Here is a 288358-nt window from a genome sequence, read left to right as displayed (position 1 = left end):
CAGGAGTTCAGTCACTGTCTGAATAGTGATGGGGAGGCTGCTACCCGGGCCAGGAGTTCAGTCACTGTCTGAATAGTGATGGGGAGGATGCTACCCGGGCCAGGAGTTCAGTCACTGTCTGAAAAGTGACGGGGAGGCTGCTACCCGGTCCAGGAGGAGAGTCACTGTCTGAAAAGTGATGAGGAGGCTGCTACCCGGGCCAGGAGGACAGTCACTGTCTGAATAGTGATGGGGACGCTGCTACCCGGGCCAGAGGACAGTCACTGTCTGAATAGTGATGGGGAGGCTGCTACCCGGGCCAGGAGTTCAGTCACTGTCTGAATAGTGATGGGGAGGCTGCTAACAGGGCGAGGAGTTCACTCACTGTCTGAATAGTGATGGGGAGGCTGCTACCCGGGCCAGGAGTTCAGTTACTGTCTGAATAGTGATGGGGAGGCTGCTACCCGGGCCAGGAGGACAGTCACTGTCTGAATAGTGATGGGGAGGCTGCTACCCGGGCCAGGAGTTCAGTCACTGTCTGAATAGTGATGGGGAGGCTGCTACCCGGGCCAGGAGTTCAGTCACTGTCTGAATAGTGATGGGGAGGCTGCTACCCGGGCCAGGAGGACAGTCACTGTCTGAATAGTGATGGGGAGGCTGCTACCCGGGCCAGGAGTTCAGTCACTGTCTGAATAGTGATGGGGAGGCTGCTACCCAGGCCAGGAGGACAGTCACTGTCTGAATAGTGATGGGGAGGCTGCTACCCGGGCCAGGATGTCAGTCACTGTCTGAATAGCGATGGGGAGGCCGCTACCCGGGCGAGGAGTTCAGTCACTGTCTGAATAGTGATGGGGAGGCTGCTACCCGGGCCAGGAGTTCAGTCACTGTCTGAATAGTGATGGGGAGGCTGCTACCCGGGCCAGGAGTTCAGTCACTGTCTGAATAGTAATGGGGAGGCTGCTACCCGAGCCAGGAGGACAGTCACTGTCTGAATAGTGATGGGGAGGCTGCTACCCGGGCCAGGAGGACAGTCACTGTCTGAATAGTGATGGGGAGGCTGCTACCCGGGCCAGGAGGACAGTCACTGTCTGAATAGAGATGGGGAGGCTGCTACCTGGGCCAGGAGTTCAGTCACTGTCTGAATAGTGATGGGGAGGCTGCTACCCGGGCCAGGAGTTCAGTCACTGTCTGAATAGTGATGGGGAGGATGCTACCCGGGCCAGGAGTTCAGTCACTGTCTGAATAGTGATGAGGAGGCTGCTACCCGGGCCAGGAGGACAGTCACTGTCTGAATAGTGATGGGGAGGCTGCTACCCGGGCCAGAGGACAGTCACTGTCTGAATAGTGATGAGGAGGCTGCTACCCGGGCCAGGAGTTCAGTCACTGTCTGAAAAGTGATGGGGAGTCTGCTACCCTTTCCAGGAGGAGAGTCACTGTCTGAAAAGTGATGAGGAGGCTGCTACCCGGGCCAGGAGGACAGTCACTGTCTGAATAGTGATGGGGAGGCTTCTACCCGGGCCAGAGGACAGTCACTGTCTGAATAGTGATGGGGAGGCTGCTACCCGGGCCAGGAGTTCAGTCACTGTCTGAATAGTGATGGGGAGGCTGCTACCCGGGCGAGGAGTTCACTCACTGTCTGAATAGTGATGGGGAGGCTGCTACCCGGGCCAGGAGTTCAGTTACTGTCTGAATAGTGATGGGGAGGCTGCTACCCGGGCCAGGAGGACAGTCACTGTCTGAATAGTGATGGGGAGGCTGCTACCCGGGCCAGGAGGACAGTCACTGTCTGAATAGTGATGGGGAGGCTGCTACCTGGGCCAGGAGTTCAGTCACTGTCTGAATAGTGATGGGGAGGCTGCTACCTGGGCCAGGAGTTCAGTCACTGTCTGAATAGTGATGGGGAGGCTGCTACCCGGGCGAGGAGTTCACTCACTGTCTGAATAGTGATGGGGAGGCTGCTACCCGGGCCAGGAGTTCAGTTACTGTCTTAATAGTGATGGGGAGGCTGCTACCCGGGCCAGGAGTTCAGTCACTGTCTGAATAGTGATGGGGAGGCTGCTACCCGGGCCAGGAGGTCAGTCACTGTCTGAATAGTGATGGGGAGGCTGCTACTTGGGCCAGGAGTTCAGTCACTGTCTGAATAGTGATTGGGTGGCTGCTACCTGGGCGAGGAGTTCAGTCACTGTCTGAATAGTGATGGGAAGGCTGCTACCCGGGCCAGGAGTTCAGTCACTGTCTGAATAGTGATGAGGAGGCTGCTACCCGGGCCAGGAGGACAGTCACTGTCTGAATAGTGATGGGGAGGCTGCTACCCGGGCCAGGAGTTCAGTCACTGTCTGAATAGTGATGGGGAGGCTACTACCCAGGCCAGGAGTTCAGTCACTGTCTGAATAGTGATGGGGAGGCTGCTACCCAGGCCAGGATTTCAGTCACTGTCTGAATAGTGATGAGGAGGCTGCTACCCAGGCCAGGAGGACAGTCACTGTCTGAATAGTGATGGGGAGGCTGCTACCCGGGCCAGGAGTTCAGTCACTGTCTGAATAGTGATGGGGAGGCTGCTACCCGGGCCAGGAGGACAGTCACTGTCTGAATAGTGATGGGGAGGCCGCTACCCGGGCGAGGAGTTCAGTCACTGTCTGAATAGTGATGGGGAGGCTGCTGCCCGGGCCAGGAGTTCAGTCACTGTCTGAATAGTGATGGGGAGGCTGCTACCCGGGCCAGGAGTTCAGTCACTGTCTGAATAGTGATGGGGAGGCTGCTACCCGGGCCAGGAGTTCAGTCACTGTCTGAATAGTAATGGGGAGGCTGCTACCCGAGCCAGGAGGACAGTCACTGTCTGAATAGTGATGGGGAGGCTGCTACCCGGGCCAGGAGGACAGTCACTGTCTGAATAGTGATGGGGAGGCTGCTACCCGGGCCAGGAGGACAGTCACTGTCTGAATAGAGATGGGGAGGCTGCTACCTGGGCCAGGAGTTCAGTCACTGTCTGAATAGTGATGGGGAGGCTGCTACCCGGGCCAGGAGTTCAGTCACTGTCTGAATAGTGATGGGGAGGATGCTACCCGGGCCAGGAGTTCAGTCACTGTCTGAATAGTGATGAGGAGGCTGCTACCCGGGCCAGGAGGACAGTCACTGTCTGAATAGTGATGGGGAGGCTGCTACCCGGGCCAGAGGACAGTCACTGTCTGAATAGTGATGAGGAGGCTGCTACCCGGGCCAGGAGTTCAGTCACTGTCTGAAAAGTGATGGGGAGGCTGCTACCCGGTCCAGGAGGAGAGTCACTGTCTGAAAAGTGATGAGGAGGCTGCTACCCGGGCCAGGAGGACAGTCACTGTCTGAATAGTGATGGGGAGGCTGCTACCCGGGCCAGAGGACAGTCACTGTCTGAATAGTGATGGGGAGGCTGCTACCCGGGCCAGGAGTTCAGTCACTGTCTGAATAGTGATGGGGAGGCTGCTACCCGGGCGAGGAGTTCACTCACTGTCTGAATAGTGATGGGGAGGCTGCTACCCGGGCCAGGAGTTCAGTTACTGTCTGAATAGTGATGGGGAGGCTGCTACCCGGGCCAGGAGGACAGTCACTGTCTGAATAGTGATGGGGAGGCTGCTACCCGTGCCAGGAGGACAGTCACTGTCTGAATAGTGATGGGGAGGCTGCTACCTGGGCCAGGAGTTCAGTCACTGTCTGAATAGTGATGGGGAGGCTGCTACCTGGGCCAGGAGTTCAGTCACTGTCTGAATAGTGATGGGGAGGCTGCTACCCGGGCGAGGAGTTCACTCACTGTCTGAATAGTGATGGGGAGGCTGCTACCCGGGCCAGGAGTTCAGTTACTGTCTTAATAGTGATGGGGAGGCTGCTACCCGGGCCAGGAGTTCAGTCACTGTCTGAATAGTGATGGGGAGGCTGCTACCCGGGCCAGGAGGTCAGTCACTGTCTGAATAGTGATGGGGAGGCTGCTACTTGGGCCAGGAGTTCAGTCACTGTCTGAATAGTGATTGGGTGGCTGCTACCTGGGCGAGGAGTTCAGTCACTGTCTGAATAGTGATGGGAAGGCTGCTACCCGGGCCAGGAGTTCAGTCACTGTCTGAATAGTGATGAGGAGGCTGCTACCCGGGCCAGGAGGACAGTCACTGTCTGAATAGTGATGGGGAGGCTGCTACCCGGGCCAGGAGTTCAGTCACTGTCTGAATAGTGATGGGGAGGCTACTACCCAGGCCAGGAGTTCAGTCACTGTCTGAATAGTGATGGGGAGGCTGCTACCCAGGCCAGGATTTCAGTCACTGTCTGAATAGTGATGAGGAGGCTGCTACCCAGGCCAGGAGGACAGTCACTGTCTGAATAGTGATGGGGAGGCTGCTACCCGGGCCAGGAGTTCAGTCACTGTCTGAATAGTGATGGGGAGGCTGCTACCCGGGCCAGGAGGACAGTCACTGTCTGAATAGTGATGGGGAGGCTGCTACCCGGGCCAGGAGTTCAGTCACTGTCTGAATAGTGATGGGGAGGCTGCTACCCGGGCCAGGAGTTCAGTCACTGTCTGAATAGTGATGGGGAGGCTGCTACCCGGGCCAGGAGTTCAGTCACTGTCTGAATAGTGATGAGGAGGCTGCTACCCGGGCCAGGAGGACAGTCACTGTCTGAATAGTGATGGGGAGGCTGCTACCCGGGCCAGGAGGTCAGTCACTGTCTGAATAGTGATGGGGAGGCTGCTACCCGGGCCAGGAGTTCAGTCACTTTCTGAATAGTGATGGGGAGGCTGCTACCCGGGCCAGGAGTTCAGTCACTGTCTGAATAGTGATGGGGAGGCTGCTACCTGGGCCAGGAGTTCAGTCACTGTCTGAATAGTGATGGGGAGGCTGCTACCCGGGCCAGGAGTTCAGTCACTGTCTGAATAGTGATGGGGAGGCTGCTACCCGGGCCAGGAGGACATTCACTGTCTGAATAGTGATGGGGAGGCTGCTACCCTGGCCAGGAGGACAGTCACTGTCTGAATAGTGATGGGGAGGCTGCTACCCGGGCCAGGAGTACAGTCACTATCTGAATAGTGATGGGGAGGCTGCTACCTGGGCCAGGAGTTCAGTCACTGTCTGAATAGTGATGGGGAGGCTGCTACCCGGGCCAGGAGTTCAGTTACTGTCTGAATAGTGATGGGGAGGCTGCTACCCGGGCCAGGAGGTCAGTCACTGTCTGAATAGTGATGAGGAGGCTGCTACCCGGGCCAGGAGTTCAGTCACTGTCTGAATCGTGACGGGGAGGCTGCTACCCGGGCCAGGAGTTCAGTCACTGTCTGAATAGTGATGGGGAGGCTGCTACCCGGGCCAGGAGTTCAGTCACTGTCTGAATAGTGATTGGGTGTCTGCTACCCGGGCGAGGAGTTCAGTCACTGTCTGAATAGTGATGGGGAGGCTGCTACCCGGGCCAGGAGTTCAGTCACTGTCTGAATAGTAATGGGGAGGCTGCTACCCGGGCCAGGAGGACAGTCACTGTCTGAATAGTGATGGGGAGGCTGCTACCCGAGCCAGGAGTTCAGTTACTGTCTGAATAGTGATGGGGAGGCTGCTACCCGGGCCAGGTGTTCAGTCACTGTCTGAATAGTGATGGGGAGGCTGCTACCCGAGCCAGGAGTTCAGTTACTGTCTGAATAGTGATGGGGAGGCTGCTACCAGGGCCAGGAGTTCAGTCACTGTCTGAATAGTGATGGGGAGGCTGATACCCGGGCCAGGAGTTCAGTCACTGTCTGAATAGTGATGGGGAGGCTGCTACCCGGGCCAGGAGCACAGTCACTGTCTGAATAGTGATGGGGAGGCTGATACTCGGGCCAGGAGGACAGTCACTGTCTGAATAGTGATGGGGAGGCAGCTACCCGGGCGAGGAGTTCACTCACTGTCTGAATAGTGATGGGGAGGCTGCTACCCGGGCCAGGAGGTCAGTCACTGTCTGAATAGTGATGGGGAGGCTGCTACCCGGGCCAGGAGTTCAGTCACTGTCTGAATAGTGATGGGGAGGCTGCTACCCGGGCCAGGAGTTCAGTCACTGTCTGAATAGTGATGGGAAGGCTGCTACCCGCGCCAGGAGTTCAGTCACTGTCTGAATAGTGATGTGGAGGCTGCTACCCGGGCCAGGAGGACAGTCACTGTCTGAATAGTGATGGGGAGGCTGCTACCCGGGCCAGGAGTTCAGTCACTGTCTTAATAGTGATGGGGAGGCTGCTACCCGGGCCAGGAGTTCAGTCACTGTCTGAATAGTGATGGGGAGGCTGCTACCCGGGCGAGGAGTTCAGTCACTGTCTGAATAGTGATGGGAAGGCTGCTACCCGGGCGAGGAGTTCAGTCACTGTCTGAATAGTGATGGGGAGGCTGCTACCCGGGCGAGGAGTTCAGTCACTGTCTGAATAGTGATGAGGAGGCTGCTACCCGGGCCAGGAGTTCAGTCACTGTCTGAATAGTGATGTGGAGGCTGCTACCCGGGCCAGGAGTTCAGTCACTGTCTGAATAGTGATGTGGAGGCTGCTACCCGGGCCAGGAGGACAGTCACTGTCTGAATAGTGATGGGGAGGCTGCTACCCAGGCCAGGAGGTCAGTCACTGTCTGAATAGTGATGGGGAGGCTGCTACCCGGGCCAGGAGTTCAGTCACTGTCTGAATAGTGATGGGGAGGCTGCTACCCGGGCCAGGAGGACAGTCACTATCTGAATAGTGATGGGGAGGCTGCCACCTGGGCCAGGAGTTCAGTCACTGTCTGAATAGTGATGGGGAGGCTGCTACCCGGGCCAGGAGTTCAGTCACTGTCTGAATAGTGATGGGGAGGCTGCTACCCGGGCCAGGAGGACAGTCACTGTCTGAATAGTGATGGGGAGGCTGCTACCCGGGGCAGGAGGACAGTCACTGTCTGAATAGTGATGGGGAGGCTGCTACCCGGGCCAGGAGGACAGTCACTATCTGAATAGTGATGGGGAGGCTGCTACCTGGGCCAGGAGTTCAGTCACTGTCTGAATAGTGATGGGGAGGCTGCTACCCGGGCCAGGAGTTCAGTTACTGTCTGAATAGTGATGGGGAGGCTGCTACCCGGGCCAGGAGGACAGTCACTGTCTGAATAGTGATGAGGAGGCTGCTACCCGGGCCAGGAGTTCAGTCACTGTCTGAATAGTGATGGGGAGGCTGCTAACCGGGCCAGGAGTTCAGTTACTGTCTGAATAGTGATGGGGAGGCTGCTATCCGGGCCAGGAGGTCAGTCACTGTCTGAATAGTGATGGGGAGGCTGCTACCCGGGCCAGAGGACAGTCACTGTCTGAATAGTGATGGGGAGGCTGCTACCCGGGCCAGGAGTTCAGTCACTGTCTGAATAGTGATGGGGAGGCTGCTACCCGGGCGAGGAGTTCACTCACTGTCTGAATAGTGATGGGGAGGCTGCTACCCGGGCCAGGAGTTCAGTCACTGTCTGAATAGTGATGGGGAGGCTGCTACCCGGGCGAGGAGTTCACTCACTGTCTGAATAGTGATGGGGAGGCTGCTACCCGGGCCAGGAGTTCAGTTACTGTCTGAATAGTGATGGGGAGGCTGCTACCCGGGCCAGGAGGACAGTCACTGTCTGAATAGTGATGGGGAGGCTGCTACCCGGGCCAGGAGGACAGTCACTGTCTGAATAGTGATGGGGAGGCTGCTACCCGGGCCAGGAGGACAGTCACTGTCTGAATAGAGATGGGGAGGCTGCTACCTGGGCCAGGAGTTCAGTCACTGTCTGAATAGTGATGGGGAGGCTGCTACCTGGGCCAGGAGTTCAGTCACTGTCTGAATAGTGATGGGGAGGCTGCTACCCGGGCGAGGAGTTCACTCACTGTCTGAATAGTGATGGGGAGGCTGCTACCCGGGCCAGGAGTTCAGTTACTGTCTTAATAGTGATGGGGAGGCTGCTACCCGGGCCAGGAGTTCAGTCACTGTCTGAATAGTGATGGGGAGGCTGCTACCCGGGCCAGAGGACAGTCACTGTCTGAATAGTGATGGGGAGGCTGCTACCCGGGCCAGGAGTTCAGTCACTGTCTGAATAGTGATGGGGAGGCTGCTACCCGGGCCAGGAGGTCAGTCACTGTCTGAATAGTGATGGGGAGGCTGCTACCCGTGCCAGGAGTACAGTCACTGTCTGAATAGCGATGGGGAGGCCGCTACCCGGGCGAGGAGTTCAGTCACTGTCTGAATAGTGATGGGGAGGCTGCTACCCGGGCCAGGAGGACAGTCACTGTCTGAATAGTAATCGGGAGGCCGCTACCCGGGCCAGGAGTTCAGTCACTGTCTGAATAGTGATGGGGAGGCTGCTACCCGGGCCAGGAGTTCAGTCACTGTCTGAATAGTGATGGGGAGGCTGCTACCCGGGCCAGGAGTTCAGTTACTGTCTGAATAGTGATGGGGAGGCTGCTATCCGGGCCAGGAGGTCAGTCATTGTCTGAATAGTGATGGGGAGGCTGCTACCCGGGCGAAGAGTTCAGTCACTGTCTGAGTAGTGATGGGGAGGCTGCTACCCGGGCCAGGAGTTCAGTCACTGTATGAATAGTGATGGGGAGGCTGCTACCCGGGCCAGGAGGACAGTCACTGTCTGAATAGTGATGGGGAGGCTGCTACCCGGGCCAGGAGTTCAGTCACTGTCTGAATAGTGATGGGGAGGCTGCTACCCGGGCCAGGAGGTCAGTCACTGTCTGAATAGTGATGGGGAGGCTGCTACCCGTGCCAGGAGGTCAGTCACTGTCTGAATAGTTATGGGGAGGCTGCTATCCGGGCCAGGAGGTCAGTCACTGTCTGCATAGTGATGGGGAGGCTGCTACCCGGGCGAGGAGTTCAGTCACTGTCTGAGTAGTGATGGGGAGGATGCTACCCGGGCCAGGAGGACAGTCACTGTCTGAATAGTGATGGGGAGGCTGCTACCCGGGCCAGGAGTTCAGTCACTGTCTGAATAGTGATGGGGAGGCTTCTACCCGGGCCAGGAGGACAGTCACTGTCTGAATAGTGATGAGGAGGCTGCTACCCGGGCCAGGAGTTCAGTCACTGTCTGAATAGTGATGGGGAGGCTGCTACCCGGGCCAGGAGTTCAGTCACTGTCTGAATAGTGATGGGGAGGCTGCTACCCGGGCCAGGAGTTCAGTCACTGTCTGAATAGTGATTGGGTGTCTGCTACCGGGGCGAGGAGTTCAGTCACTGTCTGAATAGTGATGGGGAGGCTGCTACCCGGGCCAGGAGTTCAGTCACTGTCTGAATAGTAATGGGGAGGCTGCTACCCGGGCCAGGAGGACAGTCACTGTCTGAATAGTGATGGGGAGGCTGCTACCCGAGCCAGGAGTTCAGTTACTGTCTGAATAGTGATGGGGAGGCTGCTACCAGGGCCAGGAGTTCAGTCACTGTCTGAATAGTGATGGGGAGGCTGATACCCGGGCCAGGAGTTCAGTCACTGTCTGAATAGTGATGGGGAGGCTGCTACCCGGGCCAGGAGCACAGACACTGTCTGAATAGTGATGGGGAGGCTGATACTCGGGCCAGGAGGACAGTCACTGTCTGAATAGTGATGGGGAGGCAGCTACCCGGGCGAGGAGTTCACTCACTGTCTGAATAGTGATGGGGAGGCTGCTACCCGGGCCAGGAGGTCAGTCACTGTCTGAATAGTGATGGGGAGGCTGCTACCCGGGCCAGGAGTTCAGTCACTGTCTGAATAGTGATGGGGAGGCTGCTACCCGGGCGAGGAGTTCAGTCACTGTCTGAATAGTGATGGGAAGGCTGCTACCCGCGCCAGGAGTTCAGTCACTGTCTGAATAGTGATGTGGAGGCTGCTACCCGGGCCAGGAGTTCAGTCACTGTCTTAATAGTGATGGGGAGGCTGCTACCCGGGCCAGGAGTTCAGTCACTGTCTGAATAGTGATGGGGAGGCTGCTACCCGGGCGAGGAGTTCAGTCACTGTCTGAATAGTGATGGGGAGGCTGCTACCCGGGCCAGGAGTTCAGTCACTGTCTGAATAGTGATGTGGAGGCTGCTACCCGGGCCAGGAGGACAGTCACTGTCTGAATAGTGATGGGGAGGCTGCTACCCGGGCCAGGAGGTCAGTCACTGTCTGAATAGTGATGAGGAGGCTGCTACCCGGGCCAGGAGTTCAGTCACTGTCTGAATAGTGATGGGGAGGCTGCTACCCGGGCCAGGAGTTCAGTCACTGTCTGAATAGTGATGGGGAGGCTGCTACCCGGGCCAGGAGGACAGTCACTATCTGAATAGTGATGGGGAGGCTGCCACCTGGGCCAGGAGTTCAGTCACTGTCTGAATAGTGATGGGGAGGCTGCTACCCGGGCCAGGAGTTCAGTCACTGTCTGAATAGTGATGGGGAGGCTGCTACCCGGGCCAGGAGGACAGTCACTGTCTGAATAGTGATGGGGAGGCTGCTACCCGGGCCAGGAGGACAGTCACTGTCTGAATAGTGATGGGGAGGCTGCTACCCGGGCCAGGAGGACAGTCACTATCTGAATAGTGATGGGGAGGCTGCTACCTGGGCCAGGAGTTCAGTCACTGTCTGAATAGTGATGGGGAGGCTGCTACCCGGGCCAGGAGTTCAGTTACTGTCTGAATAGTGATGGGGAGGCTGCTACCCGGGCCAGGAGGACAGTCACTGTCTGAATAGTGATGAGGAGGCTGCTACCCGGGCCAGAGGATGGTCACTGTCTGAATAGTGATGAGGAGGCTGCTACCCGAGCCAGGAGTTCAGTCACTGTCTGAATAGTGATGGGGAGGCTGCTACCCGGGCCAGTAGGACAGTCACTGTCTGAATAGTGATGAGGAGGCTGCTACCCGGGCCAGAGGACGGTCACTGTCTGAATAGTGATGAGGAGGCTGCTACCCGGGCCAGGAGTTCAGTCACTGTCTGAATAGTGATGGGGAGGCTGCTACCCGGGCCAGGAGTTCAGTCACTGTCTGAATAGTGATGGGGAGGCTGCTACCCGGGTCAGGAGGTCAGTCACTGTCTGAATAGTGATGGGGAGGCTGCTACCCGGGCCAGGAGTTCAGTTACTGTCTGAATAGTGATGGGGAGGCTGCTATCCGGGCCAGGAGGTCAGTCACTGTCTGAATAGTGATGGGGAGGCTGCTACCCGGGCCAGAGGACAGTCACTGTCTGAATAGTGATGGGGAGGCTGCTACCCGGGCCAGGAGTTCAGTCACTGTCTGAATAGTGATGGGGAGGCTGCTACCCGGGCGAGGAGTTCACTCACTGTCTGAATAGTGATGGGGAGGCTGCTACCCGGGCCAGGAGTTCAGTTACTGTCTGAATAGTGATGGGGAGGCTGCTACCCGGGCCAGGAGGACAGTCACTGTCTGAATAGTGATGGGGAGGCTGCTACCCGGGCCAGGAGGACAGTCACTGTCTGAATAGAGATGGGGAGGCTGCTACCTGGGCCAGGAGTTCAGTCACTGTCTGAATAGTGATGGGGAGGCTGCTACCTGGGCCAGGAGTTCAGTCACTGTCTGAATAGTGATGGGGAGGCTGCTACCCGGGCGAGGAGTTCACTCACTGTCTGAATAGTGATGGGGAGGCTGCTACCAGGGCCAGGAGTTCAGTTACTGTCTTAATAGTGATGGGGAGGCTGCTACCCGGGCCAGGAGTTCAGTCACTGTCTGAATAGTGATGGGGAGGCTGCTACCCGAGCCAGAGGACAGTCACTGTCTGAATAGTGATGGGGAGGCTGCTACCCGGGCCAGGAGTTCAGTCACTGTCTGAATAGTGATGGGGAGGCTGCTACCCGGGCCAGGAGGTCAGTCACTGTCTGAATAGTGATGGGGAGGCTGCTACCCGGGCCAGGAGTACAGTCACTGTCTGAATAGCGATGGGGAGGCCGCTACCCGGGCGAGGAGTTCAGTCACTGTCTGAATAGTGATGGGGAGGCTGCTACCCGGGCCAGGAGTTCAGTCACTGTCTGAATAGTGATGGGGAGGCTGCTAACCGGGCCAGGAGTTCAGTCACTGTCTGAATAGTGATTGGGTGTCTGCTACCCGGGCGAGGAGTTCAGTCACTGTCTGAATAGTGATGGGGAGGCTGCTACCCGGGTCAGGAGGTCAGTCACTGTCTGAATAGTGATGGGGAGGCTGCTACCCGGGCCAGGAGTTCAGTTACTGTCTGAATAGTGATGGGGAGGCTGCTATCCGGGCCAGGAGGTCAGTCACTGTCTGAATAGTGATGGGGAGGCTGCTACCCGGGCCAGAGGACAGTCACTGTCTGAATAGTGATGGGGAGGCTGCTACCCGGGCCAGGAGTTCAGTCACTGTCTGAATAGTGATGGGGAGGCTGCTACCCGGGCGAGGAGTTCACTCACTGTCTGAATAGTGATGGGGAGGCTGCTACCCGGGCCAGGAGTTCAGTTACTGTCTGAATAGTGATGGGGAGGCTGCTACCCGGGCCAGGAGGACAGTCACTGTCTGAATAGTGATGGGGAGGCTGCTACCCGGGCCAGGAGGACAGTCACTGTCTGAATAGAGATGGGGAGGCTGCTACCTGGGCCAGGAGTTCAGTCACTGTCTGAATAGTGATGGGGAGGCTGCTACCTGGGCCAGGAGTTCAGTCACTGTCTGAATAGTGATGGGGAGGCTGCTACCCGGGCGAGGAGTTCACTCACTGTCTGAATAGTGATGGGGAGGCTGCTACCCGGGCCAGGAGTTCAGTTACTGTCTTAATAGTGATGGGGAGGCTGCTACCCGGGCCAGGAGTTCAGTCACTGTCTGAATAGTGATGGGGAGGCTGCTACCCGAGCCAGAGGACAGTCACTGTCTGAATAGTGATGGGGAGGCTGCTACCCGGGCCAGGAGTTCAGTCACTGTCTGAATAGTGATGGGGAGGCTGCTACCCGGGCCAGGAGGTCAGTCACTGTCTGAATAGTGATGGGGAGGCTGCTACCCGGGCCAGGAGTACAGTCACTGTCTGAATAGCGATGGGGAGGCCGCTACCCGGGCGAGGAGTTCAGTCACTGTCTGAATAGTGATGGGGAGGCTGCTACCCGGGCCAGGAGTTCAGTCACTGTCTGAATAGTGATGGGGAGGCTGCTACCCGGGCCAGGAGTTCAGTCACTGTCTGAATAGTGATTGGGTGTCTGCTACCCGGGCGAGGAGTTCAGTCACTGTCTGAATAGTGATGGGGAGGCTGCTACCCGGGCCAGGAGTTCAGTCACTGTCTGAATAGTAATGGGGAGGCTGCTACCCGGGCCAGGAGGACAGTCACTGTCTGAATAGTGATGGGGAGGCTGCTACCCGAGCCAGGAGTTCAGTTACTGTCTGAATAGTGATGGGGAGGCTGCTACCCGGGCCAGGTGTTCAGTCACTGTCTGAATAGTGATGGGGAGGCTGCTACCCGAGCCAGGAGTTCAGTTACTGTCTGAATAGTGATGGGGAGGCTGCTACCAGGGCCAGGAGTTCAGTCACTGTCTGAATAGTGATGGGGAGGCTGATACCCGGGCCAGGAGTTCAGTCACTGTCTGAATAGTGATGGGGAGGCTGCTACCCGGGCCAGGAGCACAGTCACTGTCTGAATAGTGATGGGGAGGCTGATACTCGGGCCAGGAGGACAGTCACTGTCTGAATAGTGATGGGGAGGCAGCTACCCGGGCGAGGAGTTCACTCACTGTCTGAATAGTGATGGGGAGGCTGCTACCCGGGCCAGGAGGTCAGTCACTGTCTGAATAGTGATGGGGAGGCTGCTACCCGGGCCAGGAGTTCAGTCACTGTCTGAATAGTGATGGGGAGGCTGCTACCCGGGCCAGGAGTTCAGTCACTGTCTGAATAGTGATGGGAAGGCTGCTACCCGCGCCAGGAGTTCAGTCACTGTCTGAATAGTGATGTGGAGGCTGCTACCCGGGCCAGGAGGACAGTCACTGTCTGAATAGTGATGGGGAGGCTGCTACCCGGGCCAGGAGTTCAGTCACTGTCTTAATAGTGATGGGGAGGCTGCTACCCGGGCCAGGAGTTCAGTCACTGTCTGAATAGTGATGGGGAGGCTGCTACCCGGGCGAGGAGTTCAGTCACTGTCTGAATAGTGATGTGGAGGCTGCTACCCGGGCCAGGAGTTCAGTCACTGTCTGAATAGTGATGTGGAGGCTGCTACCCGGGCCAGGAGGACAGTCACGGTCTGAATAGTGATGGGGAGGCTGCTACCCAGGCCAGGAGGTCAGTCACTGTCTGAATAGTGATGAGGAGGCTGCTACCCGGGCCAGGAGTTCAGTCACTGTCTGAATAGTGATGGGGAGGCTGCTACCCGGGCCAGGAGTTCAGTCACTGTCTGAATAGTGATGGGGAGGCTGCTACCCGGGCCAGGAGGACAGTCACTATCTGAATAGTGATGGGGAGGCTGCCACCTGGGCCAGGAGTTCAGTCACTGTCTGAATAGTGATGGGGAGGCTGCTACCCGGGCCAGGAGTTCAGTCACTGTCTGAATAGTGATGGGGAGGCTGCTACCCGGGCCAGGAGGACAGTCACTGTCTGAATAGTGATGGGGAGGCTGCTACCCGGGGCAGGAGGACAGTCACTGTCTGAATAGTGATGGGGAGGCTGCTACCCGGGCCAGGAGGACAGTCACTATCTGAATAGTGATGGGGAGGCTGCTACCTGGGCCAGGAGTTCAGTCACTGTCTGAATAGTGATGGGGAGGCTGCTACCCGGGCCAGGAGTTCAGTTACTGTCTGAATAGTGATGGGGAGGCTGCTACCCGGGCCAGGAGGACAGTCACTGTCTGAATAGTGATGGGGAGGCTGCTACCCGGGCCAGGAGTTCAGTCACTGTCTGAATAGTGATGAGGAGGCTGCTACCCGGGCCAGTAGGACAGTCACTGTCTGAATAGTGATGGGAAGGCTGCTACCCGGGCCAGGAGTTCAGTCACTGTCTGAATAGTGATGGGGAGGCTGCTAACCGGGCCAGGAGTTCAGTTACTGTCTGAATAGTGATGGGGAGGCTGCTATCCGGGCCAGGAGGTCAGTCACTGTCTGAATAGTGATGGGGAGGCTGCTACCCGGGCCAGAGGACAGTCACTGTCAGAATAGTGATGGGGAGGCTGCTACCCGGGCCAGGAGTTCAGTCACTGTCTGAATAGTGATGGGGAGGCTGCTACCCGGGCGAGGAGTTCACTCACTGTCTGAATAGTGATGGGGAGGCTGCTACCCGGGACAGGAGTTCAGTTACTGTCTGAATAGTGATGGGGAGGCTGCTACCCGGGCCAGGAGGACAGTCACTGTCTGAATAGTGATGGGGAGGCTGCTACCCGGGCCAGGAGGACAGTCACTGTCTGAATAGTGATGGGGAGGCTGCTACCCGGGCCAGGAGGACAGTCACTGTCTGAATAGAGATGGGGAGGCTGCTACCTGGGCCAGGAGTTCAGTCACTGTCTGAATAGTGATGGGGAGGCTGCTACCTGGGCCAGGAGTTCAGTCACTGTCTGAATAGTGATGGGGAGGCTGCTACCCGGGCGAGGAGTTCACTCACTGACTGAATAGTGATGGGGAGGCTGCTACCCGGGCCAGGAGTTCATTTACTGTCTTAATAGTGATGGGGAGGCTGCTACCCGGGCCAGGAGTTCAGTCACTGTCTGAATAGTGATGGGGAGGCTGCTACCCGGGCCAGAGGACAGTCACTGTCTGAATAGTGATGGGGAGGATGCTACCCGGGCCAGGAGTTCAGTCACTGTCTGAATAGTGATGGGGAGGCTGCTACCCGGGCCAGGAGGTCAGTCACTGTCTGAATAGTGATGGGGAGGCTGCTACCCGGGCCAGGAGTACAGTCACTGTCTGAATAGCGATGGGGAGGCCGCTACCCGGGCGAGGAGTTCAGTCACTGTCTGAATAGTGATGGGGAGGCTGCTACCCGGTCCAGGAGGACAGTCACTGTCTGAATAGTAATGGGGAGGCCGCTACCCGGGCCAGGAGTTCAGTCACTGTCTGAATAGTGATGGGGAGGCTGCTACCCGGGCCAGGAGTTCAGTCACTGTCTGAATAGTGATGGGGAGGCTGCTACCCGGGCCAGGAGTTCAGTTACTGTCTGAATAGTGATGGGGAGGCTGCTATCCGGGCCAGGAGGTCAGTCATTGTCTGAATAGTGATGGGGAGGCTGCTACCCGGGCGAAGAGTTCAGTCACTGTCTGAGTAGTGATGGGGAGGCTGCTACCCGGGCCAGGAGTTCAGTCACTGTATGAATAGTGATGGGGAGGCTGCTACCCGGGCCAGGAGGACAGTCACTGTCTGAATAGTGATGGGGAGGCTGCTACCCGGGCCAGGAGTTCAGTCACTGTCTGAATAGTGATGGGGAGGCTGCTACCCGGGCCAGGAGGTCAGTCACTGTCTGAATAGTGATGGGGAGGCTGCTACCCGTGCCAGGAGGTCAGTCACTGTCTGAATAGTTATGGGGAGGCTGCTATCCGGGCCAGGAGGTCAGTCACTGTCTGCATAGTGATGGGGAGGCTGCTACCCGGGCGAGGAGTTCAGTCACTGTCTGAGTAGTGATGGGGAGGATGCTACCCGGGCCAGGAGGACAGTCACTGTCTGAATAGTGATGGGGAGGCTGCTACCCGGGCCAGGAGTTCAGTCACTGTCTGAATAGTGATGGGGAGGCTTCTACCCGGGCCAGGAGGACAGTCACTGTCTGAATAGTGATGAGGAGGCTGCTACCCGGGCCAGGAGTTCAGTCACTGTCTGAATAGTGATGGGGAGGCTGCTACCCGGGCCAGGAGTTCAGTCACTGTCTGAATAGTGATGGGGAGGCTGCTACCCGGGCCAGGAGTTCAGTCACTGTCTGAATAGTGATTGGGTGTCTGCTACCGGGGCGAGGAGTTCAGTCACTGTCTGAATAGTAATGGGGAGGCTGCTACCCGGGCCAGGAGGACAGTCACTGTCTGAATAGTGATGGGGAGGCTGCTACCCGAGCCAGGAGTTCAGTTACTGTCTGAATAGTGATGGGGAGGCTGCTACCCGGGCCAGGAGTTCAGTCACTGTCTGAATAGTGATGGGGAGGCTGCTACCCGAGCCAGGAGTTCAGTTACTGTCTGAATAGTGATGGGGAGGCTGCTACCAGGGCCAGGAGTTCAGTCACTGTCTGAATAGTGATGGGGAGGCTGATACCCGGGCCAGGAGTTCAGTCACTGTCTGAATAGTGATGGGGAGGCTGCTACCCGGGCCAGGAGCACAGACACTGTCTGAATAGTGATGGGGAGGCTGATACTCGGGCCAGGAGGACAGTCACTGTCTGAATAGTGATGGGGAGGCAGCTACCCGGGCGAGGAGTTCACTCACTGTCTGAATAGTGATGGGGAGGCTGCTACCCGGGCCAGGAGGTCAGTCACTGTCTGAATAGTGATGGGGAGGCTGCTACCCGGGCCAGGAGTTCAGTCACTGTCTGAATAGTGATGGGGAGGCTGCTACCCGGGCGAGGAGTTCAGTCACTGTCTGAATAGTGATGGGAAGGCTGCTACCCGCGCCAGGAGTTCAGTCACTGTCTGAATAGTGATGTGGAGGCTGCTACCCGGGCCAGGAGTTCAGTCACTGTCTTAATAGTGATGGGGAGGCTGCTACCCGGGCCAGGAGTTCAGTCACTGTCTGAATAGTGATGGGGAGGCTGCTACCCGGGCGAGGAGTTCAGTCACTGTCTGAATAGTGATGGGGAGGCTGCTACCCGGGCCAGGAGTTCAGTCACTGTCTGAATAGTGATGTGGAGGCTGCTACCCGGGCCAGGAGGACAGTCACTGTCTGAATAGTGATGGGGAGGCTGCTACCCGGGCCAGGAGGTCAGTCACTGTCTGAATAGTGATGAGGAGGCTGCTACCCGGGCCAGGAGTTCAGTCACTGTCTGAATAGTGATGGGGAGGCTGCTACCCGGGCCAGGAGTTCAGTCACTGTCTGAATAGTGATGGGGAGGCTGCTACCCGGGCCAGGAGGACAGTCACTATCTGAATAGTGATGGGGAGGCTGCCACCTGGGCCAGGAGTTCAGTCACTGTCTGAATAGTGATGGGGAGGCTGCTACCCGGGCCAGGAGTTCAGTCACTGTCTGAATAGTGATGGGGAGGCTGCTACCCGGGCCAGGAGGACAGTCACTGTCTGAATAGTGATGGGGAGGCTGCCACCTGGGCCAGGAGTTCAGTCACTGTCTGAATAGTGATGGGGAGGCTGCTACCCGGGCCAGGAGTTCAGTTACTGTCTGAATAGTGATGGGGAGGCTGCTACCCGGGCCAGGAGGACAGTCACTGTCTGAATAGTGATGGGGAGGCTGCTACCCGGGCCAGGAGGACAGTCACTGTCTGAATAGTGATGGGGAGGCTGCTACCCGGGCCAGGAGGACAGTCACTATCTGAATAGTGATGGGGAGGCTGCTACCTGGGCCAGGAGTTCAGTCACTGTCTGAATAGTGATGGGGAGGCTGCTACCCGGGCCAGGAGTTCAGTTACTGTCTGAATAGTGATGGGGAGGCTGCTACCCGGGCCAGAAGGACAGTCACTGTCTGAATAGTGATGAGGAGGCTGCTACCCGGGCCAGAGGACGGTCACTGTCTGAATAGTGATGAGGAGGCTGCTACCCGAGCCAGGAGTTCAGTCACTGTCTGAATAGTGATGGGGAGGCTGCTACCCGGGCCAGTAGGACGGTCACTGTCTGAATAGTGATGAGGAGGCTGCTACCCGGGCCAGAGGACGGTCACTGTCTGAATAGTGATGAGGAGGCTGCTACCCGGGCCAGGAGTTCAGTCACTGTCTGAATAGTGATGGGGAGGCTGCTACCCGGGCCAGGAGTTCAGTCACTGTCTGAATAGTGATGGGGAGGCTGCTACCCGGGTCAGGAGGTCAGTCACTGTCTGAATAGTGATGGGGAGGCTGCTACCCGGGCCAGGAGTTCAGTTACTGTCTGAATAGTGATGGGGAGGCTGCTATCCGGGCCAGGAGGTCAGTCACTGTCTGAATAGTGATGGGGAGGCTGCTACCCGGGCCAGAGGACAGTCACTGTCTGAATAGTGATGGGGAGGCTGCTACCCGGGCCAGGAGTTCAGTCACTGTCTGAATAGTGATGGGGAGGCTGCTACCCGGGCGAGGAGTTCACTCACTGTCTGAATAGTGATGGGGAGGCTGCTACCCGGGCCAGGAGTTCAGTTACTGTCTGAATAGTGATGGGGAGGCTGCTACCCGGGCCAGGAGGACAGTCACTGTCTGAATAGTGATGGGGAGGCTGCTACCCGGGCCAGGAGGACAGTCACTGTCTGAATAGAGATGGGGAGGCTGCTACCTGGGCCAGGAGTTCAGTCACTGTCTGAATAGTGATGGGGAGGCTGCTACCTGGGCCAGGAGTTCAGTCACTGTCTGAATAGTGATGGGGAGGCTGCTACCCGGGCGAGGAGTTCACTCACTGTCTGAATAGTGATGGGGAGGCTGCTACCCGGGCCAGGAGTTCAGTTACTGTCTTAATAGTGATGGGGAGGCTGCTACCCGGGCCAGGAGTTCAGTCACTGTCTGAATAGTGATGGGGAGGCTGCTACCCGGGCCAGAGGACAGTCACTGTCTGAATAGTGATGGGGAGGCTGCTACCCGGGCCAGGAGTTCAGTCACTGTCTGAATAGTGATGGGGAGGCTGCTACCCGGGCCAGGAGGTCAGTCACTGTCTGAATAGTGATGGGGAGGCTGCTACCCGGGCCAGGAGTACAGTCACTGTCTGAATAGCGATGGGGAGGCCGCTACCCGGGCGAGGAGTTCAGTCACTGTCTGAATAGTGATGGGGAGGCTGCTACCCGGGCCAGGAGGACAGTCACTGTCTGAATAGTAATGGGGAGGCCGCTACCCAGGCCAGGAGTTCAGTCACTGTCTGAATAGTGATGGGGAGGCTGCTACCCGGGCCAGGAGTTCAGTCACTGTCTGAATAGTGATGGGGAGGCTGCTACCCGGGCCAGGAGTTCAGTTACTGTCTGAATAGTGATGGGGAGGCTGCTATCCGGGCCAGGAGGTCAGTCATTGTCTGAATAGTGATGGGGAGGCTGCTACCCGGGCGAAGAGTTCAGTCACTGTCTGAGTAGTGATGGGGAGGCTGCTACCCGGGCCAGGAGTTCAGTCACTGTATGAATAGTGATGGGGAGGCTGCTACCCGGGCCAGGAGGACAGTCACTGTCTGAATAGTGATGGGGAGGCTGCTACCCGGGCCAGGAGTTCAGTCACTGTCTGAATAGTGATGGGGAGGCTGCTACCCGGGCCAGGAGGTCAGTCACTGTCTGAATAGTGATGGGGAGGCTGCTACCCGTGCCAGGAGGTCAGTCACTGTCTGAATAGTGATGGGGAGGCTGCTATCCGGGCCAGGAGGTCAGTCACTGTCTGCATAGTGATGGGGAGGCTGCTACCCGGGCGAGGAGTTCAGTCACTGTCTGAGTAGTGATGGGGAGGATGCTACCCGGGCCAGGAGGACAGTCACTGTCTGAATAGTGATGGGGAGGCTGCTACCCGGGCCAGGAGTTCAGTCTCTGTCTGAATAGTGATGGGGAGGCTTCTACCCGGGCCAGGAGGACAGTCACTGTCTGAATAGTGATGGGGAGGCTGCTACCCGGGCCAGGAGGACAGTCACGGTCTGAATAGTGATGGGGAGGCCGCTACCCGGGCGAGGAGTTCAGTCACTGTCTGAATAGTGATGGGGAGGCTGCTACCCGGGCCAGGAGTTCAGTCACTGTCTGAATAGTGATGGGGAGGCTGCTACCCGGGCCAGGAGGACAGTCACTGTCTGAATAGTGATGGGGAGGTTGCTACCCGGGCGAGGAGTTCACTCACTGTCTGAATAGTGATGGGGAGGCTGCTACCCGGGCCAGGAGTTCAGTCACTGTCTTAATAGTGATGGGGAGGCTGCTACCCGGGCCAGGAGTTCAGTCACTGTCTGAATAGTGATGGGGAGGCTGCTACCCGGGCCAGAGGACAGTCACTGTCTGAATAGTGATGGGGAGGCTGCTACCCGGGCCAGGAGGTCAGTCACTGTCTGAATAGTGATGTGGAGGCTGCTACCCGGGCCAGGAGGACAGTCACTGTCTGAATAGTGATGGGGAGGCTGCTACCCGGGCCAGGAGGTCAGTCACTGTCTGAATAGTGATGAGGAGGCTGCTACCCGGGCCAGGAGGACAGTCACTGTCTGAATAGAGATGGGGAGGCTGCTACCCGGGCCAGGAGTTCAGTTACTGTCTGAATAGTGATGGGGAGGCTGCTACCCGGGCCAGGAGTTCAGTTACTGTCTGAATAGTGATGGGGAGGCTGCTATCCGGGCCAGGAGGTCAGTCATTGTCTGAATAGTGATGGGGAGGCTGCTACCCGGGCGAAGAGTTCAGTCACTGTCTGAGTAGTGATGGGGAGGCTGCTACCCGGGCCAGGAGTTCAGTCACTGTATGAATAGTGATGGGGAGGCTGCTACCCGGGCCAGGAGGACAGTCACTGTCTGAATAGTGATGGGGAGGCTGCTACCCGGGCCAGGAGTTCAGTCACTGTCTGAATAGTGATGGGGAGGCTGCTACCCGGGCCAGGAGGTCAGTCACTGTCTGAATAGTGATGGGGAGGCTGCTACCCGGGCCAGGAGGTCAGTCACTGTCTGAATAGTGATGGGGAGGCTGCTATCCGGGCCAGGAGGTCAGTCACTGTCTGCATAGTGATGGGGAGGCTGCTACCCGGGCGAGGAGTTCAGTCACTGTCTGAGTAGTGATGGGGAGGATGCTACCCGGGCCAGGAGGACAGTCACTGTCTGAATAGTGATGGGGAGGCTGCTACCCGGGCCAGGAGTTCAGTCACTGTCTGAATAGTGATGGGGAGGCTTCTACCCGGGCCAGGAGGACAGTCACTGTCTGAATAGTGATGGGGAGGCTGCTACCCGGGCCAGGAGGACAGTCACGGTCTGAATAGTGATGGGGAGGCCGCTACCCGGGCGAGGAGTTCAGTCACTGTCTGAATAGTGATGGGGAGGCTGCTACCCGGGCCAGGAGTTCAGTCACTGTCTGAATAGTGATGGGGAGGCTGCTACCCGGGCCAGGAGGACAGTCACTGTCTGAATAGTGATGGGGAGGCTGCTACCCGGGCCAGGAGGTCAGTCACTGTCTGAATAGTGATGAGGAGGCTGCTACCCGGGCCAGGAGGACAGTCACTGTCTGAATAGAGATGGGGAGGCTGCTACCCGGGCCAGGAGTTCAGTCACTGTCTGAATAGTGATGGGTGTCTGATACCCGGGCCAGGAGTTCAGTCACTGTCTGAATAGTGATGGGGAGGCTGCTACCAGGGCCAGGAGTTCAGTCACTGTCTGAACAGTGATGGGGAGGCTGCTACCCGGGCCAGGAGTTCAGTCACTGTCTTAATAGTGATGGGGAGTCTGCTACCCGGGCCAGGAGTTCAGTCACTGTCTGAATAGTGATGGGGAGGATGCTACCCGGGCCAGAGGACAGTCACTGTCTGAATAGTGATGGGGAGGCTGCTACCCGGGCCAGGAGGTCAGTCACTGTCTGAATAGTGATGAGGAGGCTGCTACCCGGGTCAGGAGGACAGTCACTGTCTGAATAGTGATGGGGAGGCTGCTACCCGGGCAAGGAGGTCAGTCACTGTCTGAATAGTGATGAGGAGACTGCTACCCGGGCCAGGAGGACAGTCACTGTCTGAATAGTGATGGGGAGGCTGCTACCCGGGCCAGGAGTTCAGTCACTGTCTGAATAGTGATGGGTATCTGATACCCGGGCCAGGAGTTCAGTCACTGTCTGAATAGTAATGGGGAGGCTGCTACCCGGGCCAGGAGTTCAGTCACTGTCTGAATAGTGATGGGGAGGCTGCTACCCGGGCCAGGAGGACAGTCACTATCTGAATAGTGATGGGGAGGCTGCCACCTGGGCCAGGAGTTCAGTCACTGTCTGAATAGTGATGGGGAGGCTGCTACCCGGGCCAGGAGTTCAGTCACTGTCTGAATAGTGATGGGGAGGCTGCTACCCGGGCCAGGAGGACAGTCACTGTCTGAATAGTGATGGGGAGGCTGCCACCTGGGCCAGGAGTTCAGTCACTGTCTGAATAGTGATGGGGAGGCTGCTACCCGGGCCAGGAGTTCAGTTACTGTCTGAATAGTGATGGGGAGGCTGCTACCCGGGCCAGGAGGACAGTCACTGTCTGAATAGTGATGGGGAGGCTGCTACCCGGGCCAGGAGGACAGTCACTGTCTGAATAGTGATGGGGAGGCTGCTACCCGGGCCAGGAGGACAGTCACTATCTGAATAGTGATGGGGAGGCTGCTACCTGGGCCAGGAGTTCAGTCACTGTCTGAATAGTGATGGGGAGGCTGCTACCCGGGCCAGGAGTTCAGTTACTGTCTGAATAGTGATGGGGAGGCTGCTACCCGGGCCAGAAGGACAGTCACTGTCTGAATAGTGATGAGGAGGCTGCTACCCGGGCCAGAGGACGGTCACTGTCTGAATAGTGATGAGGAGGCTGCTACCCGAGCCAGGAGTTCAGTCACTGTCTGAATAGTGATGGGGAGGCTGCTACCCGGGCCAGTAGGACGGTCACTGTCTGAATAGTGATGAGGAGGCTGCTACCCGGGCCAGAGGACGGTCACTGTCTGAATAGTGATGAGGAGGCTGCTACCCGGGCCAGGAGTTCAGTCACTGTCTGAATAGTGATGGGGAGGCTGCTACCCGGGCCAGGAGTTCAGTCACTGTCTGAATAGTGATGGGGAGGCTGCTACCCGGGTCAGGAGGTCAGTCACTGTCTGAATAGTGATGGGGAGGCTGCTACCCGGGCCAGGAGTTCAGTTACTGTCTGAATAGTGATGGGGAGGCTGCTATCCGGGCCAGGAGGTCAGTCACTGTCTGAATAGTGATGGGGAGGCTGCTACCCGGGCCAGAGGACAGTCACTGTCTGAATAGTGATGGGGAGGCTGCTACCCGGGCCAGGAGTTCAGTCACTGTCTGAATAGTGATGGGGAGGCTGCTACCCGGGCGAGGAGTTCACTCACTGTCTGAATAGTGATGGGGAGGCTGCTACCCGGGCCAGGAGTTCAGTTACTGTCTGAATAGTGATGGGGAGGCTGCTACCCGGGCCAGGAGGACAGTCACTGTCTGAATAGTGATGGGGAGGCTGCTACCCGGGCCAGGAGGACAGTCACTGTCTGAATAGAGATGGGGAGGCTGCTACCTGGGCCAGGAGTTCAGTCACTGTCTGAATAGTGATGGGGAGGCTGCTACCTGGGCCAGGAGTTCAGTCACTGTCTGAATAGTGATGGGGAGGCTGCTACCCGGGCGAGGAGTTCACTCACTGTCTGAATAGTGATGGGGAGGCTGCTACCCGGGCCAGGAGTTCAGTTACTGTCTTAATAGTGATGGGGAGGCTGCTACCCGGGCCAGGAGTTCAGTCACTGTCTGAATAGTGATGGGGAGGCTGCTACCCGGGCCAGAGGACAGTCACTGTCTGAATAGTGATGGGGAGGCTGCTACCCGGGCCAGGAGTTCAGTCACTGTCTGAATAGTGATGGGGAGGCTGCTACCCGGGCCAGGAGGTCAGTCACTGTCTGAATAGTGATGGGGAGGCTGCTACCCGGGCCAGGAGTACAGTCACTGTCTGAATAGCGATGGGGAGGCCGCTACCCGGGCGAGGAGTTCAGTCACTGTCTGAATAGTGATGGGGAGGCTGCTACCCGGGCCAGGAGGACAGTCACTGTCTGAATAGTAATGGGGAGGCCGCTACCCAGGCCAGGAGTTCAGTCACTGTCTGAATAGTGATGGGGAGGCTGCTACCCGGGCCAGGAGTTCAGTCACTGTCTGAATAGTGATGGGGAGGCTGCTACCCGGGCCAGGAGTTCAGTTACTGTCTGAATAGTGATGGGGAGGCTGCTATCCGGGCCAGGAGGTCAGTCATTGTCTGAATAGTGATGGGGAGGCTGCTACCCGGGCGAAGAGTTCAGTCACTGTCTGAGTAGTGATGGGGAGGCTGCTACCCGGGCCAGGAGTTCAGTCACTGTATGAATAGTGATGGGGAGGCTGCTACCCGGGCCAGGAGGACAGTCACTGTCTGAATAGTGATGGGGAGGCTGCTACCCGGGCCAGGAGTTCAGTCACTGTCTGAATAGTGATGGGGAGGCTGCTACCCGGGCCAGGAGGTCAGTCACTGTCTGAATAGTGATGGGGAGGCTGCTACCCGTGCCAGGAGGTCAGTCACTGTCTGAATAGTGATGGGGAGGCTGCTATCCGGGCCAGGAGGTCAGTCACTGTCTGCATAGTGATGGGGAGGCTGCTACCCGGGCGAGGAGTTCAGTCACTGTCTGAGTAGTGATGGGGAGGATGCTACCCGGGCCAGGAGGACAGTCACTGTCTGAATAGTGATGGGGAGGCTGCTACCCGGGCCAGGAGTTCAGTCACTGTCTGAATAGTGATGGGGAGGCTTCTACCCGGGCCAGGAGGACAGTCACTGTCTGAATAGTGATGGGGAGGCTGCTACCCGGGCCAGGAGGACAGTCACGGTCTGAATAGTGATGGGGAGGCCGCTACCCGGGCGAGGAGTTCAGTCACTGTCTGAATAGTGATGGGGAGGCTGCTACCCGGGCCAGGAGTTCAGTCACTGTCTGAATAGTGATGGGGAGGCTGCTACCCGGGCCAGGAGGACAGTCACTGTCTGAATAGTGATGGGGAGGTTGCTACCCGGGCGAGGAGTTCACTCACTGTCTGAATAGTGATGGGGAGGTTGCTACCCGGGCCAGGAGTTCAGTCACTGTCTTAATAGTGATGGGGAGGCTGCTACCCGGGCCAGGAGTTCAGTCACTGTCTGAATAGTGATGGGGAGGCTGCTACCCGGGCCAGAGGACAGTCACTGTCTGAATAGTGATGGGGAGGCTGCTACCCGGGCCAGGAGGTCAGTCACTGTCTGAATAGTGATGTGGAGGCTGCTACCCGGGCCAGGAGGACAGTCACTGTCTGAATAGTGATGGGGAGGCTGCTACCCGGGCCAGGAGGTCAGTCACTGTCTGAATAGTGATGAGGAGGCTGCTACCCGGGCCAGGAGGACAGTCACTGTCTGAATAGAGATGGGGAGGCTGCTACCCGGGCCAGGAGTTCAGTTACTGTCTGAATAGTGATGGGGAGGCTGCTACCCGGGCCAGGAGTTCAGTTACTGTCTGAATAGTGATGGGGAGGCTGCTATCCGGGCCAGGAGGTCAGTCATTGTCTGAATAGTGATGGGGAGGCTGCTACCCGGGCGAAGAGTTCAGTCACTGTCTGAGTAGTGATGGGGAGGCTGCTACCCGGGCCAGGAGTTCAGTCACTGTATGAATAGTGATGGGGAGGCTGCTACCCGGGCCAGGAGGACAGTCACTGTCTGAATAGTGATGGGGAGGCTGCTACCCGGGCCAGGAGTTCAGTCACTGTCTGAATAGTGATGGGGAGGCTGCTACCCGGGCCAGGAGGTCAGTCACTGTCTGAATAGTGATGGGGAGGCTGCTACCCGGGCCAGGAGGTCAGTCACTGTCTGAATAGTGATGGGGAGGCTGCTATCCGGGCCAGGAGGTCAGTCACTGTCTGCATAGTGATGGGGAGGCTGCTACCCGGGCGAGGAGTTCAGTCACTGTCTGAGTAGTGATGGGGAGGATGCTACCCGGGCCAGGAGGACAGTCACTGTCTGAATAGTGATGGGGAGGCTGCTACCCGGGCCAGGAGTTCAGTCACTGTCTGAATAGTGATGGGGAGGCTTCTACCCGGGCCAGGAGGACAGTCACTGTCTGAATAGTGATGGGGAGGCTGCTACCCGGGCCAGGAGGACAGTCACGGTCTGAATAGTGATGGGGAGGCCGCTACCCGGGCGAGGAGTTCAGTCACTGTCTGAATAGTGATGGGGAGGCTGCTACCCGGGCCAGGAGTTCAGTCACTGTCTGAATAGTGATGGGGAGGCTGCTACCCGGGCCAGGAGGACAGTCACTGTCTGAATAGTGATGGGGAGGCTGCTACCCGGGCCAGGAGGTCAGTCACTGTCTGAATAGTGATGAGGAGGCTGCTACCCGGGCCAGGAGGACAGTCACTGTCTGAATAGAGATGGGGAGGCTGCTACCCGGGCCAGGAGTTCAGTCACTGTCTGAATAGTGATGGGTGTCTGATACCCGGGCCAGGAGTTCAGTCACTGTCTGAATAGTGATGGGGAGGCTGCTACCAGGGCCAGGAGTTCAGTCACTGTCTGAACAGTGATGGGGAGGCTGCTACCCGGGCCAGGAGTTCAGTCACTGTCTTAATAGTGATGGGGAGTCTGCTACCCGGGCCAGGAGTTCAGTCACTGTCTGAATAGTGATGGGGAGGATGCTACCCGGGCCAGAGGACAGTCACTGTCTGAATAGTGATGGGGAGGCTGCTACCCGGGCCAGGAGGTCAGTCACTGTCTGAATAGTGATGAGGAGGCTGCTACCCGGGTCAGGAGGACAGTCACTGTCTGAATAGTGATGGGGAGGCTGCTACCCGGGCAAGGAGGTCAGTCACTGTCTGAATAGTGATGAGGAGACTGCTACCCGGGCCAGGAGGACAGTCACTGTCTGAATAGTGATGTGGAGGCTGCTACCCGGGCCAGGAGTTCAGTCACTGTCTGAATAGTGATGGGTATCTGATACCCGGGCCAGGAGTTCAGTCACTGTCTGAATAGTAATGGGGAGGCTGCTACCCGGGCCAGGAGTTCAGTCACTGTCTGAATAGTGATGGGGAGGCTGCTACCCGGGCCAGGAGGTCAGTCACTGTCTGAATAGTGATGGGGAGGCTGCTACCCGGGCCAGGAGGTCAGTCACTGTCTGAATAGTGATGGGGAGGCTGCTATCCGGGCCAGGAGGTCAGTCACTGTCTGCATAGTGATGGGGAGGCTGCTACCCGGGCGAGGAGTTCAGTCACTGTCTGAGTAGTGATGGGGAGGATGCTACCCGGGCCAGGAGGACAGTCACTGTCTGAATAGTGATGGGGAGGCTGCTACCCGGGCCAGGAGTTCAGTCACTGTCTGAATAGTGATGGGGAGGCTTCTACCCGGGCCAGGAGGACAGTCACTGTCTGAATAGTGATGGGGAGGCTGCTACCCGGGCCAGGAGGACAGTCACGGTCTGAATAGTGATGGGGAGGCCGCTACCCGGGCGAGGAGTTCAGTCACTGTCTGAATAGTGATGGGGAGGCTGCTACCCGGGCCAGGAGGTCAGTCACTGTCTGAATAGTGATGAGGAGGCTGCTACCCGGGCCAGGAGGACAGTCACTGTCTGAATAGAGATGGGGAGGCTGCTACCCGGGCCAGGAGTTCAGTCACTGTCTGAATAGTGATGGGTGTCTGATACCCGGGCCAGGAGTTCAGTCACTGTCTGAATAGTGATGGGGAGGCTGCTACCCGGGCCAGGAGTTCAGTCACTGTCTGAATAGTGATGGGGAGGCTGCTACCCGGGCCAGGAGGTCAGTCACTGTCTGAATAGTGATGTGGAGGCTGCTACCAGGGCCAGGAGGACAGTCACTGTCTGAATAGTGATGGGGAGGCTGCTACCCGGGCCAGGAGGTCAGTCACTGTCTGAATAGTGATGAGGAGGCTGCTACCCGGGCCAGGAGGACAGTCACTGTCTGAATAGAGATGGGGAGGCTGCTACCCGGGCCAGGAGTTCAGTTACTGTCTGAATAGTGATGGGGAGGCTGCTACCCGGGCCAGGAGTTCAGTTACTGTCTGAATAGTGATGGGGAGGCTGCTATCCGGGCCAGGAGGTCAGTCATTGTCTGAATAGTGATGGGGAGGCTGCTACCCGGGCGAAGAGTTCAGTCACTGTCTGAGTAGTGATGGGGAGGCTGCTACCCGGGCCAGGAGTTCAGTCACTGTATGAATAGTGATGGGGAGGCTGCTACCCGGGCCAGGAGGACAGTCACTGTCTGAATAGTGATGGGGAGGCTGCTACCCGGGCCAGGAGTTCAGTCACTGTCTGAATAGTGATGGGGAGGCTGCTACCCGGGCCAGGAGGTCAGTCACTGTCTGAATAGTGATGGGGAGGCTGCTACCCGGGCCAGGAGGTCAGTCACTGTCTGAATAGTGATGGGGAGGCTGCTATCCGGGCCAGGAGGTCAGTCACTGTCTGCATAGTGATGGGGAGGCTGCTACCCGGGCGAGGAGTTCAGTCACTGTCTGAGTAGTGATGGGGAGGATGCTACCCGGGCCAGGAGGACAGTCACTGTCTGAATAGTGATGGGGAGGCTGCTACCCGGGCCAGGAGTTCAGTCACTGTCTGAATAGTGATGGGGAGGCTTCTACCCGGGCCAGGAGGACAGTCACTGTCTGAATAGTGATGGGGAGGCTGCTACCCGGGCCAGGAGGACAGTCACGGTCTGAATAGTGATGGGGAGGCCGCTACCCGGGCGAGGAGTTCAGTCACTGTCTGAATAGTGATGGGGAGGCTGCTACCCGGGCCAGGAGTTCAGTCACTGTCTGAATAGTGATGGGGAGGCTGCTACCCGGGCCAGGAGGACAGTCACTGTCTGAATAGTGATGGGGAGGCTGCTACCCGGGCCAGGAGGTCAGTCACTGTCTGAATAGTGATGAGGAGGCTGCTACCCGGGCCAGGAGGACAGTCACTGTCTGAATAGAGATGGGGAGGCTGCTACCCGGGCCAGGAGTTCAGTCACTGTCTGAATAGTGATGGGTGTCTGATACCCGGGCCAGGAGTTCAGTCACTGTCTGAATAGTGATGGGGAGGCTGCTACCAGGGCCAGGAGTTCAGTCACTGTCTGAACAGTGATGGGGAGGCTGCTACCCGGGCCAGGAGTTCAGTCACTGTCTTAATAGTGATGGGGTGTCTGCTACCCGGGCCAGGAGTTCAGTCACTGTCTGAATAGTGATGGGGAGGATGCTACCCGGGCCAGAGGACAGTCACTGTCTGAATAGTGATGGGGAGGCTGCTACCCGGGCCAGGAGGTCAGTCACTGTCTGAATAGTGATGAGGAGGCTGCTACCCGGGTCAGGAGGACAGTCACTGTCTGAATAGTGATGGGGAGGCTGCTACCCGGGCAAGGAGGTCAGTCACTGTCTGAATAGTGATGAGGAGACTGCTACCCGGGCCAGGAGGACAGTCACTGTCTGAATAGTGATGGGGAGGCTGCTACCCGGGCCAGGAGTTCAGTCACTGTCTGAATAGTGATGGGTATCTGATACCCGGGGCAGGAGTTCAGTCACTGTCTGAATAGTAATGGGGAGGCTGCTACCCGGGCCAGGAGTTCAGTCACTGTCTGAATAGTGATGGGGAGGCTGCTACCCGGTCCAGGAGTTCAGTCACTGTCTGAATAGTGATGGGGAGGCTGCTATCCGGGCCAGGAGTTCAGTCACTGTCTGAATAGTGATGAGGAGGCTGCTACCCGGGCCAGGAGGACAGTCACTGTCTGAATAGTGATGGGGAGGCTGCTACCCGGGTCAGAGGACAGTCACTGTCTGAATAGTGATGAGGAGGCTGCTACCCGGGCCAGGAGTTCAGTCACTGTCTGAAAAGTGATGGGGAGGCTGCTACCCGGTCCAGGAGGAGAGTCACTGTCTGAAAAGTGATGAGGAGGCTGCTACCCGGGCCAGGAGGACAGTCACTGTCTGAATAGTGATGGGGAGGCTGCTACCCGGGCCAGAGGACAGTCACTGTCTGAATAGTGATGGGGAGGCTGCTACCCGGGCCAGGAGTTCAGTCACTGTCTGAATAGTGATGGGGAGGCTGCTACCCGGGCGAGGAGTTCACTCACTGTCTGAATAGTGATGGGGAGGCTGCTAGCCGGGCCAGGAGTTCAGTTACTGCCTGAATAGTGATGGGGAGGCTGCTATCCGGGCCAGGAGGTCAGTCACTGTCTGAATAGTGATGGGGAGGCTGCTACCCGGGCGAGGAGTTCAGTCACTGTCTGAGTGGTGATGGGGAGGCTGCTACCCGGGCCAGGAGTTCAGTCACTGTCTGAATAGTGATGGGGAGGCTGCTACCCGGGCCAGGAGGACAGTCACTGTCTGAATAGTGATGGGGAGGCTGCTACCCGAGCCAGAAGTTCAGTCACTGTCTGAATAGTGATGGGGAGGCTGCTACCCGGGCCAGGAGGACAGTCACTGTCTGAATAGTGATGGGGAGGCTGCTACCCGGGCCAGGAGTTCAGTCACTGTCTGAATAGTGATGGGGAGGCTGCTACCCAGGCCAGGAGGACAGTCACTGTCTGAATAGTGATGGGGAGGCTGCTACCCGGGCCAGGAGGTCAGTCACTGTCTGAATAGCGATGGGGAGGCCGCTACCCGGGCGAGGAGTTCAGTCACTGTCTGAATAGTGATGGGGAGTCTGCTACCCGGGCCAGGAGTTCAGTCACTGTCTGAATAGTGATGGGGAGGCTGCTACCCGGGCCAGGAGTTCAGCCACTGTCTGAATAGTAATGGGGAGGCTGCTACCCGAGCCAGGAGGACAGTCACAGTCTGAATAGTGATGGGGAGGCTGCTACCCGGGCCAGGAGGACAGTCACTGTCTGAATAGTGATGGGGAGGCTGCTACCCGGGCCAGGAGGACAGTCACTGTCTGAATAGAGATGGGGAGGCTGCTACCTGGGCCAGGAGTTCAGTCACTGTCTGAATAGTGATGGGGTGGCTGCTACCTGGGCCAGGAGTTCAGTCACTGTCTCAATAGTGATGGGGAGGCTGCTACCCGGGCGAGGAGTTCACTCACTGTCTGAATAGTGATGGGGAGGCTGCTACCCGGGCCAGGAGTTCAGTTACTGTCTTAATAGTGATGGGGAGGCTGCTACCCGGGCCAGGAGTTCAGTTACTGTCTTAATAGTGATGGGGAGGCTGCTACCCGGGCCAGAGGACAGTCACTGTCTGAATAGTGAAGGGGAGGCTGCTACCCGGGCCAGGAGGTCAGTCACTGTCTGAATAGTGATGGGGAGGCTGCTACTTGGGCCAGGAGTTCAGTCACTGTCTGAATAGTGATGGGGAGGCTGCTACCCGGGCGAGGAGTTCAGTCACTGTCTGAATAGTGATGGGAAGGCTGCTACCCGGGCCAGGAGTTCAGTCACTGTCTGAATAGTGATGAGGAGGCTGCTACCCGGGCCAGGAGGACAGTCACTGTCTGAATAGTGATGGGGAGGCTGCTACCCGGGCCAGGAGTTCAGTCACTGTCTGAATAGTGATGGGGAGGCTGCTACCCAGGCCAGGAGTTCAGTCACTGTCTGAATAGTGATGGGGAGGCTGCTACCCAGGCCAGGAGTTCAGTCACTGTCTGAATAGTGATGAGGAGGCTGCTACCCAGGCCAGGAGGACAGTCACTGTCTGAATAGTGATGGGGAGGCTGCTACCCGGGCCAGGAGTTCAGTCACTGTCTGAATAGTGATGGGGAGGCTGCTACCCGGGCCAGGAGGACAGTCACTGTCTGAATAGTGATGGAGAGGCTGCTACCCGGGCCAGGAGTTCAGTCACTGTCTGAATAGTGATGGGGAGGCTGCTACCCGGGCCAGGAGTTCAGTCACTGTCTGAATAGTGATGGGGAGGCTGCTACCCTGGCCAGGAGTTCAGTCACTGTCTGAATAGTGATGAGGAGGCTGCTACCCGGGCCAGGAGGACAGTCACTGTCTGAATAGTGATGGGGAGGCTGCTACCCGGGCCAGGAGGTCAGTCACTGTCTGAATAGTGATGAGGAGGCTGCTACCCGGGCCAGGAGTTCAGTCACTTTCTGAATAGTGATGGGGAGGCTGCTACCCGGGCCAGGAGTTCAGTCACTGTCTGAATAGTGATGGGGAGGCTGCTACCTGGGCCAGGAGTTCAGTCACTGTCTGAATAGTGATGGGGAGGCTGCTACCCGGGCCAGGAGTTCAGTCACTGTCTGAATAGTGATGGGGAGGCTGCTACCCGGGCCAGGAGGACATTCACTGTCTGAATAGTGATGGGGAGGCTGCTACCCTGGCCAGGAGGACAGTCACTGTCTGAATAGTGATGGGGAGGCTGCTACCCGGGCCAGGAGGACAGTCACTATCTGAATAGTGATGGGGAGGCTGCTACCTGGGCCAGGAGTTCAGTCACTGTCTGAATAGTGATGGGGAGGCTGCTACCCGGGCCAGGAGTTCAGTTACTGTCTGAATAGTGATGGGGAGGCTGCTACCCGGGCCAGGAGGTCAGTCACTGTCTGAATAGTGATGAGGAGGCTGCTACCCGGGCCAGGAGTTCAGTCACTGTCTGAATAGTGATGGGGAGGCTGCTACCCAGGCCAGGAGTTCAGTCACTGTCTGAATAGTGATGAGGAGGCTGCTACCCAGGCCAGGAGGACAGTCACTGTCTGAATAGTGATGGGGAGGCTGCTACCCGGGCCAGGAGTTCAGTCACTGTCTGAATAGTGATGGGGAGGCTGCTACCCGGGCCAGGAGGACAGTCACTGTCTGAATAGTGATGGAGAGGCTGCTACCCGGGCCAGGAGTTCAGTCACTGTCTGAATAGTGATGGGGAGGCTGCTACCCGGGCCAGGAGTTCAGTCACTGTCTGAATAGTGATGGGGAGGCTGCTACCCGGGCCAGGAGTTCAGTCACTGTCTGAATAGTGATGAGGAGGCTGCTACCCGGGCCAGGAGGACAGTCACTGTCTGAATAGTGATGGGGAGGCTGCTACCCGGGCCAGGAGGTCAGTCACTGTCTGAATAGTGATGAGGAGGCTGCTACCCGGGCCAGGAGTTCAGTCACTTTCTGAATAGTGATGGGGAGGCTGCTACCCGGGCCAGGAGTTCAGTCACTGTCTGAATAGTGATGGGGAGGCTGCTACCTGGGCCAGGAGTTCAGTCACTGTCTGAATAGTGATGGGGAGGCTGCTACCCGGGCCAGGAGTTCAGTCACTGTCTGAATAGTGATGGGGAGGCTGCTACCCGGGCCAGGAGGACATTCACTGTCTGAATAGTGATGGGGAGGCTGCTACCCTGGCCAGGAGGACAGTCACTGTCTGAATAGTGATGGGGAGGCTGCTACCCGGGCCAGGAGGACAGTCACTATCTGAATAGTGATGGGGAGGCTGCTACCTGGGCCAGGAGTTCAGTCACTGTCTGAATAGTGATGGGGAGGCTGCTACCCGGGCCAGGAGTTCAGTTACTGTCTGAATAGTGATGGGGAGGCTGCTACCCGGGCCAGGAGGTCAGTCACTGTCTGAATAGTGATGAGGAGGCTGCTACCCGGGCCAGGAGTTCAGTCACTGTCAGAATAGTGATGAGGAGGCTGCTACCCGGGCCAGGAGGACAGTCACTGTCTGAATAGTGATGGGGAGGCTGCTACCCGGGCCAGGAGTACAGTCACTGTCTGAATAGCGATGGGGAGGCCGCTACCCGGGCGAGGAGTTCAGTCACTGTCTGAATAGTGATGGGGAGGCTGCTACCCGGGCCAGGAGGACAGTCACTGTCTGAATAGTGATGGGGAGGCTGCTACCCGAGCCAGGAGTTCAGTTACTGTCTGAATAGTGATGGGGAGGCTGCTACCCGGGCCAGGAGTTCAGTCACTGTCTGAATAGTGATGGGGAGGCTGCTACCCGAGCCAGGAGTTCAGTTACTGTCTGAATAGTGATGGGGAGGCTGCTACCCGGGCCAGGAGTTCAGTCACTGTCTGAATAGTGATGGGGAGGCTGATACCCGGGCCAGGAGTTCAGTCACTGTCTGAATAGTGATGGGGAGGCTGCTACCCGGGCCAGGAGCACAGTCACTGTCTGAATAGTGATGGGGAGGCTGATACCCGGGCCAGGAGGACAGTCACTGTCTGAATAGTGATGGGGAGGCAGCTACCTGGGCGAGGAGTTCACTCACTGTCTGAATAGTGATGGGGAGGCTGCTACCCGGGCCAGGAGGTCAGTCACTGTCTGAATAGTGATGGGGAGGCTGCTACCCGGGCCAGGAGTTCAGTCACTGTCTGAATAGTGATGGGGAGGCTGTTACCCGGGCGATGAGTTCAGTCACTGTCTGAATAGTGATGGGAAGGCTGCTACCCGCGCAAGGAGTTCAGTCACTGTCTGAATAGTGATGGGGAGGCTGCTACCCGGGCCAGGAGGACAGTCACTGTCTGAATAGTGAAGAGGAGGCTGCTACCCGGGCCAGGAGGACTGTCACTGTCTGAATAGTGATGGGGAGGCTGCTACCCGTGCGAGGAGTTCAGTCACTCTCTGAATAGTGATGGGGAGGCTGCTACCCGGGCCAGGAGTTCAGTCACTGTCTGAATAGTGATGGGGAGGCTGCTACCCGTGCGAGGAGTTCAGTCACTGTCTGAATAGTGATGGGGAGGCTGCTACCCGGGCCAGGAGGACAGTCACTGTCTGAATAGTGATGGGGAGGCTGCTACCCGGGCCAGGAGGACAGTCACTGTCTGAATAGTGATGGGGAGGCTGCTACCCGGGCCAGGAGGTCAGTCACTGTCTGAATAGTGATGAGGAGGCTGCTACCCGGGCCAGGAGTTCAGTCACTGTCTTAATAGTGATGGGGAGGCTGCTACCCGGGCCAGGAGGACAGTCACTATCTGAATAGTGATGGGGAGGCTGCTACCTGGGCCAGGAGTTCAGTCACTGTCTGAATAGTGATGGGGAGGCTGCTACCCGGGCCAGGAGGACAGTCACTGTCTGAATAGTGATGGGGAGGCTGCTACCCGGGCCAGGAGGACAGTCACTTTCTGAATAGTGATGGGGAGGCTGCTACCTGGGCCAGGAGTTCAGTCACTGTCTGAATAGTGATGGGGAGGCTGCTACCCGGGCCAGGAGGACAGTCACTGTCTGAATAGTGATGGGGAGGCTGCTACCCGGGCCAGGAGGACAGTCACTTTCTGAATAGTGATGGGGAGGCTGCTACCTGGGCCAGGAGTTCAGTCACTGTCTGAATAGTGATGGGGAGGCTGCTACCCGGGCCAGGAGTTCAGTTACTGTCTGAATAGTGATGGGGAGGCTGCTACCCGGGCCAGGAGGTCAGTCACTGTCTGAATAGTGATGAGGAGGCTGCTACCCGGGCCAGGAGTTCAGTCACTGTCTGAATAGTGATGGGGAGGCTGCTACCCGGGCCAGGAGTTCAGTTACTGTCTGAATAGTGATGGGGAGGCTGCTACCCGGGCCAGGAGGACAGTCACTGTCTGAATAGTGATGGGGAGGCTGCTACCCGGGCCAGAGGACGGTCACTGTCTGAATAGTGATGAGGAGGCTGCTACCCGGGCCAGTAGGACAGTCACTGTCTGAATAGTGATGGGGAGGCTGCTACCCGGGCCAGGAGTTCAGTCACTGTCTGAATAGTGATGGGGAGGCTGCTACCCGGGCCAGGAGTTCAGTTACTGTCTGAATAGTGATGGGGAGGCTGCTATCCGGGCCAGGAGGTCAGTCACTGTCTGAATAGTGATGGGGAGGCTGCTACCCGGGCGAAGAGTTCAGTCACTGTCTGAGTAGTGATGGGGAGGCTGCTACCCGGGCCAGGAGTTCAGTCACTGTCTGAATAGTGATGGGGAGGCTGCTACCCGGGCCAGGAGGACAGTCACTGTCTGAATACTGATGGGGAGGCTGCTACCCGGGCTAGGAGTTCAGTCACTGTCTGAATAGTGATGGGGAGGCTGCTACCCGGGCCAGGAGGACAGTCACTGTCTGAATAGTGATGGGGAGGCTGCTACCCGAGCCAGGAGTACAGTCACTGTCTGAATAGCGATGGGGAGGCCGCTACCCGGGCGAGGAGTTCAGTCACTGTCTGAATAGTGATGGGGAGGCTGCTACCCGGGCCAGGAGGACAGTCACTGTCTGAATAGTAATGGGGAGGCCGCTACCCGGGCCAGGAGTTCAGTCACTGTCTGAATAGTGATGGGGAGGCTGCTACCCGGGCCAGGAGTTCAGTCACTGTCTGAATAGTGATGGGGAGGCTGCTACCCGGGCCAGGAGTTCAGTCACTGTCTGAATAGTAATGGGGAGCCTGCTACCCGGGCCAGGAGGACAGTCACTGTCTGAATAGTGATGGGGAGGCTGCTACCCGGGCCAGGAGTTCAGTCACTGTCTGAATAGTGATGGGGAGGCTGCTACCCGGGCGGGGAGTTCAGTTACTGTCTGAATAGTGATGGGGAGGCTGCTACCCGGGCCAGGAGGACAGTCACTGTCTGAATAGTGATGGGGAGGCTGCTACCCGAGCCAGGAGTTCAGTTACTGTCTGAATAGTGATGGGGAGGCTGCTACCCGGGCCAGGAGTTCAGTCACTGTCTGAATAGTGATGGGGAGGCTGCTACCCGGGCCAGGAGTTCAGTTACTGTCTGAATAGTGATGGGGAGGCTGCTACCCGGGCCAGGAGTTCAGTCACTGTCAGAACAGTGATGGGGAGGCTTCTACCCGGGCCAGGAGTTCAGTCACTGTCAGAACAGTGATGGGGTGGCTGCTACCCGGGCCAGGAGTTCAGTCACTGTCTGAATAGTGATGGGGAGGCTGCTACCCGGGCCAGGAGTTCAGTCACTGTCTGAATAGTGATGGGGAGGCGGCTAGCTGGGCCAGGAGGACAGTCACTGTCTGAATAGTGATTGGGAGGCTGCTACCCGGGCCAGGAGTTCAGTCACTGTCTGAATAGTGATGGGGAGGCGGCTAGCTGGGCCAGGAGGACAGTCACTGTCTGAAAAGTGATGGGGAGGCTGCTACCCGGGCCAGGAGTTCAGTCACTGTCTGAATAGTGATGGGGAGGCTGCTACCCGGGCCAGGAGTTCAGTCACTGTCTGAATAGTGATGGGGAGGCTGCTACCCGGGCCAGGAGGACAGTCACTGTCTGAATAGTGATGGGGAGGCTGCTACCCGGGCCAGGAGTTCAGTCACTGTCTGAATAGTGATGGGGAGGCTGCTACCCGGGCCAGGAGGTCAGTCAATGTCTGAATAGTGATGGGGAGGCTGCTACCCGGGCCAGAGGACAGTCACTGTCTGAATAGTGATGGGGAGGCTGCTTCCCGGGCCAGGAGGACAGTCACTATCTGAATAGTGATGGGGAGGCTGCTACCCGGGCCAGGAGGTCAGTCACTGTCTGAATAGTGATGGGGAGGCTGCTACCCGGGCCAGGAGTTCAGTTACTGTCTGAATAGTGATGGGGAGGCTGCTACCCGGGCCAGGAGTTCAGTCACTGTCTGAATAGTGATGGGGAGGCTGATACCCGGGCCAGGAGTTCAGTCACTGTCTGAATAGTGATGGGGAGGCTGCTACCCGGGCCAGGAGCACAGTCACTGTCTGAATAGTGATGGGGAGGCTGCTACCCGGGCCAGGAGGACAGTCACTGTCTGAATAGTGATGGGGACGCGGCTAGCTCGGCCAGGAGGAGAGTCACTGTCTGAAAAGTGATGGGGAGGCTGCTACCCGGGCCAGGAGTTCAGTCACTGTCTGAATAGTGATGGGGAGGCGGCTAGCTGGGCCAGGAGGACAGTCACTGTCTGAATAGTGATGGGGAGGCTGTTACCCGGGCCAGGAGTTCAGTCTCTGTCTGAATAGTGATGGGGAGGCTGCTAGCTGGGCCAGGAGGACAGTCACTGTCTGAAAAGTGATGGGGAGGCTGCTACCCGGGCCAGGAGTTCAGTCACTGTCTGAATAGTGATGGGGAGGCTGATACCCGGGCCAGGAGGACAGTCACTGTCTGAATAGTGATGGGGAGGCTGCTACCCGTGCCAGGAGTTCAGTCACTGTCTGAATAGTGATGGGGAGGCTGCTAGCTTGGCCAGGAGTTCAGTCACTGTCTGAATAGTGATGCGGAGGCTGCTACCCGGGCCAGGAGTTCAGTCACTGTCTGAATAGTGATGGGGAGGCTGCTACCCGGGCCAGGAGTTCAGTCACTGTCTGAATAGTGATGCGGAGGCTGCTACCCGGGCCAGGAGGACAGTCACTGTCTGAATAGTGATGGGGAGGCTGCTACCCGGGCCAGGAGTTCAGTCACTGTCTGAATAGTGATGAGGAGGCTGCTACCTGGGCCAGGAGTTCAGTCACTGTCTGAATAGTGATGGGGAGGCTGCTACCTGGGCCAGGAGTTCAGTCACTGTCTGAATAGTGATGGGGAGGCTGCTACCCCGGCCAGGAGTTCAGTCACTGTCTGAATAGTGATGGGGAGGCTGCTACCCGGGCCAGGAGTTCAGTCACTGTCTGAATAGTGATGGGGAGGCTGCTACCTGGGCCAGGAGGACAGTCACTGTCTGAATAGTGATGGGGAGGCTGCTACCCGGGCCAGGAGTTCAGTCACTGTCTGAATAGTGATGGGGAGGCTGCTACCCGGGCCAGGAGGACAGTCACTGTCTGAATAGTGATGGGGAGGCTGCTACCCGGGCCAGGAGGTCAGTCACTGTCTGAATAGTGATGGGGAGGCTGCTATCCGGGCCAGGAGGACAGTCACTGTCTGAATAGTGATGGGGAGGCTGCTATCCGGGCCAGGAGGACAGTCACTGTCTGAATAGTGATGGGGAGGCTGCTATCCGGGCCAGGAGGACAGTCACTGTCTGAATAGTGATGGGGAGGCTGCTACCCGGGCCAGGAGGACAGTCACTGTCTGAATAGTGATGGGGAGGCTGCTATCCGGGCCAGGAGGACAGTCACTGTCTGAATAGTGATGGGGAGGCTGCTACCCGGGCCAGGAGGACAGTCACTGTCTGAATAGTGATGGGGAGGCTGCTACCCGGGCCAGGAGGACAGTCACTGTCTGAATAGTGATGGGGAGGCTGCTACCCGGGCCAGGAGGACAGTCACTGTCTGAATAGTGATGGGGAGGCTGCTACCCGGGCCAGGAGTTCAGTCACTGTCTGAATAGTGATGGGGAGGCTGCTACCCGGGCGAGGAGGACAGTCACTGTCTGAATAGTGATGGGGAGGCTGCTACCCGGGCCAGGAGGACATTCATTGGCCGAACAGTGATTGGGAGGCTGCTACCCGGGCCAGGAGTTCAGTCACTGTCTGAATAGTGATTGGGAGGCTGCTACCCGGGCCAGGAGTTCAGTCACTGTCTGAATAGTGATGGGGAGGCTGCTACCCGGGCCAGGAGGACAGTCACTGTCTGAATAGTGATGGGGAGGCTGCTACCAGGGCCAGGAGTTCAGTCACTGTCTGAATAGTGATGGGGAGGCTGCTACCAGGGCCAGGAGGTCAGTCACTGTCTGAATAGTGATGGGGAGGCTGCTACCAGGGCCAGGAGTTCAGTCACTGTCTGAATAGTGATGGGGAGGCTGCTACCCGGGCCAGGAGGACAGTCACTGTCTGAATAGTGATGGGGAGGCTGCTACCCGGGCCAGGAGTTCAGTCACTGTCTGAATAGTGATGGGGAGGCTGCTACCCGGGCCAGGAGTTCAGTCACTGTCTGAATAGTGATGAGGAGGCTGCTACCCGGGCCAGGAGTTCAGTCACTGTCTGAATAGTGATTGGGAGGCTGCTACCCGGGCCAGGAGTTCAGTCACTGTCTGAATAGTGATGGGGAGGCTGCTACCCGGGCCAGGAGTTCAGTCACTGTCTGAATAGTGATGGGGAGGCCGCTACCCGGGCCAGGAGTTCAGTCACTGTCTGAATAGTGATGGGGAGGCTGCTACCCGGGCCAGGAGTTCAGTCACTGTCTGAATAGTGATGGGGAGGCTGCTACCCGGGCCAGGAGGACATTCATTGGCCGAACAGTGATTGGGAGGCTGCTACCCAGGCCAGCTGAGTAGAGACAGAGGATGAAGTCAAAGAACAGGCACAGTGGACGGCAGAGAAAATGATTTTGGCTGCTGGTGGTGAAGGGAGGGACCTCTGGACATCCTGTCAGGCTGGGAACGGTACCCAGGGATGGATTGGGAATGGGGGAGTGATGAGCTGCACCCACAACACTGGTATTGATAACCCATCGGGAGCTGACCATCTCACTCCAGTTCAGCTGCTTTTGGCCCGACCCACCCACTGACAACCGATCAGGAGGTTGCTGAAAGCTGACTGCGATTTCTGGGGCTTTTCCTGTGAGAGGCAGGAAGGCAGTGAACAGGTTGGATCAAACAGACAATGAGATTTAGAGCTAACTTACTTAGCATCGAAGAGTGATAGTGTGGTACTGCACGGAACCAGAATCTTCAGCCCGACCTGCCCATTCTGACAAAGATTTTCACCCAATCTCGTCCCATTTGTCCATCTTTGGCCCTCATCCCACTAAACTGTTCCTATCCATGTACGTGTCCAAATTCTTTTAAATGTTAACATTCCTGCCTCATCTCCAGCTCATCCAGATACCCACCACCCTCTGGGTGAAAACATACAAGGAATATTTGCTGACAGAACAGTTGTCTGCCTCACGCAGCAGCCAGTCCAATATCTGATCGTTCATGTAAATCCAGCAGATTCATTAAAGATCCTTACAGAGGAGTGGTGTGGTGTATCTCTACATGTGTGAGCCATTGATAAGACATGATCTGTTCCCTCTAAGCTGCGTGAGTGCACGGCCGCGCCATAACTGAAATGCTCCCGTGTATATAGTTGTTCTGCCGCGCCGCTGGAATGATCTTTTATATGTTTTATTAAAGAGCCGTGCAGTTTTCAGGCCATGTAAGAATTTCCTGATTGGTCTATGGATCTGTAAAAAGATTAGAGGGAATTGCTGGTGATCCCAGCTGCGAGCCCCATCATCACTCTCTGACCGCACCACCATCACCACCGATGTGGGAGTGAGGCAATGTATGTAGCCTCAGCAATTGAGCGGGAAGTCCGGGCCTTCGAGCTCTGCCGTGACCCTGGCTGAGCTTGTCTGCTGCACAGGGCGTGACTACAGAACCCGTACTTCACAGGGAACAGGGTCCAAACCCAGGCCTGCAACAGTCTAGTAGTGCAAGTCACTCATCCAGACAAGGGGTGGAGAGAGACCCTCGTCAGGTGGTGAATATTTGAAGAGAAGGCTGGTTTACTCCCCAAAAAGGTTTACCTCTCCACTGAGGGATTAGTTACCAGTCATCTCAGCAAAATACACAAACCAATTTATCTTTTACACAACAAATCCCGAACCAGTCTGGCAAAGAAATACCCTGAGAGTTATACATCCCCTATGGCCACCTGGCCCAAGCCACCCAAGATGTCTATCCAAACCATCCCATTTGCTGCATATTCCTTTAAAGCTTTCCTATTTACGCACCTGTCCAATTGCCTCTGAAATGGTGTTAATGTACCTGCCTCACCCAGTCCCTCTGGCAGCTCGTTCCACATTCGCTCCACCCTCTGGGTGATAAGGCTATTCTGCAGCTTTCCATTAAATCTCTCCCTCTCACTCCTAACCTCTGACCTCTGGTTCTTGATTTGGCAACTCTGGGACAAAGATTGTGTACAGGCGCCACACGGATGTGAACTCAGGTCTTCTGCAGCTGCCTTGCGGCCTGGCTGGACTATAGATTCTCTCATTGGGCAAGTGCAGTGCTCGGGGTGAGGGCCTATGATCTGGGATAGATGTGAGGCTAAACCAAAGAACTAGTGGTGGAAGCAGGAATGGGCAGCATTCTCCCTCTCCACAGTGGAACCTCCCAGAGCTGGAGGGGGAGGACAGCAAGCACCTCTGGTGACCCAGATTTCACTGCATTATCAAAGCCCTCGACTCATACCTACACTGATGGCCAGTTCCCACCAGGCAGCAGTCTGTCCTCTGGTGGCCAGTTGTGGCTTCTCCAGTTGGAAGAACAGGCTGTCTTCACACCCTGTTGCCTCTGGCAGTCATCGAGTTAAGTTTGATGCACTTCATGAAGCACAAACTACTTTGGGACATCCTCCAACGGTGTCTCCTGGAAATCAGACATCTGCTCCATTTATCACTTCCCCAGCACTGAAGTACACAGACCCTCCATTTGGAAATATCACCTGAGGATGAACAAGGCAAAGGAGACAGACAGGAAAATAGTTGCAGATTCAGGACTGGCATTTCTGGATGACAAATGGCAGTGAATTAAAATTTTAAAAATCCTGTTCTAATGATGAATTTCTAAGATGAAACACCAACTCTGTTTCTGTTCCCACAGACACTGCCTGATCGGCAGTTCAGATTTCCAGCAGTTTTGTTCTATTCAGAGGAAGTAGGTGCAGAAACTCATGCGAGAGGTGAAGGATTTACCCTTAATCTCCCTGACTAGTTCTGATACAATATTCCCAGCACTTGGACATGCACCAGCATCCAACCCTTACCCACATTGCCAGATTTCCTCACCCAGTTACTCCGGACTGCAGACACAAAGGCTTCCCCTTCACTCTGGCCCCACTGTGACCCAGCAGCGACTGCTGCCAGTTGCCTCAGCCTTCACAGTATCAGTATCGGATGTTGGTTTGTGGTGTCAGCTGCAATGGCAGTGTTTTCTCCTTCTCTCCTGTATGGTCTTTCTGAGTACAGGATGTGTGAGATAGAGGGAAGAGTGGGCAGGGACATCTCCATAAGACATAGGAGCAGAATTTGGCTGTTCAGCCCATCGACTCTGCTCCGCAATTTCATCATGGCTGATCCATTTCCCTCAACCTCATTCTCCTGCCTTCTCCTCATAACCTTTTTATGCCTTGACTAAGCAAGAACCTATCAACCTCTGCCTTAAATGTGCTCAGTGTCCTAGCCTCCACAGCTGCCCATGACAACAAATTCTATAGATAAACTACTGTCAGGCTAAAGAAATGCCTTTTCACCTAAATATACATCCCTCTATTTTGAGGCTGTGCCCCCAATCCAAAGCTCCCCCACCAAAAGAAACATCCACCACATTCACTCTATCTAGGCCTTTAATACTCAATAGGTTTCAATGGAAACTTCCTCCCATTCTTCTAAACTCCAGCAAGTACAGGCCCAGAGCCTTTTAGTGACTGCTCAGATGATAACTCTTTTATACCCTTTCAACACATGCTTTCTGAAATGGGGGCCCAAAACGGCTCACGATACTCCAAGTGAGGTCTCACCGGTGCTTTATAAAGCCTCAACATTACATCTTTCCTTTTACATTCTAGTCCACTTGAAATGAATGTTAAGATTTAATTCATGTTCCTCATCCTGAAAATTAATCTTTGGAGAATCCTGTATGAGGACTCCCACATCCATTTGCACCTCAGATTTTTTAATTTTCTCTCCATTTAGAAAATGGTTTACACATTTATTTCTTCTGCTGAAGTGCATGACCATACACTTCCCGACACTGTATTCCATCTGCCACCACTTTGCTCATTCTCCTAATCTGCCTAAATCCTACTGCAGCCTCTCTGCTTCTACACCACCTATTTTCATATTGTCTGCAAACCTGGCCGCAAAGCCGTGAATATTATCATCCAAATCATTGACTTCCAACGTAAAAATAAGTGGTCCCAACACAGACCCCTTGGAACATCACTAGTCACCGGCAGCCAAGCAGAAAAGGATCCCTTTATTCCCATCCTTTGCCTCCTGCCGATCAGCCAATGCTTTATCCATGCTAGTATCTTTCCTGTAATACACTGGGCTCCTATACTGTTTAACAACCTCATGTGCGGCACCTTATCAAAGGCCTTCTGAAAAACCAAATACACAACATCCACCAATTCCAACAGATTTGCCAGGCAAGATTTTCCCCTAAGGAAACCATGCTAACTTTGGCCTATTTTATCATGTACTTCCAAGTAACCCCAAAACCACATTCTTAATGATCGACTCCAACATCTTCCCAAACACTGAGGTCAGGCTAACTGGCCTATAATTTTCTTTGTTCTGCCTCCCTCCCTTCTTGAACAGTGGAGTGACATTTGCAATTTTCCTGTCCTCCGTAGCCATGCCAGAATCTATTGGTTCGTTACTAATATCTTCATAATCTTTTCAGCTGCCTGTTTTAGAACCCTGGGATGTAGTTCATCAGGTCCAGGTGACTTATTCAATGCAAACCTTTCAGTTTTCCAAGCACCAGCTTCCTAGTAATAGTAACTACACTCAATTCTGCCTCTTCACACTCTCCAACTTCCAGCACCCCACTAGTGTCTTTCAGAGTGAAGACTGGTACAAAGTACTTTCTCAGTCCACCCATCATTTCCTTATCTCCCATTTCTATCTCTCCAGCATCATTTTCCAGCAGCCCAATATCCACTCTCGCCTCTCTTTTACTGTTTATATATCTGAAAGTACTTTTGGCATCCTCTTTGATATTATTGGCTAGCTTACCTTCATATTTCAACTTTTCCCCCTTTATGGTTTTTTTGTTGCCTTCTGTTGGTTTTTAAATTTTCCAATCCTCGAACTTGCCACTAATTTTTGCTCTATTATATGCCCCCTCCTTTGCTTTTATGTTGGCTTTGACTTGCCTTGTTAGTCACAGTTGTGTCATCTTCCTCTTTTTTGGTGTGTATCTATCCTGCACCTTCTGAATTGCCCCCAGAACATCTAGCCATTTCTGCTCACTGTAATCCCTGCTAGCGTCCCCTTCCAATCAGTTTTGGCCAGCTCCTCTCTCATGCTTCTGTAATTGTGGTGAACTACATATACCTGTCTGGACACGCCCTCCTGCTGACTGCTCCTGTGGCCCCTCCCACTGACCGTGGCTCCTCCCACAGACCCCGGTATAAAAGCAATTGAGGCCTGAGCCCGGCCCTCAGTCTCCAGGATGTAGTATGGTGGTCAACTACTGCTTGTTCTTTCTTCCAGTCAATAAAAGCTGATATCTCGCCTCATGTCTCAGAGAGTTATTGATGGTGCATCAGTAATTCCCTTTACTCCACTGTAATCCTGACACATATGACTTTATCTTCTCCCACGCAAATTGCAGGGTGAATTCTATCATATTATGACCACTACCTCCTTGCTTTTCCCAAATAGGCTCAGACAAACTGCTCTAAAAAGCCATCTCTTAGGCATTCAACAAACTCCCTCTCTTGAGATCCATTACCAACCTGATTTTCCCAATTGACCTGCATGTTAAAATTTCCCATAACCATCATAACATTGGCTTTTTGACACGCTTTTTCTATTTCTTGTTGTAACCTGTGGTCTACATCACAGCTGTTGTTGGGAGGCCTGTATATAATGGCCATCAATGTCCTTTTTACCCTTGTAGTTTCTTAATTCAATTCACAAGGATTCAACATCTTCTGATCCTATATCACATCTTTCCAATGATTTGATGCCATTCTTTACCAGCAGAGCCACGCCTCCCCCTCTGCCGACCTTCCCATCTCTCTGATACAACCTATAACTCTGGACATTCAGCTCCCAACTACAATCATCCTTCAGCCATGATTTAGTGATGGCCACAACATCATACCCTACAATCTGTAAAAGTGAAACAAGATCATCCACCATATTTTGTACACTCTGTGCATTGAGATATAACATTTTGAGTACTGTATTTGCTACCCTTTTTGATTCTGCATCCCTAATGCACTGATACTCACCCTGCTGGCTGCAATTTTGCCCTATAGTCTGCCTGCCCTTCCTGACAGGCTGACTGTATGCTATCTTTGCTTTTTTTTACCATCTGTCCTATCCTGAGTCCCTTCGCTCAGGTACCCATTCCCCCTGCCAAGTTAGTTTAAACCCTTCTCAGCTATTGAGTCCTCTATCACTACCGCTCCCCTCTTCCCCTTCTGTACCATGGCCCCATCCTCAGTGCCAGGTACCCGGTCTCCGTGGCATTCCTCTGGGAGGTCATCCCCCACAACAGTATCCAAAATGGTATACTTATTATTGAGGGGAATGGCCTCACGGGTGCTCTGCGCTGACAGCCTATTCACATTTCCATTCCTGCTGACAGTCACCCAGCTACTTGCCTCCTACAGCTTGGGGTAACTGCTTCCCTGTAACTCTGATCAGTTAGCTCTTCACTCTCGTGTACAAGCTGAAGGACTTCCAGCTGCTGCACCTGGTCCCTAGCACGGTCTTCAAGGAGCTGCAGTTGGATGCACCTCATGCAGATGTAGTTCCCTGGAAGGCCCTGAGTCTCCCAGGACTCCAACATCTGGCATGAAGAACACACATCAGCCATTTAAACTACACTAAGTACCCCTGACACAATAAGAGAAAAGGGAAACTTACCTGGAGTTAATGCCTCTTCTGAGCCGAAGCCTCCTTTGAGCCGAAGTCTGACACTCCACTCTCACCACAGGCCCACTCCCAACAACAGCTTCTGTACTTTCATTTACACCTCTCTGCAAGACACAACACCCAATCCAGAATAGCTCATCCCTTATTGGGTCCAACCACAAGTTGCTCTAAAAACCCATCGCAAAAGCATTCTACAAATTTTCTTGCTTGGGATTCCACAGCAACTTGATTTTCCCAATCCGTCTGCATGAAATCCCCCATGATTAATGTGAGCAACACACACAACTTGATTTTCCCAATCCGTCTGCATGAAATCCCCCATGATTAATGTGAGCAACACACACAACTTGATTTTCCCAATCCGTCTGCATGAAATCCCCCATGATTAATGTGAGCAACACACACAAAATGCTGGTGGAACACAGCAGGCCAGGCAGCATCTATAGGGAGACCCTTCGTCAGGACTAACCGAAAGGAAAGATAGTAAGAGATTTGAAAGTAGTGGGGGGAGGGGAAAATGCAAAATGATAGGAGAAGACCGGAGGGGGTGGGGTGAAGCTGAGAGCCGGAAAGGTGATTGGCAAAAGAGATACAGAGCTGGAGAAGGGAAAGGATCATGGGACGGGAGGCCTAGGGAGAAAGAAAGGGGGAGGAGAGCACCAGAGGGAGATGGAGAACAGGCAGAGTGATGGGCAGAGAGAGAGAAAAAACAGGGAGGGGGAAAAAAGCTAAATATATCAGGAATGGGGTAAGAAGGGGAGGAGGGGCATTAATGGAAGTTAGAGAAGTCAATGTTCATGCCATCAGGTTGGAGGCTACCCAGCCGGTAAATAAGGTGTTGTTCCTCTAACCTGAATGTGGCTTCATCTTGACAGTAGAGGAGGCCATGGATAGACATATCAGAATGGGAATGGGACGTGGAATTAAAATGTGTGGCCACTAGGAGATCCTGCTTTCTCTGGCGGACAGAGCGTAGGTGTTCCTTTGGAGGAACAACACCTTATATACTGTCTGGGTAGCCTCCAACCTGATGGCATGAACATTGACTTCTCTAACTTCTGTTAATGCCCCTCCTCCCCTTCTTAACCCATCCCTGATATATTTAGTTTTTCTCCCTCCTCCCCTTTTTTTCTCTCTCTCTGCCCATCACTCTGCCTGTTCTCCATCTCCCTCTGGTGCTCCCCTCCCCCTTTCTTTCTCGCTAGGCCTCCTGTCCCATGATCCTTTCCCTTCTCCAGCTCTGTATCACTTTCACCAATCACCTTTCCAGCTCTTAGCTTCATCCCACCCCCTCCGGTCTTCTATCATTTCGCATTTTCCCCCACCCTCTCCTACTTTCAAATCTTTTACTATCTTTCCTTTCAGTTAGTCCTGACGAAGAGTCTCGACCCAACACGTTGACTGTGCTTCTCCCTATAGATGCTGCCTGGCCTGCTGCGTTCCACCAGCATTTTGTGTGTGTTGTTTGAATTTCCAGCGTCTGCAGATTTCCTTGTGTTTGCTTTTCATGACTAATGTAACATTGCCTTTTTGACGTGTGTTTTCTGTCTCCCACTCTAATTTGTTATCCACATCCTGGCTACTGTTCAGGGGCCTGTAACTATTCACATTGGCATCTTCTGCCCTTGCAGTTTCTTAACTCTACCCACAAGGATTCTGTATTTTCTGATCCTATGTTACCTCTTGCTAAGATATTACCAGCAGAGCCCTCCTCCTCATCTGCCTACCCGCCTCTCCTTTCAATAGATTGTGCACTGTAAGAGTCTACTCTGAGAAGGACTGTGATTACGCAGAGACAGGTATCAGGGAGGGACACTTGGTGAAGTTTAAATACATGGGCACCACTCTCACCCTCAGCTGCATTAAAGTGTGTGGATGAGTTAACACACTGCCTGAGAGGAGGATGACCCTGCTCTCCAGCACAGTGAGTCTTTGTATTTGGTGCTCGTCCTGTTGTTGCTGGAAGTGATTGTTTCACTGGAAGTAAGTAGTGACAGAAATGTCTGTCTGTGGGAGTGATTGAGTGTACATTAGTGTCTGTGTATGAGAGAGACAGAAAGGGAAAGACTGTATATGTGAACGTGTAGGAGAGTGTGAGAGTCAGTGTGTGAGCTAGTATGTTTGTGTATTCGTGAGAAAGTGTGTGCAGAGTCCTAAAGCTATACAGCACAGAAACAGGCCTTTCAGCCCAACTGGTTCATACTAACCAAGCCCGTCCCACTGGCCATGTTTGGCTCATTTCCCTCTATGCCTTTCCTATCCACTTCTCACTACCCACTGACTTTTAAACACCAGCTTAAAACCTACTTATTTAAACTTGCTTTTAACCAACATATTTTTGTTTTTTGCTCTCATGTTTATTTTTTTAAAAATTATTCTCGTGGTTGTATTTTTCTCCCATTGTAAAGCACTTTGAACTTTATTTTTAAAAAAAATAAACATGAGAGCAAAAGACAAAAATATGTTGGTTAAAAGCAAGTTTAAATAAGTAGGTTTTAAGCTGGTGTTTAAAAGTCAGTGGGTAGTGAGAAGTGGATAGGAAAGGCATAGAGGGAAATGAGCCAAACATGGCCAGTGGGACGGGCTTGGCTAGTATGAACCAGTTGGGCTGAAAGGCCTGTTTCTGTGCTGTATAGCTTTAGGACTCTGCACACACTTTCTCACGAATACACTAACATACTAGCTCACACACTGACTCTCACACTCTCCTACATCTGTATGAAAAGTGTTCTATAAATAAAATTATTATTATCCATGTACCAGTGCCTATATTGTTATCTCAACTACTTCTACCGGCAGCTCATTCCAAATAAGGAAGATCCTATGGCTGAAAAGGTCACCCCTCAGGTTCCTGTTAAACCTTTCCTCTCTCACCTGAAACCTATGCCCTTTAGTTCCTGAGTTCCCAGTCCTAGCGGATCGTATTGGGTTGTTGGTTGATTTTGCCTTGTACGTGCTGCAGACAGATGTGTGACAGAAGATAAAACATACTCCACAGGCTCTTCTTACTTTTGTATTTATGTGGCCAGGCTTGTCGAGTTTCTGGCTAAAGGTGACTTCCAGGATGCTGTTGATGGGGGACTAAGTATTGGTAATATCATTCAGTGTTCAGATTCTCAACAAATATATTCCTCATTATAACTGAATGTTGTCTAGGCTTTATGACATACAAGCACAGGCAGCTTTAGAGTCACACAGCACAGACAAAAGCCCTTCAGCCCATCTTGCCTTTGTCATCCAACATGTCTATCCTAGGTAATCCTAGGATATTTGACCAAAATCCTCTAAACCAGGGGTGTCAAACTCATTTTAGGTCATGGGCCGGATTGAGCAAAATGCAGCTTCATGTGGGCCGGATCAGTCGGACGCGTGCGAACGCAGCTTTCGTTGCCTCCGTTTTTTCAGCCTGCTCTCATGTGTCTCAGTCTCTGCTATAACTACAAAGTGTTTCACTTTACAAATTCCGTTTCTTATGAAGAAGACTGCCGAGCAAGACTGCCAAATAAACACTAAAAACCCTGAAAACCTGGTACCTGAATAAACTCAGCATTAGCCATATCATACGCCATAGGCGCTTCGATTACTGGGGCCAGCTTTAATAGTAATTAGATATTATCTCGTGGGCCAAAGATAATTCCACCGTGGGCCGGATTTGGCCCGCGGGCCTTGAGTTTGACATATATGCTCTAAACCTTTCCAATCCATGTTCTTGTCGAAATGTTATTCAAGTATTGTAATTATATCCAACTCCACTGCTTCCTCTGGTAGCTCATTCACATACTCATCATTCTCTGTGTGAAAGTGCTTTCTTCCAGGTCCCTTTGAAATCTATCCTCTCTTATGTTGAATCTAGGCCCACTTACGTTGAATCGATCCCGTCTGACGTTGAATTGATCCCCTCTGATGTTGAATCTATCGCCTTACATTGAATCTATCCCCTTACGTTGAATCTATCCCCTCTGGCGTTGAATCTATCCCCTTATGTTGAATCTATCCCCTTACGTTGAATCTATCCCCTCTGACGTTGAATCTATCCCCTTATGTTGAATCGATCCCCTTACGTTGAATCTATCCCCTCTGACGTTGAATCTATCCCCTTATGTTGAATCGATCCCCTCTGATGTTGAATCTACGCCCTCTGAATTTAGGTTGCTCTGCCCTTGGGAAAAGATGATGACCATCAACCTTATCAAAATCCTTCCTGATTTTATAAACCTCTATAAGGTCACCCCTCAGCCTCCTCTGTTCCAGGGAAAACAGTCCCACTCTACCCTTATAGAATAAGCATAGACATAAAAGAGTACAGCTCAGGAACAGGCCATTCGGCCCACAACATTGTGCCAGACCAGCTAAAAAGCAAATCAAAAACACCCAAACACTAATCCCTCCTAGCTACACCATGTCAATATCTCTCCATCTTCCTCACATCCACGTGCCTATCAGAACGTCTCTTAAAAGCCTCTAATGTATTTGCTTCTACCACCATACCAGGCAGTGCATTCCAGGCATCCACAACTCTGAGTAAAAAACTTACCCCTCACATCCCCCTTGAACCTACCCCTTCTCACCTTCAATGCATATCCTCTGGAATTAGATGTTTCAACCATGGGAAACAGATTCTCCCTACCTATGCCTCTCATAACCTTGTAAACCTCTATCAACTCTCTCTTCAGCCTCCATCGCTTCAGAGGAAACAACCTGGTGAACCCTCTAAACCTGGCAGCAACCTGGTTTTCCATACCCTCTCCAGCCTCAGTTTCCTTCCTGTAGTTAGGCAACCAGAACTGTGTGCCTAACTAGAGTTTTATGAAGTTGCAACATAACCTTTTGACTTTTGAACTCAGTGCCTTGACTAAGAAAAGCAAGTATTCCATAAACCTTCTTAACTACCTTATCAACCTTCATGGAGCCACTTTCACGGAGCTCTGAACTTGGATCCCAAGATGTCTCTGTTCAACAACACTGTTCAGGATCTTGTCCTTAACAGTGTAGTGTCTCCTCGCATTTACCCTACCAAGGTGCAACACCTCACATTTATCAGGGCTAAACTCCATCTGCCATTGCTCTGCCCATATCTGCACCTAATCCATATCGTGCTGCATTCTTTGCCACTCTTCTACATAATTCCACCAATCTTGGTATCATCCGCAAACTTACTATCCTATCCATCTGCATTTTCATCCAGGTCATTTATACACATTTATACAGCAGAGGTCCCTGTGGAACTCCACTAATTACAGACCTCCAGCTCGAATAAGCCCCTTCAACCACTACCCTCTGTCTTCTATGTACAGGCAAGTTCTGAATCTAAACGGCCAATTTGCCATGGACCCCATGTGTCTTAATCTTCTGGATTATCCTCCCATGAGGAACTTTGTCAAATGCCTTACTAAAATCCATGTAGACAATATCCACTGTCCTACCCTCATCAATCTCTCTCATCACCTTGATAAAAAAAATCAATCAAGCTGGTAAGACCCAATCTTCCCCGTATAAAGCCATACTGCTTCTCCCTAATTTGGCCATGGGTTTCCAAATGCTCATATATCCTATCCCTAAGAATTTTCTCCAGCAATTTCCCTACAACTGACTTAAGACTCACTGGTCTATTGTTTTCAGGATTTTCCCTTGCTCCCTTCTTAAATAGAGGTACAACATTAGCCACTTGGCAGTCCTGTGCCCAGAGAGGACATGAAGATCCTGGTCAAGGGATCAGCAATCTTATCTCTTGCCTCCTTCAATAACCTGGGGTAAATGCCATCAAGCTCCAGGGACTTATCCACCTTAATACTGATTAACACTTTCTCCTCCTTGACCTCTAAGCACCCTAATGTCTGCACTGGTCCTCTATATCCCTTTCCTTGGTAAATTCTGAAGCAAAGTACTCATTAACCACCTCAGTCACATTCTCTGCATCCAAGCAAATGTTCCCCCTTTATCCTTGAGTGGTCCTACCCTCTCCCTAGTTATCCTTTTACTCTTGATGTATGTATAGAATGCCTTGGGATTCACCTTAATCCTACTCACCAAGGACTTTTCATGGGCCCTCCTGGCTTTCCAAATTCCCTTTAGTTCTTTTCTGTCTCCTTTATACTCTGCATGTGCCTCATTTGATCCCAACTTCTAAAGCTTTACATATTTTTCCTTTTTCTTCTTGACCAAATTCATCAGCTCTCCGGACATCCAAGGTTCTCGTATCTTTTCATCTCTGTCCTTCCTTCTAACAGGAATTGATGCAATTGATCTTTAAACACCCTCCACATGTCTGATGTGGACTTACCAGAGACGAGGTGTTCCCAATTAATGCTTCCCAGTTTCTGCCCAATGCCCTCGTTTTTGCCTTACTTAATTTAAACTCTCCCATGAGGACCATTTTTATTCTTATCTATAGCTATCCTGGAAGTTGAGGACTTGTAGTCACTGAAAGGTCAGTCACCTGGCCAGGCTCATTACACCAACACCAGATCCAGTATGGCACCTCATCTTGTTTGACCGTCCACATATTAATTTAATAAGTTTTCCTGGATACAGACAGACAGACAGACATACTTTATTGATCCTAAGGGAAATTGGGTTTCGTTACAGCCACACCACCAAAAATAATGAAGAAATATAGCAATATAAAACCATAAATAATTAAGTAATAATAAGTTAATCATGCCAAGTGGAAAAAATAAGTCCAGGACCAGCCTATTGGCTTAGGGTGTCTGACACTCCGAGGGAGGAGTTGTAAAGTTTGATGGCCACAGGTAGGAATGACTTCCTATGACGCTCAGTGTTACATCTCAGTGGAATGAGTCTGTGCCTAACCAGTACATTATGGAGTGGATGGGAGTCGTTGTCCAAGATGGCATGCAACTTGGACAGCATCCTCTTTTCAGACACCACCGTCAGAGAGTCCAGTTCCACCCCCACAACATCACTGGGCTTACAAATGAGTTTGTTGATTCTGTTGATGTCTGCTACCCTCAGCCTGCTGCCCCAGCACACAACAGCAAACATGATAGCACTGGCCACCACAGACTCGTAGAACATCCTCAGCATCGTCCGGCAGATGTTAAAAGACCTCAGTTTCCTCAGGAAATAGAGACAGCTCTGACCCTTCTTGCAGACAGCCTCAGTGTTCTTTGACCAGTCCAGTTTATTGTCCATTTGTATCCCCAGGTATTTGTAATCCTCCACCATGTCCACACTGACCCCTTGGACCCCTTGGACCCCTGACACTTAACAAATTCAGCCCCATCTAAACCCCTTACACTAAGAAGATCCCAGTTTATATTAGGGAAGTTGAAATCCCCCATGACAACAACTCTATTTCCTTAATCTGATTACATATCTGTTCCTCAGTGTCTGTTGGGGGGTCTGTAGTACAGTCCCCTCAGTGTGACTGCACCCTTCCTGTTCCTGAGTTCCACCCAATGGTCTCAGAGTCTGACCCCTCCATTGTAATTCAAGCATCAGGTAAACATCCTCATGAAACTTTGAAAAGACATATTGAGGCTCAGGTCAAGGAAGAGAAGGAAGGTTTAGAAGGTCAAGCATGGTGAATTCCTTGATAACTATAAAAAATGAACCCCAGTAAGAGGGAAATGAGGAGGACAAAGAGAGGTTATGAATTGGATCTGACAGGTAAGGTTAAGGAACATTTCAAGAGGTTCTATAGCTATACCGAGAGTAAAGGAAAGCTAGGGAGAGGAAATGAATCTCCTTAGAGATCAGCGGGCCACTCCAGAGCAAACACTTGGAATACTATGTGGAATTATGGTCATGCAGCTATAGGAAAAGCATCATTAAGCTGGAGAGGATGCAGGAAAATAGAGCAATTCAGTACAGATAGAGATCCAACAAGTCCATGACAACCACATTGTCCACCGAGCTAGTCCCAATTTCCTGTGTTCAGTCCATATCCTTCAAGGCCCTTCCTCTCAGTGTTATTGCCAATCCAAAATCATCCTCAATGATAATATTGTACCTCTCTCAAGCACTTCCTCTGATAGCTAGTTATGTACACTCATCACTCTATCTGAAAAGTTGCCCTTTAGAGCTCTTTTAGATCTCTCCCCTCTCACACTAAATCTATGCCCCCTAGTTTTGGACTGAGCTACCTTGGGAAAAGACTGACTATCTGCCTTATCTTAGCCCTTCATAATCTTGTAAAGACCACTTCTCAGCTTCCATTCTTTCAGGAAAAACAGCCCTGGCCTGTCCAGTCTTTCCTTTTTACTCAACTATCCAGTCCTGGCAATATCCTTGTGAATCTTTTCTGCATTTTCTCTGTAGTGTGGCAACCAGAAATACACACAAATAAAGTCAAGTATAAAACAAATTTTTTGTATGTCCATAACATCACGACCCAACTCTTGCACTCATTGCCACAGACGATGAAGGCCAGCGTGCCATACGCTTTATTCATCACCCTGTCCACCTGGTTCACCACTTTCAGGGAACTGTGTACTTGTGTCCCACAACACTCCCCAGGATCCTGTGTTTCACTGTCTATGTCCTGCATTTGTCCAGGTTAAATTCCATCGACCATTTCTCTGCCCACCTACCCAGCTGACCTGGATCCCACTGCAACCTTGGACAATCTTCTCCATTGAGTGGTGAATCTGTGGAACTAATCACAGACTGCTGTGGTGCTCATGTCATTGAGTATAATTAAAGTAGAGGTTGAGAGATTTTTGATTAATCAGGGCAGGAGATTGGGGTTGAGAGGGATAATAAGTCAACCATGATGAATTGTGGAGCAGATATAAACATATATAACCATTAACAATTACAGTACGGAAACAGGCCATCTCAGCCCTTCTAGTCCGTGCCGAACGCTTACTCTCACCTAGTACCACCGACCTGCACTCAGCTCATAAGCCTCCATTCCTTTCCTGTCCATATACATATCCAATTTTTTTAAAATAACAAAATCGAACCTGCCTCTATCACTTCTACTGGAAGCTTGTTCCACACAGCTACCACTCTGAGTAAAGAAGTTCCCCATCGTTTTACCCCTAAACTTTAGCCCCTTAACTCTCAACTCATGTCCTCTTGTTTGACTCTTCCATACACTCAATGGAAAAAGCCTATCCACGTCAACTCTATCTATCTCCCTCATAATTTTAAATACCTCTATCAAGTCCCCCCTCAACCTTCTACGCTCCAAAGAATAAAGACCTAACTTGTTCAACCTTTCTCTGTAACTTAGGTGCTGAAACCCAGGTAACATTCTAGTAAATCTCCTCTGTACTCTCTCTATTTTGTTGACATCTTTCCTATAATTCAGTGACCAGAACTGTATACAATACTCCAAATTTGGCTTTACCAATGCCTTGTACAATTTTAACATTACATCCCAACTCCTATACTCAATGCTCTGATTTATAAAGGCCAACATACCAAAAGCTTTCTTCAGCACCCTATCCACATGAGATTCCACCTTCAGGGAACTATGCACCATTATTCCTAGATCACTCTGTTCTACTGCATTCCTCAATGCCCCACCATTTACCATGTATGTCCTATTTTGATTAGTCCTACCAAAATGTAGCACCTCACACTTATCAGCATTAAACTCCATCTGCCATCTTTCAGCCCACTATTCTAACTGGCCTAAATCTCTCTGCAAGCTTTGAAAACCTACTTCATTACCCACAACGCCACCTATCTTAGTATCATCTGCAGACTTACTAATCCAATTTACCACCCCATCATCCAGATCATTAATGTATATGACAAACAACATTGGACCCTGTACAGATCCCTGAGGCACACCACCAGTCACCAGCCTCCAACCTGACAAACAGTTATCCACCACTACTCTCTGGTATCTCCCATCCAGCCACTGTTGAATCCATTTTACTACTTCAGTATTAATACCTAAAGATTGAACCTTCCTAACTAACCTTCTGTGTGGAACCTTGTCAAAGGCCTTACTGAAGTCCATATAGACAACATCCACTGCTTTACCCTCATCAACTTTCCTAGTAACCTCTTCAGAAATTCAAAAAGATTTGTCAAACATGACCTTCCACACACAAATCCATGTTGACTGTTTCTAATCAGACCCTGTCTATCCAGATAATTATATATACCATCTCTGAGAATACTTTCCATTAATTTACCTACCACTGACGTCAAACTTACAGGCCTATAATTGCTAGGTTTACTCTTAGAACCATTTTTAAACAATGGAACAACATGAGCAATGCACCAATCCTCCGGCACCATCCCCGTCTTTAATGACATTTGAAATATTTCTGTCAGAGCCCCTGCTATTTCTACACTAGCTTCCCTCAAGGTCCTAGGGAACATCCTGTCAGGATCAGGAGATTTATCCACTTTTATATTCCTTAAAAGCACCAGGACTTCCTCTTCTTTAATCATCATATTTTCCATAACTACCCTACTTGTTTCCCTTACCTTACACAATTCAATATCCTTCTCCTTAGTGAATACCGAAGAAAAGAAATTGTTCAAAATCTCCCCCATCTATTTGGCTCTGCATATAGCTGTCCACTCTGATTCTCCAAGGGACCAATTTTATCCCTCACTATCCTTTTGCTATTAATGTAACTGTAGAAACCCTTCGGATTTATTTTCACCTTACTTGCCAAAGCAACCTCGTATCTTCTTTTAGCTTTTCTAATTTCTTTCTTAAGATTCTTTTTACATTCTTTATATTCCTCGAGCACCTCATTTACTCCATGCTGCCTATATTTATTGTAGATATCTCTCTTTTTCTGAACCAAGTTTCCAATATCCCTTGAAAACCATGGCTCTCTCAAACTTTTAACCTTTCCTTTCAACCTAACAGGAACATAAAGATTCTGTACCCTCAAAATTTCACCTTTAATGACCTCCATTTCTCTATTACATCCTTCCCATAAAACAAATTGTCCCAACACTCCTTCTAATTCCTTTTGCATCTCCTCAAAATTAGCCTTTCTCCAATCAAAAATCTCTACCCTGGGTCCAGTCCTATCCTTCTCCATAATTATATTGAAACTAATGGTATTGTGATCACTGGACCCGAAGTGCTCCCCAACACATACCTCCATCACCTGACCTATCTCATTCCCTAACAGGAGATCCAACACTGTCCCTTCTCTAGTTGGTACCTCTATGTATTGCTGCAAAAAACTATCCTGCACACATTTTACAAACTCCAAACCATCCAGCCCTTTTACAGAATGGGCTTCCCAGTCTATGTGTGGAAAATTAAAATCTCCCACAATCACAACCTCATGCTTGCTACAAATATTTGCTATCTCCTTACAAATTTGCTCTTCCAATTCTTGCTCCCCATTAGGTGGTCCATAATACACCCCTATAAGTGTTACTACACCTTTCCCATTCCACAATTCCACCTAAATAGTCTCCCTAGACGAGCCCTCTAATCTATCCTGCCAAAGCATACTGTAATATTTTCTCTGACAAGCAATGCAACACCTCCCCCTCTTGTCCCTCCGATTCTATCACACCTGAAGCAATGAAATCCAGGAATATTTAGTTGCGAAACATACCCCTCCTGCAATCATGTTTCACTAATAGCTACAACATCATATTTCCAGGTATCAATCCATGCTCTCTCACCCACCTTTCTTATGATGCTCCTAGCATTACAATAGATGCATTTAAGAAACTCTCCACCTCTTCCTTTACAATAGGATTGGAGAGAGGTAGGAACAGATAAGTTAGAAAAGCGTTTAATTGGAGTAAGTGGAATTATGAGGCTATCGGACAAGAACTTGGAAACGTAAATTGGGAACAGATGTTCTCAGGGAAAGGTACGGAAGAAATGTGGCAAATGTTCAGGATATATTTGTGTGGAGTTCTGCATAGGTACGTTCCAATGAGACAGGGGAATTATGGTAGGGTACAGGAACCCTGGTGTACAAAGGCTGCAATAAATCTAGCCAAGAAGAAAAGAAAAGCTTACAGAAGGTTCAGAGAGCTAGGTAATGTTAGAAATCTAGAAGATTATAAGGCTACCAAGATCCTGGTTAAGAAAGAAATTAGGAGAGCCAGAAGGGGCCATGAGAAGGCCTTGGTGGGCAGGATTAAAGAAAATCCCAAGGCATTCTACAAGTATGTGAAGAGCAAGAGGATAAGACGTGAAAGAATAGGACCTATCAAGTGTGACAGTGGGAAAGTGTGTATGGAACCAGAGGAAACAGCAGAGGTACTTAATGAATACTTTACTTCAGTATTCACTATGGAAAAGGATCTTGGTGATAATAGTGATGACTTGCAGCAGACTGAAAAGCTTGAACATGTAGATATTAAGAAAGAGGATGTGCTGGAGCTTTTGGAAAGCATCAAGTTGGATAAGTCGCCAGGACCGGATGAGATGTGCCCCAGGCTACTGTAGGAGGTGAGGGAAGAGATTGCTGAGCCTCTGGCGATGATCTTTGCATCATCAATGAGGACGGGAGAGGTTCCAGAGGATTGGAAGGCTACGCAGGTTGACTCTGTGGTTAAGAAGGCATACAGTACATTGGCCTTCATCAATCGTGGAATTGAATTTAGGAACCAAGAGGTGATGTTGCAGCTATATAGGACCCTGGTCAGACCCCACTTGGAGTACTGTGCACAGTTCTGGTCATCTCACTACTGGAAGGATGTGGAAACCATAGAAAGGGTGCAGAGGAGATTTACAAGGATTTTGCCTGGATTGGGGAGCATGTCTTATGAAAACAGGTGGAGTGAACTTGGCCTTTTCTCCTTGGAGCGACAGAGGATGAGAGGTGAGCTGATAGAGGTGTATAAGGTGATGAGAGGCATTGATTGTGTGGATAGTCAGAGACTTTTTCCCAGGGCTGAAATGGTTGCCACAAAAGGGCACAGGTTTAAGGTGCTTGGGAGTAGGTACAGAGGAGATGTCAGGGGTAAGTTTTTTTATGCAGAGTGGCGAGTGCATGGAATGGGCTGCCGGTAATGGTGGTGGAGGTGGATGCGATAGGGTCTTTTAAGAGACTTTTGGATAGGTACATGGAGCTTAGAAGAATAGAGGGCTATGGGTAACCCTAGGTAATTTCTAAGGTAGGGATGTGTTCGGCACAACTTTGTGGGCCAAAGGGCCTGTATTGTGCTGTAGGTTTTCTATGTTCCTAAGATGTAGCTCGCTTTGGTTTGCGAATTTTGTAGATAAGGAATCGATTCGCAGCAGTTTGGTGTTTGAGCAGTGGCCCATCTGCAATCTCAAATGTGAAAAGATGTTACTTATTCAGGTTCACCAATGAGAATACATGACATTGACTTGCGGCACTTTGGTGTTTGAGCAGCAACCAATCAGTGATTGAACAACTGCAAATAAGGCAGAGCAGCCAATATTGGAGAGGACAGTGTTAGAGTGGTTGTTTGAGGCTTTAGCTCTTCAAGGATTCAGCAAGGAGAGGCTTGAGTGAGTGAAGGTGAAAAAGCTGTGGGTAGATTTTGTTCTCCCGGTTTACTTATTGTTTCCTGCAGCTTCTGACATTAAGGAGTTGGAGCTGGAACTGGATGAACTGCAGAACATTCAGGAGGCTGAGGGTGTAATAGACAGGACATATAGAGATGTAGTTACTTCCAAGGTGCAGGATGCAGGAGACTGGGTGACAGTCAGGAAGGGAAAAGGGGTTAAGGAGTCAGTGCAGAGTACCTTTGTGGCCATCCCACTCAACAACGGGTATATGTCATGGTCCGGTCTGTGAAGTCCGCGTTCCGGTTCATGGTCTGGTCCGTGGACTCTGGACTCCTGGTCTTCTGGCTGTCCATTGTTTCAGTTGGGCTTCATCACAGGCACCTGATTCTCATACCAGGGCTGGAATATAGGTGGCCCTGGGTTCAAGGGCGGTTGTTGGGGTGGTGGTGTTATGAGTGATGAACATTTACCCCTAGACATCGATAGAGCTTGTTTATTATTGCTTATTATTATTCCTACACTTTTAGGTTTATTACTGCTAACTTGTGTTATATGTATATTTGCATTATTGGTATTGTTTTGCTTATTTTACTAATAAACACTTTTGAATATAGTACCACCAGACTCCAATGGATACTTCTGTCTTTGCTGGTCTGACACCCAGTTAAGGCTGGAGCCAGAGAGGGAGATGAAAATTCCTGTAGAGTGAATCTCACAAATAGGGCTGGACTTGGGGCTGAGGAACTGCTGGAATGTTATGGGGGACATTCTGTGGGTATATTGACCGATGGCCTGTGTAGGTCTGGAATGATATTCGTACACGGATCCTTGCAAACTCTGATAGGATGGCAGGGAGGGAGACTGAGGGTGACAGCAGCATCACAGAGTTTGAGTGGGAAGATGTCAGGAGAGGGACTAAGAATAGGAAGGTGATGGGTCGGAAGAGAAAGAAAGGAGGTGGGTCTAGTGTATGTGGATGGGAAAATGAGAGAAGTTGAGGAAAAGGGCCCGAGAGAAAAATTACTAAATGTAGTGGTAAGATTTGAGGGGGAAGGGGGAGTAAAGAAAATCAATCTGCTTAATCTAACAAACATCATCAGAGGGCAAGTAGGGGAAGTGAGTCATGTGAGAATTTTAGAAGATGGAAACCTGCTGATAGGATGTAAAACTGAAGAGCAGATGGAGAAGGCAATGAAGGTGACTAATGTTGGGAATGTCAAAGTGTCCAAGGTTGTAAGAGTTGGAGCACAAAGGGTCAATGGTTGCAAGGGGGTGATCTCCAGGGTTCCCCTTAGTGTTAATATGAAGGAGCTGGTGGAGAACTTAAGGGTGAGGAATAGTTCAGTGAAGAGTGTGAAAAGAATGACAAGGGGAGCAGAGAAAAGGGAGACTGAAACTGTTCTGGTAGAATTTGAGGATAAGGTCCCTCCAAAGGAGTTATATTTTGGATTTCTGAGATACAATGTAAGAGAATATATACCAAAACCTATGAGGTGTTTCTTTCTTTCTTTTTAAATCTTTTTATTAATTTTAAGAAAAACATAAGTGAAATATGAATACAAAACATTTGAGAGTACATAATTAATAGTTTAAATAGACAATCAGATATATAATAATCAATATATAAGGCCTCCCAAACTCATAGTATTAATGTAAAATAATCGAAAAAGAGAAAAAAAAACCCAAAAAGAAACTAAAAGAAAACTTTTAAAAAAAACTAACCAACATGGGCAATTGCATAATGTTAAATACATACAGTAGTGCCGATAACTCCGAACCTCCATCCAAATAATTAAGGATAATAACAGTAAGGTTCAGGATCAGACCATTTAACCCATATGAAAATGTTGAATAAATGGTCTCCAAGTTTCCTCAAATTTAACTGAAGAATCAAAAACCACGCTTCTAATTTTTTCTAAACTCAGACAAGAAATAGTTTGAGAAAACCACTGAAATACAGTTGGAGGGTTAATTTCTTTCCAATTCAGTAAAATAGATCTTCTAGCCATTAATGTAACAAATGCAATCATTCGTTGAGATGAAGCGGATAGACGATTATTATCTATCATTGGTAAACCAAAAATTGCAGTAAAAGGATGCGGTTGGAAATTGATATTTAAAACTCTTGAAATAATATTAAAAATATCTTTTCAATACTTTTGTAAACAAGGACAAGACCAGAGCATATGAGTCAATGAAGCAACATCAGAATGACATCTGTCACAGGTTGAATTAACATAAGAATAAAATCGAGCAAGTTTATCTTTAGACATGTGAGCTCTATGTACAACCTTAAATTGTATTAGGACATGTTTAGCACAAATAGAGGATGAATTTACCAATGATAAAAAAAATTCCCATTGCTCAGTAGATATAGGACAATGCAATTCTTCTTGTCATTCCTTCTTAATTTTTTTCTGATACATCTGGCTGTACACTCATAATCATATTATAAATGATAGCTACTAAACCCTTTTGACAAGGATTGAGGGCTAAAATTCTTTCTGTAATGTCCAATGGACATTCTTTCGAAAAAGACTTTAATTCATTATACAAAAAATTTCTAACTTGCAAATATCTAAAAAAATGGGTTTTAGGTAAATTATATTTATTAGATAGCTGTTCAAAGGACATAATGTTATCATCCAAAAACAGATCATGAAAACATGTTATACCTTTTGTTTTCCATAAGAGAGAAGCTTGATCTATAGATGAAGGCCGAAAGAAGTACCGTAGATTCCGGATTTTAAGCCGCTACTTTTTTCCCACATTTTGAACAGCTTTGAACTTTGCGGCCTTTAATCCGGAGCGGCTAATACATGATTTTTTTCATGCCGCCTCGTAAACATTTTGCCTCATAACAGTAGACCAATAAAATTGATGAGTAGTTCACAGAGGTCCAATGAAATTGTACGATAAATCAAGCGCACTTTCACAATTAAATTATTGTAAATCAGTCATTTGTACTCACCCTCATCAACATGGAAAACACTCGAAGCATTGTGCTGCCTTATGGCAGTTATTTAGTTTATAATATTTTCGCTTAGTAATTCATTTTCTAGTTAAAGTTAGAAGAGTTTTAACTATATTTGTTTTCTGTACTACTTCGCGGGATGCTATGACGTCACACCCGGTTTCGCGGTGTCTTGTGGGAAAACGCCGTTTGCGAATAAACGGAAAGGTGGGGGTCGAGCGGCGGAGCGGCATCAGACCCGAGCGAAAACGCTGCTTTTAAGTTAAAGGCGATCAATAACTTTTCCTGGTAGGCTGCAGTATATATATTTTTTACCAGTCGTTAGGAGATATTGGAATGTTGTTCAGTAAAGAAGTATACGCAACGTATATTTAAAAGTAGCCGCGTTACGGGCACAGTTCGAAAAAAAGCATTTGCAATATGTATTTGTTTTTGTTACCATATGGATTTAATTAAAAGTTAAAAAATCCTCACGTGTAATATCTTTCTGTGTAAATATCTCATATTACAACGTGGGACACCTGCGGCCGAAAATCCAGTGCGGCCTAAAATCCGGTGCGGCCTTTACAATTAAAAAATTGATTTTATTTCTAAAATTAGAGCCAGCGGCTTTTAATCAGGTGCGCTCTGTAGTCCGGAATCTACGGTAGTTAGATATTATAGGACATGACAGCATAAACTTATTCAAGCCAAAAAATTTACGAAATTGAAACCAAATTCATAATGTATACTTGACTATGGGATTAGTTATCTGTTTATTCATTTTGAATAACAAAAAAGGAAGTGAAGATCCTAAGATTGAAATCAATGAAAAATCTTGCACAGATTAACATTCCAAATTTACCCATTGTGGGCAAGCAGCTGTAGTTGATTCTTGTGTCCAGAATATTAAATACCGTATATTAACTGCCCAATAGTAAAATCTTAAGTTTGGTAGAGCCAAGCCGCCCTCCTTCTTAGGCTTCTGTAAATATTTTTTGCCTAGTCTAGGATTTTTGTTCTGCCACAAATAAGAAGATATTTTAGAGTCAACCATATCAAAAAAAGATTTAGGAATAAAAATTGGTAATGCTTGAAATAAATATAAAAATTTAGGTAGTATCATCATCTTAATGGCATTAACTCTGCCTACCAAAGACAAAGATAGTGAAGACCACCTATTAGCAAGTTGCTTAATTTGATCGATTAAAGGTAGAAAATTAATTTTAAATAAATCTTTATGTTTTTTAGTCATTTTAATACCTAAATAAGTAAAATAATCTGTAACAATTCTATATGGTACATGATTATAAATTGTAACATGCATATTTAATGGAAATAGTTCACTCTTATTAAAAATCAATTTATAACCAGAAAAGTTACTAAATTGAGCGAGCAAAGAAGAAATAGCAGGAATAGATCTTTCAGGGTCAGATACATATAATAACAAATCATCCGCATATAATGATACCTTATACGTCATCTCCCCACGGGTAATACCTAAAATATTGGGTGATTCACGAATAGCTATAGCCAAGGGTTCTAAAGCAATGTCAAATAATAAAGGACTTAAAGGACAACCTTGCCTTGTACCACGAAATAGCTGAAAAAAAGGGGATCTTTGATTATTGGTAAAAACTGAAGCTAAGGGTTTATGGTATATTAATTTAATCCATGATATAAATTTTGAACTAAAATTAAAATGTTGCATTGTATTAAATAAATATGGCCATTCGACTCTATCAAATGCTTTTTCGGCATCTAAAGAAATGACACATTCTGGTATTTTAGATGAAGAGGTATAAATAATATTAATTAATTTTCTAATGTTAAAAGATGAATAGCGATTTTTAATAAATCAAGTCTGATCTTCAGAAATAATTTGAGGCAATATATTTTCTAATCTAATAGCCAAAATTTTACTAAAAATCTTAAAATCCGTATTCAACAAGGATATAGGCCGATAGGATGCGCATTCAGTAGGGTCTTTATCTTTTTTAAGAATTAAAGAAATAGAAGCTTCATAAAAAGATTGTGGTAATTTGCCTATACTTAATGCATCTTTAAAAATTTTACAAAGCCAAGGAGAAAGTATGGAAGAAAAAGATTTTAAAAATTCTGTAGAAAAACCATCTGGACCAGAAGCTTTACCCGAATTCATTGAAAAAATAGCCTTTTCTATTTCAGACTCCGTAATAGGTGTATCCAAAAATACACTGTCCTTAACAGTTACTTTTGGAATATTCAATTTCCTTAAAAATTCATTTATTATAGAAGAGTCCTTAGTACATTCTGATTGATATAAGGAATTATAAAAATCTTGAAAGGCTTTATTTATCTCTTTGTGATCGATCGTCAAAGTGCCATCTTGTTTACAAATCCTAGTAATCTGTCGTTTATCCAAAGCAATTTTCAATTGGTTAGCTAGTAATTTACCAGACTTATCTCCATATATATAGAATTGGGCTTTTGATTTAATTAACTGACTTTCAATCGAGGAGGATAATAGTAAGCTATGCTCCATTTGAAGTTCCACTCTTTCTTTATAAAGTTCTTTGCTAGGAGTCATTGAATAAATCTTGTCAATTGCTTTGATTTTATCAACTAGTGTTAATATTTTAGAATTAGTTCGTTTCCTAACTCCAGCAGAATATGAAATAATCTGTCCACGAATATATGCCTTAAAAGTATCCCATAAAGTTCCACTAGAGATCTCTGCTGTAGAATTTGTTGAGAAAAACAAATCAATTTGCTGTTTAATAAAGTTAACAAAGTCAGAATCCTGCAATAAAACAGGATTAAACCTCCAACCTTTAGTATTAATATATGAATCTGTCATCTTAATAGATAACTTCAAAGGTGCATGATCAGATATGGTAATAGAATCATATTTACAATCCATAACATCTGTAAGTAAATGGTGATCAATGAAAAAGTAATCAATTCTTGAGTAATTATGGTAAACATGGGAAAAATATGAAAACTCTTTGTCATTAGGGTGTAAAAAATGCCAAATTTCACAAATAGCTGAATCAATCATAAAAGAGTTAATGAGAGAAGCCGATTTATTCGGAAGAGTTTGGGTGGGCTTGGATCTATCCATCAAAGAGTTTAAACAACAGTTAAAATCCCCACCCATTATCAATCTATATTGATTCAAATTAGGAAAGGATGTAAATAAACATTTAAAAAATTCAGGACAATCAGTATTTGGAGCATAAACATTAACTAAAACAACTTTTTGATTAAAAAGTAGACCAGTAATAAGCAAAAATCTACCTTGCGGATCTGAAATTGTTTCATGATGTATAAAAGAAGTTGATGAATCTATAAAAATGGAAACACCTCTTACTTTGGCTTGCGAATTTGAGTGATACTGTTGGCCCTTCCAAAACCTAAACAACCGTTGACTACCCACCTTCCTTACATGAGTCTCTTGTACAAAAATAACATTAGCATTCATTCTATGGAATACTTTGAATGTTTTTTTCCGTTTGATCGGATGATTTAAACCATTAGTATTCCAAGAAACAAAGTTAATAGTCCTATCCATATTGACAATATTTATTACAGTTAACACATAAGTTTGAAAAAAAAGTGAACTCATGAACCCGGAAGAAGGAAGTAAGTTCAAGGAGAAACCGGAAGTCACGGCACTGCGACCATTTTTGTAGTTTCATATAAGCCCATGAAATAAAACTAAGCAGAAAGCAAGCAAAAAGAAAAGAAAAAAGAAAAATCCCCCTCCCTCCACCCTCAAAACCCCAGGAAAAAAGCCAAAAAGAGGCAAACAAGCAATCTAATACTAAAATTACCCCCGTGTCTCAAGACGGCAACTCAGACACAACAAAGTTAAAAAAAATACAAACAACCCACATTATAAGAGAGGATTGGTGTAACAAAAGTTAAAATATAAAATTAGTATTATAAATGTATATAAATAAAAGGGTTAAAAAGAATTAAAATGGTAAAACCCATAAATGACTAATACTGGATTGGTATTTTAAATGAAAGTTTAAAACTTTCAAACACATCACAACAGATATGACGTTCCAAGCACTAAAGTCTGTCGGGAAGAAGAAACAACATTTTATTTTTTTTAAAAAATCTTAATATTTAAATGTTAAGAGTATAAAAAAGCGTATATCAGCTTAAAAAGAAAAACAAAAAGGAAAAACCCCCTAATAAGTTATTTTCAACGCTAATAGATTAATAATATGGAAAAATAATAAAGTCAAAATAAGCCCAGCAAAAAGAGCTTTAACCGTATATAAAAAATACATGTAAGCCATACCCAAAAAAAAAAACCAAACATCATTCTGTAACAGATCCAAATCTATAGACTAAATTACATTAGTCAGCCCGATAGAATGTCATTGTTCCAGAAAACTTTGAGCATCCGCTGGAGATTTAAACAGCCGAAAAGTTCCGTCCTCAAGAGTGACTCTCAAGTGTGCTGGAAATAACAGCGCTTGCTTGCAGCCTTTCTGGTGAAATTTCGACATAACCGATCTAAAAGCCATTCTTGCCCTTAAGACTTCAGGGCTATAATCTTCCAGAATGCGAAATTTAAACTCTTGAAAGCTGATCATACCCTTTTTCCGAGCCGCCCGAATCAAACGCTTTTTGGTATGAGGGTAATGGATCCGGAGAATTACATGTCGTGGTTTCAAACTTGAATCAGACTGAAAACGGGAGACACAGTGTGCCCGATCGATTACCGGGAGAGAGTCCAGTACCTCTGGACCCAAGACATCCATTAGAAATTTAGAGAAGAAAATGGTAAGATCACCGCTCTCGAATTTTTCCGGAATCCCAATTAACCGAAGATTTTGTCTTCAAGAGCGATTTTCCAAATCAGTAATTTTAACTTTATAACGATCCATCTGTTGAGAAGTCGAAGTTTGCTCTTCTTGTATTTTTTCAATTATACGATCTTTCTTGCAAGCGGCTTCTTCAAGAGCCAAAATACTTGCTTGTTGTTTTTGTGATTCCAGTGTAAGTGTCTGGAGTTTTCCTTCGACCAGCTTCAAACGCTCATCAAACCGAAAAAGCTTTACAGTTATTTTTCTCTCCAGTTCTTCAAATTTGTCTTCTATAAGCTTCACAATTGTTTCTAAAGTTTTCGGTTCTTTCGTCTGTTTCGATTCTTTTGCTCTAGACATTTCAGCAAGTTGAGAATAATTCAAATAGTTAAAAAGAAAAATTCTGTATGTTTAGACCCCTTTAGAATAAGTATAAGAAGATCCTTTAAGGGGTGTTTGTAGGTTAAAAAGACGTAAAAGGTTTGGAGCAAAGCCTAGAAGAGGTTTACTCCATGAGCGCCATCTTGAGACTCCCTGAGGTGTTTCAATTGCCAGGAGTTTGGGCATGTGGCCAAAGTGTGCAAGTGAAAGAGAAAATGTGTAAGGTGTGGTGGGGGACATGATACGGAAAAAGTGGAGAGGATGTGGGACCAAAGTGCTTTAATTGTGGAGGTAACCATAGTGTAGTGTACTGGGGATGTGAAGTGGTGAAAAAAGAGGTGGAGGTGCAGAAGATAAGGGTGAAGGAAAAAGTCTCGTATGCTGAGGCAGTCAAGTTGGCAGGACAGAAGAAAATGAATGAGGGAGGATGTAGCAAAGAGCAAGTGGCAGCTAAAGAAAGGCAAGATAAGAAGAAAGCATGGATAGAGAAGAAGAAATTGGTGACCTTTATAGCAGGAGTGGTAAATGCAACTTGTGAGATCAAATCTAAAACTGAAAGGATTCAGATTATTGTGAAAGCTTCAGAGCACCATTTGGGTATGATAGGATTAAAATGGGAAGAGGTAAATTATAAAATCAGGGTGCAGTCAAGTCAAGAGACAGTATGTGTGGGTTGATATTACTAATAATGCTACTTCTTCAATGGAATGCAAGAAGCCTGATTGGTAATGGACAAGATTTCAAGCAGTTTATAGCTAGCAGGAGAGAAAAGCCAGATGTTGTGTGTGTCCAGGAGACCTGGTTAAAACCTAATTTAGATTTTGTTTCATATGGTTATGAGGCAGTAAGGCAAGACAGGAGAAAGGGGGGGGAGGGGAGGAGGAGGATGTGCAACTTATGTAAAGCAAGGCATTCCTTATAGAATACTAGGTATAGGAAGTGAACAAGAGCATGTGGTAGTAAAAGTACGGGCTGAAAGGAAAGAGTTCGTGATTGTGAATTATTATAATCCATGCAAAAGGCTAGAGTTAAACAAGCTTGAGGAGATAGAAGGGCAGAATAGTAGTAATGTTGTTTGGTGTGGTGATTTTAATGGATATAATGTATTATGGGGGAGCGACAGAACAGATATCAATGGTCAAGTAATAGAGGAGTTGCTAGATGGGAAGTATTTAGTGTGCCTAGATGATGACAGTAGCACTGGAATTGATGTTAATACAGGTGAAGAATCTGTTCTTGATCTTACATTAGTATCAAACTCTGTTGCATCAGTATGTGAGTGGTTAGTGTACCTAGAAGGAACTGTAGGGAGTGATCATTACCCAATCTGGTGCAAGATAAATATTTCTGCCTCATTGGTCGCATTGAATATAGGTGGGAAATGGATCCTTGAGAAAGCCAATTGGGAGAAGTTTCTGGAAAAAAGTGATAGATATCTAAGTCAGGTCAGTGATGAGATGGACATAGAAACACTTGACAGCATATTAAAACAAGGCATAATATCAGCTGCATTAGAATCCATTCCTAAAAGTAAAGGAGGAGCAAAGAAGAGAGTAATGCCATGGTGGGATGATAATTGTAAGGAAGCAATGAGAAATAGAAATAAGGCTTTTAAATTGGTTAAAAGAACTCATAACTTCCAACATATGACTCAGTACAAACGAGCTCAGGCAGTAGTAAGGAGGACAATAAGACATGCTAAAAGGATGCACTGGAAAAATATTGTGATTCAATCGGAAACACAACCCAAGTAGGAGAGGTGTGGGGGATGATAAAAAGGATGGGAGGGGACAGGAGAGAGTGGAGGTACCCAGTTCTGGTGGATGGAAATGTGACTGCAGTGACAAATAAGGAAAAGGCAGAGTTGTTGGCAAGTACTTTTGTTATGGTACATAGTTCTGATAATTTGTCTAAGAAGAGAAGAAGAGGTAGAGAGAGAACAAAAGCTGAAGATATGGAGGCTTTATGTAGGAAAACTAACCTTGATGGTGTGCAAGATGTCCCTTTCAGCATGGGAGAATTAAGAAAGGCACTAGATAGAACAGGAAAGACTACACCAGGTAAAGATGAAATATGCTATAGTATGATAAAACACCTGAGTGAAGGAAGTCTGGAGAAACTACTGCTTCTGTATAACAAAGTCTGGGATGAAGGGAGAATACCAGGGAGCTGGAAAGAGGCAATAATTATTCCAGTAAGGAAACCTGGAAAAGATGCCTGCAGGCCAGGAAATTACAGACCAATTGCCTTGACGTCTCATATATGGAAACTTATGGAATGTATGATAAATGAGAGGTTAGTGTACTTTCTGGTAAGTAGGTGGCTACATATCAAAGCAGGTTCAGGAAAGGAAGGAATACTATGGATCCAGTGGTGTGTCTAGAGGACAAAATAAGGAAGGCACAAGTAAGTAAAGAGACAGTGGTTGCAGTTTTTTTTGATGTTAAGAAAGCTTATGATATGTTATGGAAGGAGGGGCTCCGAATCAAGCTACATTTAATGGGAATCAGGGGGACAATGTTCAATTGGATTAAGGACTTTTTAAACGGGAGAACTATTCAGGTGAAGATAGGATCAGAGCTATCAAGCCAGTATGTTGTAGAAAACGGGACGCATCAGGGGAGTGTAGTGAGTCCAACTTTATTCTCCATTTTAATAAATGATATATTCATAAATATACCAACGGAAGTGGGGAGGTCATTGTTTGCAGATGATGGGGCTTTGAGGAAAAGAGGGAGAAATATTAAACATATAGTTATGAAAATGCAAGATGGAATTAATCAAGTTGAAGAGTGGGGGACAAAGTGGGGTGTTAAGTTTTCAGTGGAGAAGACAAAAACCATGTTCTTTACAAGGAAAAAGCTCAGGGGACTTAATCTGACTCTGTATGGAAGTAACCTGGAGAGAGTTGAAAGTTTTCGGTTTTTGGGAATGCACTTTGACTAGAGATTAACATGGAGAGAACATGTTAGATACGCAGTTGCTAAATGTAAAAATATGATAAATGTCATGAGGAGTCTTGCTGGTTTGGAATGGGGTGCTGATTTTGCATCACTGAAGTATATTTGTGTAGCATTAATAAGATCAAGATTAGATTATGGAAGTATTATATACGGGTCAGCAGCAAAATCTGTGTTAGCAGAACTGGATATCGTGCAAGCTCGGGCTCTAAGGGTGTGCTTGGGAGCAGTTAGAACTTCCCCAGTGTGTGCACTCCAAGTTGAAGCAAATGAAATGCCATTGGGTCTGCGACGTAAACAGCTGGAGACCAATTACTGGATTAACTTAAGGGGGCATGGTGATAGCCATCCTACAAAAAGGATGTTGGAGACACACTGGGAGAAGGAAAGGACACAGAAAGAAAGTTTTGGCTGGACAGGAGAGCAAACAGCAAAAGATATGGGTGTATATGATAGAGTTTTGTCCAAGTGTGGTGTGGCCTGTCAGATCTTTCTGGGTATTAGAAAATCCCTCTGTAGATTTGGAATTGCTTAAGATTAAATGCAGTAATAAAACGTCTGATATACTCAGAGAACATCATAGGTATAGGGAATGTAAATATAAAGATGTACAGATTTTTACAGATACAGGTGCAACAGGGTCTGCAATTGAGCCAAGTTATCAAGGGGAAATTAGCAAGAGAACGCTGGATTTCTTGAGTGTTTATGCAGTTGAAATGTTTGCCATATTGTTTACACTAGAATGGAGTGAGCAGGTTGATTGTAATAATATTGTGATACTGTATCGGCCTTTGCAAGCAAGGCGGGTACAGCTAGAGGGCACCAGGATCTGCTTTATGAAATCCTGTTTGCAAATTCAAGACTGGCTAGACAAGGCAAAAATATCGCATTCATGTGGGTTCCAGCACATTCGGGTATTATGGGAAATGAGACAGCAGATAAGCTGGCAAAAGCAGCAGTTAAAAAAGAATCTGTAGAGATCAATATTAAACTATCAAAATCAGAGGGGAAGAGCATAGTGTGGAGAAGGATAAATCAACAGTGGCAGCAGCAATAAAAGGAAGACATTTACATTCAATTCAGAACAGAGTAAATATCGGAAGGAGCGAGTAATTATAAGTAGACTGAGAATTGGGCACAGCAACCTTAATGATACTCTGGCCATCATAAATAAACATCCGACAGGTTTTTGTGATCTATGTCAGGAGACAAACAGTAGAGCATATTATCCTTATTTCATGCAGGAAATTTGCACAGGAAAGACAACAAATGCTACAACAATTATGCAAAATAGGCCTGGTAGAGAACAGTGTTAAAGGTTTATTGGAATGTGGGGAGAGTGATTGGGGAGGAAATGGCTGTTTAGTTTTTTAAGGGTGACGGGACTGGAAAGACGACTTTAGGCAGTCAAGTGTATTGAAAATGAGGGACAGTAAATCCTGAAGATGGCAGTAATGCAGCAGTGTGGATGCCAATTGCCGTAAAAGCTCAAAAAAGAAGGGTGGTTGTTGGTTTGTCTCGTCGGTATCCTGTCCTTGCCTCTGTGGGGTAAGTCAGGCTGTCCTTGCCGTTACCCTATGGTGGGATCTATCCCTTCCTGTCCTTGCCTCCATTGGGTAAGTCTTTGCTGTTGCCCTGAGGCTGGACTATTCCCTTCCTTCCCTCTGAAGCCCTGCCGGCAACCTCGCCTGCGTCCTCACCTGTATCGCCGTCAAGTTCAGCCGCTGGAGTGAGACCGGAGCCTTGCCACGCCAACAGAAGGAAATGTCTATCATTGAGCTTGGAACTGACCCTTTGTGTCCTTGTGTTTAGTGTCCGTGTATGAGTCCCAGCCCTACATCCTGTCCCCAAGGAGGAGTCTTGACTCTGTGTAAAGCCACAGCCCTATGTCCTGTTCCCAAGGAGGGGTCCCGGCTCTGTGTAAAGCCACAGCCCTATGTCCTGTTCCCAAGGAGGGGTCTTGACTCTGTGTAAAGCCACAGCCCTATGTCCTGTTCCCAAGGAGGGGTCCCGGCTCTGTGTAAAGCCACAGCCCTATGTCCTGTTCCCAAGGAGGGGTCCCGGCTCTGTGTAAAGCCACAGCCCTATGTCCTGTTCCCAAGGAGGGGTCTTGACTCTGTGTAAAGCCACAGCCCTATGTCCTGTTCCCAAGGAGGGGACTTGACTCTGTGTAAAGCCACAGCCCTATGTCCTGTTCCCAAGGAGGGGTCCCGGCTCTGTGTAAAGCCACAGCCCTATGTCCTGTTCCCAAGGAGGGGTCCCGGCTCTGTGTAAAGCCACAGCCCTATGTCCTGTTCCCAAGGAGGGGTCTTGACTCTGTGTAAAGCCACAGCCCTATGTCCTGTTCCCAAGGAGGAGTCTTGACTCTGTGTAAAGCCACAGCCCTATGTCCTGTTCCCAAGGAGGGGTCTTGACTCTGTGTAAAGCCACAGCCCTATGTCCTGTTCCCAAGGAGGGGTCCCGGCTCTGTGTAAAGCCACAGCCCTATGTCCTGTTCCCAAGGAGGAGTCTTGACTCTGTGTAAAGCCACAGCCCAATGTCCTGTTCCCAAGGAGGAGTCCCGGCTCTGTGTAAAGCCACAGCCCTATGTCCTGTTCCCAAGGAGGGGTCTTGACTCTGTGTAAAGCCACAGCCCTATGTCCTGTTCCCAAGGAGGGGTCCCGGCTCTGTGTAAAGCCACAGCCCTATGTCCTGTTCCCAAGGAGGGGTCCCGGCTCTGTGTAAAGCCACAGCCCTATGTCCTGTTCCCAAGGAGGGGTCTTGACTCTGTGTAAAGCCACAGCCCTATGTCCTGTTCCCAAGGAGGGGACTTGACTCTGTGTAAAGCCACAGCCCTATGTCCTGTTCCCAAGGAGGGGTCCCGGCTCTGTGTAAAGCCACAGCCCTATGTCCTGTTCCCAAGGAGGGGTCCCGGCTCTGTGTAAAGCCACAGCCCTATGTCCTGTTCCCAAGGAGGGGTCTTGACTCTGTGTAAAGCCACAGCCCTATGTCCTGTTCCCAAGGAGGAGTCTTGACTCTGTGTAAAGCCACAGCCCTATGTCCTGTTCCCAAGGAGGGGTCTTGACTCTGTGTAAAGCCACAGCCCTATGTCCTGTTCCCAAGGAGGGGTCCCGGCTCTGTGTAAAGCCACAGCCCTATGTCCTGTTCCCAAGGAGGAGTCTTGACTCTGTGTAAAGCCACAGCCCAATGTCCTGTTCCCAAGGAGGAGTCCCGGCTCTGTGTAAAGCCACAGCCCTATGTCCTGTTCCCAAGGAGGGGTCTTGACTCTGTGTAAAGCCACAGCCCTATGTCCTGTTCCCAAGGAGGGGTCTTGACTCTGTGTAAAGCCACAGCCCTATGTCCTGTTCCCAAGGAGGAGTCTTGACTCTGTGTAAAGCCACAGCCCTATGTCCTGTTCCCAAGGAGGGGTCCCGGCTCTGTGTAAAGCCACAGCCCTATGTCCTGTTCCCAAGGAGGAGTCTTGACTCTGTGTAAAGCCACAGCCCTATGTCCTGTTCCCAAGGAGGAGTCTTGACTCTGTGTAAAGCCACAGCCCTATGTCCTGTTCCCAAGGAGGGGTCCCGGCTCTGTGTAAAGCCACAGCCCTATGTCCTGTTCCCAAGGAGGAGTCTTGACTCTGTGTAAAGCCACAGCCCTATGTCCTGTTCCCAAGGAGGGGTCCCGGCTCTGTGTAAAGCCACAGCCCTATGTCCTGTTCCCAAGGAGGGGTCCCGGCTCTGTGTAAAGCCACAGCCCTATGTCCTGTTCCCAAGGAGGAGTCTTGACTCTGTGTAAAGCCACAGCCCTATGTCCTGTTCCCAAGGAGGGGTCCCGGCTCTGTGTAAAGCCACAGCCCTACATCCTATCACCAAGGAGGAGTCTTGACTCTGTGTAAAGCCACAGCCCTATGTCCTGTTCCCAAGGAGGGGTCCCGGCTCTGTGTAAAGCCACAGCCCTATGTCCTGTTCCCAAGGAGGGGTCTTGACTCTGTGTAAAGCCACAGCCCTATGTCCTGTTCCCAAGGAGGGGTCCCGGCTCTGTGTAAAGCCACAGTCCTATGTCCTGTTCCCAAGGAGGAGTCCCGGCTCTGTGTAAAGCCACAGCCCTATGTCCTGTTCCCAAGGAGGAGTCTTGACTCTGTGTAAAGACACAGCCCTATGTCCTGTTCCCAAGGAGGAGTCTCGACTCTGTGTAAAGCCACAGCCCTATGTCCTGTTCCCAAGGAGGAGTCTTGACTCTGTGTAAAGCCACAGCCCTATGTCCTGTTCCCAAGGAGGGGTCCCGGCTCTGTGTAAAGCCACAGCCCTATGTCCTGTTCCCAAGGAGGGGTCCCGGCTCTGTGTAAAGCTACAGCCCTATGTCCTGTTCCCAAGGAGGAGTCTTGACTCTTTGTAAAGCCACAGCCCTATGTCCTGTTCCCAAGGAGGGGTCCCGGCTCTGTGTAAAGCCACAGCCCTATGTCCTGTTCCCAAGGAGGGGTCCCGGCTCTGTGTAAAGCCACAGCCCTATGTCCTGTTCCCAAGGAGGAGTCTTGACTCTGTGTAAAGCCACAGCCCTATGTCCTGTTCCCAAGGAGGGGTCTTAACTCTGTGTAAAGCCACAGCCCTATGTCCTGTTCCCAAGGAGGGGTCTTGACTCTGTGTAAAGCCACAGCCCTATGTCCTGTTCCCAAGGAGGAGTCTTGACTCTGTGTAAAGCCACAGCCCTATGTCCTGTTCCCAAGGAGGAGTCTTGACTCTGTGTAAAGCCACAGCCCTATGTCCTGTTCCCAAGGAGGAGTCTTGACTCTGTGTAAAGCCACAGCCCTATGTCCTGTTCCCAAGGAGGAGTCTTGACACTGTGTAAAGCCACAGCCCTATGTCCTGTTCCCAAGGAGGAGTCCCGGCTCTGTGTAAAGCCACAGCCCTATGTCCTGTTCCCAAGGAGGGGTCCCGGCTCTGTGTAAAGCCACAGCCCTATGTCCTGTTCCCAAGGAGGGGTCCCGGCTCTGTGTAAAGCCACAGCCCTATGTCCTGTTCCCAAGGAGGAGTCTTGACTCGGTGTAAAGCCACAGCCCTATGTCCTGTTCCCAAGGAGGGGTCCCGGCTCTGTGTAAAGCCACAGCCCTATGTCCTGTTCCCAAGGAGGGGTCTTGACTCTGTGTAAATCCACAGCCCTATGTCCTGTTCCCAAGGAGGAGTCTTGACTCTGTGTAAAGCCACAGCCCAATGTCCTGTTCCCAAGGAGGGGTCCCGGCTCTGTGTAAAGCCACAGCCCTATGTCCTGTTCCCAAGGAGGAGTCTTGACTCTGTGTAAAGCCACAGCCCAATGTCCTGTTCCCAAGGAGGAGTCCCGGCTCTGTGTAAAGCCACAGCCCTATGTCCTGTTCCCAAGGAGGGGTCTTGACTCTGTGTAAAGCCACAGCCCTATGTCCTGTTCCCAAGGAGGGGTCTTGACTCTGTGTAAAGCCACAGCCCTATGTCCTGTTCCCAAGGAGGAGTCTTGACTCTGTGTAAAGCCACAGCCCTATGTCCTGTTCCCAAGGAGGGGTCCCGGCTCTGTGTAAAGCCACAGCCCTATGTCCTGTTCCCAAGGAGGGGTCCCGGCTCTGTGTAAAGCCACAGCCCTATGTCCTGTTCCCAAGGAGGAGTCTTGACTCTGTGTAAAGCCACAGCCCTATGTCCTGTTCCCAAGGAGGAGTCTTGACTCTGTGTAAAGCCACAGCCCTATGTCCTGTTCCCAAGGAGGGGTCCCGGCTCTGTGTAAAGCCACAGCCCTATGTCCTGTTCCCAAGGAGGAGTCTTGACTCTGTGTAAAGCCACAGCCCTATGTCCTGTTCCCAAGGAGGAGTCTTGACTCTGTGTAAAGCCACAGCCCTATGTCCTGTTCCCAAGGAGGAGTCTTGACTCTGTGTAAAGCCACAGCCCTATGTCCTGTTCCCAAGGAGGGGTCCCGGCTCTGTGTAAAGCCACAGCCCTATGTCCTGTTCCCAAGGAGGAGTCTTGACTCTGTGTAAAGCCACAGCCCTATGTCCTGTTCCCAAGGAGGGGTCCCGGCTCTGTGTAAAGCCACAGCCCTACATCCTATCCCCAAGGAGGAGTCTTGACTCTGTGTAAAGCCACAGCCCTATGTCCTGTTCCCAAGGAGGGGTCCCGGCTCTGTGTAAAGCCACAGCCCTATGTCCTGTTCCCAAGGAGGAGTCTTGACTATGTGTAAAGCCACAGCCCTATGTCCTGTTCCCAAGGAGGGGTCCCGGCTCTGTGTAAAGCCACAGCCCTATGTCCTGTTCCCAAGGAGGGGTCCCGGCTCTGTGTAAAGCCACAGCCCTATGTCCTGTTCCCAAGGAGGAGTCTTGACTCTGTGTAAAGACACAGCCCTATGTCCTGTTCCCAAGGAGGAGTCTCGACTCTGTGTAAAGCCACAGCCCTATGTCCTGTTCCCAAGGAGGAGTCTTGACTCTGTGTAAAGCCACAGCCCTATGTCCTGTTCCCAAGGAGGGGTCCCGGCTCTGTGTAAAGCCACAGCCCTATGTCCTGTTCCCAAGGAGGGGTCCCGGCTCTGTGTAAAGCTACAGCCCTATGTCCTGTTCCCAAGGAGGAGTCTTGACTCTTTGTAAAGCCACAGCCCTATGTCCTGTTCCCAAGGAGGGGTCCCGGCTCTGTGTAAAGCCACAGCCCTATGTCCTGTTCCCAAGGAGGGGTCCCGGCTCTGTGTAAAGCCACAGCCCTGTGTCCTGTTCCCAAGGAGGAGTCTTGACTCTGTGTAAAGCCACAGCCCTATGTCCTGTTCCCAAGGAGGGGTCTTAACTCTGTGTAAAGCCACAGCCCTATGTCCTGTTCCCAAGGAGGGGTCTTGACTCTGTGTAAAGCCACAGCCCTATGTCCTGTTCCCAAGGAGGAGTCTTGACTCTGTGTAAAGCCACAGCCCTATGTCCTGTTCCCAAGGAGGAGTCTTGACTCTGTGTAAAGCCACAGCCCTATGTCCTGTTCCCAAGGAGGAGTCTTGACTCTGTGTAAAGCCACAGCCCTATGTCCTGTTCCCAAGGAGGAGTCTTGACTCTGTGTAAAGCCACAGCCCTATGTCCAGTTCCCAAGGAGGAGTCCCGGCTCTGTGTAAAGCCACAGCCCTATGTCCTGTTCCCAAGGAGGGGTCCCGGCTCTGTGTAAAGCCACAGCCCTATGTCCTGTTCCCAAGGAGGGGTCCCGGCTCTGTGTAAAGCCACAGCCCTATGTCCTGTTCCCAAGGAGGAGTCTTGACTCTGTGTAAAGCCACAGCCCTATGTCCTGTTCCCAAGGAGGGGTCCCGGCTCTGTGTAAAGCCACAGCCCTATGTCCTGTTCCCAAGGAGGAGTCTTGACTCTGTGTAAAGCCACAGCCCTATGTCCTGTTCCCAAGGAGGAGTCTTGACTCTGTGTAAAGCCACAGCCCTATGTCCTGTTCCCAAGGAGGGGTCCCGGCTCTGTGTAAAGCCACAGCCCTATGTCCTGTTCCCAAGGAGGAGTCTTGACTCTGTGTAAAGCCACAGCCCTATGTCCTGTTCCCAAGGAGGGGTCCCGGCTCTGTGTAAAGCCACAGCCCTATGTCCTGTTCCCAAGGAGGGGTCTTGACTCTGTGTAAAGCCACAGCCCTATGTCCTGTTCCCAAGGAGGAGTCTTGACTCTGTGTAAAGCCACAGCCCTATGTCCTGTTCCCAAGGAGGGGTCCCGGCTCTGTGTAAAGCCACAGCCCTATGTCCTGTTCCCAAGGAGGGGTCTTGACTCTGTGTAAAGCCACAGCCCTATGTCCTGTTCCCAAGGAGGGGTCCCGGCTCTGTGTAAAGCCACAGCCCTATGTCCTGTTCCCAAGGAGGGGTCCCGGCTCTGTGTAAAGCCACAGCCCTATGTCCTGTTCCCAAGGAGGAGTCTTGACTCTGAGTAAAGCCACAGCCCTATGTCCTGTTCCCAAGGAGGGGTCCCGGCTCTGTGTAAAGCCACAGCCCTATGTCCTGTTCCCAAGGAGGGGTCCCGGCTCTGTGTAAAGCCACAGCCCTATGTCCTGTTCCCAAGGAGGAGTCTTGACTCTGTGTAAAGCCACAGCCCTATGTCCTGTTCCCAAGGAGGGGTCTTGACTCTGTGTAAAGCCACAGCCCTATGTCCTGTTCCCAAGCAGGAGTCTTGACTCTGTGTAAAGCCACAGCCCTATGTCCTGTTCCCAAGGAGAGGTCTTGACTCTGTGTAAAGCCACAGCCCTATGTCCTGTTCCCAAGGAGGGGTCCCGGCTCTGTGTAAATCCACAGCCCTATGTCCTGTTCCCAAGGCGGGGTCCCGGCTCTGTGTAAAGCCACAGCCCTATGTCCTGTTCCCAAGGAGGGGTCCCGGCTCTGTGTAAAGCCACAGCCCTATGTCCTGTTCCCAAGGAGGAGTCTTGACTCTGTGTAAAGCCACAGCCCTATGTCCTGTTCCCAAGGAGGGGTCCCGGCTCTGTGTAAAGCCACAGCCCTATGTCCTGTTCCCAAGGAGGGGTCCCGGCTCTGTGTAAAGCTACAGCCCTATGTCCTGTTCCCAAGGAGGAGTCTTGACTCTGTGTAAAGCCACAGCCCTATGTCCTGTTCCAAAGGAGGGGTCCCGGCTCTGTGTAAAGCCACAGCCCTATGTCCTGTTCCCAAGGAGGGGTCCCGGCTCTGTGTAAATCCACAGCCCTATGTCCTGTTCCCAAGGAGGGGTCTTGACTCTGTGTAAAGCCACAGCCCTATGTCCTGTTCCCAAGGAGGGGTCCCGGCTCTGTGTAAAGCCACAGCCCTATGTCCTGTTCCCAAGGAGGGGTCCCGGCTCTGTGTAAAGCCACAGCCCTATGTCCTGTTCCCAAGGAGGAGTCTTGACTCTGAGTAAAGCCACAGCCCTATGTCCTGTTCCCAAGGAGGGGTCCCGGCTCTGTGTAAAGCCACAGCCCTATGTCCTGTTCCCAAGGAGGGGTCCCGGCTCTGTGTAAAGCCACAGCCCTATGTCCTGTTCCCAAGGAGGAGTCTTGACTCTGTGTAAAGCCACAGCCCTATGTCCTGTTCCCAAGGAGGGGTCTTGACTCTGTGTAAAGCCACAGCCCTATGTCCTGTTCCCAAGCAGGAGTCTTGACTCTGTGTAAAGCCACAGCCCTATGTCCTGTTCCCAAGGAGAGGTCTTGACTCTGTGTAAAGCCACAGCCCTATGTCCTGTTCCCAAGGAGGGGTCCCGGCTCTGTGTAAATCCACAGCCCTATGTCCTGTTCCCAAGGCGGGGTCCCGGCTCTGTGTAAAGCCACAGCCCTATGTCCTGTTCCCAAGGAGGGGTCCCGGCTCTGTGTAAAGCCACAGCCCTATGTCCTGTTCCCAAGGAGGAGTCTTGACTCTGTGTAAAGCCACAGCCCTATGTCCTGTTCCCAAGGAGGGGTCCCGGCTCTGTGTAAAGCCACAGCCCTATGTCCTGTTCCCAAGGAGGGGTCCCGGCTCTGTGTAAAGCTACAGCCCTATGTCCTGTTCCCAAGGAGGAGTCTTGACTCTGTGTAAAGCCACAGCCCTATGTCCTGTTCCAAAGGAGGGGTCCCGGCTCTGTGTAAAGCCACAGCCCTATGTCCTGTTCCCAAGGAGGGGTCCCGGCTCTGTGTAAATCCACAGCCCTATGTCCTGTTCCCAAGGAGGGGTCCCGGCTCTGTGTAAAGCCACAGCCCTATGTCCTGTTCCCAAGGAGGGGTCCCGGCTCTGTGTAAAGCCACAGCCCAATGTCCTGTTCCCAAGGAGGAGTCTTGACTCTGTGTAAAGCCACAGCCCTATGTCCTGTTCCCAAGGAGGGGTCCCGGCTCTGTGTAAAGCCACAGCCCTATGTCCTGTTCCCAAGGAGGGGTCCCGGCTCTGTGTAAAGCCACAGCCCTATGTCCTGTTCCCAAGGAGGAGTCTTGACTCTGTGTAAAGCCACAGCCCTATGTCCTGTTCCCAAGGAGGAGTCTTGACTCTGTGTAAAGCCACAGCCCTATGTCCTGTTCCCAAGGAGGGGTCTTGACTCTGTGTAAAGCCACAGCCCTATGTCCTGTTCCCAAGGAGGAGTCCCGGCTCTGTGTAAAGCCACAGCCCTATGTCCTGTTCCCAAGGAGGGGTCTTGACTCTGTGTAAAGCCACAGCCCTATGTCCTGTTCCCAAGGAGGGGTCCCGGCTCTGTGTAAAGCCACAGCCCTATGTCCTGTTCCCAAGGAGGAGTCCCGGCTCTGTGTAAAGCCACAGCCCTATGTCCTGTTCCCAAGGTGGAGTCCCGGCTCTGTGTAAAGCCACAGCCCTATGTCCTGTTCCCAAGGAGGGGTCTTGACTCTGTGTAAAGCCACAGCCCTATGTCCTGTTCCCAAGGAGGGGTCCCGGCTCTGTGTAAAGCCACAGCCCTATGTCCTGTCCCCAAGGAGGAGTCTTGACTCTGTGTAAAGCCACAGCCCTATGTCCTGTTCCCAAGGAGGGGTCCCGGCTCTGTGTAAAGCCACAGCCCTATGTCCTGTCCCCAAGGAGGAGTCTTGACTCTGTGTAAAGCCACAGCCCTATGTCCTGTTCCCAAGGAGGGGTCCCGGCTCTGTGTAAAGCCACAGCCCTATGTCCTGTCCCCAAGGAGGAGTCTTGACTCTGTGTAAAGCCACAGCCCTATGTCCTTTTCCCAAGGAGGAGTCTCGACTCTGTGTAAAGCCACAGCCCTATGTCCTGTTCCCAAGGAGGAGTCTTGACTCTGTGTAAAGCCACAGCCCTATGTCCTGTTCCCAAGGAGGAGTCTTGACTCTTTGTAAAGCCACAGCCCTATGTCCTGTTCCCAAGGAGGGGTCCCGGCTCTGTGTAAAGCCACAGCCCTATGTCCTGTTCCCAAGGAGGGGTCCCGGCTCTGTGTAAAGCCACAGCCCTATGTCCTGTTCCCAAGGAGGAGTCTTGACTCTGTGTAAAGCCACAGCCCTATGTCCTGTTCCCAAGGAGTGGTCCCGGCTCTGTGTAAAGCCACAGCCCTATGTCCTGTTCCCAAGGAGGAGTCTTGACTCTGTGTAAAGCCACAGCCCTATGTCCTGTTCCCAAGGAGGGGTCCCGGCTCTGTGTAAAGCCACAGCCCTACGTCCTGTTCCCAAGGAGGGGTCCCGGCTCTGTGTAAAGCCACAGCCCTAGATCCTGTTCCCAAGGAGGAGTCTTGACTCTGTGTAAAGCCACAGCCCTATGTCCTGTTCCCAAGGAGGGGTCTTGACTCTGTGTAAAGCCACAGCCCTATGTCCTGTTCCCAAGGAGGGGTCTTGACTCTGTGTAAAGCCACAGCCCTATGTCCTGTTCCCAAGGAGGAGTCTTGACTCTGTGTAAAGCCACAGCCCTATGTCCTGTTCCCAAGGAGGAGTCTTGACTCTGTGTAAAGCCACAGCCCTATGTCCTGTTCCCAAGGAGGAGTCTTGACTCTGTGTAAAGCCACAGCCCTATGTCCTGTTCCCAAGGAGGAGTCCCGGCTCTGTGTAAAGCCACAGCCCTATGTCCTGTTCCCAAGGAGGGGTCCCGGCTCTGTGTAAAGCCACAGCCCTATGTCCTGTTCCCAAGGAGGGGTCCCGGCTCTGTGTAAAGCCACAGCCCTATGTCCTGTTCCCAAGGAGGAGTCTTGACTCTGTGTAAAGCCACAGCCCTATGTCCTGTTCCCAAGGAGGGGTCCCGGCTCTGTGTAAAGCCACAGCCCTATGTCCTGTTCCCAAGGAGGGGTCTTGACTCTGTGTAAATCCACAGCCCTATGTCCTGTTCCCAAGGAGGAGTCTTGACTCTGTGTAAAGCCACAGCCCAATGTCCTGTTCCCAAGGAGGGGTCCCGGCTCTGTGTAAAGCCACAGCCCTACATCCTGTGCCCAAGGAGGAGTCTTGACTCTGTGTAAAGCCACAGCCCTATGTCCTGTTCCCAAGGAGGGGTCCCGGCTCTGTGTAAAGCCACAGCCCTATGTCCTGTTCCCAAGGAGGAGTCTTGACTCTGTGTAAAGCCACAGCCCTATGTCCTGTTCCCAAGGAGGGGTCTTGACTCTGTGTAAAGCCACAGCCCTATGTCCTGTTCCCAAGGAGGGGTCTTGACTCTGTGTAAAGCCACAGCCCTATGTCCTGTTCCCAAGGAGGAGTCTTGACTCTGTGTAAAGCCACAGCCCTATGTCCTGTTCCCAAGGAGGGGTCTTGACTCTGTGTAAAGCCACAGCCCTATGTCCTGTTCCCAAGGAGGGGTCTTGACTCTGAGTAAAGCCACAGCCCTATGTCCTGTTCCCAAGGAGGAGTCTTGACTCTGTGTAAAGCCACAGCCCAATGTCCTGTTCCCAAGGAGGGGTCCCGGCTCTGTGTAAAGCCACAGCCCTATGTCCTGTTCCCAAGGAGGGGTCCCGGCTCTGTGTAAAGCCACAGCCCTATGTCCTGTTCCCAAGGAGGAGTCTTGACTCTGAGTAAAGCCACAGCCCTATGTCCTGTTCCCAAGGAGGGGTCCCGGCTCTGTGTAAAGCCACAGCCTTATGTCTTGTTCCCAAGGAGGGGTCCCGGCTCTGTGTAAAGCCACAGCCCTATGTCCTGTTCCCAAGGAGGAGTCTTGACTCTGTGTAAAGCCACAGCCCTATGTCCTGTTCCCAAGGAGGGGTCTTGACTCTGTGTAAAGCCACAGCCCTATGTCCTGTTCCCAAGGAGGAGTCTTGACTCTGTGTAAAGCCACAGCCCTATGTCCTGTTCCCAAGGAGAGGTCTTGACTCTGTGTAAAGCCACAGCCCTATGTCCTGTTCCCAAGGAGGGGTCCCGGCTCTGTGTAAAGCCACAGCCCTATGTCCTGTTCCCAAGGAGGGGTCCCGGCTCTGTGTAAATCCACAGCCCTATGTCCTGTTCCCAAGGCGGGGTCCCGGCTCTGTGTAAAGCCACAGCCCTATGTCCTGTTCCCAAGGAGGGGTCCCGGCTCTGTGTAAAGCCACAGCCCAATGTCCTGTTCCCAAGGAGGAGTCTTGACTCTGTGTAAAGCCACAGCCCTATGTCCTGTTCCCAAGGAGGGGTCCCGGCTCTGTGTAAAGCCACAGCCCTATGTCCTGTTCCCAAGGAGGGGTCCCGGCTCTGTGTAAAGCTACAGCCCTATGTCCGTTTCCCAAGGAGGAGTCTTGACTCTGTGTAAAGCCACAGCCCTATGTCCTGTTCCCAAGGAGGGGTCCCGGCTCTGTGTAAAGCCACAGCCCTATGTCCTGTTCCCAAGGAGGGGTCCCGGCTCTGTGTAAATCCACAGCCCTATGTCCTGTTCCCAAGGAGGTGTCCCGTCTCTGTGTAAAGCCACAGCCCTATGTCCTGTTCCCAAGGAGGGGTCCCGGCTCTGTGTAAAGCCACAGCCCAATGTCCTGTTCCCAAGGAGGAGTCTTGACTCTGTGTAAAGCCACAGCCCTATGTCCTGTTCCCAAGGAGGGGTCCCGGCTCTGTGTAAAGCCACAGCCCTATGTCCTGTTCCCAAGGAGGGGTCCCGGCTCTGTGTAAAGCCACAGCCCTATGTCCTGTTCCCAAGGAGGAGTCTTGACTCTTTGTAAAGCCACAGCCCTATGTCCTGTTCCCAAGGAGGAGTCTTGACTCTGTGTAAAGCCACAGCCCTATGTCCTGTTCCCAAGGAGGGGTCCCGGCTCTGTGTAAAGCCACAGCCCTATGTCCTGTTCCCAAGGAGGGGTCTTGACTCTGTGTAAAGCCACAGCCCTATGTCCTGTTCCCAAGGAGGAGTCCCGGCTCTGTGTAAAGCCACAGCCCTATGTCCTGTTCCCAAGGAGGGGTCTTGACTCTGTGTAAAGCCACAGCCCTATGTCCTGTTCCCAAGGAGGGGTCCCGGCTCTGTGTAAAGCCACAGCCCTATGTCCTGTTCCCAAGGAGGAGTCTTGACTCTGTGTAAAGCCACAGCCCTATGTCCTGTTCACAAGGAGGGGTCCCGGCTCTGTGTAAAGCCACAGCCCTATGTCCTGTTCCCAAGGAGGAGTCTTGACTCTGTGTAAAGCCACAGCCCTATGTCCTGTTCCCAAGGAGGGGTCTTGACTCTGTGTAAAGCCACAGCCCTATGTCCTGTTCCCAAGGAGGAGTCTTGACTCTGTGTAAAGCCACAGCCCTATGTCCTGTTCCCAAGGAGAGTTCTTGACTCTGTGTAAAGCCACAGCCCTATGTCCTGTTTCCAAGGAGGAGTCTTGACTCTGTGTAAATCCACAGCCCTATGTCCTGTTCCCAAGGAGGGGTCCCGGCTCTGTGTAAAGCCACAGCCCTATGTCCTGTTCCCAAGGAGGGGTCCCGGCTCTGTGTAAAGCCACAGCCCTATGTCCTGTTCCCAAGGAGGAGTCTTGACTCTGTGTAAAGCCACAGCCCTATGTCCTGTTCCCAAGGAGGGGTCCCGGCTCTGTGTAAAGCCTCAGCCCTATGTCCTGTCCCCAAGGAGGAGTCTTGTCTCTGTGTAAAGCCACAGCCCTATGTCCTGTTCCCAAGGAGGGGTCCCGGCTCTGTGTAAAGCCACAGCCCAATGTCCTGTTCCCAAGGAGGGGTCCCGGCTCTGTGTAAAGCCACAGCCCTATGTCCTGTTCCCAAGGAGGGGTCCCGGCTCTGTGTAAAGCCACAGCCCTATGTCCTGTTCCCAAGGAGGAGTCTTGATTCTGTGTAAAGCCACAGCCCTATGTCCTGTTCCCAAGGAGGGGTCCCGGCTCTGTGTAAAGCCTCAGCCCTATGTCCTGTCCCCAAGGAGGAGTCTTGACTCTGTGTAAAGCCACAGCCCTATGTCCTGTTCCCAAGGAGGGGTCCCGGCTCTGTGTAAAGCCACAGCCCAATGTCCTGTTCCCAAGGAGGAGTCTTGACTCTGTGTAAAGCCACAGCCCTATGTCCTGTTCCCAAGGAGGGGTCCCGGCTCTGTGTAAAGCCACAGCCCTATGTCCTGTTCCCAAGGAGGGGTCCCGGCTCTGTGTAAAGCCACAGCCCTATGTCCTGTTCCCAAGGAGGGGTCCCGGCTCTGTGTAAAGCCACAGCCCTATGTCCTGTTCCCAAGGAGGGGTCTTGACTCTGTGTAAAGCCACAGCCCTATGTCCTGTTCCCAAGGAGGAGTCCCGGCTCTGTGTAAAGCCACAGCCCTACATCCTGTCCCCAAGGAGGGGTCTTGACTCTGTGTAAAGCCACAGCCCTATGTCCTGTTCCCAAGGAGGGGTCCCGGCTCTGTGTAAAGCCACAGCCCTATGTCCTGTTCCCAAGGAGGAGTCTTGGCTCTGTGTAAAGCCACAGCCCTATGTCCTGTTCCCAAGGAGGAGTCTTGGCTCTGTGTAAAGCCACAGCCCTATGTCCTGTTCCCAAGGAGGGGTCTTGACTCTGTGTAAAGCCACAGCCTTATGTCCTGTTCCCAAGGAGGAGTCTTGACTCTGTGTAAAGCCACAGCCCTATGTCCTGTTCCCAAGGAGGAGTCTTGACTCTGTGTAAAGCCACAGCCCTATGTCCTGTTCCCAAGGAGGGGTCCCGGCTCTGTGTAAAGCCACAGCCCTATGTCCTGTTCCCAAGGAGGGGTCCCGGCTCTGTGTAAAGCCACAGCCCTATGTCCTGTTCCCAAGGAGGGGTCTTGACTCTGTGTAAAGCCACAGCCCTATGTCCTGTTCCCAAGGAGGGGTCCCGGCTCTGTGTAAAGCCACAGCCCTATGTCCTGTTCCCAAGGAGGAGTCTTGACTCTGTGTAAAGCCACAGCCCTATGTCCTGTTCCCAAGGAGGGGTCCCGGCTCTGTGTAAAGCCACAGCCGTATGTCCTGTTCCCAAGGAGGGGTCCCGGCTCTGTGTAAAGCCACAGCCCTATGTCCTGTTCCCAAGGAGGGGTCTTGACTCTGTGTAAAGCCACAGCCCTATATCCTGTTCCCAAGGAGGAGTCTTGACTCTGTGTAAAGCCACAGCCCTATGTCCTGTTCCCAAGGAGGAGTCTTGACTCTGTGTAAAGCCACAGCCCTATGTCCTGTTCCCAAGGAGGAGTCTTGACTCTGTGTAAAGCCACAGCCCTATGTCCTGTTCCCAAGGAGGGGTCCCGGCTCTGTGTAAAGCCACAGCCCTATGTCCTGTTTCCAAGGAGGAGTCTTGACTCTGTGTAAAGCCACAGCCCTATGTCCTGTTCCCAAGGAGGAGTCTTGACTCTGTGTAAAGCCACAGCCCTATGTCCTGTTCCCAAGGAGGAGTCTTGACTCTGTGTAAAGCCACAGCCCTATGTCCTGTTCCCAAGGAGGAGTCCCGGCTCTGTGTAAAGCCACAGCCCTATGTCCTGTTCCCAAGGAGGGGTCCCGGCTCTGTGTTCTGTGTTCCTGTGCTCCAGTCCAAAGCTCTGAGGTGGTTCCGTTCATGGTCCGTGTCCAAATTGTAGCCTAGGCCCTGAGTCCTGGTCTCGTCCAGGGCTAGTGTCTGTGTCCAGCTACACCTCTCCCCGCTTCTGTTTTGCTCTCCCTCGACCTAGGTTCTGCGTTCCTGCTCTCCCTTGACCTAGGCTCTGCGTTCCTGCTCTTCCTCGACCTAGGATCTGCGTTCCTGCTCTTCCTCGACCTAGACTCTGCGTTCCTGCTCTCCCTTGACCTAGGCTCTGCGTTCCTGCTCTCCCTTAGCCTAGACTCTGCGTTCCTGCTCTTCCTCGACCTAGGCTCTGCGTTCCTGCTCTCCCTAGTCTCCCTCGTCCTAGGCTCTGCGTTCCTGCTCTCCCTCGACCTAGACTCTGCATTCCTGCTCTCCCTCGACCTAGGCTCTGCGTTCCTGCTCTCCCTCGACCTAGACTCTGCGTTCCTGCTCTTCCTCGACCTAGACTCTGCGTTCCTGCTCTCCCTCAACCTAGGCTCTGCGTTCCTGCTCTCCCTTGACCTAGACTCTGTGTTCCTGCTCTTCCTCGACCTAGGCTCTGCGTTCCTGCTCTCCCTCGACCTAGGCTCTGCGTTCCTGCTCTCCCTGGTCTCCCTCGACCTAGGCTCTGCGTTCCTGCTCTCCCTCGACCTAGACTCTGCGTTCCTGCTCTCCCTCGACCTAGACTCTGCGTTCCTGCTCTTCCTCGATCTAGGCTCTGCGTTCCTGCTCTCCCTCGACCTAGACTCTGCGTTCCTGCTCTCCCTCGACCTAGGCTCTGCGTTCCTGCTCTCCCTTGGCCTAGACTCTGTGTTCCTGCTCTTCCTCGACCTAGACTCTGCGTTCCTGCTCTCCCTCAACCTAGGCTCTGCGTTCCTGCTCTCCCTTGACCTAGACTCTGTGTTCCTGCTCTTCCTCGACCTAGGCTCTGCGTTCCTGCTCTCCCTCGACCTAGGCTCTGCGTTCCTGCTCTCCCTGGTCTCCCTCGACCTAGGCTCTGCGTTCCTGCTCTCCCTCGACCTAGACTCTGCGTTCCTGCTCTCCCTCGACCTAGACTCTGCGTTCCTGCTCTTCCTCGATCTAGGCTCTGCGTTCCTGCTCTCCCTCGACCTAGACTCTGCGTTCCTGCTCTCCCTCGACCTAGGCTCTGCGTTCCTGCTCTCCCTTGGCCTAGACTCTGTGTTCCTGCTCTTCCTCGACCTAGACTCTGCGTTCCTGCTCTCCCTCGACCTAGGCTCTGCGTTCCTGCTCTCCCTTGACCTAGACTCTGTGTTCCTGCTCTTCCTCGACCTAGGCTCTGCGTTCCTGCTCTCCCTCGACCTAGGCTCTGCGTTCCTGCTCTCCCTGGTCTCCCTCGACCTAGGCTCTGCGTTCCTGCTCTCCCTCGACCTAGACTCTGCGTTCCTGCTCTCCCTCGACCTAGACTCTGCGTTCCTGCTCTTCCTCGATCTAGGCTCTGCGTTCCTGCTCTCCCTCGACCTAGGCTCTGCGTTCCTGCTCTCCCTGGTCTCCCTCGACCTAGACTTTGCATTCCTGCTCTCCCTCGACCTAGACTCTGCGTTCCTGCTCTTCCTCAACCTAGGCTCTGCGTTCCTGCTCTCCCTTGGCCTAGACTCTGCGTTCCTGCTCTTCCTCGACCTAGACTCTGCGTTCCTGCTCTCCCTCGACCTAGGCTCTGCGTTCCTGCTCTCCCTTGACCTAGACTCTGTGTTCCTGCTCTTCCTCGACCTAGGCTCTGCGTTCCTGCTCTCCCTCGACCTAGGCTCTGCGTTCCTGCTCTCCCTGGTCTCCCTCGACCTAGGCTCTGCGTTCCTGCTCTCCCTCGACCTAGACTCTGCGTTCCTGCTCTCTCTCGACCTAGACTCTGCGTTCCTGCTCTTCCTCGACCTAGGCTCTGCGTTCCTGCTCTCCCTCGAACTAGGCTCTGCGTTCCTGTTCTCCCTGGTCTCCCTCGACCTAGGCTCTGCGTTCCTGCTCTCCCTCGACCTAGACTCTGCGTTCCTGCTCTCCCTCGACCTAGACTCTGCGTTCCTGCTCTTCCTCGATCAAGACCAAGTCTGAGCTTCACGGCCTTGTCCAGCCCTGGAGTCCCGTGTCCTGCCCCCACGTCCAGTCCTCTCCTGGATCTGGAGTCCGAGCCCGAGTCAAGACCCAGGTTCCGGGTCCTCGTCCAGTCTCTGGCTCGGAGTCCTTGTCCAGGTTCCTAGTTCCTCGTCCAGGTCCCACTTTCCTACTCTAGTCCTAGCCCAGGCCCTGTATCCTAGTCTCGTCCAGGACCTGTGTCTTGTCCAGCATCGTTTCTTCCCTACTTCCCTTACTTTCTTGATACACCCAGTCCTCTCCCTAGTACTTCAATGTCTGTCTCTTGCATTTGGGTCTGTTCCCAACGCCCGCCTTTTGACAGTATATCACTTTGGATACTGTTGGGGAGGATGACCTAGCCGAGGGAAGTCCCAGCCATCAGGTCTCTGGCACTGATCTAGCTCCGCAACTCAGAGGGAAGTGAGGAGAGGAGGCGAGCTGTGATGATAGGGGATTCATTAGTCAGGGAAATAGAAAGGAGGTTTGATGGATAAGAACAAAATTCTCTGATGGTATGGAAGAGAGATCACACAGACTGTTGCATGAAACATAAGGTTGTAATTGTAGGTGATTTGAACTTTCCACATAGTGACTGGGACTCTCATACTGTAAAAGGACTCGATGGGATAGAGATTGTCAAGTGTGATCAGAAGAGTTTCCTTAATCAGTAGGTAGAAGTCCTAATGACAGAGTGATACTTGATCTTCTTTTAGAGCAGGTAACAAAAGTTAACGTAGGGAACACTTTGCATCTAGTGTTCATAAATACCATTAATTTCAAAGTAAATATGGAAAAGGATAGGTCTGATCCATGGGTTGCGATTCTAAATTGGAGGAAGTTCAATTTACAGCTTTCTAGGAGCGGTTAACCCCCTGACACAGTGGTGCCAAGATAACAACCTCTCTCTCAATGTCCAAAAGTCGAAGGAGCTGATTGTGGATTACAGGAGGAATGGAGACAGGCTTTTCCCCCCCTCCCCAATCAGCATCAATGGGTCTGCAGTTGGGAGGGTGAGTAGTTTCAAGTTCCTCAGTATACACATCACCATATCTCACCTGGACTGTACACTTCAGCTGTGTGGCAAAAAAAGGCACTACAGCATCTCTTTCACCTCATGTGACTGGAGAAGTTCAGCATGGGTCTCCAAATACTCAAGACCTTCTACAGGGGCACCGTTGAGAGTATCCTGACTGGCTGTATCACTGCCTGGTACAGGAACTGTACCAATCTTGATTGCTGGGCACTGCAGAGCGCATCTGTGGATGTGAACATCTCTCCACTGAGGACATTTATAGCAGCAGGTGTAGGAAGAAGGCCTGGAAGATCATCGGGGACACCAGTCACCCTAAACATAAACTGTTCAGCTGTTTCCGTCTGGCAAACACTACTGTAGCATTAAAGCCAGGACCAACAAGCTCTGGGACAGCTTCTTCCTACAAGCCATTAAGACTTATAAATTCACATGTCTGTACATTGCAATATAGTCATAACGCAAATATTTTTACTCTCTCACGTTGTGGAATGAATGCAAGATTTAAATAAGTTCAAATTCAAATTTGGATGGTATCAGAAAGGATCTGGCAACTCTGGGTTGGGACAGGTTATTTTCCGGCAAAGGTGTACTTGGTCTTCAAAAGTGAAACTTTGGGAGTACGAAGCTTGCATGTGGCTGTCAGAGTAAAAGGCAATGACAACAGGTTTAAGAGAACCTTGGTTTTCAAAAGATATTGAGGCCCCGGCTGAGAAAAAGGAGCTGCATAGCAGGTAGGAACAAATGAGGTACTTGGAGTGCAAGAAATGAAAAGACCATTTAAGAAAGAAATCAGGAGGGCTAAAAGAAGGAATGAGGTTAGCCTAGCAGACAAGTTGAAGGAGAATTCTAAGGGATGTAAGGAGGCATGGGATCCAAGGGGACATTGCTTCGTGGATCCAGAATTGGCTTGCCCACATAAGGCAAAGAGTAGTTATAGACGGGTTATATTCTGCATGGAGGTCAGTGACCAGTGGTGTGCCTCAGGGATCTGTTCTGGGACCCGTACTCTTCGTGATTTTTATAAATGACCTGGATGAGGAAGTGGAGGGATGGGTTAGTAAATTTGCTGATGACACAAAGGTTGGAGGTGTTGTGGATAGTGTGGAGGGCTGTCAGAGGTTACAGTGGGACATTGATAGGATGAAAAATATGGCTGAGAAGTGGCAGATGGAGTTCAACCCAGATAAGTGTGAAGTGGTTCATTTTGGTAGGTCAAATATGATGGCAGAATATAGTATTAATGGTAAGACTCTTGGCAGTGTGTATGAGAGGTGACGTGATAGGGGTGTATAAGATGATGAGAGGTATTGATTGTGTGGATAGCCAGAGGCTTTTTCCCAGGGCTGAATTGGCTATCACAAGAGGGCACAGTTGGAAGTAGGTACAGAGGAGATGTCAGGGGTAAGTTTTTTATGCAGAGAGTGGTGAGTGCGTGGAATGGGCTGCCGGTGACAGTGGTGGAGGTGGATATGATAGGGTCTTTTAAGAGACTCCTGGATAGGTACATGGAGCTTAAAAAAATAGAGGGCTATGAGTAACATTAGATAATTTCCAAGGTATGGTCATGTTCACCACAGCTTTGTGGGCTGAAGGGCCTGTATTGTGCTGTAGGTTTTCTATGTTTCTATGATTCTACAGATATGTTAAGAGCAAAAATAGTGTAAGGGACAAAATTGGTCCTCTTGAAGATCAGAATGATAATCTATGCATAGAGCCAAAGAGACGGGGACATCTTCAACATCTCCCTGAGCAGCATCACCGTTCCAACGTGCTTCAAGGCCACCACCATCGTCCCCGTGCCAAAGAAGTCTTCAGCGTCCTGCCTAAATGACTACCGTCCCGTTGCGCTTACATCCATCATCATGAAGTGTTTCGAGAGGCTTGTCATGAGGCATATCTAGACCCTGCTGCCCCCTCACTGGACCCCCTGCAGTTTGTGTACCGTCCCAACCGCTCAACAGATGACACCATTGCCACCACCCTCCACCTGGCCACTGCTGTTCACTCTGCTGACCCATGACTGTGCTGCAACACACAGCTCGAACCATATCATCAAGCTCGCCGATGACACGACCGTGGTGGGTCTCATCAGCAAGAACAACGAGTCAGCTTACAGAGAGGAGGTGCAGCAGCTAACGGACTGGTGCAGAGCCAACAACCTGTCTCTTAATGAGAACAAAACAGAAGAGATGGTTGTTGACTTCAGGAGGGCACGAAGTGACTACTCCCCGCTAAACATCGACGGCTCCTCGGTAGAAATCGTAAAAAGCACCAAATTTCTTGGTGTTCACCTGACGGAGAATCTCACCTGGTCCCTCAACACCAGCTCCATAGCAAAGAAAGCCCAGCAGCATCTCTACTTTCTGCGAAGGCTGAGGGAAGTCCTTCTCCCACCCCCCATCCTCATCACATTCTACAAGGGTTGTATTGAGAGCATCCTGAGCAGCTGCATCACTGCCTGGTTTGGAAATTGCACCGTCTCGGATCGCAAGACCCTGCAGCGGATAGTGAGCTCAGCTGAGAAGATCATCGGGGTCTCTCTTCCCGTCATCACGGACATTTACACTACACGCTGCATCCGCAAAGCAAACAGCATTATGAAGGACTCCATGCACCCGTCGTACAAACTCTTCTCCCTCCTGCCGTCTGGGAAAAGTCTCCGAAGCATTCGGGCTCTCACGGCCAGACTATGTAATAGTTTCTTCCCCCATGCTATCAGACTCCTCAATACCCGAAGCCTGGACTGACACCCTGCCCTATTGTCCTGTTTATTATTTATTGTAATATCTGCACTGTTTTTGTGCACTTTATGTAGTCTTGTGTAGGTCTGTAGTCTAGTGTATCTTTCTCTGTGTTGTTTTTTTTACGTAGTTCAGTCTAGTTTTTGTACTGTGTCATGTAACACCATGGTCCTAAAAAATGTTGTCTCATTTTTACTATGTACTGTACCAGCAGTTATGGTCAAAATGACAATAAAAGTGACTTGATATGACTTGACTTGAGATGGCGAGATTTACTTAGGGGACGGACCAGAGTCCATGGAAGTGAGGCAAAGCAGATCAAGGTCATGGACCGTATACAGATTACAGAGGAAGAGGTGTTTACTGTCTGGAAGCAAATCGGAATAGAAAAATCCCCAGGGCCTGACAAAGTGTTCCCCATGCAAGGCAAGTGTAGAAAGTGTAGGGGTCCTAGCAGAGGTATTTAAATCATCCTTCACGACAGGCGAGGTACTAGAGGATTGAAGGACAGCTAATTCTCTTCTGCTGTTTAAGAAAGGCTCTAAAAATAAATCAGGAAATGATAGGCCGGTGAGCCTGATATCAGTCGTGGGAAAGTTATTGGAAGGTATTCTAAGGAACCCGATATGAGTATTTGGAGAGACATGGACTGATTAGGGATAGTCAACATGGCTTTGTGTGTGGTAGGTCATGTCTAACCAATCTTACGGAGTTTTTTGAGGAAGATACCAGGAAAGTTGATGAAGGCAAAGCAGTGGATGCTGTCTACATGGACCTTAGCAAGGCATTTGCCAAAATCCAACATAGGAGTTTGGTCAAGAAGGTTCATAACTTAGCATTTAAGATGAGGTAGTAAATTGGATTAGACATTGGCTTTGTGGGAAAAACCAGAGAGTGGTAGTTGATGGTTGCCACTCTGACTGGAGGTCTATGACCAGTGGAGTGCCACAGGGATAGATGACAAAAGTTGTTCAGATCTACTGCTAACACAGGATCACTGAATTTTTAAGATTTATAAAGGAAATGATTCTTGGAGTTATCTGATTAATTTATCTATGCTGTGCATGTCAAGATTGGAATGCAAATCCTATTTTAAGAACATAAGATGGGGGACATCACGTGATGACGTAGGATCGAGACGCGGATATCCAGCTCTCCCGTAAAAAAATGAATAAATTAATGTTTAAGTGAAGAAAAGTTAGTAAATATTTTCTAAAAACTACATCTAAACTACTCAGGATTTTCCTTAGATATGCCTCCTAAACAGACAAAGAAGAAAACTTCTACTTTGAAGATAATACAAGTTGAGCCGACCACCATGAAGAAGCCTCAGACTCAAGGGCGTCTTACCTCTGGCGACACAGAACAGAAATCAGCCGCAGCATCAACGGTCTCCAAGAAGGAACAACAGGAACTGTGCGTGCGCGCAGGAAAGGGCATGTGCAAACATGAGCAATTTGAACTACAAATCCCAGCTACCATTGGAAGTGGAAGTGAAAATGAACCCGAGGTGGATTCAGATTCTCTGGAACATACAGATGAAGATGAGGAGGTAAAAGAAGAACAACAGGAAGAGACTGGAGGTGGAAGATATTCTGGAGACATAAGAGAAGCTTTGGTGCAAATAATGCATGAATTAAAAGAACTTAAAAAATTAAAAATAATACAAGAAGATATTAAAAATATGAAGGCTATGTTTGATATAATGGTGAAAAAACAGGAGAAAATGGAAAAGAAAGTTAAAAACCTGGAAGAAATAATGGGAGACACTATTGAGCGAGTGAATAAAATGGAAGATAATGTTCTTGCCTGGACATCAGAAAGAAAACGACTGTTGGAAAAAATAGAAGTGCTTGAAAATTTTAGTAGATGAAATAATATTAAAATTGTTGGTCTTAAAGAAGGGATAGAAGGAAAGGATCCAATAACATTTTTTCAAAAATAGATCCCGGAAAATTTGGAAATGGAAGAGGGAACCCACTTGATTGAAATCGAAAGGGTCCACAGAGCCTTAAGATCAAAACTGCAACCTGATCAAAACCCACGACCAATCTTGATAAAATGCTTAAGATATCAAGATAAAGAAAAGATCCTGAAGGCGGCTGCCCAATATGCCAGAAAGACAAATGAGCCATTGATGATAGAAGGGAAAGCGGTTCTTTTCTATCCTGATATAAGTTATGACCTTTTGAAGAGAAAGAAGGAATTTAACCCAGCGAAAAAAGTTTTATGGGAAAAGGGTTATAAATTTATATTGCGCCACCCGACAACACTGATAATTTTTTTGGATGACGGAAAAAGAAGATTTTTTACTGATCATCAGGATGCAGAGGAGTTTGCACAAGAACTCCCAAATATTCATTAGTCACAGTAAAGATTTAAAAGTGAAACAGATTAAAGATGAAGACAGGGACACTGAAGTGAGTTGATGGACATTAAAGACAGAAGAATATTTAAATATACTTTTAATTATATGATACAGGGGGAGAAAGGTAAAAATTTGAGAAATATTAATCGAGAGTAGTGATATTATTTTTTCTTATTTTATATATACTTTTTTTATGTTACGGGGAGCTGGAGAAACTTCGGATCGATCGCTACGGGATTCATGTGTGTAATCATGGCATTTGCCATGACCCGTACAACAGAGGGGGGTAATGTGTTTTTTTCATTCACAACATTAGCAGGGGGGTATTTTGTTATTTTTTTCTTTATAATCTATTTTTCTTTTATCTTTCTTTCTTTGCCTGGATGACCGGAGAGGAGACAAATAGCAACACGGAGAATTTAAAAATAATTCCCCAAGTTACTATGAAAGTTGAAATATTATGTATTATTATAAACTGGAGTAACCCCATTAAAAATAATGACTAATTTACTGAATTTTTAAAGTTTTAATGTTAATGGGCTTAATGGACTGGTGAAAAGAAAAAGAATTTTAACATACATTAAGAAAATGAAAATAGATATAGCTTTTATACAAGAAACACATTTAACAGAGATAGAACATCAGAAATTAAAGAGAGATTGGGTCGGAAATGTTATAGCAGCTTCATTTAATTCAAAAGCGAGGGGAGTTGCAATTTTGGTCAACAAAACTTTACCAATTAAAATGCAAAATGTATTAATTGATTCTGCGGGAAGATATGTAATTATACATTGTCAAATCTTTTCAGAACTATGGACTCTTATGAATATTTATGTACCAAATGAAAATGATGTAAAATTTATACAGGAGGCTTTTTTGAATTTGGCTGATGCACATGATAAAATATTAATAGGTGGAGACTTTAACTTTTGTCTAGACCCAGTTTTAGATAGGTCAACAAAGGTTGTTACAAAACCAAAAGTAGCAAAATTAACTTTATCATTGATGAAAGATTTAAATTTGATTGATATATGGAGAAGAATTAACCCAAGAGAAAGAGATTGTTCATTTTATTCAAATAGACATAAAACTTATTCAAGGATAGATTTTTCTTACTAATATTCAAGACAGAGTGAAAAATATGGAATATAAACCAAGAATATTGTCAGATCATTCCCCCTTGATAACGACAATGATAATGATGGATAAGGAGGAATCGATTTACAGATGGAGAATTAATTCAATATTACTAAAACGTTAAGATTTTTGTGATTTTATGAAAAAACAGATTCAGTTTTCTTTAGATACAAACTCACATTCAGTTGATGATAAATTTATAGTATGGGAAGCAATGAAGACATATTTGAGAGGCCAGATAATAAGTTATACTTCTGAAATTAAGAAGGAATATATGGTAGAAATAGATCAATTGGAAAAAGAGATTACAAAATTAGAAAAAGAATCTCAAAGATATATGACAGAAGAAAAACAAAGACAACTTGTTAATAAGAAACTACAATATAATACACTTCAGACATACCAAACAGAAAAAGCAATTATGAGAACTAAACAGAGATATTATGAACTAGGTGAAAGATCACACAAGATTCTTGCTTGGCAGTTAAAAACAGACCAGGCTTCCAAAACGATAAATGCAATTCGAACAAGTATAAATAAAATTACTTATAAACCTTTAGAAATTAATGAAACTTTAAAATTTTTTTATTCTGAATTGTATCAATCAGAATCACAAAATGATATTGTTGAGATAGAAAGGTTTTTATCACAAATAACTCTCCCAAAATTGAATTTGGAAGAACAGAAGGGATTTGATATGCCTTTTACACTAAAAGAGGTCGAAGAAGCTCTAGGATCACTTCAGAGTAACAAATCTCCAGGAGAAGATGGTTTTCCACCTGAATTTTACAAAAAGTTTAAAGATTTATTAATTCCTCCTTTTATGGAGTTAATACACCAAGCGGAAAGAACGCATAAACTTCCAGAATCTTTATCGACAGCTATTTTAATAGTATTGCCAAATAAAGAGAGAGATCTTTTAAAAACATTATATAGACCTATTTCTTTGTTGAACACGGATTATAAAATAATAGCAAAGATTTTATCTAACAGATTATCTAAATACTTACCAAAATTAATACACATGGACCAAACAGGATTTATTAAAAATAGTCAATCGGCAGATGATGTAACTCGGTTACTTAGCATAATTCATTTGGCACAAAAGAGGGAAGAAATGAGTGTAGCAGTTGTTTTGGATGCAGAAAAAGCATTTGATAGATTGGAATGGGATTTTTTATTTAAGGTATTGGAAAAATATGGATTAGGAGTATCTTTTATAAAATGGATTAAAACCTTAAATACCAGCCCCAAAGCTAAAGTGGTGACCAATGGCCAAATTTCAACATCATTTCAGTTAACAAGGTCAACTAGACAAGGTTGTCCATTATCACCTGCTTTATTTGTGTTGGTGATAGAACCATTAGCTGAATTAATTAGAACTGACTCAGATATTACGGGTTTCAGAGTTAATCAGGAGGAATATAAGATTAACTTACTTGCTGATGATGCTCTGATTTATCTAACTAACCCATTACATTTGTTGCGTAAATTATCTTCTAGATTGGAAGAATAAGGGAACATATCAGGGTACAAAGTAAATTGGGATGAAAGTGAAATTCTACCCCTTACTAAAGGAGATTATAGTTAATGTCGATTAATAACTCAATTTAGATGGCCGATAAATGGTATAAAGTATTTAGGTATAAGAGTTGATAATGATATAAAGAATTTATATAAATTAAATTATTTGCCATTATTGAAAAAAATTCAAAAGGATCTTGATAAATGGATGATGTTACCAATAACATTAATAGGTAGAGTCAATGCTGTGAAAATGAATATATTGCCTAGATTACAATATTTATTCCAAACATTACCAATACAATTACCGCAGAAATTTTTTCAAGAGTTAAATAAATGTGTGAGGAAATTCCTTTGGAAAGGTAAGATGTCAAGAATATCGTTGGAAAAATTGACATGGAAATTTGACCTAGGAGGGTTACAATTACCAAATTTTAAGAATTATTGCAAAACAAATCAACTTAGATTTATTGCATCTTTTTTTGATGAAGATAAACCAGCATGGATTAGAATAGAATTAGACAAAATAGGAGAAAATATACCAGAAGAGTTTATATATAAATGGGAATCTAAATGGATACGGGAAAAGAAAGAATCTCCTATACTAAAACATTTGATTGATTTATGGAATAAGATAATTGTTGATGATAAGATAAAGAAATCTTTATTAGCAAAAAGACCTTTAATTCAAAATAAACTTATCCCTTTTACAATGGATAATCAACTTTTGTATAACTGGTTTCACAAAGGGATTAGATATATAGGAGACTGTTTTGAAGGAGGTATATTAATGTCATTTGACCAATTAAAGAATAAATATCAAATATCAAATAACACTCTTTCCTGTTATTTCCAATTAAGGGCTTATTTAAGAGATAAACTGGGTCAAACAATGTTATTGCCGAAACCTAATGAAATAGAAACTTTAATTCATAAAGGAAAAATTAAAAAATTATTTCTGGTATTCAAATTTGATTCAAAAACAGGCAATTAAACAAGGAATTCATAAGTCAAGACAAAAATGGGAAACTGATTTGAATATTAAAATTGATGAAACATTGGTCAAGATTATGTCTTGACAGCATGACAAATACAATAAATGTTCGACTAAGGTTAGTACAATATAACTTTTTACATCAAATATATATTACACCACAAAAAATAAATAGATTCAACTCAAATTTATCGGATCAATGTTTTCGATGTAATCAAGAAATTGGTACTTTTTTACACTGTACCTGGTCTTGTTCTAAAATTCAACCTTTTTGGACAAATTTAAGAGTTTTACTGGAACAAATTATTGGAATGCAACTTCTACACAATCCAATATTATTTTTACTAGGTGATATTGAAGGGATAAAATCAAAATCCAAATTGAATAAATATCAGAAAGAATTCATAAAAATTGCATTGGCAGTAGCCAAAAAGGCTATTGCAGTTACTTGGAAATTGGATTCATACTTAAGTGTAGATCGTTGGAAGAATGAAATTTTTAGCTGCATTCCACTTGAAAAAATTACTTATAATTTAAGAGATAAATATGAAATATTTCTGAAAATTTGGCACCCTTATTTACAAAAAATAAGATTAAATATATAGGTGCTCCGAAGATAAAATTATTGGTTATCTGGGGAAAGAAATAAATATACATATTAAAGCTATTATGAACTCCATGGAGCATGTGGGGATCTTCCGAAATCCAGGCATTCTTTCTCTTTCTTTTTTCTTTCTTTCTTTCTTTCTTTCTTTCTTTCTTTCTTTCTTTCTTTCTTTCTTTCTTTCTTTCTTTCTTTCTTTCTTTCTTTCTTTCTTCTTCTTTTTTTCTCTATAGGGATATGTTGGGGGGAGGGGTTAAGGGGAGGGGGGAAGGGTCAATACTTTTTTTTCCCTTCTGTAACCTATTTGAAAATTCAATAAAAAAAAATTTTTTTTAAAAGAACATAAGATATGGGAGCATTGCATCTGCCTTCTTTACCACCAAAAACTCAACCTGTTGTTATGTACCCCGTAACTGGGTCACTTACCAGCAAAGATAGAGAGGTCCGTTGAAGTCTGATGGTACTATTTTTAACAGTATTTATTGATAAAAAATACACAAAAATAATATCAATGCAAACATACAGATAATATACGTCGTCAATACTAAATCTAAAAGCGCGGGTATAATAATAATGAATAAGAAATAGCTCTATCGCTGTCTAGGGGATAATGTATTGTCCGATGGAAATATAAAAGTCACTCAAGTTCATTCAGGCTGCAGCTTTTGGTTGGAGAGAGAGACGGATTTTTAGAACTTGCCCGTTTTCCTTTTTATGATGTTGATCCTTCGAAATGTCGTCGGTGGTGATCTCTTCCTTAGCTAAGCCGTCTTCCGTGGTAAGGCCCCAATCCCAGGCAACGGGAAAGGACACATGTGGGCCCTCCACCGGCTGTTGCTACTTGTTACGTTCCCCAGTAACCAGGTGACTTATCAGCAAAGATAGATGGGTCTGCTGAAGCCTGATACTACTATTTTCAAACGTTTTTATTTATAAAGGGGCACAAACGTATGGTTAATACAAAACATTCAGATCATGTACGTCGTCACAACTCAATCTAAAGCACAGGTATAGTAATAATCAATTAGAAATAAGCTCTATCGTTGTCTAGGGGTAATATAGATATATATTGTTTGCTGGATATCTAAAAGTCTTTGCGGTCACTGCAGTTCCACCCGCTGCCGTTGTTGTGGTGTCGCGTTGGTGCACTTTTGTTTGAAAGAGAGAGAGAGAATGAAACATTTACCCGACAGGTTTTCCAACCTGTAGGAGGTAGTCGGAAGTCTCGTTGGGGAATGGACTCTCATCTGTGGCTTCCCCTGTAGCTGGGCCGTTCTTCCGTGGTGAGGTCGCCAATCCCAGGCAAGGAAAAGACGCACACGAACCCCACCGTCGGCTGTCGCAGGAATTCTCGCGTATCTTCTGGTGCGTCTCAGGCCACGACTCGGCAGCCCACCTTTTATCTGGACTGGCAGGGTTGTAGATGTCAATCAGGGTGGGGGTGAGGCAATCTTCCCCCCATCACCCAGCCCACGTTGCCCTAGGGCTTTACACGTGGTCTTCATGAGACAATAGTCAGAGTCACTTTATTCTGCTTCTCGGGAGAACGTGGTCTTCCGCACGTCTCCCTCTCTTTCTCCCATTTCCTGTGTCTATTCAGCACGTCTCTCCCCCTCTTGGGTCAGTTGACCCCCCCTTGACTAGGGCTCTTGCGATTCTCACAAAGGAGGGGGCTGAGGTCATAACACTATTAAACGCTGTCACGGGATTTCTAGCATTTCTCCTGGTGTGTCTAAAGGGGTTGTTCCCCAGACCTTCTTTTATCCTTACGGGGTCTCAGATGTCAATCAGGTTGGAATGATGCCTTCCCTCAACCAGCCCACTTTGGTATTTCCTTGAGGGCTTCAAATAGATAGTACAGTACTCAATACACAATTCCGTCTCCAAGAGACAATGGCCGTTTCCCGTGGCTTTGTATCGCTGAGGGGCCAGGACATTCCAAACCCCTTGTGGATTCTGCGTGTCTCTCTCTCATTTCCTGGGTCCCAGACCCGCATTAATAGTGATCTTGTGATTCTCAAAAAGGAGGGGGCTACTTTGTACCCTTCGGCCCCTCAGAGTTGGGGCACAGTCGCAACACTGTAAATTAACCTTCTGGGAGTCTTGCATGAGGACTCCTAAGTCCCTCTGCACCTCTGATGTTTGAACCTTCTCCCCATTTAGATAATCGTCCACACTATTGTTCCTTTTACCAAAATGCATTATCATGCATTTCCCACCACTGAATTCCATTTGCAACTATTTTGCCCCTTCTTCTGATTTGTCTAAGTCCTGCTGCAATCACATTGCTTCCTCAGCGCTACCTACCCCTCCACCTATCTTCATATCATCCTCAAACTTTGCCACAAAGCCATCAATTCCATTATCCAAATCACTGACAAACAATGTGAAAAGTAGCGGTCCCAATATTGACCCTGAGAAACACCACTAGTCACTGGTAGCCAACCAGAAAAGGCCCCTTTTATTCCCACTCACTGCCTCCCGTCTGTCAGCCATTCCTCTATCCATTCCAGTATCTTTCCTGTAACACCATAGGGTTTTATTTTGTTAAGCAGCCTCGTGTGAGGCACCTTATCAAACACCTTCTGAAAATCTAAGTAAATGACACCCACTGCACACACCATTCCATGCATTGCATGTATCAGTCTGTGATCATGCTCAGATATATGCTCCACGCGCATAGCGTATGCATATTCTCATTATAATAAAGTAATTGTATTTTCAAGAATATTTATGATAGCCAATGTTGCAACAGCCGTGATACTTTCTGCTATATTTGTGGCGAGCTATATTGTATGCTTAACTCTCAAAGACGGAACATGACTCGTCTTATTAAGAAAACCTATGAACTTTGGGTGTAATATTGGTGACCAGGACAAAGCTCTGCCTCCTCACCTTTTCTGCATTCCCATTTAGACTTCTTCCCTGCATATCTTGGTGCTGTCAGTGATGGGAACTGTGAAAGGATTCACCAGGACATTGTGGTCAAGGAGAAACGGTATCAGGCAACTGGAATCCATCAATGCTGGCTGATTATTGTTGGACACTTAAGCAAGAAGCCTCAGACACTGAGTACAAATGAAAAGCAACTATTGCAAAGCATCAGTCTGTTAAGCAATTAAATGCATTATGGTCAATAGAAGTTAATTTCTTGTTTCTCCAAATTGCTACGTAATGCAAGTAGTCTGAAATTGCATATGTGTTCCGCTTCAGGCAGTCTATAATAAACAATTCTGAGGAAGCAACGCGTCAGAAAAAATAGTTGTCCAATACTCTTTGGGTATAGGCATATTTTGTGTATGTTCAAAGTTCATAGTTCAAAGTAAATTTATTATCCAAGTACACATGTGTCACCATAAACAACCCTGAGATTCCTTTTCTTGTGAGCATATCCACCATATCCAATAATCAATGAATGACTGCACCCAACAGGCCGGACAACCAGTTCACAAACTGTGCAAATACAAAAGAAAAATAGAAATAGCAATAATAGATCAATAAGTAATAAATATTGAGAACATTTTGGAGGCAGAGCGGAGTGATGATAGCACTACATGGCAACTCCTTTGCTTGCATCATCAGAAACAGCTCCATTTCTATCTTTAATATCTTTATTTTTCCCCTTTCAGGGTTCTTCTGAAGACCCTGACCTGGAATTATACGCTGACTACAGTTCTTTGTGGGAATGGGACCCGCTCTCGGAGTTTCATAACCAACTGTTGTTGTTTGGCACGCCAAGGGCTTGGCCTAAGAGTCCGGCTCGGCTTTGGAGGCCTAGGATCACAGGGCTCTGGAGATGGGCGGTGTCGTGGCAGAAGACCCATGTGTCATTGGGAGAGTCGGAATATCTACGGCTCTGTGCCCAGAGACTCAAGATCTTTGGGCACAGAGCTTGAAAAAAGTGATATAATGGACTTTCAACATCATAAACCATTGGGTTGTTTGTTATGTCTCCCCACTTGCTGTGAAAACGGAGACACCTCTTTCTCCCTTATTAGGGAGAGAGAGGGCCTGTGGTATATTGTATACCAGGTGAAATGCAAAGTCTTTAGGGTAACTGCAAGTCTGTGTCTTTGCTTACCCTTGAGTGCTTGGTGGTGGGTGACGATGCAATTTTGCCGGGGGGTTGGGAAGAGTGAGGATTGTTGCTTGCTGCCATTTACACCTGGGAGGGAGGGGAGCTGGGGGGACTTTGGGATTCTAACATTTAACTGTTGTTCATTCTTCTCTGTTTTCATGGATGACTGCGAAGAAAAAGCATTTCAGGATGTATATTGTATACTTTTCTCTGACAGAAAATGTAACTTTGAAACCTCTGAAGAGTCCTTGACAGTGAGTCCACAGGCTGTGGGAACAGTTCAGTGATGGGGCAAGTGAAGTTGTGTGAAGTTATGAAGTTATTCCCTCCGGTTCAAGAGCCTGATGGTTGAGGGGTGATAACTGTTCCTGAACCTGGTGGTGTGGGTCCTAAAGCTCCTGTACCACCTTCCTGATGGCAGCAGTGAGAAGAGAGCATGACCTGAATGGTGGGGTTCCCGATGATGGATGCTGCTTTCCGGTGACAGTGCTTCATTCTGATGTGCTCAATGGTGGGGAGGGCTTTACCCATGATCGACTGGGCCACATCCACTACTTTTTGTAGGATTTTCCATTCCAAAACATTGGTGTTTCCATACCAGGCTGTGATGCAGTCAGTAGATATACTCTCCACCACATATCTGTAGAAGTTTGTCAAAGACTTAGATGTCTTGGCGAATTTTCTAAGGAAGTAGAGCTGCTGCTATGCTTTCTTGGTAATTGCACTCTCAAGCTGGTCCATGACAGGTTCTCTGAAATAATAATGCATGGCTGAGGGATTGGAGCAGGGGGCAGGGATTCAAGTTTCTAGATCATTGGGACCTCTTTTGGGGCAGGTGTGACCTGTACAAAAAGGACGGGTTGCACTTGAATCCTGGGGGAACCAATATACTGGCAGGGAGATTTGCGAAGGCTACTGGGGAGACTTTAAACTAGAATGGTTGGGGGGTGGGAATCAGTTTGGAGAGACTAGGGGAGAGGAGGTTAGTTCGCAAATAGAGAAACCTAGTAGACAGTGTGTGAGGGAGGATAGGCAGGTGACAGAGAAGGGGAGCGCTCAGACCGGAGATGTAGGGGAGAAGGAAGAAAAAGATAATAAAGTTGTTTGCACTGTTAGGGATAAACAGAGAGGAAGAGGTGGAGAGTTTCTTAAATGCATTTATTTTAATGCTAGGAGCATTGTAAAAAGGGTAGATGAGCTTAGAGCATGGATTGATACCTGGAAATATGATGTTGTAGCTATTAGTGAAACATGGTTGCAGGAGGGATGTGATTGGCAACTAAATATTCTTGGATTTCGTTGCTTCAGGTGTGATAGAATTGGAGGAGCAAGAGGGGGAGGTGTTGCATTGCTTGTCAGAGAAAATATTACAGCGGTGTTCTGGCAGGATAGATTAGAGGGGTCATCTATGGGGACTATTTGGGTGGAATTGAGGAATGGGAAAGGAGTAGTAACACTTACAGGGGTGTATTATAGACCACTTAATGGGGAGCAAGAATTGGAGGAGCAAATTTGTAAGGAGATAGCAGATATTTGTAGTAAACACAAGGTTGTGATTGTGGGAGATTTTAATTTTCCACACATAGACTGGGAAGCCCATACTGTAAAAGGGCTGGATGATTTGGGGTTTGTAAAATGTGTGCAGGATAGTTTTTTGCAGCAATACATAGAGGTACCAACTAGAGAAGGGGCAGTGTTGGATCTCCTGTTAGGGAATGAGATAGGTCAGGTGATGGAGGTATGTGTTGGGGAGCACTTCGGGTCCAGTGATCACAATACCATTAGTTTCAATATAACTATGGAGAAGAATAGGACTGGACCCAGGGTTGAGATTTTTGATTGGAGAAAGGCTAACTTTTAGGAGATGCAAAAGGATTTAGAAGGAGTGGATTGGGACAATTTGTTTTATGGGAAGGATGTAATAGAGAAATGGAGGTCATTTAAAGGTGAAATTTTGAGGGTACTTCAGAATCTTTATGTTCCTGTTAGGTTGAAAGGAAAGGTTAAAAGTTTGAGAGAGCCATGGTTTTCAAGGGATATTGGAAACTTAGTTCAGAAAAAGAGAGAGATCTACAATAAATATAGACAGCATGGAGTAAATGAAGTGCTCGAGGAATAGAAAGAATGTAAAAAGAATCTTAAGAAGGAAATTAGAAAAGCTAAAAGAAGATATGAGGTTGCTTTGGCAAGTAAGGTGAAAGTAAAACCAAAGGGTTTCTACAGTTATATTAATAGCAAAAGGATAGTGAGGGATAAAATTGGTCCCTTAGAGAATCAGAGTGGACAGCTATGTGTGGAGCCAAAAGAGATGGGGGATATTTTGAACAATTTCTTTTCTTCAGTATTCACTAAGGAGAAGGATATTGAATTGTGTAAGGTAAGGGAAACAAGTAGGGTAGTTATGGAAAATATGATGATTAAAGAAGAGGTAGTCCTGGTGCTTTTAAAGAATATAAAAGTGGATAAATCTCCAGTTCCTGACAGGATGTTCCCTAGGGTCTTGAGGGAAGTTAGTGTAGAAATAGCAGGGGCTCTGACAGAAAATTTCAAATGTCATTAGAAACGGGAATGGTGCCGGAGGATTGGCGTATTGCTCATGTGGTTCCATTGTTTGAAAAGGATTCTAAGAATAAACCTAGCAATTATCGGACTATAAGATTGACATCAGTGGTGGGTAAATTAATGGAAAGTATTCTTAGAGATGGTATATATAATTATCTGGATAGACAGGGTCTGATTAGGAACAGTCAACATGGATTTGTGCGTGGAAGGTCATGTTTGACAAATCTTATTCAATTTTTTAAAGAGATTACTAGGAAAGTTGATGAGGGTAAAGCAGTGGATGTTGTCTATATGGACTTCAGTAAGGCCTTTGACAAGGTTCCGCATGGAAGGTTAGTTAGGAAGGTTCAATCTTTAGGTGTTAATATTGAAGTAGTAAAATGGATTCAACAGTGTCTGGATGGGAGATGCCAGAGAGTAGTGGTGGATAACCGTTTGTCAGGTTGGAGGCCGGTGTTACGAACCCCGTAACTGGGTCACTTACCAGCAAAGATAGAGAGGTCTGTTGAAGTCTGATGGTACTATTTTTAACAGTATTGATTGGCAAAAATACACAAAAATAATATCAATGCAAACATACAGATAATATACGTCATCAATACTAAATCTAAAAGTGTGGGTATAATAATAATCAATAAGAAATAGCTCTATCATTGTCTAGGGGATAATGTATTGTCCGATGGAAATATAAAAGTTGCTCATTTCATGCAGTTCATACAGGCTTCAGCCTTTGGGGACTGCTGGGTTTTCAATTGTTGGAGAGAGAGAGAGAGAGAGATTTTAGAACTTGCCAGCTTTTCCTTTTTATGATGTCAATCCTTTGAAATTTCATTGGTGGCCTCTTCTTTAGCTAAGCCGTTCTTCCGTGGTAAGGCCCCAATCCCAGGCAACGGGAAAGGACGCACGCGAGCCCTCCACCGGCTGTCGCTATTAAACGCTGTCAAGGGATTTCTAGCGTTTCTTCTGGTGCGTCTGAAGGGGTTGTTCCCCAGACCCTCTTTTATCCTTACTCACGGGGTCTCAGATGTCAATCAGGTTGGGATGATGCAATCCCTCAACCAGCCCACTCTAGTCATTCCCTGAGGGCTTCAATGAATAGTACAGTACTCAATACACAATTCCGTCTCCAAGAGACAATGGCCGTTATCAATAGTTCCACCTTTCTGGGGCCAGGACACATTCCAAACCTGTGTATTCTGGATGTCTCTCTCTCATTTCCTGGGTCCCAGACCTGAATCAACAGCGATCTTGCGATTCTCAAAAAGGAGGGGGCTACTTTGTACCCTTCGGCCCCTCAGAGTTGTGGCACATTTGTAACACCCCCTTCCTTCAAAGTGTTTTTACCATCGGTAAAAACGAAGTAATACAGAGTCTTACAGGATTTTAGAATCTAACACACTACAAAAGTTTTTCTTCACTACAGAGTAATACAGTTATACATTCAATTCAGCATCTAAACAGTTAACGATTACATTATCACTTCCTTTAATATCTTAACATCTTGTACCTTACTAGAGTCTTGTAGCATCAGACTCCAATTTAATAACCACCTATTTTTATTTCTTTCCTTCAGCAAACAAAAACTAAAGAGTTGTGATCTTAGCTTAGGTGTATACTACAAAAGTTCATGCAAATACTAATCTTTATTGTTACTTTCAAACTTAACAGTCAATCTTCCATGGGGGTTGTCTTTATTATTCACATGCTTTGTCGAAATCCCTTAAAACCGGATCCTGCTATTTAAAAATGGCAGCCCGTCAACCCTCGCCCCTTTTCCAGTTAACTCCCACGTGGTGAGTTTGTGCACCATGGCGAAATAGGCTTTCGCCCACTCGTTTCATAGAGTTATTTTATCAACAAGGTGTTCCAAACTTAGACCATTTTCCGAATATCCACACAATTCTTTAACTTTAAGCAAGTTGCTAGTTTTCTCTTCAGAACCCTTCAGGGTATTAGTTTTCAGTTTAAACTCTTTGTTCAAACCGCATTTCGAATTCTGCTTTTTCACACCACACTCTTGAATAACAATAGCGTGTGGGGCACCTTTACATTCCAACTCAACTTGTAATTGATTCGAAGGCAGCGTGTTACCAAGCCATTGTCTCTGTAGCCTGGTTGCTGCTTTTGACATCAATCCAGACTTTAAATTTTCTTCATTCAATTTAGTGTTACGTACTTGTGACACGTGACAGTGGTACCCTTGTCACGTGACTGGGGTTGAAGCTATACTGGACTTGAGGTAATGGTCTTGTGATGGTGGAGTGACGTCATTTTCCCGCCAGTAGAGGTCATGTGACAGGTTTTTTTTACAGGGTATAAGAGGAGGACCCCACCCTGTGGGGAGGGGCAGTTCGTGGCTGGATTTGCCAAGTTGACTTCATGCCACTGCGTGATTTAATGTGATGGCGCAGTTTAGTTGAAAGATGAAGTTTTATCTATTGCCTAAAGTTTAAAGGGTCATTGCCAGCAGTTTCTTTACAATACTGCTAGTGGAGAGTGAAGTTTGAAGTTCAGGAGTTAAAGATCGAGGAGAATCGAATTTCGACGGTGGATTGGGTTCGACCTTGTGTGATCCTCATTCGGAAGGATTTCGTTGACTGTTCTCGTGGTAATCTCTGCGGGATAGCAGGAGATTGAGGACAGTGTGGAAGGAAAGGCCTTTAAGCCATTACGTTTCATAAAATTTCTTCGTGGGAAGAGTTCGACGCCGGGGATCGAAGGAAAACGACGTGGAAGAGAATTTAAATCGCCTTAAAAAATCTCTCCTTTTAAATGGACTGAGCATTTTGAACTTTTGGCAATATCGCTTTAAGAACTGTTTAAGCTGCCGCACAGCAGCTGATTTCCGATTATGTTAGTGTTTGTTTACTTTTGGGGGGTTTGTTTTCAGTGTTTAATAAACATGTTATTTGTTATAAAAACCCTTGCCTAACTCACATATATTTATTGTTGCCTGAATACGTAACATAAATATGGGGGCTGCGTCCGGATTGGATCGTTTGAGTTTAAATGCTTGTTGAATTTTGAGTCGGTGTTTTAGAAACGGGGAATACTCAATTCTTTTGTTTGTTTGGCTTGTGAGTGGTATTCGGCAACGATGAATATTGATGAGTTTCTGGCTTCACCAGGCGCGGTGTTGTTAGTGAAGGCGAAAAAAACTGAGGTGACTGAGATAGCTAGTAGATTGCAACTTAAAGGTATTTTGACGACTACATCAAAAGCTGTAATACAGAGAAAAATCGCATCACACTATGTGGATTCGGGTGTTTTTGATGATTCGATTTTAGAATCGTTTCCAATAAGTAATTTGGAAATGCAGTTGCAAATCGAACAAATGATGTTAGAGCGTTGTAAATTAGAGGCTGCACAAAAACAGAGAGAATTCAAATATGCAATGGAGGAATTAAGGTCTGGGAAACAGTCTTCTGGTTCTAAAAAACCGTTTGTTGCTAGTCAAGAAATTAAATTGGTCCCTCCATTTAGTGAAACAGAAGTGGAAAGATATTTTCAACATTTTGAAACTATTGCTCAGATGTCAGAGTGGCCGAGAGATAAATGGTCAGTGTTGTTACAGAGTGTAATTAAAGGCAAAGCACAACAAGTTTACACAGCTTTAACTGCTGCGCAAGCATTAGATTATGATATTGTGAAAACGCATATTCTCAAAGCGTACAAATTAGTCCCAGAAGCATATAGGGAAAGATTCAGAAGTTTGAAAAAGTCTGTGGAAAAGACTTATGTGGAATTTGCCTATGATAAAGCTATGTGTTTTGAGAGATGGGTTTCTTCTAAAAATGTAAATGGGGACTATGATACATTGAAAGAGCTGATTTTAATGGAGGAATTTAAAAGAAGCATTCCTGTTGAAGTAAGGACCTACTTAAATGAGAGGGATACTGATAAATTGCAGGACTGTGCTAGATTAGCTGATGAGTATGTTTTAATCCATAAGAATAAATTTCCTCAGGGCAGAATTTTTAAGAGGAAAAATAATATGGAGACTCAAGGTAAATCAGAAATTAAATAAGAGGTTAATGAGAAAGGTAAGGAGGAAGGAAAACCTGTGATGGAAAGACAGTTTGGTCTTATTTGTAACTATTGTAAGAAGCTTGGTCATGTAATAGCTAACAGTTTCAAACTGAAAAAGAAAGAGAAGGAAGCAGTTCCAGATGCTTGTGTGCAACATACTGAGGCACCTGTAAAATTACAGGGTTTGGTCAACACAAATGAGGCTTTGTTAGAGTCTGACCAAGTTAGAAAGGGATATGATCATTTTATAACTGAAGGGTTTGTATCCTTGAAAGAAGGATCTACTCTGGTGCCAATAAAAATCCTTAGGGATACTGGAGCTTCTCAACCACTGATGTTAGACAGTGTGTTGAAGTTTAATGAAGAGAGTGATACTGGTGAGGTAAATTACGTAAGAGGTGTTGGGAGTGATTTTATGCCTGTACATTTACATAAAGTAAATTTAAAGTCAGGGTTAGTTACAGGATTTGTTAAAGTAGGATTACAGCATAGCTTACCTGTGAAGGGTATTTCTTTATTGTTAGGTAATGACTTGGCAGGTGGACAAGTTTTTCCTGAAGTGCATTTGACAATGGAGTCAGAGGAACCAGAGATGAATTCTAACACAGATTCTTCCTGTGTTGTGACTAGAGCTATGGCTAAAAAGATTGATGTGCAGAATGAGGTTGTTACTCATGACTGTTCAACTCAGGATTCGAGTTTTGAGGATGTGTCAGAGACTTTCTTACCTTCGTTGTTTGAACAAGATTCTGGGAGTATGTCTGACTATGAAGATTTATCTCTATCTCGGAAGGAGATGATAGCAGAGCAGAATAGAGATCCTGAGATTATAAAATTGAGAGAACAAGCTTTACTAGGTAGTGAAATTGAGAAGGTGTCAGTAGATATTACTTGGAAAAAGGAGTGTTGATGAGGAAGTGGAGATCACCTACAATTCCCGCAAGTGAGGAATGGAATGTTGTTTACCAGGTAGTTGTTCCTAAAGTTTATCGGAATGAGATTTTGACTTTAGCTCATAGTGTGCCTTTAGGTGGACATCAAGGGGTAAGGAAAACTGTGGACAAGATTTTAAAACATTTTTACTGGCCTGGTCTAAGAAAAGATGTGGCGATGTTTTGTAAAACGTGCCATACTTGTCAAATTGTGGGTAAACCAAATCAGGTTACACCAGTAGCTCCATTACAACCTATTCCAGCATTTGGTGAACCGTTTTCTAAAGTTATTGTAGATTGTGTTGGTCCATTACCAAAGACAAAAACTGGTTATCAGCACTTGTTGACTATCATGTGTACTTCGTCTAGGTTTCCAGAGGCAGTACCACTTAGGAATATAAAAGCTAAAACTGTGATGAAGGCTCTTATAAAATTCTTCACTTATTTTGGATTACCTAAGGAAATACAAACTGATCAAGGCAGTAATTTTATGTCTGGATTGTTTCAACAGATAGTTTATAAATTGGGAGCTAAGCAAATCACTTCGTCTGCATATCATCCAGAATCGCAAGGTACCTTGGAGAGGTTTCATTCTACCCTCAAGAATATGATTAGGACATATTGTGTGGAAATGGAAGTGACTGGGATGAGGGTATAAATTTACTTTTATTTGCAGTAAGGGAATCGGCACAGGAATCTTTAGGTTTTAGTCCATTTGAACTTGTGTTTGGGCATAGCGTTAGAGGACCTTTAGCTTTATTGAAGGAACAGTGGATTAGTAAGGAAGTACACACTAATTTGTTAGACTATGTTTTGAAATTTAAGGACAAGTTACATAAAGCTTGTAGCTTAGCCAAGGAAAATTTAAAGTTGGATCAGGAGAAAATGAAAACTTGGTATGATAAAGAAGCTAGGATGAGGATGTTTAAGCCTGGAGATAGGGTGTTGGTTCTTTTCCTAGTGCAGACAAATCCTTTACAAGCTAGATTTCATGGTCCTTATGAAATTGTGTCTAGAATCAATGATGTGGATTACGTAATAAAAACTCCAGATCGTAGAAGGTCAACACAACTTTGCCATATAAATATGATTAAACCATATTTTGGGAAACAATCTGATACTGTGACTGTTGTGGTTAGTGAGAATGAGTTTGATGTAACTGGGAACATGATAGATGATTCATCTGACTTTCATTCTAAATCCAACATTGTTTCTGTTAGGTTACCAAATTCAACCATTCTGGAAAATATGGATGAGAAATTAGCACATTTACAGCCAGAGCAGAAACAGCAGATGAAGGAATTGATTTTTAAGTATAAGGATTTGTTTCCAGATGTTCTGCGAAGGACTACTATAGCTTCACATGATGTAGATGTTGGAGATGCCAAACCAATTAAACAACATCCATATAGGATGAACATGGAAAAATGTGAACTTGCTGAGAAAGAAATTGAATACATGTTAGAGAATGATATTATTAGACATTCTAACTCGAATTGGAGTTCGCCATGTGTTATGGTGCCAAAACCAGATAGTAGTATTAGGTTTTGTACAGACTATAGGAAGGTGAATGCTGTAACGAAAACAGATGCATATCCAATTCCTAGAGTAGATGATTGTGTAGATAAAGTTGGAAAAGCAAGGTTCCTTACAAAGATTGATTTATTGAAAGGGTATTGGTGTGTTCCATTAACGGACAGAGGTAGAGAGATTTCTGCATTTGTAACTCCATCTGGGTTATATGGGTATAATGTTCTTCCATTTGGGATGAAGAATGCCCCAGGTACTTTCCAGAGGATGATTAACTCTGTGATTCAGGGATTGAAAGATACTGATGCTTATATTGATGATTTAGTGACAGGAAATGATACTTGGGAAGCACACATTATTGCGGTGGAGAAATTGTTTGAAAGGCTTTCAAAAGCTAACTTAACTATTAATTTAGCTAAGAGTGAATTTGGACATGCTACTGTGACTTACCTTGGTTATGTTGTGGGTCAAGGTAAGGTAGCTCCTGTTCAGGCAAAGGTTCGGGCAATTTTAGAGATTCCCACTCCAACAGGGAAAAAAACTCTTAGAAGATTCTTGGGAATGGTAGGATATTATCGAAAATTTTGTAAGAATTTTGCTAATGTTGCCCTTCCATTAACTAACCTTTTGCAGAAGAATGTGAAGTTTGTGTGGACAGTGCCTTGTCAAGAAGCATTTGAAAAATTGAAAACAATGATATGTCAACAACCTGTGCTTAAGGCACCTGACTTTGAAAAACCTTTCTCATTAGCTGTAGATGCTAGTGATGAGGCTGCGGGAGCAGTATTGATGCAAAGGAATGAGGGTGATGAGGTTGATCATCCAGTAGCTTTCTTTTCTAAGAAATTTAATAAGCATCAAAGAAACTATTCAACAATAGAGAAAGAATTGTTATCTCTTGTTTTAGCTTTAGAATATTTTGAGGTATATGTTGGTACAACTCAAAAACCACTTATTGTTTACACTGATCATAATCCGTTAGTTTTTCTGAGTAAGATGAAAAACAAAAACAGAAGATTATTAAATTGGAGTTTGATGTTACGAGAGTACAATATTGTGATAACTCACGTTAAAGGTAAAGATAATGTGGTTGCTGATTGTCTATCTCGATGTTGAATGTACAATGTAATTTTTTTTATGGAGTGTTTTTTTTTTCCTGATTGTAACACTCCTACTGTATTGTGAGTTGTAAGCTGTTATATGATGGTATTGTATATTGTGTATGTTATATAATTTATACATTTGTTTTTCTTGTAAGTAATTGTTAAAATTTTTGTTCTTGTCAGACCAAAAATGTTTTTTTGGAGGGAGGTGTTACGTACTCGTGACACGTGACAGTGGTACCCTTGTCACGTGACTGGGGTTGAAGCTATACTGGACTTGAGGTAATGGTCTTGTGATGGTGGAGTGACGTCATTTTCCCGCCAGTAGAGGTCATGTGACAGGTTTTTTTTACAGGGTATAAGAGGAGGACCCCACCCTGTGGGGAGGGGCAGTTCGTGGCTGGATTTGCCAAGTTGACTTCATGCCACTGCGTGATTTAATGTGATGGCGCAGTTTAGTTGAAAGATGAAGTTTTATCTATTGCCTAAAGTTTAAAAGGTCATTGCCAGCAGTTTCTTTACAATACTGCTAGTGGAGAGTGAAGTTTGAAGTTCGGGAGTTAAAGATCGAGGAGAATCGAATTTCGACGGTGGATTGGGTTCGACCTTGTGTGATCCTCATTCAGAAGGATTTCGTTGACTGTTCTCGTGGTAATCTCTGTGGGATAGCAGGAGATTGAGGACAGTGTGGAAGGAAAGGTCAGTGCCTTTAAGCCGTTACGTTTCATAAAATTTCTTCGTGGGAAGAGTTCGATGCCGGGGATCGAAGGAAAACGACGTGGAAGAGAATTTAAATCGCTTTAAAAAGTCTCTCCTTTTAAATGGACTGAGCATTTTGAACTTTTGGCAATAACGCTTTAAGAACTGTTTAAGCTGCCGCACAGCAGCTGATTTCCGAGTACGTTAGTGTTTGTTTACTTTTGGGGGGTTTGTTTTCAGTGTTTAATAAACATGTTATTTGTTATAAAAACCCTTGCCTAACTCACATATATTTATTGTTGCCTGAATACGTAACATTAGGAACTACACTTTTCCCTTTTCCTTCAATAATAATATTCACCTCACCACCTTTTATTTCCTCACTAACTTTTAACACACCTTCGAGCACAAACAACTGGGAATTCTCACTTCCCACTATTACCAAGGTTAACCCTTTCTTCACTGAACCAAGTCCATCTGACTCACAAGGACTGCATTCCTTTTCAACTGAATCAAATACCTCATATTTTTTCTGAGCTCTATTACTAGGTTCAGTACCACGTGCGTCCTCATCTTGAACACACTCAAACGGGACATTTGCCTCTTCCAGGCTTTCAATACCCGTACCCTTTTCAAATTCTAACTTCCCCTGATCCTCCCAGCTACTCTCTGGGCAACTCCCTTCTGGAGTACACTCAACCCTGCGGGCTGAAACAACCTCATCTGCCAACCCAGCAGACTTCTTCAAGATAATGGCATCCTTTTCATCTAGGACTGCCCTCATTTCATTATCAGAAACACCTTTAGAATTTTCAACTTCTTCAAACAGATCTGCCAGACCAGACAGATCATCCATGTCCAACTCTGGACCTTTTAACTGCCTTATCTGTTTCTCATCTTTACTTCGTGCCTCTATAAATTTTCTCCTCGCTAAGGGCAGGACTACCTCCTCTCCCTTACTCTCTTTCACTTTACTACTCTCCGTTTTACCACCCTCTAAACCCTTGTGGTACAGGGTCGGTAAAAACGTCTCGGCCAAATCGATACTGGCTAGATTTAAACCGCTCTCTGTCTCAGCTGCCTTTCTCGACATGCTGCGAGTGATCGCGCATGCGGGATAGATCTTGGAATCTAGGGGTGGGACCTCAACACTCACAGGCTGGCTCATCAGCTTCATTGCTGGCCAAACCTTACCACCAGCTAAATCATTACCCAGAAGGACGTCCACGTCAGTTCTCGGGAATTCGGATCGCACCCCTATTTCAACTGGTCCAGATACCAGATCACAATTTATAATGATCCTATGCAAGGGCACCATTTCTGTCCCTTTTCCTATTCCTTTCAAAGCTACCATTCCCGTCTTGCGACCAAAATCCAGTACCTTACTGCTAATCAATGACAGTTCAGCTCCCGTGTCTCTCCAGATCTGCACTGGAACTGGTGTGTCTCCCTCTCTCACAGACACGGTTCCTTTTGAAATACATTGCTCAGACCCTTCTCGTACTCTGTCTACCCGGGGCTCTCTTGTCGATTTACTGATTACCACAACACATCCTATAGGGACTGCTGCTTTCCATTTTCCTGTCTCCTTCCTCGGAGCAAGACACCTAGATGTAATATGTCCCCCCTTTCCACAATTAAAACAGGTCAAGCCAGGAACTCTCCTGCCGTCTTGCCTCTCCTCCTCAATCTTACCACTAGCTCCCGGCGGGACCTCTGCCTCAGCCGGCGGGCTTTCTCTACCGTTCCCACAGTCTCTCTGGTAACTTTTATTCGAGGAAAACTTTGTCTTGTGGGTTAGGGCATATTCATCTGCGAACCTAGCAAATTCGGAGATGGACTTATTAGGCTTCTCATTCAAATACATCCGGATATCCTCCAAAACACAACCTTTAAATTCCTCAATCAGAATTAACTCCCTGAGACGCAAAAAATCCTCTTCCACTATTTCTGCTGCACACCAACGATCCAAGAGCACACCCTTCTCATAGGCAAACTCGGTATACGTCTGATTCCACCCTTTCTTTAAATTTCTGAACTTTTGTCTATACGCTTCAGGTACCAATTCGTAGGTCTGAAGAATGGCCTCCTTTACTTTCTCATAATTCTCAGACTCTTCCTCCTCCATGGACAACGCCGCATATGCCCGTTGTGCCTTCCCTTTTAACACACTTCGTAACAACGCCACCCACTGCTCTTTGGGCCACTTCTGATTCACTGCCACCTTTTCAAAAAGCAAGAAATAACTATCAACATCCGTCTCCTCGAACGGAGGTACTACCCTCAACTCCCGACTAACATTAAACCGCTCCTCTCAGTCTGACCCTTGAACTCTTCGCTCTTGCCTTAACTTCTCCATATCCAAGTCATGTTGCCTCTGTTTCTCTGCCTCCCTTTGGTTCTCAGTTCTTTCCCTCTCTTTCTCGGCCCTTTCTTTCTCCTTTTCGGCTGTCTCCTTCTCTTTTTCAGCTGCTTCCAGCTGTTTTAACTGAATTTCATGCTCCCTTTGCTTCTCTGCTCTGTCCTGCTCCCTTTTCACCTCTAACTCCTTTAGCTGGAGCTCATGCTCCCTTTTCCTCTGTTCTGCATCCAGCCTCAATTTCTCCAACTCTAACTGAGCCATCCCACTAACTGGTACCTTTTCAGGGATATTTTCCAATACCTCAGCAGAAAACACATTCTTCACAATATAATACTGAGTTATGGCCCTCCGCACCTCCCGCTTTTTCATTGACAACCTCACCTCTGCGAGGTTTAGTCCTTTCGCAATATTTATCAATTCCGACTTTGTGGCTGCCTCTAGCGCCTCCAGAGTCGGGTTTTCTATAAATTCATCCACGTCCATCTTTGCTGGTTTCCCGTCTGGCTACCCGCGCAACCAGATCCAAGTTTGGACTTACAAGTCTGATTCACTGGCCCTCCAATTTGGTATCAAATCTCGAGACGAGATCCCCAAGTTGTTACGAACCCCGTAACTGGGTCACTTATCAGCAAAGATAGAGAGGTCCGTTGAAATCTGATGGTACTATTTTTAACAGTATTTATTGGTAAAAATACACAAAAATAATATCAATGCAAACATACAGATAATATATGTCGTCAATACTAAATCTAAAATATGGGTATAATAATAATAAATAAGAAATAGCTCTATCGTTGTCTAGGGGATAATGTATTGTCCGATGGAAATATAAAAGTTGCTCAGTTCATACAGGCTTCAGCCTTTGGGGACTGCTGGGTTTTCAATTGTTGGAGAGAGAGAGAGAGAGAGATTTTAGAACTTGCCAGCTTTTCCTTTTTATGATGTCGATCCTTCGAAATTTCGTTGGTGGCCTCTTCTTTAGCTAAGCCGTTCTTCCGTGGTAAGGCCCCAATCCCAGGCAACGGGAAAGGACGCATGCGAGCCCTCCACCGGCTGTCGCTATTAAATGCTGTCACGGGATTTCTAGCGTTTCTCCTGGTGCGTCTGGCCCCAGACCCTCTTTTATCCTTACTCACGGGGTCTCAGATGTCAATCAGGTTGGGATGATGCAATCCCTCAACCAGCCCACTCTGGTCATTCCCTGAGGGCTTCAATGAATAGTACAGTACTCAATACACAATTCCGTCTCCAAGAGACAATGGCCGTTATCAATAGTTCCACCTTTCTGGGGCGAGGACACATTCCAAACCCTGTGTATTCTGGATGTCTCTCTCTCATTTCCTGGGTCCCAGACCCGAATCAATAGCGATCTTGCGATTCTTGAAAAGGAGGGGGCTACTTTGTACCCTTCGGCCCCTCAGAGTTGTGGCACATTCGTAACACCGGTCACTAGTGGTGTGCCTCAGGGATCTGTACTGGGCCCAATGTTGTTTGTCATATACATTAATGATCTGGATGATGGGGTGGTAAATTGGATTAGTAAGTCTGCAGATGATACTAAGATAGGTGGCGTTGTGGATAATGAAGTAGGTTTTCAAAGCTTGCAGGGAGATTTAGGCCAGTTAGAAGAGTGGGCTGAAAGATGGCAGATGGAGTTTAATGCTGATAAGTGTGAGGTGCTACATTTTGGTAGGAATAATCAAAATAGGACATACATGGTAAATGGTAGGGCATTGAGGAATGCAGTAGAACAGAGTGATCTAGGAATAATGGTGCATAGTTCCCTGAAGGTGGAATCTCATGTGGATAGGGTGGTATGCTGGCCTTGGATAGGCTTTTGGTATGCTGGCCTTTATAAACCAGAGCATTGAGTATAGGAGTTGGGATGTAATGTTAAAATTGTACAAGGCATTGGTGAGGCCAAATTTGGAGTATTGTGTACAGTTCTGGTCACTGAATTATAAGAAAGATGTCAACAAAATAGAGAGAGTACAGAGGAGATTTACTAGAATGTTACCTGGGTTTCAGCACCTAAGTTACAGGGAAAGATTGAACAAGTTAGGTCTTTATTCTTTGGAGCGTAGAAGGTTGAGGGGGGACTTGATAGAGGTATTTAAAATTATGAGGGAGATAGATAGAGTTGATGTGGATAGGCTTTTTCCATTGAGAGTAGGGGAGATTCAAACAAGAGGACATGAGTTGAGAGTTAGGGGGCAAAAGTCTAAGGGTAACACGAGGGGGAATTTCTTTACTCAGAGAGTGGTAGCTGTGTGGAATAAGCTTCCAGTAGAAGTGGTAGAGGCAGGTTCAGTATTGTCATTTGAAGTAAAATTGGATAGGTATATGGACAGGAAAGGAATGGAGGGTTATGGGCTGAGTGCAGGTAGGTGGGACTAGGTGAGAGTAAGCGTTCGGCACGGACTAGAAGGGCCGAGATGGCCTGTTTCCATGCTGTAATTGTTATATGGTTATAACACAGTGGAATATAGAGTTGCTGACACTCTCCACCTCTGATCTTCCAACAAAGACTGGCTCATGGATGTCAGGTTTATCAGCTCCTTGGTCTTGCTGTCATTGAGTGAGAGGTTGTTGTTATTACACTACTCAGCCAGATTTTCATTCTCCCTCTTATATGCTGATTCATCACGGCCTTTGACTTGGCCTACGACAGTGGTGTCATCAGCAAGCTTGAATATGGCAGTGCTGTGCTTAGCCACACAGTCATAAATGGTGCAGTACTGTAATGGCTAGCACAATGCTTTACAGTACAGACGACCTAGTTTCAATTCCTGCTGTTACCCGTAAGGAGTTTGTATGTTCTCCCTGTGACTGCGTGATTTCCTCTGAGTGCTCTGTTTTCTTCCACAGTCCAAAGGCGTACCAGTTGGTGGGTTACAGACAAAAATTGCTGGAGGAACTCTGCAGGCCAGGCAGCATCTATGGAAAAGACTATAATCGACGTTTTGGGCCGAGACCCTTCAGTAGGATGGTAGGTTAATTGGTCATTGCAAATTGACCCATGATTAGGCTTGGGTTTGAGGATTCAACCACACAAGGAGGCATTGAGGCCTATTTCTTGAAGCTTATTGATCAGTTTTGTGGGGATGATAGTACTCATTGCCAAGCTGTAGTCGATAAAGGGCATTCTGATAAATGCATCTTTGCTGTCCAAGTGTTCTCCTACAAAGCAACAAGTAAGACACCAGGCCCACTAAAAATGCCATGTATGTTATATCTAATGTTACCAGAGCAATCTGCATATTTGATTGAAAAAATCCATGGTCTGACATAACAGACTGCGTAGCTCTTACTCAGTTCGTTTTCTGGGAAAACACAGAAGTTGGGAAGAAGTGTCAATTCTTCTCAGTCAGGTCCAATCCTTAATTAAGTAAAGGGGGGGGGGGGAGGAAGATCTGGGCAATTAAACCCAGAGTCCAGAATCACCAAACTTCTGTTAATGTAAAAAGAAACTTGTGCAGATGATATGGTTGAAATCAGAGTGCCAAGCTAGGCACTGCACAGCAATGGTTGGTCACTCCCACAGGAGGGACATAAACAACCCTTATATTCTGACATCCTTTTTCTGGGTTTCTAGAATTAAAAGTACAGACAGAATTCTCAACAGGAAAACCGTACTCTTTCTTACCTCTATAAATGTTTCAGTTTCCATGTACGTTATTCTATAGTGAAAACATGTAATTGATGAATAACAACATACACAAAATGCTGGTGGAACACAGCAGGCCAGGCAGCATCTATAAGGAGAAGCACTGTCGACATTTTGGGCCGAGACCCTTCATCAGGACTAACTGAAGGGAAAGATACATCATGAAGACCCTGGAGAGACTGTGGTTAGGCCACACTTAGACCCCCTCCAGTTTGCCTATCAGCCCCGACTAGGAGTTGAGGATGCCATCGTCTACCTGCTGAACCGTGTCTATGCCCACCTGGACAAGCCGGCGAGCACTGTGAGGGTCTTGTTTTTTGACTTCTCCAGTGCGTTCAACACCATCCGCCCTGCTCTGCTGGGTGAGAAGCTGACAGTGATGCAGGTGGATGCTTCCCTGGTGTCATGGATTATTGATTACCTAACTGGCAGACTACAGTACGTGCGCTTGCAACTCTGTGTGTCAGACAGAGTGGTCAGCAGCACTGGGGCTCCACAGGAGACTGTCCTGTCTCCCTTTCTCTTCACCATCTACACCTCGGACTTCAACTACAACACAGAGTCTTGCCATCTTCAGAAGTTTTCTGATGACTCTGCCATAGTTGGATGCATCAGCAAGGGAGACGAGGCTGAGTACAGGGCTACGGTGGGAAACTTTGTCACATGGTGCGAGCAGAATCATCTGCAGCTTAATGTGAAAAAGACTAAGGAGCTGGTGGTGGACCTGAGGAGGGTTAAGGCACCGGTGACCCCTGTTTCCATCCAAGGGGTCAGTGTGGACATGGTGGAGGATTATAAATACCTGGGGATATGAATTGACAATAAACTGGACTGGTCAAAGAACACTGAGGCTGTCTACAAGAAGGGTCAGAGCCGTCTCTATTTCCTGAGGAGACTGAGGTCCTTTAACATCTACCGGACGATGCTGAGGATGTTCTATGAGGCTGTGGTGGCCAGTGTTATCATGTTTGCTGTTGTGTGCTGGGGCAGCAGGCTGAGGGTAGCAGACACCAACAGAATCAACAAACTCATTCGTAAGGCCAATGATGTTGTGGGGGTGGAACTGGACTCTCTGACGGTGGTGTCTGAAAAGAGGATGCTGTCCAAGTTGCATGCCATCTTGGACAATGTCTCCCATCCATTCCATAATGTACTGGTTAGGCACAGGAGTACACTCAGCCAGAGACTCATTCCACCGAGATGCAACACTAAGTGTCATAGGAAGTCATTCCGGCCATCAAACTTTACAACTCCTCCCTTGGAGTGTCAGACACCCTGAGCCAATAGGCTGGTCCTGGACTTATTTCCACTTGGCATGATTAACTTATTATTATTTAATTATTTATGGTTTTATATTGCTATATTTCTACACTATTCTTGGTTGGTGTGGCTGTAACAAAACCCAGTTTCCCTCGGGATCAATAAAGTATGTCTGTCTGTCTGTCTGATACTAAGAGATTTGAAAGTAGTGGGGGGAGGGGGAAATGTGAAATAATAGGAGAAGACCGGAGGGGGTGGGATGAAGCTAAGAGCTGGAAAGGTGATTGGCAAAAGTGATACAGAGCTGGAGAAGGGAAAGGATCATGGGACGGGAGGCCTCGGGAGAAAGAAAGGGGGAGGGGGGAGCACCAGAGGGAGATGGAGAACAGGCAGAGTGATGGGAAGAGAGAAAGAAAAAAAACAAACAACTAAATATGTCAGGGATGGGGTAAGAAGGGGAGGAGGGGCATTAACGGAAGTTAGAGAAGTCAATGTTCATGCCATCAGGTTGGAGGCTACCCAGCCGGTATATAAGGTGTTGTTCCTCCAACCTGAGTGTGGCTTCATCTTGATAGTAGAGGAGGCCATGGATAGACATATCAGAATGGGAATATGTCGACAGTGCTTCCCCTTATAGACGCTGCCTGGCCTGCTGTGTTCCACCAGCATTTTGTGTGTGTTGTTTGAATTTCCGGCATCGGCAGACACTAATTGATGAATATAATGTTTTATAACTAAAATTTGAGATCACGGCAATCTGAAAGAAGACTGTAATACACAATCGATAACTTGCTTACAAGGCTTATTATCGGCATCGTGTTTATGCCAGTCTGTACCATCGTGTTTATGCCAGTCTGTACCATCGTGTTTATGCCAGTCTGTAGCATCGGGTGCAGTCAGGACATGGTGTTTATGCCAGTCTGTAGCATCGGTGCAGTCAGGACATGGTGTTTATGCCAGTCTGTAGCATCGGGTGCAGTCAGGACATCGTGTTTATGCCAGTCTGTAGCATCGGTGCAGTCAGGACATCGTGTTTATGCCAGTCTGTAGCATCGGTGCAGTCAGGACATCGTGTTTATGCCAGTCTGTAGCATCGGGTGCAGTCAGGACATCGTGTTTATGCCAGTCTGTAGCATCGGGTGCAGTCAGGCCATCGTGTTTATGCCAGTCTGTAGCATCGGGTGCAGTCAGGCCATCGTGTTTATGCTAGTCTGTAGCATCGGGTGCAGTCAGGCCATCGTGTTTATGCCAGTCTGTAGCATCGGATGCAGTCAGGGTATCATGCACATGTACGATAGTTAAATCAATACTGGTACGTCCCTCAGATGTTATCTCAAATGCTCGTCCACTGGTAATGTTGACTATGAACTGTGAAAGTCAACCATGGTTGACATTCTTGCGGCCGTGGTACAGACCACAAACCACTGGCCATATCAATAACTGTAACCCACTTGTGTGATGGCTTCAGGGTATTGAAAGTAGTTGATGGATCTGCCACTATGGGGTTAGCTTGTCTATACATTGGCTAGCAATCTGTTTAGCCAGTGGCAGTCTCCTTTCATAGGTTCCAGCTTTATTCCCTTGGTCTATATTGGACATTGCTGCCAGTCCTATGGCATCAATGTCATTCTCACTTGGGTCGATAGACTCCAAGTCATATCTGTCCTGTAATTCCTCAGAGTTCAGATAGAGGCACTGTCTCGGAAGACTTTCCAATGTAAGGGAAATTTCCCAAGGCAAATATCAGAAGAAGCATCACTGACAGGATTGCCCACTTGAAGTCCCCACGCAGCTTGCTCATGTTGCTTCATTTAGTCTTGAAGCTCCGTGCAATGCACTTTGATTCAATTATACTTATGATCATCAGTCATTAAAATAGGATAGAATTCACCATGCAGTTTGAAGGGGAGAAAGTAAAGTCAGATGTATCAGTATTACAGTAAACTAAAGGGAATTATAGAGGCACGAGAGACGAGCTCGCTGAAGTTGATTGGAAAAAGGACACCAGTAGGGATGATGGCAGAACAACAATGGTTGAAGCTTTTGGACACAAAATGGAAGGTGCAGGATAGATACATCCCAAAGGTGAAGAGGTTTTTAAAGGGTGGATGGCAAAACCATGGCTGATAAGTCAGACAGATAATGAGAGGGCATATAATACTGCAAAAATTAGTGGGAAGTTAGAGGATTGGGAATCTTTTAAAAACTTACAAAAAGCAACTAGAAAAACATAAGAGAAAAGATAAGCTACTCAATGATATAAAAGAGGATTCCAAAACTTTTTTAAAATCACTGAGTCTTGGCTGACAGAAGGCCATAGCTGGGAGCTTAACATCAAAGGATGTACTTTGTATCGAAAGGACAGGCAGGAAGGCATAGGGGTGGTGTGGCTCTGTTGGTAAGAGATGGAATTACATCTTTAGAAAGATCTGACATAGGGTCAGAGAATGCTGAATCTTTGTGTGCAGAGTTAAGAAACTGCAAGAGTAAAACACCATTATGGGAATCATATATAGGGCTCCAAATAGTAGCCAGGGTTGAGATTGCAAAGGGAGCTGGAAAAGGCACGTAATAAGGGCAATGTCACAACTGTAAAGGGGACTTCAATCTGCAAGGGGATTGGGAAAATCAGGATGGTGTCAGATCACAGGAGAGGGAATTCGTTGAATGCCTACGAGATGGCTTTTTAGAGCAGCTTGTGCTTGAGCCGACTTGGAGATAGGCTATCATAGATGGGGTTTTATGTAATAATCCAGATTTTATTGGGGAGTTTAAGATAATGGAACCCTTAGGAGGCAGTGATCATAATATGATTGAATTCATACTGCAACTTGAGAGGGAGAAGTACATCAGGTGTATCCATATCACAATGGAATAAAGGGAATTACAGAGGCATGAGAGAAGAGCTTGTCCAGGTAGATTGGAGGAAGATACTGGTGGGGATGACGGTGGAGCAGAGGTGGCTGAAGTTTCTGGGAATAATTTAGAAGGCACAGGATAGATATATTCCACTGAAGAAGTTCTCAAATGGCAGGGGTAGGCACCCGTGGCTGACAAGGGAAGTTAAGGACTGCATAAGAGCTAAGGAAAGGGCATAAAAGGTCGCAAAAGTGAGTGGGATGTTGGATGATCGGGAAGCTTTTAAAATCCAACAAAAGGCAACTAAAATAGCTATAAAAATAGAAAAGATTAAATATGAGAGCAAACTAGCCATGAATTTAAAACAAAATATCAAAAGTTTTTTTTCAGTTATATAAAGAGTAAAAGGGAGATGAGAGTTGATATTGGACCACTGGAAAATGATGCTGGTAAGGTAGAAATGACAGATGAACTTAACGAGTACTTTGCATCAGTCTTCACTGTAGAAGACACTAGCAGTGTGTCAGAGGTCCATGAGTGTTAGGAAGCAGGAGTGAGAGCCATTGCAATTACAAAGGAAGAAGTGCCAGGCAAACTCAAAGGGACTTAAGGTCACCTGGACCAGATGGACTACAGCCCAGAGTCCTGACAGAGGTTGCTGAAGTGATAACGGATGCATTGTTCATGATTTTTCAAGAATCACTTGATACTGGCATGGTCCTGGAAAACTGGAAAATTGCAAGTGTTACTCCACTCTTCAAGAAGGGAGGCGAAAGAAAGGAAATTATAGACCAGTTAGACTATCAGTGGTTGGAAAAATGTTGGAGTCTATAATTAAGGATGAGGTTTCAGAGTACTTGGAGATTAATGATAAAATAAATCAAAGTCAGCACGGTTTCTGCAAAGGGAAATCTTGCCTGACAAATCTGTTAGAGTTCTTTGAGTAAGTAACAAGCAGAGTGGACAAAGGAGAGGCAGTGGATGTCATTTACTTGGATTTTCAGAAGGCATTTGATAAGGTGCCGCACTTGAGGCTGCTTAACAAGATAAAATCCTATGGCGTTATAGGAAAGATACTGGTTTCATGGTCCGGTCCGAAATCCGCATTCCGGTTCATGTTCCGGTCCGCAGACTCCGGACTCCGGGTCCTCTGACTGTCCCTTGTTTTGGTTGGACTCAAGCATTTGCACCTGATGCTCATCTTGTTGGCTGGGAATATAAGTGGCTCTGGGATTGAGTGTGGTTGGGGGGTTGTCTTGTCAGGCTCTGCTTGGAGTAACCCACTGGTGGAAGGCTAGCTCATTCAGTGAGTTATGGATTTGGCTGTTCTGTAGCCTGCTGAGGTTACTGGCCACCTCGAGTCTTGGAGCCACCCCAGACCGAGCTCCCTTCCTGTCCTTTGCCTCTGTTGGGTTGTGTCCCATGTCCTGCCCAGGAGGCTACTTCCAAGAACTCCAGGAACCCAAGTCTCCAACTCCTAGAACCCAGTCCCTCATCCCAGTCCTGCTTCCCCAGCCCTGTCTGTGACCTGTTCCATCCTGCTCCTAGTACTTTAGTGTCTGTGTCCTGCATTTGGGTCCAGTCTTAATGCCCTTATGACAACTGGCATGGATAGAGGAATGGCTGACAGGTGGGAGGCAGTGAGTAGGAATAAAGAGGTTCTTTTTGGGTTGGCTGCCAGTGACCAGTGGTGTTCCTTAGGGGTCAGTATTGAAACTGCTGCTTTTCCCATTATTTGTCAATGATTTGGACAATGTAAGTGACAGCTTTGTGGCAAAGTTTGCAGATGATATTGTTATGACCCCAGCCCCCTCCTTTGTGAGATTCGCAAGAGCCCTAGTCAAGGGGGGGTCAAATGACACAAGAGAGAGAGGGAGACGTGCTGAAGACCACGTTCCCCCGGGAAGCAGAATAAAGTGACTCTTTGACTATTGTCTCATGAAGACCACGTGTAAAGCCCTCGGGCAAAGTGGGCTGGTTGAGAGAGATTGACACCGGTGGTCCCGTGAGGAAGTATAAAGGAGGGTCTGGGGGGGAGGACCCCTTCAGACGCACCAGAAGACGCGCTTGAGATCCTGCGACAGCGTTTTCAGAGCGACAGCCGGTGGTGGGGTTCGTGTGCGTCTTTTCCTTGCCTGGGATTGGCGACCCCACAACGGAAGAACGGCTTAGCTACAGGGGAGGCCACAGAGGAGCGTTCATTCCCCCAACGAGGCTCTGACAAACCGAACTCTTCCAGGTTGGAAAACCGGTCGCGTAACTCTTTCATCCCCCCCTCTCTCTCTCTGTCTAACAAAAGTGCACCAACGCGACACCACAACGACGGCAGCGGGTGGAACTGCAGTGACTGCAAAAAGACTTTTAAATATCCAGTAAACAATATATATCTACATTACCCCTAGACAACGATAGAGCTTATTTCTGATTGATTATTACTATACCTGTGCTTTAGATTGAGTTGTGACGACGTACATGATCTGAATGTTTTGTATTAACCATACGTTTGTGCCCCTTTATAAATAAAAACATTTGAAAATAGTAGCATCAGGTTTCGGTGGACCCATCTATCTTTGCTGGAAAATTACCCGGTTACTGGGGAACGTAACAAGTAGGGTGCTCGTCCCAGATTTGAAACCAAAGGGGAGGGTCAGTGAATCGGGCTGTAAGTCCAAACTTAAATCTGGTTACGCAGGTAGCCAGACAGGAAACCAGCAAAGATGGATGTGGGTGAATTTATGAGAAACCCGACTGTAGAGGCGCTAGGGACGGCTACTAAATCAGACTTGGTAAATCTGGCAAAGGGGTTAGGCCTCGCAGAGGTGAGGTCATCAATGAAAAAGCAGGAAGTGCGAGGGGTCATAAATCAGTATTACATTGAAAAGGAGGTGTTTGCAGCGGAGGATTTGGAAAATATCCCCGAAAAGAGATTAGCGAGTGGGACAGATCAGGTAGAGTTGGAGAAAGTAAGGTTGGACCATGATCTTAAAGTAAAGCAGCTAGAAGCAGCTGAAAAGGCTGAGGAACGAGCTGAAAGGGAAAAGGAACGAGCTGCAAAGGAAAAGGCTGAGGAACGAGCTGCAAAGGAAAAGGCTGAGGAACGGGCTGCAAAGGAAAAGGCTGAGGAACGGGCTGAGGAACGAGCTGCAAAGGAAAAGGCTGAGGAATGAGCTGAAAAGGAAAAGGCTGAGGAACGAGCTGCAAAGGAAAAGGCTGAGGAACGGGCTGCAAAGGAAAAGGCTGAGGAACGAGCTGAAAAGGAAAAGGCTGAGGAACGAGCTGCAAAGGAAAAGGAACGGGCTGAGGAACGGGCTGAGGAACGGGCTGCAAAGGAAAAGGCTGAGGAATGAGCTGCAAAGGAAAAGGCTGAGGAACGAGCTGCAAAGGAAAAGGCTGAGGAACGAGCTGCAAAGGAAAAGGCTGAGGAATGAGCTGCAAAGGAAAAGGCTGAGGAATGGGCTGCAAAGGAAAAGGCTGAGGAACGAGCTGCAAAGGAAAAGGCTGAGGAACGAGCTGCAAAGGAAAAGGCTGAGGAACGAGCTGCAAAGGAAAAGGCTGAGGAATGAGCTGCAAAGGAAAAGGCTGAGGAACGAGCTGTAAAGGAAAAGGCTGAGGAACGAGCTGCAAAGGAAAAGGCTGAGGAACGAGCTGAAAAGGAAAAGGCTGAGGAAAGAGAGCATGTGTTCAAACTAAAGGAATTAGAGATGAAACGGGGTCATGTGCTCCAGCTAAAGCAGCTAGAAGCAGAAGCAGAAGAGAAAGAGAAACAAAGGAGCCATGAATTGGAGCTGGACAGGCGAAAGCAAGAGCGAAGAGCTCAAGGGGTAGAGAGAGAGGAGGGGTTTGATGTTAGTCGAGCGTTGAGGTTGGTCCCCCCATTCGAGGAGACGGATGTTGATAGTTATTTCTTGCTTTTTGAAAAGGTGGCAGTGAATCAGAAGTGGCCCAGAGAGCAGTGGGTGGCGTTGTTACAAAGTGTGTTACGAGGGAAAGCACAGCGGGCATATGCCGTGTTGCCCCCAGAAGGGGAAGGGAATTATGACCAAGTAAAGGAGGCCATTCTCCGAGGTTACGAGTTAGTGCCTGAGGTGTATAGACAAAGGTTCCGAAATTTAAGAAAAGGATGGAATCAAACGTATACCGAGCTAGCCCATGAGAAGGGTGTGCTCTTGGACCGTTGGTGCACCGCGGAAAAGGTGGCCGAGAATTATGGGCGTATCAGGGAGTTATTTTTGATTGAGGAATTTAAAGGTTGTGTTCCGGAAGAGATCCGGATGTATTTGAATGAGAGGACGAATCAGTCCATCTCAGAAATTGCTAGGTTCGCAGATGAATATGCCCTAACCCACAAGACAAAGTTTTCCTTGCCAAAAAGTTACCAGAGAGACCGTGGGAACGGTAGAGAAAGTCCGCTGGCTGAGGCGGAGATCCCGCTGGGAGCTAGTGATAAAATTGAGGAGGAGAGGCAAGACGGCAGGAGAGGTCCTGGCTTGACCTGTTTTAATTGTGGAAAGGTGGGTCATATTGCATCTAAATGCTTTGCTCCGAGAAAGGAGCCAGAGAGAGGGAAAGCAGCGATCCCTATCGGGCATGCAGTGGTAATCAGAAAATCGGTAAGAGGGTCCCAGGGGAGCAGAGAGTGTGAGGGGTCGGAGATTTATATGTCACACGGAACCGTGTCTGTGAGGAAGGGGGACCCGCCAATTCCTGTACGGATTTGGAGAGACACGGGGGCGGAGCTATCATTAATTAGCCGTAACGTATTACAATTTGGACCTCCGACGGGCGAAGTAGCCCTGAGAGGAATAGGAAAAGGGACAGAAAGGCTGTCTTTGCGTAGGGTCATTTTGGATTGTGAGCTGGTGTATGGATCAGTTGAAATGGGGGTGCCATCAGAATTCCCGAGAACGGACGTGGATGTCCTCCTTGGGAACGATTTAGCAGGAGGAAAAGTTTGGTCGGCCATGACTATGACCCGCCGACCGGTGCATGTTGAGGCCCCACCCATAGAGTCCCCGAGCTATCCCGCATGCGCGGACACTTGCAGCCTGTCGAGGGCGGCAGCTGAGAACGAGAGCAGTTTAAAATTGGCCCAGACGTCTTTACCGACCCTGTGCCACGAGGGTTTCGAGGGGGGTAAAACGAGGAATAGTAACGTAAAAGGGGGTAAGGGAGAGAAGGTAGATCTTCCCTTAGTGAAGAGAAAGGTCCTAGAGGTAGGAAATAAAGATGAGAAACAGATAAAGCTGTTAAAAGGTCCAGGGTTGGACATGGATGATCTGTCTGGTTTGGCAGGACTGTTTGAAGAAGTTGAAAATTCTAAAGGTGTTCCCGATAATGAAATGAGGGCAGTCCTAGATGAAAAGGATGCCATTACTTTGAAGAAGTCTGCTGGGTTGGCAGATGGTGTTGTTTCAGCCCGCGGGGTTGAGTTTACTCCGGAAGTGAGTTGCCCAGAGAGTAACTGGGAGGATCAGGGGAATTTAGAATTTGAAAAGGGTATGGGTATTGAAAGCCTGGAAGAGGCCAATGCCCCGTTTGAGTGTGTCCAAGAAGGGGATCCCCGTGGTCCTAAACCTAGTCACGGAGCTCAGAAAAAGTCTGAGGTATTTGACTCAGCTGGACGAGACGGTCATCCTTTTGGAGCAGATAGACTTGGTTCGGGAAAGAAGGGGTTAACCTTGGGAAGTGTGAGTCCCCAGATGGTTGTGCTGAAGGGGGTGTTCAGAGTTAATGTGGAGTTTACGAATGGGGAGATAACTGTTGTTGTGGAGGAGAACGGTAAATCTGTAGTTCCCAAATCGAATGAAAAAAAGTTAAAGTCTAGATTGATGCCTGCGCATCGATTACAGGTTGATTTGGAATGTAAGGGTGCCTCACACGCCATTGTTATTCAAGAAAGCGCTGTGAGGAAGCCAAAATTTAAATGCGGCCGGAGAAAAAGGTTCGAACTGAAACACATCAGCCTGCATGGCCTTGACAAAAGGGTTAACTACCTGTGTAGCATTAAAGAATTGGGTGGAAATTCCCATGATGGACTAGGTTGGGGACATGGAGTTAAGAGAATAACCCTCGTGGAAAGGAAAGGCGGGAGAGTACCTCGCCAAATTACTCAAGTTCCCCACGGGGGGACTCTCCGGAAAAGAGGCGATGGTTAATAGAAAATGCCATTTTTAAACAGCAACGCCGGTTGTATGGGTTTGCGCCAAAGCCTGTGAATAATAAAGACAACCCCTTTGGAGACCTGCCGGTGAAATAACACGACCGAAACGATTAGTATTTGTATAAACTTTTGTAGATGCACCTAAGCTAAGATCACACCTCCTTAGTTTTGTTGCTGAAGAAAATAAATAAATAGGTGGTTATTGAGCTGAAGTTTGATGCTACCAGACTTTAGTACGGTACGCGATGTTAAGATATTAAAGAAAGGGACACTGTAATTGTTACCTGTTTAGATACTGACTGGAATGTATAACGGTAGTACTCTGTGAAGAGAGGAGCTTGTGTGTTGTGTTAGAAAAAAAAAATCCTATAAGACTCTGTACCACCTTGTTTTTAACCGCTGGTAAAAAAAACTTTTAAGAGGGGAGGTGTTATGACCCCAGCCCCCTCCTTTGTGAGATTTGCAAGAGCCCTAGTCAAGGGGGGGTCAAATGACCCAAGAGAGAGAGGGAGACGTGCTGAAGACTATGTTCCCCAGGGAAGCAGAATAAAGCGACTCTTTGACTATTGTCTCATGAAGACCACGTGTAAAGCCCTCGGGCAAAGTGGGCTGGTTGAGAGAGAGATTGACACCGGCAGTCCCGTGAGGAAGTATAAAGGAGGGTCTGGGGGGGAGGACCCCTTCAGACGCACCAGAAGACACGCGAGAAATCCTGTGACAGCGTTTTGAGAGCGACAGCCGGTGGTGGGGTTCGTGTGCATCTTTTCCTTGCCTGGGATTGGCGACCCCACAACGGAAGAATGGCTTAGCTACAGGGGAGGCCACAGAGGAGCGTTCATTCCCCCAACGAGGCTTCGACAAACCGAAATCTTCCAGGTTGGAAAACCGGTCGCGTAACTCTTTCATCCCCCCCTCTCTCTCTCTGTCTAACAAAAGTGCACCAACGCGACACCACAACGATGGCAGCGGGTGGAACTGCAGTGACCGCAAAAAGACTTTTAAATATCCAGTAAACAATATATATCTACATTACCCCTAGACAACTGTAGAGCTTATTTCTGATTGATTATTACTATACCTGTGCTTTAGATTGAGTTGTGACGACGTATATGATCTGAATGTTTTGTATTAACCATACGTTTGTGCCCCTTTATAAATAAAAACGTTTGAAAATAGTAGCATCAGGCTTCGGTGGATCCATCTATCTTTGCTGGAAATTTACCCGGTTACTGGGGAACGTAACAATATGAAGATAGGTGGTGCTGAGAAACAATGCGATTACATCAGGACTTGGGCAACAGAAGAATGGCAAAAAGTGGCAGATGGAGTACAGTGTTGGGAAATGTATGGTAATGCATTTTGGTAAAAGGATCAGTAGTATGAAGTATTGTCTAAATGGGGAGAAGGTTCAAACATCAGGGGTACAGAGGGACTTCGAAGTCCTCGTGCAAGACTCCCAGAAGGTTAATTTACAGGTTGAATCTGTGGTAAAGAAGGCAAATGCAATGTTGGCATTTATTTCAATGGGAATAGAATATAAAAGCAAGGAGATAATGCTGAGGGTTTAAGAGACACTAGTCAGGCCGCACTTGGAGTATTGTCAACAGTTTTGGGCCCCATATCTCTGAAAGGATGTGTTGTCATTCGAGAGATTCCAGAGGAATATCAAGAGGATGATTCTGGGAATGAAGGGGTTAACATATGAGGACCATTTGGCAGCTTTGAGCCTGTACTCACTGGAATTTAGAAGAATGCAGGGGTATCTTATTGAAACCTACCGAATGTTGAAAGGACTAGATAGGGTGGATGTGGAGAGGATGTTTCCTCTGTTGGGGGTATCCAGAACTAAAGAACACAGTCAAAATTGAGGGGCAACCTTTTAGAACAGAGGTAAGGAGGAATTTTTTAGCCAGAGAGTAGTGAATCTGTGGAATGTTCTGCCACAGACTGCAGTGGAGGTAAAGTCCATGGGTATATTCAAAGCAGAAGTTGATAGTTTACTGATTGGTCAGGTCATCAGGGCATCAGAGTGTCAGGTCAGAAGTGAGATTACTCGCTAATACCAAGGAGAAGGAGCTTGGGAAGCTGAAAGGTCTGAAGGTAGATAAGTCATCTAGACCCCAAGGTTCTGAATGAGGTAGGCGAAGAGATTGTGGAGTAATGATCTCTCAAGGATCACAAGATTCAGGAATGGTTCTAGAGGACTGGAAAATTGCAAATCAGACCATAAGGTACAGGTGCATAATTAGGCTATGTGGTCCATTGAGTCTGCCACTCCATCATGATCATCCTTCTCAACCCCATTCTTCTGCCTTCTCCCTGCGACCTTTGATGCCCTGACTAATGAAGAAACTATCAACCTCCACCTTAAATATACCCAATGACTAGGCCGGTCTGTGGCAAACAATTCCACAGATTCTCTACCCTCTGGCTAAGGAAATTCTTCCTCCTCTCTATTCTGAATGGAAATCCCTCTATTCTGAGGCTGTAGCCTTTGGTCCTAGACTCCCACACTATAGGAAACATCCTCTCCACATTCACTCTATCTAGGCCTTCCAATGTTCAATAGGTTTTAATGAGATCTCCTTTCATTCTTCTAAACTCCAATGAGTACAGGCCCGGAGCCGTCAAACGCTCTGCATATGTTAACCCTTTCATTCCAGGAATCATTCTTGTGAACCTCCCTCGGACCATCTCCAATCTCACATCTTTGCTTAGACGAAGGGCCCAAAACTGTTCACAATACTCTCAGTGTGGTCTGACCAATGCCTTATAAGGCCTCAGCATTACAACCTTGTTTGTATATTCTATTCCTCTGAAATGAATGCTAACATTGCATTTGTCTTCCTCACCACCAATTGAACCTGCAAGTTAACCTTTACTAGTCCTGAACTAGGACTTCCAAGTCCCTTTGCACCTCTGAGTTTTGAATTTTCTCTCTGATTAGAATATAGTCATTGCCTTTATTTCTTCTACCAAAGTGCCTGACCATACACATCCCTACACTGTATTCCATTTGCCAGTTCTTTGCCCGTTCTCCCAATCTGTCCAAGTCCTTCTGCAGACTCCCTGCTTCCTCAACACTACCTGTCCTTCCACCTGTCTTCATATCATCCTCAAACTTAGCCACACTCCATCAATTTTATCATCCAAATCATTCACATATAACGGGAAAAGAAGCAGTCCTAACACAGACCTCTGCGGAACACCATTAGTCACCGAGCAGCCAACCAGAAAAGGCTCCCTTAATTCCCAGTCCTTGTCTCCTGCCAATCTGCCAATCTTCTATGCAGGCTAGTATCTTTCCTGTAATGCCATGGGCTCTTATATTAAGCAGCCTAACAGATAGCACCTTGTCAAAGGCCTTCTGAAAATCCAAGTAAATAACATTCACTGACTCTCTCTTGTCTATCCTGCCTGTTGAATTTCAATAGATTTCTTAGGTAAGATTTCTCCTTAAGAAAACCATGCTGGCTTTGGTATATTTTATCAAGTATTCCAAAATCTCATCCTTAATAATGGACATAATAATCCAACGATCTTCCAGGCGAACCGGCCTATAATACACACACGTTTTGCGGCCGAGACCCTTCATCAGGACTGGAAAAAAGATGAGGTTAGAGTAAACTTATAGTTTACTAGTTCACCAAACTTATAGTTCCCACACCCCACACTTCCCATTTCTACCTCCTACCTAAGATTCACAAACCTGCCTGTCCAGGCAGACCCATTGTCTCTGCTTGCTCCTGCCCCACTGAACTCATTTCTGCCTATCTGGACTCTGTTTTATCTCCCCTTGTTCAATCCCTTCCCGCCTATGTCCGTGATACTTCCCATGCTTTACATCTCTTCAAAGATTTCAAGTTCCCTGGCCCCCACCGACTCATTTTCACCATTGACGTCCAGTCCCTATATACCTCTATCCCCCACCAGGAAGGTCTCCAAGCTCTCTGTTTCTTCCTGGATTCCAGACCCAGCCAGTCACCCTCTACCACCACTCTTCTCCGCCTTGAGGAATTACTCCTCACCCTTAACAATTTCTCCTTTGGCTCCTCCCACTTCCTCCAAACTAAAGGTGTAGCCATGGGCACCCGCACGGGTCCTAGCTACGCCTGCCTTTTTGTCAGAGCAATCTATGTTCCAAGCCTACACTAGTATCTGTCTTCCTCTTTTCTTGCGTTATATCGACAGCTGCATCGGTGCTGCTTCCTGCACACATGCTGAGCTCGTTGACTTCATTAACTTCGCCTCCAACTTTCACCCCGCCCTCAAATTCACCTGGTCTATTTCCGACACCTCCCTCCCCTTTCTAGATCTTTCTGTTTCTATCTCTGGAGACACCCTATCCACCGACATCTACTACAAACCTACTAACTTCCACAGCTACCTAGACTATTCCTCCTCCCACCCTGTCTCCTGCAAAAATGCTATCCCTTTCTCTCAATTCCTCTGCCTCCGCTGCATCTGCTCTCAGGATGAGGCCTTTCATTCTAGGACAAAAGAGATGTCTTCCTTTTTTAAAGAAAGGGGCTTCCCTTCGTCCACTATCAACTCTGCCCTCCATCGCGACTCCCGAATTTCACGCACCTCTGCCCTCACCCCATCCCACCGCCAGCCCACCAGGGATAGGGTCCCCCTGGTCCTCACCTATCACCCTACCAGCCTACAGATCCAACGTATAATCCTCCGTAACTTCCGTCACCTCCTATGTGATCCCACCACCAACCACATCTTCCCCTCCCCCCCACTCTTGGCTTTCCGCAGGGATCGCTCCCTACGCGACTCCCTTGTCCATTCATTCCCCCCATCCCTCCCCACCAACCTCCCTCCGGGCACTCATCCCTGCAAACGGAAGTGCTACACCTGTCCCCACACCTCTTCCCTCACCACCATCCCAGGACCCAGACAGTCCTTTCAGGTGAGGCACCACTTCACCTGCGAGACAACTGGGGTGATATACTGTATCTGGTGCTCCTGATGTGGCCATTTATACATTGGGGAGACCCGCCGCAGACTGGGAGACCGTTTCGCCGAACACCGGCGCTCAGTCCTCCTGCAGTGGCGGGATCTCCCTGTGGCCACACACTTCAATTCCACAGACCACTCCCACTCCGACATGTCTGTCCATGGCCTCCTCTACCGTCAAGATGAGGCCACACGCAGGTCGATGGAGCAATACCTTATCTCCCGCCTAGGTAGCCTCCTACCTGCCGGCATGAACATCCAACTCACTGACCTCCGTTGATACCCCTGCCCCCCACCCTTACCCCTATCCCTATCTATTATTTTAGTCTGGTTCTCTTTCTCTCTCTTTTTCCCCCCTCACTATAATCTCTACCCCCAGCCCTACCTTTCTTTCTCTTTTATTTCCCATAATTCTCCACCTTCCCCCTAGCCCATTTCCCTCCAGCCTATCACTTCCCAGCTCTCTACTTTATCCCTCCCCCCACTTCTTATACCCCCTCGACCATCCCATGTTACTTCACTCCTGATGAAGGGTTTCGGCCCGAAACGTCGTTATTACCTCCTCCGATAGATGCTGTCTGGCCTGCTGAGTTCTGCCAGTATTTTGTGTTTTTTTATTTATTTCCAGCATCTGCAGATTCCCTCGTGTTGAGGTTAGAGTAAGAAGGTGCAGGGTGGGCAGAAAGAAGAAATGGCCTACAAGTTCCTTTCTTCTGCCTTCCTCTCTTCTTGAAGAGTGGAGTGGCTCAGGAGAGAAGGGCGCTGAAGAAAAATGCAATCATGATAGGGGATTCCATTGTTAGAGGAACAGACAGAAGATTATGGGGAAGTGAAAGAGACACACAGTTGGTTGTTGCCTCTCAGGTGCCAGGATCAGGATGCCTCAGACTGAGTCCACAGCATTCTAAGGGGGAGGGTGAAGTCGTGTTGCATATTGGTACCAACAAAATAGGCAGGAAAAGGGAGGACATCCTGAATAGAGAATATAGGGAGTTAGGTAGAAAGCCAAAAAACAGGATCTCCAGGATGGTAATTTCTGGGTTGCTGCCTGAGCCACACACGAGTGAAGTTAAGAATACATGACTTAGCAGATGAATGCATAGCTGAAGAGGACACAGTTTCAGATTTCTGGACCATTAGGATCTCTTCTGGAGAAGGTATGACCTGTACAAAAAGGAAATATTACATCTGAACCCAAAGAGGAGCAATATCCTTCAGGGCAGGTTTGTTGAACCACTGGAGAGGGTTTAAACTAACTTGGCAGGGGGATGGGACCAGTGTGATGGGGCAGTTGGTGATTTAAGCAAGATGCTTTCTTTTAGATCTGATTATTTTTCAGAATAGCAATAGTTTACTCACTCTAACACTTCCACCAGATGTGTTTTGAAGGAGACCTAGGATGTTTTTCACAAATGATTTGGAAATAGAAAAAGCTCTTAATTTGTTTTATGCTTGTGCACCAAAGTTTCCACTTCATCTGGTATTCTACTGAGTCTGTACATCTTTGCAACCATCCTGCTGACTATGCCAAATTGTCAGATACTGATTTTGTAGATCCAGGGTTTTTTTCAGAATTTTTTTTTGTAATTTATTTTTTATTGAAGTTCATCATCAAACAAACATTTCTGTAAGATGTATTTCAGATATTGTACATATATATCATATAATCATATATGTCACAAATCTCCACAAAGTATTTATCTGAGGTATACACTTATGGAAAAGAGTGGAAAGAAAAAACAAGCAAAAGGAAAAAACTGTAAAAGTAGGAAGTGAACTTTTTTTTTACAACAGATTCATTGATTTGTGAGAATAAAATCAGGCCTATGAGGTGTTATGTAGTTAAACCATTTTTCCCAGTATGAATCAGATTGTTCCAGCTTATGATTAACAGATGCTGTTATCTTCTCCATTTTGTAAATGTCCATTGTCATTTCCATCCATGTATTTAAAGCTGGGTTCTCACGTGATAACCATTTCCTAGTAAGAGTCTTTTTACCAGCCACCAACAGTATATTCATTAAATATTTATCTCTTTTCAACCATTCTTGAGGTATATATCCAAAATATATGGTCTTACTCTCTAAGGGTATTTCACATTTAAAGATAACTTGTAGGGCATTGTGTATCCCCCTCCAATAGTTTTTGATAACAGGGCAGTCCCAAAAAATATGAAAATGATTTGCATTTTGATTTCCACAATTTCTCCAGCAAACAGGGAGGTTACTATCATAATGGGATTTCTGAGAGGGTGTAATAAAATATCTTATTAAGTTTTTCCATCCAAACTCCCTCCATTTCTGTGAACTGGTACACTTCCATTGATACCTCCATATTATTGTCCATTCTTCCTCAGATATAATTATCCCTCCTTTCTTCTCCCATTTTGTTTTAATGTATGAAGTCGAATGTGTTTTAAGATTTGACAACCCCTTATACATGCTTGAAATGATTCTACTACCGTTATCTGAATTATATGCTTTTCTAGATAGCTCTATCAAGCATGTACTTGCCTTGGTTACATTTTTAAGCGTCTTATTAACATATTGTTGCATCTGTAAATATCGATAAAAATCTTGTTTTTCTAATAAGTGTTTTTCTTTAAGCATTTCAAAACTGAACAGTGTTCCTTCTTTCAGTATGTTGCAAAGAACTGTTATTCCTTTAGCTGCCAAGTCCTTAAATCTAGCATCCAATTTATTTGGTGTAAAATCCGAGTCATATGCACACCATTTAAGAATTGCAATATTTCCCTCTAGATTATATTCTTTTATAGTAGTTTTCCATATTTTAAGAGTCAATTTCACCCATGGGTTATCAATAGTATTTATGCACCTTTGCAGGTTGTTATCAGCCAAAATTGCTTGTATGGGGATGGGAAGTACCTGCTCCTCAGTGTTTTTCCATTGAGCGTCTTATGAGGGGTTGCACCAACATATCACAGCTCTCAACTGTGCTGCAAAATAATAATCTCTAAGAGAAGGTAGGCCCCATCCCCCCCTTATTCCTTTGCTAATTGCAAAGTTTTGAGACAAACTCTAGGCCTTTTACCTTGCCAAATATACCTTGATAACATCTTGTTCCATTCATTGAATTGATTTTGATTAATCTCTATTGGTAGGGTCTGAAAGAGATACAACAGTTTGGGAGGTATATTCATTTTAATAGACTCAATCCTTGAACTGAGACTGAAAAGAGGAATCAGGTTCCATCCTGCCATATCTTCCTTAATTTTTTTTTATATAAAGGCTGATAATTACATTCTGATAATTTTGCCAAATCTTTTGGCAAATGATGCCCAAATATTTAAAAGACTTTGTGTGCCATGCCCAGGGATATCTACTTTCAATTTCTCTTGGTGGGCTATAGTAATATGAAAGTAAATGGGTTTTATCTATGTTGATCTTGTATCCTGATAATTGACTATATTGTTCAAAGGATTGCATTAATTTAGGTAAAGAGTATGTTGGTTGCCCTAGATAGATCAAAATGTCATCCGCATAACAAGCCAATTTATGCTCTGTCCCTTTAATAGTGATTCTCCTGATATCTTCATTTTGTCTGATGTATTGAGCTAATGTTCCAGATATGATGTGAAGAGTTGTGGTGACCATGCACAACTCTGTCTCGTACCCCTTTCTAGAGTAAGACTATTTGATAAATATCCATTGATTTTAATCCTAGCAGTAGGGTTGTTATACAATGTCTGTATAGTTTTAATAATTGTGTCTTGGAGGGACGTCACGTGATGAAGTAGGATTGAGACGTGGAAATCCAGCTCTCCCATAAAAAACCAGTAAAATAATGTTTAAGTGAAGAAAAGTTAGTAAATACCTTTTAAAAATTACTTATAAACTACTCAGGATTGTCTTAAGATATGTCTCCTAACCAGAAGCAGAAGAAAACTACTACTTTGAAGACAACACAAGTTGGAAAAGAATCAAAGCCGGCCGCCATGAAAGAGCCTCGGGCTCGTGCGTTTTACTTTCGGCGATACAGAACAGGAAACTACGGCAACATCAACCGTTTCCAAAAAAAACAAGCAACAGGAATTGCGCATGCGTGAAGGAAGGGACATGCGCAAACACAAGCAACCCAAACTACAAATCCCAGCTATGATCGGAACTGAAAGCGAAAGTGAATATGAGGTGGAATCAGATTCTCTGGATAAATCAGACGAAGATGAAGAGACAAACAAAGAAGAGCACCAGGAAGAGGTTGGAGGTGATATTAGAGACATAAAAAAACTTTGGTGCAAATAATGCATGAATTAAAAGCATTAAAGGTAATAAAAAAGATATTAACAATATGAAGATTATGTTTGATTAAATGATGAAAAGACAGGACAAAATGGACAAGAAAATTAAAAACTTGGAAGAAACAACTGGAGACACAATTGATAGAGTGAATAAAATGGAAGATAATATTTCTGCCTGGACATCAGAAAGAAAACAGTTGTTGGAAAAAGTGGATGTACTTGAAAATTTTAGCAGACAAAATAATATTAAGATTGTTGGACTTAAAGAAGGTATAGAGGGAGAGGATCCAATAAATTTTTTTCAAAAATGAATTCCGGAAATTTTGGAAATGGAAGAAGGAACCCAGTTAATTGAAATTGAAAGGGCTCACAGAGCCTTAAGATCAAGACCTCAAGTTGATCAAAACCCACGATCAATCTTGATAAAATGCTTAAGATATCAAGATAAAGAATAGATCCTGAAGGCGGCTGCCCAACGTGCCAGAAAGAGAAACGGGCCATTGATGATAGAAGGGAAAACAGTTCTTTTCTATCCTGATATAAGTTATGACCTTTTGAAGAGAAAGAAGGAATTTAACCCAGCAAAAAAAGTTTTATGGGAAAAAGGTTATAAATTTATATTGCACCACCCGGCAAGCCTGATAATTTTTTTGGATGATGGAAAAAGAAGATTTTTTACTGATTACCAGGATGCGGAAGAATTTGCACAAGAACTCCCAAATATTCGCTAACCACAGCCAAAGATTTAAAAGTGAAATGGATTAAAGATGAAGACAGGGACAGTGAATGGAGTTGATGGATGTTTAAGGACAGAAGAATATTTAAATATATTCTTAATTATATGATACAGGGGGAGAAAGGTAAACATTTGAGAAATATTAATCGAGAGTAGTGATTATTTTTTCCTTTCTTATATATACTTTTTTATGTTACGGGGGAGCTGGGGGAGCTTCGGATCGATTGCTACGGGACTCATGTGTGTACTCATGGTGATTGCCATGACCTGTACAACGGAGAGGGGTAATGTTGTGTTTTTTTTATTCACAACATTAATAGGAGGGTATTTTGTTATTTTTTTTTCTTTATAATCTATTTTACTTTAATCTTTCTTTCTTTGCCTGGACAGTCGGTGGGGAGACACATAGCAACATGAAGAATTTTAAAAAGATTCCCCAAGGTACTACGAAAGTTGAAAGGTTAGGTATTACTATAGATTGGAGTAACCCTGTTAAAAATAATGACTAATTTACTGAATTTTTAAAGTTTTAATGTTAATGGGCTTATTGGACCGGTGAAAAGAAAAAGAATTTTAACATACATTAAGAAAATGAAAATAGATATAGCTTTTATACAAGAAACACACTTAACAGAGGTAGAACATCAGAAATTAAAGAGAGATTGGGTCGGAAATGTTATTGCAGCTTCATTTAATTCAAAGGCGAGGGGAGTTGCAATTTTGGTTAAAAAATTTTACTAATTAAAATACAAAATGTATTAATTGATTCTGTGGGGAGATATATAATTATACATTGTCAAATGTTTTCAGAACTATGGACTCTTATGAATATTTATGCACCAAATGAAAATGATGTTAAATTTATACAGGAGGCTTTTTTGAATTTGGCTGATGCACACGATAAAATATTAATAGGTGGAGACTTTAACTTTTGTTTAGACCCAGTTTTAGATAGGTCAACAAAGGTTGTTACAAAACCAAAAGTAGCAAAATTAACTTTATCATTGATGAAAGATTTAAATTTGATTGATATATGGAGAAGAATTAACCCAAGAGAAGGAGATTGTTCATTTTATTCAAATAGACATAAAACTTATTCAAGGATAGAATTTTTTTTACTAATATTCAAGACAGAGTGAAAAATATGGAATATAAACCAAGAATATTGTCAGATCATTCCCCCTTGATAACGACAATGATAATGATGGATAAGGAAGAATCAATTTACAGATGGAGATCTAATTCAATATTATTAAAACATCAAGATTTTTGTGATATTATGAAAAAACAGATTCAGTTTTCTTTAGATACAAACTCACATTCAGTTGATGATAAATTTATAGTATGGGAAGCAATGAAGGCATATTTGAGAGGCCAGATAATAAGTTATACTTCTAAAATTAAGAAGGAATATATGGTAGAAATAGATCAATTGGAAAAAGAGATTACAAAATTAGAAAAAGAATCTCAAAGGTATATGACAGAAGAAAAACAAAGACAACTTGTTAATAAGAAACTACAATATAATACACTTCAGACATACCAAACAGAAAAAGCAATTATGAGAACTAAACAGAGATATTATGAACTAGGTGAAAGATCACACAAGATTCTTGCTTGGCAGTTAAAAACAGACCAGGCTTCCAAAACGATAAATGCAATTAGAACAAGTGTAAATAAAATTACTTATAAACCTTTAGAAATTAATGAAACTTTTAAGAATTTTTATTCTGAACTGTATCAATCAGAATCACAAAATATTAATATAGAGATAGAAAGGTTTTTATCACAAATCACTCTTCCAAAATTGAATTTGGAAGAACAGAAGGGATTTGATATGCCTTTTACATTAAAAGAGGTCGAAGAAGCCCTAGGATCACTTCAGAGTAATAAATCCCCAGGAGAAGATGGCTTTCTGCCCGAATTTTATAAAAAGTTTAAAGATTTACTAATTCCTCCTTTTATGGAGTTAATATACCAAGCGGAAATAACGCATAAACTTCCAGAATCTTTATCGACAGCTATTTTAATAGTATTGCCAAAAAAAGACAGATATCTTTTGAAGCCAACATCATATAGACCTATTTCTTTGTTGAATATTGACTATAAAATAATAGCAAAAATTTTATCTAATAGATTATCTAAATACTTACCATAATTAATACATATGGATCAAACAGGATTTATCAAAAATAGCCAATCGGCAGATAATGTAACTCGGTTACTTAGCATAATTCATTTGGCACAAAAGAGGGAAGAAATGAGTGTAGCAGTTGCTTTGGATGCAGAAAAAGCATTTGATAGTTTGGAATGGGATTTTTTATTTAAGGTATTGGAAAAATATGGATTAGGAGTATCTTTTATAAAATGGATTAAAACCTTAAATACTAATCCCAAAGATAAAGTAGTGACAAATGGTCAAATTTCAACATCATTTCAGTTAACAAGGTCAACTGGACAAGGTTGTCCATTATCACCTGCTTTATTTGTGTTGGCGATAGAACCATTAGCTGAATTAATTAGAACAGACCCAGATATTATGGGTTTCAGAGTTAACCAGGAGGAATATAAGATTAATTTATTTGCTGATGATGTTTTGCTTTATTTAACAAACCCTTTGTAGTCGCTGCGTAAATTATCTTCTAGATTGGAAGAATATGGGAACATATCAGGCTACAAAATAAATTGGGATAAAAGTGAAATCATCCCCTTACTAAAGGAGATTATAGTCAATGTCGACTAATAATTTAGATGGCCGATAAATGATATAAAATATTTAGGTATAAGAGTTGATAATGATATAAAGAATTTATATAAATTAAATTGTTTACCATTATTGAAAAAAATTCAAGAAGATCTTGATAAATGGATGACATTACCAATAACATTAGTAGGCAGAGTAAATGCTGTAAAAATGAATGTATTCCCTAGATTACAATATTTATTCCAAAAACTACCAATACAATTACCGCAGAAGTTTTTTCAAGAGTTAAATAAATGTGTGAGGAAGTTCCTTTGGAAAGGTAAGATGTCAAGAATATCGCTGGAAAAATTGACATGGAAATTTGACCTAGGAGGGTTGAGACGGTGATTTAGATGCATATCATATTTTTTTACTGAGTTAAGTATTGTATGTAATTAGTTTTGCTACAGCAAGTGTATGGGACATTGGAAAAAAAGTTGAATTTCCCCATGGGGATGAATAAAGTATCTATCTATCTATCTATCTATCTATCTACAACTTCCAAACTTTAAGAATTATTATAAAGCAAATCAACTTAGATTTATTGCATCTTTTTTTGATGAAGATAAACTGGCATGGATTAGAATAGAATTAGATAAAACAGGACATTTTATATATAAGTGGGAATCTAAATGGATACGGGAAAAGAAAGAATCTCCTATATTAAAACATTTGATTGATTTATGGGATAAGATAAATGCTGATGATGAGATAAAGAAATCTTTATTAGCAAAGAGACCTTTAATTCAAAATAAACTTATTCCTTTTACAATGGATAACCAACTTTTATACAATTGGTTTCAAAAAGGGATTAGATACATAGGAGATTGTTTTGAAGGAGGTATATTAATGTCATTTGATCAATTAAAGAATAAATACAAAATATCAAACAACACTTTTTTTGTTATTTCCAATTAAGGGCTTATTTAAGCGATAAATTGGGTCAAACAATGTTATTGCCGAAACCTAATGAAATAGAAACTTTAATTCAAAAAGGAAAAATTTAAAAATTTATTTCTTGTATGTATAGTTTGATTCAAAAACAGGCAATTAAACAAGGAATTCATAAGTCAAGACAAAAATAGGAAACTGATTTGAATATTAAAATTGAAGAAACAAGTTGGTCAAGAATATGTCTTGACAGTATGACAAATACAACAAATGTCCGGTTAAGATTAGTGCAATATAATTTTTTACATCAATTATATATTACACCACAAAAAATAAATAAATTAAACCCAAATTTATCTGATCAATGTTTCCGATGTAATTAAGAAACTGGTACTTTTTTACACTCTACTTGGTCTTGTTTTAAAATTCAACCTTTTTGGACAAATTTAAGAATTTTATTGGAACAAATTATTGGAACACAACTTCCACATAATCCAACATTATTTTTACTAGGCGATATTGAAGGGATAAAACCGAAATCCAAACTGAATAAATATCAGAAAGAATTCATAAAAATTGCATTGGCAGTAGCCAAAAATGCTATTGCAGTTACTTGGAAATCGGATTCATACTTAAGTATAGATAATTGGAAGAATGAAAATTTTAGCTGCATTCCACTTGAAAAAATTACTAATAATTTAAGAGATAAATATGAAATTTTGGCACCCTTATTTACAAAAGATAGGATTAAATATATAGGTGCTCCGAAGATAAAATTATTGGTTATCTGGGGAAAGAAATAAATATATATACTAAAACTATTATGAACTCCATGGAGCATGTGGGGATCTTCTGATATCCAGGCATTCTTTCTTTCTTTCTTTCTTTTTTCTTCTCTCTTTTTTCTCTTTCTATAGGGATATGTTAGGGGGGAGGGGTTAAGGGGAGGGGGGAAGGGTTGATAATTTTTAAAAAAAAATTTTCCTTCTGTAACCCATTTGAAAATTCAATTAAAAAATAAATAAATAATAATGTCTTGGAAACCAAATCTATGTAAAACTCTGTAAAGAAAATTCCAATTAACCGAATCAAATGCCTTTTCAGTGTCCACGCTTATCACTATTGCTTTGATTTTATTTTATTGTATATGATCCATAATATGAAGTGCCCTTCATATATTGTCTTGTGTCTGGTGTTGTCATATAAAGCTTGTCTGATCATTACGTATCAGTATGGGTAGAAACTCCTCTAATCGTTTCGCCATGATGGAGGTAAATAATCTATAATCTACATTAAAAATGGATATTGGTCTAAATGACCCACATTCCATTTTATCCTTGCCATCTTTGGGTATAGCTGAGATTATCGCTTCCTTCCAACTGGGTGGCATTTGTGCCATTTTTAGAGCCCAGTTCAGTGTGGGGAGTAAGACAGGAATTAACTCATTTTTAAATTCTTTGTACCACTCTGCCATATACCCATCTGATCCTGGTGACTTAAGCCTACTAATTGCAGCTTTTAATTCAACTTCAGTTATGTCAGCAGTCATCGTTCTATTTTGTTCTTCACTTAAAGTGGGTAACTCTAGAGAATTCGAGAAGGTGTCGATTTGGGTTATGCTTCCCCCTGGAACTTTGGAATATAGAGTTTTGTAAAACACTTCAAAAGCTTCTTGAATTTCACTTAGCTTATTTTTTTATCAGTTTTGTTCTTGGGTCCCTAATTCTATGAATTGTATTTTCTGCTATCTTTTTTTTCAGTTTCCACACCAATATTTTCATAGGTTTTGATCCACTTTCATAATGTCTCTGTTTCAGAAACATTAAATTTTTCCTGATTTCTTGTGTAGCCAAACTATTAAATTCTTTCCTAATTCTTTTAATTTCCCCTAATGTATCCTGTGCCAAATTCAATTTGTGTTTTTCTCTAGTTCCTTCAGCCTATTTTGTAATTCCTCTAATGTTTTATTCCTTATTTTTTTCTTATATGAAGATATCGTTATAATTTTCCCTCTTAAGACAGCCTTCAGAGTATCCCATAAAATGGGAGGTGAAACCTCTCCATTATCATTAAATTCTAAGTAGAGACCAATTTCTTATTTAATTTGTTCCTTAAAGTACGAATCATTGAGTAGACTTGAATTTAGTTTCTAAATAGTATTCTTTGGTTGTAAGTCAAAAATCAGCAGATAAATATATAGGTGCATGGTCACTTACATCTATTGTCCCAATTCCACAGGTGTTTACTTTATCTTTGTCTTTTCCAAATGTTATGAAATAGTCTGTTCTTGTATATACAGAATGGGGAGCAGAATAATGAGTGTAATCCCTTCTGTCAGGGAAAAGGTCCCTCCATATATCAATTAAACCAACATCCTCAAAAGGTGTATTAATCTCTTATGTAAGGATTTTGTTTCATAGGTTTTTCTATTGGAAGAGTCTAAGTTTAAGTCTCCCCCACATATCAGGAGATCTTCTGTTTCTGCTACCATAATATCAGTAATTTTCTGAAAAAAACCAATATCACTTCTAGGGGGTGCATATATATTCAATAGAGTAACTGAATTTCCATCTATATTCCCCCTTACCAGAATATATCTGCTCTCCTTATCTCCCATTTCGAACACTTTTTCAAAATTTAGCTTACTTGAGATAAGAACAGCAACTCCTCTCCTATGTCCTGATTTATACGAGAAGAAAAACAAATTAGTGAAGCCCATTCTCTTTAGTTTTCTATGCTCATTATCACGTAAGTGAGTTTCCTGTAAATATGCTACATGGACTTGTTCTTTTTTCATTTTGGATAAAATTCTATTACGTTTGATTGGATTTAATTGCCCATTGACATTAAAAGAAATGAATTTTACTTTGTCCTTAGCCATCTGTATTTATCTGTCAATGCATCATCGAAATTAGCAGAATAAAACTTAATCGATCTATTCCCTGAACAAGTAAGAACCAAGAAACGCAAATAATAACAAAAATGGCAATGAACGTGTGATTCCAAGACTGAGGTCTCTAATAGATGACCCTGCATTGAGCTAGAGGAAATGTCTAGCTGTGGGGGATAACCCCTCCTACTTGTGAGTTAAGGGCCCCCATTGCAGTATTCATAAAAGTCACTGAACAAATCCATTACACAGAAAAGATTTCCCTGTGTACTCCTCCTATATATACAAATACACACACACACACACACACACACACACACACACACACACACACACACACACACACACACACACACACACACACACACACACACACACATATATATATATTGTTACGTACCCCATAACTGGGTGTCAGACCAGCAAAGATAGAAGTATCTGTTGGAGTCTGGTGGTACCAAAACTAATGATGTTTATTAGTAAACTACACAATACAATATCAAAAATGCAAATATACATATAAAACAAGTTAGCAGTAATAAACCTAAAAGTGTAGGAACAATAATAATCAATAATAAACAAGCTCTATCAATGTCTAGGGGTAAATGGATTGTCATAGAAAAGTATAAAGTTCAGTTCATGCGTGCTGAGGTAGTTATAGTTGTTGTGTTGTAATCGTTGGAGAGAGAGAGTGAGAGATTAGGCAGCTGCAGCAGGCAAACATTCTATTGCTTTCTGATTCCGTAGTATCATTGTGGCCATTCAGTTATGACCCCTCTGTTCTTCAGCTAGACCATTCTTCTGTGGTGGACTTGTCACTCTGGCATGAGTGGACACACACACAAGTCCCCACTGGCCCTGCTGTAACACTGTGAGCTTTACTGACCAATCTCCTGGTTCGGTCTCCGAAGCCCCCACCTTTCTGTGGGTTCCCAACACTCAGTCACTGTCCACTGGTGTGTCTGAAGGGTGTCTCTCCAGACCTGTCTTTTATCCCCACTCACGGGGCCTCAGCTATCCATCAACTCTGAATGACTGTGTCCATCAAATCAGGCCACTCCTGCTGTCTCCTGAGGAATGTTAACGAGCAAAGTAAAGTCCTTGTAGTGAACGGTAAATAATCCAGGAGGAGCCAAAATACAGTAAATCAACAATCTCTCTATCTCCCTCTTATCTGTAGCAGATGTTCTTGCCTGTGTTTCGTCTCTCTCTCTCATGAGCAGCATAGCAACAGCAATAGTTTGTAGTTCTCAGGAGGGGGGTTGGGAATGGTTAACTCTGCACCCCATTATCCATCAGGTCTGTTCATCACTCATAACAATATATTCTCATTTTGGTGGGGGAAAGGAGTAAGTGAGTGAATAAAGAATAACAACTAAGTAATATAAAATCCACATTATAATAAGTATTTCTCGAGATAGGTATATCACCATCTACCTTTGCCTCCATTTAGCTTCTCAATATTTTTAAAGTTAGCCAAACCTTATGGCTCTTCTGGAGGGGGTGAGGACTGTCTTTGGGAAACTCCCGGTTTCTTCCTGATATATTTCTCTCGGCCTCCTTCCGTCCCCTGCCTTCTCGATTCTCGCACTATTTCCCAAGCGGAGCGGGATAATTCCTCTGTCAGGTTTTCCCTTGGTTTGATCACGCTGATCGCGTCCCATTGTCATAAAACACTCAAAGTTTAGCAGGGCACGGAGTTTGAAATCTAATCCTTTCTTGCTTTAGTACTCACGAGGAAATCTGCAAATGTAGATGCTTTAGTACTCGCTTTACTTCAGAGTATTCTTTGCGTTTCTGCAGGGCCGCGGGGGGGGGGGGGGGGTTAATCTTGGTCGAAATATATTAATTTATCGACTAAAAACACCCTGTTCTTACCCCAGGCCCTTCGCAGAATCTCCGTCTTGGTACGTTACCGAAGGAATTTAATTATTATTGAGCGTGGCTTATCTTGGGTAGACTTCGGGACTAGCAAGCAATGCGTTCTCTCGATTTCCAGCTCCATAGTTGAGGGAAGCTCCAGCACGTCCCGCAGCAACTTTCTGACAAACTCCGTCATAGACGAGCCCTCCGCTCATTCGGGAACGTTGTAGATTCTGATATTTTTCCGCCGTGATCTTCCCTCCAGGTCAAGCAGTTTACCTTCTTGGTGATTTAATATTTTTATTGTCTTACTTAGTATCCGTTCCACGTTTTGAACGTGATCTTCGACCTTCTCAATTCGAGTCTCTGCCTCCGCTATTTTTTGATTGACGTTGGTGAGCTCTGACTTAATATCATGTAGCTGCTGCTTTATATCTTTCTGGAACTCCCTTATCTCTTTCAGAATTTCGATCATGTTCGCCGCTTCGTCTGAACGAGGCCCAGCGTCGGCCTCGCTAGCACGCAGTCGGGTAGGAGAGCCACTCGCTGCACTCCTCTCGACCACAGGCTCCGTCCGCAGTGTCGCTTTTTTTATTTCCATTCTTTTTCCCCCTTTTTGCCCCTCTTTTCAGTTCAAATATTTTTTGAAAAATACTCTATTTGATGGAATAACGAGGCTTAATACGCATTTTTCCGGAGGAGCTTGTGACTTAAGCTGCCATTCTTGATGATGACGTCACCGGAAACCCCGGTTTTTTCAGAATTTAAGAAAGTGGCTTAAAACTTGTTGTTTCACAAATTGTTTTATTAATTCACAAAGGAATTTGAAATGGAGAGCAGCAAGAATCTAGTAGAGGAAAGAAAAGAAATAAAGTAGAAAGATGGCAGGCCAACACACTTTGCCCTTATACCATAGACATTCAATTCAAATTTTTAGATAACAGTTAACTAATTGAATATCCCCTTTTAAAAAATGCAATATCATATAAGTTTCTAGAAAGAAAAGTAACTGTAAGCACTAGGGGACACACTAAACAATTGCATATAGATACTGTGACCATTAAGAAACATAATAAACAATTAAATGTATACAGGTAATTATATAAAATACAAACAGGCATACGAAAACTAAACTGCAAAAAAAAACAATTATAAAATCTAATCCAACAGCTGACATCTGACACTGCAGTGTAAGAGAATAGGGTTATTTAATTAGGCCTGTTTCAACTCAGAAAATGTGGCTAAATTACTTAGTGCAAGGAATTTTGCAGACCAGATTGATATTATCACTTAGCATACTGGTTAATAGTTGGGAGGTTTGTATGCTCAGAGTCAGCCTCACAGCATTACTTGTGAGAAGCTGGGAACTCTGACTCCAGAGGCTTTTAGACTGTATGTGTAAAAGGTATCATATCATATAGGTGAGAAGTCTCCCAAGTGGCAGAAGAACATATAAATGTAGAGAGCAGTCAGGCTCAATAGGATTGGTTAAGAAACGTCAAGAAGAATGACAGACACAAATGTCTTATGTGAATTGCACCTGTGTTTTGGAGATCCTGTGTGATTTCAAGCTCAAGCTTCACGGTAAATTTATTATCGAAGTACATAGACATCACCTTATACAACAGCAAGATTCATTTTCTTGCGGATCGACAAATGCAATCCGGTAAGATGGTGGCCAGTGACCACTCCATCTACAGGTGTAATACTTCACCCATGTCCTGTATACCTTTGTTATGATTAGAAAACGCTGCTGGCAATTAAATATTCTGTGCACAGTAATTCCACCACACTAGTGAAATGTTGGACTGTGCACGCCTTTGACTGCTACAGTCATCCACGGAAGGTGCCATCGAAAGGAGTGTGCAAGAGAACAAAAGAGGGGTAGCACACTGGGATCTGGGAGAGACTCCGACTGAAGCCCTTCAGACCGACTCCCCATTGTTCTTACTGGCAAACACCCGTTCACTTCAAAATAACCTGAACTACCTGCGCCTGAGACTGAACCAGCAAGAGAAGAACTACATACTCATTTTCACGGATTTGTGCTTTGGGACTTCATCCTGGATGTGGCCATCCAGCTGGAAGGTGTCAGCATGTTTTGGGTTAACAGGAGTCCAGCGTTCTCAGACAAGACCGCGGTTGTGGTATCTGTTCTTACAATAATAAGAACTGGTGTACGGGTACTTCAGCAGTGGCATCTCACTGTTCGCTGATGATTGAGTTAATTTTAGTGAAGTGCAGACTGTTTTATATACCGAGGGAGTTCACTAAAATTGTGCTGGTAGCTGTATATACCAACACCAACCCCTGCCCCGCTAATGCTGGCGAGGCACTGTGTGAGCTCTACAGCACCATCAGTGACTTTCAAACCAAACACCCTTCATTGCTGCTGGTGATTTTAACCATGTGAACCTAAGAACAGTGTGGCAGGGAATTCAGAGGGTTACAGACTACAAGTCTATCCTGTGTGTCAGCAACCAGGATGCCTCACTCCCCAACAGGCTACCTACACCCCACTTGATGCGCAGAACAAAGGGCTAGCAAGAAGGCACCCCTCCCCCCAGGGGAGCAGACATTCCGTATGGTTGAAGCTGAGGTGAGGAAGACGCTGGCCAGAGTCAACCCACACAATGTACCAGGCCGGGCTCTGAAAGACTGCACAGCCCTGCTAACTGAGGTGCTGACAGATATACTCAATATTTCTTTGGACCCTCGTTTTTCAAGGTGGCAACCATCATTCCAGTGCCAAAGAAGGCGACAGTAACCTGCCTAATTGTCCACATCAACCATTATGAAGTGCTTTTGGCTGATCACGGAGCACATCAAAACCTTTTTTCCAGCTACATTGGATCCTTTTCAGTTGCTTTTTGCTCAAATTAATCCTCTGACAATGCAATAGCCTGTCCCATCTGGAAAATGGGGTCTCATATGCCAGTTTGCTGATTATAGACTTCAGTTCAATATTTAACACCACCGAATCTCAGAAACTGATGGGAAAACTGGTCTTGCTGGATCTCAATGACTCCCTCTATAACAGAAGGGCCGCAGTTAGTCTGTGAGGATGGCAACATCTCTAGTCTCAACGTCTCTAGTCCCATTACATTGAGCACTAGTGTTCCCCAGGGCTGTGTGCTCAGCCTGCTGCTGTTCACACTGCTGACACATGACGGTGTCACAGGACCGTGTCATAAATTTGCAGATGACACAACAGTGGTCAGCCTCGTCAACCACACAGTAAAGAGGAAGTAGAGAGGTTGGTGGGCTGGTGTGAGAACAACAATCCATGTTAGAATGTGGAGAGGGCCAAGGAAATGACTGTGGACTTCAGGAAGGTGCAGATGAATAACCCCCTGGGTCGCCCCAGGGTCGCTCAGCTCGCTTCCGTCTAGGGGGAGCAGCCTTCGGCCCCACCAAACTGGGTAATCAGCTGGTGTGGATGCTGTGTGATGTTCCCACCACACCAAATAACAGACAGTACACCATGTGCGATTAAATGATTACACTTTATAGAGATTACTAGAACTAAGTGATTAATAACGATACAGTATTTATGAAGGAAAAGAAAATAAAGAAAAGGTGCCAAAACTTATCAATGTCCAAACCACTTCATGCACAACCATTGGAGCTCAATTAATGAAGTCTTCTGGCCACCATTTGATCCCCTCAGACCTCCTTGACTTGCAGCTCAGGACCACCCGAAGTGATCAACCAAGCACCCCCGACACATCTGTTTCCGTCTCCTCTCCTCGCCGAACCTCCTGACCTCGGAACACCGCTCGGGGTCCGTTCCGTCACCCAGCTTACAGCATCGCGTCCTCTCTCTCTCTCACCCCCTCACGCCGACTGACCAATTCCCTGCCAACAATCAGCTTACAGAACCAGAAGAGAGAATAACATTAATCCCAATTGGTTAACAAACGAATACAATTCATGATATCATTAATTTTAACCCAAAAAAACTGCGAGAGAAAGCACTTATCATAACAAAGAAGCATTCCTACTTTTAACAAAACAAAGAAGCCATTTGATTAACATATGCTGTAACATAAAGAAGAAACCCCAATACACAAGGAAACCCCCTGATGCACCATCAATAACTCTGAGACGTGGGTCAGCAGTGTCCAGACAGGTATATGTAGTTCACCACACCCCCTTACACTCCTCAACACATAAATGGCTCCTCGTAGAGAGAGTTAAGTGTACCAAGTTCCTGGGAGTTCACATCACGACAACTTCACCTGGTTCCTCAGTATCTCCTCCCTGAGCAAGAAGGCAAACCAGTGTCTTCACTTCTTGAGGAGATTGAGGCAAGTGAGGCTTCAACACCCCCATCTTAACTGAAGTATTATTGAGAGCATCCTGACAAGCTCCGTCTCCATCTGGTATGGGAGAAGCAATGCATCAGACCCAAAATCCCTACAAAGGACTGTGAGAATGGCCGGGAGGATCACTAGGGTCTCCCTACCATCCATCAGGGATATTTACCAGGAACACTGCATGCCCTGGGCCCTTAATATTATTACAGACCCCACCCATCCATCCAGCATCTTCTTTGACTTTCTACCATCAGGCAGGAAACCCCGATGCATAAAGACAACGGTCAGGATGGGAAACAGTTTCTTCCCCCAGGCCATCAGGCTTGTGAACTCCCTGCCACATCGCATTCAAAGTGTTAGTGGATAATTTGTGCTGCACCCTTCAATATTTAACTTATGTGTTGTACTTTGTTTATCTATGCAAAATTTATTTGTAGATTTAATTCTTACAATTGTGCATTATTTGTGTGTTACGTGTACTACTTTGCTTTACACCCTGGTCCAGAGAAACGTTGTTTTGTTTGGCAGTACACAAATACTATATACAGTAGCTAAATGACAATAAACTTGATTTAACCATAATAGAACCACAATAGAATCAATGAAAGACCAGACCAACCGGTGGACAATGAATGGAAGACCAGACCAACCGGGTGGACAATGAATGGAAGACCAGACCAACAGGGTGGACAATGAATGAAAGACCAGACCAACTGGGTGGACAATGAATGGAAGACCTGACCAACAGGGTGGACAATGAATGGAAGACCAGACCAACTGGGTGGACAATGAATGGAAGACCTGACCAACCGGGTGGACAATGAATGGAAGACCTGACCAACTGGGTGGACAATGAATGGAAGACCTGACCAACCGGGTGGACAATGAATGGAAGACCTGACCAACAGGGTGGACAATGAATGGAAGACCAGACCAACAGGGTGGACAATGAATGGAAGACCTGACCAACCGGGTGGACAACCAATATGCAAAAGACAACAAGCTGTGTAAATACAAAAAAAAAGGGAAAAAAAGCAATAAATATTGCAAACATGAGTGTCCTTAAAAGTGAGTCCATAGTTTGTGGGGACAGTTCAGTGATGGGGCAAGTGAAGTTGAGTGAAGTTATCCCCGCTGGTTCAAGAGCCTAATGGTTGAGAGTTAATAACTGTTCCTGAACAAGGAGGTGTGGTTCCTGAGGCTCAGACTGAAGAGAAATTGTTTATAATTTGAAATTCTTTTTTTGAAGATAGTAAACCTCTGAGTTTTAAATGTGATTTATGAATTTTGTCTGGATTTGAGCATGTATTACTGAGAAATAAATGAACTGTGTTTAAACTACTTAGCATGGAAAGCCACTATTCAGGAAGAGAGAGAGAGGGAGGAGTAATCTGTAAGCCAGTTAGCCTAATATATGATGGGGAAAATGGTAGAATCTGTTTCTGAGGAGTAAAACAAAACAAAACATAACTCAATCAGGAAGATTGAAGATTCGTACGGCCAGATTTGGGAACAGCTTCTTTCCAACTGTGATAAGACTGCTGAACGGATCCTGACCCAGATCTGGGCCGTACCTTCCAAATATCCAGACCTGACTTGCACTACCTAACTTTTCCTTTTCTATTTTCTAATTATGATTTATAATTTAAATTTTTATTGTATTTAATTCAATTTGTACTTCAGGGAGCACGAAGCTCAGAATCAAATATCGCTGTGATGATTGTACGCTCCAGTATCAATTGTTTGGTGACATTAAAGTAAAGTAAAGAGTGAACATGGTTTTAGGAAAGGGAAACTGTATTTGACAAATTCATCGGGGTGCTTTGAGTCTGTAGCTAAGAAGAGGATAATGTATGTTATCAACTGATATAGATTGCTTTACCCCCTCCACTCTGCTACCCTCCCTCATAGTACCTCTCTGGCAGTACAATACACCCTTGGTGGTGCCAGACTCACAGTGCAGTTCTCTCTTGGGACTGTCTCGCTAACTGTGCAATCTTTCCTCAGTTTTTCGTTGTGGCATTGATCTGCTTAGAGACCTGGAATGAGATCTGAAGCCTCAACTGTGTCACTGGATGCAACCTATGCCAAGACTAACACTGAATTCAAAGCAAGCACACACAAACATCAGCGTATAGAGTATCATTACTCTTTAACACCTTATGCTGTCAAATTTGTGTATATTGAGCATTTAGCTTTAAATACCTGCTGCACTCTTTAAAGATGAAAGTATGGTTCAGATCTTTGTAAAAACATTCTCCTGTGTTTAATTTCTCATTCAATCATTAAGGTATTATCTCTGAAACTTTGAAACTGGAACAGGCTTTGTGAAAATCTGGAGGTAGGTTTGACAGCACTGAATTACCTGTCATGCCTTTGTCACCATTAAGCCAGGAGACCTGCCGCAGTTCAACATGCAGCTATAACGTAAAACACAAAACAAACTGCAGCTGGATTCCTGACGTGAAGCATTGTCATAGGGAGAACTGAGGGACTGCAGATTCTAACAAACTGCTGGAGGAACTCAGTGGGTCAGTCAGCATCTGCGGAGGCAAAGGGATGGATGACATTTCAGGTCTGAGAGTGTAGAGGGGAAAATAGAGGTATAAAGGGGTAAGAGGGAGGGGTGGGACAGGGGCTGACAGGTGAGGAGAGGATGATGTCAAAAGGTAATGGGAGGTGCGGATGGCAGGCGAGGGTGGCAGATAGAGCCAGGTGGGCCTGGGGAGTGGAGGTAGATGGTAGCAAATGGAGACACGAGGCTTCAGAAGGTGAAATCCGACGATTAAGTAAGGTGGTAAGTGGAACCATAAAGGGGAGGAATGATGGGCAGGAGGAACCAGAAGATGAGAAAAAGGAATGCACAGGGGGTGCAGGAACCAGGTGGGGTGGACAAAGGAAGAGAACACCCAGGTGGATAGGCACACTGACCCGGCTCTTCCCTGACTGAACTGAAATTAGCTGATGGTGTAACCAAGACCCAATGGGTTCCTGGGGATAACTAGAGTGTGCACTGACATGGGGTATCATCACTTTTCACCATTTCCCATGAGACCATGAATGTCACCTTAAACCTGTGTCCTTTTGTTCTCCATTCCTCACCCTGGGAAAATACCTACTCATCCCATTTGTGCCCTTTATGATTCTATATATCTCTATAAAAATCTCCTCTTAGTTTCTTGTACTCCAAGGAGACTAGCCTGTCCCTGAGTTATGGCTCCCTCAAATTCTTATAAATCTTTTCTGCACTCTTTCCAATTGAATAACATCTTTCTTACAGCAGACCATTCATAACTGAGCACAATACTTCCAACAGCATTCTGTACAATGGCCTCCCAACTTCTATACTCAATGCCCTGAGAAATGCCGTGCAGAACACACTTTGAAGGCAGGGACAGACAGGAAGGGCCATAATCAAGTTAGGTCAGTGCCCGATCCTACTGGAATCTTCTGCTTGTCTTTCTATATTGTTTCTTCAGAATTAGGACATCCACCTACAATCATTTAAAATCCAGATAATTTACAGCTGACCTAAATGGAAACAACCACTTTCTGAACATACAGTGTATAAATAGAAAGCATCTGTAAAACCATTCATCACTCCAGGCTCTGCTTTCAAGCATTGATTTTCACACAAAGAATAAGAGCTCGTAGGTTTTCAGGGCAGATGACTATTGCGTTAAAACTGCTGAACTCATTGGAAGTTTTGTTTCCATAAAAAAATGTACATTTGTCCTGTAAGAGTGATGAGGCAGCACACACATAAGTCCCTCAGTACCTCCATAAACCCCTCAGTCCCCAATCAAGTTTGCTCCAAGTTATAAGGAAGTCACCATATTTCATAATTCAAGATACACTTACTGCCTGGACACAAAACATTTCAAGGACACCCATTAAGATCCTGCAGCAGCTCAGTAAAGGGAACTGGACAGAGACTCAATCACTTGAATTATTTCACTTCTATAGATGCACCCTGGAGAGTATTCTGACAGGCTGCATCACTGTCTGGTATGGGGTGGGTGGGGGGGTGGGGGGCTACTGCACAGGACTGAAAGAAGCTGCAGAGGGTTGTAAATTTAGTCAGCTCCATCTTGGGTACGAGTGTTCAAAGTACCCAGGATATCTTCAGGGAGTGGTGTCTCAGAAAGGCAGCGTTCATTATTAAGGACCTCCCTTTTCTCACTGTTAACATCAGGTAGGAGGTACAGAAGCCTGAAGGCACACACTCAGTGATTCAGGAACAGTTTCTTCCCCTCTGCCATCCAATTCCTAAATTGACATTGAACCTTTGGACACTACCTGTGGTGAACTACATATACCTGTCTGGACACGCCCCCTGCTGACTGCTCCTGTGGCTCCTCCCACAGACCCCTGCTGACTCCTCCTGTGGCTCCTCCCACAGACCCCTGCTGACTGCTCCTGTGGCTCCTCCCACAGACCCCTGCTGACTGCTCCTGTGGCTCCTCCCACAGACCCCTGCTGACTCCTCCCACTGACCCCTGCTGACTGCTCCTGTGACTCCTCCCACAGACCCCTGCTGACTCCTCCCACAGACCCCCTGCTGACTGCTCCTGTGGCTCCTCCCACAGACCCCCTGCTGACTGCTCCTGTGACTCCTCCCACAGACCCCTGCTGACTCCTCCCACAGACCCCTGCTGACTGCTCCTGTGACTCCTCCCACAGACCCCTGCTGACAGCTCCTGTGACTCCTCCCACAGACCCCTGCTGACTGCTCCTGTGACTCCTCCCACAGACCCCTGCTGACTGCTCCTGTGGCTCCTCCCACAGACCCCCTGCTGACTGCTCCTGTGGCTCCTCCCACAGACCCCCTGCTGACTGCTCCTGTGGCTCCTCCCACAGACCCCCTGCTGACTGCTCCCACAGACCCCCGCTGACTGCTCCTGTGGCTCCTCCCACAGACCCCTGCTGACTGCTCCTGTGGCTCCTCCCACAGACCCCTGCTGACTCCTCCCACAGACCCCCTGCTGACTGCCCCTGTGGCTCCTCCCACAGACCCCTGCTGACTGCTCCTGTGGCTCCTCCCACAGACCCCTGCTGACTGCCCCTGTGGCTCCTCCCACAGACCCCTGCTGACTGCTCCTGTGGCTCCTCCCACAGACCCCTGCTGACTGCTCCTGTGACTCCTCCCACAGACCCCTGTATAAAGGTGGTGGAGGTCTGAGCCCGGCCTCTCTGTCTCCAGGATGTAGTATGGTGGTCAATCACTGCTTGTTCCTTCTTCCAGTCAATAAAAGCCGATACCTCGCCTTTACGTCTCAGAGTGAGTTATTGATGGTGCATCACTACCTCACTTTTTTAATATATATTACTTCTGTTTTTTGTATGATTTTTAATCTATTCGATATACATGTACTGTAATTGATTTACTTATTTATTATTATTTTCTTTTTCTTCTAGATTATGTATTGCATCGAACTGTTGCTGCTTAGTTAGCAAATTTCACGACACATGCTGGTGATAATAAACCTGATTCTGATCCTGAAGCATCTGGGAGCTTAGGGAGGAAGAATTCAACTTATAACCATATAACAATTACAGCACGGAAACAGGCCATCTCAGCCTTTCTAGTCCATGCTGAACGCTTACTCTCGCCTAGTCCCACTGACCAGCACTCAGCCCATAACCCTCCATTCCTTTCCTGTCTGTATACCTATCCAATTTTACTTTAAATGACAATACCGAACCTGCCTCTACCACTTCTACTGGAAGCTCGTTCCACACAGCTACCACTCTCTGAGTAAAAAAATTCCCCCTCATGTTACCCCAAACTTTTGCCCCCAACTCTCAACTCATGTCCTCTTGTTTGAATCTCCCCTACTCTCAATGGAAAAAGCCTATCCACGTCAACTCTATCTATCCCCCTCATAATTTTAAATAGCTCTATCAAGTCCCCCCTCAACCTTCTACGCTCCAAAGAATAAAGACCTAATTTGTTCAATCTTTCCCTGTAACTTAGGTACTGAAACCCAGGTAACATTCTAGTAAATCTTCTCTGTACTCTCTATTTTATTGACATCTTTCCTATAATTCGGTGACCAGAACTGTACACAATACTCCAAATTTGGCCTTACCAATGTCTTGTACAATTTTAACATTACATCCCAACTCCCATACTCAATGCTCTGATTTATAAAGGCCAACATACCAAAAGCTTTCTTCACCACCCTATCCACATGAGATTCCACCTTCAGGGAACTATGCACCATTATTCCTAGATCACTCTGTTCTACTGCATTCTTCAATGCCCTACCATTTACCATGAATGTCCTATTTTGATTATTCCTACCAAAATGCAGCACCTCACACTTATCAGCATTAAACTCCATCTGCCATCATTCAGCCCACTCTTCTAACTGGCCTAAATCTCTCTGCAAGCTTTGAAAACCTACTTCATTATCCACAACGCCACCTACCTTAGTATCATCTGCATACTTACTAATCCAATTTACCACCCGATCATCCAGATCATTAATGTATATGACAAACAACATTAGACCCAGTACAGATCCTTTAGGCACACCACTAGTCACTGGCCTCCAACCTGACAAACAGTTATCCACCACTACTCTCTGGTATCTCCCATCCAGCCACTGTTGAATCCATTTTACTACTTCAGTATTAATACCTAAAGATTGAACCTTCCTAACTAACCTTCTGTGTGGAACCTTGTCAAAGGCCTTACTGAAGTCCATATAGACAACATCCACTGCTTTACCCTCATCAACTTTCCTCGTAACCTCTTCAAAAGATTCAATAAGATTTGTCAAACATGACCTTCCACGCACAAATCCATGTTGACTGTTCCTAATCAGACCCTGTCTATCCAGATAATTTTATATATACCATCTCTAAGAATACTTTCCATTAATTTACCCACCACTGACGTCAAACTTACAGGCCTATAATTGCTAGGTTTACTCTTTTCAAACAATGGAACCACATGAGCAATACGCCAATCCTCTGGCACCATCCCCATTTCTAATGACATTTGAAATATTTCTGTCAGAGTCCCTGCTATTTCTACACTGACTTCCCTCAAGGTCCTAGGGAATATCCTGTCAGGATCCAGAGATTTATCCACTTTTATATTCCTTAAAAGCGCCAGTACTTCCTCCTCTTTAATCATCATAAATTGCAGATTTAATGCATCCTGTAGTAAATCTTACATTTTCTCTCTTTTTTAATTGTAATTCTTTCTCTTCACCAGTCCTGATGGTACTAGGCATGTGCTTGCTTCCATGAGCAAACGCAGTGGTGGGATATTGACAGCTGATCCTCAGTCTAGTCTTGTCATGACACCCATTTCCATTACCAAACCACCTTACCTTCATCTCTGGCCCAAAGACAATGGGGATATACCTTAACTAGTGCCTCAGCCATCAACACACTCAGTGAGAAGTAAGAATTTTTAATACCTTTACAAACAGTATGTTCTGATTTCTGCATGATAACATTTTTTCTCACAGTTCTCCTTGTTCATCAACTCTGTCGCCTGGTCCTTGACTCTTCCAACAAGGGAAATAATGTTTCTTCATTCGCTTTGTCCTGATTTGTCCTTATTTTGAACATCAAGTCACCTCTCAATTTTATTTTCCATATTAGCTGGCCTAACAGCAAGGATCAGTATTGTCAGCAAGTTTTTAAGGCAGGATTTAGGTCGAGGCCCCCATCGGTCAGGGTTGACCATGGATATTACGTTCTAGCTGTCTAGATACACAAGCCAGGGCAGTACAATAAGAAGAGCACACTATTACCCAGGTAGCAAGCTCCTCATCTCCTTGCATCTGATGAACCCAAAGGGCAGCAGGGACTGAGTCAGTTTGACACCAGCAGTGTCGCAGGAGTTACCAGTAGGGGTTCCAGCTCAGGATTTTTCTTTGAGATTTACTCCCAAAGCCTTCACCGTGAGTGGGTATAGCCAAAAGGTGGCAGAGGTTTGAGATCAGAGTTTTTCAAGATGAGCTGCTAAGCAGGGCTGACACATCCCATCTGTTTTTAGGGCAACTGGTTTTAGGGCACCAGTAACACACCTTTGCCCCCTCTCCTGTCAGTAGAAATGATTCTGCTGGGCTTAGTAGCTAAGCCACCTGTGAAGGCCAGGAGCTGGACTTGGTTGTCAGAGGCTATTAGAGGCACACACCATTGGGAGCAGTTAATAGGTAGTGGGAGCTTGAGATGGATCAGTTTGAAAAATGGCATCACAGGGACACAGTGGCTTCTCTGGCTGCTAATAAATGTGCTAGCTTTTAATTCTTAGGTAGAGTTCAAAGTTTCTAGCCAGGGATTTCAGTCAATCAAAACTCCGCAAATACAGCACCAATAAACCACAAAGTACATTTTACAAAGTAAATGGCAGGATACTTGGGAGTGTGGAGGAGCAGAGGGATCTGAGGGTATGTGTCCACAGATCTCTGAAAGTTGCCTCACAGGTAGAGAGGGTAGTTAAGAAAGCTTATGGGATGTTAGCTTTCATAAGTCAAGAGATAGAGTTTAAGAGACATGATGTAATGATGCAGCTCTATAAAACTCTAGTTAGGCCACACTTGGAGTACTGTGTCCAGTTCTGGTCACCTCACTATAGGAAGGATGTGGAAGCATTGGAAAGGGTACAGAGGAGATTTACCAGGATGCTGCCTGGTTTAGAGAGTATGGATTATGATCAGAGATTAAGGGAGCTAGGGCTTTACTCTCTAGAGAGAAGTAGGATGAGAGGAGACATGATAGAGGTGTACAAGATATTAAGAGGAATAGATAGATTGGATAGCCAGCTCCTCTTCCCCAGGGCACCACTGCTCAGTACAAGAGGACATGGCTTTAAGGTAAGGGGTGGGAAGTTCAAGGGGGATATTAGAGGAAGGTTTTTTACTCAGAGAGTGGTTGGTGCGTGGAATGCACTGCTTGAGTCAGTGGTGGAGGCAGATACACTAGTGAAGTTTAAGAGACTGTTAGACAGGTATATGGAGGAATTTAAGGTGGGGGGTTATATGGGAGGCAGGGTTTGAGGGTCGGCACAACATTGTGGGCCGAAGAGCCTGTAATGTGCTGTACTATTCTATGTCCATGTCTAACTCAGACAAAATTACTTTTACTCTGCTGGCAGCAGAGTTAATAGCAATGCTCAGTGGGTTAGGGATTTTACAGACCCCAGGCCCAGCGACAGTGACCTGGCCTAGGCAGCTCAGCTGAGGAAGTGGCAGGTGCAGAAAGTACAAGAAGAAGCAGAAACACTGCAAGGGAGCTGGGCCACTAGCCAGGCTGAGAGCAACCCGACCAGGTCAGCAGTACCATCACTTTTCCTGGCCAGCGTCCAGTCACTAGAAAATAAAATTGAATCATGGAGGCTGAGGATGAACAGAGAGAGGGAGATGAGAAACTGCTGTGTTCTGGTTCTCGCTGAAATGTGGCTAAACAACAGCAGACTTGACCCGATGTTTCAACTCAACAGGATGACTGCTCTGTGCAGGCAGAAGCTCCCTGTTGGGGAAATCCAAAGGAGGTGGAATCTGTGTGTACATTAACAAAGTTTGGTGCAGAAACTCATCTGTATATAGCAGTTACTGTTCTGTGGCAATTGAGCATCTTACAATTAAAACCCAGTCACATTACCCACTTAGGGAGTTTACTGTTGTGTTCATCACTGCTGTCTACATCTCCCCGGAGAACACCAAGGACACATTGGGAGAGGTTCACAATATCATTAGCTCTCTACAAAATAACCATCCAGACAGTCTCTCCATAACTGCAGGAGACTTCAATCATGTTAACCTGCTGGACATTTTACCAAATCCGCCAACACATCACTGTGACTTCTAGGGGAACAAACAGACTGGACCATGTTTATAGAAACAGACGCGGTACATACAATGACATCCCATGCCCTCATCTTGACCTCTCTGACCAGCCATCCCAGCATACATCCTGTTGCTGAACATGGAGAACCCAGTCAGGAGTACCATCACGAATGGGCAATATGCTTGAAGACTTTTTTTTACAGACGAGTTGCAGATGTTCAAGGAGACTGCTACAAATGGGGGATATACAGACATTGAGGATTATGCCTCGTCTGTCACCGGTTACTCAGTAAGTGTGTAGAACACATTGGTACCTCAAGAACGGTCATTTCACAGCCCAACCATGATGCTCCCTACTAAAAGCCTGGGACACTGCCTTCAGGTCTGGTGATAGGACAGCTCTCGGAGTGATCAGGAGAAACTTGAACTCAGGCATCAAGAGGACAGAAAAGCTTCAGGAACACCTGTCCAATAACGATCCACAATGTATACTGCTGGGGATGAAAGTACTAACCAAGCAAGTGAGGAAAACAGCTTTGAAGGTGTACCAGTTATGCTCTACAACCTTTATGCATGCTACAAGGCATGCAACACAACACCTGCCACGAAAGCCACTCCCTCCCAGGTGAGCAGCCGCTGACTGTAACAGCAGAGAAGTTCTCTGCAGAGAGACAACCTCCGTAAGGTAACCAGGCCAGACTACATCCCAGGCCAACTGTTCAGAGTGTGCACTGCAGCTCACTGACATCTTCAACATTTCACTCATCCAGGCTGATGCCCCCACATGCTTCAAATTAGCCATCATCATCCCTGTACCAAAGAACTCTACACCTTCAGACTGAATGACTACTGCCTGTTGGCACTGATGCCAATCATCATGAGTGCTTTGAACAGCTGTATTGGAACTCTATTCCTGCCACACTGGACATACACGACACTTACCAACACAACCACGCTAGGACAGGTTTTAGCACCCGTCATGCACCTGGCCCTGACATACTTGGAAAACAAGAACAATTATGTCACATGGTGTGAGCAGAATCATCTGCAGCTTAATGTGAAACAGACTAAGGAGCTGGTGGTGGACCTGAGGAGGGCTAAGGCACCGGTGACCCCTGTTTCCATCCAAGGGGTCAGTGTGGACATGGTGGAGGATTATTTCAACATGCAGGTGAACTGGGAGAATCAGGTTGGTGCTGGACTCCAGGATAGGGAGCTTGTCGAGTGCCTACGGGATGCATTCTTGGAACAGCTTGTACGAGAGCCGACCAGGGACAAGACTATTCTGGATTTAGTGTTATGTAATGAACAGGATTTGATAAGCGATCTTGAAGTAAAGGAGCCATTAGGAGGTTGACACAGTGGTTGACAAAGGAAGTCAGAGATTGCATAGCATTAAAAAAAAGGAAGTATGACAGAGCTAAGGTGAGTGGGAGGGCAGATGATTGGGAAGTTTTTAAGGAACAACAGAACTTAACTAAAAAGGCAATACAGGGAGAAAAAATGAGGTACGAACGCAAGCTAGCCAGGAATATAAAGGAGGATAGCAAAAGCTTTTTTAGATATGTGAAGAGAAAGAAGATAGTTAAGAACAATGTTGGGCCCTTGAAGAATGAATTGGGTGAAATTGTTATGGGAAACAGAGAAATGGCAGAAGAATTTAATGAGTACTTTAGATCTGTTTTCACTAAGGAAGACCCAAGCAATCTCCCAGATGTATGGATGGGCCAAGGACATAGGGTAACAGAGGAAATGAAACAGATTGACATTCGGAAGGAAATGGTGATGAGTAGATTGATGGGACTGAAGGCTGACAAATCCCCAGGTCCAGATGGTCTGCATCCTAGGGTACTAAAGGAGGTGGCCCTGGAAATTGCGGATGCATTGGTAATCATTTTCCAATGTTCCTTAGTTTCAGGATCAGTTCCTGAGGATTGGAGAATGGCTAATGTTATCCCACTTTTTAAGAAAGGAGGGAGGGAGAAAACAGAGAACTATCGACCTGTCAGCCTGACATCGGTGGTGGGGAAGATGCTAGAGTCCATTATTAAAACTGAAATAGTGGCATATCTAGATAGCAGTGATAGGATTGGGCCGAGCCAGCATGGATTTACCAAGGGTAAACCATGCTTGACTAATCTGTTGGAGTTTTTCGAGGATGTAACCAGGAAGTTAGACGGGGGAGATCCAGTGGATGTAGTGTACCTCGATTTTCAGAAGGCATTTGATAAGGTCCCACATAGGGGATTGGTGGGTAAAATCAAAGCTCATGGCATTGGGGGGAAGACATTGACATGGATAGAAAACTGGTTGGCAGATAGAAAGCAAAGGGTAGCGGTGAATGGGTGTTTCTCGGAATGGCAGGTGGTGACTAGTGGGGTGCCACAGGGCCACAGCTACCCTTTGGGACCACAGCTGTTTACGACTTACATCAATGATTTAGATGAAGGCATTGAGAATAACATCAGCAAATTTGCTGATGATACTAAGTTGGGTGGCAGTGTGACATGTGATGAGGATATTAGGAGAATTCAGGGTGACTTGGATAGGTTGGGTGAGTGGGCAGATACTTGGCAGATGACGTTTAATGTGAATAAGTGTGAGGTTAATCACTTTGGGAGTAAGAACAGGAAGGCAGATTATTATCTGAATGGTGTAGAGTTAGGTAAGGGAGAAATACAAAGAGATCTCAGAGTCCTTTTTCATCAGTCACTGAAGGTGAATGAGCAAATGCAGCAGGCAGTGAAGAAGGCTAATGGAATGTTGGCCTTTATTACAAAGGGAATTGAGTACAAGAGCAAAGAAATCCTCTTGCATTTGTACAGAGCCCTGGTGAGACCACATCTGGAGTATTGTGTACAGTTTTGGTCTCCAGGGTTAAGGAAGGACATCCTGGCTGTAGAGGAAGTGCAGCGTAGATTCACGAGGTTAATTCCTGGAATGTCTGGACTGTCTTACGCAGAGAGGTTAGAGAGACTGGGCTTGTACACGCTGGAATTAAGGAGATTGAGAGGGGATCTGATTGAAACATATAAGATTATTAAGGGATTGGACAAGATAGAGGCAGGAAATATGTTCCAGATGCTGGGAGAGTCCAGTACCAGAGGGCATGGTTTGAGAATAAGGGGTAGGTCATTTAGGACAAAGTTAAGGAAAAACTTCTTCTCCCAGAGAGTTGTGGGGGTCTGGAATGCACTGCCTCAGAAGGTAGTGGAGGCCAATTCTCTGGATGCTTTCAAGAAGGAGCTAGATAGGTATCTTATGGATAGGGGAATCAAGGGATATGGGGACAAGGCAGGAACCGGGTATTGATAGTAGATGATCAGCCATGATCTCAAAATGGCGGTGCAGGCTCGAAGGGCTGAATGGTCTACTTCTGCACCTATTGTCTATTGTCTATTGTCTCTACTTCTTGAGGAGACTGAGGTCCTTTAACATCTGCCAGATGATGCTGAGGATGTTCTACGAGGCTGTGGTGGCCAGTGCTATCATGTTTGCTGTTGTGTGCTGGGGCAGCAGGCTGAGGGTAGCAGACACCAACAGAATCAACAAACTCATTCGTAAGGCCAGTAATGTTGTGGGGGTGGAACTGAACTCTCTGACGGTGGTGTCTGAAAAGAGGATGCTGTCCAAGTTGCATGCCATCTTGGACAATGTCTCCCATCCATTCCATAATGTACTGGTTAGGCACAGGAGTACATTCAGCCAGAGACTCATTCCACCGAGATGTAACACTGAGCGTCATAGGAAGTCATTCCTGCCTGTGGCCATCAAACTTTACAACTCCTCCCTCGGAGTGTCAGACACTCTGAGCCAATAGGCTGGTCCTGAACTTATTTCCACTTGGAATAATTTACTTATTATTATTTAATTATTTATGGTTTTATATTGCTATATTTCTACACTATTCTTGGTTGGTGCGACTGTAACGAAACCCAATTTCCCTCGGGATCAATAAAGTATGTCTGTCTGTCTGTTTATGGATTTCATTTTAGCATTCAACACTATTGTCTCACAGACCTTGGTAAACAAACTCCTGCTCCTCAGACCAAATTTACCACTGTGCAATTGAGTGTTGGCCATCCTAACCAACAGACCTCAGATAGTCAAGAGGTACAACTGCTTCTCCCTCCCCATCATCCTCAACACGGGTGCCCCCCTCCCCAGGGCTGGGTGCTGCGCCCATCGCTCTACACCCTGCTTACACATGATTGCACGGCCAAACACCCGAGTAATCACATTGTTGAGTTCGCTAATGACACAAGAGTAGTGGGCCTCGTCATCAACAACAATTAGACAGCCTACAGAGAGGAGGTGGAAGAGCTTGAGGCCTGGTGCCAGGCCAATAACCTCTCTCTTAATGTCAATAAGACAAAGGAGATGGTTATCGACTTCAGGAAAACTTGCACGCCTCACACTCCATTTTACATCGGCAGCACAGCCGTGGAAACCGTGAGCAGTTTCAAATTCCTAGGAGTGTACATCTTACACAATTTCTCATGGTCCTAAAAGACATTCTACACCGTCAGAAAAGCTCACCGAAGCCTCTTCTTCCTGAGGAGGCTGAAGAGCTGGACTATGCTCATGTCATGTAAGCTGTATGGTTCAGAAGCTGCACTGCTGTGGACAGGAAGGTTCGACAACGGGTAGGCAAAACTGCCCAACGCATCACCGTCAGCAGCCTACCTGTCGTCAAGGACATAGATACAGAAAGGTGTTGGGAAAGGGCCAGTAACAGCACGAAGGATCCCACCCACCCATCTCACATACTGTTTGTCCCACTCCCTTCAGGGAGGAGGTTACATAGCATCCACACCGGACTCAAAAACAGTTACTTTCCCTAAGCAGTAAGGCTGATCAACACCTTCACCCACTGACCAACCCTCCACCACACTTTAACATTTCCTATCAGTGTCACGTTATGCACTGACACTCCTGTGCCTAGCATCACTTTATGGACATACAATCAATCTATGTATATAAGCTATCTTATGTACTTATATCTATTGTGCTCTTTATTATTATTGTGTTTTTATCTTACTTTGCTTTCTTTTGGCTGCATCGGATCCAGATAACAATTATTTAATTCTCTTTTATACTTGTGTACTGTAAATGACAGTAAACGATCGAGTTTTGAATCGTGCTCTTACGAGGGAAGAGCTGAATGGTCTACCTTGCTCCTATTTCTTTCTACAATTCAGATCATTTTCCCACTAAGTCAATCAGACCTCTGTTACCACAGTAGAATGGTAGTGCAACATAATGTTTTGCAACACAAGCAATCAGAAGTCTGGGGTTCAATTCCCATCACTGTCTGTAAAGAGTTTGTATATTCTCCCTGTGACCGTGTGGGTTTTCTCTGAATGCTTTGGTCTCTTCCCATATTCCAAAGAAGTTAGTAAGTTAGCGGACTTGTTGGCACCAGAAGCACAGCAACACTCGCAGGCTGCCCCCGGCACGTCCTAGGTTGCACCACTGTACGTTTCCATGTTTTGATGTATGTGTGACAAATGAAACCGCTCTCTAATGCAACACACACAAAATGCTGGTGGAACACAGCAGGCCAGGCAGCATCTATAGGGAGACCCTTCGTCAGGACTAACCGAAAGGAAAGATAGTAAGAGATTTGAAAGTAGTGGGGGGAGGGGGAAATGCGAAATGATAGGAGAAGACCGGAGGGGGTGGGATGAAGCTAAGAGCTGGAAAGGTGATTGGCGAAAGTGATACAGAGCTGGAGAAGGGAAAGGATCATGGGACAGGAGGCCTCAGGAGAAAGAAAGGAGGGGGGAAGCACCAGAGGGAGATGGAGAACAGGCAAACAACTAAATATGTCAGGGATGGGGTAAGAAGGGGAGGAGGGGCATTAACGGAAGTTAGAGAAGTCAATGTTCATGCCATCAGGTTGGAGGCTACCCAGCCGGTATATAAGGTGCTGTTCCTCCAAACTGAGTTTGGATTCATTTTGACAATAGAGGAGGCCATGTATAGACATATCAGAATGGGAATGGGACGTGGAATTAAAATGTGTGGCCACTGGGAGATCCTGCTTTTTCTGGCGGACCGAGCGTAGGTGTTCAGCGAAACGGTCTCCCAGTCTGCGTCGGGTCTCACCAATATATAAAAGGCCACACCGGGAGCACCGGCCACAGTATACCACACCAGCCGACTCACAGATGAAGTGTTGCCTGACCTGGAAGGACTGTACCATTTTTCAGCATCCTCGAGGTCAGCTAGAGGGCTGGATCCCTCCTTTTTCAGATCAGGGAATGGTAGCATCTTCCCCAATTTAGTTGCCTAGCAGCAAACAGACCAGTTAGCTAATGAGATAAATCAACAATATATCCAAATTACTGCAAGTATGTGAAGTCAGTAAACGTAAACAGTAAGCTTTGCTTGAATCCTCTGGGTAGCTTAGTACCCAGATCACTGCTTCAAGCCAAAACTGTGCTGAAACAAACTGACATACCACATTCAGCTTCAACCTATGGACCTTGATTATTGCTCAGTGCCTCTTGTTTAAAAGGGTTTGATGAGCCAATCTTTTCCACCCGATCCAGTCCTCAAACTTCAGCCCACATCCTCATGAATCACTTCATCTTCTATTCAGAGTTGAGTCAAAGCTACCTGTGCTCAGTCCCTAGAGTACCAATTCCCAATACTCCATTCCTCTGACTCCAATGGCGATGTCCAGCATTTCACACCCTCCTACTGCGCCCCAGCACAGTTCCAGCTCTCTGAACGGACTTGATTCAGAAGCGGTGGTAGGGCATTCTGCACAACATGCTTTCTTTGCCATTCAATAAGTTACGTCCAATCATTTAATGAAGCTGAACTTGCTGCAGTAACCCATATCCTTTGATTTCCTTAACATCCTAAAATCTATTGATCTCTGACTTGTGCTCAGAGAATGATTTTTTTTGGCTTAGAAGACTTTTCTCTCATCTGAATGGCTTGTCCTGTCAGCCCTGACTCTATTCACAGTAACAATGCTTCCCTGGTTTCACCTGTCACCTCCTTCCTCCCACCTCCTGATTCTGGCTGACTCCCTCTTCCTTTCCAGTCCTGATTAAGTGTCTCAGCCTAAAATGGCGACTGTTTATTCCTTCCATAGATGCTGCCTGACATGCTGAGCTCCTCCAGCATTTTGTATGTTGCTCTGGATTTCCAGCATCTGCAGAATTTTTGTGTATTAATGATCCTGACATTTCCCATAAGAATTCTGCACATTTCAATTATGTTATCTCCTAAGTTCTCTCAACGTGGTTTGTTTAATTTCTCTTCACAGGATAAAACACTACCTTAAGAACCAATCTAGACAAGAAAACTGTTTGTGAATTAGGAACAAAGCTGGAAATATAGATCCAACATCTATGGGGGTGCGGAGGAGGGGGAAACAACCTTGGGTGCAGTGATGGTAACTTTTATTAAAGGGAGAAATTATTGTAAGTTAGAGAAATCAATGTTCATGCCATTCTCCAGCCAGGAGAGATGTAAATTGGCATGACATCGTGAAGTGGAAGTTGACTTGAAGGAAAGTCAATACCAGATAGAGACATTTATTCAGAGGAATACGAGCACCTCTATTTACTCTTTGCCTTGATACATGAAGGCAGAAGTTAAGAGGACAATAACCACTGAAGAGGTATTCAAAAAGGAAGAATTAGTCCAAGCATTTTTAATCCCACCAGCTGAATCTCAATGGGGTGCAAATTATTGCTGAGAACTGTGACCACTGAGGAAAGCAAAAATTGGGAACATGGATCAGGAGAGGGTTGTGTCTTGAGTTTTTGTGGAGGTGACAATGTGGGCTATCTTCACTATAACCTACTCAGGTTTCAGCAAAGCTTTTTACCAAGTCCTCATGGGATCCATAGCTATACTGGAATGGGTTAGTTAGGATGCAGTTAGCACTGGAATGCCAAACTTCAACACTACAACCTGGGCTTGACAGGACTCTAACCCTTTTCTGTATCCACTGAGGTCAGAATATTTCTTGAACTGAACTGAAATAAACTCAGTGAGTTGACAACTGGCTTCTATAATGGTGCCTGTCCCTCGAGGGCAGAAGAGTTGGGCCAACTCCTCAATACGTCTGGCTGAAGTTAAATAACTCTTCAGACTTGAAACTAAAAGGGTCCAAATACATGAGTGAGGAATGGTATTAAACCACTGAGTCCGCTGAGCCTGATCCGCCATTCAACAAGAATTACAGACGATCTGATTTCAATCTCAATTCCACATTTCCAGCTACCTTCAGTATCTTTTCACCCCTTTGCTCATCAAGAATCCGTCTGGAAAATACTTGGAATTCCACCACTCTTTAAAGGAGAAGGTTCATGACTCTGAGAGTAAAGTTTTCACCTTAACATTGCTTTACAAGGCCATTTTTTTTTAAAAGCAGTAATCACTAGTTCCAGATTCTCCGTATCCACCCTTCGAAGCCATGTATTGGGATATGTCATTACTGAGAATTACACTGCTCCAGAAAGTCCTCCCACTATTAGTTAATTAAGTTGTCCACCATGCTTGGTGGCCGGGGCCGAGGTCGAAGCGCTCGGCAGAGATGGTGCTCGGTGCTCAGTGCTCGGTGCTCGGTGCTCGGTGCTCGGTGCCGGAGGGCTGGTCAGAGGCTGGAAGTTTTTCGGACAGACTCAGAGTTGGCTGTGGTCGGATGCTTCCAGGGGCTGCATCGGGAAGCTTTGCGGCGCTGAAGGTTCATGGCAGGAAGAGTTTTTCTTCCTTCTACCGTCTACATGAGATGATGGGCTATCGAGGACGTTGAGACTTTCTTTTACCGTTTCCATGGTCTGCCCTTATCAAATTATGGCATTGCTTTGCACTGTTGTAAGTATATGTTATAATTATGTGGTTTTTGTAAATTAGTCTTGGTCTGTCTTGTGTTTTTGTGATATCATACTGGAGGAACATTGTATCATTTCGTAATGCATGCATTACTAAATGACAATAAACGAGGATGCAGGGCCTGTATTGTGCTGTAGGTTTTCTATGTTTCTATGTTTCTGAATTTTCTCTGCACTCTTTCAACCTGATTTATGTCTTTCCTGCAGGTAGGTGATCAAAACTACACAGGTCGATGAGACTAGGCAGTTAAATGGTTTGGCACAGACTAGATGGACTGAAGGGCCTGTTTCTGTGCTGTAATTTTCTATGACCCTATGACTATACTCCAAATTAGGCCTTACCAACATCTTATGCAACTTCAACATAACATCCCAACTCTTGTATTCAATATTTTGGTTTATGAAGGCCAAAGTGCCAAAAGCTTTCTTTATACCCCTATTTAGCTCTGATGCCATTTTAATGGAATTATGGATCTGTGTTCCCAGATCCCTTTGTCCTATTGCACTTCTCAGTGCCCCACTGTTCACTGTGTAAGCCCTACCCTGGTTTGTCCTCCTTTCTTCTTCTCGAACCGGGCCTCAATATCTCTTAAAAACCAGGGTTCCCTAAACCTGTTATCCTTGTCTTTTATTCTGACAGGAACATACAAACTCTGTACTCTCAAAATTTCATTTTTGAAGGCCCACCACTTACCGAGTTTACCTTTGTCAAAAAACAACAACCTGTCCTAATCCACACTTGTCAGATCCTTTCAGTTACCATCAAAATTGGCCTTTCTCCAATTTAGAATCTCAATCCAAGGACTAGACCTCAATAAATCTCTTCATTTCAGTCATTTTGATTATAATATGACTAAAATTGTCGCTTCAGTCTTAAAATATTAATTGGCTCAGCATCCATTATTGATATGAATTTACTTCACTACACGGTAACTCGTCTTAGCCTATCCTTATAAGTCATGCCCTCCGATTCCAGCAGCAACTTTGAAAATCTTTTCTGTGTCCTCGCTCCTTCTTTGGAACATTTTACTCCAGAGAACTAATCTAAATACACTCCAGAATGTCATTACTATCTTCAGCAGGTATGAACATCGGCAGTAGAAGGATGAAGAGCAGGCAGCTGGGACGGGATCGGCAAAGCAAAGCACAAGGCAGGAAGCTAGAGAGCAGCCAATATGTGCGCACAATTAGATAAGGAATTAGATGTCTCAAGGAATCTGCGGTTCGATGTTTAATATGCTGTGTTATTTACTTCTTTTCTGCCATGTGTGTGATTTGGTCTTTTTTTTGCACATCAGGTGTTCGATGTTTTCTTTGAATGGGTTCCATGATGTTTCTTCGTTTTGTGGCTGCCTACGAGAAGACAAATCTCAGCCTTGTATTCTGCATACTGTACATACTTTGAGAATAAACGCACTTTGAACTTTTTGAACTTTTGAAGGAATTACACCAGCTGCGTGAATACTAGTAAGGATAGCAGCAAGGATGGAAGTTAAGAATAGAAAACAGAAAAAGAGCATGAAAGCTCAGGAAGGAAAGAATTATATACATACGGTAGGTGTCAATTAGAGTCACATATTCAGTATTGCTTGACCTATCAGAATGGAAGAGAGCCTTAGGTATTCAACAGCACATCACTGTAGTTCTATGTCTGCATTCCTCTGCTGGTTGGCACTGTGAAGCAAGATGTTATCTCAGGGAATTTTTCACAAACTTAATGCAAGTGGAATGCAGGGTGGCTTGTGTGAAACACTGCACAGGTGGAACAGTGAAATAGGTTGAACTGTACTAACAGGAAGAAAATAGAGAAACAACATTTGCAATCACAGAATATTCAAAGTCCTTTAGTGTCAATGAAGTCCATTTTAAAATGTAGTGATATTCTTAAGGTTGCAAATGTGATTATACATCAAGATGCCATTGTCAACAATGAGATAAATTATTCTAATTACTGGCCGTGAAAAATGTATTGGCCAGGGCACAGAGGAAAACTTCCCTTCATTTAAGTGCACCATAGAATTCGCAAATCCACTTTAGTAGATTGGATCCAGGTTTAATGCTTTATCCAAAAATGGAACTTTGGCAGTTCAGCAATTAACAAATTTGCCACTTTGGACTATGTGCTCCTTAGAGCCATTTGTAGCCAAGACCACTAGGGAAGAAGCAATTTTGGAATAAATGTTTTGCAATGAACCAAATTTGATTAGCAATTTAAGGTAAAGGAACCTTTAGGAGGCAGTGATCATTAATATGATACAATTCACCCCGAGGTTTGAGAGGGAGTAGCTAAAATTAGATGTGTCTGTATCACAGATGAGTAAAGATAACTACAGAGGCATAAGAGAGAAGTTGGCAAAAGTTGATTGCAAGGAGACATTAGTAGGGATGACAGTAGAGCAGAAATGGCTGGAGTTTCTGGGATTAATTTGGATGACTCAAATAAGAAACATTCTAAAGGGAGGATGAGGCAATCATCAAAGACAACAGAAAAGCAGAATAGAAGGCATACAAGATAGCAAAAATTAGTGAGAAGCTAGAGGATTGGGGAGCTTTTTAAAATCCAAAAGAAGGCAACTAAAAAAGCAACAATGAGTGAAAAGATGAAATATGGAAGTAAGCCAGCCAGTCATATAAAAGAGGATATCAAAAGTTTTTTCAGGTATATAAGAGTAAGAGAGAGGCAAGAGTGGATATCACTCCACTGGAGAATGGCACTGGAGATGTAGTGGCATTTAGTGTGTTTCCTAGAGAGGTCGCAAGGGGGGACAAGGAAATAGCAGTCAAATTGAATTGAAACCTGATGAATATTGTATAGAATGGATGTGGAAAAGATGTTTCCAATAGAGGACAAGAGGGCTTAGAATAGAAGGACAACCTTTTAGAACAGAAATAAGGAGGATTTTTTTGAGCCAAAGTGTAGTGGATCTATGGAATTCATTGCCACATATGGCTGTGGAGGACAAAACATTGGGTACATTTAAAGTGGAGATTGATAGGCTCTTGATTAGTAAGGGTGTCAAAGGTTACGGGGAGAAGACAGAATACTGGGGTTGAAAGAAAATATAAATCAGCCATGGAAAGTCCATGGATAAAGCTAGAAGAGTGGAGTTATTAAACTAAATGGGCTTTTCCGAGAGACAAGCTCTCTCGCTGAAAGAAGGGGAGTTCCAACTCAGGAATTCAGAGAAAAGATCAACTTCAAGGCGCTGGACAGTTGACTCTGGGCAGCGGCCAGATCCACCTATCCATCCACCTAATTTTTGCTATCCAACCTATCCATCTTGCACTCAAAGGCAACCATCATGAATAACTCTCTTTCTATCTGGTTAATTCACCTGAACTGCCACTGGTACTTGGTCTCCCCTGGTTATCCCGACATAACCCACCGATCGATTGGTCTCTGAAGGTACTCCAAGAGTGGGGACTGGCATGCCTGTCTACCTGTCTGGGTCCAGCTCAAGCTCCATTCCATGAATCTCCTCCTGTGTCCCCTAAGGATGTGGACCTGTCTGGGATTCTGGCTGAATATGCGGATCTCCGTGATGTTTTCAGTAAAAGAAAGGCCACCACACTGGCCATACGACTGTGCCATAGACCTCCCACCTGATAGTCCTCCCCAGGGCCGGCTCTTTTCCCTCTCTTGTCCTGAAACGGTGGCCATGGAGGAATACATGAAGGAGGCATTGAACATGGGGTTTATCCATCTGTCAACCTCGCTGGCGGGAGCGGGCATCTTTTTTGTGAGCAAGAAAGATGGCAAGCTCCATCCCTGCATCGATTGTCAGCCCCTGAACAACGTCACTGTGAAGAACCGCTACCCTCTTCCCTTGCTGACGTCTGCGTTTGAACATCTCCAATATTTTCCAAAGAGTTCAGGCAGTTGCAGAGTGGCCCAAACCATCTACCTGTTTCCTCAACACTACCTGCCCCTCCACCAATCTTCGTATCATCTGCAAACTTGGCAACAAAGCCATCTATTCCATCATCTAAATCATTGACATACAGCATAAAAAGAAGTGGTCCCAACACCGACCCCCGCGGAACACCACTAGTCACTGGCAGACAACCAGAAAAGGATCCTTTTATTCCCAGTCACTGCCTCCTACCAATCAACCAATGCTCTAAAATTGTTAGTAACTTTCATGTAATACCATGGGCTCTTAACTTGGTCAGCAGCCTCATTTGTGGCACCTTGTCAAAGGCCTTCTGAAAATCCAAACATACAGCATCCACTGCATCCCCTTTATCTATCCTACTTGTAATCTCCTCAAAGAATTCCAACAGGTTTGTCAGGCAGGATTTTCCCTGGAGGAAACCATGCTGACTTCATACTATCTTGTCCTGTGTCACCAAGTACACCATCGCCTCATCCTTAACAATTAACTCTAACATCTTCTCAACCACTGAGGTCAGGCCAACTGGTTTAAATTTCCTCTCTGCTGCCTTCCTCCTTTCTTAAAGAGTAGAGAAAACATTTGCAATTTTCCAGCCTCTGGAATTTTCCAGAGTTGTAACAGTAACAGCACCCATTTCTTTTCCTTCACACAACATCAGGCATACTGTTAGTGTCTTCCACAGTGAATACTGATGCAAAATACTCATTTACCGTAGATGTCGGATTATAAGCCGCTACTTTTTTCCCACATTTTGAACAGCTTTGAACACTGCGGCCTTTACTACGGTGCGGCTAATGCATGATTTTTTTCATGCCGCCAAAAACATTTTGCCTCGTAACAGTAGACCAATAAAATTGATGAGTAGTTCACAGAGGTCCAATGAAATTGTACGATAAATCAAGCGCACTTTCACAATTAAATTATTGTAAATCAGTCATTTGTACTCACCCTCATCAACATGGAAAACACTCGAAGAAAAGCATTGTGCTGCCTTTATGGCAGTTATTTAGTTTATAATATTTTCGCTTAGTAATTCATTTTCTAGTTAAAGTTAGAAGTGTTTTAACTATATTTGTTTTCTGTACTACATCGCGGGATGCTATGACGTCACACCCGGTTTCGCGGTGTCTTGTGGGAAAATGCCGGTTTGCGATGAAACGGGACAGAGGGAGGGAGCGCATTACGCGAGCGGCTTTGGATCTGAGCGAACGCTGCTTTTAAGTTAAAGGCAATCAATAACTTTTCCTGGTAGGCTGCAGTATATATATTTTTTACCAGTCGTTAGGAGATATTGGAATGTTGTTCAGTAAAAAAGTATACGCAACGTATATTTAAAAGTAGCCGCGTTACAGGCACGGTTCGAAAAAAAGCATTTGCAATATGTATTTGTTTATGTTACCATATGGATTTAATTAAAAGTTAAAAAATCCTCACGTGTAATATCTTTCTGTGTAAATATCTCATATTACAACGTGGGACACCTGCGGCCGAAAATCCGGTGCGGCCTAAAATCCAGTGTGGCCTGTACAAGTAAAAAATTGATTTTCTTTCTAAAATTAGAGCCAGCGGCTTTTAATCAGGTGCGCTCTGTAGTCCGGAATCTACGGTAGTTCATCAACCATCTCCTTGTCTCTTGTTATTATTTTCCCTGTCTCATTCTCTAGCGGTTCAATATCTACCCTCATTTCTCTTTTATTTTTGTTTAACACTCTTTGACATTATTTGCTAGTTTACTTTCATATTTCATCTTTTTCCTTCTAATGATGTTTTTAGTTGCTCTCTGTAGTTTTTAAAAACTTGCCAATCCTCTATCTTCCCACTAATGTTTGCTTTGTTGTATGCCCTTTTGTTTGCTTTTACAATAGCTTTGACTTCCTTTGTCAGCCCTGGTTATAATATTTTACCATTTGAGTATTTCTTCATTTTTGGAATACACATGTTCTGCACCTTCCTCATTTTTCCCAGAAACGCACCCCATTGCTGTTTTGCTGTCATCCCTGCCAGCTGCTCCTTCCAATTTACTTTGGCCAACTCCTCTCTCATACGACTGTAATTTCCCTTACTCCACTGAAATACTGCTACATCAGACTTTACTTTCTCCCTCTCAAATTTCAAGTTGAACACAATCATATTGTGATCACTGGTTCCTAAGGGTTCTTTTATCTTAAGCTCCCTAATCGTCTCTGGTTCATTACGTAACACCCAATCCAGTATAGCTATCCCCTAGTAGGCTCAATGACAAACTGCTCTAAAAAGCCACCTCTTAGGCATTTAACAAACTCACTCTCTTGAGATCCATTACCAACCTGATTTTCCCAATTGACCTGCATGTTAAAATCTCCCATGACTACCATAACATTGCCCTTTTGACTCGCCTTTTCTATTTCCTGTTGTAACCTGTGGTCCACCTCCCAGCCTGTATATAACTGCCCTTTTACCCTTGCAGTTTCTTAACTCAACCCACAAGGATTCAACATCTCCCAATACCTATGTCACATCTTTCTACTGATTTGATGCCATTCTTTACCAGTAGAACCACACCTCCCCCTCTGCCTACCTTCCTATACCTCCAATACAATGTGTAACTTTGGACATTCAGCTCCCAACTACAACCATCCTTCAGCCATGATTCAGTGATGGCCAACAAACTTGCTTGACAAATCTGCTAACCACGATCGAAACCCTTATTAGCACAGGCAATATATCAACATGGTAAATGGTAGGGCATTGAGGAATGCAGTAGAACAGAGTGATCTAGGAATAATGGTGCATAGTTCCCTGAAGGTGGAATCTCATGTGGATAGGGTGGTGAAGAAAGCTTTTGGTATGCTGGCCTTTATAAATCAGAGCATTGAGTATAGGAGTTGGGATGTAATGTTAAAATTGTACAAGGCATTGGTAAGGTCGAATTTGGAGTATTATGTACAGTTCTGGTCACCGAATTATAGGAAAGATGTTAACAAAATAGAGAGAGTACAGAGAAGATTTACTAGAATATTACCTGGGTTTCAGCACCTAAGTTACAGAGAAAGGTTGAACGTTAGGTTACCTTCTTTGGAGCGTAGAAGGTTGAGTGGGGACTTGATAGAGGAATTTAAAATTATGAGGGGGATAGATAGAGTTGACATGGATAGGCTTTTTCCATTGAGAGTAGGGGAGATTCAAACAAGAGGACATGAGTTGAGAGTTAAGGGGCAAAAGTTTAGGGCTAACACCAGGGGGAACTTCTTTACTCAGAGAGTGGTAGCTGTGTGGAATGAGCTTCCAGTAGAAGTGGTAGAGGCAGGTTCAATGTTGTCATTTAAAATAAAATTGGATAGGTATATGGACAGGAAAGGAATGGAGGGTTATAGGCTGAGTGCGGGCCAGTGGGACTAGGTGAGAGTAAGTGTTCAGCAAGGACTAGAAGGGCCGAGATGGCCTGTTCCTGTGCTATAATTGTTATATGGTTGTAAGATTGGCTGGCTGACTGGTAAAGAGTGGGAATAAAGGGGTCCTTTTGCAGTGTGTTCCTAGGAAAAATGAGGAAGGAGCAGTTGTTCTGCAGGGGTCAGATTTAGGATGGCTTCTTTTCATGTTATGTGTCAAGGATCCGGATGATGGAATTGATGGCTTTGTGGCCGGGTTTGTGAAAGATACAAAGGTAAGTGCTGCTAATGTTAAGGAAGCACAGAGTCCACAGAAGGACTTGGACAGATTAGGAGAATTGGCAAAGATTTGGCAGATGGAATATAGTGTCGTAAAATGCATGGTTGTTCATTTTTGTACAATGAATAAAGACATTGGCTATTTTCTAAATGGAAAAAAATTCAGAAATCAGAGGTGTAAAGGGAATTTGTGTGCAGGATTCCCTACAGGTTGTTACGAACACATGGGTTTAATTTGCTGTGGACTGTCATTTTAAGAGAGTGCCTAAGTGAGGTGGGACTATGATGTCGGTTACCAGCTGACACTGTTGCTTGTGGATGTTGTTCACTGACTGACTTGCAGCTTGTTTAACTTTAAAAACAAGGACACAGACAGTCACAGTCAGAAGTCAGAAGGAAAAAGAGAACGAAACGCTGAAGTCAGTAGCTTCAGCTTGTCGTAGCAGGGGCTTGGAACTCTCCTATGCCCACAAGGGTGGGTTGATCATCGGCATGCGGTTCACAACGAATGTTGTCACCTCGTATAATCCATAGGAGTGGGTTTTGTTTGGGATATCCTGTGGAGACCACTTATGTGTTAACCCTTGCCAGGGTGTGTGGTGTGGTAGTTCACTTGAAGACGATATCCCTGTGACAAGTCACTTTTGGTGATAATTCATATGTGGATTTGGAACGACGACGGATAAAATCTACAGCGACTGTTATCTCGTTTTACCACCCTGGAACCTGCGGAATTCGACGTAATTGCCTTCTCTCTACATTTACCCTGGATTACAAATATCTCTCTCCCATCATTTTATTCTGTGGATGAACTGAACTTCCCCTACTTTACCATCTCAAAGACTCTAAGCCTTGCTTCCCCCTCCAAGCTCAATATAGTTTGGGAGTTATATTTATACACATATACACACATAACACTTAACTTTTGTTTATCTTGGTTTAAGTTATTATATTATAAGTAGTTACTAATGAAGACAGTGGTTTTAACATCAAAACCAGCCTATTGCTGCTGGTTCGTTTCTAAAATGTTACAGTTCGTAACGAGGTTAACTTGCAGATTGAATCGTTTGTATGGAAGGCAATGCAATGTTGGCATTCAGTTTGAGTGGACTCGAATATAAAAGCAAGGATGTAATGCTGAGGTTTTATAAGACGTTGGTTAGGACACACTTGGAGTATTATAAGCAGTTTTGGGCCCCTTATCTAAGAAAGGGTGTGCTGTGTTTAGAGAGGGTCTGGAGGAGGCTCACAAGAATGATCCCAGAAATGAAAGTATTATCATAGGAGAAGCATTTGATGGCTCTGGGCCTGTGTTTTTGGAGTTTAGAGGAATGACGAAGGATCTCACTGAAACCTATGGAATATTGAAAGACCTAGATAGCATGGATTTAGAGAGGATGTTCCCTGTAATTGGGAAGTCTAGGACCAGAGAGTACAGCCTAAGAATAGAAGGCTGTCCCTTTAGAACAGAGCTGAGGAATTATTTCTTTAGCCTAAAGGTGGAAAACTTTGTGGAATTCATTGCCTCAGATGGCTGTGGAGGCCAAGTCATTGGGTTTCTTTAAAGCAGAGCTTGATAGGTTCTTGATCAGTCAGGGTGTCATAGGTAATGGGAATAGGCAGAAGAATGGGCTTGAGAGGGATAATAAATCAGCCGTGATGGAATGACAGAGTAGATTCAATGGGTCAAATGGCCTAATTCTGCTCCTGTCTCTTATGATCTTCTGGTTGAAAGTATGCCTTCAGTGTTACTGCAGCCCAGCAGCTGGGACTGGTACGGACTTGGACCTTGTTAAATAAAATTGCTTCTTTTCTCCCCAGGATATTACAGCTCTAACTGGAATGTCCATTGACGTCATTCTGTGAGATAAACTTTGACAAGGAACATTTACTGCGTTCATTCAGCAAACAGAACGATTTTTAAATAAACAATCATTTAACTGCACCAAACAAACCTAGGAATTCCTCCTGATAAAAACTAGGTGATTTCTTCCACAACATTAACTCAATGAAGAATACGTATAATTAAATACAGAAAATCTTTCCCACTGACAATGGAATTGTTCAATTGCCTCCAAAGAGTGGGAGACTCCTTAATGAACACATCCATAGCCTGACTGGCCCCATGACAAGCTTTCAAACACATTCTACTTACCATTCATGGTGAATGATGAGGCTAGTAGTCTCAAATAGTACAATATTCTTAGCAGATCAATTCTGACCCATCCTTCACTTTGTCCATCTTGAACCATGATCATTATAGCTTCAAGGTATTCCGTCAGATGCCCCAGACTGCAGGGTCCTCTATAAGGCAAGGAAAATGGAGTTACTGAATACTACAATTCATGACTTAAACAGTCACTGGAACTGCTACAGCACAGGTTCCATGATCCACAGAGCGCAGGAGAAATATTAATCAGAAACATTTAAGTTCCTGAAATAGCAATATAATTTATCCCAGGGTCTGTGATCCTGAATTAGGAGCAGAATTTTTAACCAAAGATCCAGGTTTAGTGACCTTTTCTGTAAAAGGTTCATGTATACATCCACTAAGCTTCAACTCTTTGCTGCACTCAATGAGCAACAAGTTATTCCTCAGAGGGTGTGAAGGACAAGGGTAGATATATTAATCTTCTGCTATACCTAGACTGATATATATGATACAATCTGAAAAACTGACCAAGGGACACACAGAAATAATGGCAGCATTCAGAAGATCCTCTCATTTCTTTAACAGTAGTGACCATAATGTGAATTCTAACCCATTGATCCACCTGACTAGTTTACCTCTAAGTACTTTGCTGAAAATACACTGCTGTATGATGTCACCAGCAACATACGAGTCCCAGTCTCCATTTCCCAACAGTAGAATCCCATAAATCTGAAGTAGATTTTCATAAACCATCATTCAAGCATCAATCTACAATGCCAGTATTCATATAGCCCTTGAACACAGGAAAGAAAAGGATAACATAATCAAAGTAATTAAAGGAGTTGATTGGGTAGGCAAAGAAAAATTATTTCCACTTGCATTAAAGTACAGAACTAGAAGCAATAGTAAAAATGTGAAGAGTGGTGTGAGTTCTCCTGAAGTCATTAACTATCTCCCCTGTTCCCATCTTATTGAAACGTATAAAATTCTGAAGGGATTGGACAGGCTAGATGCAGGAAGATTGTTCCTAATGTTGGGGAAGTCCAGAACGAGGGATCACAGTTTAAGGATAAAAGGGAAGCCTTTTAGGACCAAGATGAGGAGAAACTTCTTCACACAGAGAGTGGTGAATCTGTGGAATTCGCTGCCACAGGAAACAGTTGAGGCCGGTTCATTGGCTATATTTAAGAGGAAGTTAGATATGGCCCTTGTGACTAAAGGGATCAGGGGGTATGGAGAGAGAAAGCAGGTACAGGGTTCTGAGTTGGATGATCAGCCATGATCATACTGAATGGCGGTGCAGGCTCAAAGGGCTGAATGGCCTACTCCTGCACCTATTTTCTATGTTTCTATGTTTGTCCTGTTGACATTGAGGAAGAGGTTATTTGTCTGGTACTGGGCCTCTCTGTCGGCCGCCTCATCGATGTTGGTGATGAGCCCCACCATTGCTGTGTCACTGGCAAATGACGATATGATAATTCAGGTGTTTAGCCGTGCAAGCAAGTGAGCAGAGTGTACAGCAACAGTGAGCGTGAGGGTGATGGGGAGTGAGGAGTGGTTCTGCGTCCTGACTATCTGAGGTCTGTTCATTCGGAAGTCCAGTACACAGTTGCACAGTGGTGGATTTAGATCGAAAACTAAAAGTTGGTTTACCAAGGTCTGTGGAACAATGGTGTTGAATAGTGAACTGAAACCCAGAAAGATCATTCTGACATAAATGTCCTTATTTTCTAGGTGTGTCAGGGCCAGGTGCATGACAGATGCTATGATCATGATAGCAGGCATTAGTTGTGTAGTTCTGAAGAAATAGAGTTCTTTGGTACAGGGATGATGGTGGCTGATTTGAAGCACGTGTGATGCACCATCAATAACTCTCGGAGACGTGAGGCGAGATATAGGCTTTTATTGGCTGGAAGAAAGAACAAGCAGCAATTGACCACCACACTACATCCTGGAGACTGAGGCCGGGGTCCAGGCTCCAATCGCCTTTATACTGGGGTCCATGGGAGGAGCCACAGTCAGTGGGAGGAGCCACAGGAGCAGTCAGCGGGGGGGCGTGTCCAGACAGGTATATGTAGTTCACCCTTTGTTTTAAAAGAGAGTCCCCATGGGGTGAAGTTTCTTACAAGTATATTTACAGATTAAGTCTATCAGGTGGTCGAATCTGTCGCTGCGATCTACGTAGCACCGGCTGTGATTGCACAGGTGCCGGTGGTGATTGCACCGGAGACGGTGGTTGTGCTGGTTCCGGCCTAACTGGAGGTGTCAGCCCACTAGGCGTCAGTGATCCCTCATGCGTGTGCATCCCTCATCCCTCATCCCTCACCCTCACGCCTGGTATATGCGCGTGCGAGACGCCCGGTATGAGAGTGTCATGAGGAGTCTGTGTAGGGCTCGGTGTGCGCGGTGTCACCTCGGGTACAGGGTTCATAGTTACCGTGGAGTTCGGGGTAGTGGTCTGCTGCTCCTGCGGGCGCCAGGTCACGAACGGAGACCGTGTCCTCCCGCCCATCAGGTAAGACCACATAGGCATACTGGGGGTTCGCATGTAGAAGGTGAACCCTCTCGACCAGCGGGGTGTATTTATTGCTCCTCACATGTTTCCGGAGCAGCACTGGCCCTGGGGATGTCAGCCAAGCCGGTAGGGTGGTCCCAGTGGCAGACTTCCTGGGAAAAGAAAAGAGGCGCTCATGAGGGGTGGCATTGGTGGACGTACATAACAGGGAGCAGATAGAGTGGAGAGCCTCAGGGAGGACCTCCTGCCATCGAGAGACCAGCAACCCTTTTGACTTAAGGGCTAAAAGTGTGGCCTTCCACACTGTGGCATTCTCCCTCTCCACCTGTCCATTTCCCCGGGGATTATAACTCATGGTCCGACTAGTAGCAATGCCCCTAGCCAGCAGGTACTGGCGCAGCTCGTCACTCATAAAGGAGGACCCTCTATCACTGTGGATATAGCAGGGATATCCGAACAGAGTGAAGAGCTGGCGCAGGGCTTTTATGACGGATGTGGCAGTGGTGTCGGGGCAGGGGATGGCAAAGGGGAACCGCGAGTACTCGTCGATAATGTTGAGGAAGTAGACATTGCGGTCGGTGGAAGGAAGGGGGCCCTTAAAGTCAACATTCAGTCGCTCAAAGGGGCGGGTGGCCTTGATAAGTTGTGCCTTTTCAGGACGGTAGAAGTGCGGTTTGCACTCAGCGCAGACTTGGCAGTCCCTGGTCATCGTCCTGATGTCCTCAAGGAAGCAAGGCAGGTTCCGGGCTTTCACGACATGGTAAAATTGGGTGACCCCCCCGGGTGGCAAAGATCTGCATGGAGGGCGTATAGCTGGTCGAGCTGTGCGCTGGCACACGCTCCCCGGGATAGGGCATCAGGGGGCTCCTTGAGCCTTCCAGGCCGGTACAGGATATCATAGTTGTAGGTGGAGAGTTCTATTCTCCACCGCAAAATTTTATCATTTTTGATTTTGCCCTGCTGTTGGTTGCTGAACATGAACGCAACTGAGCGCTGGTTGGTCAGCAAGGTGAACCTTTTGCCGGCGAGATAGTGCCTCCAGTGCCTAATAGCTTCCACTATGGCCTGGGCTTCTTTCTCCACCGCGGAGTGCCGAAGTTCAGAGCCTTGAAGGGTACGAGAAAAGAATGCTACTGGCCTGCCTGCCTGATTGAGGGTAGCAGCCAGCGCGAAGTCAGAGGCGTCACTCTCTACTTGGAAGGGAATGGTCTCGTCCACCGCATGCATCATTGCTTTGGCAATGTCCCCTTTAATGCGGCTGAAGGCCGCGCGGGCCTCGGCAGAGAGGGGAAATGTGGTAGACTTGACCAGGGGGCGGGCCTTGTCTGCGTAATGGGGGACCCATTGGGCGTAATAGGAAAAGAAGCCCAGGCACAGTCTGAGGGCTTTGAGAGTGGTGGGAAGAGGGAGTTCTAACAGGGGGCGCATACGGTCGGGATCAGGGCCAATGACCCCGTTCTCCACGACATACCCAAGGATAGCGAGTCGGATGGTTCCGAACACACACTTGTCCCTGTTATAAGTAAGGTTCAGGGCTTTGGCCACTTGGAAAAATTGTTGGAGTTTAGTGTCGTGATCCTGCCAGTCGTGACTACAGATGGTGATATTATCCAGATAGGGAAATGTGGCCTTCAGTTGGCACTGGTCCACCATCCGGTCCATTTCCCTCTGGAAGACCGAGACACCATTTGTGACACCGAAGGGGACGCGCAGGAAGTGATAGAGCCTGCTGCCCGCCTCGAAGGCGGTGTAGGGGCGGTCCTCTGGGCGGATGGGGAGCTGGTGATAAGCGGATTTCAGATCTATTGTCGAGTACACCTTGTACTGAGCTATCTGATTGACCATATCCGCGATGCGGGGTAGGGGGTACACATCAAGCTGCGTGAACCTATTGATGGTCTGGCTATAGTCCACGACCATCCTATTTTTCTGCCCGGTCCGAACAACAACCACCTGGGCCCTCCAAGAACTTGTGCTTGGCTCAATGATCCCCTCCCTGAGCAGCCGCTGCACCTCTGACTGAATGAAGGCCCTGTCCCCCACGCTGTACCTCCTGCTTTTAGTTGCCACAGGTTTACAGTCGGGGGTCAGGTTGGCGAACAGCGGTTGGGGAGGGATCTTGAGGGTGGAGAGGCTGCAAGTGGTGTCAGTAGCGCAGCTGTCGGCATGGTGTTGGGTGGGATGTGTGGGTCGGTGTGTGTGTGTGTGGTCAGTAGCGGGGTATATGACGAAGTCCCACAAAACTGAGGATTCCTGACAGTGAGTGGTGGGAGGGGCCCATCATATGCCATAGTCACACTTTTGAGGTGGCTCTGGAAGTCCAGTCCCAATAGCACAGGCTATTGAGGCATGAACAGTAGTGCAAAGTTCCGATATTCTGTGCCCTGCACCACCAATGTCGCTACACAACCCACCCAGATGTCTGTGGAATGCGACCCAGAAGCCATGGTGATCCTCTGGCTTACCGGCTGTGTCATGAGTCCGCAGCATTGCTCCGGGTTAATAAAACTCTCAGTGCTGCCCATGTCAAATAGGCAGCTAGTCCTGTGCCCCTCCACCAGGATGTCCATCATTGACCTTGCAAGCTGGTGTGGGGCGCTTTGGTCGAGGGTTACGGAGGCCAAAGTTGAATCGCCGTCTTGGTGCCCAGTAAGCACCCGTGGGTCGGGGGCGGGGCGAGGTGGCATTGACAAAGATGGCCGCCTCCATGTCTCGCACGAGGCGGGCAGGCAAGATGGCGGCGACCAAGATGGCGGCCCCCATGCCTCACACGCAGCGCTGCCTGACCCCGCTCGTGGTTCCGACTTACAGACCTTGGTGAAATGGCCCTTCTTCCCGCAGCTGGAGCAGGTAGCTTCTCCGGCCAGGCAGCGTTTTCAGGGGTGCTTTTCGAGTCCGCAGAAGTAACACTGCGCGGACTTGCGACTGGCAGTGGCGGTGGTGGATCTGGGCGGCGGGGTCTGCAGCGACCACGGAACCGGTGGGGGATCGCGCGGCTGGATAGCGTCAACGTTGTGCAGAGCAGCCTCCAGCATGTCGGCCGTCTCAATCGCCGAGCGTAAGGTAAGATCGGCATTTTCCAGCAGCCGCTGGCGCACGTACATTGACCTGATCCCCGTAATGAAGGCGTCTCGTACTAGCAGCTCTGCATGCTGTTCCACCGTCAGTCCCTTGCAGTTGTAAGTTCGCACGAGTATCTGTAGGGCTCGGAGAAACTGCCTGCTCGACTCGTTGAGTCACTGCCGCTGCGTCGCTAAGCGATGTCTTGCGTAGACAGTGTTCACCGGCCGCAGGTACTGTCTTTTGAGGGCGTCCAGTGCCCCTTGGTAGGTCGGCAGGTCCCTGATAAGGGAGAATACTTTCGGACTTACTCTAGATAGTAGTATTTTGTACATTGTGGCCGGCTCAGTCACTGGAATCGCTTCCAAGTATGACTGGAAGCATGCAAGCCAGAGTTCAAAGGCAAGAGCTGCTTCTGGAGCTTGGGGGTCCACGTCTAATTTTTCCAGACGTAAAATACTTTCCATGTTTTAAAACTTCCAGCCAATAAAATTGATGCACCCTCAATAACTCTCGGAGACGAGAGGCGAGATATAGGCTTTATTGGCTGGAAGAAAGAACAAGCAGCAATTGACCACCACACTACATCCTGGAGACTGAGGCCGGGGTCCAGGCTCCAATCGCCTTTATACCAGGGTCCGTGGGAGGAGCCACGGTCAGTGGGAGGAGCCACAGGAGCAGTCAGCGGGAGGGCGTGTCCAGACAGGTATATGTAGTTCACCACAACGTGTGGATGAGTGAAATGTTGAAGATGTCCATTAAGAGATCAGTGCACTAGATTGCACTCTCCTTGAATGACCTGGGATGCTATCTGGCCCAGCTGCTTTACAGCAGTTGACTCTGCAGAGCTTTCCTAATACCTGTTGTTATGCATAGTGGCTGCTCATCTGGGAGAGGGATAGCATCGTGTTGCGTGACTCGAAGTGTGCGTAGGAGTTGTTTAGAGCATCAGGGAGGGAGGCACCACTGGTGCAATCAACATTGTTTTTCCTTTCATAGTCAGTGGTGCCCTGATGACCAATTACATACTCCAGGGATCTTTATTGGAGAGGACTTCCTGATTTGTTTGTGTGTAAGAGGTCTTGGCCCTGTTGATGCCTATGATGAGGTTTCTCCTTCCTGCTCTGTCTCCAGACTTCAAGGGAGCACCCTGGGCTGGAATGCACACTCCTCGAGTGGCCTGGGATGTTGTCTGGCTGAGCTGCAGTACAGTGGTTGACTGTCTACAGGGTCCTCATGTCTGCTGTTATTATGCACACCTGGGAGGTGGATATCTTCCATGGCCAGCATTGTATTCACAAACACCTTTGTGTTCAGCCAGGGTTTCTGGTTGGGCTGTGAGAGACCATTCTTGAGGTTCCAAAATCGTCCACACACTTAGAGGTGTAGCTGGTGACAGATGAGGCATGTTCCTTGAGGCCTGTCTCTTCTCCGTTGGTGGTGGCCTCCTTGAATTTAGTTCATCCTAAACAGTCCTGAAGCAGAGAGATTGCCTCATTAGACCATTCAGTGATGGTTCTCTTGACTGGTTTCTTCATTTTCAGCAGGGGTCAGAATGCTGGGATTAACATTGTGGAGATGTGGTTGGAGAGACCAAGATGAGGGTATGGGATGGCTTTGTAAATACTGCATGTTTGTACAAACATGGTCCAGTCTGTTTGTTCCCCTAGAAACCATGGTGATGTGTTGGTGGATTTGGGTAAAATGTCCAGCAGGTTAACATGACTGAAGTCTCCTGCAGTTATGATGACACCATCTGGTTGCTTGTTTTGTAGAGATCTGATGGTCCTGTGAAGCTCTCCCAGTGTGTCCTTGGTGTGCACCCTCAGGGGGATGATGAACACAACAGTAAACTCCCTGAGTGGGTAATATGGCTGGGTTTTAATTGTAAGATTGTAGTGGTGTGCTACATGCAGCGCTAAAATAACGACACGGAGTCGGTAAACTGCAGTCAAAGATAAAGTTTATTCCAACTTCACAGCCTTGCTTTTAAAGCCCCCCTCCCCCGCCGGATGCCTCGAGAGGCACTTACTGACACCGCCTCAGGCTTTCTCCCTTTGTCCCGGACCTAGCCTTTGTGCCTGCACGCTGGCTAATTGTCAGCCGGTTCGAGTGTGCTAGTAATTGGGTCGCCACAAGATGTTCAATTGCCACAGAATGGTGACTGCTATATACAGATGAGTTTCTGCATCAAACTTCATTAATGTACAGACAGATTCCACCTCCTTTGGATTTCCCCGACAGGGAGCTTCTGCCTGCACAGAGCAGTCATCCTGTTGAGTCAAAAACCGAGTTGGGTATGTTGTTTAGCCACATTTTGGTGAGAACCAGAATGTAGCAGTTTCTCATCTCTCTCTCTCTCTCTCTCTCTCTCTCTCTCTCTCTCTCTCTCTCTCTCTCTCTCTCTCTCTCTCTCTCTCTCTCTCTCTCTCTCTCTCTCTCTCTCTGTGTTCCTCTTCAGTCTCAGTGAGTCCATTTTATTTTCTAGCAAGTGGACGGACATTGGCACAGAAAAGTGATGGTACCCTCGGTCTGGTCAGATTAGCTTTCGACCTAGCTAGTGTACCTGACTCTCTTGCCACGTTTCTGCTTCCTCTGGCAATGCTGTGTCTGCCTCCCAGGACAGGTCGCTGTCGCCAGCTCTGGTGTCTGAAGAGTCCTTAATCCATTGAGCAATGCTATTAACTCTGCTGCCGGCAGGCTAAAAGTAATTGTGTCTAAGAGTGCAGCAGTGCTGTATTCACAGAGTTTTGGTGTACTGAAATCCCTGACTAGAAAGTTTGAAACACTAAGAATTTAAAACTAGCACTATTATTGGAAGCTGGGGAAGCTGGCGTGGAATAGATGGCTTATTAATTACAGGACAGAAACTCCTGGAGTAAATGATTTATTTTTAGACTGACAGTTTGTTCCAAATGGTCTATTGCACAATTAATATTCACCTGACTGATGTGACATAACAGGCTGTCTACAGCACAAGGCTGAGTGGGAGGGTGAGCTGTGAGGAGAATGTCAAGCACCTGTAGAGACACGTTGCTGTGTGAAGCATGTGGGGAAATGAGGCAGGCAAGAGTGGATTGTGAAGTTATAACTTTGATAAGAAAAAATAGAAAAGCTTCTTCCTGGAAAACTAACAATAGGTGATTCACAAAGGAATCTTGATACGGCTTCTTCATGCAAGACACAACGTTATTTTTCCTGTACATAAAACAGTTCCAAAGGCAAAATGATATGGAGATTACGGTATAGTGCAAATGCGTTGAGAACAAGAACTACAAAATTTTGCATCAACTGTACAACTCTTTGCTGCTTTATAAAATTCCTGCTCCCAGAACGTATGCGGTCCCACAAGATATATGCAGTTATGAACAATTATTTCAAAGTTTTCATTTACCTGCAAAGCTAATGCTAGGTATTATATACAGTGCTGTGAAAAATTCTGTAAAGTGAAGATTCTTTCAAAAATAATGAAATTTAAAATTTCTAAATATCAAAAAATTACTATAATGCACAGTGAACAGTAAAATCAACTAAATCAAATCAATATTTGGTGTGAACACCCTTTGCCTTTAAAACTTCATCAATTCTCTTAGGTACACCATCATGCAGTTTTATAAGAAATCAGCTGGTAGGTTGTTCCAAGCATCTTGGAGAACTTGCCACAGTTCCTCAGCAGACTTTGGCTGTTTCGCTTGCTCCTGTCTCTCCAGGTAAGCCCAGACAGCCTCGATGATGGTGAGATCAAGGCTCTGTGGAGGCCATAGCATCTGTTGCAGAACTCCTTGTTCTTCTTTTCATTCAAGAAAGTTCTTTATGACCTTGGCCGTGTGTTCGGGTCAGTGTCCTGCAGCAGAATGAAGTTGGGACCGATTAGACGCCTCCCTGATGGTATTGTGTGATGGATGAGAATCTGCTTGCACTTCTCAGCATTGAGAATTCCATTAATTCTGACCAGAACACAAACTCCAATTCGCAGAAATGCAGCCCCAATACTACAGGGAGCCACCGCCACGCTTCACTGTTGGCTGCAGACACTCATCTATGCAGTGCCCTCCAGCTTTTCTGTGGACAAACTGCCTCCTGTTTGAGCCAAACATTTCAAATTTTGACACTGGAGGTCTATCTTCCCACAACCTACAAGAGGAGCCTGACTGGTATCCCCCACGGCTCTAACTGTGCAATAAGAAAGAAAGAAAAATTAAATTAAAAATATCTACCTACATCCTTCACCTCCTCTCACTGAAGTCTCAATGAACCAAAGCTGAACTCTGCTCCATAACACTGACCTGTTCCCACAATAGCCACAATCCCACAGTGGCTGGCCCACTTGAACCTAACCTTTTTATTGGCCCTTGCCAAATGCACAATCCAACATCGCGTTGAGAACTGGGGCATACAGAAGAGGCTGATGTCCAGGAAGTTAGACCCGCTCACCCATTCCTCTGCTACCCCCTCAATGAAGCCTGGTGTGCATTTTCCCAGCATTGCCTGCTAGTGATAGATTGGTCCTCAAGCCAGGAGTGTGAGCACATCTACACCATGAGCAGAGCTGAATGGAACTGGCTTCCATCTCAACAAACATTCTGATCATCCTGAGCAACTTCATTGCCAGGGTCAGAAAAGACACAAGTGAAAGAGAAGGGAAAATTAACTCTAACAGATTCTATATGTAACCCTCAGGCTCGGCCAGCACGTGTTCGTTTAGGGGAAGACGGCCTCTGGCCCAGCCAAACTGAGAAACCTCATTTGTGTGGATGCTGCGTGATGTGTTGCCTGGTTACAAATCCGAACTGCAAAATATCAGACAGTACACCGTATGCAATTAAATGATTGAACTTTATAAATCTTAATCTGAATATAGGGTTAGTAAAGAAAATAAAAAGTAAAAGGGCCCATTTTAGGGAAAAAGTCAAAAGTGCACGTTGGAGCTCACTGATACGGCCATTCATCAACCATCGACCTCCTCCGAGCATCGCCAAACTTTGGACCCTCGCTCCCAGTCCACTCCGGCCAGTAGTCAACTGGCTCTCTCCACACGCGTCTTCTTCTCCGACTAAAGACCCTGAAAATCTCTCTTCCAGACCCACAAGAAAGAACAACATCCCTCTCATTGGATAGCCCCCACATTCCAAAGCCCCGCGATCTCTAGTCATAACCCAAACATTGCAGCTACAGAGAAACCATTACATTAGCAGTGAAATGTTATAGAGAGGCCATTACATTAGCAGTGAAATGTTATAGAGAGGCCATTACATTAGCAGTGAAACCTTACAGTGTGTTACATATACAAAGTGTCTGGAGACAGTGAAAATATTACTTCATCGGAGAGAGAGTAGTGAAAGACTTCATGGTAGCAGTTCCAATCCAGCACTAACATCATCTGAGTGAGAAACTGCAATCAGAGTACTGGAGGAACTCAGCAGGCCAGGCAGCATCTATGGAGAAGAGTTAGCAGTCTTTCTTCTCCAGCCTTTGGCCTTTCCCACCCACTTGGCTTCACCTCTCACCTTCCAGTTAACCTCTTCCCCCTCCCCCCACATTTCAATTCCGGCATCTCCTTGCTTCCTTCTCAATCCTGAAGAAAGGTCTCGGCCTGAAACGTCGACTGCTTACTCCTTTCAGTAGATGCTGCCTGGCTTGCTGAGTTCCTTCACCATTTTGTGTGTGTTGCTCTGGATTTCCAGCATCTGCAGACTTCCTTGTGTTTGAGAAACTACAATGCTGTCCATACTAACAGTGGCATGACAGATATAATTGATTGATTTACTGAAGCCACTCCCCTTCTAATCTGCTCTGTCACCTTCATCTAACTGATCCCAACACAACAGAAGCAATGGAACATGACCCTTTCCTGACCTCATCCTTCTTACAATGTGGCTGACAGGCAAGGTTGTGATGTTCCCAGTCCAATTCCTTTTATCAGTCTTTCTTGCCACAGTGCTGCACCTCTCCTTCAATAAACAGCCTGTTGGAGCTAATCCACAGGACAAATGGGTAACAAATGGACATTATTACCACCGCAGAACCAGCCTCTCTAACCTCAGTCATCCAGCCATAATGTATAGATGCCACAGGAGACTGATCATCATGTCCTCTTGACCCGTTCACTCAAGCACACGACAGATCAGGCCTCACACCTAACAGAGCGACACAAACACTCTCTACTAACTCAGTAATCTTATGACTAAAAACTGAAAAGAGTCCAGATAAAGTTCCAGCAGCTCCCGGAGATGGACTGAAATACCAGCAGCTCCCAGAGATGGACTGAAATACCAGCAGCTCCGGGAGATGGACTGAAATACCAGCAGCTCCCGGAGATGGACTGAAATACCAGCAGCTCCCGGAGATGGTCTGAAATACCAGCAGCTCCCGGAGATGGACTGAAGTACCAGCAGGTCCCGGAGATGGTCTGAAATACCAGCAGCTCCCGGAGATGGACTGAAATACCAGCAGCTCCCGGAGATGGTCTGAAATACCAGCAGCTCCCGGAGATGGACTGAAATACCAGCAGCTCCCGGAGATGGTCTGAAATACCAGCAGGTCCCGGAGATGGTCTGAAATACCAGCAGCTCCCGGAGATGGACCGAAACACCAGCAGCTCCCGGAGATGGTCTGAAATACCAGCAGCTCCGGGAGATGGACTGAAATACCAGCAGCTCCCGGAGATGGACTGAAATACCAGCAGCTCCCGGAGATGGTCTGAAATACCAGCAGCTCCGGGAGATGGACTGAAATACCAGCAGCTCCCGGAGATGGACTGAAATACCAGCAGCTCCTGGAGATGGACTGAAATACCAGCAGGTCCTGGAGATGGTCTGAAATACCAGCAGCTCCCGGAGATGGTCTGAAATACCAGCAGCTCCCGGAGATGGACTGAAATACCAGCAGCTCCTGGAGATGGTCTGAAATACCAGCAGCTCCCGGAGATGGACTGAAATACCAGCAGGTCCTGGAGATGGTCTGAAATACCAGCAGCTCCCGGAGATGGACTGAAATACCAGCAGGTCCTGGAGATGGTCTGAAATACCAGCAGCTCCCGGAGATGGTCTGAAATACCAGCAGCTCCCGGAGATGGACTGAAATACCAGCAGCTCCCGGAGATGGTCTGAAATACCAGCAGCTCCGGGAGATGGACTGAAATACCAGCAGCTCCCGGAGATGGACTGAAATACCAGCAGCTCCTGGAGATGGACTGAAATACCAGCAGGTCCTGGAGATGGTCTGAAATACCAGCAGCTCCCGGAGATGGTCTGAAATACCAGCAGCTCCCGGAGATGGACTGAAATACCAGCAGCTCCCGGAGATGGTCTGAAATACCAGCAGCTCCCGGAGATGGACTGAAATACCAGCAGCTCCTGGAGATGGTCTGAAATACCAGCAGCTCCTGGAGATGGTCTGAAATACCAGCAGCTCCCGGAGATGGACCGAAACACCAGCAGCTCCCGGAGATGGTCTGAAATACCAGCAGCTCCCGGAGATGGTCTAAAATACCAGCAGCTCCGGGAGATGGACTGAAATACCAGCAGCTCCGGGAGATGGACTGAAATACCAGCAGCTCCCGGAGATGGACTGAAATACCAGCAGCTCCTGGAGATGGACTGAAATACCAGCAGGTCCTGGAGATGGTCTGAAATACCAGCAGCTCCCGGAGATGGACTGAAATACCAGCAGCTCCCGGAGATGGACTGAAATACCAGCAGCTCCTGGAGATGGTCTGAAATACCAGCAGCTCCTGGAGATGGTCTGAAATACCAGCAGCTCCCGGAGATGGACCGAAACACCAGCAGCTCCCGGAGATGGTCTGAAATACCAGCAGCTCCCGGAGATGGTCTGAAATACCAGCAGCTCCGGGAGATGGACTGAAATACCAGCAGCTCCCGGAGATGGACTGAAATACCAGCAGCTCCCGGAGATGGTCTGAAATACCAGCAGCTCCGGGAGATGGACTGAAATACCAGCAGCTCCCGGAGATGGACTGAAATACCAGCAGCTCCTGGAGATGGACTGAAATACCAGCAGGTCCTGGAGATGGTCTGAAATACCAGCAGCTCCCGGAGATGGACTGAAATACCAGCAGCTCCCGGAGATGGACTGAAATACCAGCAGCTCCTGGAGATGGTCTGAAATACCAGCAGCTCCTGGAGATGGTCTGAAATACCAGCAGCTCCCGGAGATGTATTGAAGTACCAAAGCCAATGCTCATAGTTAGCCAAGTATAGCACAGTTAGTTGCAAAAAGAACTCACAGAATTTCTCAGCTTGGGAGTCATTTGAATCATGCTGGGATCATGGCCAAGATAATGTTACCTGGTCTCTTTAATAAAAAGAAATACAATGGAATGCCAAGGATGGCATTACTCTATTGACAGCAAAAACAACTTGACTGAAGGCCATTCTACACTTGAAGAATGTCACTACTTGGAACATTGCCATAGCTACCAATCACCATCTTTCACTATTGATGCAATAGGTCAAATACCAACTCTAGATGTAAGAAAGGTTATCAAAGAGATTGTTTCTGAGAAAGGAAAGAGTAAAGTATGTTTTTATAATCAATGTACATTCTGCTTATGCCACCACATCCAACCCTGACATTCATGTTCCTGTGGGCATACTCAGCAAATCTATAGAATAGTAATTGTAACAGGATCAATGAAAAATCAACTAGAGTGCAGAAGACAACAAACTCTGCAAATGCAAATATAAATAAATAGCACTAAATAACGAGGACATGGGATAATGAGATAAAGAGTCAATGGTTAGATTCCTAGAAGAATTATAGACATTAGAGAGGAAGCTTCCCATTTAAATTCAAGCAACCCCTGTGTCTTCTTACAATCTCCATCTGAAAGGCACTGCATAAACAAAGAGGAGAAAGCCAACTATCAAAGCATTTGCTATGGTTCTGCTGTAAGTTTCCCTGAGAGCCACAATGGATATCGAATGAGATGTGTCCTTAACACTACTTGTAAGAGAAAAGCTGCAAACATGATTTATTGAGCTCCTATAAGAGCTCAGCAGCAATAGCATCTATAAGCTTGTGTTGAACATTAGTTGTGCACAAAAATGCACTGCCTATTCAAGGTGTTCCAGGAGGTCACACAGGTAACCATAAGGTACCTTTGAACTGAATATTAATGCTAATGTGGAACTACACACAGTGGCCACTTTATTAGTTACAGGAGGCTCATGGTCTTCTGCTGCTGTAGCCCATCCACTTCAAGGTTTGATGTGTTGTGTGTTCAGAGATGCTCTTCTGTGCCCTATTGTTGTAATATATGGTTATTTGAGTTACTGTCGCCTTCCTGTCAGCTGGAACCAGTCTGGCCACCTCCTTTGACTTCTCCTATTAACAAGGTATTTTCACCAACAGAACTGCCACTTCCTGGATGCTTTTTGTCCCGTTCTCTGTAAACTCCAGACGTGCATGTAAATACTTGGAAATCAGCAGTTTCTGAGATTCTCAAATGACCCCATCTGGCACCAACAATCATTCCACAGTCAAAGTCACATTTCTTCTCCATTCTGATGTTTACTCTAACCTACAACTGAACATTTTGGCCAAGCCTGCATGTTTTTATACAAATATGAACACTATGCACAACTGAACATGTTGAGTTGCTGCCACATGATTGGCAGATTAAATGATTACAAAAATGAGGTGTACAGGTATACCTCTCCGGGGTACTGCCGCCTTGTTGTGGTGGTGAGGCTTGTGTGATCGTGAGAACCTGAGAGTGACATCATCTGGAGCTTAGCTCCTGGTAAGGTCAGCCATGGCAGCAAGGTCAGGGAGTAGAATCCAGATGAAACATGGTCCAATCAAGACCTCAACGGTGGAGCAGGCAGAAGATGTTGTACATTAGAGTCTCTGGAATCTTGGAACTATGAGGACCCCATATCTCAGAAAGGATGTGTTGTCATTGGAGAAAGTCCAGAGGAGGTTCATGAGCATTATTCCAGGAATGAAGGGGTTAACCTATGAGGAGTGTTTAGCAGCTTTGGGCGGGATCTCACTGAACCAACATGAACAACATACAACAGGCACATAAAATCCCTGGAAACCTTCCATCAACGATGACTCTGAAAGATTCTGAGAGTTAGCTGGAAGAACTGGCGCACTAACTCCAGCATCCTGGAAGAAGCTAACGTTAACTCCATAACCACAATCGTGACTCAACACCAATTGTGATGGGTTGGCCACATCATCCGTGTGCCTGACTCCTGCCTCCCTAAACAACTCCTGTTCGGCCAACTCAAGGATGCAAAGCACGCTGCTGGAGGGCAGAAAAGGAGGTTCGAGGACAACATCCACTTGAGAAAATGCCACATCCACCTGAATGGATGGGAGAAGTTAGCACAGGATAGGGAAAGCTGGAGAAGGACTGTCTATGAGGTACTGCACAGCTCAAAGAATATCTCCACCGTGTCACTGAGACTAAGTGGCTTCAATATAAGGAGAGACTGGGAAAGGCCCAGCCAGCTACACCCATCACCACCTCAATGACCTACACCGGCCAACACTGCAATAGAACCTGTGGATCACAGATCGGCCTCTTCAGTCATCTCAAGGTCCACAAGCGACCAGATCAATGACCAGGAGAAGAATCATACTGGACCACGAGTGACTGTGGATGATGATGTGATTGGCTGATTAGGTGCTTGCAGAAATGAGCAGGTGTACTGATGTGTCGATTGTGTCTTGCTGCCTACTATCTTTGGCACATCTTTCTCTCATGTCTGAGTCTTTAAGAGGATTGTGATTAACAGAAGGGGTAAGGAGGATCTGGCATGCAAATGTTTAAAGATTTTCAAAAAGTATTTAGTGAGAAACCACACAAAAAATTGTTACGTAAGAGCTTATGGGTTATGGAGAATATAAAGTACTGATCAAAACAGAGAAGGAATCATTGGCTCATTTTCAGGCTTTTATTGGAAGGTGTCAAATGGATTGGGACTGGCCAAAATATTGATATTCCCTATTAGGTACTTGGATGAAAGACAAAAAGTAACACATTCGAAATTGCTGTGTGGCAACAGAATTGACTGCAAAACAGAAACTGCCTGCAGCATTTGAAATTGCAAAAGCAGCAGATGCAGTATAAAATGGGACAGTGTGATAATAATTCTCATTTTTAAACATATCAAATTCCAGGTGTCAGATATTTTGAATATGGTACAGTGTGCTGAAGTTCATGAGACAAAACATTTAACTTGGTACCAATTAATAAACGCTCCTTTGACATGGAATACAGATTCCTCATTGCTGTTGCAACTACGTACATTTACTTCAGCAAGCATTAGTGTTCCATCACATTGCTGACTTATGCCTTATAAAGTGACTCTGGGAGGAACTGCGTCACTTACCTCAGACTACACAGCTTCATGTAGTCAGTATTGATTTATGGACAAGAGCTAGACAAAAACAGAAAGATTATTGATTATTGACAAGGCAGATAGCATCTCGTGTGTATCTCACACATGTAGATTTCCTGATGTTGGAAATGGTCCTCATCTACAAATTGAATTTCACTTGTTAAGTTTGAAATTTGTCCAGGAAATTCTGCTGGCAAACACTGAATCTGAGCAGTTACAAATGGAACTGAACACAATGCAATCAGTGAGTACACCCATTCTTAATATGAATGAGAAAGGCTCATTGACAAAGGAGCTCTGGGTAGTTGGGTCAAGGCCACTGCACTGAGAATTCCTGATGGGCTGACAAATATTTTCTTTGACCAATTACACACGTTTTCGACTGCAGTATTACTGACCACCAGCCAGGAACTGTTCTTGCTGATTCTCATTGACTACATGTTCACTCCTATATGCTGCTTTGAAGTTGAATTCAGTCACTCTCACTCCTGAACTTTGCCTCTTGCTGATATTTGAACACAACTTCAATGGAATTGGAGTTAAGTAGTCTTGGTAGAAGACAAACAGAGCAAGAGTGATGGTTACAACAACAACAACATTGTTCTTGCCAATTTCATCTCTCTTTGGATGATTAGGTAGGTCAATGGGGTGCCTATACCATGGTTGGACTTATCCTGTTTTTTTGTAGAATTGGCTTGATTATGACATTCTGACTTCTGTGTATTAGTTTACTTAAATATATGGATGGCTTGGTGAACAAATGTCCAACAGCACAATCTAATTATAATCAGGCCTACTGCCTTGTCTATAAATTGCACCTGTTGAAGATTAGCTACAGTGGAGAACCTGCAAAACTGGATGATCCACGTAGCATTTCCGCTTGAAGCTGGCTGCAACTTTGGCAATGTCTTCTGCACTCACAAGTCAGGTTCTCTGTCACTGAGTGGACAGTCTGGTTAGAAGTGTGGATCGAGTCTAATATTAGTCAGAGTCAGACATTGCAGGACTTTAGAAATTTGATCTCACCTATTAGTTGTGAGGCTTCACAGCCTCACAGATAGAACTCAGATGTAACCTCACAAATTTGGCAATTCATTTCTCTGTGCACGGTGCACTGGTGTTTGTCTCACCACCTACGGCAGTGGATATACTCAGCGTGGGAATGGCCCATTGAATCAACCACCCATTTACACTCACCCTTCATTAATCCCATTTATTCTTCGTCTTCTTAAATACTTGGTTATTTTTCTTGAATACTTATACTACTTCAATAGTTAGTGAATTGGCAATCATATTTTTATGGAGCTAGAATCACAATTATCTTAAATCAGGTAGGAGAATGCAGTTCCTCATCTTAAGAGCATTAGTGACTGAGTTTTTAATGACAATTTGGTAGTCACCATTTAATTATTTTTAACTGAATTCAAACTCCAGAGAGATGAGGACTAGAGTAAGTGTATCATTTACTTAGATTTCTGGATAACTGGAAACAAAGAACAAAAGATTCTGGATTTCTCAAAGTTCACAGTAAGATTTATTATCAGAGTACATACATGTCACCACATACAACATTGAGGTTCTGTTTCTGTGGCTATACTTAGCAAATCTATAGAACAGTAACTGTAAACTGTAAACATCAGGAACTGTATGTGAGAGAGTGAGTAGTTTCAAGTACCTCAGTGTACACATCATGGAGGATCTCACCTGTACTGTACATACTGGCCATGTGGTGAAAATAGAACAACAGCACCTCTTTCACCTCAGATGGCTGAAGAGGTTCAGCATGAGTCGGCAGATCCTCAGGACTTCCTACAGGGAAACCACTGAGAGTATCCTGACTGGCTGTGTCACTGTCTGGATGGGAACTGTACTTCCCTCAATCGCAGGGCACTACAGAGTGATGCGGACAGCCCAGTGCATCTGTGGATGTGAACTTCCCTCCATTCAGGACATTTACAGCAGCGGGTGTGTAAAAAGGGCCTGGAGTATCATCAGGGATTCCAGCCACCACTACCACAAACTGTTTCAGCTGCTACCATCTGGCAAATGGTACCGTGACATTAAGGCCCAGACCAACAGGCTCCAGGACAGCTTCTTCCACCAGGTCATCAGATTTATCAATACACATTGATCTAATAACATATCTGACTATACATTCACGTATATAAAACAATTCTGTTACAATCTCAGTGTTTGGGCAATATCCTCCCCCACTTCCCTTCCTTATCACTTGTACATTGCAACAGAGACTCAACATAAAGATTTTTACTCCCTTGGATATAATAAATAAATAAATAAGTTGTAGCCAAACTGTGCAAATACAGATATAAATAAATAGCAATAAATAACGAGCATGAAATAACAAGACAACAGAGTCCTTAAATGAAGAATAAAAACAAAAATAAAGATTTTAGACTTGAAATGTTAATTATGTTCCTCTCCCCAATGATCATGCCAAACTTTGACTGTTTTGAGAAATTTATTCAGGTTTTCAGCATTTGAGGGTACTTTTTTTGTCTTTTTTAATTTACTGTGGAATGATAAGCCAGCAAACACTTTGACTTTCAAGTGATGGTCAAGAAACGAAAGCCAAACAAGAATTCAGCAAAAAAAAAATTGCTTAAGTCATAAATTCATCTTGGAGCTAAGCAGCAAAGAAACTGCAAGACCCAATAATCCTGGTCTTCAGTCACATCAGTTGTTATGATCCGTCTGATTTGTTTCTAGGAAATACTAGGCTCTTCCTGCTCTTGTGCCAATATGCTATGGTCTCACCATTGGAAACTATTTTATAAAAGAAAGCATCTCATCTTTTAAAAATGTATTTATTTTTTGTCATGGTAACACTTACCCAGCAAAAAGTATTTTTGGAATCTCACCAACAAAAGCCATCCATTTTCTGACTTCTAACATTTGCTATGCAACGCAGAGCCAGATCTGTGAAGACAGAGTTGTGGCTGGCTCGGTAATTATTCTGAACATTGTTTATCAAACACATCAACTCACAGTTTGAATTCACTAAAATCAAGATGAAGAGACAACCCTGTAAATGAGCTAAATATAGAATGTATTAAAGTATGTGACATTAACAGAAACACCATCTGATTCTCCCTCTAATATTGGCTCAGACAAAATCCATGCTATAGTTCCCCAGATATGGAATGAAAAACACTCTGTCAGGCAGCAACAATTGGGTGACCAATAATCTCAGAATGGTAGAGAGTCACCCAGATTTAACATTGCCTCCAACTTTTTCCTGCAATCAATTGGATGCATGAACTACCAGGTCCCGGATATAAAACCCATAGGGAGTGGAGTGATTTCCTGTCAAAGCTCTGAATCATTTTCTGTTTTAGTTTAATCTTGTTGAATCAATTTTGTTTAAATATTAATGGTAATTTTGTTGTTCCTTTTCCCCCAGGATTAGAATACTAAAGTAGAGGAGAAGTATGATAGTTGTGTGAAATATATGGTGAGAAAATGGGGTGGGGAGATGTTAACCCTGGGTCATCAGACAAACAGAAAGTTGTGGAATGTGGAACTATCGACTGAGAGTGCCAAAATAGCAACTAATGTTTCATGGAACAGCAGTATTAGCTGAAGTTGTGGGGCATGGTACAAGATTTGAGAGACATGGACAGGGAGTTATGAGTGAGTCAGCACTGGAGAGTGACAAACATTAATGGAGAGCCAAGGTGGTAGGGAAGATTGCTGGCTAAGAATGTGTCAGCGATTTCCAGGATAAAGAAGAATGCCAGTATGGTTTGAGTTATAGTGTCCCAAATGAAGAGACAGGCAGAGGAACTGGTGACAAGGAATGGAGCTGGGGTCGGGAAGAGTGAATGAGAGAGATAGGTTGTCAGAAAAAGACTCAGACTGACAGCCACTAAAGCGCTACTGAATGTCAGGCTAATATTGTCGTGGTTTTTCGTGCCTCACAAATGACCAGGAGATCCAGAAGATTCTTCAAGAATATGTAATCGATCTATAGTTGCATATTACATGTACTGCATGTATATCATGTCCCTATTGTTTCTATCAATTGACTTAATCATGTTCTAATCTACATCTCTTAGCTACCTCTCATTAACACACCATTGTCTTCTACATTCTTAAGATTTCAGTCTCCTACCAAATTGGGTACATGCATAGCAAATAATAAACTCAGAACTGAGCAATGTTCTAATCTGCATTTCTTTAGTTCTTTAGCTACCTCTCATTAACACACCATTGTCTTCTACATTCCTAAGATTTCATAAAATTAAGATAAAATTGAGTGCATGCATAGCAAATAACTGACTTCATAGTTAAAATTTATACTTTTATACTCCAATAATATCACCCCAGTTCAATTTGGAAGTTTAAGCAATATCATACTCCCCCTCCCCCCCAACTTACTTCCTTCTTAAATGCTTTATCTCTCAAAAGGACTACAAAATATGGCACCTAAAGGGAGTACCACAACACCATCCCCCACTCCTTGCCCAGTCATGCAAAATACAGACTCATTCAGAGGAAAATGAAAGAATTTTATATAATTTTGGTGGTATGATGGCACAACTTGCAGTCAGTGCCTCATTACACTAGAGATACTAGTAAAATATTAAAAAAACAGTAAATTTCAAGAGCATAAGATGAAGAGTAAACACAAAGTACACTGCAGATGCTGTGGTCAAAGCAACACGTACAATATGTACAACACAATACAACACATCCTGATGAAGGGTCTCGGCCCGAAACGTTGACTGCTCATTTCCATGGATGCTGCCCGACCTGCTGAGTTCCTCCAGTGTGTTGTACGTGTTGCATAAGATGAGGAGTCCTTGGAAGTGAGTCAATAAGTTGTAGGAACAGTTCAGTGATGGGATGAGTGAAGTTGAGTGAAATGATCCCTGTGATTTGTGGGTTTCCTCTCAGTGCTCAGTTTTCCTCCCTTGTTCCAATTGTCCTCAACGAGAAGGTTGGTGGAGGAATCTGGGGGAGCTGATGAAAATGTGCCGCGACTATGTGAGATTAATGTAGGATAGGTGTAAGTGGGTGGTTGACGGTCAGCATAGTCTTGATGGATCAAAGGGCCTGTTTTGTGCTGTATCTCTCTGTCTGTTTTTATACTCATGTAAAGAGGGATCTTGGCCTCCACATCCTTTCAGGCAACCCAAAGTTTTCTACATCAAACAGAATTTTAAATATTGTTTAAGATATTGACTGAGGGTTGAATAAATTAACACCAGTGGAGCCACCTGACAGAACCACTAATTTAACATCTGACTTGGACAGCGGCACTTCTAAAGCTGGAGCATTCCTTCAGTACTCAGCAAGAATGTCAGGGAATATTTGTGTGTCAGGGGCTGGAGTGTGCAATGCTCTAATTCGGGGGCAAGGGTACTATCATGGAGTCATAGGTAATGGTGGAACAGAGCTGCTATTGGGATAGGTAAATATAAACGACTTGGATGAAAACATGAATGGATGGGTTAGTAAAATTGCGGATGACACCAGGATTGGTAGCATTCTTGATAGTGTAGAAGATTGCCAAAGAATACAGTGGGATATGTTACTGTTGCAGATATGCAGAAATGATGGATGGAGTTTAATCTAAGCAAGTGTGAATTCTTGTGCTTTGGGAAATCAAAAGTAAAAGGAAAGTACATAGTTAATGGCAGCAACACACACAAAATGCTGGAGGAATTCAGCAGGCCAGGCAGCATCTGTGGAAAAGAGTAAACAGTCAAAGTTTCAGGCCAGGGCCTTTCATCAGTCCTGATGAAAGCTCTCACTCGAAACATTGACCGTTTACGTGTTTCTGTAGATGCTGCCTGGCCTGCTGAATTCCTCCAGCATTTTGTGTGTGTTGCTTGAATTTCCAGCATCTGCAGATTTCCTCATGTTTTATTTAATGTCAGGATCTTTAACAGCACTGACGTAGAGAGAGATCTTGGCCTCCACATCCATAGCTTTCTAAAAGTGGTCACACAAGGGTGCTAAAGGGGGCACAAGGCATGTGTGCCTTTATCAACTGATGAGTCAGCAAGTTCATTACAAAGATCTGCCGAGGCCGCATCTGGAGTATTGTAATAAATTCTGGTCATAGGACGGCTGTCAAGGCTTCAGAGAGGGTGAACAAGAGAAGAACTACAGAAGTACAGGGAAAGTTTTCTTTTGGACAGAGCTGTGGATACCTGGAATTCTCTGCAGGAAGTAGTAATTAGAAAAGGAAACACAGAAAATTAGAAGAAAATTAGTCAACTGCCAAGTGTCATCCAAATTAGAAAGGGGTGATGGAAAATAGGCCGATAGTTCAAAGTGAATCGATTATCAAAGTGTATATATATGACACTATATACAACCCTGAGATTCATTTTCTTGCGGGCATACACAGTAAATCCAAGGAACACAATAGAATCAATAAACGCCTGGACGCAGCAGGACGGACAAACAACCGATTAGCAAAAGACAACCAACTGCACAAATACAAAGTAAAAAATAACAATAAACATTGAGAACAGGAGATGACAAGTTTGAAAGTGAGTTGTGGGAACAGTTCAGTGATGGGGTGAGTGAAGTTATCCCCTCTGGTTCAAGAGCCTGATGGTTGAGTGTTAATAACTGCTCCTGAAGCTGCTGTTGCTTCTTCCAAAAGAGAGAAGAGAGCATGGCCTGGATGGTGGGGTCCTTCATGATGGATGCTGCTTTCCTGCAACAGTACTCTATGTAGATGTGCTCAACGGTGGGGTGGGCTTTACCCGTGATGGACCGGGCCATATCCACTACTTTTTGTAGGCATTTCCCTTCAAGGTCATTAATGCTCCATACCAGGCCGTAATGCAATCAGTCAATATACTCTCCACCACACATCTATAAAGGTTTGCCAAAGTTTCAGATGACATGTCTAATCTTTACAAACTCCTAAGGCCCTACCAAGCTTTCTTCATAATGGCACCTATGTGCTGGACGCAGGCCAATCCTCTGAAATGATAACACCAAGGAATGTAAAGTTGCTGATCCTTACCACCTCTGATCTCCTGATGAGGACTGGCTCATGGACCTCTCTGGTAATCAGCTCCTTGGTCTTGTTGACATTGAGTGAGAGGTTGTTGTTATGACACCACTCAGCTACACTTTTGATCTCCCAACAACAGAGGTGACATCAGCAAATTTAAACATGGCACTGGAGCTGTGCTTAGCCTCACAGTCACAACTATAAAGTGAATAGAGCAGGGGGTTAAGCACAAAGCCTTGTGGTGCATCTGTGCTGATGGAGAATTTGGAGATGTCGCTACCAATCTGAAATGACTGAGGCCTGTAAATGAGGAAACTGAGGATCCAGTTGCACAAGGAGATACTGAGGCTTAGGTCTTAGAGCTTAGTGATTAGTTATGAGGGGTTGAGAGTTTTGAATGCTGAGCTGTAGTCACTGTAGAGCATACTGATGTTTGCATCGTCACTGTCCAGCTATTCCAGAAAAGAGCCCATGAAATGGCATCTGCTGTTGACCTGTTGTGCAGGTAGGCAAACTGGAGCAGATCCAAGTCACTTCTCAGGCAGGAGTTGATATGTTTCATCAGCAAGCTCTCAAAGTACTTCATCACAGTGGATGTAAGCGATACTGGACTTCAGATCGGTGAAGTTTTTAGATTACAAGACATGGCTAGCTGAAGCAGGGATAAACAAATGGAAGTTGGATTATAGCTTAAGCGTGGAGAAAGGATCGTGAGGTAATCTGAGTCACAACAGAAGGACAAGAACAGCATGCAATTGCAGAGAGAATGGTGGGAGTAGAGCTGAGTGGCGAAGGGCAGAGTTCCATTTGTCAGACAGTTAGAGGCAACCCCTGCAAAGATAAAACAAAGATCAAATACTACAAAGTGAATGACTGATGAAATTCACAATGTAACTGTTGAAATATGACTACCATAAATTGCTGGGAGGGTTTTGGGTGAATGAAGTATCTTTGAGGTCTCACTCAAAGTGTTCCCCAGTGTACAATGTAGTTGAGAATAAACCAACTTATTGAAGAAACTCACTATTAATGTACTGGAGATCTTCTTTGTGAACTGTCACAATCTCAGCTGGAATTAAGAGGGTGAATGTATTGCACAATGAAGTCAGATTCACACAAATATATCCAAAAGTGACAGAGGTAAATGCAACAGAGGCATTTAAGTGGCTCTTAGAGAAGTACGTGGATACGTAGAGAATGGAGGGATACAAACTGACCATCAGAAGGGATTAGGCATAATTAGCTTTATTTGTTCAGCATAGCTTTTGTGGGCTGAAGGGCCTGTTCCTGTACTCTACTGTTCTATGTTCTATTGACACTTTGGCAATAGACAATAAAACAGAAAGGAATGAAGTATAACTAGTAACATGCAAACATACAAAAATGGGCAAATACAGCAAAACTGCTTCCTACATGGCAGCTGAGTTGGTCAAAACATGTGCCTATACCTGTACTGTACATAGAACATAGAACACAGTACCTGTACAGTCCCTCTGGCTCACTAATTTGTACTGAGCTTTAAACCTAATCCAAGAACAGTCCAATGCTTCCTTTCCACAGAGCTCTCTATTTTTTTTCATCCATGTTTCTATCTCTTCTTTTAAGATTTTTTGAATGTGTCTAATGTATCTGCTCTACCACCACCTCTGGCAGTGCATTCCACGCACCTACCCCTCTGTAATTAACCTGACCTCCTCTCTACTTTCCTTCAAACACCTTCAAATTATTCCCCCTCATACGAGCTATTTCTGGAAAAAAGTCTCGGGTTGTCCACTCTATCTATGCATCTTATATTGTCCCTCTATCAAGTCAGCTCTCATCCTCCTCTCCAAAGCCCTCTAATTTTCTTTCATCCATATGTTATTGAAAAGAAAAGAGAAAGCCTCGCTCACTCAGCCTATTCTCATAAAACACAGTAAACCTCCATTGCACCCTCTCTAAATCACCACAGACTTCCTATCATGAGGAAATAGAACTGAACATAATATTCCAAGTGTGGATAACCAGAGTTACATAGAGCTGCAACATTACCTGTTAGCTTGTGAACTCAATCCCCTAATTAATGAAGACCAACACACCACAGGCCTTCTTAACCACCCCATCAACTTGCACTGCAACTTAAGGGATGTATGGATGTGCACACCAAGATTCCTCTGTTCATCCACACTGCTTAGAATCCTGCCATTAATGCTGTACTCTGCCTTCAAGTATCACTACACACTTCCATCTGCCACTTCTCAGCTCAGTTCTGCATCTTATCAATATCCCCTTGTAGCCCACGACAAACTTCTACATTGTCCATATCACCACTAACCTTCATGTTATCTGCAAACTTACTAACCCACCCTTCCACTTCTTCATCCAAGTCATTTATAAAAGTCATGCAGGGGTTCCAGAGCAGATTCCTGTGGAACAATGATGGTCACCAACCTCCAAGTGCAGGGAGTTCAGCAGAAACATTTCCAGCATGATTCTAACTGCTTATTCTTGACATTCATCAGCACTTACTTTGCTGATTTCTCCAAATCCTGGGGGGGGGGGGGGAGGTGGGAGACACCACTGAAATCATGTGGGCTGTTCCATAATAATATGGCAACAAGAACAGGTTAGGGGCTGGGTGTCCAACAACGAGTAACTCACCTAGTGTCAGCCCAAAGTCCTTCCACTATCTATAAGGTACATCAAGACTACTATAAGTCTGATGAGTGTAACTCCAAAAGAACTCAAGAGGCTCAATAATATTTTAGATGAAGCTTGATTAATCCCTCACCCACCCATCCCTCCACCACAGAAGCACCATGTGCACCACCTAAAAATGCACCACTCCACCCATTCATCAAAAAATGCACCACTGCAACCATTCATCTACAAAATGCACCACTCCACCCATTCATCAAAAAATGCACCACTCCACCCATTCATCTACAAAATACACCACTCCAACCATTCATCAAAAATGCACCACTGCAACCATTCATCAAAAAATGCACCACTCCACCCATTCATCTACAAAATGCACCATTCCACCCATTCATCAAAAAATGCACCACTCCACCCATTCATCTACAAAATGCACCACTCCACCCATTCATCTATAAAATGCACCACTGCACCCATTCATCTACAAAATGCAACACTCCACCCATTCAACAAAAAATGCACCACTCCACCCATTCATCTAAAAATGCACCACTCCACACATTCATCAAAAAATGCACCACTCCACCCATTCATCTACAAAATGCACCACTGCACCCATTCATCAAAAAATGCACCACTCCACCCATTCATCTACAAAATGCACCACTCCACCCAATCATCAAAGAATGCACCACTCCACCCATTCATCTACAAAATGCACCACTCCACCCATTCATCAAAAAATGCACCACTGCACACATTCATCTACAAAATGCACCACTCCACCCATTCATCAAAAAATGCACCACTCCACCCATTCATCTACAAAATGCACCACTCCAACCATTCATCAAAAATGCACCACTGCAACCATTCATCAAAAAATGCACCACTCCACCCATTCATCTACAAAATGCACCACTCCACCCATTCATCAAAAAATGCACCACTCCACCCATTCATCTACAAAATGCACCACTCCACCCATTCATCTATAAAATGCACCACTGCACCCATTCATGTACAAAATGCAACACTCCACCCATTCAACAAAAAATGCACCACTCCACCCATTCATCTAAAAATGCACCACTCCACACATTCATCAAAAAATGCACCACTCCACCCATTCATCTACAAAATGCACCACTGCACCCATTCATCAAAAAATGCACCACTCCACCCATTCATCTACAAAATGCACCACTCCACCCAATCATCAAAGAATGCACCACTCCACCCATTCATCTACAAAATGCACCACTCCACCCATTCATCAAAAAATGCACCACTGCACACATTCATCTACAAAATGCACCACTCCACCCATTCATCAAAAAATGCACCACTCCACCCATTCATCTACAAAATGCAACACTCCACCCATTCATCAAAAATTGCACCACTGCACCCATTCATCTACAAAATGCACCACTCCACCCATTCATCTACAAAATGCACCACTCCACCCATTCATCAAAAAATGCACCACAGCACCCATTCATCTACAAAATGCACAAATGCACCCATTCATCTACAAAATGCACCAATGCACCCATTCATCAAAAAATGCACCACTGCACCCATTCATCTACAAAATGCACCACTCCACCCATTCATCAAAAAATGCACCACTCCACCCATTCATCTATAAAATGCACCACTCCACCCATTCATCTAAAAAATGCACCACTCCACCCATTCATCTACAAAATGCACCACTCCACCCATTCATCAAAAAATGCATCACTCCACCCATTCATCAAAAAATGCACCACTGCACCCATTCATCTACAAAATGCAACACTCCACCCATTCATCAAAATTGCACCACTGCACCCATTCATCTACAAAATCCACCACTCCACCCATTCATCTAAAAAATGCACCACTCCACCCATTCATCTACAAAATGCACCACTCCACCCATTTATCTACAAAATGCACCAATCCACCCATTCATCTACAAAATGCACCACTCCACCCATTCATCAAAAAATGCACCACTCCACCCATTCATCTATAAAATGCACCACTGCACCCATTCATCTACAAAATGCACCACTCCACCAACAAAAAATGCACCACTCCACCCATTCATCTAAAAATGCACCACTCCACCCATTCATCTACAAAATGCACCACTGCACCCATTCATCAAAAAATGCACCACTCCACCCATTCATCTACAAAATGCACCACTCCACCCAATCATCAAAGAATGCACCACTCCACCCATTCATCTACAAAATGCACCACTCCACACATTCATCAAAAAATGCACCACAGTACCCATTCATCTACAAAATGCACCACTCCACCCATTCATCAAAAAATGCACCACTCCACCCATTCATCTAAAAATGCACCACTCCACCCATTCATCAAAAAATGCACCACTCCACCCATTCATCTACAGAATGCACCACTCCACCCATTCATCAAAAAATGCACCATTCCACCCATTCATCAAAAAATGCACCACTCCACCCATTCATCTACAAAATGCACCACTCCACCCATTCATCAAAAAATGCACCACTCCACCCATTCATCTACAAAATACACCACTCCAACCATTCATCAAAAATGCACCACTGCAACCATTCATCAAAAAATGCACCACTCCACCCATTCATCTACAAAATGCACCATTCCACCCATTCATCAAAAAATGCACCACTCCACCCATTCATCTACAAAATGCACCACTCCACCCATTCATCTATAAAATGCACCACTGCACCCATTCATCTACAAAATGCAACACTCCACCCATTCAACAAAAAATGCACCACTCCACCCATTCATCTAAAAATGCACCACTCCACACATTCATCAAAAAATGCACCACTCCACCCATTCATCTACAAAATGCACCACTGCACCCATTCATCAAAAAATGCACCACTCCACCCATTCATCTACAAAATGCACCACTCCACCCAATCATCAAAGAATGCAACACTCCACCCATTCATCTACAAAATGCACCACTCCACCCATTCATCAAAAAATGCACCACTGCACACATTCATCTACAAAATGCACCACTCCACCCATTCATCAAAAAATGCACCACTCCACCCATTCATCTACAAAATGCACCACTCCAACCATTCATCAAAAATGCACCACTGCAACCATTCATCAAAAAATGCACCACTCCACCCATTCATCTACAAAATGCACCACTCCACCCATTCATCAAAAAATGCACCACTCCACCCATTCATCTACAAAATGCACCACTCCACCCATTCATCTATAAAATGCACCACTGCACCCATTCATGTACAAAATGCAACACTCCACCCATTCAACAAAAAATGCACCACTCCACCCATTCATCTAAAAATGCACCACTCCACACATTCATCAAAAAATGCACCACTCCACCCATTCATCTACAAAATGCACCACTGCACCCATTCATCAAAAAATGCACCACTCCACCCATTCATCTACAAAATGCACCACTCCACCCAATCATCAAAGAATGCACCACTCCACCCATTCATCTACAAAATGCACCACTCCACCCATTCATCAAAAAATGCACCACTGCACACATTCATCTACAAAATGCACCACTCCACCCATTCATCAAAAAATGCACCACTCCACCCATTCATCTACAAAATGCAACACTCCACCCATTCATCAAAAATTGCACCACTGCACCCATTCATCTACAAAATGCACCACTCCACCCATTCATCTACAAAATGCACCACTCCACCCATTCATCAAAAAATGCACCACAGCACCCATTCATCTACAAAATGCACAAATGCACCCATTCATCTACAAAATGCACCAATGCACCCATTCATCAAAAAATGCACCACTGCACCCATTCATCTACAAAATGCACCACTCCACCCATTCATCAAAAAATGCACCACTCCACCCATTCATCTATAAAATGCACCACTCCACCCATTCATCTAAAAAATGCACCACTCCACCCATTCATCTACAAAATGCACCACTCCACCCATTTATCTACAAAATGCACCACTCCACCCATTCATCTACAAAATGCACCACTCCACCCATTCATCAAAAAATGCACCACTCCACCCATTCATCTATAAAATGCACCACTGCACCCATTCATCTACAAAATGCACCACTCCACCAACAAAAAATGCACCACTCCACCCATTCATCTACAAAATGCACCACTGCACCCATTCATCAAAAAATGCACCACTCCACCCATTCATCTACAAAATGCACCACTCCACCCAATCATCAAAGAATGCACCACTCCACCCATTCATCTACAAAATGCACCACTCCACACATTCATCAAAAAATGCACCACAGTACCCATTCATCTACAAAATGCACCACTCCACCCATTCATCAAAAAATGCACCACTCCACCCATTCATCTAAAAATGCACCACTCCACCCATTCATCAAAAAATGCACCACTCCACCCATTCATCTACAGAATGCACCACTCCACCCATTCATCAAAAAATGCACCATTCCACCCATTCATCAAAAAATGCACCACTCCACCCATTCATCTACAAAATGCACCACTCCACCCATTCATCTACAAAATGTGCCACTCCACCCATTCATCAAAAAATGCACCACTCCACCCATTCATCAAAAAATGCACCACAGCACCCATTCATCTACAAAATGCACCACTCCACCCATTCATCAAAAAATGCACCACTCCACCCATTCATCTAAAAATGCACCACTCCACCCATTCATCTACAGAATGCACCACTCCACCCATTCATCAAAAAATGCACCATTCCACCCATTCATCAAAAAATGCACCACTCCACCCATTCATCTACAAAATGCACCACTCCACCCATTCATCTACAAAATGCGCCACTCCACCCATTCATCAAAAAATGCACCACTCCACCCATTCATCTAAAAATGCACCACTCCACCCATTCATCAAAAAATGCACCACTCCACCCATTCATCTACAGAATGCACCACTCCACCCATTCATCAAAAAATGCACCATTCCACCCATTCATCAAAAAATGCACCACTCCACCCATTCATCTACAAAATGCACCACTCCACCCATTCATCTACAAAATGTGCCACTCCACCCATTCATCAAAAAATGCACCACTCCACCCATTCATCAAAAAATGCACCACAGCACCCATTCATCTACAAAATGCACCACTCCACCCATTCATCAAAAAATGCACCACTCCACCCATTCATCAAAAAATGCACCACTCCACCCATTCATCTACAGAATGCACCACTCCACCCATTCATCAAAAAATGCACCATTCCACCCATTCATCAAAAAATGCACCACTCCACCCATTCATCTACAAAATGCACCACTCCACCCATTCATCTACAAAATGCGCCACTCCACCCATTCATCAAAAAATGCACCATTCCACCCATTCATCTACAAAATGCACCACACCACCCATTCATCTACAAAATGCACCACTCCACCCATTCATCTACAAAATGCACCACTCCACCCATTCATCAAAAAATGCACTATTCCACCCATTCATCTACAAAATGCACCACTTCACCCATTCATCTAAAAAATGCACCACTCTACCCATTCATCAAAAAATGCACCACTCCACCCATTCATCTACAAGATGCACCACTCCACCCATTCATCAAAAAATGCATCACTCCACCCATTCATCTACAAAATACACCACTCCACCCATTCATCAAAAATGCACCATTCCACCCATTCATCTACAAAATGCACCACTCCACCCATTCATCTACAAAATGCAACACTCCACCCATTCAACAAATAATGCACCACTCCACCCATTCATCAAAAAATGCACCACTCCACCCATTCATCTACAAAATGCACCACTCCACCCATTCATCTACAAAATGCAACACTCCACCCATTCATCAAAAAATGCACCACTCCACCCATTCATCAAAAAATGCACATTTCCACCCATTCAACTACAAAATGCACCACTCCACCCATTCATCAAAAAATGCACCACTCCACCCATTCATCAAAAAATGCACCACTCCACCCATTCATCAAAAAATGCACCATTCCACCCATTCATCAAAAAATGCACCACTGCACCCATTCATCTACAAAATGCACCACTCCACCCATTCATCAAAAATTGCACGATTGCACCCATTCATCTACAAAATGAACCACTGCACCCATTCATCTACAAAATGCACCACTCCACCAATTCATCAAAAAATGCACCACTGCACCCATTCATCTACAAAATGCACCACTGCACTCATTCATCTACAAAATGCACCACTCCACCCATTCATCAAAAAATGCACCACTCCACCCATTTATCTAAAAATGCACCACTCCACCCATTCATCAAAAAATGCACCACTGCACCCATTCATCTACAAAATGCACCACTCCACCCATTCATCAAAAAATGCACCACTCCACCCATTCATCTACAAAATGCACCAATCCACTCATTCATCTAAAAAATGCACCACTCCACCCATTCATCAAAAAATGCACCGCTCCACCCATTCATTAAAAAATGCACCACTCCACCCATTCATATACAAAATGCACCACTCCACCCATTCATCAAAAAATGCACCATTTCACCCATTCATCTACAAAATGCACCACTCCACCCATTCATCTACAAAATGCAACACTCCACCCATTCAACAAATAATGCACCACTCCACCCATTCATCAAAAAATGCACCACTCCACCCATTCATCTACAAAATGCACCACTCCACCCATTCATCTACAAAATGCAACACTCCACCCATTCATCAAAAAATGCACCACTCCACCCATTCATCAAAAAATGCACATTTCCACCCATTCAACTACAAAATGCACCACTCCACCCATTCATCAAAAAATGCACCACTCCACCCATTCATCAAAAAATGCACCACTCCACCCATTCATCAAAAAATGCACCATTCCACCCATTCATCAAAAAATGCACCACTGCACCCATTCATCTACAAAATGCACCACTGCACTCATTCATCTACAAAATGCACCACTCCACCCATTCATCAAAAAATGCACCACTCCACCCATTTATCTAAAAATGCACCACTCCACCCATTCATCAAAAAATGCACCACTGCACCCATTCATCTACAAAATGCACCACTCCACCCATTCATCAAAAATTGCACGATTGCACCCATTCATCTACAAAATGCACCAATCCACTCATTCATCTAAAAAATGCACCACTCCACCCATTCATCAAAAAATGCACCGCTCCACCCATTCATTAAAAAATGCACCACTCCACCCATTCATATACAAAATGCACCACTCCACCCATTCATCAAAAAATGCACCATTTCACCCATTCATCTACAAAATGCACCACTCCACCCATTCATCTACAAAATGCAACACTCCACCCATTCAACAAATAATGCACCACTCCACCCATTCATCAAAAAATGCACCACTCCACCCATTCATCTACAAAATGCACCACTCCACCCATTCATCTACAAAATGCAACACTCCACCCATTCATCAAAAAATGCACCACTCCACCCATTCATCAAAAAATGCACATTTCCACCCATTCAACTACAAAATGCACCACTCCACCCATTCATCAAAAAATGCACCACTCCACCCATTCATCAAAAAATGCACCACTCCACCCATTCATCAAAAAATGCACCATTCCACCCATTCATCAAAAAATGCACCACTGCACCCATTCATCTACAAAATGCACCACTCCACCCATTCATCAAAAATTGCACGATTGCACCCATTCATCTACAAAATGCACCACTGCACTCATTCATCTACAAAATGCACCACTCCACCCATTCATCAAAAAATGCACCACTCCACCCATTTATCTAAAAATGCACCACTCCACCCATTCATCAAAAAATGCACCACTGCACCCATTCATCTACAAAATGCACCACTCCACCCATTCATCAAAAAATGCACCACTCCACCCATTCATCTACAAAATGCACCAATCCACTCATTCATCTAAAAAATGCACCACTCCACCCATTCATCAAAAAATGCACCGCTCCACCCATTCATTAAAAAATGCACCACTCCACCCATTCATATACAAAATGCACCACTCCACCCATTCATCAAAAAATGCACCATTTCACCCATTCATCTACAAAATGCACCACTCCACCCATTCATCTACAAAATGCAACACTCCACCCATTCAACAAATAATGCACCACTCCACCCATTCATCAAAAAATGCACCACTCCACCCATTCATCAAAAAATGCACCACTCCACCCATTCATCTACAAAATACACCACTCCAACCATTCATCAAAAATGCACCACTGCAACCATTCATCAAAAAATGCACCACTCCACCCATTCATCTACAAAATGCACCATTCCACCCATTCATCAAAAAATGCACCACTCCACCCATTCATCTACAAAATGCACCACTCCACCCATTCATCTATAAAATGCACCACTGCACCCATTCATCTACAAAATGCAACACTCCACCCATTCAACAAAAAATGCACCACTCCACCCATTCATCTAAAAATGCACCACTCCACACATTCATCAAAAAATGCACCACTCCACCCATTCATCTACAAAATGCACCACTGCACCCATTCATCAAAAAATGCACCACTCCACCCATTCATCTACAAAATGCACCACTCCACCCAATCATCAAAGAATGCAACACTCCACCCATTCATCTACAAAATGCACCACTCCACCCATTCATCAAAAAATGCACCACTGCACACATTCATCTACAAAATGCACCACTCCACCCATTCATCAAAAAATGCACCACTCCACCCATTCATCTACAAAATGCACCACTCCAACCATTCATCAAAAATGCACCACTGCAACCATTCATCAAAAAATGCACCACTCCACCCATTCATCTACAAAATGCACCACTCCACCCATTCATCAAAAAATGCACCACTCCACCCATTCATCTACAAAATGCACCACTCCACCCATTCATCTATAAAATGCACCACTGCACCCATTCATGTACAAAATGCAACACTCCACCCATTCAACAAAAAATGCACCACTCCACCCATTCATCTAAAAATGCACCACTCCACACATTCATCAAAAAATGCACCACTCCACCCATTCATCTACAAAATGCACCACTGCACCCATTCATCAAAAAATGCACCACTCCACCCATTCATCTACAAAATGCACCACTCCACCCAATCATCAAAGAATGCACCACTCCACCCATTCATCTACAAAATGCACCACTCCACCCATTCATCAAAAAATGCACCACTGCACACATTCATCTACAAAATGCACCACTCCACCCATTCATCAAAAAATGCACCACTCCACCCATTCATCTACAAAATGCAACACTCCACCCATTCATCAAAAATTGCACCACTGCACCCATTCATCTACAAAATGCACCACTCCACCCATTCATCTACAAAATGCACCACTCCACCCATTCATCAAAAAATGCACCACAGCACCCATTCATCTACAAAATGCACAAATGCACCCATTCATCTACAAAATGCACCAATGCACCCATTCATCAAAAAATGCACCACTGCACCCATTCATCTACAAAATGCACCACTCCACCCATTCATCAAAAAATGCACCACTCCACCCATTCATCTATAAAATGCACCACTCCACCCATTCATCTAAAAAATGCACCACTCCACCCATTCATCTACAAAATGCACCACTCCACCCATTTATCTACAAAATGCACCACTCCACCCATTCATCTACAAAATGCACCACTCCACCCATTCATCAAAAAATGCACCACTCCACCCATTCATCTATAAAATGCACCACTGCACCCATTCATCTACAAAATGCACCACTCCACCAACAAAAAATGCACCACTCCACCCATTCATCTACAAAATGCACCACTGCACCCATTCATCAAAAAATGCACCACTCCACCCATTCATCTACAAAATGCACCACTCCACCCAATCATCAAAGAATGCACCACTCCACCCATTCATCTACAAAATGCACCACTCCACACATTCATCAAAAAATGCACCACAGTACCCATTCATCTACAAAATGCACCACTCCACCCATTCATCAAAAAATGCACCACTCCACCCATTCATCTAAAAATGCACCACTCCACCCATTCATCAAAAAATGCACCACTCCACCCATTCATCTACAGAATGCACCACTCCACCCATTCATCAAAAAATGCACCATTCCACCCATTCATCAAAAAATGCACCACTCCACCCATTCATCTACAAAATGCACCACTCCACCCATTCATCTACAAAATGTGCCACTCCACCCATTCATCAAAAAATGCACCACTCCACCCATTCATCAAAAAATGCACCACAGCACCCATTCATCTACAAAATGCACCACTCCACCCATTCATCAAAAAATGCACCACTCCACCCATTCATCTAAAAATGCACCACTCCACCCATTCATCTACAGAATGCACCACTCCACCCATTCATCAAAAAATGCACCATTCCACCCATTCATCAAAAAATGCACCACTCCACCCATTCATCTACAAAATGCACCACTCCACCCATTCATCTACAAAATGCGCCACTCCACCCATTCATCAAAAAATGCACCACTCCACCCATTCATCTAAAAATGCACCACTCCACCCATTCATCAAAAAATGCACCACTCCACCCATTCATCTACAGAATGCACCACTCCACCCATTCATCAAAAAATGCACCATTCCACCCATTCATCAAAAAATGCACCACTCCACCCATTCATCTACAAAATGCACCACTCCACCCATTCATCTACAAAATGTGCCACTCCACCCATTCATCAAAAAATGCACCACTCCACCCATTCATCAAAAAATGCACCACAGCACCCATTCATCTACAAAATGCACCACTCCACCCATTCATCAAAAAATGCACCACTCCACCCATTCATCAAAAAATGCACCACTCCACCCATTCATCTACAGAATGCACCACTCCACCCATTCATCAAAAAATGCACCATTCCACCCATTCATCAAAAAATGCACCACTCCACCCATTCATCTACAAAATGCACCACTCCACCCATTCATCTACAAAATGCGCCACTCCACCCATTCATCAAAAAATGCACCATTCCACCCATTCATCTACAAAATGCACCACACCACCCATTCATCTACAAAATGCACCACTCCACCCATTCATCTACAAAATGCACCACTCCACCCATTCATCAAAAAATGCACTATTCCACCCATTCATCTACAAAATGCACCACTTCACCCATTCATCTAAAAAATGCACCACTCTACCCATTCATCAAAAAATGCACCACTCCACCCATTCATCTACAAGATGCACCACTCCACCCATTCATCAAAAAATGCATCACTCCACCCATTCATCTACAAAATACACCACTCCACCCATTCATCAAAAATGCACCATTCCACCCATTCATCTACAAAATGCACCACTCCACCCATTCATCTACAAAATGCAACACTCCACCCATTCAACAAATAATGCACCACTCCACCCATTCATCAAAAAATGCACCACTCCACCCATTCATCTACAAAATGCACCACTCCACCCATTCATCTACAAAATGCAACACTCCACCCATTCATCAAAAAATGCACCACTCCACCCATTCATCAAAAAATGCACATTTCCACCCATTCAACTACAAAATGCACCACTCCACCCATTCATCAAAAAATGCACCACTCCACCCATTCATCAAAAAATGCACCACTCCACCCATTCATCAAAAAATGCACCATTCCACCCATTCATCAAAAAATGCACCACTGCACCCATTCATCTACAAAATGCACCACTCCACCCATTCATCTACAAAATGCAACACTCCACCCATTCATCAAAAAATGCACCACTCCACCAATTCATCAAAAAATGCACCACTGCACCCATTCATCTACAAAATGCACCACTGCACTCATTCATCTACAAAATGCACCACTCCACCCATTCATCAAAAAATGCACCACTCCACCCATTTATCTAAAAATGCACCACTCCACCCATTCATCAAAAAATGCACCACTGCACCCATTCATCTACAAAATGCACCACTCCACCCATTCATCAAAAAATGCACCACTCCACCCATTCATCTACAAAATGCACCAATCCACTCATTCATCTAAAAAATGCACCACTCCACCCATTCATCAAAAAATGCACCGCTCCACCCATTCATTAAAAAATGCACCACTCCACCCATTCATATACAAAATGCACCACTCCACCCATTCATCAAAAAATGCACCATTTCACCCATTCATCTACAAAATGCACCACTCCACCCATTCATCTACAAAATGCAACACTCCACCCATTCAACAAATAATGCACCACTCCACCCATTCATCAAAAAATGCACCACTCCACCCATTCATCTACAAAATGCACCACTCCACCCATTCATCTACAAAATGCAACACTCCACCCATTCATCAAAAAATGCACCACTCCACCCATTCATCAAAAAATGCACATTTCCACCCATTCAACTACAAAATGCACCACTCCACCCATTCATCAAAAAATGCACCACTCCACCCATTCATCAAAAAATGCACCACTCCACCCATTCATCAAAAAATGCACCATTCCACCCATTCATCAAAAAATGCACCACTGCACCCATTCATCTACAAAATGCACCACTCCACCCATTCATCAAAAATTGCACGATTGCACCCATTCATCTACAAAATGCACCACTGCACTCATTCATCTACAAAATGCACCACTCCACCCATTCATCAAAAAATGCACCACTCCACCCATTTATCTAAAAATGCACCACTCCACCCATTCATCAAAAAATGCACCACTGCACCCATTCATCTACAAAATGCACCACTCCACCCATTCATCAAAAATTGCACGATTGCACCCATTCATCTACAAAATGCACCAATCCACTCATTCATCTAAAAAATGCACCACTCCACCCATTCATCAAAAAATGCACCGCTCCACCCATTCATTAAAAAATGCACCACTCCACCCATTCATATACAAAATGCACCACTCCACCCATTCATCAAAAAATGCACCATTTCACCCATTCATCTACAAAATGCACCACTCCACCCATTCATCTACAAAATGCAACACTCCACCCATTCAACAAATAATGCACCACTCCACCCATTCATCAAAAAATGCACCACTCCACCCATTCATCTACAAAATGCACCACTCCACCCATTCATCTACAAAATGCAACACTCCACCCATTCATCAAAAAATGCACCACTCCACCCATTCATCAAAAAATGCACATTTCCACCCATTCAACTACAAAATGCACCACTCCACCCATTCATCAAAAAATGCACCACTCCACCCATTCATCAAAAAATGCACCACTCCACCCATTCATCAAAAAATGCACCATTCCACCCATTCATCAAAAAATGCACCACTGCACCCATTCATCTACAAAATGCACCACTCCACCCATTCATCAAAAATTGCACGATTGCACCCATTCATCTACAAAATGCACCACTGCACTCATTCATCTACAAAATGCACCACTCCACCCATTCATCAAAAAATGCACCACTCCACCCATTTATCTAAAAATGCACCACTCCACCCATTCATCAAAAAATGCACCACTGCACCCATTCATCTACAAAATGCACCACTCCACCCATTCATCAAAAAATGCACCACTCCACCCATTCATCTACAAAATGCACCAATCCACTCATTCATCTAAAAAATGCACCACTCCACCCATTCATCAAAAAATGCACCGCTCCACCCATTCATTAAAAAATGCACCACTCCACCCATTCATATACAAAATGCACCACTCCACCCATTCATCAAAAAATGCACCATTTCACCCATTCATCTACAAAATGCACCACTCCACCCATTCATCTACAAAATGCAACACTCCACCCATTCAACAAATAATGCACCACTCCACCCATTCATCAAAAAATGCACCACTCCACCCATTCATCTACAAAATGCACCACTCCACCCATTCATCTACAAAATGCAACACTCCACCCATTCATCAAAAAATGCACCACTCCACCCATTCATCAAAAAATGCACATTTCCACCCATTCAACTACAAAATGCACCACTCCACCCATTCATCAAAAAATGCACCACTCCACCCATTCATCAAAAAATGCACCACTCCACCCATTCATCAAAAAATGCACCATTCCACCCATTCATCAAAAAATGCACCACTGCACCCATTCATCTACAAAATGCACCACTCCACCCATTCATCAAAAATTGCACGATTGCACCCATTCATCTACAAAATGCACCACTGCACTCATTCATCTACAAAATGCACCACTCCACCCATTCATCAAAAAATGCACCACTCCACCCATTTATCTAAAAATGCACCACTCCACCCATTCATCAAAAAATGCACCACTTCACCCATTCATCTACAAAATGCACCACTCCACCCATTCATCAAAAAATGCACCACTCCACCCATTCATCTACAAAATGCACCAATCCACTCATTCATCTAAAAAATGCACCACTCCACCCATTCATCAAAAAATGCACCGCTCCACCCATTCATTAAAAAATGCACCACTCCACCCATTCATATACAAAATGCACCACTCCACCCATTCATCAAAAAATGCACCATTCCACCCATTCATCAAAAAATGCACCACTCCACCCATTCATCAAAAAATGCACCACTCCACCCATTCATCAAAAAAGCACCACTCCACCCATTCATCTACAAAATGCACCACTCCACCCATATAACCATATAACCATATAACAATCACAGCACGGAAACAGGCCATTCCGGCCCTCCTAGTCCGTGCTGAACTCTTAATCTCACCTAGTCCCACCTACCTGCACTCAGCCCATAACGCTCCACTCTTTTCCTGTCCATATACCTATCCAATTTTACCTTAAATGACACAACTGAACTGGCCTCTACTACTTCTACAGGAAGCTCATTCCACACAGCTATCACTCTCTGAGTAAAGAAATACCCCCTCGTGTTTCCCTTAAACTTTTGCCCCCTAACTCTCAAATCATGTCCTCTCGTTTGAATCTCCCCTACTCTCAATGGAAACAGCCTATTCACGTCAACTCTATCTATCCCTCTCAACATTTTAAATACCTCGATCAAATCCCCCCTCAACCTTCTACGCTCCAATGAATAGAGACCTAACTTGTTCAACCTTTCTCTGTAACTTAAGTGCTGAAACCCAGGTAACATCCTAGTAAATCGTCTCTGCACTCTCTCTAATTTATTGATATCTTTCCTATAATTCGGTGACCAGAACTGTACACAATATTCCAAATTTGGCCCCATTCATATACAAAATGCACCACTCCACCCATTCATCAAAAAATGCACCACTCCACCCATTCATCTACAAAATGCACCACTCCACCCAATCATCAAAGAATGCACCACTCCACCCATTCATCTACAAAATGCACCACTCCACCCATTCATCAAAAAATGCACCACTGCACACATTCATCTACAAAATGCACCACTCCACCCATTCATCAAAAAATGCACCACTCCACCCATTCATCTACAAAATGCAACACTCCACCCATTCATCAAAAATTGCACCACTGCACCCATTCATCTACAAAATGCACCACTCCACCCATTCATCTACAAAATGCACCACTCCACCCATTCATCAAAAAATGCACCACAGCACCCATTCATCTACAAAATGCACAAATGCACCCATTCATCTACAAAATGCACCAATGCACCCATTCATCAAAAAATGCACCACTGCACCCATTCATCTACAAAATGCACCACTCCACCCATTCATCAAAAAATGCACCACTCCACCCATTCATCTATAAAATGCACCACTCCACCCATTCATCTAAAAAATGCACCACTCCACCCATTCATCTACAAAATGCACCACTCCACCCATTCATCAAAAAATGCATCACTTCACCCATTCATCTACAAAATGCACCACTTCACCCATTCATCTAAAAAATGCACCACTCTACCCATTCATCAAAAAATGCACCACTCCACCCATTCATCTACAAGATGCACCACTCCACCCATTCATTAAAAATGCATCACTCCACCCATTCATCTACAAAATACACCACTCCACCCATTCATCAAAAATGCACCATTCCACCCATTCATCTACAAAATGCACCACTCCACCCATTCATCTACAAAATGCAACACTCCACCCATTCAACAAATAATGCACCACTCCACCCATTCATCAAAAAATGCACCACTCCACCCATTCATCTACAAAATGCACCACTCCACCCATTCATCTACAAAATGCAACACTCCACCCATTCATCAAAAAATGCACCACTCCACCCATTCATCAAAAAATGCACATTTCCACCCATTCATCAAAAAATGCACCACTCCACCCATTCATCAAAAAATGCACCATTCCACCCATTCATCAAAAAATGCACCACTGCACCCATTCATCTACAAAATGCACCACTCCACCCATTCATCAAAAATTGCACGATTGCACCCATTCATCTACAAAATGCACCACTGCACCCATTCATCTACAAAATGCACCACTCCACCAATTCATCAAAAAATGCACCACTGCACCCATTCATCTACAAAATGCACCACTGCACTCATTCATCTACAAAATGCACCACTCCACCCATTCATCAAAAAATGCACCACTCCACCCATTTATCTAAAAATGCACCACTCCACCCATTCATCAAAAAATGCACCACTGCACCCATTCATCTACAAAATGCACCACTCCACCCATTCATCAAAAAATGCACCACTCCACCCATTCATCTACAAAATGCACCAATCCACTCATTCATCTAAAAAATGCACCACTCCACCCATTCATCAAAAAATGCACCGCTCCACCCATTCATTAAAAAATGCACCACTCCACCCATTCATATACAAAATGCACCACTCCACCCATTCATCAAAAAATGCACCATTCCACCCATTCATCTACAAAATGCACCACTCCACCCATTCATCTACAAAATGCAACACTCCACCCATTCAACAAATAATGCACCACTCCACCCATTCATCAAAAAATGCACCACTCCACCCATTCATCTACAAAATGCACCACTCCACCCATTCATCTACAAAATGCAACACTCCACCCATTCATCAAAAAATGCACCACTCCACCCATTCATCAAAAAATGCACATTTCCACCCATTCAACTACAAAATGCACCACTCCACCCATTCATCAAAAAATGCACCACTCCACCCATTCATCAAAAAATGCACCACTCCACCCATTCATCAAAAAATGCACCATTCCACCCATTCATCAAAAAATGCACCACTGCACTCATTCATCTACAAAATGCACCACTCCACCCATTCATCAAAAATTGCACGATTGCACCCATTCATCTACAAAATGCACCACTGCACTCATTCATCTACAAAATGCACCACTCCACCCATTCATCAAAAAATGCACCACTCCACCCATTTATCTAAAAATGCACCACTCCACCCATTCATCAAAAAATGCACCACTGCACCCATTCATCTACAAAATGCACCACTCCACCCATTCATCAAAAAATGCACCACTCCACCCATTCATCTACAAAATGCACCAATCCACTCATTCATCTAAAAAATGCACCACTCCACCCATTCATCAAAAAATGCACCGCTCCACCCATTCATTAAAAAATGCACCACTCCACCCATTCATATACAAAATGCACCACTCCACCCATTCATCAAAAAATGCACCATTCCACCCATTCATCAAAAAATGCACCACTCCACCCATTCATCAAAAAATGCACCACTCCACCCATTCATCAAAAAAGCACCACTCCACCCATTCATCTACAAAATGCACCACTCCACCCATATAACCATATAACCATATAACAATCACAGCACGGAAACAGGCCATTCCGGCCCTCCTAGTCCGTGCTGAACTCTTAATCTCACCTAGTCCCACCTACCTGCACTCAGCCCATAACGCTCCACTCTTTTCCTGTCCATATACCTATCCAATTTTACCTTAAATGACACAACTGAACTGGCCTCTACTACTTCTACAGGAAGCTCATTCCACACAGCTATCACTCTCTGAGTAAAGAAATACCCCCTCGTGTTTCCCTTAAACTTTTGCCCCCTAACTCTCAAATCATGTCCTCTCGTTTGAATCTCCCCTACTCTCAATGGAAACAGCCTATTCACGTCAACTCTATCTATCCCTCTCAACATTTTAAACACCTCGATCAAATCCCCCCTCAACCTTCTACGCTCCAATGAATAGAGACCTAACTTGTTCAACCTTTCTCTGTAACTTAAGTGCTGAAACCCAGGTAACATCCTAGTAAATCGTCTCTGCACTCTCTCTAATTTATTGATATCTTTCCTATAATTCGGTGACCAGAACTGTACACAATATTCCAAATTTGGCCCCATTCATATACAAAATGCACCACTCCACCCATTCATCAAAAAATGCACCACAGCACCCATTCATCTACAAAATGCACCACTCCACCCATTCATCAAAAAATGCACCACTCCACCCATTCATCAAAAAATGCACCACTCCACCCATTCATCTACAGAATGCACCACTCCACCCATTCATCAAAAAATGCACCATTCCACCCATTCATCAAAAAATGCACCACTCCACCCATTCATCTACAAAATGCACCACTCCACCCATTCATCTACAAAATGCGCCACTCCACCCATTCATCAAAAAATGCACCATTCCACCCATTCATCTACAAAATGCACCACACCACCCATTCATCTACAAAATGCACCACTCCACCCATTCATCTACAAAATGCACCACTCCACCCATTCATCAAAAAATGCACTATTCCACCCATTCATCTACAAAATGCACCACTTCACCCATTCATCTAAAAAATGCACCACTCTACCCATTCATCAAAAAATGCACCACTCCACCCATTCATCTACAAGATGCACCACTCCACCCATTCATCAAAAAATGCATCACTCCAACCATTCATCTACAAAATACACCACTCCACCCATTCATCAAAAATGCACCATTCCACCCATTCATCTACAAAATGCACCACTCCACCCATTCATCTACAAAATGCAACACTCCACCCATTCAACAAATAATGCACCACTCCACCCATTCATCAAAAAATGCACCACTCCACCCATTCATCTACAAAATGCACCACTCCACCCATTCATCTACAAAATGCAACACTCCACCCATTCATCAAAAAATGCACCACTCCACCCATTCATCAAAAAATGCACATTTCCACCCATTCATCAAAAAATGCACCACTCCACCCATTCATCAAAAAATGCACCATTCCACCCATTCATCAAAAAATGCACCACTGCACCCATTCATCTACAAAATGCACCACTCCACCCATTCATCAAAAATTGCACGATTGCACCCATTCATCTACAAAATGCACCACTGCACCCATTCATCTACAAAATGCACCACTCCACCAATTCATCAAAAAATGCACCACTGCACCCATTCATCTACAAAATGCACCACTGCACTCATTCATCTACAAAATGCACCACTCCACCCATTCATCAAAAAATGCACCACTCCACCCATTTATCTAAAAATGCACCACTCCACCCATTCATCAAAAAATGCACCACTGCACCCATTCATCTACAAAATGCACCACTCCAACCATTCATCAAAAAATGCACCACTCCACCCATTCATCTACAAAATGCACCAATCCACTCATTCATCTAAAAAATGCACCACTCCACCCATTCATCAAAAAATGCACCACTCCACCCATTCATCTACAAAATGCACCAATCCACTCATTCATCTAAAAAATGCACCACTCCACCCATTCATCAAAAAATGCACCGCTCCACCCATTCATTAAAAAATGCACCACTCCACCCATTCATATACAAAATGCACCACTCCACCCATTCATCAAAAAATGCACCATTCCACCCATTCATCTACAAAATGCACCACTCCACCCATTCATCTACAAAATGCAACACTCCACCCATTCAACAAATAATGCACCACTCCACCCATTCATCAAAAAATGCACCACTCCACCCATTCATCTACAAAATGCACCACTCCACCCATTCATCTACAAAATGCAACACTCCACCCATTCATCAAAAAATGCACCACTCCACCCATTCATCAAAAAATGCACATTTCCACCCATTCAACTACAAAATGCACCACTCCACCCATTCATCAAAAAATGCACCGCTCCACCCATTCATTACAAAATGCACCACTCCACCCATTCATATACAAAATGCACCACTCCACCCATTCATCAAAAAATGCACCATTCCACCCATTCATCAAAAAATGCACCACTCCACCCATTCATCAAAAAATGCACCACTCCACCCATTCATCAAAAAAGCACCACTCCACCCATTCATCTACAAAATGCACCACTCCACCCATATAACCATATAACCATATAACAATCACAGCACGGAAACAGGCCATTCCGGCCCTCCTAGTCCGTGCTGAACTCTTAATCTCACCTAGTCCCACCTACCTGCACTCAGCCCATAACGCTCCACTCTTTTCCTGTCCATATACCTATCCAATTTTACCTTAAATGACACAACTGAACTGGCCTCTACTACTTCTACAGGAAGCTCATTCCACACAGCTATCACTCTCTGAGTAAAGAAATACCCCCTCGTGTTTCCCTTAAACTTTTGCCCCCTAACTCTCAAATCATGTCCTCTCGTTTGAATCTCCCCTACTCTCAATGGAAACAGCCTATTCACGTCAACTCTATCTATCCCTCTCAACATTTTAAACACCTCGATCAAATCCCCCCTCAACCTTCTACGCTCCAATGAATAGAGACCTAACTTGTTCAACCTTTCTCTGTAACTTAAGTGCTGAAACCCAGGTAACATCCTAGTAAATCGTCTCTGCACTCTCTCTAATTTATTGATATCTTTCCTATAATTCGGTGACCAGAACTGTACACAATATTCCAAATTTGGCCCCATTCATATACAAAATGCACCACTCCACCCATTCATCAAAAAATGCACCACAGCACCCATTCATCTACAAAATGCACCACTCCACCCATTCATCAAAAAATGCACCACTCCACCCATTCATCAAAAAATGCACCACTCCACCCATTCATCTACAGAATGCACCACTCCACCCATTCATCAAAAAATGCACCATTCCACCCATTCATCAAAAAATGCACCACTCCACCCATTCATCTACAAAATGCACCACTCCACCCATTCATCTACAAAATGCGCCACTCCACCCATTCATCAAAAAATGCACCATTCCACCCATTCATCTACAAAATGCACCACACCACCCATTCATCTACAAAATGCACCACTCCACCCATTCATCTACAAAATGCACCACTCCACCCATTCATCAAAAAATGCACTATTCCACCCATTCATCTACAAAATGCACCACTTCACCCATTCATCTAAAAAATGCACCACTCTACCCATTCATCAAAAAATGCACCACTCCACCCATTCATCTACAAGATGCACCACTCCACCCATTCATCAAAAAATGCATCACTCCAACCATTCATCTACAAAATACACCACTCCACCCATTCATCAAAAATGCACCATTCCACCCATTCATCTACAAAATGCACCACTCCACCCATTCATCTACAAAATGCAACACTCCACCCATTCAACAAATAATGCACCACTCCACCCATTCATCAAAAAATGCACCACTCCACCCATTCATCTACAAAATGCACCACTCCACCCATTCATCTACAAAATGCAACACTCCACCCATTCATCAAAAAATGCACCACTCCACCCATTCATCAAAAAATGCACATTTCCACCCATTCATCAAAAAATGCACCACTCCACCCATTCATCAAAAAATGCACCATTCCACCCATTCATCAAAAAATGCACCACTGCACCCATTCATCTACAAAATGCACCACTCCACCCATTCATCAAAAATTGCACGATTGCACCCATTCATCTACAAAATGCACCACTGCACCCATTCATCTACAAAATGCACCACTCCACCAATTCATCAAAAAATGCACCACTGCACCCATTCATCTACAAAATGCACCACTGCACTCATTCATCTACAAAATGCACCACTCCACCCATTCATCAAAAAATGCACCACTCCACCCATTTATCTAAAAATGCACCACTCCACCCATTCATCAAAAAATGCACCACTGCACCCATTCATCTACAAAATGCACCACTCCAACCATTCATCAAAAAATGCACCACTCCACCCATTCATCTACAAAATGCACCAATCCACTCATTCATCTAAAAAATGCACCACTCCACCCATTCATCAAAAAATGCACCACTCCACCCATTCATCTACAAAATGCACCAATCCACTCATTCATCTAAAAAATGCACCACTCCACCCATTCATCAAAAAATGCACCGCTCCACCCATTCATTAAAAAATGCACCACTCCACCCATTCATATACAAAATGCACCACTCCACCCATTCATCAAAAAATGCACCATTCCACCCATTCATCTACAAAATGCACCACTCCACCCATTCATCTACAAAATGCAACACTCCACCCATTCAACAAATAATGCACCACTCCACCCATTCATCAAAAAATGCACCACTCCACCCATTCATCTACAAAATGCACCACTCCACCCATTCATCTACAAAATGCAACACTCCACCCATTCATCAAAAAATGCACCACTCCACCCATTCATCAAAAAATGCACATTTCCACCCATTCAACTACAAAATGCACCACTCCACCCATTCATCAAAAAATGCACCACTCCACCCATTCATCAAAAAATGCACCACTCCACCCATTCATCAAAAAATGCACCATTCCACCCATTCATCAAAAAATGCACCACTGCACCCATTCATCTACAAAATGCACCACTCCACCCATTCATCAAAAATTGCACGATTGCACCCATTCATCTACAAAATGCACCACTGCACTCATTCATCTACAAAATGCACCACTCCACCCATTCATCAAAAAATGCACCACTCCACCCATTTATCTAAAAATGCACCACTCCACCCATTCATCAAAAAATGCACCACTGCACCCATTCATCTACAAAATGCACCACTCCACCCATTCATCAAAAAATGCACCACTCCACCCATTCATCTACAAAATGCACCAATCCACTCATTCATCTAAAAAATGCACCACTCCACCCATTCATCAAAAAATGCACCGCTCCACCCATTCATTAAAAAATGCACCACTCCACCCATTCATATACAAAATGCACCACTCCACCCATTCATCAAAAAATGCACCATTCCACCCATTCATCAAAAAATGCACCACTCCACCCATTCATCAAAAAATGCACCACTCCACCCATTCATCAAAAAAGCACCACTCCACCCATTCATCTACAAAATGCACCACTCCACCCATATAACCATATAACCATATAACAATCACAGCACGGAAACAGGCCATTCCGGCCCTCCTAGTCCGTGCTGAACTCTTAATCTCACCTAGTCCCACCTACCTGCACTCAGCCCATAACGCTCCACTCTTTTCCTGTCCATATACCTATCCAATTTTACCTTAAATGACACAACTGAACTGGCCTCTACTACTTCTACAGGAAGCTCATTCCACACAGCTATCACTCTCTGAGTAAAGAAATACCCCCTCGTGTTTCCCTTAAACTTTTGCCCCCTAACTCTCAAATCATGTCCTCTCGTTTGAATCTCCCCTACTCTCAATGGAAACAGCCTATTCACGTCAACTCTATCTATCCCTCTCAACATTTTAAATACCTCGATCAAATCCCCCCTCAACCTTCTACGCTCCAATGAATAGAGACCTAACTTGTTCAACCTTTCTCTGTAACTTAAGTGCTGAAACCCAGGTAACATCCTAGTAAATCGTCTCTGCACTCTCTCTAATTTATTGATATCTTTCCTATAATTCGGTGACCAGAACTGTACACAATATTCCAAATTTGGCCCCATTCATATACAAAATGCACCACTCCACCCATTCATCAAAAAATGCACCACTCCACCCATTCATCTACAAAATGCACCACTCCACCCATTCATCAAAAAAGCACCACTCCACCCATTCATCTACAAAATGCACTACTCCACCCATTCATCTACAAAATGCACCACTCCACCCTTTCATCTACAAAATGCACCACTCCACCCATTCATCAAAAAATGCACCGCTCCACCCATTCATCAAAAAATGCACCACTGCACACATTCATCTACAAAATGCACCACTCCACCCATTCATCAAAAAATGCACCACTCCACCCATTCATCAAAAAATGCACACACTCCACCCATTCATCTACAAAATGCACCACTCCACCCATTCATCTACAAAATGCGCCACTCCACACATTCATCAAAAAATGCACCACTCCACCCATTCATCTACAAAATGCACCACTCCACCCATTCATCTAAAAAATGCACCACTCCACCCATTCATCAAAAAATGCACCATTCCACCCATTCATCTACAAAATGCACCACACCACCCATTCATCTACAAAATGCACCACTCCACCCATTCATCTAAAAAATGCACCACTCTACCCATTCATCAAAAAATGCACCACTCCACCCATTCATCTACAAGATGAACCACTCCACCCATTCATCAAAAAATGCACCACTCCACCCATTCATCTACAAAATACACCACTCCACCCATTCATCAGAAATGCACCATTCCACCCATTCATCTACAAAATGCACCACTCCACCCATTCATCTACAAAATGCAACACTCCACCCATTCAACAAATAATGCACCACTCCACCCATTCAGCAAAAAATGCACCACTCCACCCATTCATCTACAAAATGCAACACTCCACCCATTCATCAAAATTGCACCACTGCACCCATTCATCTACAAAATCCACCACTCCACCCATTTATCTACAAAATGCACCACTCCACCCATTTATCTACAAAATGCACCACTCCACCCATTCATCTACAAAATGCACCACTCCACCCATTCATATACAAAATGCACCACTCCACCCATTCATCAAAAAATGCACCATTCCACCCATTCATCTACAAAATGCACCACTCCACCCATTCATCTACAAAATGCAACACTCCACCCATTCAACAAATAATGCACCACTCCACCCATTCATCAAAAAATGCACCACTCCACCCATTCATCTACAAAATGCACCACTCCACCCATTCATCTACAAAATGCAACACTCCACCCATTCATCAAAAAATGCACCACTCCACCCATTCATCAAAAAATGCACATTTCCACCCATTCAACTACAAAATGCACCACTCCACCCATTCATCAAAAAATGCACCACTCCACCCATTCATCAAAAAAGCACCACTCCACCCATTCATCTACAAAATGCACCACTCCACCCATATAACCATATAACCATATAACAATCACAGCACGGAAACAGGCCATTCCGGCCCTCCTAGTCCGTGCTGAACTCTTAATCTCACCTAGTCCCACCTACCTGCACTCAGCCCATAACGCTCCACTCTTTTCCTGTCCATATACCTATCCAATTTTACCTTAAATGACACAACTGAACTGGCCTCTACTACTTCTACAGGAAGCTCATTCCACACAGCTATCACTCTCTGAGTAAAGAAATACCCCCTCGTGTTTCCCTTAAACTTTTGCCCCCTAACTCTCAAATCATGTCCTCTCGTTTGAATCTCCCCTACTCTCAATGGAAACAGCCTATTCACGTCAACTCTATCTATCCCTCTCAACATTTTAAATACCTCGATCAAATCCCCCCTCAACCTTCTACGCTCCAATGAATAGAGACCTAAATTGTTCAACCTTTCTCTGTAACTTAAGTGCTGAAACCCAGGTAACATCCTAGTAAATCGTCTCTGCACTCTCTCTAATTTATTGATATCTTTCCTATAATTCGGTGACCAGAACTGTACACAATATTCCAAATTTGGCCCCATTCATATACAAAATGCACCACTCCACCCATTCATCAAAAAATGCACCACTCCACCCATTCATCTACAAAATGCACCACTCCACCCAATCATCAAAGAATGCACCACTCCACCCATTCATCTACAAAATGCACCACTCCACCCATTCATCAAAAAATGCACCACTGCACACATTCATCTACAAAATGCACCACTCCACCCATTCATCAAAAAATGCACCACTCCACCCATTCATCTACAAAATGCAACACTCCACCCATTCATCAAAAATTGCACCACTGCACCCATTCATCTACAAAATGCACCACTCCACCCATTCATCTACAAAATGCACCACTCCACCCATTCATCAAAAAATGCACCACAGCACCCATTCATCTACAAAATGCACAAATGCACCCATTCATCTACAAAATGCACCAATGCACCCATTCATCAAAAAATGCACCACTGCACCCATTCATCTACAAAATGCACCACTCCACCCATTCATCAAAAAATGCACCACTCCACCCATTCATCTATAAAATGCACCACTCCACCCATTCATCTAAAAAATGCACCACTCCACCCATTCATCTACAAAATGCACCACTCCACCCATTCATCAAAAAATGCATCACTCCACCCATTCATCAAAAAATGCACCACTGCACCCATTCATCTACAAAATGCAACACTCCACCCATTCATCAAAATTGCACCACTGCACCCATTCATCTACAAAATCCACCACTCCACCCATTCATCTAAAAAATGCACCACTCCACCCATTCATCTACAAAATGCACCACTCCACCCATTTATCTACAAAATGCACCACTCCACCCATTCATCTACAAAATGCACCACTCCACCCATTCATCAAAAAATGCACCACTCCACCCATTCATCTATAAAATGCACCACTGCACCCATTCACCTACAAAATGCACCACTCCACCAACAAAAAATGCACCACTCCACCCATTCATCTAAAAATGCACCACTCCACCCATTCATCTACAAAATGCACCACTGCACCCATTCATCAAAAAATGCACCACTCCACCCATTCATCTACAAAATGCACCACTCCACCCAATCATCAAAGAATGCACCACTCCACCCATTCATCTACAAAATGCACCACTCCACACATTCATCAAAAAATGCACCACAGTACCCATTCATCTACAAAATGCACCACTCCACCCATTCATCAAAAAATGCACCACTCCACCCATTCATCTAAAAATGCACCACTCCACCCATTCATCAAAAAATGCACCACTCCACCCATTCATCTACAGAATGCACCACTCCACCCATTCATCAAAAAATGCACCATTCCACCCATTCATCAAAAAATGCACCACTCCACCCATTCATCTACAAAATGCACCACTCCACCCATTCATCTACAAAATGTGCCACTCCACCCATTCATCAAAAAATGCACCACTCCACCCATTCATCAAAAAATGCACCACAGCACCCATTCATCTACAAAATGCACCACTCCACCCATTCATCAAAAAATGCACCACTCCACCCATTCATCTAAAAATGCACCACTCCACCCATTCATCTACAGAATGCACCACTCCACCCATTCATCAAAAAATGCACCATTCCACCCATTCATCAAAAAATGCACCACTCCACCCATTCATCTACAAAATGCACCACTCCACCCATTCATCTACAAAATGCGCCACTCCACCCATTCATCAAAAAATGCACCACTCCACCCATTCATCTAAAAATGCACCACTCCACCCATTCATCAAAAAATGCACCACTCCACCCATTCATCTACAGAATGCACCACTCCACCCATTCATCAAAAAATGCACCATTCCACCCATTCATCAAAAAATGCACCACTCCACCCATTCATCTACAAAATGCACCACTCCACCCATTCATCTACAAAATGTGCCACTCCACCCATTCATCAAAAAATGCACCACTCCACCCATTCATCAAAAAATGCACCACTCCACCCATTCATCTACAAAATGCACCACTCCACCCATTCATCTACAAAATGCAACACTCCACCCATTCATCAAAAAATGCACCACTCCACCCATTCATCAAAAAATGCACATTTCCACCCATTCATCAAAAAATGCACCACTCCACCCATTCATCAAAAAATGCACCATTCCACCCATTCATCAAAAAATGCACCACTGCACCCATTCATCTACAAAATGCACCACTCCACCCATTCATCAAAAATTGCACGATTGCACCCATTCATCTACAAAATGCACCACTGCACCCATTCATCTACAAAATGCACCACTCCACCAATTCATCAAAAAATGCACCACTGCACCCATTCATCTACAAAATGCACCACTGCACTCATTCATCTACAAAATGCACCACTCCACCCATTCATCAAAAAATGCACCACTCCACCCATTTATCTAAAAATGCACCACTCCACCCATTCATCAAAAAATGCACCACTGCACCCATTCATCTACAAAATGCACCACTCCACCCATTCATCAAAAAATGCACCACTCCACCCATTCATCTACAAAATGCACCAATCCACTCATTCATCTAAAAAATGCACCACTCCACCCATTCATCAAAAAATGCACCGCTCCACCCATTCATTAAAAAATGCACCACTCCACCCATTCATATACAAAATGCACCACTCCACCCATTCATCAAAAAATGCACCATTCCACCCATTCATCTACAAAATGCACCACTCCACCCATTCATCTACAAAATGCAACACTCCACCCATTCAACAAATAATGCACCACTCCACCCATTCATCAAAAAATGCACCACTCCACCCATTCATCTACAAAATGCACCACTCCACCCATTCATCTACAAAATGCAACACTCCACCCATTCATCAAAAAATGCACCACTCCACCCATTCATCAAAAAATGCACATTTCCACCCATTCAACTACAAAATGCACCACTCCACCCATTCATCAAAAAATGCACCACTCCACCCATTCATCAAAAAATGCACCACTCCACCCATTCATCAAAAAATGCACCATTCCACCCATTCATCAAAAAATGCACCACTGCACCCATTCATCTACAAAATGCACCACTCCACCCATTCATCAAAAATTGCACGATTGCACCCATTCATCTACAAAATGCACCACTGCACTCATTCATCTACAAAATGCACCACTCCACCCATTCATCAAAAAATGCACCACTCCACCCATTTATCTAAAAATGCACCACTCCACACATTCATCAAAAAATGCACCACTGCACCCATTCATCTACAAAATGCACCACTCCACCCATTCATCAAAAAATGCACCACTCCACCCATTCATCTACAAAATGCACCAATCCACTCATTCATCTAAAAAATGCACCACTCCACCCATTCATCAAAAAATGCACCGCTCCACCCATTCATTAAAAAATGCACCACTCCACCCATTCATATACAAAATGCACCACTCCACCCATTCATCAAAAAATGCACCATTCCACCCATTCATCAAAAAATGCACCACTCCACCCATTCATCAAAAAATGCACCACTCCACCCATTCATCAAAAAAGCACCACTCCACCCATTCATCTACAAAATGCACCACTCCACCCATATAACCATATAACCATATAACAATCACAGCACGGAAACAGGCCATTCCGGCCCTCCTAGTCCGTGCTGAACTCTTAATCTCACCTAGTCCCACCTACCTGCACTCAGCCCATAACGCTCCACTCTTTTCCTGTCCATATACCTATCCAATTTTACCTTAAATGACACAACTGAACTGGCCTCTACTACTTCTACAGGAAGCTCATTCCACACAGCTATCACTCTCTGAGTAAAGAAATACCCCCTCGTGTTTCCCTTAAACTTTTGCCCCCTAACTCTCAAATCATGTCCTCTCGTTTGAATCTCCCCTACTCTCAATGGAAACAGCCTATTCACGTCAACTCTATCTATCCCTCTCAACATTTTAAATACCTCGATCAAATCCCCCCTCAACCTTCTACGCTCCAATGAATAGAGACCTAACTTGTTCAACCTTTCTCTGTAACTTAAGTGCTGAAACCCAGGTAACATCCTAGTAAATCGTCTCTGCACTCTCTCTAATTTATTGATATCTTTCCTATAATTCGGTGACCAGAACTGTACACAATATTCCAAATTTGGCCCCATTCATATACAAAATGCACCACTCCACCCATTCATCAAAAAATGCACCACTCCACCCATTCATCTACAAAATGCACCACTCCACCCATTCATCAAAAAAGCACCACTCCACCCATTCATCTACAAAATGCACCACTCCACACATTCATCTACAAAATGCACCACTCCACCCATTCATCAAAAAATGCACCGCTCCACCCATTCATCAAAAAATGCACCACTCCACCCATTCATCTACAAAATGCACCACTCCACCCATTCATCAAAAAAGCACCACTCCACCCATTCATCTACAAAATGCACTACTCCACCCATTCATCTACAAAATGCACCACTCCACCCATTCATCTACAAAATGCACCACTCCACCCATTCATCAAAAAATGCACCGCTCCACCCATTCATCAAAAAATGCACCACTGCACACATTCATCTACAAAATGCACCACTCCACCCATTCATCAAAAAATGCACCACTCCACCCATTCATCAAAAAATGCACACACTCCACCCATTCATCTACAAAATGCACCACTCCACCCATTCATCTACAAAATGCGCCACTCCACCCATTCATCAAAAAATGCACCACTCCACCCATTCATCTACAAAATGCACCACTCCACCCATTCATCTAAAAAATGCACCACTCCACCCATTCATCAAAAAATGCACCATTCCACCCATTCATCTACAAAATGCACCACACCACCCATTCATCTACAAAATGCACCACTCCACCCATTCATCTAAAAAATGCACCACTCTACCCATTCATCAAAAAATGCACCACTCCACCCATTCATCTACAAGATGAACCACTCCACCCATTCATCAAAAAATGCACCACTCCACCCATTCATCTACAAAATACACCACTCCACCCATTCATCAGAAATGCACCATTCCACCCATTCATCTACAAAATGCACCACTCCACCCATTCATCTACAAAATGCAACACTCCACCCATTCAACAAATAATGCACCACTCCACCCATTCAGCAAAAAATGCACCACTCCACCCATTCATCTACAAAATGCAACACTCCACCCATTCATCAAAATTGCACCACTGCACCCATTCATCTACAAAATCCACCACTCCACCCATTTATCTACAAAATGCACCACTCCACCCATTTATCTACAAAATGCACCACTCCACCCATTCATCTACAAAATGCACCACTCCACCCATTCATATACAAAATGCACCACTCCACCCATTCATCAAAAAATGCACCATTCCACCCATTCATCTACAAAATGCACCACTCCACCCATTCATCTACAAGATGCACCACTCCACCCATTCATCAAAAAATGCATCACTCCACCCATTCATCTACAAAATACACCACTCCACCCATTCATCTACAAAATGCACCACTCCACCCATTCATCTACAAAATGCAACACTCCACCCATTCATCAAAAAATGCACCACTCCACCCATTCATCAAAAAATGCACATTTCCACCCATTCAACTACAAAATGCACCACTCCACCCATTCATCAAAAAATGCACCACTCCACCCATTCATCAAAAAATGCACCACTCCACCCATTCATCAAAAAATGCACCATTCCACCCATTCATCAAAAAATGCACCACTGCACCCATTCATCTACAAAATGCACCACTCCACCCATTCATCAAAAATTGCACGATTGCACCCATTCATCTACAAAATGCACCACTGCACTCATTCATCTACAAAATGCACCACTCCACCCATTCATCAAAAAATGCACCACTCCACCCATTTATCTAAAAATGCACCACTCCACCCATTCATCAAAAAATGCACCACTGCACCCATTCATCTACAAAATGCACCACTCCACCCATTCATCAAAAAATGCACCACTCCACCCATTCATCTACAAAATGCACCAATCCACTCATTCATCTAAAAAATGCACCACTCCACCCATTCATCAAAAAATGCACCGCTCCACCCATTCATTAAAAAATGCACCACTCCACCCATTCATATACAAAATGCACCACTCCACCCATTCATCAAAAAATGCACCATTCCACCCATTCATCAAAAAATGCACCACTCCACCCATTCATCAAAAAATGCACCACTCCACCCATTCATCAAAAAAGCACCACTCCACCCATTCATCTACAAAATGCACCACTCCACCCATATAACCATATAACCATATAACAATCACAGCACGGAAACAGGCCATTCCGGCCCTCCTAGTCCGTGCCGAACTCTTAATCTCACCTAGTCCCACCTACCTGCACTCAGCCCATAACGCTCCACTCTTTTCCTGTCCATATACCTATCCAATTTTACCTTAAATGACACAACTGAACTGGCCTCTACTACTTCTACAGGAAGCTCATTCCACACAGCTATCACTCTCTGAGTAAAGAAATACCCCCTCGTGTTTCCCTTAAACTTTTGCCCCCTAACTCTCAAATCATGTCCTCTCGTTTGAATCTCCCCTACTCTCAATGGAAACAGCCTATTCACGTCAACTCTATCTATCCCTCTCAACATTTTAAATACCTCGATCAAATCCCCCCTCAACCTTCTACGCTCCAATGAATAGAGACCTAACTTGTTCAACCTTTCTCTGTAACTTAAGTGCTGAAACCCAGGTAACATCCTAGTAAATCGTCTCTGCACTCTCTCTAATTTATTGATATCTTTCCTATAATTCGGTGACCAGAACTGTACACAATATTCCAAATTTGGCCCCATTCATATACAAAATGCACCACTCCACCCATTCATCAAAAAATGCACCACTCCACCCATTCATCTACAAAATGCACCACTCCACCCATTCATCAAAAAAGCACCACTCCACCCATTCATCTACAAAATGCACTACTCCACCCATTCATCTACAAAATGCACCACTCCACCCATTCATCTACAAAATGCACCACTCCACCCATTCATCAAAAAATGCACCGCTCCACCCATTCATCAAAAAATGCACCACTGCACACATTCATCTACAAAATGCACCACTCCACCCATTCATCAAAAAATGCACCACTCCACCCATTCATCAAAAAATGCACACACTCCACCCATTCATCTACAAAATGCACCACTCCACCCATTCATCTACAAAATGCGCCACTCCACCCATTCATCAAAAAATGCACCACTCCACCCATTCATCTACAAAATGCACCACTCCACCCATTCATCTAAAAAATGCACCACTCCACCCATTCATCAAAAAATGCACCATTCCACCCATTCATCTACAAAATGCACCACACCACCCATTCATCTACAAAATGCACCACTCCACCCATTCATCTAAAAAATGCACCACTCTACCCATTCATCAAAAAATGCACCACTCCACCCATTCATCTACAAGATGAACCACTCCACCCATTCATCAAAAAATGCACCACTCCACCCATTCAGCAAAAAATGCACCACTCCACCCATTCATCTACAAAATGCAACACTCCACCCATTCATCAAAATTGCACCACTGCACCCATTCATCTACAAAATCCACCACTCCACCCATTTATCTACAAAATGCACCACTCCACCCATTTATCTACAAAATGCACCACTCCACCCATTCATCTACAAAATGCACCACTCCACCCATTCATCAAAAAATGCACCACTCCACCCATTCATCTATAAAATGCACCACTGCACCCATTCATCTACAAAATGCACCACTCCACCAACAAAAAATGCACCACTCCACCCATTCATCTAAAAATGCACCACTCCACCCATTCATCTACAAAATGCACCACTGCACCCATTCATCAAAAAATGCACCACTCCACCCATTCATCTACAAAATGCACCACTCCACCCAATCATCAAAGAATGCACCACTCCACCCATTCATCTACAAAATGCACCACTCCACACATTCATCAAAAAATGCACCACAGTACCCATTCATCTACAAAATGCACCACTCCACCCATTCATCAAAAAATGCACCACTCCACCCATTCATCTAAAAATGCACCACTCCACCCATTCATCAAAAAATGCACCACTCCACCCATTCATCTACAGAATGCACCACTCCACCCATTCATCAAAAAATGCACCATTCCACCCATTCATCAAAAAATGCACCACTCCACCCATTCATCTACAAAATGCACCACTCCACCCATTCATCTACAAAATGTGCCACTCCACCCATTCATCAAAAAATGCACCACTCCACCCATTCATCAAAAAATGCACCACAGCACCCATTCATCTACAAAATGCACCACTCCACCCATTCATCAAAAAATGCACCACTCCACCCATTCATCTAAAAATGCACCACTCCACCCATTCATCTACAGAATGCACCACTCCACCCATTCATCAAAAAATGCACCATTCCACCCATTCATCAAAAAATGCACCACTCCACCCATTCATCTACAAAATGCACCACTCCACCCATTCATCTACAAAATGCGCCACTCCACCCATTCATCAAAAAATGCACCACTCCACCCATTCATCTAAAAATGCACCACTCCACCCATTCATCAAAAAATGCACCACTCCACCCATTCATCTACAGAATGCACCACTCCACCCATTCATCAAAAAATGCACCATTCCACCCATTCATCAAAAAATGCACCACTCCACCCATTCATCTACAAAATGCACCACTCCACCCATTCATCTACAAAATGTGCCACTCCACCCATTCATCAAAAAATGCACCACTCCACCCATTCATCAAAAAATGCACCACAGCACCCATTCATCTACAAAATGCACCACTCCACCCATTCATCAAAAAATGCACCACTCCACCCATTCATCAAAAAATGCACCACTCCACCCATTCATCTACAGAATGCACCACTCCACCCATTCATCAAAAAATGCACCATTCCACCCATTCATCAAAAAATGCACCACTCCACCCATTCATCTACAAAATGCACCACTCCACCCATTCATCTACAAAATGCGCCACTCCACCCATTCATCAAAAAATGCACCATTCCACCCATTCATCTACAAAATGCACCACACCACCCATTCATCTACAAAATGCACCACTCCACCCATTCATCTACAAAATGCACCACTCCACCCATTCCTCAAAAAATGCACTATTCCACCCATTCATCTACAAAATGCACCACTTCACCCATTCATCTAAAAAATGCACCACTCTACCCATTCATCAAAAAATGCACCACTCCACCCATTCATCTACAAGATGCACCACTCCACCCATTCATCAAAAAATGCATCACTCCACCCATTCATCTACAAAATACACCACTCCACCCATTCATCAAAAATGCACCATTCCACCCATTCATCTACAAAATGCACCACTCCACCCATTCATCTACAAAATGCAACACTCCACCCATTCAACAAATAATGCACCACTCCACCCATTCATCAAAAAATGCACCACTCCACCCATTCATCTACAAAATGCACCACTCCACCCATTCATCTACAAAATGCAACACTCCACCCATTCATCAAAAAATGCACCACTCCACCCATTCATCAAAAAATGCACATTTCCACCCATTCAACTACAAAATGCACCACTCCACCCATTCATCAAAAAATGCACCACTCCACCCATTCATCAAAAAATGCACCACTCCACCCATTCATCAAAAAATGCACCGCTCCACCCATTCATTAAAAAATGCACCACTCCACCCATTCATATACAAAATGCACCACTCCACCCATTCATCAAAAAATGCACCATTCCACCCATTCATCAAAAAATGCAGCACTCCACCCATTCATCAAAAAATGCACCACTCCACCCATTCATCAAAAAAGCACCACTCCACCCATTCATCTACAAAATGCACCACTCCACCCATATAACCATATAACCATATAACAATCACAGCACGGAAACAGGCCATTCCGGCCCTCCTAGTCCGTGCTGAACTCTTAATCTCACCTAGTCCCACCTACCTGCACTCAGCCCATAACGCTCCACTCTTTTCCTGTCCATATACCTATCCAATTTTACCTTAAATGACACAACTGAACTGGCCTCTACTACTTCTACAGGAAGCTCATTCCACACAGCTATCACTCTCTGAGTAAAGAAATACCCCCTCGTGTTTCCCTTAAACTTTTGCCCCCTAACTCTCAAATCATGTCCTCTCGTTTGAATCTCCCCTACTCTCAATGGAAACAGCCTATTCACGTCAACTCTATCTATCCCTCTCAACATTTTAAATACCTCGATCAAATCCCCCCTCAACCTTCTACGCTCCAATGAATAGAGACCTAACTTGTTCAACCTTTCTCTGTAACTTAAGTGCTGAAACCCAGGTAACATCCTAGTAAATCGTCTCTGCACTCTCTCTAATTTATTGATATCTTTCCTATAATTCGGTGACCAGAACTGTACACAATATTCCAAATTTGGCCCCATTCATATACAAAATGCACCACTCCACCCATTCATCAAAAAATGCACCACTCCACCCATTCATCTACAAAATGCACCACTCCACCCATTCATCAAAAAAGCACCACTCCACCCATTCATCTACAAAATGCACTACTCCACCCATTCATCTACAAAATGCACCACTCCACCCATTCATCTACAAAATGCACCACTCCACCCATTCATCAAAAAATGCACCGCTCCACCCATTCATCAAAAAATGCACCACTGCACACATTCATCTACAAAATGCACCACTCCACCCATTCATCAAAAAATGCACCACTCCACCCATTCATCAAAAAATGCACACACTCCACCCATTCATCTACAAAATGCACCACTCCACCCATTCATCTACAAAATGCGCCACTCCACCCATTCATCAAAATTGCACCACTGCACCCATTCATCTACAAAATCCACCACTCCACCCATTCATCTAAAAAATGCACCACTCCACCCATTCATCTACAAAATGCACCACTCCACCCATTTATCTACAAAATGCACCACTCCACCCATTCATCTACAAAATGCACCACTCCACCCATTCATCAAAAAATGCACCACTCCACCCATTCATCTAAAAATGCACCACTCCACCCATTCATCTACAGAATGCACCACTCCACCCATTCATCAAAAAATGCACCATTCCACCCATTCATCAAAAAATGCACCACTCCACCCATTCATCTACAAAATGCACCACTCCACCCACTCATCTACAAAATGCGCCACTCCACCCATTCATCAAAAAATGCACCACTCCACCCATTCATCTAAAAATGCACCACTCCACCCATTCATCAAAAAATGCACCACTCCACCCATTCATCTACAGAATGCACCACTCCACCCATTCATCAAAAAATGCACCATTCCACCCATTCATCAAAAAATGCACCACTCCACCCATTCATCTACAAAATGCACCACTCCACCCATTCATCTACAAAATGTGCCACTCCACCCATTCATCAAAAAATGCACCACTCCACCCATTCATCAAAAAATGCACCACAGCACCCATTCATCTACAAAATGCACCACTCCACCCATTCATCAAAAAATGCACCACTCCACCCATTCATCAAAAAATGCACCACTCCACCCATTCATCTACAGAATGCACCACTCCACCCATTCATCAAAAAATGCACCATTCCACCCATTCATCAAAAAATGCACCACTCCACCCATTCATCTACAAAATGCACCACTCCACCCATTCATCTACAAAATGCGCCACTCCACCCATTCATCAAAAAATGCACCATTCCACCCATTCATCTACAAAATGCACCACACCACCCATTCATCTACAAAATGCACCACTCCACACATTCATCTACAAAATGCACCACTCCACCCATTCATCAAAAAATGCACTATTCCACCCATTCATCTACAAAATGCACCACTTCACCCATTCATCTAAAAAATGCACCACTCTACCCATTCATCAAAAAATGCACCACTCCACCCATTCATCTACAAGATGCACCACTCCACCCATTCATCAAAAAATGCACCACTCCACCCATTCATCTACAAGATGCACCACTCCACCCATTCATCAAAAAATGCATCACTCCACCCATTCATCTACAAAATACACCACTCCACCCATTCATCAAAAATGCACCATTCCACCCATTCATCTACAAAATGCACCACTCCACCCATTCATCTACAAAATGCAACACTCCACCCATTCAACAAATAATGCACCACTCCACCCATTCATCAAAAAATGCACCACTCCACCCATTCATCTACAAAATGCACCACTCCACCCATTCATCTACAAAATGCAACACTCCACCCATTCATCAAAAAATGCACCACTCCACCCATTCATCAAAAAATGCACATTTCCACCCATTCAACTACAAAATGCACCACTCCACCCATTCATCAAAAAATGCACCACTCCACCCATTCATCAAAAAATGCACCACTCCACCCATTCATCAAAAAATGCACCGCTCCACCCATTCATTAAAAAATGCACCACTCCACCCATTCATATACAAAATGCACCACTCCACCCATTCATCAAAAAATGCACCATTCCACCCATTCATCAAAAAATGCAGCACTCCACCCATTCATCAAAAAATGCACCACTCCACCCATTCATCAAAAAAGCACCACTCCACCCATTCATCTACAAAATGCACCACTCCACCCATATAACCATATAACCATATAACAATCACAGCACGGAAACAGGCCATTCCGGCCCTCCTAGTCCGTGCTGAACTCTTAATCTCACCTAGTCCCACCTACCTGCACTCAGCCCATAACGCTCCACTCTTTTCCTGTCCATATACCTATCCAATTTTACCTTAAATGACACAACTGAACTGGCCTCTACTACTTCTACAGGAAGCTCATTCCACACAGCTATCACTCTCTGAGTAAAGAAATACCCCCTCGTGTTTCCCTTAAACTTTTGCCCCCTAACTCTCAAATCATGTCCTCTCGTTTGAATCTCCCCTACTCTCAATGGAAACAGCCTATTCACGTCAACTCTATCTATCCCTCTCAACATTTTAAATACCTCGATCAAATCCCCCCTCAACCTTCTACGCTCCAATGAATAGAGACCTAACTTGTTCAACCTTTCTCTGTAACTTAAGTGCTGAAACCCAGGTAACATCCTAGTAAATCGTCTCTGCACTCTCTCTAATTTATTGATATCTTTCCTATAATTCGGTGACCAGAACTGTACACAATATTCCAAATTTGGCCCCATTCATATACAAAATGCACCACTCCACCCATTCATCAAAAAATGCACCACTCCACCCATTCATCTACAAAATGCACCACTCCACCCATTCATCAAAAAAGCACCACTCCACCCATTCATCTACAAAATGCACTACTCCACCCATTCATCTACAAAATGCACCACTCCACCCATTCATCTACAAAATGCACCACTCCACCCATTCATCAAAAAATGCACCGCTCCACCCATTCATCAAAAAATGCACCACTGCACACATTCATCTACAAAATGCACCACTCCACCCATTCATCAAAAAATGCACCACTCCACCCATTCATCAAAAAATGCACACACTCCACCCATTCATCTACAAAATGCACCACTCCACCCATTCATCTACAAAATGCGCCACTCCACCCATTCATCAAAAAATGCACCACTCCACCCATTCATCTACAAAATGCACCACTCCACCCATTCATCTAAAAAATGCACCACTCCACCCATTCATCAAAAAATGCACCATTCCACCCATTCATCTACAAAATGCACCACACCACCCATTCATCTACAAAATGCACCACTCCACCCATTCATCTAAAAAATGCACCACTCTACCCATTCATCAAAAAATGCACCACTCCACCCATTCATCTACAAGATGAACCACTCCACCCATTCATCAAAAAATGCACCACTCCACCCAATCATCTACAAAATACACCACTCCACCCATTCATCAGAAATGCACCATTCCACCCATTCATCTACAAAATGCACCACTCCACCCATTCATCTACAAAATGCAACACTCCACCCATTCAACAAATAATGCACCACTCCACCCATTCAGCAAAAAATGCACCACTCCACCCATTCATCTACAAAATGCAACACTCCATCCATTCATCAAAAAATGCACCACTGCACCCATTCATCTACAAAATGCAACACTCCAACCATTCATCAAAAAATGCACCACTCCACCCATTCATCAAAAAATGCACATTTCCACCCATTCAACTACAAAATGCACCACTCCACCCATTCATCAAAAAATGCACCACTCCTCCCATTCATCAAAAAATGCACCATTCCACCCATTCATCAAAAAATGCACCACTGCACCCATTCATCTACAAAATGCACCACTCCACCCATTCATCAAAAATTGCACGACTGCACCCATTCATCTACAAAATGCACCACTGCACCCATTCATCAAAAAATGCACCACTCCACCCATTCATCAAAAAATGCACCACTCCACCCATTCATCAAAAAATGCACCACTGCACTCATTCATCTACAAAATGCACTACTCCACCCATTCATCAAAAAATGCACCACTCCACCCGTTCATCTAAAAATGCACCACTCCACCCATTCATCAAAAAATGCACCACTGCACCCATTCATCTACAAAATGCACCACTCCACCCATTCATCAAAAAATGCACCACTCCAACCATTCATCTACAAAATGCACCAATCCACTCATTCATCAAAAAATGCACAACTCGACCCATTCATCTACAACATGCACCACTCCACCCATTCATCAAAAAATGCACAACTCCACCCATTCATCTACAAAATGCACCACTCCACCCATTCATCAAAAAATGCACCACTGCACCCATTCATCAAAAAATGCACCACTCCACCCATTCATCAAAAAATGCACCGCTCCACCCATTCATCAAAAAATGCACCAATCCACTCATTCATCTAAAAAATGCACCACTCCACCCATTCATCAAAAAATGCACCGCTCCAACCATTCATTAAAAAATGCACCACTCCACCCATTCATATACAAAATGCACCACTCAACCCATTCAACAAAAAATGCACCATTCCACCCTTTCATGAAAAAATGCAATACTCCACCCATTCATCAAAAAATGCACCACTGCACCCATTCATCTACAAAATGCACCACTCCACCCATTCATCAAAAAATGCACCACTCCACCCATTCATCAAAAAATGCACCATTCCACCCATTCATCTACAAAATGCACCACTGCACCCATTCATCTACAAAATGCACCACTCCACCCATTCATCAAAAAATGCACCACTCCACCCATTCATCAAAAAATGCACCACTGCACCCATTCATCAAAAAATGCACCACTCCACCCATTCATCAAAAAATGCACCATTCCACCCATTCATCAAAAAATGCACATTTCCACCCATTCAACTACAAAATGCACCACTCCACCCATTCATCAAAAAATGCACCACTCCACCCATTCATCAAAAAATGCACCACTCCACCCATTCATCAAAAAATGCACCATTCCACCCATTCATCAAAAAATGCACCACTGCACCCATTCATCTACAAAATGCACCACTCCACCCATTCATCAAAAATTGCACGATTGCACCCATTCATCTACAAAATGCACCACTGCACTCATTCATCTACAAAATGCACCACTCCACCCATTCATCAAAAAATGCACCACTCCACCCATTTATCTAAAAATGCACCACTCCACACATTCATCAAAAAATGCACCACTGCACCCATTCATCTACAAAATGCACCACTCCACCCATTCATCAAAAAATGCACCACTCCACCCATTCATCTACAAAATGCACCAATCCACTCATTCATCTAAAAAATGCACCACTCCACCCATTCATCAAAAAATGCACCGCTCCACCCATTCATTAAAAAATGCACCACTCCACCCATTCATATACAAAATGCACCACTCCACCCATTCATCAAAAAATGCACCATTCCACCCATTCATCAAAAAATGCACCACTCCACCCATTCATCAAAAAATGCACCACTCCACCCATTCATCAAAAAAGCACCACTCCACCCATTCATCTACAAAATGCACCACTCCACCCATATAACCATATAACCATATAACAATCACAGCACGGAAACAGGCCATTCCGGCCCTCCTAGTCCGTGCTGAACTCTTAATCTCACCTAGTCCCACCTACCTGCACTCAGCCCATAACGCTCCACTCTTTTCCTGTCCATATACCTATCCAATTTTACCTTAAATGACACAACTGAACTGGCCTCTACTACTTCTACAGGAAGCTCATTCCACACAGCTATCACTCTCTGAGTAAAGAAATACCCCCTCGTGTTTCCCTTAAACTTTTGCCCCCTAACTCTCAAATCATGTCCTCTCGTTTGAATCTCCCCTACTCTCAATGGAAACAGCCTATTCACGTCAACTCTATCTATCCCTCTCAACATTTTAAATACCTCGATCAAATCCCCCCTCAACCTTCTACGCTCCAATGAATAGAGACCTAACTTGTTCAACCTTTCTCTGTAACTTAAGTGCTGAAACCCAGGTAACATCCTAGTAAATCGTCTCTGCACTCTCTCTAATTTATTGATATCTTTCCTATAATTCGGTGACCAGAACTGTACACAATATTCCAAATTTGGCCCCATTCATATACAAAATGCACCACTCCACCCATTCATCAAAAAATGCACCACTCCACCCATTCATCTACAAAATGCACCACTCCACCCATTCATCAAAAAAGCACCACTCCACCCATTCATCTACAAAATGCACCACTCCACACATTCATCTACAAAATGCACCACTCCACCCATTCATCAAAAAATGCACCGCTCCACCCATTCATCAAAAAATGCACCACTCCACCCATTCATCTACAAAATGCACCACTCCACCCATTCATCAAAAAAGCACCACTCCACCCATTCATCTACAAAATGCACTACTCCACCCATTCATCTACAAAATGCACCACTCCACCCATTCATCTACAAAATGCACCACTCCACCCATTCATCAAAAAATGCACCGCTCCACCCATTCATCAAAAAATGCACCACTGCACACATTCATCTACAAAATGCACCACTCCACCCATTCATCAAAAAATGCACCACTCCACCCATTCATCAAAAAATGCACACACTCCACCCATTCATCTACAAAATGCACCACTCCACCCATTCATCTACAAAATGCGCCACTCCACCCATTCATCAAAAAATGCACCACTCCACCCATTCATCTACAAAATGCACCACTCCACCCATTCATCTAAAAAATGCACCACTCCACCCATTCATCAAAAAATGCACCATTCCACCCATTCATCTACAAAATGCACCACACCACCCATTCATCTACAAAATGCACCACTCCACCCATTCATCTAAAAAATGCACCACTCTACCCATTCATCAAAAAATGCACCACTCCACCCATTCATCTACAAGATGAACCACTCCACCCATTCATCAAAAAATGCACCACTCCACCCATTCATCTACAAAATACACCACTCCACCCATTCATCAGAAATGCACCATTCCACCCATTCATCTACAAAATGCACCACTCCACCCATTCATCTACAAAATGCAACACTCCACCCATTCAACAAATAATGCACCACTCCACCCATTCAGCAAAAAATGCACCAGTCCACCCATTCATCTACAAAATGCAACACTCCACCCATTCATCAAAATTGCACCACTGCACCCATTCATCTACAAAATCCACCACTCCACCCATTTATCTACAAAATGCACCACTCCACCCATTTATCTACAAAATGCACCACTCCACCCATTCATCTACAAAATGCACCACTCCACCCATTCATATACAAAATGCACCACTCCACCCATTCATCAAAAAATGCACCATTCCACCCATTCATCTACAAAATGCACCACTCCACCCATTCATCTACAAGATGCACCACTCCACCCATTCATCAAAAAATGCATCACTCCACCCATTCATCTACAAAATACACCACTCCACCCATTCATCTACAAAATGCACCACTCCACCCATTCATCTACAAAATGCAACACTCCACCCATTCATCAAAAAATGCACCACTCCACCCATTCATCAAAAAATGCACATTTCCACCCATTCAACTACAAAATGCACCACTCCACCCATTCATCAAAAAATGCACCACTCCACCCATTCATCAAAAAATGCACCACTCCACCCATTCATCAAAAAATGCACCATTCCACCCATTCATCAAAAAATGCACCACTGCACCCATTCATCTACAAAATGCACCACTCCACCCATTCATCAAAAATTGCACGATTGCACCCATTCATCTACAAAATGCACCACTGCACTCATTCATCTACAAAATGCACCACTCCACCCATTCATCAAAAAATGCACCACTCCACCCATTTATCTAAAAATGCACCACTCCACCCATTCATCAAAAAATGCACCACTGCACCCATTCATCTACAAAATGCACCACTCCACCCATTCATCAAAAAATGCACCACTCCACCCATTCATCTACAAAATGCACCAATCCACTCATTCATCTAAAAAATGCACCACTCCACCCATTCATCAAAAAATGCACCGCTCCACCCATTCATTAAAAAATGCACCACTCCACCCATTCATATACAAAATGCACCACTCCACCCATTCATCAAAAAATGCACCATTCCACCCATTCATCAAAAAATGCACCACTCCACCCATTCATCAAAAAATGCACCACTCCACCCATTCATCAAAAAAGCACCACTCCACCCATTCATCTACAAAATGCACCACTCCACCCATATAACCATATAACCATATAACAATCACAGCACGGAAACAGGCCATTCCGGCCCTCCTAGTCCGTGCTGAACTCTTAATCTCACCTAGTCCCACCTACCTGCACTCAGCCCATAACGCTCCACTCTTTTCCTGTCCATATACCTATCCAATTTTACCTTAAATGACACAACTGAACTGGCCTCTACTACTTCTACAGGAAGCTCATTCCACACAGCTATCACTCTCTGAGTAAAGAAATACCCCCTCGTGTTTCCCTTAAACTTTTGCCCCCTAACTCTCAAATCATGTCCTCTCGTTTGAATCTCCCCTACTCTCAATGGAAACAGCCTATTCACGTCAACTCTATCTATCCCTCTCAACATTTTAAATACCTCGATCAAATCCCCCCTCAACCTTCTACGCTCCAATGAATAGAGACCTAACTTGTTCAACCTTTCTCTGTAACTTAAGTGCTGAAACCCAGGTAACATCCTAGTAAATCGTCTCTGCACTCTCTCTAATTTATTGATATCTTTCCTATAATTCGGTGACCAGAACTGTACACAATATTCCAAATTTGGCCCCATTCATATACAAAATGCACCACTCCACCCATTCATCAAAAAATGCACCACTCCACCCATTCATCTACAAAATGCACCACTCCACCCATTCATCAAAAAAGCACCACTCCACCCATTCATCTACAAAATGCACTACTCCACCCATTCATCTACAAAATGCACCACTCCACCCATTCATCTACAAAATGCACCACTCCACCCATTCATCAAAAAATGCACCGCTCCACCCATTCATCAAAAAATGCACCACTGCACACATTCATCTACAAAATGCACCACTCCACCCATTCATCAAAAAATGCACCACTCCACCCATTCATCAAAAAATGCACACACTCCACCCATTCATCTACAAAATGCACCACTCCACCCATTCATCTACAAAATGCGCCACTCCACCCATTCATCAAAAAATGCACCACTCCACCCATTCATCTACAAAATGCACCACTCCACCCATTCATCTAAAAAATGCACCACTCCACCCATTCATCAAAAAATGCACCATTCCACCCATTCATCTACAAAATGCACCACACCACCCATTCATCTACAAAATGCACCACTCCACCCATTCATCTAAAAAATGCACCACTCTACCCATTCATCAAAAAATGCACCACTCCACCCATTCATCTACAAGATGAACCACTCCACCCATTCATCAAAAAATGCACCACTCCACCCATTCAGCAAAAAATGCACCACTCCACCCATTCATCTACAAAATGCAACACTCCACCCATTCATCAAAATTGCACCACTGCACCCATTCATCTACAAAATCCACCACTCCACCCATTTATCTACAAAATGCACCACTCCACCCATTTATCTACAAAATGCACCACTCCACCCATTCATCTACAAAATGCACCACTCCACCCATTCATCAAAAAATGCACCACTCCACCCATTCATCTATAAAATGCACCACTGCACCCATTCATCTACAAAATGCACCACTCCACCAACAAAAAATGCACCACTCCACCCATTCATCTAAAAATGCACCACTCCACCCATTCATCTACAAAATGCACCACTGCACCCATTCATCAAAAAATGCACCACTCCACCCATTCATCTACAAAATGCACCACTCCACACAATCATCAAAGAATGCACCACTCCACCCATTCATCTACAAAATGCACCACTCCACACATTCATCAAAAAATGCACCACAGTACCCATTCATCTACAAAATGCACCACTCCACCCATTCATCAAAAAATGCACCACTCCACCCATTCATCTAAAAATGCACCACTCCACCCATTCATCAAAAAATGCACCACTCCACCCATTCATCTACAGAATGCACCACTCCACCCATTCATCAAAAAATGCACCATTCCACCCATTCATCAAAAAATGCACCACTCCACCCATTCATCTACAAAATGCACCACTCCACCCATTCATCTACAAAATGTGCCACTCCACCCATTCATCAAAAAATGCACCACTCCACCCATTCATCAAAAAATGCACCACAGCACCCATTCATCTACAAAATGCACCACTCCACCCATTCATCAAAAAATGCACCACTCCACCCATTCATCTAAAAATGCACCACTCCACCCATTCATCTACAGAATGCACCACTCCACCCATTCATCAAAAAATGCACCATTCCACCCATTCATCAAAAAATGCACCACTCCACCCATTCATCTACAAAATGCACCACTCCACCCATTCATCTACAAAATGCGCCACTCCACCCATTCATCAAAAAATGCACCACTCCACCCATTCATCTAAAAATGCACCACTCCACCCATTCATCAAAAAATGCACCACTCCACCCATTCATCTACAGAATGCACCACTCCACCCATTCATCAAAAAATGCACCATTCCACCCATTCATCAAAAAATGCACCACTCCACCCATTCATCTACAAAATGCACCACTCCACCCATTCATCTACAAAATGTGCCACTCCACCCATTCATCAAAAAATGCACCACTCCACCCATTCATCAAAAAATGCACCACAGCACCCATTCATCTACAAAATGCACCACTCCACCCATTCATCAAAAAATGCACCACTCCACCCATTCATCAAAAAATGCACCACTCCACCCATTCATCTACAGAATGCACCACTCCACCCATTCATCAAAAAATGCACCATTCCACCCATTCATCAAAAAATGCACCACTCCACCCATTCATCTACAAAATGCACCACTCCACCCATTCATCTACAAAATGCGCCACTCCACCCATTCATCAAAAAATGCACCATTCCACCCATTCATCTACAAAATGCACCACACCACCCATTCATCTACAAAATGCACCACTCCACCCATTCATCTACAAAATGCACCACTCCACCCATTCCTCAAAAAATGCACTATTCCACCCATTCATCTACAAAATGCACCACTTCACCCATTCATCTAAAAAATGCACCACTCTACCCATTCATCAAAAAATGCACCACTCCACCCATTCATCTACAAGATGCACCACTCCACCCATTCATCAAAAAATGCATCACTCCACCCATTCATCTACAAAATACACCACTCCACCCATTCATCAAAAATGCACCATTCCACCCATTCATCTACAAAATGCACCACTCCACCCATTCATCTACAAAATGCAACACTCCACCCATTCAACAAATAATGCACCACTCCACCCATTCATCAAAAAATGCACCACTCCACCCATTCATCTACAAAATGCACCACTCCACCCATTCATCTACAAAATGCAACACTCCACCCATTCATCAAAAAATGCACCACTCCACCCATTCATCAAAAAATGCACATTTCCACCCATTCAACTACAAAATGCACCACTCCACCCATTCATCAAAAAATGCACCACTCCACCCATTCATCAGAAAATGCACCACTCCACCCATTCATCAAAAAATGCACCGCTCCACCCATTCATTAAAAAATGCACCACTCCACCCATTCATATACAAAATGCACCACTCCACCCATTCATCAAAAAATGCACCATTCCACCCATTCATCAAAAAATGCACCACTCCACCCATTCATCAAAAAATGCACCACTCCACCCATTCATCAAAAAAGCACCACTCCACCCATTCATCTACAAAATGCACCACTCCACCCATATAACCATATAACCATATAACAATCACAGCACGGAAACAGGCCATTCCGGCCCTCCTAGTCCGTGCTGAACTCTTAATCTCACCTAGTCCCACCTACCTGCACTCAGCCCATAACGCTCCACTCTTTTCCTGTCCATATACCTATCCAATTTTACCTTAAATGACACAACTGAACTGGCCTCTACTACTTCTACAGGAAGCTCATTCCACACAGCTATCACTCTCTGAGTAAAGAAATACCCCCTCGTGTTTCCCTTAAACTTTTGCCCCCTAACTCTCAAATCATGTCCTCTCGTTTGAATCTCCCCTACTCTCAATGGAAACAGCCTATTCACGTCAACTCTATCTATCCCTCTCAACATTTTAAATACCTCGATCAAATCCCCCCTCAACCTTCTACGCTCCAATGAATAGAGACCTAACTTGTTCAACCTTTCTCTGTAACTTAAGTGCTGAAACCCAGGTAACATCCTAGTAAATCGTCTCTGCACTCTCTCTAATTTATTGATATCTTTCCTATAATTCGGTGACCAGAACTGTACACAATATTCCAAATTTGGCCCCATTCATATACAAAATGCACCACTCCACCCATTCATCAAAAAATGCACCACTCCACCCATTCATCTACAAAATGCACCACTCCACCCATTCATCAAAAAAGCACCACTCCACCCATTCATCTACAAAATGCACTACTCCACCCATTCATCTACAAAATGCACCACTCCACCCATTCATCTACAAAATGCACCACTCCACCCATTCATCAAAAAATGCACCGCTCCACCCATTCATCAAAAAATGCACCACTGCACACATTCATCTACAAAATGCACCACTCCACCCATTCATCAAAAAATGCACCACTCCACCCATTCATCAAAAAATGCACACACTCCACCCATTCATCTACAAAATGCACCACTCCACCCATTCATCTACAAAATGCGCCACTCCACCCATTCATCAAAATTGCACCACTGCACCCATTCATCTACAAAATCCACCACTCCACCCATTCATCTAAAAAATGCACCACTCCACCCATTCATCTACAAAATGCACCACTCCACCCATTTATCTACAAAATGCACCACTCCACCCATTCATCTACAAAATGCACCACTCCACCCATTCATCAAAAAATGCACCACTCCACCCATTCATCTAAAAATGCACCACTCCACCCATTCATCTACAGAATGCACCACTCCACCCATTCATCAAAAAATGCACCATTCCACCCATTCATCAAAAAATGCACCACTCCACCCATTCATCTACAAAATGCACCACTCCACCCACTCATCTACAAAATGCGCCACTCCACCCATTCATCAAAAAATGCACCACTCCACCCATTCATCTAAAAATGCACCACTCCACCCATTCATCAAAAAATGCACCACTCCACCCATTCATCTACAGAATGCACCACTCCACCCATTCATCAAAAAATGCACCATTCCACCCATTCATCAAAAAATGCACCACTCCACCCATTCATCTACAAAATGCACCACTCCACCCATTCATCTACAAAATGTGCCACTCCACCCATTCATCAAAAAATGCACCACTCCACCCATTCATCAAAAAATGCACCACAGCACCCATTCATCTACAAAATGCACCACTCCACCCATTCATCAAAAAATGCACCACTCCACCCATTCATCAAAAAATGCACCACTCCACCCATTCATCTACAGAATGCACCACTCCACCCATTCATCAAAAAATGCACCATTCCACCCATTCATCAAAAAATGCACCACTCCACCCATTCATCTACAAAATGCACCACTCCACCCATTCATCTACAAAATGCGCCACTCCACCCATTCATCAAAAAATGCACCATTCCACCCATTCATCTACAAAATGCACCACACCACCCATTCATCTACAAAATGCACCACTCCACACATTCATCTACAAAATGCACCACTCCACCCATTCATCAAAAAATGCACTATTCCACCCATTCATCTACAAAATGCACCACTTCACCCATTCATCTAAAAAATGCACCACTCTACCCATTCATCAAAAAATGCACCACTCCACCCATTCATCTACAAGATGCACCACTCCACCCATTCATCAAAAAATGCACCACTCCACCCATTCATCTACAAGATGCACCACTCCACCCATTCATCAAAAAATGCATCACTCCACCCATTCATCTACAAAATACACCACTCCACCCATTCATCAAAAATGCACCATTCCACCCATTCATCTACAAAATGCACCACTCCACCCATTCATCTACAAAATGCAACACTCCACCCATTCAACAAATAATGCACCACTCCACCCATTCATCAAAAAATGCACCACTCCACCCATTCATCTACAAAATGCACCACTCCACCCATTCATCTACAAAATGCAACACTCCACCCATTCATCAAAAAATGCACCACTCCACCCATTCATCAAAAAATGCACATTTCCACCCATTCAACTACAAAATGCACCACTCCACCCATTCATCAAAAAATGCACCACTCCACCCATTCATCAAAAAATGCACCACTCCACCCATTCATCAAAAAATGCACCGCTCCACCCATTCATTAAAAAATGCACCACTCCACCCATTCATATACAAAATGCACCACTCCACCCATTCATCAAAAAATGCACCATTCCACCCATTCATCAAAAAATGCAGCACTCCACCCATTCATCAAAAAATGCACCACTCCACCCATTCATCAAAAAAGCACCACTCCACCCATTCATCTACAAAATGCACCACTCCACCCATATAACCATATAACCATATAACAATCACAGCACGGAAACAGGCCATTCCGGCCCTCCTAGTCCGTGCTGAACTCTTAATCTCACCTAGTCCCACCTACCTGCACTCAGCCCATAACGCTCCACTCTTTTCCTGTCCATATACCTATCCAATTTTACCTTAAATGACACAACTGAACTGGCCTCTACTACTTCTACAGGAAGCTCATTCCACACAGCTATCACTCTCTGAGTAAAGAAATACCCCCTCGTGTTTCCCTTAAACTTTTGCCCCCTAACTCTCAAATCATGTCCTCTCGTTTGAATCTCCCCTACTCTCAATGGAAACAGCCTATTCACGTCAACTCTATCTATCCCTCTCAACATTTTAAATACCTCGATCAAATCCCCCCTCAACCTTCTACGCTCCAATGAATAGAGACCTAACTTGTTCAACCTTTCTCTGTAACTTAAGTGCTGAAACCCAGGTAACATCCTAGTAAATCGTCTCTGCACTCTCTCTAATTTATTGATATCTTTCCTATAATTCGGTGACCAGAACTGTACACAATATTCCAAATTTGGCCCCATTCATATACAAAATGCACCACTCCACCCATTCATCAAAAAATGCACCACTCCACCCATTCATCTACAAAATGCACCACTCCACCCATTCATCAAAAAAGCACCACTCCACCCATTCATCTACAAAATGCACTACTCCACCCATTCATCTACAAAATGCACCACTCCACCCATTCATCTACAAAATGCACCACTCCACCCATTCATCAAAAAATGCACCGCTCCACCCATTCATCAAAAAATGCACCACTGCACACATTCATCTACAAAATGCACCACTCCACCCATTCATCAAAAAATGCACCACTCCACCCATTCATCAAAAAATGCACACACTCCACCCATTCATCTACAAAATGCACCACTCCACCCATTCATCTACAAAATGCGCCACTCCACCCATTCATCAAAAAATGCACCACTCCACCCATTCATCTACAAAATGCACCACTCCACCCATTCATCTAAAAAATGCACCACTCCACCCATTCATCAAAAAATGCACCATTCCACCCATTCATCTACAAAATGCACCACACCACCCATTCATCTACAAAATGCACCACTCCACCCATTCATCTAAAAAATGCACCACTCTACCCATTCATCAAAAAATGCACCACTCCACCCATTCATCTACAAGATGAACCACTCCACCCATTCATCAAAAAATGCACCACTCCACCCAATCATCTACAAAATACACCACTCCACCCATTCATCAGAAATGCACCATTCCACCCATTCATCTACAAAATGCACCACTCCACCCATTCATCTACAAAATGCAACACTCCACCCATTCAACAAATAATGCACCACTCCACCCATTCAGCAAAAAATGCACCACTCCACCCATTCATCTACAAAATGCAACACTCCATCCATTCATCAAAAAATGCACCACTGCACCCATTCATCTACAAAATGCAACACTCCAACCATTCATCAAAAAATGCACCACTCCACCCATTCATCAAAAAATGCACATTTCCACCCATTCAACTACAAAATGCACCACTCCACCCATTCATCAAAAAATGCACCACTCCTCCCATTCATCAAAAAATGCACCATTCCACCCATTCATCAAAAAATGCACCACTGCACCCATTCATCTACAAAATGCACCACTCCACCCATTCATCAAAAATTGCACGACTGCACCCATTCATCTACAAAATGCACCACTGCACCCATTCATCAAAAAATGCACCACTCCACCCATTCATCAAAAAATGCACCACTCCACCCATTCATCAAAAAATGCACCACTGCACTCATTCATCTACAAAATGCACTACTCCACCCATTCATCAAAAAATGCACCACTCCACCCGTTCATCTAAAAATGCACCACTCCACCCATTCATCAAAAAATGCACCACTGCACCCATTCATCTACAAAATGCACCACTCCACCCATTCATCAAAAAATGCACCACTCCAACCATTCATCTACAAAATGCACCAATCCACTCATTCATCAAAAAATGCACAACTCGACCCATTCATCTACAACATGCACCACTCCACCCATTCATCAAAAAATGCACAACTCCACCCATTCATCTACAAAATGCACCACTCCACCCATTCATCAAAAAATGCACCACTGCACCCATTCATCAAAAAATGCACCACTCCACCCATTCATCAAAAAATGCACCGCTCCACCCATTCATCAAAAAATGCACCAATCCACTCATTCATCTAAAAAATGCACCACTCCACCCATTCATCAAAAAATGCACCGCTCCAACCATTCATTAAAAAATGCACCACTCCACCCATTCATATACAAAATGCACCACTCAACCCATTCAACAAAAAATGCACCATTCCACCCTTTCATGAAAAAATGCAATACTCCACCCATTCATCAAAAAATGCACCACTGCACCCATTCATCTACAAAATGCACCACTCCACCCATTCATCAAAAAATGCACCACTCCACCCATTCATCAAAAAATGCACCATTCCACCCATTCATCTACAAAATGCACCACTGCACCCATTCATCTACAAAATGCACCACTCCACCCATTCATCAAAAAATGCACCACTCCACCCATTCATCAAAAAATGCACCACTGCACCCATTCATCAAAAAAAGCACCACTGCACCCATTCATCTACAAAATGCACCACTCCACCCAGTAATCTAAAAATGCACCACTGCACCCATTCATCAAAAAATGCACCACTCCACCCATTCATCAAAAAATGCACCACTGCACCCATTCATCTACAAAATGCACCACTCCACGCATTCATCAAAAAATGCACCACTCCACCCATTCATCAAAAAATGCACCACTGCACCCATACATCTACAAAATGCACCACTCCACCCATTCATCAAAAAATGCACCACTCCACCCATTCATCAAAAAATGCTCCATTCCACCCATTCATCTACAAAATGCACCACTCCACCCATTCATCTACAAAATGCACCACTCCACCCATTCATCTAAAAAATGCACCACTCCACCCATTCATCAAAAAATGCAACACTCCAACCATTCATCTACAAAATGCACCACTGCACCCATTCATCTACAAAATGCACCACTCCACCAATTCATCAAAAAATGCACCACTGCACCCATTCATCTACAAAATGCACCACTGCACTCATTCATCTACAAAATGCACCACTCCACCCATTCATCAAAAAATGCACCACTCCACCCATTCATCTAAAAATGCACCACTCCACCCATTCATCAAAAAATGCACCACTGCACCCATTCATCTACAAAATGCACCACTCCACCCATTCATCAAAAAATGTACCACTCCAACCATTCATCTACAAAATGCACCAATCCACTCATTCATCTAAAAAATGCACCACTCCACCCATTCATCAAAAAATGCACCGCTCCACCCATTCATTAAAAAATGCACCACTCCACCCATTCATATACAAAATGCACCACTCCACCCATTCATCAAAAAATGCACCATTCCACCCATTCATCAAAAAATGCACCACTCCACCCATTCATCTACAAAATGCACCACTCCACCCATTCATCAAAAAATGCACCACTGCACCCATTCATCTACAAAATGCAACACTCCAACCATTCATCAAAAAATGCACCACTCCACCCATTCATCAAAAAATGCACCATTCCACCCATTCATCAAAAAATGCACCACTGCACCCATTCATCTACAAAATGCACCACTGCACTCATTCATCTACAAAATGCACCACTCCACCCATTCATCAAAAAATGCAACACTCCACCCATTCAACAAATAATGCACCACTCCACCCATTCATCACAAAATGCACCACTCCACCCATTCATCTACAAAATGCACCACTCCACCCATTCATCAAAAAATGCACCACTGCACCCATTCATCTACAAAATGCAACACTCCAACCATTCATCTACAAAATGCACCACTGCACCCATTCATCTACAAAATGCACCACTCCACCAATTCATCAAAAAATGCACCACTGCACCCATTCATCTACAAAATGCACCACTGCACTCATTCATCTACAAAATGCACCACTCCACCCATTCATCAAAAAATGCACCACTCCACCCATTCATCAAAAAATGCACCATTCCACCCATTCATCAAAAAATGCACCACTGCACCCATTCATCTACAAAATGCAACACTCCAACCATTCATCAAAAAATGCACCACTCCACCCATTCATCAAAAAATGCACCATTCCACCCATTCATCAAAAAATGCACCACTGCACCCATTCATCTACAAAATGCACCACTGCACTCATTCATCTACAAAATGCACCACTCCACCCATTCATCTACAAAATGCAACACTCCACCCATTCAACAAATAATGCACCACTCCACCCATTCATCAAAAAATGCACCACTCCACCCATTCATCTACAAAATGCACCACTCCACCCATTCATCAAAAAATGCACCACTGCACCCATTCATCTACAAAATGCAACACTCCAACCATTCATCTACAAAATGCACCACTGCACCCATTCATCTACAAAATGCACCACTCCACCAATTCATCAAAAAATGCACCACTGCACCCATTCATCTACAAAATGCACCACTGCACTCATTCATCTACAAAATGCACACTCCACCCATTCATTAAAAAATGCACCACTCCACCCATTCATCTAAAAATGCACCACTCCACCCATTCATCAAAAAATGCACCACTGCACCCATTCATCTACAAAATGCACCACTCCACCCATTCATCAAAAAATGTACCACTCCAACCATTCATCTACAAAATGCACCAATCCACTCATTCATCTAAAAAATGCACCACTCCACCCATTCATCAAAAAATGCACCGCTCCACCCATTCATTAAAAAATGCACCACTCCACCCATTCATATACAAAATGCACCACTCCACCCATTCATCAAAAAATGCACCATTCCACCCATTCATCAAAAAATGCACCACTCCACCCATTCATCAAAAAATGCACCACTCCACCCATTCATCAAAAAAGCACCACTCCACCCATTCATCTACAAAATGCACCACTGCACCCATTCATCTACAAAATGCACCACTCCACCAATTCATCAAAAAATGCACCACTGCACCCATTCATCTACAAAATGCACCACTGCACTCATTCATCTACAAAATGCACCACTCCACCCATTCATCAAAAAATGCACCACTCCACCCATTCATCTAAAAATGCACCACTCCACCCATTCATCAAAAAATGCACCACTGCACCCATTCATCTACAAAATGCACCACTCCACCCATTCATCAAAAAATGCACCACTCCAACCATTCATCTACAAAAAGCACCACTCCACCCATTCATCTACAAAATGCACCACTCCACCCATTCATCTAAAAATGCACCACTCCACCCATTCATCAAAAAATGCACCACTGCACCCATTCATCTACAAAATGCACCACTCCACCCATTCATCAAAAAATGTACCACTCCAACCATTCATCTACAAAATGCACCAATCCACTCATTCATCTAAAAAATGCACCACTCCACCCATTCATCAAAAAATGCACCGCTCCACCCATTCATTAAAAAATGCACCACTCCACCCATTCATATACAAAATGCACCACTCCACCCATTCATCAAAAAATGCACCATTCCACCCATTCATCAAAAAATGCACCACTCCACCCATTCATCAAAAAATGCACCACTCCACCCATTCATCAAAAAAGCACCACTCCACCCATTCATCTACAAAATGCACCACTGCACCCATTCATCTACAAAATGCACCACTCCACCCATTCATCAAAAAATGCACCACTCCACACATTCATCTACAAAATGCACCACTGCACTCATTCATCTACAAAATGCACCACTCCACCCATTCATCAAAAAATGCACCACTCCACCCATTCATCTAAAAATGCACCACTCCACCCATTCATCAAAAAATGCACCACTGCACCCATTCATCTACAAAATGCACCACTCCACCCATTCATCAAAAAATGCACCACTCCAACCATTCATCTACAAAAAGCACCACTCCACCCATTCATCTACAAAATGCACTACTCCACCCATTCATCTACAAAATGCACCACTCCACCCATTCATCTACAAAATGCACCACTCCACCCATTCATCAAAAAATGCACCACTCCACCCATTCATCTACAAAATGCACCACTCCACCCATTCATCAAAAAAGCACCACACCACCCATTCATCTACAAAATGCACCACTCCACCCATTCATATACAAAATGCACCACTCCACCCATTCATCAAAAAATGCACCACTCCACCCATTCATCAAAAAAGCACCACTCCACCCATTCATCTACAAAATGCACCACTCCACCCATTCATCAAAAAAGCACCACTCCACCCATTCATCTACAAAATGCACTACTCCACCAATTCATCTACAAAATGCACCACTCCACCCATTCATCTACAAAATGCACCACTCCACCCATTCATCAAAAAATGCACCACTCCACCCATTCATCTACAAAATGCACCACTCCACCCATTCATCAAAAAAGCACCACACCACCCATTCATCTACAAAATGCACCACTCCACCCATTCATATACAAAATGCACCACTCCACCCATTCATCAAAAAATGCACCACTCCACCCATTCATCTACAAAATGCACCACGCCACCCATTCATCAAAAAATGCACCACGCCACCCATTCATCAAAAAATGCACCACTGCACCCATTCATCTACAAAATGCACCACTCCACCCATTCATCAAAAAATGCACCACTCCACCCATTCATCAAAAAATGCACCATTCCACCCATTCATCTACAAAATGCACCACTGCACCCATTCATCTACAAAATGCACCACTGCACTCATTCATCAAAAAATGCACCACTCCACCCATTCATCAAAAAATGCACAATTCCACCCATTCATCAAAAAATGCACCACTGCACCCATTCATCTACAAAATGCAACACTCCACCCATTCATCAAAAAATGCACAACTCCACCCATTCATCTACAAAATGCACCACTCCACCCATTCATCAAAAAATGCACAACTCCACCCATTCATCAACAAAATGCACCCCTCCACCCATTCATCAAATAATGCACAACTCCACCCATTCATCTACAAAATGCACCACTCCACCCATTCATCAAAAAATGCACAACTCCACCCATTCATCTACAACATGCACCACTCCACCCATTCATCAAAAAATGCACAACTCCACCCATTCATCTACAAAATGCACCACTCCACCCATTCATCAAAAAATGCACCACTGCACCCATTCATCAAAAAATGCACCACTCCACCCATTCATCAAAAAATGCACAACTCCACCCATTCATCTACAAAATGCACCACTCCACCCATTCATCAAAAAATGCACAACTCCACCCATTCATCTACAACATGCACCACTCCACCCATTCATCAAAAAATGCACAACTCCACCCATTCATCTACAAAATGCACCACTCCACCCATTCATCAAAAAATGCACCACTGCACCCATTCATCAAAAAATGCACCGCTCCACCCATTCATCAAAAAATGCACCAATCCACTCATTCATCTAAAAAATGCACCACTCCACCCATTCATCAAAAAATGCACCACTCCACCCATTCATCAAAAAATGCACCACTGCAACCATTCATCAAAAAAAGCACCACTGCACCCATTCATCTACAAAATGCACCACTCCACCCAGTAATCTAAAAATGCACCACTGCACCCATTCATCAAAAAATGCACCACTCCACCCATTCATCAAAAAATGCACCACTCCACCCATTCATCAAAAAATGCACCACTGCACCCATTCATCTACAAAATGCACCACTCCACGCATTCATCAAAAAATGCACCACTCCACCCATTCATCTAAAAATGCACCACTCCACCCATTCATCTACAAAATGCACCACTCCACCCATTCATCAAAAAATGCACCACTGCACCCATTCATCAAAAAATGCACCACTCCACCCATTCATCAAAAAATGCTCCATTCCACCCATTCATCTACAAAATGCACCACTCCACCCATTCATCTACAAAATGCACCACTCCACCCATTCATCTAAAAATGCACCACTGCACCCATTCATCGACAAAATGCACCACTCCACCCATTCATCTACAAAATGCACCACTCCACCCATTCATCTACAAAATGCACCACTCCACCCATTCATCTAAAAATGCACCACTGCACCCATTCATCGACAAAATGCACCACTCCACCCATTCATCTACAAAATGCACCACTGCACCCATGTTTACCAACAGAAGGATAGGGGGACAGGTGCGTGGTAGCACCACATGCCACCCTGGCAAATGAAGCCTGTCATTATTAGTTCAGCATTGCTTTGTCTAAACGCTGCTACTCCCCACTGAACAGCTCTGTAGAAGTATCTTCAGTTCAGATCAAAATGGAGTTACTTTCAACTAAGAGCTGCTGAACTGGAGCCATGGCATGCTACGATGTGAAGCATAATGGATGGGTACATTCCCCAGTTATTCAGAAACAGGACATTGCCTCTGCAGTCTGCCAACCATCCACTGTCCAAACAACTGCAGAAGTACGGATGAATAGGATGGTATGAGCATCAATGAGGCAGGAGCTTGCAGACTGGAATTGCAAACTAACTACAGCTTCATGGTGCAAGACAATGTTCAAATTGCCTTTCCCTAATGTCAGCAAAACAAAAAAGCTGGCTGCAGGAAGGGGGGCACTGTACACATGCCCCCGTCTATGTCAAATGTGTTGAGTTGAGAGCTTCAGGTTTCTAGGATTCACCAACAGTCTGTCCTGGTCCGCTCATAGATGAGAAAGCTCACCGATGACTCTACTTCCTTGGAAGGCTAAACACATTTGGCATGACCCCATCAACCCTTATCAATGTTTATCAATGCATTACAGAAAGCAGCCTTCTGGATACATTATTGACACAGTTGCACAGTGACTGGGGAAGACAGTCCCTGAAAACCTGAAGCTCAAGGGCAGCTTCCACCCCAGTGTTATAAGGCAATTAACTGGTTTGCTAGTCTGATAAGTTGGATTCTTGACCTCACAATCTACCTCATTATGATCTTGTACTTTATTGTTTACTTGTATTTTCTCTGTAGCTGTTACACTTTATTCTACATCCTGTTGCTACTTTCCCTTGTTCTACCTCAACGCACTGTGGAATGGCCTGATATGTATGAACAGTGTTACAAGGATTACCCTTTAGTAATAATGATCAGTTTGACACTGTAGTTACTGACAAGCACGTGAATTCACAAACTGACTAACTGTGTGCACATGTTCTAGGTTTCCCTGACCCCCTGTGAACAGTCAAAGAATAGAAAAGGTCATAGCCGGGCATAAGAGTCTAAGCTGGCCAGGCGTTCCTTGTGATCTCCATGCATCTGATGTGGGGTCCTCTACATCAGCAATGGTTGGTCTCTGAAGCTGTCATTTCTTGAACCCCCAAAATCATCCATTTTTATACTTTTCCTTTTCAGGTAAATCTAAGATGTTTCAATTTTATTGGCTTGAGGTCATCTGACTGAGCTGTGTTACTTTCCCACTGGATGTAGACCAGGGCTACAAGCAGTACTGTTCGATGGCTTCACCTTCAACTTTGTGCTTTAGGTGACTTCTATTCAACCCTGACTGATTCAAACCAGTAAAACCGGGTCACCCGGACACTGAGCCCAGATGACAAGATTACTTCTGCAAACCTACAGTATAATTTTATACAATAAACAGTTTCCTACTGAGAATGGTCTTAGGTTTATCAGATCATTAACAGAAACTCCCTGTGTCCACATTCAATTACTCTGATTAAGTTATCCCAAAGCAAAAATCATAAAATGGCAGCTGCAAGGACAGTTCCACAAAATGGCCACCTCCATTCCTGTTCACTGATTGTAGTTCTTTCTAGCCAACATTGCAAAATAAATGTTTCACTGCATCTTGGTGCATGTGACAATAATGAACCAATTACAATTCTAGTTCCAAATCAAGAAGTGAAAAGCAATAAACATTAAGGATATTTAGATCTAGTGCTGTGTAATGAGAACGGACAACATTGCAGCCTGAATACTCAGGGGGTGGCTTCATGGACATCTTCAACACTTCACTCATCCAGGCTGCTGTTGCCACATGCTTTAAATCAGCCACCATCATCCCTGTACTAAAGAACTCAATGACTACCGCCTAGTGGCACTGACGCCAGACATCGTGAAGTGCTTTGCACGATTGACAGCGCATATCAAAATCTCCATTCTTGCTACATTGGACACTCACCAATATGCTTACTGACAGAATTGCTCTATGCCATAGCACCTGTCATGAACCAGGCCCTGACACAGCTAGAAAACAAGGACACTTACGTCAGAATGTTGTTTCTGCATTTCATTTCGGCATTCAACACTATTGTTCCACAGACCTTGGTGAACAACTTCCTATTTCTTGGTCAAGTACATCACTGTGCAAATGCACGTTGGACTTTCTAACGAACAGACGTCTTTCAGTCAGGATGCACCACCACGCCTCCCTCCCCATCATCCTCAACACGGGTGCCCCCCAGGGCTGTGTGCTGAGCCCACTGCTGTACACTCTGCTCACACGTGATTTCACGGCCAAACATCCGAGTGATCACATTGTCAAGTTTGCCGACGGCAGGACAGTGATGGGGCTGGCTCATCACCAACAATGATCAGATGGCACTGTGGCAGATAGAAACAGGTAGTCAAAACTGCCCATGCATCACTGGCACCAGCCTAACCAAAGTCGAGGACATTATATACAGAAAGGTACCAGAAAAAGGCCAGTGACATTATAAAGGTTCCCACCCACCCCTCCATGGAATGTTTGCCCTGCTCCCATCAGGGAAGGGGCTATGTAGCATACACACCAAAACCACCAAACTCAACAACAGTTCCTTTCCCCAAGCAGTAAGGCTGAGCATCACCTCCACACACTAACTCCACCACTACTTTATCATTTCCTGTCAGTCACTTTGTGTACAGCCTAGCATCACTTTCTAGGCATATAATCAATCTATTCTATGTATATAAGCTATCTTCCATTTTTATATATATTGTGCTTATTATTATTATTGTGTACTTTATCTTTTGTTTTGTGCTACATCGGATCTGGAGTAACAATTATTTTGTTCTCCTTTACACTTGTGTACTGGAAATGGCATTAAATAATTTTGAATCTTGAATTTAACTGATGGCCATTAAAGATGCTTCAGGGCACAGTGATCACTTCCCTGTAAGAAAAAAATTGCTGGAAAAGTGATATATCTGTGGCAATTACAAGAAGTCTTGGGAAAAGGTTTATAATGTTGCTGGGAAGAATAACAAGCTTGGGGGTTGGGGAAATTGACTCAAGTGGAAAATTTTACAAGAGAGAAAATAATTAGATAGCATTTCTGAGCAGGAGAAGCCAAGGGAGACGTCTTTCAGGTAAATAAATAAAAAGCCCTATTTCCCTTAGCAGAGGCATGAGAAGAGCTTTAAAAATCAGCAAGCAAAAATATGATGCAGGGAAAAAATCATCTTGAGAGTAGTAGCCATCTGGAACTCTCAAAAGGTAGTGGAGGCAGAAATATAGAATACATGAAACAGGCATTTGGATACGTGCCTGAAGAGTTGTAACGTACCAGTGCTGGGAAGCACCTTTCCAAGCAACAAAGACTCAAAGGACCAAATGGCCTCCTTTTCTGCTTAGATTTTCTATCATTATAAAACTGGTAGTTCACATTTGGAATTTTTATTCAAACTTCCAGAGGAATTACACAAAACCTTCTCTGAAGCAGTAAAGCTAAACCCAGCAGGATCCATTCTGTACAGTGTTTATCTTGCAGTCTATTCGGTTCTTATTATGAAATTGTAATCAATATTATATTCAAATTACAGGTCCACCGCAGGTTATGAACACCCAACTTGTGTACAGCCTGTAGATATGAATGAGTGTTTGGGAGTTGGGTGGGCTGGATTAGCAGGCTGGGTGAGACCTCTGTTGCAGCAATATCTGTGTCACTGAGTTAATTGCACTGCCCTGGCTGGCCTATGTTATCATTTAAATTTATTGCTGGGTTACCGCATTTCCAGTTTGCAGACCATCCAAATTATGAACAGTTCTCAGGAATGGTATCCTGTCATAACCTTAGATTTTTGACATTCTCCATACCATCCTCTTTTCTCAACACACTACCAGATAGCTTGATGATTTGTGTCTGAGTGGCGACTGTCTTTTGATCAAGAATAGGTTGAACTGGTTAGATTGGATTGCCACGTTTAGATCACTATTAAGACTTTTCGCAGTAAAGAGTCCCTACAAAATTCTATTATTCATGAGCATGTCAAGGACTCAGTGATCACTAACATTTACATTAAAGAATCAAAACTAAATTTCATTTATCACCAAGGTCAAAACTACTGTCCTACGTACAAATTTTTTCTCTATTTGTTGGAACTGAAGACATTAATTTCCTCCATGTGACCAAAGCCAATGTCATGACCAGGAAGAAAGATGAAAAGTAGTTTGCAGACATTTTTTCTTACTGTAGCCATCCAAAGCCTCGTCACCTGCAAATCAAATCAAGCAACATATTCTTAACCATCTTCCCCTCATGTTACATGCCTTATCAGAAGCATAATAAATACCTGCCAGAGAGACAAGTCAATACTTTACCTCATCGGGCTTGAAAACCTGATTACATATATGTGACTGAAATACTGAACTGCCAAGTTTTCCCAAATTCTTGTGCAGAACAGTTACTTGCATCACAGTATTAACACCAAACAAATCTAAACATTCAATTTAACAATCTCATCCTACACAAACTACAACTGCATGCATTAATTTAACTACAGTTTAAGGCAAAATATATGTAGAGTACTTTTCTTTGTTTTAAGCAATCTACAACTTGGTATGGGCAGTGTGCATTACTTTCATTTGCTAAATTACAAATACAGAGGCTGAACCTCCACCCTGAAGCATAACATTGTAAATGATGCAAGTGGTACTTCATAAAAAATTGAATTATTGAGTGATTTGTGTACAATAAGGTAAAAATGAAAAACAAAAACATCTGATTTATAGCACAAGTACCCCAACTTCAAAAGGAGATAGTATGAAGATCCTTCACCCAGATTGTCCACAACACTTTGACAGTAACCTTCTTTCCATGAGATGGTCAAAAGTGAAGATGTTTGTCCTCAGCAATGAGAAAATTCATACCCACTTGCAACAAAACCAAGATGATGTTCAGACATGGGCTGAGAGTGACAAGTGATATTTCTAACACTGAAGTGGTAAATAATAACCACTGGAGCAAGAGAAGGTCTAACCACTTATCAATGGCATTCACATTCATTACCATCAACATCCTGGCCATCATTGTACAGAAACTTGGCTGGACCAGCTTCCAGTACTCTGGCTATAGGACAGTATCTTCTGCAGCAAGTAACTTACATCTTGACACCATAAAGCTTCCCTTCACCTACAAAGCACAGATATGATGGAATGCTCCCTTGTGCCAGAAAGACATGTCTGCAGTTCCAAGAGTACCCTACAAACTTGGCTGGCATCTTATCCATAACCCTAATCCAGGGATGGCCAACCTTTTACGTTCCATGTACCAATTTTTTCACGCATGAGTTCAGATCCGCCATACAACTCTTGTAACCCCATTCAATTCTTGTAAAAATATGTTAATATAGATATATTTAGCATTTTTTATAATATATTCATATCATATAAAAACAAGATAAACATTACTTAATGAGACTTTTAACAAATATATTTTGTCTTCTTTTGATTTCTTCCTTTTTCTTAATCACATAATTTTTCCGTAACTCAGACCCAAGCACTAGCTTCAGTTTTCCTTCTATTTCAGTCTGATGTTTGATTTATAGTGTCTATTAAGATCATGTCTTCTATTATGTGAGAAAGTGTTTTCACAAACAATGCACAACAGTTTTCCTGACGGAAACGCTATAAATAAGAACTCATTTTCACACAGTTCATTGTATTCACGTTTACTATTACTTTCTGCTTTTCTTTTGCTCATTTTCTTTTGCACTGTGATGAATAACTGAATGTAAAAACAAGGCTTATTTTTGGAAAAAGTACAAAACTGTAAATGTTCACAAAGGATGAACAAAGCACAACTCTGTAGCGCACGAGTGTCAATTGTAAACTGACTGGCAAAAACCTGCGACGCACCGCTGGTGCAGACACCTGGCACCTCGGGATCAAACAAGTATCAAACATATATTGAACAGTTATGGAACAACTGCAGAACAAAAGTCCATTCCTAGTTCGACTCATTGAACATTTTATTTTAATTGAAAACAGATTAATGTGAAAGACACTCGAATACTACAGCACAGTCCTCGATGTTGTGCCGACCCATATATTCCTTAAAAAAAAGTACTAAACCCACACTACCCCATAACCCTCCATTTTTCTTTCATCCATGTGCTTGTCCAAGAGGCTCTTAAATACCCCTAATGATTTAACCTCCACCACCATCCCTGGCAAGTCATTCCAGGCACCCACAACCATCTGTGTAAAAAATTTACCCCTGATGTCTCCCCCAAACTTCCTTCCCTTAATTTTGTATATATGCCCTCTGGCATTTGCTATTGGTGCCCTGGGAAACAGGTACTGACTATCCACCCTATCTGTGCCTCTCATAATCTTGTAGACTTCTATCAAGTCCCGTCTCATTCTTCTACGCTCCAAAGAGAAAAGTCCCAGCTCTGCTAACCTTGCTTCATATGACTTGTTCTCCAATCCAGGCAACATCCTGGTAAATCTCCTCTGCACCCTCTCCTTAGCTTCCACATCCTTCCTATAATGAGGTGACCAGAATTGAACACAATACTCTAAGTGTGGTCTCACCAGAGATTTGTAGAGTTGCAACATGACCTCTCTACTCTTGAACTCAATTAATGAAGCCGAGCATCCCATAGGCCTTCTTAACTACCCTATCAACCTGTGCAGCGACCTTGAGGAATGTATGGATTTGAACCCCAAGGTCCCTGATGCACCATCAATAACTCACTCTGAGACGTAGGAAGCGAGGTATCGGCTTTTATTGACTGGAAGAATGAACAACACTACATCCTGGGGAATGAGGCTGGGCAACAGGCCTCAGTCGCCTTTATACAGGAGTCTGTGGGAGGAGCCACAGGAGCAGTCAGCAGGGGTCTGTGGGAGGAGCCACAGGAGCAGTCCAGACAGGTATATGTAGTTCACCACAGTCCCTCTGTTCATCCACACTCTTAAGAACTGACCATTAACCCTGTACTCAGCCTTCTGGTTTGTCCTTCCAAAATGCATCACCTCACACTTATCCAGATTGAACTCCATCTGCCATTTTCCTGCCCAACTCTACAGCCTGTCTATATCCTCTTGTAACCTTTGACAACCTACAGTTCCATCAACAACTCCTCCAATCTTAATGTCAACCGCAAACTTACTCACCCATCCTTCGGCCTCTTCATCCAGGTCATTTATAAAATTCACAAATAGCAGGGGTTCCAGGACAGATCCTTCCGGCACTCCACTAGTCACGACCTCCAGACAGAATACTTTACCTCCACTACTACTCTCTGCTTTCTACCTGTAAGCCAATTTTTTTTATCCAAACAGCCAAGGTTCCACTGATCCCAAGCCTCATGACTTTCTGGGTGAATCTCTCGTGGGGGACCTTGTCCTGCTAATGCCTTGCTAAAATCCATGTAGACCTCATCTACCACCCTACCCTCATCAATTTCTTTTGTTACCTCTTCAAAAAACTCAATTAGGCTCGTGAGGCACAACCTTCCCTTCATAAAGCCATGTTGACCATCCTTGAGTAGACTGTACTTCTCCAAATGCTCGTAGATCCTATCCTTAAGAATCCTTTCCAATAGTTTGCAGACCACTGAGGTAAGTCTCATCGGTCTATAGTTCCCAGGAGTCTCCCTATTACCTTTTTTAAACAAGGGAACTACATTTGCCATTCTCCAATCCTCCAGTACCTCCCCTGCAGCCAAAGAGGATTCAAAGATGATAGCTACTGCTCCAGCGATCTCTTCTCTCACTTCCCACAGCAACATGGGGTGTATCGTGTCTGGCCCTTGTGACATCAATCTTGATGTTTTTAAGAAGATCCAATACTTCTTCTTCCTTAATCTCCACATTGTCCAGCTCACAGGCCTGTTCTATTTCGACCTCATCCTGATCAAGGTCCTTTTCACTTGTGAATACTGAAGCAAAGAATTCATTTAGGACCTCCCCAACCTCCTCCACCTCCAGGCACATGTTGCCTTCTTTATCCTTTAGCGGCCCCACCTTCATTTTTGTCATCCTTCTGTTCTTCACATATGTATAGAACACCTTGGAGTTTTCCTTAACCCTACATGCCAAGGTTTTCTCATGCCCCCTTCAAGCTCTCCCAAGTCCTTCCTTTAGCTCCTTCCTGGCTACCCTATATTTCTCATGAGTCCCTCCTGCTTCTTATATCTACCATACGCTTCCTTCTTCCTCTTGACGAGTTGCCTCACGTGTTTCGTCAGCCACGGTTCCCTTTTCCTACCATTTTTTCCTTGTCTCAGTGGGACAAACCTATCCTGAACCCAACACAAGTGGTCCCTAAACTTGCTCCACATTACTTCTGTGCTGTCCCCTTTGAACATCTGTTTCCAATTTACTCTCACTAGTTCCTGCCTCATCCCTTCATAGTTAGCCCTTCCCCGGTTAAGCTCTTTCCCATTTTGTCTGTTTTTATCCTTTTCCATAGCTATGCTGAAGCTAAGGGATTTGTGGTCACTCTCACCAAAGTGCTCCCCCACCAAGAGGTCTGTCACCTGACCAGGTTCATTACCCAGAACTAGATCCAGTATGGCCTCTCCTCTCGTCAACCGGTCCACATACTGTGTCAGGAATCCTTCTTGAACACATCTGACAAATTCAGCCCCATCTATCCCCCTTGCAGTCAGGAGGTGCCAGTCAATTTGAGGGAAGTTGAAATCACCCATAACTACAATCCTGTATTTTGTGCACCATTCTAAAATCTGCCTGCTTATCTGCTCCTCAGTGTCCTGAGGGCTATTTGGGGGCCTGTAGACTACTCCCAGCACAGTGATTGATCCCTTCCTATTTCTGACTTCCACCCAGACCGACCCAGTGGACACGCCCTCTGCAGCATCCTCCCTTTCTATAGCCGTGACACTATCCCCCCACCCTTTCTACCTCTCACCCTAATCCTTTTAAAACACCTAAACCCCGGTACCTGCATCAGCCAATCCTGCCCTTCCTCCAGCCAAGTTTCAGTAACGGCCACAACATCGTAGTTCCGTGTACTGATCCATGCTCTAAGTTCATCCCCTTTAATCCTAATACTCCTAGCGTTGAAATAGACACATTTCAACCCCTTTAACTGGCTACAATTATGTTTTGTCCCCTGCCTGTCCTTCCTCATCAACTCAGAACACATAGCATCATGCCCTTGTCCTTCTACCCTAATCTCTGCACTCACATTCTCATTCCCATCCCCCTGCCAAACTAGTTTAAACCCTCCCCAACAGCTCTAGCAAACCTGCCCGCTGGGATATTGGTCCCTTTCCAGTTCAGGTGCAGCCCGTCCTTTTTGTACAGGTCAGACGAGATCCCAATGATCCAGAAATCTGAACCCCTGCCCCCTTCACCAACTCTTCAGCCATGCATTCATCTGCCATAACTTCCTGTTCCTACCCTCTTTGTCTCGTGGCACAGGCAGTAATCCCGAGATTACCACTCTTGAGGTCCTGCTTTTTAACTACTTTCCTATCTCCCTATATTCCTTCTTCAGGACCTCATCCTTACTCCTATCTATGTCATTGGTCCCCACGTGGACCACGACATCTGGCTGCTCACCCTCTCTCTTGAGAATACCGAGAACTCGATCTGAGATATCACAGACCCTGGCACCAGGGAGGCAACAGACCATCCGGGATTTTCAATCTCTCCCACAGAACCTCTTATCTGTCCTCCTAACTATCGAATACCCTATCACTACTGCTCTCCTCTTTTCCCTCCTTCCCTTCTGAGCTGAGGGTCCAGTCTCGGTGCCAGAGACGAGTCCACTACAACTTGTCCCTGGTAGGTCGTCCCCACCAACAGTATCCATTGTTGATGGGAACGGCCACAGGGATGCTTTGCTCTTCCTGTCTATTCCCCTTCCCTCTCCTGACAGTCACCCAGTTACCTGTCTCCTGATTTTTAGGGGTCCCTGAAACTCTTGTCTATTACTGCCTCTGCCTCACGAATGATCCAAAGTTCATCCAGATCCAGTTCCCTAACTTGGTTTGTCAGGAGCTGCAGCTGGATGCACCTTTTGCAGGTGTAGTCATCAGAGACAATTGTGCTGTCCCTGACTTCCCACATCCTACAGTCAGAGCACTGGACTACCCTATGTACTGCCTTCATTACCAACTCCTAAATTAATTAAAGAAACTTACACGGCACCTCTCTGGGAGCAAGTTTGTCCTCTGCCTCTTCTCGCCAAAACCTCTCAAGCCAAAGCCTCAAAACTCCACTCCTTCACTGGCTGCACTCCACATTCGCCAAAAGTTGTGCACGAAAGAATAAAAATCGCTAAAGATAATTGCTAAGTTTTAGATTTATTCTCAGTAAAATCCATTTCTGGCTCTAAGCTACTTGAATTCCTGTTATAGATTTTTTTTTCTACAAATCAGTTTTTGGTTAATACTTTTTACATGAGCAGGCTTACTTTTTTATTATTATCATTGGGGTGCAATGTGCCGCCTCTAACCATCCAATGCGCCACAGGTTTCTTCCCTCTTACACAGCCCATAACCCTCCATTTTTCTCACATCCTTTCTCTTGCATGTCCCTGTCGTAGCAGCCTCTACCACAATCCCAGGCAATGCATTCCAAGTGCCTATCACTCTCTGTAAAAAATCTACCTCCGTCATCTCCCCTAAACTTCCCTCTACTCACCTTGAATGGATGGTGGTCATCGCCATCCTAGGGAAAAAGTGCTGGCTCTCCACTCTATCAAGGTCTTTCATAATCTTATACATGTACACCTTCATCACGTTGCCTCTCATCCTCCAAAACTCAATCTTTTCTCATGAGACATGGTCTCTAGTCCAAGCAGCATCCCGGTAAATCTCCTCAGCGCCCTCTCCACACCTGTAAGTTCTCACTTAAGCTACTCCAACAGGCACTCCCAATCCCTGATCTCCACCATCAGGAAATATAAGAACTGCACTATCTGTTCCCCTACACTAGGCACACACCATTTTAAACCTACTGCAGTGGATTATGTGGAAATGTCTTACACCAACTGTTCCACAGTTCCCGTAGGAGATAATGAGAAACACCATAGTTCACAATTCAACGGCACAATAGACTTCATTCTTCAACAGGTATCTTCTCCAACCAATTCAAAACCAACCAATAAAAATTTCAATTAAATAACTTCCATTAGCAACACTGTTTGATATGCAACGTTATTCCAAATCATTTATAAAATGTTTCTCACATCTTTTTCCTCCAGAACTTTCCATGTCATAGTTATCCAGGATTTTAAACCCTATTACGCATGCCTTATGTACCTTGTCCCTCCGCTTGTTCACTAACTCTTCAGGACTAGGATACCAGATGCAGACTCACTCAGAAACTCTCCACGACTTGTGCAATGTCCATGACTCTCAAAACATCACTGCAAATGACATCTAGAGTTGCATAATGCTACATCTCCAGTGTTGCATTCGTCTTTCTTGGTTAAAGTCCTCTCTGTATGGGACTCCGAACAATACAAAACCCAGAACTGTGTAAGTGCAGTGTGTAACTGTCTTCCTCCTAACCCAATGATTTGTTAGATAAGTTTTGCCTCAGTCTAAAGATTTCTTAACCGCCATCAACAATAAACATGGCACTGAACCAACCTATTGGAATCACTTTACATCGCACGCTGTCGGAGCAGTGCTGCCAGGATAATCAAGGACATGACCCACCCAGCCAAAACACTTTTTGTCCCTCTTCCCTCCGGGAGAAGGTTCAGGAGCTTGAAGATTCATACGGCCAGATTTGGGAACAGCTTTTTTCCAACTGTGATAAGACTGCTGAACGAATCCTGACCCGGATCTGGGCCGTAACTTCCAAATATCCAGACCTGACTTGCACTACCTTACTTTCCCTTTTCTATTGTCTAATTATGTTTTATAATTTAAATTTTTATTATATTTGCTTCGATTTGTACTCCAGGGAGCGCGAAGCGCAGAATCAAATATTGCTGTGATGATTGTACGCTCTAGTGTCAATTGTTTGATGACAATAAAGTAAAGTATTGTTGACCCAGAAAAACCGTCGGTTTGTCTGAACTTTAATGCCCACATGATTCAGCTCACTGGCTATCAATTTAGGCCAATCCACGTGTCATTGGTGTGGGGAGGGGGAATTGGCGTGGTGGCTGAAAAGGCATTAATTATCTAGGAGAAAAAAACTCTGATCTCAAACCTCTGCTGTCTTGCGACTATACCCACTCATGGGGAAGGCTTCAGGAGTTAACCCTGAGGGAAAAATCCAGAGCTGGAGACCCTTGAGTTAAATGCTGAATGGCAACTCCTGCGATGTTGTTGATACAAAACTGTATCTGTTTCTGCCATTCATTTGGGTTTGTCAGTTGTGTGGAGACAGGGAGCTTGCTACATGGGAACAGCTTGATCTCCATATTGTACTGCCCATGCTAGTACATTATATAGACAGCTAGGACACAACATCCATGGTCGACCCTGTTCAACAGGGGCCTAAGAAGAAGATAAACCCTGAGCATTATTGGACAGCTGATAGCGTGTCACTATCTAAGAATGTAATTAAACATGGTCAGTGTAATGGAAATATCCTTGAAAAATATTAAATCCTCATGAAGTAGAACATGGAATCACTGATACCACTGTCTTAGGCTGAATCAAAGGTGGTGATGAATCAACACACAGGAGGAAGATTGAAAATTTGGCTAAGTAGTGTCATAACAACAACCTCTCACCCTCCCACTCAACATCAGCAAGACCAAGGAACTGATTGAAGGCTTCTGGAGAAGGAAGCCAGGGGTGCCTGTGCCAGTCTTCACTGGAGGATCAGAGGTTGAGAGTATTAGGTGTTATTACTTTGGAGGATCTGTCCTGGGCCCAGCAGGCAAGTTCAGTTACGAAGAAAGCATGGCAGCATCTTTAATTCCTTAGGGGTTTGCAAAGATTTGGAATGACATCTAAAACTTTGACACTTCAAAGGATGTGTAGTAGAGAGTACCTGGTATGGAAACACCAATGCCCTTGAGTGGAAAATCCCACAAAAGGTAGTGGATCACATCATGGGTAAAGCCCTCCCCACTATTGGTTCAGGTTCTTGAACAAATGGGGATAACTTCACTTGCCCCATCGTTGGAGTGTTCCCAGAACCAATGGACAACACACACAAAATGCTGGTGGAACGCAGCAGGCCAGGCAGCATCTATAGGGAGAATTACAGTCAACGTTTCGGGCCGAGACCCTTTGTCAGGCCTAATTAATTTCCAGAATCTGCAGATTTCCTCATGTTTGCACCAGAACCAATGGACTCACTTTCAAGGACCTGGTAATGGGCTTATCATTAATATGCATGGGATCCACAGTGACCTAGCTGTCTGGATGTAGAAAGGCTTGCCCATAGAAGACAGTAGTTAGGACTTAGTCAGACTGGAGGACGAGTGCTATTCTGCAAGGACCTGTACTGGGTTCTCTGCTGAATAAGTGGATTAATCGGGACAGCTGCTGATTGAGACAACTCATAGAGAATTAAAAAAATGGAGAAAATAGCCGGAATTCCCTCTGTTTATTTGGGACAACTTGCTTCTTAATTAGTGCAGGAAACGGCAAACATTTTCTAACTAGTGTCAGTCACATGCACGTCAAAGGCCATTAGACACCATACCATACTTAGAGTGAACAGTTTTTAAATAGCGCCAGTTCTGTTTGTGTTCAAAAAGCAGTGATTTTTGTCACTGATAGTTGGTGAGAAATAAGCATTAACACAATTCAGAATTGTTTTGCTCATTGTGGTTTCAAGCATTCAGGCTTGGAGATGCCAGCCACGGCTGGGAGTGTAAATGAAATGATTTCATTACTTCAACAAGTTAGAATTACGAGGAATATGAGGGTATTGACAATCATCTTGATTGTCTCTGGTCTCCACTGGACACCCAGCACTCACTGTGGCTCCAAGTAGCTGTTTGCATGTGATAACGGCCACACCTCGGACAGGAGGCCTAAACCAGGTGAGGGTAGCCGGCAGGTCTGAGATCGCAGTGAGATAGCATGCAAAGTCAGCTCCGGTGGACTGAGCAGATGAGATCTACAGTGAGATCCAATGGCTCAAGAAGGCGGTTCTGCAATGCTCAGCGGAGACTGAAGGGCAAGATGAGGCACAAAAGAATCCATGGTCATCCATTGTAACCAGGGAAGACCCTAGATGTGACGTCTACTCATACCACTAGGCCCGGACCCGGACCCAGACTTCCGAGGGCGAGAGAGTGCAACAGCATTTCCACTTTAAAAACTCCCCCTGTCATCGTGGGATACCACGGAAAACCACCTGTAGCATTAGCAATGTCCTAATTTGTCCTGTGTTTCATTTAACTAGATAATTGCTCAGTTAAATGATAGTTTGTTTTTATACCATTTTAACTATTTTAACCTTTTAACTATGTACTGGTCCCAATGTGTCCCAATTAACTGGAATCTGCTGTATATAAATGTCCTGGATGAATGGGTTAGTAAATTTGTGGAAGATACAAAGACTGGCGGTGTTGAAGATAGGGTAGGTTACTAAAGGACACAATGGGATATGGGTCACCCAGAGAGATGGCTGGAGAAGTGGCAGATGGAATTCAATCTGTACCAGTGTGAGGAGCTGCACTTGGGGAGATCAGGTTCAAAGAGAAACTATACAGTTAATAGCAGAACCCTTATCAGCATTGGTGTAGAAAGGGGCCAAAATCCATCATTCCACGAAGTAACCGCAGTTTGATTGGAGAGGGTCAGTAACTTTAAATTCCTTGAGGATCTATCCTGGGAACAGCATTTGAGTGAGAGCCATCACAGAAAAGGCATCATAGTACCTCTACATTCTTATAAATCCATGTAGATTTGGGATGTCTTTCAAAACTTCGGCAATCTTCTATAGATGACACTGGAGAGTATCCTGTCTCGCTGCACCTTGGCAAACAACGGAAAAGTCTACAAAAAAGTGGTGAATACAGCCCAGTCCATCCTCCCCATCATTGAGCACACACGGAGTCCTGCCGTAAGAAAGCAGCATCCATTATAATCGTAGTGTAGGGTGGTGTAATTGGTGGAAATGTACACCAACGTTGGGTCGGGGTTCACTTTCAGAGGCTGGTCTGGCGTGATGATGTAACTACGTAAAGAACTTTTACTTTGCTTTGTGTTCAGTATCTGGAATACAATAAATGAGTTGTTACTGTTTTTCTTAAACACAAAACGCTTCCACCATTTTTATTTGCCAAAGCCTATATTGGTGACTGCAATGCTCTAGAACAATTCCAGAGTTATATAACCATATAACAATTACAGCACGGAAACAGGCCATTCAGCCCTTCTAGTCCATGCCGAACACTTACTCTCACCTGGTCCCACCGACCTGCACTCAGCCCATAACCCTCCATTCCTTTCCTGTCCATATACCTATCCAATTTTTTTTTAAATGACAATATCGAACCTGCCTCTACCACTTCTACTGGAAGCTCGTTCCACACAGCTACCACTCTCTGAGTAAAGAAGCTCCCCCTCGTGTTACCCTTAAACTTTTGCCCCCTAACTTCTCAACTCATGTCCTCTTGTTTGAACCTCCACTACTCTCAATGGAAAAAGCCTATCCACGTCAACTCTATCTATCCCCCTCATAATTTTAAATACCTCTATCAAGTCCCCCCTCAACCTTCTACACTCCAAAGAATAAAGACCTAACTTGTTCAACCTTTCTCTATAACTTAAGTGCTGAAACCCAGGTAACATTCCAGTAAATCTCCTCTGTACTCTCTCTATTTTGTTAACATCTTTCCTATAATTTGGTGACCAGAACTGTACACATTATGCAGTCACTTTGAAACTGCTGAAGTCTTGGGGGCAAAATGCCATTACTTGGTTTGTGCAAGCTAAGGCCTGATTTGAGTTGTGAGAAATCGACGCCAACAACACCAAATATCTCTATGTTGGAGCATCGCTCAGAAACTCCACGGCTGTGAGAGTGGTGAGTCTGCTTGAACACCCCCTCTGAACACAATAAATAACAATCGCTGAAAAGTCTCCTTTTACAGACTTTTGGACTATCAGAGTCTGAGTGCGCCAAGCAGTTGCTCTCCTTGTCAGCCTCGGTGATGCTAAGCTATCGGAGCTAATGGACCACATGATGTCTATCCTGGGAAATCACCATCTTTGTTTTGTTTTTAAAGAACTCTTCATGCAGCAAATGCCTGATCCAGTTCGCTGAGCCCTCAGCAATGCCCCCCGTGAAGGCCTGTAGGGAGCTGCTAAAATGGCTGATAGTCTACACTCAGACAGGCAGCGGTGCATCGTTCCAGCTCCTTTCCCAACCTCAGTAAACCTGGGCAGCAAGGCTCCCAGAGTCACTGTGAAACAGACAATGTTGGGCCTATGTTTTACCACCCTCGCTTTGGTACAAACGCTAAGAAGCGTCAACTGTCTTGCAGCCTCAGGTGCATCAGCATATCAGGACACCATGGGTTCCAGCTGCCTGGGTCATCTACTATTCACTACGGACACACTTTCAGGGCAACGCTTCCTGTGTGTCACGGGTGCTCAAGCGAGGGTGCTGCCAGCATCGTTTATTAATGAGAAGGCAAAGAGCAACGAAACCTCACTGGAGGCCACCAGCAGCAGCAAGATCCAGATTTGCAGGACACAGGTGTCGCTCTGCTTCAGTCCTCGCTAAGGTGGCTAGACCTCTGGTCGGAGCAGATTTCCTGAGTGCCTAAGGACTATTAGTTGATCTTGAGAACTGCCAGTTTATGGATGTCAATGACTTTGGGTCATTACCCTGCTCCCTCAGTAAGTTCCCCATGAGGACTCTGTCAAACGCCTACACCACCTCATGTGTGTTTACTTGACTGCTGGACAAATTCCCAAACATCACCAAACCCACATTCTCCACTACAGTCACAAAACATGGAGTCGAGTGCCACATTCCCACAACTGGCCCACCAGTCCATGCACACGCACATAGACTGGACCCAGAAGAGCTGGCAACCATGAAAGCCAAGTTTGCCAACATGGAGAGACTTGGCATTGTACGCCAGTCAAATAGTCCCTGGGCTTCACCCCTCTATATGGTCCCCAAGTTCAATGACGGTTGCTGCCCATGTGATGATTACTGACACTTTAATGAAGTCACCACCTCATTAAGTTACCCAGTCCCACATGTTCTAGACTTTTTGGAGTGTTTAGTCAGGAAGTTAATTTTTCCCAAAGTCAATCTAGTTAGGAGTTAATATCAGGTGCCTGTATTCTTGGGGACTGATGCACCATCAATAACTCACTCTGAGACGTAAGAAGCGAGATATCGGCTTTAATTGACTGGAAGAATGAACAACACTACATCCTGGAGAAATGAGGCCGGGCTCAGGCCTCAATCGCCTTTATACAGGGGTCTGTGGGAGGAGCCACAGGAGCAGTCCAGACAGGTATATGTAGTTCACCACAGGGACATTCCTAAAATGGCTCTATTTGTCTTATTTTAGTTTCTGTGCAGACCATTTGGGCTGAGAAATGCAGCACACACTTTCCAACAGTGGATCAGAATCAGAATCAGGTTTAATATCACCAGTAAATGTTGTGAAATGTGTTAACTTAGTAACAGCAGTACAATGCAATACATAATGAATATAGAAAAAAGTTGAGTTGTAGTAAGTATATTTATGTATATTAAATAGTTAAATTAAAATAAGTAGCGCAAAAATAAACATTTTTAAAAGTAGTGAGGTAGTGTTCATGGGTTCAATGTCTATTTAAAAATGGGATGGCAGAGAGGAAGAAGCTGTTCCTGAATTGTTGAGTGTGTGCCTGCAGGCTTCTGTACCTCCTTCCTGATGGACGGTAACAATGAGGAGAGGGCATGTCTTCGATGATGGGGATCCTTAATAATGGGTCTGAGGCATCGTTCCTTGATGTCTTGGATACTACGGCAGCTAATACCCATGATGGAGCTGACTGATTTTACAACCTCCTGTAGCTCCGTTCAGTAGCCACCCCCCCACAATTCCAGACAGTGATGTAACCAGTCAGAATGCTCTCATTCTACATATGTAGAAGTTTTGATGGACTTTGTATTAAAAGACTTAAATTTTCTTTTTGTTTACCTGGATGACATACTTGTTGCCAGGGCATCCAAATCCGAACACGTCTCATCTCTGCACACATTTCGAGCCCTGAAGCCAACCTAGGTTTATTATCAATCCAGCTAAATACCGGTTTGAGTTGTCAGCCATTGATTTTCTCAGCCATCACATCTCTGCAGAAGGTGCAAAATCCCTCCCATCAAACGTAACCACTATTATGGATTTCCCACCACCCCACACTACTAAAAAACCACAGAAGTTTTTCGTCATGGTGAATTTCTATCACCGCTTCATGCCGGGAGCTGCTGAGCTTATGCTCCCCCTGTATAGTGTGTTTAAAGACAATACTGCTAACCACATGCTTCACTGGTCAGCGGACGTGACCAGGGCATTTGAAGATACCAAACAAGATCTTTCTAATGGGACCCTACTGGCGCACCAGCTCCGCGACATACCAATATACATTACTACTGCCGCCTCAGACTATGCTGTGGGTGCTGTGCATGAACAGCTGGTCAGAGGCGTGTGACAGCTGCTCACCTTCCTCAGCCAGCAGCTCCGTCCCTCCAATGGGAAGCACAGCACGTTTGACCGTGATTCTCGATCTCTATCTGGCTCTCCGCCATTTTCATTTTCTTCTAGAGGGTTGCCATTGCACAGTGTTCATTGGCCACAAACCCCTTGTGCACACCATGGCCAAAATATCAGACCCTTGGTCTGAATGGCAGCAACACCACCTGGCCTACATATCCAAGTTCACAACTGATACACAACATATCAAGGGGAAGAATAATTTTGTGGCTGATTGCCTCTCACGGCCAGCAGTTGAGGCCACACACATAGGGGTTGACTATGCCAGCATGTCAGCTGACCAAGTTACTGACCCAGAGGTCCAGGCTTACTGAACAGCAGTCACAGGTCTGTGGTTGGCTGACATTAAGTTCAGGGAAGCTGCGGTTTCTCTCCTGTGTGATATATCAACTGGTCACCCACACCCCATAGTGACTGCAAACTGGAGGTGGACTGTTTTTAACTCAATTCATGGCCTCAGGAAATCCTCACAGAAACTGTTTGCAATAAAGTTTGTGTGGCATGGCCTTAGGAACGACATGTGTGACTGGACTGCCGCCTGTGTGGAGTGTCAGTGGGCAAAAATTAAACAACATGTCCAGGTGCCATTGAGACCTTTTGATGTCCCTGAGTGACCATTTGACCAGGTCAATGTGGACTTTGTTGGTCTTCTTCCCCTCCCCCCCATGCCACCACCTTCCGTGGTTTCACACATCTCCTTACAATGGTGGAC

This window comes from Hemitrygon akajei, chromosome 6, assembly GCF_048418815.1.
Source record: "Hemitrygon akajei chromosome 6, sHemAka1.3, whole genome shotgun sequence".
Classification (NCBI taxonomy): domain Eukaryota; kingdom Metazoa; phylum Chordata; class Chondrichthyes; order Myliobatiformes; family Dasyatidae; genus Hemitrygon; species Hemitrygon akajei.
This window is presented reverse-complemented; position numbering follows the sequence as displayed.